Source organism: Thunnus maccoyii, chromosome 1 (assembly GCF_910596095.1).
Source record: "Thunnus maccoyii chromosome 1, fThuMac1.1, whole genome shotgun sequence".
Lineage (NCBI taxonomy): Eukaryota > Metazoa > Chordata > Actinopteri > Scombriformes > Scombridae > Thunnus > Thunnus maccoyii.
This window is the reverse complement of record NC_056533.1, coordinates 2,230,809-2,498,840: the sequence shown is the minus strand read 5'-3', so window position 1 is coordinate 2,498,840 and position 268,032 is coordinate 2,230,809. Positions and strand designations below refer to the sequence as shown.

The 268,032-nt window shown below is 39.9% G+C and overlaps 3 protein-coding genes across 5 annotated transcripts; 1 reads left to right on the top strand and 2 right to left on the bottom strand.

The window, feature by feature from the left end:
• Positions 1-13,489: 13,489 nt before the first annotated feature.
• On the bottom strand, positions 13,490-16,907 carry tlnrd1 (talin rod domain containing 1). The gene has a single exon (XM_042408973.1). The coding sequence runs from the start codon at positions 15,190-15,192 to the stop codon at positions 14,128-14,130; it is 1,065 nt and encodes a 354-aa protein (XP_042264907.1). The 5' UTR covers positions 15,193-16,907; the 3' UTR covers positions 13,490-14,127.
• Positions 16,908-26,956: 10,049 nt separating this feature from the next.
• mesd (mesoderm development LRP chaperone) lies at positions 26,957-30,760 on the top strand. Its single transcript, XM_042412931.1, has 3 exons — positions 26,957-27,138; positions 28,465-28,697; positions 29,929-30,760. Exons 1-3 carry the CDS (start codon positions 26,983-26,985, stop codon positions 30,194-30,196), a joined length of 657 nt encoding a protein of 218 aa, XP_042268865.1. The 5' UTR covers positions 26,957-26,982; the 3' UTR covers positions 30,197-30,760.
• Positions 30,761-39,595: 8,835 nt separating this feature from the next.
• On the bottom strand, positions 39,596-259,368 carry LOC121884320 (cell migration inducing hyaluronidase 1). 3 transcript variants are annotated; one of them, XM_042393113.1, is made up of 30 exons: positions 259,255-259,368; positions 258,447-258,549; positions 159,346-159,518; positions 141,717-141,854; positions 140,075-140,213; positions 138,262-138,498; positions 132,951-133,130; positions 121,420-121,490; positions 120,603-120,698; positions 117,941-118,062; positions 113,009-113,156; positions 110,174-110,365; positions 97,517-97,686; positions 94,034-94,243; positions 91,903-92,108; positions 78,527-78,596; positions 77,304-77,432; positions 72,331-72,416; positions 69,707-69,838; positions 69,348-69,383; positions 66,058-66,213; positions 60,747-60,927; positions 56,776-56,991; positions 55,897-56,108; positions 51,767-51,952; positions 50,391-50,595; positions 49,085-49,171; positions 45,149-45,306; positions 44,601-44,701; positions 39,596-43,390 (listed from the first exon to the last, which is right to left on the bottom strand). In XM_042393113.1, exons 3-30 carry the CDS (start codon positions 159,428-159,430, stop codon positions 43,263-43,265), a joined length of 4,077 nt encoding a protein of 1,358 aa, XP_042249047.1. In that variant the 5' UTR covers positions 159,431-159,518; positions 258,447-258,549; positions 259,255-259,368; the 3' UTR covers positions 39,596-43,262. The 3 variants fall into 3 exon arrangements, with proteins under 3 accessions (XP_042249047.1, XP_042249205.1, XP_042249124.1); XM_042393271.1 differs by lacking the exon at positions 259,255-259,368 and adding an exon at positions 258,933-259,115; XM_042393190.1 differs by lacking the exon at positions 258,447-258,549.
• Between the last annotated feature and the right edge of the window lie 8,664 nt (positions 259,369-268,032).

The following is a 268,032-nucleotide window of genomic DNA, read 5'->3' as shown; positions in this document are numbered from 1 at the left end:
CTCTGCCCTTTATTGTCTGCAGACAATCCAAAATGCTGCCCCAAGACTGCTCACCAGGTCAAATAGACGGTCTCACATTACACCTATACTTAAAACTCTTCATTGGCCTCCTGTTACGTATAGGATTCAGTTCAAAATTCTCACTCTTACTTACAGAGCTTTGCACGGTCAGGCTCCTGCCTATGTGGCTGATCTACTACACCCATACACATCGGCTTGCTCTCTTAGGTCTAACATGCAAAACTTGCTCTTTTCCATGCACCCACCTTAAGACCCATGGTGATTGAGCTTTTAAGGCCGTGGCACCTAAGCTATGGAATGCTCTGCCTGCACCCTTAAGGTCTGCTGATTCTGTTTATTCATTTAAAAAGCAGCTAAAAACACACCTGTTTAGAAAGGCGTTCGGGTAACTTGTAAGAATGTTTTTTACTGTGTATGTTTATTACAGGTTGTATATTTCTTTATTTCTTTGTATTTCTTTGTGGCATCAGTCTCATGTAAAGCACTTTGTGACTAATGTCTGTGAAAAGCGCTAAATAAATAACTTTGACTTACTTACTTCTTCTAGTATTCTTATGTTTTATCAAGACAAATTAAGAATCTGTTGTTTTCTTCTGATTTGGAATGGTCAGTTCCCTCATACTGCTGTGCTTGTGCCAGTACTCCCCTTATTCACATGTTGGTGTGTGTATTGGCCGGTTTCAGCAAGTATTACATTCTGAATTTCTACAGTGAATAAAAGATACTAGGCAGGGGCAGAGCTAGACTCTCAGCACAGAGGGGGCAGAGCATTCTCGAGGGGAGAAAGTCATTTTAAAATTCACAACTGTAATAGCTGATACATCCTATCCTATCCTGTCCTATGCATAAACACAAAATGTCACTTACTGAGACAAGCAAGCCTACAGTATGTCTAAGAAAACATACAGGGAAGCCAATTTGTCAGATAGGCTTGTTTTGAAAAACAAAAAGACAGGTTGCTAGTCACGTTCAAATGTTTCAGCACTGAGGACAGCATGCAGCGCTCTATGTGCATCAATTGATGAATGGTTCAACGGTACACCATAGAGTAAAATGTAGAAGTGTTGGTACTGCATACCTGTGAGTACCGGCTCACTTCGAGCACTGCCTGCACCATTACTGCGACTACTACTTCAACTACTGCCATGAAAATACAGAATGTAACATCTAACATACATATTCTATGCTAAAGGTTTTTTACTGTATTCCACAAGAACACACTGTAGTCCAGAAGTGGTAGTAATGCTACAGCTGTTTGATTTCTAACGCTTATTTCTTTATTATTTCTTCCTCTTCTTCTTATTTCTTATTATTATACCCTACATCAAAATTCATGCAATAATTTGTAATTAATCATTAATTAGTGTTACAGTTCATTCATCACAGCAAAACCACTTCCACCAGCTCTGTTCTATTGTCTCTATTCCTACTAAAATGTAAATATATCAAAAATACTACACCATATCAAATCTCTCACAAAAACACATAAAACAACATTATCAGTCCCACACCTAGTGTGGTTTGTAAGATAACATTGTAATGACAGCTAACACATCCAACAGTTATCAGTCAGGAGTAATCATGCAATCATGTTTGCTCATGTCATGTCGTTTGGTCATGTGACTCTCACCTTGTAGGTCGTAGCCATCCCTCAACAGTCTCCCCTGGTCTCCCCAGGAACAACGCTGGGCTGTGAGTCAGAATTGCAATAACACCCACTGGCCAAGAAAGACTTTATCCCATTAAATTATTTTGTGCCATTTATGTGGGGGGAGTCAGCAGGAAGTTAGCTGGTTACAATAGACTACAAATGTACTGTTTAAGCAGGAAAATAAGTTGTTGTTCATATTGTAATTAGTGATTTTGTATAAATCTCCTGTTGGCTAGCTCTTTAGCATGGTGCTTGGACTCATGCCTTGCAGAGCAGAACCATGCTTTAAATTCACAATCAGTACATTCTTGTGTATATCCCAGCTACCCATGTTCCTTTTAATCTTGCAAAACAGGACAATGTCTAGTGAGTGTGTGTGACTGGAAAGTACAGTATATGGGTAACACGAAGAAGACAGAAATGGGCCTAGAGGCAGCAGGGAAGGATGACGTCACACCCCTTGAATGTTCCCAGAAGAGATGGTTACTGCTGGTTCACATTAGCTTGTGCACACACTCACATACACACATGACCCTGAAGCACACCACATGGATCCTCCTCATTGGTATTCATATCATTGTGTTTTGAATGCTGTAAAATGCTTGGATATATACAAAGCAAGGTGCCTTACAGTTCAAAAGCAGGGGCTTAGGATTTGGGGCTGCAGTGACTGAATGATGAGAAGAAAAAAAACAACAAAATAAACTTTTTAGTAGAAAAGTGATTAGTAGTTTAGTGGTAATATGACAAAGAAAAAATGCTCCAAATGCTACCTTTTTATCAGATATAATACTGTGCTCCATTATAAAACCACACGCAAGACCTACATATCTTGTCATAATGAAAAAACAAATGAAAAACTTTTCTTATTACAACGAAAAAGAACAATAGAAAGAAGTGAGGTTGGCAGACCTCTGTAACTGCTCCTCATCTCTGCTGGAGGCTGGCAGCTCCAGGCTACATTAGCCGCTATTAGCATAACATGCCTGAATCAACTTGCAATGTGGGTGCATGGAATAAAAATACAATATCTCTCTGCTGTTATGTTGCATTGAATTTTATCCTTTCTTTACTGTCCATTGTGAGTCCAACAATGTTATAGGAGTGCAATACTACAATGGTGGAGTATACTCCCCTTAATTGCAGCTTTACTTTACCAACATTTTTATAATTTAGTTTGAATACCAGAAGTTCCAGTTTGTTCAGCATTGTCCCGGGTGTCCTGAGTCCTCACAAATATCTGTAAAACACTAAACTGTCCCAGTTTTCAACATTCACTACCAAATTGTCCTGGTTTTGACCACAATTAAAATAACGATTGTAATATTGTACTTGTTTTCAGCGCTTACATAGACGTTTGTCCCACTCATTACTACCTAACCAATGTAAAAACATAAACAATGCACCATGCATCTGAATTCAACACTAATTTGTCTGTGTGGCTCCTTCTGAGAGAACCTGTCAGTAACGGTTAGCCATCATGCACTACGAGTAGTTGAGATTTGGAAGGTGTGCATGTCGGCTCCTCTGCGAGTATCGAACACCTACAGTTACTCATAACACCCTTCTCTGTGTAGGTTTGCAGAGACGTTTCCATGTGTCTTCGGAGAAACATAATTCCATTCCATTTTACCATCACACTGTCATGACGCCTGTGCTTTTCCTACTACATCAATGTTTGCTGTGAAAAGGGTCTATCAGATTGTGACTGGCTGTTCGACACCAAATACCTGCTAAGCCTTCCCATTAGCCTCAGCTGCACTTTGTGTTTGGTGCTAATTAGCAAATGTTAGCATCCTAACATGCTAAAGTCAGATTACCTGCTAAACATAAAAATGTTAGCATGCTGACACTAGCGTCTAAGCACCACTGTCACAGAGCTGCTAGTGTGGCTGTAGTTTCGTGGTCTTGTTCTGTCATTAAATGTATTTTAGCAGCAAGCAGGATAAGCAGTAGGAGCTGCAGACTTACAACAAGAGCTGCTGCTATCTTGTTTCCACACTGTAATGGCTGTAATATCACCCAACCTCCACCTGGCTTCAAGACAAGAGGAAATTAGGATAAAACAATAACCCTCTGCCTGTCCTGCTGGTAGAAACAGGATATGTGAACGGTGCTCAGAGTGAATCACACTAACACTTTCCCACAGTATAGAGGTATGAGGTGAGCTTCCTCCTCTGCATTGTCAAACCAGACTTTGATTAAGTCAGTGATTGCAGAGGTGAACTGAGACACAGCCCAGTGTAATGCTTGTGTTTGTGTGTGAGGACAATAGTTAGCAGGGTGGGGTCCTGGTCAGGGACAGGATATGAAGTGTGTATTCTGAGCGGGGAGTGGGCTTGCGTTAACAATGTGTACACTGTCTGCTCATCAGGAGGAAGTTCTCCAACTACTCTGAATCCAAAAAAAGATCCTGAAACCACTGTGGCTCAAAGGTCAGCGTGTGGGTGTGAAAGTGTCCAGCCAACCATCTCTTCTCTGCATGCAGGTCCAAAGAATAGGAGGGTCCCAACATGGCTAAGGTTAAAGGTCAGACTTGTATTGTGGCGTGAGCCAAAGAAGGGCTGGGCCTGGAATTAAAAATGACGAGAGACAGCCAAGTTTCCACATTCTGTGGCTGAATGTGAACGGAGGGTGTTTTCAGTAAAACAGAGCAGATGTCAAGGCTGTAGAACAACAGTTTAGTTCCATCACCTGCAATAACAGCAGAGGATCACCTCCCATCACTGTTCACCACCAGACCTGCCGCGATATATCATCTGAATCCACTGAGTGCAATACAGCAAACGTGTTCATTGAAGTGTTAAGCCTCTCCACACTGCTCTTTAAAGTGATTATAGCATAAGCATATTAAGGACACCTGCTGTTTTCATTAAAGTTCAACATTTTGGGAAATATGTTTATTTGCTTTCTCCCTGAGAGTCAGAAGAGAGATAATTTATTGCTAAAACTCAGAAGAGTATTACTGGTCAGGAAATACTGATTCACTAAATTCAAAAACTTAAAGTATGATGAGATAACAATAGTTTTACATGACATTTTGTCTTTCCTGATTCTCTGACTAGCGCCACTGTGGTGACCTGAAATTTACATTATTTACTTTTCACTATCTCTCAATAGTAGCAAGGTCATAGCTGGGATTTTAGATATACTGAGGTCATGAGTCCAAGTTCCTACCAAAGATATGTTAGATTATATGCTTGAATCATGTGACAGATAGAATGTAACCTGTATGGACCATGTAGGACATAAATCTGATTGATTCCACTGATCAATTTGATTGTTCGCCCATATCAGGTTTGAAGTTTGTTCAAGTTTTTAGTAACCTGACTTTTGATATGACTTTGACTTAATTTTTACATCGGAATTTGACTAATTCCATTCGGGAAACTTGAATATAGTCTTATGAATATTGGACACTTAAATGAAATTGAATCTGAATTTGTGACCCGTAATAAAAATAAAAAAACTAAAAATGAGGCTTTTCTTTTTCAAATAAAATATGAAAGCAACATTGCATCTTCCCAAAAAATCCAAATGGATTAACATGCCTCTAGGTGTATATTTCAGGAATTTTAACATTTTAATAATATTCTCTGTTCGGTTATCTCCCTTACCCAGCTTCTCATAGTAAAACTAATTACTCTCTGTAATTTGGTTTCTTGTGTGCATATAAATACAATACTGTAAGTTTTTTTTTCCACAATCTATTTACATCTTAATACCCTCAGAGCTTAAAATTTCTCCTCTAACATATATGCTTCCATTTATCTGCTTTGTAATTGATACAGATTAATAAGGAGGTCAAGATAGAGTAATACCTTTGTTACTAGTTGTTCATCAAGAAATATATCCCACACATAACCCCCTCTAAAACCACAAGTTATAGTTTTTACATTTCTGTGTGTGCACAGACTAAACAGAAGAGATACATGTTTGACTACATCGACATTAAGCTGGCTAAATTCTTTGAGCAAAAACGACATGTGTCCACAGCAGAAGTTTCAGCTCTAAAAATATTTCCGTCCACATTAAAACGCCAAAACAGTCAGCCACAGGAAACCAGAGAAGAAGAAACTGTGTACTCTTTCCGTTCCTTTGGTGGCTTCCTGACATTTTGTTTATTGTGAGCAGATTACAATAGTTTCAGTGAGAGAAAGGTGGTAGCAGGTTGACATTTGTGGTTCAGAGTTAAGTACTCTAGACATACCAGCATCCTTACAATTATGCATGAATCATTGTAAGGATGCTGCTAAGTATGTCTAGAGATGAATACTCTTTGATGCAGTGAAGCTGAGCTCAAGTAAAAATTTCCCCAATTGGTATAATAAAAGTATATCTTATCGGAGAGCTTGATGGATTGACACTAAATTTTGTACTGATGTTCATGATCCCTGACATTGGGCCTCACGCAAGAACATTTCTGTATTCTTCTCCTAAATCTGTCTTACATATTTCTGTGAGGTGTTCACACAGTGTTCGAATTCAATTCAACACACTCTTGCACAAACAAAACCCCTAAAATTGCCTTTTCTTGTTGAAATGTGCTATACAAATAAACTTGCTTTGCCTTACTTTGTGTTTAATGCTAATTAGCAAATGTTAGCACGCTAACATGATGAAATTAGATGGTAAATATGATACCTGCTAGACATCAACATGCTGGTATAATCACTGTGAGCTTGTTGGTGGTATTCTCTCTCTCTCTCTATGAACTGGTGTGATAGTGGCGCGACCGACGCTTGCTGCGACCTCTCCTAGTTCTGATTATGCTATGCAGTGTCTTAGTCCATGTCTATGTCTATGTCTGTGTCATCGTGTGGAGTGCAAGGAAAATATGTCTATGATCATCAGTTTGTTTTGGACATTCGTAACAAAGACTTTTGCTATGAGAAATACTGGCTGGGAGAGCTAAATCAACTGGGCGTGCTCGGTCTACACCCAGTGGACCCAATGGAGACAATGGCCTTGCCTGGAGCTGCACCTGAGAGGAAACATCGAAAGTGGTGCAACAGGACGTGGAAGCGGGGCGAGCACGGAGGAATGCAAGCTAGGCTAACTGTTAAACCATATAAACCAGCAGTTCCAACAGTCGTGAGCTGTCTACATCGAACTGAGACATGTACTTTTCTCTCTAAGTGCACTTTAATGCACTGTGCTGTTAACTGCTCGTACTTATTTTTGTGGGGGGGTAGTGGGCTGGGAGGAACAGCATTTTGTTTTTTGTGTATGCAAATACACAAGAAAATGACAATAAATGAAATCTTGAATCTTGAATCTTGATGTTAGCACAGAGCCACTAGCATGGCTGCAGACTCTTGGTCTTCTTGTAATGTTAGCTGTGTCAGAGCAATAACAGCAATGTCATTTAATCAGCCAAGCCTATAAATAATTCAAACAGGATCAGTTAGCTCTTCTCAGGTTACTTCAGTACAGCTGGGGACACAATATGCTACCTTGCCTTGTTAACAGAGAGGACATCCACCTTGTGTAGTACTAAGATTAGGAATTCAAACCAAAACCTGACCAGTGGTAAAAAAACAAAAACAAAACAAAAAAACAGTTCAACTGAATAACCCCCAACAGTTGATCTATCAGAGGGTGGCTTTTTCCTGTCAAAACCTGCTCCCACCAACAAAGAGATACAAGACAGTTGGCAGCCAGACCCAACCCAGCATGTCTTGGTCTCTGTGAATCAGGATAAAGTCTCTGGCCTCCTCTATGCGACCGCCAGCCTCCTTCTCCTCAGACACTGAGTCGTCAGTGCCGCAGGGATTAGAGCTCCTCTAGGGAAAAGGATAGGCAAGTGTTTCCCTCCTGCAGCAGGAAATGGGCGAAACCTTGCCTGAAATTATGACTCCAACGTTTTGTCATGTGAAGGAAGCCACTCCTGATAGCACAGGCTATAGGTTTCCTGTTGTGGGCCAATAGTTTTGGCTCCAGCGTGTGCTGGCAGGAAGGCTGAAGAATGCTGGGTCAAGAGCTGCTGAGAGCATTATAGCTTTGTATCATCACAAATGGCTAAAGCACTGAAGTTCCTTTTAACTGTTCAACACAAGTATATGGTTACAGTTAGGCTTAGTTACTGTAAGTAAATAAGTAAGTAAGTAACGTTATTTATATAGCTCCTTTTTAGAGCAGAGATGTCACAAAGTGCTTCACAGAAGAAATAAAGCATAAACATACAGACATAAAACACAATAACAGAATTAAGTAGAAAATAGAAAAATCACACAAAGGCAAGCCTAAACAAATGGGTCTTGATGTGCTTTTCAAAGGTGTCCACAGAGTCCACAGATCTTAAGTCTAAAGGGAGAGAGTTCCAAAGTTTAGGAGCCACAACCTCCATTGTAAAGTCTCCTTTAGTTTTGCATCTAGATCAAGGAACAACCAGCAAACTCTGATCAGAGGACCTTAGAGACCTGCTGGTGACACAGGGCTGCAGTAGATCTTTATAATGTAGGCAGGTACCTGACCATGCAGAGCTCTATAGCTGATCACAAGAACTTTGAATTTGATTCTGAATTTGATGAGAAGCCAGTGAAGAACAATCAGAATCTGTGTCACATGAGACCTTTTGGAGGACCTGGTCAAGAGTTTCTGAAATCTATCAATCAGTCAATTTATTGCTCAGTAGTGTCTGTTATACAGAATAGGGACTGATGAATGAATGAACAATTGTGTGAGTGATTTCAGATTTCAGACTTTCTCAGATTGTCAGGAAGTTTAGAAAACTTCAGTATAAGATAAATATTCTTTTAGGGAATATCTCTTAGGGACTTTTTCCAAACTTCTTCAAACAAGCAAAATTCTTCCTGATAATAGCAGACAAGCTGATCATTTGTACCTTCCTATTTGCAAAACCACACACATGGAAAGTGTCACCTTAGATGTTCTGGTTCTGGCACATATTTGAATTTTAAAAAGAAATTTCAGTTTTATATGATTGTTGACTGACTGTGCTTATTGCTTCTAGTTTATTTTGTGACTTTTATATGTTATTTCATTTGTATTTACATAATGTTTGTTACTCTTAAAGAGACTCACTCTGTAAGCCTATCATTTTTGATTATCCCTATGAAGTTTTGTATAAGTGTAAAATATATCATTTAACCAAAATTAGTATAATAATTAGTATAATTCATTAATGTAGTAAGTTGATCATAACTTATCATCAGACATGACCAATAGTCTACAGCCATGCTAGCAGCAGTGCATTTAGCTAAATCCTAACATCAGCAGACAAACATTCTCACAATGACCATGCTAGCATAAAGACATCATGTTTACCAGGCTCACCATCTTAATTTAGCATGCTAACATTTTCTCATTAGCACTAAATATAAAGTGAATCTGAAGCTGATGGGAGTATCATTAGTTTTGCAGGTATTTGGTCATATTGGACAAACTGAAATTTCACTGGATATTGAGAAGGGAAATCCAAAGATCAGATCAGTGTTATTGCAATTAATTCAACTAAGCATTATATTCATATGCAGTACTGTGCAAAGGTTTTAGGCACTTTAGATGTTTAGATTTTTATCCATAATGCAACACCACCAGGGAGGTGTCTGATCGGTCCCAAATTTATTATGCAGCATCACAACCAGCCCAAACATCCAGCTAAAGTCATAAAGAACTAAATTCAGCAGCAAGAAGAACAAGGAGTCCTGCAACAGATGGTTTGGCCCCCACAGAGTCCTGATCTCAACATCATGGAGTCAGTCTGGGATTACATGAAGAGACAGAAGCAGCTGAGACGCCAAAATCCTCAGAAGAACTGTGGCAACTTCTCCAAGATGCAGGAACAACCGACCCGCTGAAACACTGTGCAGGTGTACCGAGGAGAACTGCTGCTGTTTTAAAGGCAAAGCTGCTCACAACAAATATTGATTTCATTTAGGTTTCTGCTGTTTACTCAACTTTGTATCAAGTTACCTGATAACTAAAAACTATTCATGCTATTATTTTTGAAAGCATCCTCACTTTACTTTTAGTGTCTAAACCTTTTGCACAGTACTGTATGTTAACTCTCTCAGCAGAATCCTCGTTGCTGCTTGGATTCATTGAGAGCTTCTTCAATCAGCAGAGCCTTTATCACCAAATTTAACTGTATAACCATTTGCTATAAATGGTCAGTTGTCTCTGACTGAATTTAGTTTATCAGTGTGAGGCTGTGTGAAAAACACATTTCCTAAAAACACCCAGGATACCAAACTTGGCAAATACTCTCTAGAGTCGTATCAGGGTTACCTGCACTGTGTTATAAAAGGATTCAGATGAAATCCAACTTCAAATGCTGCATGGATGACATCCCTATATAATACATTTCATTAAATGAGGATTTGGGTTCTGTGAGATTGCCACAACCCAGGGCTTATGATGGCTTTACTTCAGAAGGAGTGTGACCTGGGACGAACTGGAAAGGGCTGGGCATGAGAATACACTGTGGATGCTGCTCCATGTACTGAAAGGTGAGGGCGAGACTAGTGCCACATCATGTGGGATGCAAGATAGTCAGTTCATCATGTGAGAATTAAAAATACCATGTATGTACAATATACCGTAGCGCTAAAGCCATGAAATATGAGCTGAAAAGTTCACTTGAATGCAGTAGATATTAATAGATATTTAACAAAAACAGAGCTTTCAACCTCATCTCTCAGTCTCTGTCAGCATTAAGTGGTTTTGTCGGATTATATCCATTAAACTCTGGTTTAATTTCCTTGAACTATACATTTTGAAACTGATATTTCTTCACTTATTCAGGCACTTCTGTATTATTTATTAGAATATTATCTATTTATCTATCTATATGTATATATACATAAAATATTATTTAGAATAGTTCAACTTATTTTCTTTCTTTATGAAAGAGAGATAAGAAAACATTATCGATCTCATGTCTGTGTGTTGAGTCAGCAACAGTTAGCCCAGCTTAGCATAAAGACTGGAAGCAGGTGGAAACAGCTATAAAACACCTACCAACACCTCTCAAGCTCACTAATTAACATGTATCTTTTTGGTTTAACTTGTACACAAACAGAAATGTAAAAACAATAATTTGTGGTTTTAATGGGAACTGCCTGCTGGAAATATTCCTGATTTGGTAACTCATAACACACAACTTTGGTAACTGTGGGCAGATGGACACACTGTCGTTTTTGTCTAGAAATTACAGCACACAACTTCCCCCAACTACCTTTTGTCATTTTGAAATATTGCGTTAGCTGTATTCCAGTTGGGTGTTCCAGTGTCAGGGAGTTGCTAATTCAATAGGCCCTTTTCACAGCACACAATCCTCCCAATACTGGCGAAAATCACATCACTACTTTACTATTTACTTGTGATACTTCATTGATCCATTTTTTTTTACCTCCTCCACAGGGAGGTCAACTGTCAGCTACAGAGGAACAGTCTGGATTCAGTGTGTTGCTCAACGCTGCAGCTAATGTTTGCTGACACAGGGGCATGAACACAGGTCTAGCTGAAGCACGGACTCTTTATAACACATAACCACCAGAATCTATAGACTAGGGCAAAAACAGCTGCTCTCTTTTTTTAAAAAATCAATTAGTTTACTCTCAGAAAACTGTAAAAAAAAAAAAAAGCCTGTCCTGATTTTCCAGCTTTTCACAAGGACATACTGTACTTTTTACATCCACCCATTTTCTTTACCGCTTATCCTCCAGAGGGTTGTGAGGGGAGCTGGAGCTGATCTCAGCTGACACTGGGCCAGAGGCGGGGTGAGGCCTGGACAGGTTGCCAGTCGATCACACATATAGCACCAGTCAAGTTTAGACACACTCTCTTATTCAAGGGAATAGGAAGGTATGTCCAAACGTTAGACTGGTATTGTATAGAGACAACCATTCACATTCACATTCACACCTACGGGCAATCTACAGTCACTAATTAACCTAACCTGCATGTTTATGGTCTGTTGGGAGGAAACTGGAAAACCTGGAGAGAAGCCACACAGGCACAGGTAGAACATGCAAACTCCACACAGAAAGATAGTTGTGCAAAAGTAGTGGTGCACTTTTTTACACCATTACATTTATCTGACTATTTACTCCTTACTTTGTTCATAAAGAGTATATACAAAACACCAGCAGCTTATTAAAAAATGCACTTTTAACTACCCAGCAAATTTAGTTCAACCACCTTAACCAGCTACAGCATTAAAACAATAAATAACTCATTATAATAAAGTTTCTGCATTATAAGTACAGCAGTGCTTTTAAAATCTCATAGGATAAGGCCATAATTATTCCAAGTCCATCTTAAAAAATTGTCAGGTGCCAATATGGACACTGAAACAGTTTTTCTTGCTGTAATCATTCCTAAAAGAACAACCTTCCCATGTAAGTGACGGGGGGAGGGGGGGGGGGGGCAGAATCCAATCAGAATGATTCAAAGTGTATCTGAAGCTAATATGAGGCTTCAGCAGTCTGATATGGATATCTTTTGTGTTTCCCTGTTGAGCTGCAGTTGAGGGACTGTAACATAAGAGGGAAATTGTAGTAAATTCTGTTACTGTGGAAGATTAACACTGACTCAGACTGCTGGCGCCTCATGTTAGCTTCAAATAAGCTTTTGGATAGATTTTGCAGTTTGTCCCCATCACTTACATTGAAATGACATTATGACACTTTCAATGTTCAGTATGAGCAGGAGAACTGATTACAGCAAAACCTCTTTCAATGTTCATATGTTTTAAGATGGACTTCTTTACATTTAGCTGATAATACTAGTTCTTTTACATTGTGGGATTCCTACTTTCACATAAGAATTGGAAAACTTCTCCCACAACTAAAAGATGTTTAATGACACTGAGTTTTTTCCTGATAGCATCATCATCTTTGTCAAGAGTCACTATTTAACACCTTGTTACTAAAATTAACTAAATGTCTGGTTTAGTCATTTATATAGTACATTCCTGAACTAACATATTTATCACATCCTACAAATGCTGAGTCACATCATGATCCAATGAAGTAAATTGCAAAGAATTTAGCAGAACCAGACCATGACCTGAATGACGCAGAATCTTCACAGACATCTTAGATCAGTTTGTCTTAAGGGCAGTTCACACATTTTCTCTCTTCCCTTTCCATGAACACAGTTTTGGTTTCATTTGTCCGGGTTCAGAGATATCTGTCTACAGGATTTCCCAGGGAACACTGTGTATTATGCAGGGACACTGTTAGTAGAAAGTACAGAGCCCTCAATGCCCTTGTCTTGCGCACACAACAAATGATTTGTGACTATAAGATTTAAATCATCTGAATCATCAGAACTTGGTACTACTTTCTTCAAAGGCACATTGCATAAAAGGCTTTTTTTTAAGTTGCAACTACAGGCTTTGTTAGTGGTTAAGAAATAGTTTACAAATGCTTTATAGATTAACTATAAGCCGTTAATAAAATTTGGGTTGCCAGGTTGTGAAAAATCCCTTGTTCAAACAATCTACCTGATGAAGAGCCAAAGGGTTTTTCACAACCTGCCAACCCAAATGCTGTTCTTAGTAATTCATTATAATTAATCTATAAAGTAAATGATTTATTAAGCCCTAAAAAAGTCATTAGTTACATGTTATATAACCCGTAACACACACAGTGGTACCATATTTTTGAGCACCACAAACTAAACTCCATTAACTCTGCTGTGTTTGGTTGGAGGCAGACATCAGATATCTCCTGATCTACATGAATAAGACTAGAACTTAGGAGCAATAAAAGATGTTTTTTGTAGTTTAAGTGACCCTTTCAATCAATTTGGCTTTTTAAAGCACATTAGCCCAACAACAGCATATCAGAAACAACATTTTTAATAGTTGAAATAAATACTCCATTACATGCATGATCAAAACACATTAAAATACTATGGGAGTCTGGTAAATAGTGTAAAACCTATGGCACACACTCACAGCAGCTTTTACCAATTAAGAATTCACACACATTGAGAAAAAAAACAAAAAAAACAAAAACAAGCATTGAGACACTCATCACTCTTCCCAATCTCACAAAGCACATGTACTCAAGCAGGTCAGCCAACCATAGGTTCACACAGCGAGGCTACATCCATCATCAAGGCTGGTGTTTTCACCAGAGCTGAAAACTGAGGTAAACTTTTCAGGTTTGAAGGCTGCTGTCTGTTGGTGACAAGCGGGTCTGTCAGCTGAGCCCAGGTCAGACCCGGAGCGGTGAAGCGGTCTGTTTAACGAGGTTTGAGTCACATCCAGCGCGACACAAAACCCCTGTAGCCGTTGTTTTAGTGCTCCTCTAACATTTTAACACACTTCAACCAACCCGGGGCAGACCTGCAGACAGCCTTCCTCTGATGTTACTCTTGACTCTAAACCTGATGAGCAGGGATAACCCAAGTGAGTCTCTTTGGTACATCGGAAAAGGACAGACGGGGAACTCGAGATCATGTTGCCTCTTCCTGAACTAATTCACAGAATGAGAGTTGACTGGCGGCAGAGTCCTTGGAGAGGAGCGTTCTCTGAGTGCCTGAGTGAGCAGAGTGCAGCCGTCTGATACAGCACACGCCGAGTTACGCAGACGCTCCCGGTAGTCCGCCATTTTGGAGCTGCTCTCGGGATGCTGTGCAACGTCCCTGAGGCCCTGAGTGAGGAGGACACAGGCTGAAACCACACTCATGGCCCCCCCTAAAACCGCAGTCTGTACCCCCTTCCCGTCAGTGGAGATACTCGCAGCTCTTCCCAGGAACTGAGGTTCTGTAGCGAACCCGACTAGGGCGCTGACAGCCTGGACCAGAGCGACACTGAAGAGGACGCAGCGGTTCCTAGTCAGCTCACTGGGCTGGGTTTTCACCTCTTTGACACAAGCCAGGAAGGCAGTGCCGCTCGTGCTCATGCTCTTAACGCTCAGCTTGAACTGCTCCTTCGCAAAGCGGTCCCTGGACCTCTCGCTGGCCAGCGACGAGATGTCTGTCAGAGTCTTGAGGTTGGTGGAGATGTTCTGAGAGAGCTCGAGGAGGAGCTGGGGGGTGAGGTCTGACAGGGGCGTGACTCGGAGGACGCCGCAGCTCTGCTCCACCTCATGCCTGCAGCGAGTCACCTTGTAGCGGTCCACCAGACCCGGCAAGCAGGGCTGAGATCCGGCGGTCTCCACCGCTGCTAGGTAAGCAGCGTGGGCCGAGCATTCGGTCAAAGAGACCACCAGATCAGCCATCTCCAACAGGCGGTCCCCCACCTCGGTGAAGCGGCCCATGTTGAGCTGGCTCTGGATGTCGTGGGTGAGAATGGAGAGCTCTTTAGTCCTAGCAATGACCGTGTCACGGCACTGGTCAAAAGTGTCAGCCACTGCCACACCTTCAGACGTCATGACTGGCCTGGTCTCGCTGGACAGCAGGAGGAGGTCAGCCACCAGCTGCATCTTGCCCTTACATGTGTCACAGACGGAGGAGAGCCGCTTCCTCTGCTGCAAACTGCCACCGGGTGTGCTGGCTGGTCCCTCGCTAGCCGATTTGCCAGAGCCACCACTAGCCATAATAAGGAGGCGAGGGGAGGAGGGGGTGGAGAGAGGGTCAAACTGCTCTTCTGGAGGGGTTCAGTTATTTATAGTTTTCTACTGCTGCACACTGCATTGTACTGTTTAAGACATTTCCAAGATAAGCCTCAGCTCACTGTGTTTAAAAATCTTTTAAATAACAACTGGCCAAACAGTCTTCCTTATATTCCTTCAGAGTATGGATAAACTGTACATTATATGTTGACACACAGGACATGTAATCTCAATGTAAACATGAAGTAAGAGCAAAATTAAATTACTGCATTATTGGAATGACTTCCCCATTGTTAATTGGTGTGTTTCTGTATTCTGTCATAATAAAAGTCCTATACTATGACCATATTCCCAGAATGATTAACCTTGATTATTAATAATGTTACAATATTACATAGTCAAATCCAAAAAAAAACTTCTGAGTAATCAGTGTAACAAGCTATATGCTCTTATCTTGACACATTAATTTAAATGCCCTGAACAACATAATTCAAAAGTCAATATTCTTATTAGAGTCCCAAGTTTTTGTGGAACAGAAGAATTCACAGGTTGTTGAATTAAAAAAGAAATCACACACAAACTGCAGTGCCGCCAAGGTGCCTTCTACAAGGCAAAGTGCAGATTGAGATTTATAAAAATAATGTCAAAACCTCCTTATCTTAATAATAATAATAATAATAATAATAATAGCACATTCCCAATTGGAATTACATTTGCTGAACTGCCTCTGTGCTATTTTAGTAACGTTAGATGCCTTTACTGAGAATCTATCTGTGACTATAACCAAGAAAACACCTCAACATTTAGTAGATGCCTTTTTTTGAGTCTTTTTTGACTGTAATCAATAGGATATCATTTTGTGTCCACTCGCAAGAGAGCAAGTAGCCTGTAACAGCACCGAGATCTTGTCCGACTTGTTCCCAATGAGTTTGACCGGCCTGGCGTACTCATGCTGGTTACAAACAGGGCACCACCCGGGCAGCTCTTCTGGACAGCGGGAAGAGTTGTGTTTCCCTCCGGCACCATCATTTCATGAGTCCTTCCCAAGTAAAATCCACCGAAAGGGCGACTGCCCAACAACACAAGCCACTCAATCCACTTTCAACCTCTTCTTTTTCAAACAGAGCCCTGGATTAGAAGCTAGCAGTTGCTCCGGTCGCTTCGACTCCATATGCATCGTCCGTCTGTCCGCCCCCCACCACCTCCTCCTCCTCCGCGTCTTAACTCGGGACCAGAGAGTGTGTAGCCCCGCATATCCTGTGTGGGGACTCACTACTCATATCCATACCGGTCGGTGGTCCCCGAACATTTAACTCACTTGTTTTAGCTGACTCTGCGGTCCCGAAACCGTAAGCGCAGCTGGGAGAAGCGGCCGTTATTCCCAGAGATTCAAAGCCGCGCTGCGCGCTCCCGCTGCAGTACTATGAGGAAGCAGGGAGGGTGTGGTCGCGGCGGAACGGCGGCTGGACTGAGCGAAGTTGTAGCAACACACCAACACGAGGAGCCCTTCGCTTTAAAATGAACTTTCCATCATGTCTGTGAACTAGCTGCAGGCTCACATGAACCACGTCGCGGGGAAGAGTCTAGTTACACGATAGTCAGAGAGCTCCGAAGAATTTTACGACTGCTTTTCCTTTCAGGACTGGCTGCTCCGCTGCCATGAGACAGACAGACCTCCGCCTCCCTGCTGCGTCACGTGATCCGCGTCGGTCTTTTCAAAATAAAGGCACTGATTCAGCGCGCAGTTTGGTTTAAAGGTAGAGTCAGTCATTTTAAAGGAAGATTGTTGATATTTGAACCATGGATGTATAATAAGAGCTGGATAGGGTGCCACTGCTCAGCCTTGCAGTCAGTTTTTCCCAGTGGTCACTCGCGGTATTGCAGTGAAAAATCCCCCTGCGGCCCAAAAGGCATTCTCCCCATAGACCACCATTGTAAAAGAGACTTTTGTAAAACTGTTGACAGGACACCTCAAACTGCAAACCAGATCAATTATTACTATTTCTATCATGAACTTTTGATCCATGGAGGTTTTATATTTGTAGAACTTTCCTCAAGCTGAGAAAAGCGATTTAAAAATATGTGACATCATCACAATGTAAAGTCTATGGGCTGAGCTCGTGGGTGAGGCCAGCGGGGGAAACACTACTGCACATATTCAGTGGGCTGCACAATGTGGAAGCAAACCTAGAAACTTTTTTTGGCATATGCGCCAGCAGAGCAATTCCTATAGGACTGAATGGGCGCCATAGTTAGTCTGGTATCCAGCTCTTATAATACATCCATGATTTGAACTAAACACCCGAACAGAAGCTCCGCCCCCCAAATTCATGGACTCACATTGCCAAGGCAACACAAGTCCCCAGGAAGAGCGCAGGCTTTGGAGACAATTTAGGTGTTTCTCAATACCAAGTATGCCAAATTCGGACTTGCTTACTTGCTAGTTTGGATTTGGAAGTTTGACTTAGGAGTACAAACTCCCGGGAGGATGCAGTACGGTCATTCTGCAGTTGGAACAGCAGTGTACTTGATGACAGTACCAGCTCAGCTCATCTCAGTTTCCATGGAAATACATACTAATACCTGGAAAACAATCACTCACGTCAGTAGAATCCTTTGTAATAAAACCTAGTAAACTACTCTAGCAAGTAGGCCGACCCTTAGTAACGACCTAGCAACAGAGACGATTTCTAGTCCCTGCTGACTCAGCCAGACAACTTCAGCTAATGCTTTCTGGATATCGTGGCATTACCCAAACTGAATAAATACCTCACATATAAACACAAAACTGCTTTGCTAGCTCAATCTTGTTGTAACTAAGATATCCACAGAAAAAAATTATTTTTCCATGGACAGATGTAGCTACTATGTCCACAAACTCCACAGACATTAGTAGCGCCGTAGCACCAGCACAGCTGATGGAGGATGTGGGAGTGGAAGCTAAGATATACTCTCAACTGAAGGGAAAATGGTTAAGTTTTGCTGTGTATGGGAGTGCAAGATAACGATGAAGAATGAAGAAGGGTCCGGGTTTTGTGTGTGTGTGAGGGTGTGTGTGTTGTCCCACAGTCTCAGAGTTCAATCCACTCGGCAAAGGTTCTGTTTTGTTTTCCCCACAACCCCTAATCAGTTCAGTTCAATCAAGTTTCACAAACAGAAAAGAAAGACAACTCAAAACTCCGCTCCAGGTTTTCACCGCAGATCCTCCCAACAAAACAAAACAAACGAAAGACACTAGCAAAGCAACACAGTACATAAAATAAAGCCAACAGAAATGTCAGATAGTTCGAACCACCATGTTTAACTATATATCTTTAAACCTTACAGTTATGGCTGAAAAATGACAACAGAAAAAAAAAGTTTTCCAAGTTCACATATCTCCCCAATTCAAATTAAACACCAGTCGTCTACCCAGAAGTGACTCTTGTAGATAGCGCAACATCACAGTCTGTAGTTCTAATGAATGGCAGAGTAATATTTTTAGTGATGAGGCTTTTATCATTTGAGCACGGCTAGGTGTGCTGTCATGCTGATTTTAGCACGTTCTAAATGTCTAGTTGACCAATCAGATTACTTGGTCAGAACTACGTGTTGTATAATACAGATTGAGAAACACCTTTTGACATAGTGGCCAAACCGTGGAATTACAACTTCCGGTCCAACAGGGGCTCCAAAAAGCATTTTTCCTACACACAATCATGGGAAAAGGAGCGGCTGTAAAATGATGGATACATTTTTTTTGAGCATCACAAACCCTGCACAATGACTCATCTCACTATCAGAATTTGATCTGTTTGGTCCAATCACATTTCAAAAGTCTAGAAGAGCTGCACAATTGAATTGTTTTATCCACATTCACCACATCCAAGTTAGCTGGAGGGCTAAACTGGAAGTTAGCTGTCTCAGCTGCTGGGAGTCTGTAGTGAGCATGCTCTATGAGCGCATGGAGTCCATAGAGAGTGCACAGTTTGTTTTCATCTGGGTAATTTCTTTACAGTGGGAAGTGGCTTTTTTGTCTTCATGTGCTCACTTCTGTTCCTCTCACACACAAGCAGAAAAAAAATTGGTCTTGTGAGCACAACAGTCCATCCACACCCTCCGCCTCTCTGCGGCCTCTCCACTTCTCACTCAACCAGCGTTCAGCGTCTCTGTCCACAGAAGCAGCCATCTGTCAGCTGCAGCTCCTGGGGAGCTGAGAAGACAGCAGTGGGACAAATTGCCTTCACCAGGCTGACTGACAGCAGAAACTTACTGAACCAAAATAGTTTATATGTCGGCTCCACGGGAAGAAATTGACTGTTTGTATTTATTGATTCATTGACACAGTTAATAAGTTGAAAACATATATACAGTGAGATATTTGTGTGATTTGAACAGCTGATTGCTCAGATTACACTTTATTAAACGCGACAGGAACAGACTCGGGGGGGGGGGGGGGGGGGGGGGGGGGGGGGGGTCTCTGTGAGACTCAGGTTCAGTGTGGATTGATACATTTAATAAAATGGAAGTGTATCTGTTCCATGAGAAAACACTTTCTGTGTGAATCGGCCACAGCCTCTATCTCCAGTTCACCAGCCCTCCCGCACCATTCAATGGGTGCTGGAGACAGGAGACTGTCATGTCTTCACACAGACAGCTGCTCTGATGACTTCCCCGTCCTGTGCACGAGCACGGGCGCCCCCTGCTGATTGGCTGGAGTAGTGTTGTGTGGTTCACTCCGAGCTGCTGTGTTTACATGCCCATTTCCAGAGCCAGTGCTGTGTATGAACACCAGATTTTTTTCAGCGCACACACAGAAGGTACAGCCAGTGGACAGTGAGCAGATATTCACTGAATTTGACAAAAAGTGTATTGAATCTCTGACTTCACCCTTAAGAAACAGTTACAATCAGCTGTGTCTTTACAAGCTGCTGTAGGCACTGCTGCAAGGATTATTCAGATGTTTTCATTAAGTCAAAAGTAGAAATACCACAGTGAAAAAATACTCAAACACAAGTCTTTTATTCAAAATTATAGCCTGAAATAAAATTATGTAAATGTGAGCTGCAAGATATACTGAAGTATCAAAAGTAAAAGTGCCTGTAAATGGACTTGTCAGATAAATGTAGAGGAGTAAAATATATTTACTTCTATGAGGCAAGTAAAAATAAGCCTAACTTGAAATGGAAATGCCCGAATATAAGTACATCAACATTACATACTGTACCCAAATAAAAGAACTTATTTAGGGTGGCTATCTATGGCTAGTGTTTAATAGCTTTATTATTATATTAATGCTGGATGTTGCTTTGTTTACTCTGGCATCTTTAACATCACTAACTACCCCCAGTGTTTCACATGCTCATCGACTACTGGTGTTATCAGTGCTCAAAAAACACACAGATCCTCACTATGGGATTATGTACATGACCTGATACACCTGCTGCATGTTTGGGAGAAGTCAGTGGGAAGAAATGCATTTTCCAATGCCACCAGCCTGGATCTCACAGATCACACAATAGCAGCACAGCTGGAAAGAAGGCTGGAGTTTCAGGTCTTCCCCTCACCACTGGGTTGAGCAAACTGTACAGGAAGAGAAAATGACATTAAAAACTCATATTCTTATAGATAAAGCCTGGGCAATGTGTGAGTTTCACATCAGTCAATCTGGCAGTTATTGCCTCATTTAAATGGAAAAAGTAGTGGCAGATTTATTTATTATTACATGGTAAGAAGTACATAATTTAGTAAAATATATGCCTACATTTAGCCTATACTCGCAATGTTGACTAAGTGAGAGTTATTTTGCCTACAGTCGATTTTATGTGGGCATTGCTGCAGGGGAAGTTGAAATGACACTCTTGCAGCGATAAATAATTCCTTCCTAACACTGCTCCACAACCTCATACTGCATTTTTTTTTCTTTGTTGTTTTGTTTTTTTTGTAATGGGCGGTTAAATCTGAATCCTGTAACTGCTGGGAATAATGATATCCAAGTCATCATCAAATCACTAAATACAAATGTGGATGGTACCCAATCATAAGAGTTGAAGGGGAAGAGCTGAGAGCCAATCCAGTCGTAGTATGGGAGGGACCACTGTGGGGTGAATGAATCAGAATCATCTTTATTGGCCAAGTATGTTTACACAAACAAGGAATTTGGGCTCTTCTCATTTCTCTATTTTGTGCCTCCTTGTCTCCTCTCTCCTCCATCCTCCTGCCCGTGACCCGGAAATCGATCTCAGCGTGTCATGTTTAAGGATGTCTCAATTCCTAAAGTGCATCTGGAGGAGAGAGAAGCGAGGAGAGATGAGGCTCCTGGTCTCCTGCAGAAAGGTCCCAGTGGCCAAAAACCCCAACGTAGAGAGCACCTGCACTGGCACAGGTATCGCATTCAAGCGTTGGGTTTCTCTCCTTAACTGAGGTTCCAAATTGTGGCATAATTCCAGAAGGAGATGCCTTGGGAGACGAAAGCAACTTAATAATCACTTTTCACTCTCCATAAAAAGATTCCTGCAGTCCTGAAGAACCCCTTATGTCTCAGGCACGTAGAGGTCTTCTAACAGAGTCAGATCTGCCATGGCTGAGATTTGATGAATGTCAAGGCTGACTAATTAGCATCTAACCTATTACATTGCAAATCAGTTAGGTTACCCATTGCTTTCAATCAATTTGAATTGCTTGTAATTATGTCACCTGTAGCCTGGCCTAAAAAGTAGGCTATCTCAAAATGAAAGAGAAATGAATCTTAAACCAAAAAAACTGTTAACCCCTGATAATACCTATTTATGTTAGGGATATATGACACCTAGTCAATGTATGCCTTTACAAAATAGAATATTTTGCCATTGGCTACATATCTGTAAGTGATGAATATGTAGCTGCATATGCTTAGATAATAATAATAATAATAATAATAATAATAATAGGATACAAATCATTCATAAAATTCAACATTTTAGATGCCATATTTAATCTAACTATGAGTCTGGGAACCTCTGTCTGTCTGTGTCTGTCTGTCTGAGCGGACACTGCACTAGTATGGTCTAATAGCAATTATCCAACACAGCCAGATTTACTATGCTGCTCGCAAGTCCACGCTGACTTTAAAAAATTGCGTACAGGAGTTGAGACTTGATGTGAGATTTGATCGTAGCCTCCGTTCACATCCAAATTGATAAATGCTGAGCTTTGCGTGGAAATGACTTTACGCTCACTATTCTGTCATACGTTCATTTGATAAATGAGGGCCATGGTGTGTAACATTGTTCAAAAATATTGCACTGGGAAATGATTGATTGCACAAAAGCAAATGGTAAGTCTATGTCAAGGTGTAACATAAGACAACATGAGGTTATTATAATATAAATGATAATGAATGAATAATACATATTGCCTGAGATATATTGTGTGCTAAGTAGTTGTGATATATAAGTGGTGGGTGATGGTGTCATTATTGCCTAAGCTAATCTTTACTATTTAAGTCATTCCTGTACACTAGCCATTGCTGGCTAATAGGGATGTGCAGAGATCCCAGTATTTGTATTTGTATCTGTATTTGTTGAGACAGCAAAATTATTTGTATCTGTATTTGTATTCCAATAAAAGAGGAAAGAGGCTTAAAAATCCTGTTTTTATTTTTATTACACTTTTAATTTTAGAAAATTATTATGCTTACTGAGCTAAAACTTAACTCATCGCCTCATTGCAGCCAGACGTATCTATTTGTACACCCATAACACAGAGACAGCACACTGTGTAACGTTTAGGGAGGAACTTCAAAGGCAATTATTGCTTTGCATTTTTCATTTATTGCCTATTTTTTACAACCTAACTTTGTGGAAAGGAGCAGGAGAACAACAGGTTATGGAGAGTCTTTAAGAGCACTTTGCTTGTGTCAGTAGCTCAACTTTATCCCTGGGGAACACCACCAACAAATAATTTTTAAAATATTTGTATGAAACAAATATTCGTATAAAACCCACTATTTGTGCTTTGCCGAATAATGTATTTGTATTCGGGCACACCTCTACTGGCTAAGCTCTATACATTTTGAGCAGATCACTGCTGACCTCTAACATTGCTAACTAAGCTCAAATTGTTAGCTATTCAGGTCACTGCTGACCATTAGCCATTGCTGGCTAAGCTAAAAAAAATAAATATTGGTAGCTGTCCAGGTCAGTGCTGATCTAATCATTGCTGGGTGGTTTATTCACCTAGGTCTATTCATTCACGGTACATCATTGATGCTAATCACTTAAGCTTAAAAAAAACAACAATTCTGCATCTGGCTCATTATTATGTTTTATCTCTTAGCAGAATACGCTTCTTTGTATGATTAATGGTGGCTTGTTTCATTCCTGCTTGCTAAGTTAACATTATCTGGGGGAGAATATTAGGCTGTGTCTTTTCTAGGACTTGCGTCCTTTATTTGGGAGATTTATCTTGCTGCTGCTCAGGACTGATCCCTCGATTACAAAATCTCCCTGTAGAGTCTAAGTGCCAGAGACTTTTGACAACTCTAATTATCAGTATCATCTATACAATACACAGTTATCTTTACTACATTTACTTGTCTCTCCTGATTGAATTGAAAGCAAAAATTCAGCCAGGAAGACTATCTTTACTTCTCATACCATCACGCCTTTCACATCTCTCATGCATGCATCTCATAATTTCCTTGGCTGTCATTATTCAGGGCTGTCAATTGAGCAATCAGCTGTTCACACCAGTTGGTCACATCTATCCAATAACACGTCGTCACACCTCCATTGTTAGCCTATCATGGTGTGGCTGTCCTTTTAAATACGTTTGTCTCCCTCTCTGCCTTTAGTGCTGTCATGCTGCTGTTATGCACGCCCCACCACCTCCCCATTACCACCAGTCTTCAGTCTTCTGCAGATTCATCAGTGCATCGCTTCAGCAACCTCACCAGTATCTGGATTCCAGGGAGGATTTATCTGCTGCTGCTCAGGACTGATGTCCCTCGGTTACAAAATCTCCCTGTAGAGTCTAAGCGCCAGAGACTTTTGACAAGACTTATTATCAATATCATCTGTACAATAAACAAATATCTTCATTCATTCATCTCTCCTGATTGAAATGACTTCAAACAGGTGAAACCATTTCTGTGAACTGTAAACAGGATACAAGTAGTGCAAAGAATTGAAGAGTGCAAGGAGTGCTGAGATAAATTAATTTATATAAATATAGTAGGTGAATGAAAATGTGCAAATGAGAGAGTAAGAAAGCCTAAAAAGTCTAACAAAATGATTATTGATTTGTGTGCAAATCATACATAACCACTACATTTATTAGAAATCATTGAAGCCATCATCAGTCATTAATTGTATACAACTGAATCATATTGGATTACATTGTGTAAAACTCTCTGTATGATCTTTTCCAACTAAATATAAGAGTAGAATTACTCAAAAAAATGAGATAGAGACCTATTTGCAGCTTAGGTTTTCATTTAAAACCATGCAGGAGCAGGTGTCAGGAAATGTGCCAACTGATTGCTCAGTTGTATTATTTAGGCTGATGATGTCATAGGCATAGTCTTAGGTAGAACATTAATACACATCAACACCCAAAACAACTTAAGTCTTACTAAATATGAACAATGAAGTCTTCTTAGAGTTGCATATTGTTATGAATATGTTGTAAACAGTGGTAAAGTACTCTTTAATTAGGGAAAAATAAACATATTCTGTTTAAGTTCAACTTAAGTAAACATACAGAAATATTATTATGAGCTAAATATACTTAAATTAATAAACTAAGTATCAATAAGTATTCAGGAAGTATCAAAACTAACAGAACTCGTTCTCTATTACATATTTTACATTAGTGAAATATTATTACTTGATACGTAGGTGGCATTTTAATTTAGCTGATTGAGTTGGATCAATCTTTAACTCTTTTATAAAAGGGCCCACAACACAGCTGTTTTCACTTACTTACACTTACATGATTAGACCACCTGTGCTTAATCAATATCTTTCACACTCCCCTGTCAGTTTTGTTGCACCTGATAGAGCAGGACAACTGACACCTTTATCATTCTTACAATGGACTATGCTGACCTCATCTTTATACTCTTACTTAGTTACTTTCCCATAATAGTTGTAGATTTCAGTGGATCTGCTGGGGTTTTTTTTGGGTAGTAGTATTGAATTCAAGTTGTATTGAATACAAAGTCCATTCACAGTTGTAATTACGATGTTTAATCAATAGCAATAAAATAAATGATTTGATTCATTGCTTTTTCTATTATGGCTTTTAAAGATTTATACTTTAGTAGATTAGAAACTTGACATATTGCTGGTGGAGAAACTGGACTGTTGCAGTATCAGACAGAGGGATACTGTAGCGAGAAATGATCTTTGTTGAAAGATTTACATGTTCAAAACTGATGTGAAAGTCTTTACATTAGCTGTCATCATGAGGGTGAATGCGCTAATATGATCATAATATGCAGGTATACAGATAGATATTATTATACTATATGTGAAGCATTATAGGGATGTTGCATGTTTTTTGGGTAGTGTGTGTGTGTGTGTGTGTCAATATTTTGTGTATCTTAATTTTGTTCCAAAATTACACATCAGTTTATTTCAAAATGATTTTAACATTACATATTTCCCAGAATGAGACTGTATATTTTATATATACTGAATAATGAACCTTGCCTCAGGTATGTTACATGGAAACAAACCCTCTTTTCTACTTGGTAGGAGGCTGTGATGAACACACTGTGACTGTGAGTGCTGTTGTGCTGTCAGTGGGACTTGCAGCTGCACAGGGCACAGTGCCATTGGGTGGAGTCGGTCAGAGAGGAAACAGCTCCACAGTTTGTGTCAGCAGGGCTGATCTCTGATCTCCACGACCCAGTGAACTCTGCTGGCCTTCACACGCTCCTTTCTACATTGTCTGAACAATCTAGTCACATGTTCAGTGAGGGAACATTATTATTATTATTATTATTTATTATTTTTATCATTATCATTATTATTATTATTATTATGTTCATGACTGTACCAACCAATTTAAAACTAATGTATTAGTCTATTACTGTTACTTTCTCCTGCCTATTATGATTATGATGGAGGCTCCTCTCTGAACCCAGCTCACATATTTGTATAGTTATTGTATTTTTCCCATTCATGCTTTTGGACCTTATTTGCAGAAAAGTGCAAAATAAAGAAAAAAATCTAATTTAAACATGTAACTAAAAATATCAACTACTAGCACCTTCAGAAAAACCTAAAACAGCATTCTTTACACAACAGCATACAGCCAATTAACTTGTTTCCCTGACATCTCACATCGATACAGATAGCTCCCAAGTGTAATTGTGGGATTGTCATTTACATTAACAGATAACTTTTACTGAGTTTGGGGTTGATTTCTATGCAGATTGACGATAAATATAAGAGAATGAGCCAAATAGGGGTGGTGAAATATTTCGAAATACTTGTATTTGTGACACATGTGCGTAAAAAATGAACAACATCAAAAAGAAAAAATGAACAAGGTTTTTAGGGTTTCTGGCAAATAAAAATAAAAATAGGACAATAAACATGATAATGATAGCAACATGTATTCATTTGGCTGATGTTTTCGTCCAAAGCAAACAGACAAATGATAAAAAAATATCTACATTATTTAAATTGTATTTTTATTTTGAAACCCCCTCCTCTGATGTGTGTGCCTCCGGTCGGCTCTAGACACGCCCCTCGCGTCTTGTGACCGGCTGACTCCTGAGCCAATCAGAAGACACCATCTGTAAACATGGCGTCTGGCTTCAGGTGGAGATGTGTGGTGCTCCTGCTCTGCACGTATTTTCTTTGTATTTTGGCGACAGACAGCAAAGCTAAGCCTAAGAAAAAGAAGGACATCAGAGACTACAATGACGCAGACATGGCACGGCTGCTGGAGCAGTGGGAGGTAACGTGTAACGTGCTAGTTCCACACATTAGCAACTAGCCAAGCCGTTAGCTCCGTTTATGAGCCGTGCATCATCAGCAACACAATACTCCTTAGTTTAATACTGTACCAATTTGAGCTATATAACAAGTTCTTGTTTGATAGTCTATGGATAGGCTATGTTCTGTTCTCTGATCTAACCTTGTCTCTTAAAGGACAGGGTCACAATTTTGTCTGTTGTAAAAGATCAGTCAGGAGCCCAAATGAACACGGAAACATGTTTTCTTGTTGTAATCATCCCTCCTGTTCATACTGACATTAGAATATCCCTTCATTATACACTTACAATGGAAGTGATGGAGGACAAAATCCACAGTCCTCCTTCTGTGCAAAAATGTATTTAAAAGTTTATCTGAAGCTAATATGAAGCTTCAGCGTCCAAATGAGTCAAATCAAGTAGATATCTTTCAACGTTACAGTCTTTTTAGTGCCAAAGTTCTTCTTTTTGTTACTATACTTCCACCACAGCTCAACAGGGAAACACTGTCTGAAGAAACTCAAAGAGGGAATTTAAGACTGTAAATGTGTCAGATATCCACTTGATATGACTAACTCAGACTGATGAAGCCTCATATAAGCTTCACATCAACTTTTAAATGACTGTGTGGACACACTGTGGATTTTGGCCTCCATCACTTACATTGAAAGCACATTTGAAGGGGATCTTTTAATAGTCAGTATGAACAAGAGGAATGATTACAGCAAGGAAAATCTCTTTCACTGTTCATGTGGACACCTGACTGCTGTTTTAAGACATACTTGAAAAATGATGAACCTGTCCTTTTAAGATGTGTACAAGCATGATTTGAGACATTACAACTAGTTTGGAACCAGCTGTCTAATATTCATCTTACACAAGTGTGATGTGGAAATTTGAAGCCTCCACGTCACAAACACTGAGAATGGACTTCACAGTGAAGTAGGAGACATCTTGTGTCCAGCAGTTAAACTTTTGAAATTAACAATATTCACATATTCAGAGATTGTGAAATTTGTAATGAGGGAAAAGGAGGAGTATCCCTAAAGAGGTACTGGAACTTTTCTCTCCACATAGAAACCATCAGATACAAATAATCCAAAGAAAAGTATTTTTATAATTCATAAAACATGACCTGAGGAGATCTTTAAGTGAGACTTGATGAGGTGTGAGCTGTGTTAACAAGCATGCTGCAACATTTTGAACGGGTCTGGGCACAGAGCTTCCAGTCATGTGCAGAGTGAGACAGTAACAGTGTTTCAACATGTCCTCTCATGACTCACCATGGATCATTTTCTCTTGGTCCACAGGAGGATGATGACATTGAGGAAGGTGACCTCCCGGAGCACAAAAGGTCTCCTCCACCCATCGACTTCGCTAAGGTGGACCCGTCCAAGCCCGAGGAGCTGCTGAAGATGTCCAAGAAGGGCCGGACTCTGATGGTTTTTGCTACAGTGTCGGGGGATCCCACTGAGAAAGAGACGGAGGAGATCACCGGTCTGTGGCAGGGCAGCCTCTTTAACGCCAACTTTGATATTCAGAGGTACAAACTCACTGAACTCATTCAACATCAACAAGTACTGTGTTTAACTGCTTTTCATACGACTGTTGGTCCTATTGAATACCTAGAAAAAGATGCCCCACTCTGTAATCTGATGTTTGAAAAGTAGACATTGACAATAAACAATCTAGGTGATCATGTGGGGTCACTTTCAGACAGTCCTCAAGCATAAATGGCAGATAGCAGCTTAAAACCCTGTCTAACTTGAACACGCCCTCATCACATATTCAAAAAATACATTCAATCACACACACACACACACTCACACAGTATGGGATTTCTGTATTTATATATGGGGGTGTGGAGGGGGAACATGATGTTTTCTTGTAGTTTGTGTGTACATGCTGCTCACAGGACAGCATTTTTCTAGAAAAAGGGCCAGTAAGCACAGTTGCAGTGACTACAGACTGAGACCAGGATCAATTGATTGTAAATTATTTCATTTTGTATTGGCGGGCCATTTTCTATATTTTTCTTATTGTCAACAAATCTCATGTTTGGAATCCAAACCGACAATGAACGTATGTGTATTAAAGCCTGTTATATCTTATTCCTCTGTGCTGTAGACCTTCATTCACTATTAAGAACATGTCAATGAGCCACACTGCTGCACTGGGTGACATGTTCCTTCCACCTGAAGAGTTTGGTCTCAGTAGCTTGTTTAGAAGAAAGCCTAATAACCGCAATCACACTTTCAAGTAGTTCTGTGTTAGACAGTGCCACTTTGTACTACATTGTACATTGTGGAGCTTTAGTATAAATATATGTCATGCAACTTACACAAGTGTGATGTGGACTCTGACTGGACTTTTCAGTGTTTCCAGCAATTTTACAACATTTAAAATAAAAAAATTACGCATATGCATATTCATACAGTCTAGATTTTTAATGAGGAAGAAGGAGTAGATGACATTTTAACTCAACTTTTTGTTTAAAAACCATATCAGACACAAATTATTAGAGTATTTTTATATATCCCAAAACATGTGTGGAGGGGTCCAGGTTCTTAAAATTTTAGACGGGCTCCAGTTCCAAACCGGATCATCACAAACTCCAGTGCAGCTTATTGAAACAATATTCTTCAATCATAAGCGTCAGGTATTGTGTATCATTACTAAAAACTGAAGTCATACAAGGTGTATTCAGCCATTTGAAACAACAGTCACATTACAGTGGAGGGTTTTGATCCACGTGTCCCCCTGTCCTCCTGCAGGTTTGTGGTGGGCTCCAACAGGGTGATCTTCATGCTGCGGGACGGCAGCATGGCCTGGGAGGTCAAAGACTTCCTGGTGGCCCAGGAGCGCTGTATGGACGTTACTGTGGAGGGACAGGTGTTCCCTGGGACAGCAGCCAAGAAAGATGACGCCAAATACAAGCAGCAGAATGAAGTCAACAGCAAGAAGAAGAGCAAGAAGAAGACAGAGAGCAAGAAGCCTGACCTGGAGGGGAACAGCGCTAGCCATCTCAAACAGGAGCTGTGATGCAGTAACGCAGGAGATGAGGGGCTCACAGGTCCCTTTCTTCTGGACTCTTGACATGTGACAGCCTCAGACTCTGGCAGCATGCCTATTGTTACCAGCAATCTGTGAGAGGCTGCAGGAGCACATGACGAGACCGTGGTTCAAAGTCTACTGGGTTCATTAACCTTGACTGCTGAGCTGTCCCTCATTGGTGCAGTGACAATTACATTCTTCAAATCATCATCCACTCAGTGGTAAAAAAAAAAAAAAAGCTCTTTAAAATCTGTTGCCTTCTTTTGTTATTTTCTGATCATCATCAAATGAAAACCCACATATGTGCATATTGTTTGAAAGGTACACAAGATAAGCATCATTAAATGTAATTCTCTATGCCAGGAGCCATGTGAGGTGTGAAAGTGGTTTTCCTGGTACAGACAGTGGAGCCCCTCATCAGACCTTCAGGTCCTAGTCTGTGTTAGACTCTGTTCAGGTCCGGCTGCACTTCAAGATTTGATGCAACGGCAGCACTCACGTTTTCTGTTAGATTTTTCACTGAATATGAAATAAAGATTTTTATAAAATAGATTTAGATGTGTTCCATTGGTGATGTTTGAATTATAAGTCTTTGTAACTCATCTCTGCTCATCCTGCTGGTCTTCAAGGTCATTTTCCTTTACAAACAAATCTTAACGGATGGATTTTGCACAGTTGGTTGTCACTTTGTCATAAACAATCACCTGATGTCATGTGACTGAGGTTCTATACTAGGGTCACATGATGTCAACTGAGCCATCTCCAAGACAAATGAGCAAACTCCATGAAGATGATCACTGTGTCCTGGTTCCATACTTCGTACTACTATACAGTACATACTACATACTAATCTTCATAGTGTACTGTTTCTGCAGTCAAGTATGAGTCACAGTTCATTCTCCTTCATTTCTTAGACAAAATCTGATATTTTCATGACAGAAGCATGCAGATAGAGCGATCTAGCTCTTCACAGAATGAACTTGATAATTCAGTGGACATCAGGTAAGGCAACTTATTGTGAACTGTAACATTTGAATTGTCACAATATTAGGTGAGTACTTGAATTGATTTTTGGAGCATGGAACCAACATATTCAGGCCACATTTCCTCCACCTGATTTCTTTTTCCCTTATCTCAAGCATCAAAAGTACATAAATTGGGAGACCACATGAACTCAGATTATCACATTATTGGTCTTCATATTGCAATAAAGGAAAGCACATGGTATTGCATCATCAAACTTTATTAAATCATTTAAATTAAATAAGTAGAACAATTTCTCCAAGAATCCGTGAACTGTTTGGGACACTTTCAAATGTGCCGGTCGGGGCCATTCTATACACTCATCAATGAATCACAAGCAGCATCAGAAGAAAAACAAAAAGAGCCTCCTGTAAGAAATTAACTAACTCATTGTATGCATAAAGCACAATGGATGGAAATTCCTTCCTTACAATCTGGGTAGACATCTGGACTTGATGGTATATCGATAGAGGTATACAGAACTCTTTTTGACCTGATAAAACAACTGTCACTAACATGCTTTAATCATGATGATGAAAAATGGATGCTGTCAAGCATATAGAGGATGATGTCACAACCCGGCTCAAGGCTGGACAGAGGGGAGACCACACATGAGTTGTAACTAAAAATAGATTTATTGTACATAACTTAAAGCTAAATTAAACACAACCAAAATCAGCATGGTGGAAGCCAAAGGGGAGAGGGCAAATGACTGACTGCCTCCAGCGAATATGGAAGCTGAGCAGTCCAGGTGAGCTGAATCCTCCTGACGACCCGACTCTGCCCACCAAGCTCCTGCAGGCAGAGGACAAAGAGTCTGTCCAGAGAGGGTCGTCACAATGAAAAATGACTTAGGTATTAATTAATAAATGAAGAAATGTAGAACTACAGAAATGGCCTTAAAAAAAGATTATTTATGGAAATGTAAAAAATAAATCCAGGACTACTTTATTTGTCATTTTTCATTATCAAATGTATTAATTTTTCATTTATTTATGTATTTAATTATTTATTTCTGCATCTATTTGTTTATTTATACATAAGTCATTTTTTGTCCATACAAGTGGGCCTCCTATCGTTTTTGTTGAAACACGATCCAGGTGAGAATTAGAAGGATCCTACCTGTCTAAAGACCTGGAAAACACTAACGTACTTTATCCTATCTATTCTGGAGGGAAGTCCAACATTTGACTAGTGGGTTCAACAATTCCATCCTAGAGGTGTAAGCCACATTGGTGAAGGAGGAGGCCACGTAAGGTTAATGAGCTGTCTTCATTTATTTAATGAATAAAATACTTAACAGCAACTATGACTGCTGTTATGACAACAGTACATTCTTATTTTGTCTCTGAGCACTTTCATCTGCCAGCAATGTCAAGTTTAGCTGACTGCTCCAATATGCTTGGACAGCTTGCGTCATACTTTGTAACACTTAACCTACACACAGCTGTGTGGGTCTCATTCTGCCCTCTATGAAACAAGACAGCATCATTCAGAGTCATAGTTGCTGTTAAGTATTGTATTCTTTACGTGGCCTCCTCTTTCACTGATGTGGCTTACACCTCTAGGATGGAATTGTTGGACCAACAAGTCAAATGCTGAAAGCTTCATGAATATTAAACAAACAAAAATGAGCTGACTGGCCTCAAGGGTGATTTAGATAATTGGTTTTCAAAGTGGGGTCTGGGGACCCCCAGAGGTGCTTGAGGGGGTCCCCATAAAATGAGGAGTAGTTTAATTTTTACTAATATTCTATTCACTAGAATTTAGCACAATGTATAAGAATGACTATTCTGATCAGAGGTTTGACTCTCTCCAGTTATCTTCCCAGCTACAGTATAGACAGGAATTCTCTACTGAACCTCAGATGGGGTCCCCAGGACAAAAATCTTATCAAATGGGGGTCCACGGCTTGTTACATATCAATTTGTGGGTCCTTGACATGAAAAGGTTTGAGAACCAATTGTCTGAGTACCAATGGTTCAATTGTGTACTGAAGGACTGATTAAGAATAAGCATTGCACTATGATTGTAATATTCAATAAACAGCATCCATTCTATATCATAAATATGAATAATAACCATATTAACTGAATTTGCCAAAATCAAAATGTCAGTATAGCTAATGCTAACAGCAGATTAGTGCTGATTAAAATACATTTCTAGCCAAAAGAAAGACATGACAGTAATGTCACATAACTTGCTAACACACAATATATTTACCTTGTGTTTAGAGTGCATGGAGAAATTAAAACTCACCTGGAAGAAAACATTGATGCTTTCAGTCCTATTTAGAAGATGGTTTAGTGCTGCACTTGTGGCCTCTTATGGCCAAAATGAGTATTACAACAACAAACACTTAGATCCTGTCCAAAAAAAAAAAAAAAAATCACCTGCCAAAACTTTTTTTTCACCTTTTTTTACAGATGAAAAAAAAAAAAATCTACTTATTAATTTGTTGAGCAACTGGCAAAAACCTTTATTCCCCACCTGTTCTTAAGTCATAAACACAGGAGAGAAAACAATTTAGATCAGACTTAGAAACTGGATCTCCAGAGATATTTTTTTTCACACTTGCCTCTCAGGGCTTCCATACTAACATTACAATGCTATGATGCTAAAATATTGGCAAAATATACAGCTTGTAGAATTAAAGGATTCCTTTCAGATATTCTACGCTGCAATTAAACAGCTTTTATTCATGCTCGTTTTATTTGACCAACTGAGGACATGACATGCAATAGATGTTATGAGTACAGAATAGACCGAATAACAAAATTACAGATATACAGCATGGACAAACAGGATGACAAAATTATAGATAGATCGATAACATACATGAAGAATCTGATCAGGAGAACAACTTCCAGGTGCTGCCAATCAGATAAGACCTGAGCCATGCAGCCTCCATCAACACGGAGACCTGGGAGGAGGACAGACTACATATACACACAGGGGAGACTCACATCACACACACACACACACACACTGGAGAGACAAGGAATTAAGATACAGGGTAGAGAGAGAGACAAGAGGTTCAGGCTGAATGGCCGATGGTCCAGTACAGAAAAGCCTGGAGGAGAGAGAGATTATTCCAGAGAAAGGACCTGCCTCCTGATGACTCTGGGGACACACAGGAGCCCTGCATTCTGAGAGCGGAGAGCAGAGAATATAAGGCTGAAGGAGATCAGAGAGGTATGAAGGAGCATTTTATGACATCAGTAGCACTTTCAAGTCTCATCTAACGTGGATAGGAAGCCAATGAAGGAAGGCTGGAATTGGTGTAATACAGTCAAAAAGCTCTAAAAGACCTAAACAAAGAAAATGTAATACCCTTTCCAAAGCAGAACAACTGCACATTAGGTCTGGACAATAAGTTTTAAATCAATTACTATATACTGTATAATACTACTCCACTGCCATTTCTTGATTATGTACATGACTGCCTAATCTTACAATTATTGAGATGATGATGGTGAAAGTGGTTATGGAAATGACATTTTATTTGTATTTTGTATTTGTTTATTATTTTACTCCCGTCTTCTTTTTAATGTTGTAACTGTAACATTGTCTGCTCTTTTTATTTGTTAAGACTGTCGGGCTGCATTTTGTGTATGAAATATTCTGTATGAAGTGTATTATTATGATTACTGACTATCATTTTCCAATACTCTGTTTCTTATTTCACACAATGGTGCACTGACAACTACTTCCAACTGAATGTGGACAAAACAAAAGAACTGGTCTTTAACACATCAAACACACCCCTCACTGGACTGAATTCCACCTCCACCCACAGCAAGACAGTAGAACAGGTCAACAACTTCAAATATCTTGGCCTCACATAAGACAATAAACTCAGCTTTGATCAACACATCACTGATATCCATAAAAGGATCCCAGCAGAGACTCCATGTCAAGCAAACTCAGAGCACTTTCTGTTGCCCCCCACCTCCTGTTTTGCTTTACAAAAGCATAATCCAACCCTTCCTGCTGTACTGTTCTCCCTGTTTGTTTACCATGTTGGTCATCTCCAACAAAAACAAATGATCACACATGCTACCTCCAAAATCATCCACTTTCCTACACCCAGTCTCTTAGCCATCACACGCGTCACCCTCACAATAGCAAATGACACTGATCTCCCCTCAATCCACACCCCACACCACTGCCGTCAGGCCGCAGATCCAGACTTATCTGTGTGTGTGTGTGTGTACAGATACATGTATATGTGTTGGGATACAGTCAAGGGAATGAATGTCATGTTTATGTATTTGTAGCTTATGTATATCTGTACGTTGCTCTGTGGTTATCTGTATGTTTCTGTGTATGTACAGGCTGTGAAAACAAATTTCCTGTGGGACAATATATATATATATATATATATATATATATATAATAGCAGTTATTATGGAATGGTGTGGTTTTCCATTCCATATAAAATAGCATTTTATATGGAATGGAAAACCACATAAAATGAGAATAAATGTTTAATTCAAATATTTATAATAAACATAGGCTATTGTGCACTAAATAATAAGCCCTTACATCCTCACTCACTGGAAAATTGTGTTTGAATCCTGCCTGGTTCTGATGTAGTTTCACATGTCTTAAAGATGGCCTACTTGACTTCTTACAACCCCCAGAACCTTCCTGTACTTGATGGGGCAGGTCATGAAGGTAGAGGGACATAATGGCCCCGGTGTTAGCAAGATGGGTCTGTGTGGCCATGTAGCCTCGTGCACCTTAGTAAGCAGGCTATCCATGACCCTGCAATTACTGCTAGGGCAGGTGGCTTTGCCAAGAATAGAGTCGGAGGTAGAAATCAGTGGAGGGCCTGATCCACCAGAGAGAGCGACCCGCAGGCAACCTGCTCCCTGTCATGCATGTTCAAAAACTTCTGACATGATGCAGACCACTGGTGCGTAGCTGCTGGAGAATTGAATTGTTTACACTCCAGGTCTTCAAAGTCATGAGGGGCACCTGCAACGGCGTGGGGTGAACCTCCACATCCTCCTCAAACCGAGAGGCAGGAGCCATAAGGTCTTCAAAGGGGTGACATCCAGAGCCCTGGATGCCCTGCCAATAACCTCCTCAAAACGGCAGGCTAACAAGGTGCTGCCTGCCATTTGCCCGCAAGATAAATCATTTTCCTCAGAGGAGAAGACAGTCTCTACATCCACATCCTCTGAGTCTTCCCCCTCCTCCTCCAACACAGTAATGGAGAGAGGAAGAGGGTCAGCGTCCTTGTCCTTTGTGGCTTCAGCCATTCTCCCAATTTTCCCCTTAGGCATGTCAGAAAGAGGGGAACCAGCCTGCTTCACTCCGAAAAAGCGTCAGTGGGCCTCTCTGGTATGTGCAGACAGTATAAAACAGTCCATGCACAATTGAGGGTTCTCCCTGGACAATATGGCATGCTGATGCCCCAAACAGAGCACACACTCATCATGACTGTCTCCAAGGCATGGAAACCCCACAACCCACACAGGAGTGTTCCTGCTGGCTTGCCATCTTGACATCCACTCCGTTCACTTCCTTGTTTACCACCAGCCCTGTGGGATACTAGCCCTGCTGCTAATATAGCTAGCCTAGCTTATAATGCCGTGGAGCTATTTAGGATGCTTGGTGACAGCACTCGCTTTGAAGGGGAAAGAAACAGGGGATGTCCGCTGTTAGCTGACCCGGTCTATGCTCAATACGGATTACCACTGTGCATGTTAGCCAGCAACAGCCAGCAATATGCAGCAGGGGCACACTGGCGTCTAACCACCTCGGGTTTATTTATACTGGAGGCAAAGAGATGCTGGCTTGACAGGGGAATCAAGTCTTCCCACCTGCTGTCAGCCGACTCAAGTGTCTACGCTCAGCACAGGACCCAACGAGCATGTTAGCTCACAAACCCAAAGCAGTACACCAGTATGAGGAATCACAGCCGCAGTGACTGGGAGGGTGAGCCCAGCCCGGGACCCACCAAGCGTGTTAGCTCACAAAACTGCAAGCCATATACTGGAACAGGGAACTGTTTGTCTGTTTTTTTAGATGAAGGGAAAAACAGAGCAAGGGAAACAACAATCCAGGGAGGCTGCCCGCAGACAGACGCCCAGCTACAACTTCTGTTGGTAAGTGGATTCACGCTGTGACTTGCACACTGTCATTCACTTCTCACACATTTTTCTTTCAAAATTGCAACACAGATTGTCACACACTGCACCTTGACTCAAGTGGAGATCAAACAATCAGTGATTACATGCCAGCACAGGTGCTTCATAGGTAAACCGTGGGGTGTGACCAGACAAGCTGGTGTGTCTTAAAGAAATATCCACGTACCTTGACAGCAGGGGGATCATTCCCCGTACATATGGAATATGTAACGGAGTGGAGAGATAGTTTCCATCTATAGATTCCCATATATGTGTATTACAGTTTAAAATGCTTTACAGAATTCTAGCCACAGAAAGCTGAACATAGTACAAAATGTAAGTAATTTGTGTTTGGTAGATTATTTGTTTGTTGTAACAATGCTTCTTGGCAATAAATCTTATACCGTTGGAAAGCCTGTTTATTTCCCTTTTAAATGGTCCCACAAATGCATGTTCTTTACAAATGTAAAGAACATGCATTTGTGGGATGAGCAGCAGAGCTGAGTATGTGGGTTGCGCCCATGAAAAATATACCAAATCTTCTCTGCCAGTGCCAAACAGCTTATTCTGCCATTGACTCTTGTTTGGTATTTGGTGGATTGGATGATTGAAGTTTGAAGAAACAAGACATATTGGCAATTTAACAATTTATTCATTTAACAAACAGGAGCTTCAGTAGTGTGTGGAAGAACCATACACAGCCACAACAGCCTGGCACCTCCTCCTCATGCTGGTCACCAGCCTGGTCACACACTGTTTGGCTGCTATGTCAAATTTGCTTCACAGCACTGTTCCTGGGGGCTTGTTTGGGATGCGGACGTGACTACGGGAGGAAGTCACGTCATGCGAGAACCAAATGGCGGAAGTACGGTGGTGTCTTGGTTAGACAATAGCAAGATGGCACCGCCCGGTGGTTGGCGTCTTGCGCTCACCCAATTCTGTGAAAAACACACGTGTCTGATGGCGGATAAGGAGAGATAGAGCAACGCTGTATCTAATGTTATCTGACCAACAGATGTGTCTGATTTGTTCCTCAGCTCGGATGCTGATGGTGGCCGTCTTCACGCTGTTGGCAAGGGTTTACGGCAAGCTGGTCCTCGGTGGCGTGGTGGAGAAAACAGCAGAGTCGACTTAGTTGAAGAAAAGCGGGGCAGAGAAGTTCTGCATCTTCCTGAAGGAAATCCATTCCTTCCTTCTGCAGGAGGTGAGAGCACTGATTGCAGCAGCAGTCTCTCTTGGATCCAGGGATGGTGTTCAAGTGAACACGGCAAAGTCTGGTCTCGTCCGGCTAGGGGAGTCTTCCAACCGGTGGGGAAAAACACGTGCATGGTGTTGCCTCCGTTAGTCAAGCTGACTCACAGAGGGACAGGACTACCCCCTAGTTCAGTTCAACATGGAGAGCGATATTTCTCTGTGCGCATCAGGTTTTAAAGGGACAGTGATGTCACGGCTGTGTCATCATGACGCTCCGCTGTGCAGGAGCATCTCTGCTAATGAGGGACAGTTTGTTGACACCGTTTCCTGTTTAGCACCTAGGTGCCAAATTGCGAAGCATCACTGCAAATGGAGTTTGCAATGGACTCATGTTGTCTGTACGCAGCATTTTGGCGCTGTTCCTTTGTCTCAGGGGGAACAAAGGAAAAAGCACCTCATGGTCAGGCTTCAGAAGTTACATGTAGGCTTTCTTTATGTAACCTCATGGCATGAGGCCCAACAGAAGAAAAAAGAATGTTTCAAACAATAATTGTAATAGTAAATGAAGCACAAGGATACTTGTCCTCCAATGAGGAGGTTGGATGTAGATTAAATAAAAGAAGGATGGGACTGAGTCCAGATCTATATGATTTGTTAATTACCTGCATAATTTTAGTAAAAAAGTATTAAGTGTTTACAGCTATGCTAGTGGGGCTGTACTTAGCTACATCTTTATGTTAGCATGCTAACATGCTGAAGTTGACCAGCATGTTAAACCTAATGAGATGCTCACAGAGCTGAAGTTACAAACTAAGACCATGACTGTGATATATGATTTTATCATAGATCATATATATACTGTATTGTGGATAATATAAATGACACCTGTGTGCTTGTTTGATTTGAGAAAGCTATGTAACCAAAAATCAGCATAATGGATACACAGTATTTTAAGGAAGATGCAGTCTTGTGTACTGTATGTTGCTGCATTTGTGCCGGCAGCTGTATAGAAAGGAGTGACAGTCAGACAAACTGTTGGTCATCATTTATTTCTGTACAAAAGTCTTCAAAGAAAAAGATGGAGTTTCATCACTTTACAAGCTCAAGCCACATATACAACACATCCATTTGGTGTACAGTTAAAACAAGTCATATACACGTATGTAGTGAGTGTCTGGTACAAGTCTTAAAATGGAGCTATAAAGGTTTCTTACATACAGTATACATACAGGACAGTAATAACATTACAACTCAAATGATGTTTATTGTAGATTTGGATCAACGGTGTCTGTACAATAAATAAGTATAAAATATATCTCTTATCAATCTGGATTTTTAAAAACACATTAAACATACAAAACACTCAGTTACTGCTACAACCTCCGAAAAAAGACCAGCTATTTCGGCAAAGGGAGGGGGAATCCTTTTTCAAGCCAGATTGGAACAAAGATTTCTCTGTTGTTTTGAAATGGGGAAATTGCACATTTAAAAACTCCCTGATTTAACATTCAGTGGATAATTTAATTTCATCTTGTGTATTGTTTTGGGCTTCTTGCTGGTTCACTGCAAAAACACAGACAGATGGAACACGAACACAGATATGAAACAAACATGAGAGGAAAACATCACAACATCAAGTGAGCGAGTGCTCAGAATGAAACAGAGCAAGTTAACAACCACTGGTTTGGATGCAAAACAAGGAATGTTTCTATTTTTTCTTTTCTTTTCTCTCTTTAAACACTTTAGTCAAACAGAGCAGGACAATCAAACCACTCAACTTCTATGTCTGTCACATATCACAGAGACCTGCATGGGAAGGGTTCTTGCTGATGTGTTTGATTAGCTGGCTCACCCTTGCTTGGTGTTTGCTACCTCTGTTCATATCGAGGCTTCGCAATTGCATCACAAATTGCCTAGCAACCGTGGCTGACATCATGGAGGTCCATCGGAGAATTGGTCAGTAGTTAGTAATGTGTAAATATGAAACAAACAACCAGGCTAGAAAACAAACAAACAAAAAAAATCATAGAAATTATTACTGTTGATAATGATAATGAGAAAGTGATAATAATGTAATATTGCAGGTTTCTTTGCAAATGTAGGTTACTATGACTCGGTAAACTGGCAAACCCAATCTCCTACAAACTACAGTCATATGCAAATTATTTATATTAGCAATTTATGTTTATTTCCAGTGTTCACTGTGTGAAGAAATGATCAAAAAGTTAAAGCTAATAATGGTGTGTTAATTATTACTCTCTATTTGGTTCACTTCAAACAACCTTGGGTGCGTTGACCTGTTTGGTTTGGTTTGGTTTGTTTAGACAGGTAAAAAGATGTCAATTGAACTCGGATACTGACCAAACTTCCACTAAACTTTTCAATAAACTTTCACACCAGATTGTTTAGAAAAAGAATTAATCTGTTTACCATGACCATGATCTTCCCTTTTCGAAGGAACAGTGTTCAAAATAGTCTTGTACCCAGTCTCCTTACTTTGTAGCTACATCATGTTTTCCTCTAAATGTTCTTTGCTAACACAAAATATTTGCATATGAATGTCTTTGGTACTGTAGGAGGTTAGAATTTATAACTTCAGCTCTGTGAGCACTTGCATAGATCTGTAACGGACTTCGCTATTAGTTGAACAACATACTAAGACTGTTTTTAGTTGGTGGGACTCAATGTCTGAGCCCCTTACAGAAACTCAACGAGCTTCTGCAGGGAGCAGGTACGCTGGTAAGTGGCCTTTGTCTACAGGACAGGAAATGCCAGACTGAGATGTGTGGCCTGCTCACTGGCCACCCAGCTGGCAACATGCCAAACCTTTTCACCCTTCCTTGTAGGCAGCGAGCCCACACCACGATGACCCCATGGGTGTCTCCACCAGGCCTAACCACCCAGCACTCACATACAAGCTCTTCTCCCATGTCTGGATCCAGGAAGGGGTCCAGTTTCCCTTCCGAGTGAGATTGTTCTGTCTGTCATTGGCTGATCCAAAAGGGTTCTTGAAAGGAGCCCATCTAGGTCGTTCATGCATATGATCAGGATGCCTCCTGGATATCTCTGTGGAGGTATTCCAGGCATACCCAAATGGGATGGGACCCTGGACCAGACCCACAACATGCTGGAGGGATTACATATGTCATTGGGCCCTCAGGATCCCCAGGAGGAGCCAGTGGATGTGGCGAGGGATAAGGACAACTTGGCCTACTTTGCTCAGCCTGCTGCCAATATGACCCTGACCAGAAAAAGATGGATGGAATATACAGACTACCCATTGAAGCTAGCGAATGACTTGATAAATATCCTATGTGACTTGAGAATTCAAAATTGATTTAGATTTCGCTCTTTTATCTCTAGCTCCTAGCTAGTAAATAGCCACTACTCCCCTATCTGTTGTCCAGTAAGTAACCCTCAATTCATTTTTTAAAACTTCTCAAAACCGTCATCACACCTACTTAACACAGCAATTGGCAAGGTGTACTGTGGTGAGACTGTAGGTAAACTGTGAACTTCTCTCTCAACCTGCATCCAACAACTTTTGTAACTTTCCAAAATTGACAATCTGACCAGCACGTCTACATCACACATGGATTATCCAGGTGTGCAGAACTTCTTTCTCAAGATTTCTTTTCATTCTTCAGACAACTACTTGTCACTTTATCCTTTGTACAAACAAGAAGAACATCATGAATGCCTTAATGGAGAGAGTGACTGCACCATTTGCGCAATTATTGTGTCTTGCCCTGATGGCAGGCCTCTCACCCTGCCTTGGAGTATGCTTTATCTGAACAGCTATAAACACTTTGCTTTCACACTCTGGACTCAACTGCGTCATCTAACTGCATCCTCTAAAAGTGACACCAGAGGGTGTCCACATTCAGATTTAGATTCAGTGACTCAAGGAGGTCATCATTCTGACACTGTAGATGTCAGGTGGGCTGGGGTAAACTAAAAGCGAAGTCCGTTAGAGGATTGAGTACTGTGAAATATTTAAAGGTTGAACTGTCATGCCAGTTTCTACTCTAAAGCTCAACAAGGTTTTCCGTGATGTTAAGATGAAACTAAGTTACGGTCAGTGTTTGCTGGTGCATAAAACAGATGTTTTTACAGAATGGCAATAATGGTAGGCTGACCAAATCCAATGGTTATGTAGCAGACAAGCTAATAAGGTATAAACATAACAATGACCAAATGTGTTGAAAATGAAATGTGATGAAATGACAGTGTTCAACCAGAAATAGAACCAATATCAACCATGTCTATTAATGTCTGTGGAGACAACCATGTATCTGCAAACACCGCTGGCTGTTGAAAGCCACTGTTGCCAAAGAGCTGAGGACCTCCAATATGGCTGCCAGAGGGTGTGTTGTCACCTTAAAACCCTCTACTGATGTTGGGGGTCTTACACAGTTATGGTTCATCATGGGCAGTGCTGGCTCTGGGAGTCTGGGGGTCCTCCCCTTATCAACACACCGAATCACATCATTCTTTCTCAGCACCGAGCCTAGAAAAAAACACCATTTGATCCTGGACCAATGGCTTGGAGTAACTGACTGTCACACTGCAGTGCTGGCGGTGTGTGTGTGTGTGTGTGTTTGTGTGTGTGCATGTTTATTCTTGTGGGGGGGTATGTGTGTCAGTATATGGGGGCTACATAGTCTCTTGGCTGTCTTCCCCACTCTGCCTGCCACTCATAGCATCATCTTGTGGACCACAGGGACAGGCAGGACCTGATGGATCTTGGCTCGGTCAGTGTCCACCTCCAGATGGACCCAGTCAGGTTGAAAGGAGCCCTTGAAGCCCACAAATGCCAGCTTATCTGCAGGGAGGCAAAATGACATTATAGTAAGAGAAATCATCTGAGCAGAGGGGTGTTTTTCAGCAACACCCAGCATCATAGTCACTTTTACACAGCAAGGGTTCCATGTGGGACCAGTCCAATTCTGAACTTCTGGCTCTTCACTCTGCAACTCATAATATCTGTTACTGCACTCTTTTGCTCCTAAGACACCATGTATGCCATAATGACTGGTTACTGCAAAAAATGTTGTTGCTTACATGAATTACTTTACTGGCTAATGAAGAGTCATTCTGTTATGTTTTGACAAAGTACCGTATGATCTGTCAGTTATAACACTGCACTTAGATGTTCCTGTTTTTACAGTTGTAGACATGACCCTGTTTTAACATTTCCATGTTATCACTTTCAACAAGAAAGAACTATTCATTCCTTATAAATCAATTTATACATGATACTTGAACATCAAATTAAAAACAGAGACATGTCATAAACTAAATGTCTATTGAGTGGTTCTTGATAAATCTCTCAACATGGTAAAAATTGTAAAAGTTTGTTAGTTAGGATCTTTATTGTCCACATTGTGGAAAATGATCTTTGGCTTTACCACACATTGTTAAAGACAATGCAGGACAATGATGAAGACAAGCATCAGGGACACAACATCATCAAACAACATCATTTCAAAGACATAAATATAGTAAAAATAAAGTATAGTAAAATAAAATGGTAGAGGGGACAGATTTTTGTGGAATTCAAAGTAGACTTTTCATTCTGCAGCCATATTGCATTTGGCAAGAAAGACTTGCTGTACACATTGTTGGTGGCTCTTACTGGTCTATAGCTCCTCCCTGAGGGTAAAAGCTCAATGTGCGAGTACAAAGAATGGGAGGGGTAACTTATTATGTGGGAGCTTTACTTTTTTATATTTAATTCATATTTCCCACTCAATTGCTTCCCTATAATGTTGCTCGCTATCTGCAGCTTCAGTTTATTCCTAGCAGTCGGATTTCCACATGACCACCAAATTCTTATAAACCATTTCCAGAGTTGGTCTTAGCTAAATTTGTATTTATGAAGAAATAATGATATTTTACCATTATTTTGGGTCAATTACAACCATTGAAACAACAGCACCATCTACTGCAGCTTTGTTGTATTTTGTTCCAGACATGCTGACACATTAATCACAATGCACCTGGGTACAGATATACTGTAGTTAGTTAGTTACCTTTTAGTTTGATGCTTTTGTCTGCTCCAAGTCTCTCCAGGGCTTTAGTCCAGGGTCCTCTAGTCACCAGACGGCCTTTAGATGTCATGAGAACAATAGAACTAGAGAAGGAATGAGAGACAGCACGTCACTGTAGCGTTCACATTTAGCTAACTATAACTGCATGTGTCTTTTAGGCTTCAGCATGTGTGTGACTGATGTCTCAGGCTCTATTTAGTGTAAAACAGCCTTGTGGCAATGTCATTTAATATCTGTGGAGGCTTCAGCATCCTCTAAAGGATGATGGTGGTTAGAGGAAGATAAAGTTTGCGTCTGGTGATGGAAGGCATCATTAGGGTAAGAAGATTTTGCAGATACTTGATGAGCCATACAGCCGTCCATCAGAGAATATACGACTTCTATCAACATTAACCTAGGTCCACTTACTAACTTTCAGTCAATCAGATCTTCAGATCTCAGTTTTTATATATTCACGCATAAGTAAATTACCAATAAACACAATATTGAATAGAATGATAGTATAGTGGGATAGCAGTCACTCTTCTTACTTGTCTCTCAGTCCACTGATGTAGTTGTCCAGCTGTGCAGGGATGCCCTGTAGGATTGAGTTCCTGAAGCCTTTGCTCTCCACCACCTTCCCATCATGCCCGTCGACTATTGTCAGCTGAACCCCATCTTCTGGTTGGTACAACTTCCTGCCATTCACCTGTCACAACAAAGCCAGCCAATCACACTACTGTTCTGGGATGTATGGAATAGTTTACTCAATAGCGAGCAAGACATTTCTGACACTCCATTTCTGACTCACTATTCATCATCATTTTGCATCATCATTGTCAGCTGTAAAGTTACACTACAATCATTTTTGCATTTATAAAATGCAGCATATTGCATGTTGGGATTATTAGCATTGTTTTCATCCCATTGTGGAATTTTTGATGGCATTATCTAGTGGGTGAATTTACACACTCAGAATTTGGGCGTCAAATGATCACATAGGTCATTTATACCTGCACTCCAGAACAACTCATAGGAGCGTAATATGCCGCTTTCCAAAACTGTTACAAATCACTGTTATAAAAATAATTATGTTTTATGGTGTGATATTGCTGTGGTTAAGGTCTGGTCAGGTTTAGGCACAAAAAACACTTGGTTAGGGTTATGGAAAGATTATGGTTTGGGTTAAAATCACACAGTAAACACACAGCATGACTCTTGCAGTTGGAAACATGAAGTGAACATTGGTCTCCTGCAGCTAAGTCCACTTTTTGCCTTTTTGCCATCTAACTAGCTGTCCACCCAACCTGCCTCCTCCAAATGGGGAAGTCACCTTATACTGATGTCATTTGAACTCCATCACTTCCACGGGTCATAATTACTAAAGCCACTAGATGGCGTCTGTCACTCAAGCATGACTATAGGTTGACTGTAGGTTGTAGAAACAGCTGTTTGTGGCTTGCAGCTCTCTCTCTCTCAAACAAACTAAACTATGTGTGCTGTTATTATTCAGGTACAAATGAAAGAAAAAAGACATTTCACTCCAAACATATTTTGTCTGCTACTTAGAGCACTACTATTTGCAAAAAGGTTTCCAGAGGGACTGGCTGACAGGACAGTAATCCTTGCTTAGCATGATGCTAACAACATATTAATACAATGGAAAATCCCATAGAAAAATGGCAAAGCAAGAGTTAGCGTTACACTCTTTAACTTACAACAATTAGTAGATGTTAGGGATGTGCAGAGAGTCTAGTATTTGTATTTGTATCTATATTTGTTGAGGCAGCAAAATTATTTGTATTTGTATTAGAATAAAAGTGGAAATAGGTGTAAAAATCCAGTTTTTGCTTTTATTACACTTTTAGGATATTAAAGTGTTAAAATAAGCGTTTATGAATAAACTATCTTATGAAGGAGGTCCCCACAACGGGTCTAAAACTCAAGTCTCCTAGATCATAGACGACTGTGCTGACTACTGAGCTAAACTGAATGCATCACCAATGCGCAGACAGACCTGAAGGTATTTATATACCCATAACACAGAGACAGTACAGCATGTAACGTGTAGAGAAGAACTTCAAAGGCAATTCTTGCTTTCCACTTTTCCTTTACTGCTTATTTTTTACAACCTAACTTTGTGGAAAGGAGAAGGGGAATAACAGGTTATGGAGAGTCCCTTGTAAGCACTTTGTGTGTGTCATTAGCTCAGCTTTATCTCTGGGGAACATCCCCAACTCCAGGAGTGATGTCCAAATAAAGAAATGTGCATCATGTAGCAAGTGGACAGAGACTGAGATAGCACTGTAACCGACCTGCGTGCTGGTATTTGATGTTTTTTTTTCCTTCCCGAAAACAAATAATTTTTAAAATATTTGTACGAAATGAATGTTCGTAAAAAACCCACTATTTGTGCTTTGCCGAATAACATATTTGTATTCGGGCACACCCCTACTAGATATGTACACAAAACGGTCTTAATGAACCCATAATAACTTTTAAGATGTAACAGGAGCATTACCAAACAAACAACATGACAAGGGAGCCTTGAATTAAGATATGACAAATACAGCATGTGCAATCCATTGTACTCGGGACTCGGGGAAAAAAACGACCTCTGACACGGAAAGTGCGATGGAACGGTCATTGAAGTCGGAATTCCAAGTCGTAAATTTGGGCAACATTCATCCAGCTCGACTTCGCCAACAGAAATACACCTGACATCACAGCAATATGGTGGTGCACACAGTGAACAGTGCAGAATTACCCTTTCATCAATTTTTACTTTATGTAGTGTTTGTGTTGTGAAACTGTAACTGTAACAACTATGTTGTTGCTATTTCCATTTCCTTTCAAGTTCAACGCCCAGCTTCTCTGGTCTGCATGTTGAAGTGTCCTTGGCCAAGATACTGAACCCCTAATTGCTCATGATGGCTGAGCCATCAGTGTGTGAGTGTATGATTAGACATGCTAGTCTCTGCCATCAGTGTATGAATGTGTGTGTGTGTGTGAATGCGTAAATGTAGCATGTAGTGTAAAAGCCCTTTGAGTGGTCAGAAGATTAGTTGCAGTCCATTTACCATTTACCATTTGTCAACTGTTGAATTAAAGAATAACCAGCAAAACTCTTTCACATAAGCTTACGGCATGTTAGCAAATAGGAACTAAAGGAGAGTAGCACCTTAACATCCTGTCATTCAATTCTTGTGCATGTTGGACTCTATAAAACAGCAGCAGAGCAGAATTTGCTCTCTAATAACGTTAAATGATGAAAATGTATCTGTGGATTCACTGAGAGAAGTGTTGGTGAATGTCCCTCGCACCCATGATGATCATTACTTAAGACTTCAACTGTAAAATAAGTTTTGAAATCCATCAGTGATGCAGCCTGTGAACAAACTAAAATAAGGTTCTTCCTATCAGAACATTTTAAACTCACTTTTCTCTCTGTGCTCCCTCTCATGCACAAGGTGCAAAATATGGTGTGTGCATTGTCTTTTTCCGTAAAGGTCAGATTATGTCTGACTAAAGCTACAAGGAACATTTACGTGAATGTTTGAATGACAAAAAGCCATCACTTTAACAGCTTGATAAAGCCAGCAGGGTTATGTATTCTGTGTCTGAAAAGGGCTTAATCAACACATCTCACTGGTTTAACCTGTACACAAACAGAAATGTAAGAACAACATCTGTGGTTTTAGAGGGAAGTTACATGCTGGAACTACTGTATTTTTTCACAGACAACAGCCAGGCACAGAGACTGGGCACAGCTTCCTGGAGTCTTGCCGTCACAGTGAGGTTGGCAGGTTTGGTACTGAAAGTACTGAGTGGATATTGTTTGTCCAGAAATAGTTCCAGCACAAATTCCTCTGTACAACCCAAACTTATCTCACTCTTTCAAATAAACCAATGAGCGTACTTCCCAAGATGTTGAACCATTCCTTTAAGAAGAGATTTGAAACCTATTAATGCAGATGTGTGTATGGTCTCTGGAGGTTCTTTCCAAAGTCTTCATAGCAAAGTTACACTCACACTGAGCTCTGGCTGAGGGTCTCACACAGCAGCCTAGTTCAGTAGCTGGGAGCCAGAACCTCAACACACTTAAACATGACTTGTAAAATATTACCATCTACCCTAAAACATCTAATGGGAAATGAAATAGAGGTAGTTACAGTTCTCTCCCTTCCATGATCCATCTAAGTGCCTGTCTGGTTTGTTTACTGATTGTTCATTGATATCCAGTGTGCAGTATGCAGGTTATGTAACCGGACAGTGTTGTTGAGATCAGTGGAAACATACAGTTGCATGTAATGGGTGTAGTAATGAAACCACTATTGTGTCTCTAAATGGCATCTCTTGGAGGACTGAAGATGAAATACTTCTTATAGTATATATTATAGACATTATATTATATATATTCCCAGTGGTCCAAGTCTGAGCTGTGTAGTAACTCTCCACCTGTGTGGACTGTATGAAACAAAGGTTACCTCAGTAAAGGCAAAGTCCTCCTTGATGTGGAAGAAGCGAGTGTTGTAGGACTCCAGTCTGACCTCCAGGAAGTGTTCTGATGAGTGCTGAGAGAAAATAACAAAAGGACAGAGTTGGGCTGAATAAACAACATTTGGCATTTCACTGGAAACAATTAGTCTCTAATTCTCACCACAATTACAGAACAAAACATCTGAGATGCAGTAAACACAACTGCAAATGTCACTTTGATATAAAACAATATTTCTAGAGGTTGCTGTGGGGAAACGGAGGCTCAGCAGCAGGAAACAGTAACAGTGTGACATTCATATAATACAACTGACAATTGCAGTGGAATGTATTACTCTGAAATATCAATATATGCATAAAATGTATTTAATATTGTGTGAATGACAGCATTTATACAGTATGTAAAAATAGAAGTGTGCAGATAAATAAAACTAAATAAAAAACCCAACTGATGAAAATATACAAAAACATTCAATGTGTTCAGTTTGAACATATAAGAATAACTGAAATATCAACTCAGATGCAATATTTCAACAGTAAAATCAGTCTGTGGACTAGGGATGTGCCCAAATACAAATACGTTACTCAGCAAAGCACAAATTGTGGGTTTTTTATGAACATTTATTTCGTACAAATATTTTAAAAATGATTTGTTTTCAGGAAGAAAAAAAAGAACATGTCAAATACCAGCATGCAGGTCGGTTACATCGCTATCTCAGTCTCTCTCCTCTGCTGCACTGTTACATCTATCAGCAGGTCTTAACGAAGGGAGTCACATCCACCTGCTACATGACGCACATTTCCTAATTAAACATCACTCCCTGGGTTGGGGATATTCCCCAGATATCAAGCTGAGCTAATGACATGCAGAAAGTGTTCTAAAGGGACTCTCCATAACCTGTTGGCCCCCTTCTTCTTTCCACAAAGTTAGGTTGTAAAAGATAGGCAATAAATGAAAAGTGCAAAGCAATAATCGCCTTTGAAGTTCTTCCCTACAAGTTACACGCTGTGCTGTCTCTGTGTTATGAGTATATAAGTAAGTATGTCTGTGTATGGATTGGAACTGGATTTTTACACCTATTTCCACTTTTATTCAAATACAAATATAAATATTTTTGCTGCCTCAACAAATACAAATACTGGGCTCTCTGCACATCCCTACTGTAGACTGTGTTCTTCTAAAGGCCTGAACAGTGTCAGTTTCACTAAAACTGTCTGAAAAAACAAGCTCCTCATATAATAAAGTCTGCATTAGAACATTTGAAATAAATTCAGTTGACCCTTCCCCTTTCTCACCAGCTTGGCGCTTGGAATCTTTCTGGGCATGGGAACATCCACAACAGGCAGCTCAGTGTGTCTGGGATAGGCCTGGGCCATGCAGTTGCTGGGTGGACTGCCTTTAGGGATGATGGCTGTGACCTTTACCCTCTCACATCCCTTGACAGAGCAGAAGGCAAACTGCTCCCTGTCGTTGTGGGCCTTTACCTTCAGGAACAGCAAGCTGCAACACACACACTACAAGTTTAGACATGGTGAACGTCTCTGTGTGCTCAAGTTTTTAATCCACTTACCAAAGCCCACATCTATCTATTTTTCTCTCTTCTTCTCACTGTGCCTGCTACTCAAACTGTCATATATCCCCTTTATCATCTCTGCTTTGCTTTATATGTATTTTTCAAAATATATTTTGGCCTTGTAAGAATAGCAGTTTATTTTAACTGCAAAAAGCAACACGTGACTAAATCCAGTATTAAAATTCTTTGAGGTAAATTATTTAACAATTGTTGCTGGGTGGACATAAATTAGGGTGAAAAACCACAAAAATAAGATGGTTAATACATGAGAATCATCCTTTAATTTTAATATTTAAAGCTGCATTAGTTGGTTGTTTTTGGCCACCTGGGGGCAGCAGTTGACAACACAACATTGACATAACATCACTGGATGTTGTTATGGTTGATGTGTTAGCAAACATTTTCCTATTTACATATCCAGCAGACACAGAGCGACATTTACTTGGAGTCATGTTTGCGTCCACCTGATGAATGTGAAGGTGAAGATGTTTCTAGTACCTAACTGTGCCTTTCTGCTGTTTGGTGCTGAGCAGGGAGTGTACAGTGAGTTTATCGCAGCTTTTTCACTGAAAACAGCTGCCTGCTGCTGCTGGAAACCAGGTTGATCGAGGCTGAGTTGGTGGCTAAAGTTGTGGGCTGTAAAACTAATTTATATAGCACCAAATCATCACAAAAGTTATCTGAGGGCACTTTTCACATAGAGCAGGTCTAGACCGTACTCTTTAATTTACAGAGACCCAACAATCCCCCCATGAGCAGCACTTGGTTATCTAAAAGATGTTAAAAGTCTCTGCACAGATGAGTGGAACTGCATAGTTGTTGATAATTCTCTGTGGGTTTGTCACTTCAAGCATCACCTTTCACATTACACACAGTTATTTGATCCACTTTTAATATACCCACATATTGATTTGTGTAGCTTTAATCAGAAAACATCAGAACAGACTGTGACTCTGTGTTAGCTATATTAACTTAAAGCATGATATGAAAATCAACATGCAGAAAAAGTATAATAGTAAAATTCTTTTTTGTGAGATAAGCTAAGGTGGTGCTCTGTGTGTGTGTGTGTGTGTGTGTGTGTGTGTGTGTGTGTCTGACCCAGTGTCTTCCTCCCAGTAGTAGTAGCCTCTGGCCAGGTGGGAGTGGTTGATCTTCTCCCTCTGCATGGTCCTCATGAAGACTCCAGTCTTGCGTGTCTGTTTGGTCAGGCGGTTGTGGATGTCTGAGATGACGGTGAAGGTGGTGCCTTGTGGGTAGCAGAGGCCCACGTTGATCCAGTCATTTCTGAAACACAAACAAGCAGAGCAATTTATACTCTGATTTCTACCTGTCTAATCAGGTCAATATCACATGAATTGAGAACAGAGCTAGAAGTTACTAATAAAAGATAAATGATTCTCTGGTTCCAGCCTCTTTACTAATTTTTTTTTTTTGGTTTTGGACTATAGGTCAGACAAAGAAAAAAATATTTCAGCTATTTTTTTCTTTTAACATTTTCTGACATTTAATAAAGTGAACAAAAAATTAATTTATAATAAAAAAAATCTCCAATTGCTGATGATATTGGCTCAAATGGTAGAATAAAATAAAAACAATAATAAATTCTGGTGTTGAAATTCATATGCATAGTATACACATATTAATGAACTGTATGGAAAAAGTGCTAAACTGAGTTTAGGGAAAATTTGAAGCAAAACATTCATAGTATAACATAGTATGCATCTGGAATTCAGATGCATATTCTCACTTAGCTTTCATTTTTTTCATGAGTGAAACTGAACTTTAAGTTAAAATTGCTATAATGTCCTGCAAGCACATCCACTAGCCTGTACATTATCCCCATATATAAATTATGCATTAGCAATAAAACAGACACTTGCACTGTGTCTCATTTATACACTGCTCTGTGTGGCTGATCATCAGTCTGTTGTGTGCAGCATGCAAGATACATGTTAGATGTTACAATCTATCTTCTTTGACACCAGTTATTAATCTGTGCCTTCTTTTACCCGTTATAAAGATTTAACAAATATTTATTTTAAGGCTATCTAACCAATCAACATTTATTCTGAAGGTCAGAGGTCTGTATCAGAAGTCTTTTTACTTTCCAAATATTTGAAAATGACACTTTATTAATTTGTGCGCAAACATTGCTATACCGAATGCACAGTTTATTTACTAAGCTCTCACTTTATTCATCTGCAGTGGTGCAGCTTGATGTAGTTAAAGTATTGCAGTAAAAGTAGTGGTTTGGTCCCTCTGACTGATATATTATTATATATGACATCATTAGATTATTAATAGTGAAGCATCAGTGTTAGAGCAGCATGTTACTGTTGTAGCTGCTGGAGGTGGAGCTAGTTTACACTACTTTATATACAGTTAGCTAGTTTAGTCCAGTGGTTCCCAACCTAGGGGTCGGGCCCCTCCAAAGGGTTTCCAGATAAATCTGAGGGGTGGTGAGATGATTAATGGGAGAGGAAAGAAGAAAAAACAAAGTTCTGATACACAAATCTGTTTTCAGTTTTTGGACTTTTTCTCTAATCTTTGATTTTTGCTGAAATATTGGATCATTTGAACATTTATTGAAATGAAAGCATGTGAGAAGTTTAGAGGGAAAAATCACTATTTGGTGGAGCTGTTAACAACTCATAGACATGTGAAATGTGACCCCGACTACACACTGCTTTTTGTAAGACGTCAAAAGCCAAAAAGGTTGGAAACCACTGGTTACATCTTTAACAATGTGTTGTATTTTAAAAGCTTGTTATATTATCCATTGTGTCAAATCTTCATCTGAAAAGTAACTAAAGCTGTCAAATAAATGTAGTGGAGTAGAAAGTATAATATTTCCCTCTGAAATATAGCATCACATGGAAATACTCAAGTAAAGTACAAGTACCTCAAAACTGTCCCTTAAAGTTACTGCAAGGAGTTTTTAACTGGTTATGAAAGAGTCTCATGATGCCTCTGATGTCTCTATGTGACTTACATAAATAAACAAGACCATCAGTGAGATAATTGACTATTTCTATAAAGTTATTCTAAATGCCTGTCACCAGGTCAGATTCCTCACAAAATCAAACAATTTATGGCATGACATGTAGCAAAGTTCAAAATAAATAAAACAAGTAAAATCTACGATATAAACTCCCTATAACAATCTATTCTACCAGATCCTTCATCAAAACTTCAAAAATCATCAGGAGGTGGCTGCATTTCAACACACCACATTGAATAAAGCAGGAAAAGAACAATCGTTTAATCCATGATTGGTTAGTTTACCCTCATCAAGACAGACTGCAGAAGTCTAAAATAAACAGGTCATATTTCAGCTCTCCCTGCACCTTCACCTGCTATAATATTCAGTGAACCGTAGGTGGTGCCATTGGTGTATGCACCATATGTGGGACTAAACTGCTCTGGCTCTCCAATCACCATGTTAGGGTGGACTCAGGCCATGGGGAATAGTTGACATGCTTGAAATGACATTCTCTTAAAATAACTGATGGTGAAACTGTAAACAGTATGAGAAGGGAGGAGCACAAAGCCTCCACAAAGTCAGGCTGTCCCCATTTCTGTGGTGAATCCTGGTTAATAGCAGGAATCAGAGGAATTATCTGACAGCATCCATCAGCTTCATTCACTCACCACGAATCACCCCAGTGACCTCAGGAGTTGCCCTGCCATTTACACGAAACCTTCAACCAGGGATCAGCTTTCAAAACGGTATGAACCCTGTCGGTTCACTTCCTGTGTCCCATCATCCACAAAATTTCCATGTAATTCTATACATGCTTCATTCTTTTTATATTCTTTCGATTTCAGCCTCGTCATGAAGGTTGAATATAATCAGTATAATTCTATCAAAGTGCTTGTTTGATTGTGGAACAGTGTCTGCAATCCTCACTTTGTAACACATTCTGTACTGTTCCTGAAGTGAATAATGAATCTCCATGATCAAATTCATGAAGACTTTTACATTAGCTACTCTACATTCCTGCAAGGCCAAAAAAGTGTCACCTCAGCATGCTCAAAGCTGTCAAACTGTACTGGACATTTCTGCAATGGACCTGTCAGAAATCACCTATCATAGAAATTATGATAATGAATGAACAAAACATGAACTTGCACATTTTAAACATTTTTGGGCCCACTACTTTCTTTTCCATCATGTTCTACAGTTTACAAATCCAACATGCCGCAAAGCAAAAATTCCACCTGGATACTAAACATTATCACCCCTCCTTGCTTCCAGACATAAAGTCTTCCTCCTCAACCTCTCCTTTTCCTCCCCTGGGTGGGTGCTTCAGTGCTGCTCCAATAACAGTGCGATGGAGGAATTGGAGGTAAAATACAGGCTAAAATTCACTTCACGGATGGCTGACCGCAGCAGATGAAGCCCTCGGGCTGCTCGGTGCAGTCAGAGAAGCGGGCTTGTAAACAGGTCAAATGTTGGTGAGGGATTGGCTGGATGCATTATGTGGGATCAAGAAGTTGAATTATGCTATCTGCGATGGTTGTAAAGTCTGTTAAGACTCATTAATAATGAAAATTCTCCTTCAAATAGGCAACCTTTTCAACTAATTTTGACATTGCTAATGTTGAAATCTAACAGCTAAATTACAGCTCACATCGACCTGACTCCACTACCACATTCACTTGTATTTACCACTGTCAAAGAGAAAAAAACACAGTATAATAAAACTCCACAGGGCACCAATAACCTATGGTACATTTGCTAGATGGTTGAAAAGGTGATTATTGGAGAAACTGAAGTGCCAACATGATACTGAATAATAATTTCATCTTGTTCTGCTCATAACTGTCCATGGAGTATTTGAAGTCTGTATGTCATATGTAATGTTTGATATTTGTTGTCTTGGCTGTCTGTATGTGTTATGCAATTTAGCATTTTTTGAAATTGTTTGTGTTGTTTAGTGTCATCTGTTGTTGTGAAGTCCTGTCATATATACTTGTATACTTATGTTCACTGTTTTTGTGCTATAATCTGCCCAGCAGATGGAAATTAAGAATTTGGCTAAATCTGGCACATTTACATCACACTGATGTTAATTAACGTGTGTATCCAAGACTCTCACCTGGTCAAACAAACTAAATGAGACTTTGCCTGCTATAAATATGCAGGTAAAGTTGTGTGCAGGTGGTGTGGTGGTGGAGTATGTGCTGTATGTGCTGTCACAGCTGCAGCTTGCGTGTTCACTGACTTGTTGAAGTTGATGAGCCAGATGGTGACCTCAGTAGGCGCCACCTGGTCCCAGTGGATGGTGTAGCCTTTGGCAAGTGTGATCACTGGCTGGAACTGCTGGTAGTGCTTCCTCTTCCCCAGAGCACCCTCTAGTGTCAGGGGCCGATCAGGGTACTCATCCCTCACCATGTGCATGTTCTGGTTGGCAGGGTTACGTGTCTGGACATAAATCTGGAGAAAACACAGCCACAGAGTGAAGCCTGATTCTCTAATATTTAGAAAAAATGTTTGTGAAATATCATTATCAGAATATATTTCTTCTAATATCATTTGATTTAAATGGTCCCTGGTCTCCCCTGGTGTGTGCTAGGCACCTCATATTTAACATGGTGCAAATGTTTTTGTTATATTATCCATTTAGCTATTTGACTTAAGACTAAAAGAATAATACAAAAAATAAAAATTAAATTTGGCCATGAAAACTGTTAAATATATATAAGCAGAACAACAGCAGACCCCACACAAGAGGCATTGTGTGTACAGGTATGATTAAGATCCAGACAAGTGTTTGAACTGGATTGGTGGAGGAGTGTGACTGACATCATGAATATGTTTATTCACACTGCAAAATATCTACTTAAAATATGGTTCAAGTCAACAGAATTAACCATTCACAATAGCACAGGCTAATGGACCAGATGGATGACTAATATATGTCTAGATATTCATGATTGATTTCTAATTTCACACATGTGTTATAAAGAGAACTGTGATTGTGATATGCAAATGCATGTAATCAACCAATGCCAAACAGGGTGTTACAGAGAGTAGATTTGTGTTTGTGAAAGCTGATTTGTGAGGATGGATGTGTGAGTGTGTGTGAAGCTTGCTGACCTACCTGGGCATAGTGGCCGCTGCAAATAGCAGCCTTCCAGTCGGGTACGTCGATGCAGTCGGGGTGGCGGAGCAGCCAGTTGTCCTCTTTCACCAGGTAGGCTCCGGGATACTCACTGACTGAGCCGTCGATATCATGGAAGATGGTCGTCTTGTCCCCATCCATCTGCATCTTATTAAACCAGGGACCAGGCTCCCCAAAAAACACTCGAGATGTGATCTGCAGGAGGTGGGAGGGGGGTACATGGATAGGCATAGATTAGCACCTGCTCATAGACTGTATTTCGTGTTCACATTCAAAATTATGAAAATTCTAAATATTCAGTGCTTCTAGTCCAGTTATAACTCTCAATGAAGTGAGGCAGCAAAGCCTCTGAAAAAACATTTGGAACATTTCTCTTTGTTTTCAGTTTTGACCGAATTTCTAGATTCCTCTGAAGGAGTCAATTGGCTTTATCTGATACTGAAGTTTAGGGTAAACAGGGTGCTCTGGTAGTGAGGAAGGCTTAGAAGCTGCTTTAATTATATATCATCCATTTACCTTCAAATTTAAAGTCCAGAAAGTACAGAATCATGTATGTGCAGAGTTTGTTTTCACATTCATCTGCTGAAGGAGTAAAGTTTCTCTGTGCGTAACTGCGGGTATGATTTCTGACATCACAACTAGTTTGAAGCCAATCGCGGTCCATGCAACTTATACAAGATGCGACATCATGTGTTCAGCAGGTCATCTTTTGAGATAAAAAAGTATTTATTTTAAAATTATTATTGAAAGCAGAGTATTTATTATACATCTTAAAACATGTTTGGAGTGGAGCTTGTCAAATATAAGAAATAAAGTTTATAGATTTATTAACAAAGTTCGGGGACAAAGACCACGCCTTGTACACATCCCATTTCCGCACAATAGAGTATTTAGGCACACCTTATCCGTTCCTCTCCCCTTTTGTCTCAGTTTGCAAGTGACCTGTGACAGACTTGCATCGCAAACGCTTACCTCCCGCCCACGCTCCATGACCCACGTTCCTCAGCAAAATATTGTTCATGACTCTCGATCCAGCAGTACCAACGAGATACCTCCTTCATCACCACATCCATACAGAAGCCATTTGCATCGCTGCTCCTCAAAGGAAAGCTACTCCCTCAGACGCCGCACTACTGATCAGCTGGGATCCAGATACTCCATACACACCCATGCAATAGCCAACTTTGACGCAACTCATTTTCCTGCAATTAACATCTTCAACTGGATGCTCACTTACCTCCAGAGTGCTCTCAGAGAGATGGACGTCTTGGTCTAGCGAAATGATAATAAAGCCAAACTTTTCCAACTCTACGGAGACTCTACTTTCATCATCTCTCTGGCCAGCAGCTCAATTCCTCCTGCTCTTCCAGGTTCACCATCTAATGCCACCCAGATGCACACCGCACACCGATCACATCACCACGCGACCTGCTTCAATGGAGCCCTGGCTGAGGGCCAGGTTGCACTCCACATATATTTTCTGACCTAACCCTTCATCCCAATTCTCCTGCTTATTTCTTAAGTGCTTGTTTAATTTTTATTGCTCATACTGACTCACCTTTCTGTCATTGTGTTTCCACGTTAACATCTTAACGCTTGAAAAGGAAATTCTGGCCCATCATCTCTTTTCTTTTTATGCCTGATGGTTATCCCATGTCTACATTATGGTTTATTCATAACTAAGGCAAGTGCTTAAAGGTCCATTTTGCTGATTTTCAACCTTTTTTCTATCTATCTGAATAGGGGATATAGTGTAAAAAAAAATTCACCCCTCATCCCTTCATCCTTCATCTCCCATTCCTTCGTCCCTCATCCCCCAACCCTCATCCCTCCCTCAATCCCTTCCTCCTATATCATCCCAGCTCTCATCCTCCCATATTATCCATTAAACAGCATCCCTTTCTCTCTGCTCCCTCCAGCCACAGCCGATATAGGTCACTCAACTCTGTCTGTCTTTTTCATTCACTCAACCTTTATTTAAATCTCAAGGTATCATTGAGGGCATGTCCTCATTTTCATCGCTGTCGATCGTCTGTATCAAATGCTTTGACACAATGAACCATTTTCAATGCAATCATTCCTTATCGATTCTGCACTTCGGTCAGCTTTGCTTCTCCCACCACCAGTTCATTCCATCAGCAAGCCATGGGACTTTCTCCTTCCAACCCACTCCATTTCCATTAACTCTGAAGAACCATCCATTCCATCTCATACATAGTTGTCCCACGGTTTGCACTCTGTCCTCCCACTCAGCCCCTTCCCGCCTTTTTTTTCTACTTTTCCTCGACGCTCCTTCATACCACAGACTTCGTACACCTTTGACGGCCTCAAGCCTTTATCACAGGCTTCTAAAGTCTCTGACGGCTCAAGCCTTAACTGCAGGCTAAACGCTTCTCTTCTTGCTTCTGACAGCCATTGTACTCCATCAAGGTGCATCATACCTATTGCTACTTACGCAACTGTATCCCTCTTGCGGTGGTGCCCATGTCAGGCTAAGTCGCCCACACAATCCCACCAAGCATGGTTGATGACGTCACCATATCCCAGAGCACCAATTACTGTAAGCACCTTCAAATTAGCCCAGAAGAACCATCCATACTGCCAGATCATCCATTTTCTTGTACATGGTTGTCCCACAGTTCCCACCCAGTCCTTGCACATGAGGTCCTTGAAATCCTTAGGGTACTGTATCCAGCCTTGCCTCACACTACAGCATGTTATCCAAAGGTCAGTAAGGCCGAACCATGTCATAAGCCGAAACGTGTGCCCCTCACTTCAGACTTCTTGGCCTGCTACATCAGAATTCTCCGCAAAGGCTACTTGTGTCCTTACACTGACAAGTCTTAGAATCTATGTTCCTATGGGTGTTCTCCGGCTTTCTGCGCTGCTCAGAGTTCACCGCTTCTCCCCTCAACTATGATCCATCTCAACACGTAACACGTCCGATATTTTCCATTCATTCTTCTGAGACAAAGATGCCACTACCACACACCCTCATAGTTAACCTTGAGCAAAGCAAATTAACCAGCCTGGCCTCTCTCATTCCACATTTCTCTTTGTTTAAATTCATATCTGAGCCTTTGGAACCCATTCAAACCTACATAAACCAGAGACTAGCCCACTATGCCTCTCCATAAGACCCGCTCTTCACCACCGAATCAGGCAGAGTTGCTACGTGTTCCTGGTTGCACAAGTCAGCGATTTCTCCAGAGCCATACTCATACCGCATCGGAGCTGCTCCAACTGCTTCCAGACAAGGAATCCCAGATCATCCATAAAAATTCCCTGCTTACCTAACCTGCCACGACATGGACAACATTAGAAACTTCCATGAACCCCTTTCTGCATGAAGTTTCTTTTGGGGGCTCTATCCAGCCAATGGACTGATGAGACAGTTTCCCCACTCAGTCTTGACTCCCCCCCCCCCCGTTCCCTCCTATGTCTCACCATCCGCCGTTGTCGTGTCATTGACAAACTGCCATACATCCATCGACAGCCCTTCCCCCATCCCTTCACCCCTTCATCCCCTCATCCCTCGACCCTCACCCCTTCCTCCCTCCATCCCTAATCCCTTCCTTGGGCTCTCCAACCCAGTCATCATTCAACATCTCAGCTCTCTTTCATTATCTCAATTAAACTATTTCAAATCCATATTGTTGTTGGCGTGGTCTTGGTTAGTGAAATGACACATTTTAGTATGTGTGAGAACAAATTTTTATACGGCAGTGTAAGTGTGATGAGTTTCTCTAATCCTGGGGTTTATCCATTTCTTCATGTTCTTCTGTTTATTACTTTTCACAGAAATGTTGCCTCCCTCTGAATGAAAATTTAATTCAAACTTAAATCAACGGTCTGGTTTCATTTAGTCTCAAAACAACATCTAAGTTCCTCAGTGTCACTGACTGAATCAGTCCAGATGTTTTGTATATTTCACAGAGAAACTGACTCACAGGTACGTGGTCGAAAGTGATGTCAGTGACATTATTGTTGGGGCAGCTCTGCCATGAGTTGTTGAGCCTGAAGCCGAAAGCACTGGTGTGCCGTCCATCCAATGCCGTGTATTTCCGAAACGTACAGTTCTGCACATTGATGGGCCCGTCGTAGATCTGCATGCCCCGGATGGGGAAATCACTGCAGGGAAACAAATCCACACCCACACACCAACCCATCAGTAATTTACTCTCTACATTTGGTACTAAAGCAGGAAGGAGGGTGATGTTGATAGTGCAGTGTCAATTTGTGGAGGTTGGGGTGGAGTTCAAATTCCATCTCATACTGTCATTACTTCATCATGAGCACAAGCTTTGCCTAACTTGAACCATATGGCTGTGGTTGGCTAACATTTACCAGGTTAGGTTAGTCCTGAGTCAGGCAGTCAGCATGGCTGTGTCTTATAAAAGGGAAAGTGTAAATAGCTGAATTTCTCTCAGTCATGCTTCATTGACTCATTTTGATGTAGTTCCATCACTGAGTGAAGTACAAACTTTGTTTGAAGTATTAAAGACTATTCTCCCCAATGTCACTGGTCTCTGCACTAAATTTTAGTCTAAAAAGTACATTTTCATCCAAACTGCTCTGTTACCACAATCCAACTTGGCAGGATTTCACTGCTTATTCATTTACATATATTGTCTTCCGTTCACTCACTATAATTTCCATTCATAATATTGTGACAAATATGTTACAAAGAAGAAAGTAACAGACTGGAGTAAAATATAGAAAGCCTAAAAAAGAAGAATCAAATTCAGCACGAATAAATGAGTGAAGAGTGAACTTTTGTCGACTTGGACAGTTTGACAAAAGTTAAAGAATGAGCATTGCAAGTGCAGAGAGCAGTCTTTCATCACTCAAATACTGCCTTTACTTAATGAATAATAAAAATATTAAGTGCAGACAATGAGAAATTCTCTAATAGCTATTCCACTGCAGTGACAGGGAGGCACTAACTGGACTATGGCTACTTAGTTTAACTAAATGATCAATCCTCCTTTGACTTTAACTGAAGCTGCACATATCAATATATATATTTTTTATGAACAATGGATCAAATAACTCTGTGTAATGTCAAAGATGTCACTCATATTTTATTGTCTTAGTTTTCAGGCCCACAAACTTTGATCTCATCAACCTGGTTTCCAGCAGCAGCAGCTGTGTTCAGTGATGAACCCACTGTACTCTACCTACTCAGCACCAAACAGCAGACACACACAGTTAGAGACTAGCTGGTGAACATAATGGAGAATTCAGATGCTTAACAGCTTGGGTCTTATATTTGTAGTTTTGGTCATCATTTCTTAGGTCTAATAAAATTGTACTCACCAAAATAATAAATCTGGAAGAACAAAAAACAAAAAACAATGAGCTGAAAGAGGCTCAAAAACTCCTGCCTTTTTCCAACTGAAAAAGGCAGTGACAGTTTTACACATATGTTAATATGACCAGTCAGGTCAGATACAGACTGGTAAGTGATAGTACAGTGAAAAACAGGAGTAAGACTAACTACCATAACTCACAGTCTAGTGTGTTTGGACTGGGGAAAAGAAGTGTGTGCACAGTTGACTCCCTGCCATGGATGCTGATGAAAATCTTTTCTACCCAGTGGCCTTCATCAAATGTTCAGCACTGCACAGCATGAGAGAACTTGTGCAATGGTGTGCCTAAGTTCATCTCATTGCATTAAAGAATGCCAGGCTGATGATGAAGCATCCAGACAGAAGTGCTTTATGTGGATTTCTCTTTTTCCCACACAATCAAGGAATCTCGAATAATACTGCTGTTGAGACATTCCTTCTATACTCTGCCAAGTGGGCCAGGGAGAGGACTGATTACTATGTCTGGCTCTCACACATATCAGTCTCCATTAAACTGGTACTCCACCCAAAGTCTACCTTTGGGGTATTAAACACTCACCCTTGAAAAGTGGCTGTCAAAAGTTGTCAGTTTGCTGCTTTACAAAGAACAGCATCTGTGGTCATTTAGAATAATTTTTTAAAGGCTTACAGTGGTAATATATGTAATATATAGAACTGTCTCAAACCACTCCTGCAGAATAATCTACTTCTTTTCTGTCCATCTGTATGATCTGTATGTTCCAAACATTCATAGTTTATAATAGTATACTTGAGCTATGAGTGTAGACTATCCGCAGCAGTGTATTTAGCTGTATTTTGACAAAACCTGTCACCATCAGAATTCTTTGTAATTGGCATTAACTCAAGCTGACCACAGCTGCTTCCCTTAGCAAAGGAGCAAACTACCAACTTTTCACAGCCAGCTGTCAAGCCTTCCTGGGCAGCTTTATTTACTCAGGGGAAACCAATTGAGAGCAACTTTCTCATTTACGGTGGTGCCCTGCAGATACACAACCAAACAAGTCATATAACAAAAAGAGTAAAAAGTGTAAAACCAACAATCTTACACTAAACATAAATACAACACAAATACAACACAAATAACTTATAAAACATCAAAGAACAAAAAGAAAATAACAGTGATATAAGTACATTACACAGGGATAAAACAGACACATTAGCATTCATTATATAAAACATTGTCCAACAGAATCTTAAAATGTTCTAGGGATCAAAATTTCTGTCTAATTTAAGGGAGTCTTGAAGCTCATTCCACCTATAAGGAGCATAATAGGTGAATGCAGTTCTGTATTCATATATGGGATATCCAAGGTAATGCAGTCTTGTGAATGAGTGTGGTATCCCATATTTCTAAGTCTTAAAAGTGGTGATAAATAACATGATAGTTTATCTAGGATGGCTTTATAAATAATAGCAAGACAGACAGTTCCATTCGAGTTGTAAGTAATGTCCATCCTACCTTCTCATAAAGGATACAATAATGGGTTCTATATACTGTCACCTGTAATAATTCTAAGAGAACTGAGACACACAGAATCAAGCAGTTTGAGGGTATGGGCAGCAGCATGCATGTAAATTACATCTGCATAGTCAAGCACTGATAAAAACGCTGCCTGTACAATCTGCAACCTTCTGCTAAGAGAGGCACTGCTTATTTCTATTTGCAAGTCAAAAGATGTCTAGACGTCAAGGTACAAAAACATAGCTACATTTGGCAGAAAAGTGAGTTATTTGTTATATAGACTACATATGTTTATGTTGTAACACCATTTCACTGACTATATTTCAAGAAGTGTGTTCACACATACACTAGTATGCTGGGTTTGAATCTGATTCTGGTTTTGATCATATTTGGGATGTGATGTTTACAAAGAACATATGCATGCACTGACTGTGTGTGTCGCATTTTGGTTCATGTATGTGCAGCAGTGCAAAAGGGCTGAGTGAAGGTGAATATTAATCAGCAGCCAATCACAGTGAAGCATGACAATAGTAGTTCAACAAATGGAAAGACACCTCTTCAGGAAATCATATTGTTATCTGGAGGTGTAGAGTGGCATGATGTGAACACACAGCACCACACATCTGCAGCCAGAGAGAGATGGTGTGGGTTTTTCAAACAGTTAATTATATTACAAAGATGACAGAAATCAGGCAGGTCTTAAACGTGTTAGATTAATGTCTGAATCTAACAATAATGTTGTTCAGGTGTCACTGAATGTATCCGGGATTTCACAGAAACATCAGTACTGATGTTCTGTTTGTTGCCCACAGCTGGCTGTGTGTCACAGCTGGCTGCAGCATCACACAGCAGCTGAAACCATAAGTGTGTCTCCAAACTGAGAAAGAGGCTGTGCACATTTGCACTGTGAAAGAAAATTGAATAGTAGGTTATCATTTTATAAATCTTTTGTATATGTTACAAATGTTTTCAAACTAAGGAGTCAATGTTTGTCATCAACTGAATGTGATGTAATGTCATCGTCATTTTGGGGACACATGTTGGTGAAGAAATCCTACTCCTAGGCTAGTTGAACTCTTGAACCTGTTTCTATCTGAGGGTTGCTTGCTGACCTCTGGGGTTAGCTAGAGATATTTGTCTTAAGCCTACTGTTTTAGAGACCATACTTGTTTGTAAGAAGGTGTAATGGTTTGTGGAAGTGTCCATTTAGGGACCAGACTGTTTTTAGCTTTGCTTCTGGAGAGGTATAAAGCTGTCTAGTTTGAGTTCACAATCTTTAGAGAAAGGGCTGGCTTTAGGGAAAGGGCCAGCTGAACAACATGCTTTCTCTCCAAAAATACAAGAAGATTGTATTTTTGTTTGTGTTTGGACATTTGTATAATTGTTACTGATGATGTGATGGATTGTACAGTGTTTACAACTGCTTCAACAAGTAACAATGTTTAATGCTTTCTTTATGTCTCCACGTGCCTTCTTTCTCGAGAGAAAATTTCCACAACAGCACACCTGGCCCAGTAATGGTAAGTTCATTAACACCGGATCGGTCAGGATCTGACGATAATTAATGTTCTACGTTCTGCTACACATCTACACAGGTCAGCTGTTACACACACATTTCAGCTTTATATCGTGGAATTCTTTGTAATAAAGCAGCCCCTCACTGTATGGATCAGAACTAGCTGAAAGATACTAGATCCCCCCCAATGTCTGACTGAAGATTTCACCCCTGAAATCATTCAATATCAATTCAGTATCATTCAATGCCTTACAAGCTTGAAGACTAAAAGAGAGAGAGATAGAGACAGAGAGAGTGAGTGAGTGAGGAGTGAGTGTGTGTACAGTTAACACCAACTATCTCAAGACGCTAATAACTCCACCCTAATTGCATGTGACAATTTGTGCTGGTCTTTGTGAGTTAGACTGTTTTTGCAACAAGGCTTCTTTGCATAGAAAAGGGACAAATTTTGCGCCAAATGTATGAATATTAACTAATTTACATACATGCAAATAGAACAGACGCACCATGACGCTATTTGCTTGGCAGAGCAGTGTGTGGCACATCTCACCCTTTGCACCCTTTTGCATCTTTTTGTCTCATTTACCCAGGATTAGCAGCTGCAACAGCCACGCAAACCTTTCGTGGATTTGGCTCTCAGAGTATAGTTAGAAAACCTGCTACACATTAAAATATAGTCACTAGACATCTTGCATTTTTCACTTTTCAAAGCTGCATCAACAGATTTTTGTGAGACAGCAAGCAAAGACAGAAGAAAATACATCAAATTATCACCTTCTAAAGTTGTTGTGGCAACATTAGCAGTCATTGGGTGTAGTTTTTAGCCCCCTGATGCAGCTGGAAGCATGGTTTAAGAGAGAGGGCTGAAAAACCAAGACAAAGAGCTAAAAGATGCTATAACTGTCACTTACATGCCACGCGGGAGGGTCCTGCCAGTGAGGTCAGAACCCCCTCGGCCCCAGATATGGTTGTCGGGGAAGGACATCCCACGATTATCACTTTCACCTACAAACAGCGAGTTCTTCACCTGCTGACGAGAGCCATCGTCATCTGGAAACGTTCCTCCACTGCACACACAGACAGAAGAAGCAGCAGGAGTAGCAGCATTAGTAATACTAGATGTAGTAGTAGTACTACAGTATACTGTAAACAATTTTACAGTACTGTACTATACTACAGAAAACTAGCTTTTAGTTTGCATTGGCTTCCGGTAAAATTCGGAATAGAATTTAAAATCCTTCTCCTCACCTACAAAACTCTTAATGGTCAGGTACCATCATATCTTACAGAGCTCATAGTACCCTATTACCCCACTAGAACACTGTGCTCCCAGAGTGCAGGTTCACTTGTGGTTCCTACAGTCTTCAAAAGTAGAATGGGAGGCAGAGCCTTCAACTATCAGGCTCCTCTCTTGTGGAACCATCTTCCAGATTCGGTCCGGGGGGCAGACACCCTCTCTACATTTAAGAGTAGACTTAAAACTTTCCTTTTTGATAAAGCCTTGGACCAGCCCTTAGTTATGCTGCTATAGGCCTTCCCATGATGCATTGAGCTCCTCTCTCCTCCTCCCCCTCTACATCTGTACGCATTCATGTACCATTAATGCAAGTTTCTAACTTGGCTTCTTCTGTGGAGTTTTTGTGCTTTCTCGTCTCACAGGTTCCTATGGATCATGGTCATGGACCGTCTGGTTATGGATCTTGAGCCTCCGTAGGTCATGGTTGTGGACCCCGTGCTGCCATGGTCCTGCTGAACACCCATGCCTGCTATATTATTATTAGTCATATTTCTATTATTATTGTTGTTGTTGTTATTATGCTTCTCTGTGTCTCTCTCTCTCCTCTCCCCCTCCCTCTTTCTCTCTCAACCCAACCGGTCAAAGCAGATGGCCGCCCACCTAGAGCCCAGTTCTGCGTGAGGTTTCTTCCTGTTAAATGGAAGTTTTTCCTGCCGCTGTCACCAAGTGTTTGCTCATGTTGTGTCTCTGTGAACATGACCTGCTCTATGTGAAAAGTGCCCTGAAATAACTTCTGCTGTGATTTGGTGCTATATAAATAAAATTGAATTGAAAATTGAATTACATCTAAAAGGTGTCACATCTGCCTCAGTTCATTTTTGACAAACTGCAGTTTGGTCAGTTCACAAAAACTATGTATGAAGTCCAGTATCTGCAGACCTGAGATCAGTTTGTCAGTAATGTAGACAGGTGAGACACCTGACATGACCTAATGAATGACCATTAGTTACAGAAAAAATATCATTGACACTGCAGTAGAATGTATGGAGTTATTCTTGTAGGGGCAAAATGCTCTCTGATATGATGTACATTCATATTAAAAGTAAAAAGTCGACTAAAAGAAATCATACTGCATGGTGGTATTTCTAAATTCTTTCCTCAGCAGTTAGTGCTATGGTCACTGAACTGGAAAATCAGAAACCTGCAAGCTGGAACCAATTTGAATAATGAGTGTACAGCATTATTCTAAATCAGCTGTGTGGGGCGGAGCTTATAAGGTACAGTAAGCCCATCTACCATCCAGTTTAGCGGCATAGTAGCTAATCATGTTTAAAACCTGTCTATAAACCTGAGCTCGTTCCTACACAGCAATCATTTTCATCTGATTATGCAGCTGTGTAATCCCCTTGAAGTTTGTTTGAACCAACAGGTCAAGAATCCAAAGAAGACTAAGTACCACAGTAACATCGTTCAGCTCCTGTGTCCCTCCTGTATCATTTATTTACCTACTTTATGTACTTACTAACATTCAGCATCCCCTGCTGACATTTACCTGGCATTCATAATCAGCAATGCCAAAATACACACAGAACCTTGAAGAAGCATTCAGCTAGTCTTTCCTTCATTCATTTGCATCTCACCGTTATTATTCAACTAGATGGAACAGGTGAAACCAACACTCAACCTTCTCAGCCTTTCCCCAGCAATTAAAAAACAAATAATCCTGGTATTTAAACAGAAACTCCACCAGTTTTACACATCAAGATCAGTTTACATGTTGTGGTCAGTACTACTCAGCCTGTGAAAACAGACTTTGAAAGATGTGGGCGTTACCCGGCAGGGAGGCTCTTATGAAGAGGTGCTATGTAGCTGTGGATGTTTGGAGTGATGGTCAGCACCTTGGGGGAGGAAAAGTGGACATGACGCCTTTGATGTCTTAAAGCTGAAAAGGTTTATTGGGGCACTTGGCCAAGTGGAGAACCAAAACAGTAAACACCAGAGTGTTCTGCTCCAATGCTGTCTCTTTCTGTTACGGCCCCTGAAGGTCTGAGTCCTAGTCTTTATCAGCCTATATGAAAAATTAGTCTAATTGGTTCACTAGTTTCTAAACAAGGAACTGCATTTTACTCGTGACAGTTTATGTCACGTTGCATGGAACTGCAGCAGTTTTGGTTTGAATGTCTGACTGTGTCAACAGAACTACACATCCACCTATCTGTGTTGTCTAGGAATGCCTCCTCCAACCTTGGTGACCATGGCAATGCTGATTTACCCTCTATCAGAGAGGTTTCTGCTTTCCCCGAAACATCACAGACAGCTGGAGTCTCAAGGAGAAGAGAAAATGTCCCCTTCCTGCTTAAGAATTACAGTGTGACCTCAAGGCCCAGACTTGACCCAGTGTAACCCAATTTGTAACCCCTAAAGATGGAAAATTCCATAACACTATGTAGTTGCATTATGGGAAGTGCTTGACCCATACTAGAGACTAAAAGTCAGGATGTCTCGGCCTCTGTTGCATGTTCATGTCTTTTGAGTCCTGGGACTTTATGGTATATTACTAAATGTGTATCACCTTTTAAGCATGTGTGTGCATGCCTCTCAGGTCTGCTTTACCTATGCACACCTTAGACCTCCAGGATTTCTGTGTGGTTGTACCATCAAGAGTATACATCTTGCTTTGTAAAGTCAGTTGAAAACTTCACACCAATTCCCACCTCTGTGACCATTGCACCCCTAAATTACTTTTCACACTGCATCAAAGCACTCCGTTTCCCAGTGCATCCTAAGCAGATTCCATATAAGGTGTTTTCCAATTACTCACACAGACAGAGGAAGAAAGGGGGGGGGTGGGGGAGTGGGGAGGTCGTTCCTGCATCACCACCAGTAAATGCAAACAGCAGCCCTTTACTTTTATCCACAGAACACAGAAATATGAACAGTGATTTAATAGCAGGGGGGTCTTACCTCGCTAGAGTGAGGCCAATACCATTATCTGCAAATCTAAACAAGAAAGAGAGAATATTATTGCTATGAGCACAGTCTGAGGTCTCCAGAGAATACACATACACATACACACACACACACACACACATACACAGAAGAAGGAAGTAAAAGTTATTATTACATAGGGATGAATTTCTCACTGTCATCTCTGTCATCAAACATGCAGAAAAACAACCTGCACTACTGTACATGAAACTCAAAATGATGATTTTCAACCACAGTCACACTTAAATTTAGCAAACTTCACACTCAGACAAACATGTGCCCACTCTTTTATTTGGCTGCTCAGTTTCAGCCGCATCCATACATGCAGTACTCACTGGCAGTCATCCAGCCAGACATCCCCTCCTCTCAGCCAGGCTCCGTGGTCCTGGTTCTTGTAGGCTACAAAGTGGTGGATGAGAGCAGGGACTCTGGGTTTGAAGGGGTCAGCATCCTGGTGGGGGCCATACCTAAGTATCCAAACAGTAACCACAGCACCACAGAGAAACATGGAGTTGAAAAAGACAGCGTTGGAATTTAATGATATTTATTTATGTTCTGTATGTTCAAGTCTCACTTAAAGTTATAATCTTTAAGACTTCAGTCCTGATTGGTTTGGTGAATCTGTGGTTACTGGTGGTAACAACAACCGTGTTTTACTTACAGAGATATACAGAGTTCTTTCAAAATGACTGGCAGCAAACAAATCTTGAGAGGCTACTTAGGTGTACAACAGAAGAGGAACCTGTGTATCTTTTTAATGGATGCGTTAAGAGTGTTGGATACTGCACAGTGAGTCAGCCAGTCCTGCCAATTTGCCCCTGTGGGGCAGTACTGAAACAAAGAAAATCCCCTGCAGTCTTATTAAGAATAGAGTTATGATAGAAATGAAAAGTTTTTGTGTGCTCTCTGCAGCTAAAAGATTATATGTGAGTAAAAAGACACATCACTCTAACAGCACTGTACGACTGCTATAATTATTACTATCATCATTATTATCATTTACTATTATATACCATATTATGCATTTTCAGGTTGTAGGTACAGGTTGTGAACGTTATTTAGGCTGCAACTAAAAAGTGTAATGTTTCTGCTTTCTCAGACAACAAATGCTGATTAGAGAGAGTTGCAATAATTTTAGCCTTTAGTTATTTGCACACGTTGAAAAGTAAACCTAATAAGATTTGATAAGGGGGATGAAAGGATTCAGATTCAATAAGTGGACTTGATACTATATTTAAATTTGATAAAATGCCATCAAACCCCATCTCTGGGCCCAAGAAGCATTTCCTCCATAGACTGCTGTTATATAAAAGCGACACCTGTGAAACTTTTGAGAGTCAGACCTTGAATAATCAGGTCAGTTATTAATCTGTTTATTATGAATTTTGAAAGTATTAAATACTTATATAATTAATAAAAGTATTTAGAGGGGAGGGGGTAACCTCTGCCTCTGTTCAAAGATGGTCTCTTGTGTCACATGACACAGGGTTGATGAACTTTGACCTCCTCCCAGTCAATTCTGCAGTTCCATACTTAGATCATGGTCTGATCAGGTTGTCTGCTCAAGTGTGCGGTGGAGAGAAAGCCAGCGGTTGTGTGACGGTGGCTGTGTAATGTTGGCAGTGAACGTCAGTGCAATGTGTGTACGGTTTAGGCTATCTGTCAGTGAATAGATGCTCCTGCTGTAGCTACATTAGAGATGTTTCTAGTGGAGCTAGCACGTCCACCCACTGAGTCCCGTTAATCTGCACATGTGACAAGTGAATTTGAAATCCTAGATTACAAACTTTGTTCTCTTTTCCACAGATCTAACACCCGCATCTTGGTGCTCCACATGCCTGCTCACCCAAACTTTGCTCTGTGCTCCATAAGAGTAGTTAACATAATGGATATGATCTGGATTGTGATATTAAAGATTAGATAATAATGTTAAATGGAACATAATGCTGTGATATTGTCCCTCCAAGCACAGACACACAGACTTTTAAAAGGCATCCATTGCTTCGACATTGCTATTTTTTTGTGTTGTGTTTAAATATTTTAAATAAAATGTGAACACTCTTTTGTAAAAGTTTATTCACGTAACTAACTGTATTCCTTTCATAAAGCCATATTGATTATTCAAAGCTCTGTCAGAACTGAAGATTTTGAATAATCAGCTTGAGCATGGCTCGGCGTCTGACAGAGCTTTGAATAATCGATATGACTTTATGAAAGGAATACAGTATAAGTTATGTGAATGAACATTTACAAAAGAGTGAACATTTTATTTAAAATGTTTAAACATTCAGAAAATAGCCATGCCTCTTCTATTCAGCCTCTATTCAGTCTTGTAATTGGTTTGCTCGCTCTGCATGAAAGCAGACAGATTTCCCCTCAATATCGATCCCTGCTCCCATTTACACATGACCCCATGCAAGAAATGTTCCTGAACATTTCAGGGATAGACTGCATGTGTGAAAGGGCCTTTGGAATGGCTATTGCTGCATTTTAGAATGCATGGCACAACTGGGTTTTTGCAGTCTCATATTTGCCTTTATCAAATGAATCTGTCCATCTATCTTTGACCTTTTTTCTCCTGTGAGGCAATCTGTGAGAAAGCTTTGTGAGAAAGAGCATCACTGAATTGAAGAGGGAGTGGTTGGAATGGTGAGGTCAGGATGACACACTGGTCCTTTCATACTGACAACATGGGTTTTACTGGTAGCTTACTTTTGTACTTTTACTTGAGTTGATTTCAGTGCAAATAATCTCACTTCTACTTGAGTAAGATTTAAAGTCACACTCCCTGATGTTGTTCTGCATTACACTAAATCCTAACGTTTGTCAGTAACAAAACATCGACAGGAAAACATCACGATTAGAGATTACTAATCCATCATGCTGAGTTATACTGGCTGTGATGACTTCAGCTTGTAATTCAGCATGTTTATTTGTTACAGAATGAGGAGAGTCTGACCTGGCTCCAACCAGAGACAGGAAGGGTCTCTTGTCCTTGTCGTTTGCCTGGGTGGTCTTTACTCCATTATCAAGGATTATTCCAGCCTGAAACAGAAAGAGGATAAACTACATATCAAGTGTATAAGACATTGATTACAATAAGAGAGAATAAAGCAATGTTAGAATGTAGCACTCTTAGATCTGTCCTTAAAGATAAAGTCAGTGATTCTAATCCAATACACATTTTGTCAAATTCAGCGAATATCTCCTCACGGTGCTGCACGCTGAAAAAAATCCAGTGTCCATGGACAGCACTGGCTCTGTTAATGGGCATGTAAACACAGTGGCTGTGACCGAGCCACACAACATTACTCCAGCAGGGGGCATTCGTGCTAGCGTACAGGCCAGGGAGAAGTTATCAGAGCAGCTGTCTGTGTGAGGACGTGACAGTCTCCCATCTCCAGCACCTGTTGAATGGTGGGGGAGGGCTGGTGAACTGGAGAGAGAGAGGCTGTCAATTCACATAGAATTGGCCACGTGTTTTCTTCATGGAACAGACACACTTCCATTTTATTAAATTTATCAATTCACACTGAACCTGAGACAGTCTCAGATCAGTGTCTCAGGACAGTCTCGCTGTCTATGTGTTTGACCTTATTAACTGTATCAATCAATCAATAAAAACAAACAGTGTTGATTTCTTCCTCTTCAGCTGACACGCAAACCGTTTTGGTTCAGTAAATTTCTGCTGTCAGTCAGCCTGGTGAAGGTAGTTTGTCCTTCAGACGGCTGCTTCTGTGGACAGAGACGCTGAACGCAGGTCGAGTGAGAGGCGGGGAGTGTGGATGGTCTGTCGTGCTCACGTGAGACAATTTTTTTTCCCACTCCTGATAAAGTGTCAGAGACACAGAAGTGACTCTACAGTGACACATCACCCTGGATTCCGCCATATTTCTCTTTTGGTCGTTTCCTTGGCAATGTGCGTCCATGAATTTGGGGGGCGTATTTGTTTGGGTGTTTAGCTCAAATATCAACAATCTTTCTCCAGAATGACTGACTCTACCTTTAATTGAGGAGTCAGATTGTGTTTGGCTGCAACAAAATCTTGGTGTGTGGTAAAAATGTGAAATGAATATGAATGAATATGACACAAGCTTCTAAATCTCCTGCACTCCAGTGCAGTTATTAGAATTTGTAATTTCTGATCTTTTAGCTGAGCTGAAACCATAATTCTAGTCTTATTTCCTACGGAATCAAATAAAGGTCATTAATATCTTGAGCTTGTGAAATGGTTGGTGAATGTGTAATAAAGTTTTGCAGCTGTAGAAATATTTTGTGTATGTGTGATTAAAATTTGTGCAGGAATGTTTTCAACAGTGAGGTTTCACATAGCCTGAGAGACGGACACACAGATTTCCTACCTTTTTGTGTGACAGTGAAGTTACATGAGAGACGGAAACACAAAGTTAAGCGTAAGGCAACGCAGTCGTCCAAATGAATATTTTTAACTTCAGGAAGGTTTATGTACCCAGAATAGAACAGTTATGTAGCTTTAGGATGTTAGCAAACGTCCGCCTGCATTATCAAAGTAGCAGCATCAACGCTGGCAGGAACTTTTTAAGCTGAAGAGTTTTCACCAGTGGCTTGCAAGCCTGGTAGCATGCTGGGCCTGATCTGAACCCCTGCCAGGCCTAAGCATCGGGGATTTTTTAAAAAAATGTATTTTAAGATGTTTTCTAAACTAAAATGTGTTATACAAGTAGCGTAGCTACTTTAAGGAATAGCGCGTAGCGAGTGTGTGGTCAAGGGAGAGAGAGAGAGAGCGAGAGAGAGAGAGAGAGTGAGAGCGAGAGCGTGTGTGTGACGGTGAGGCTGCAGCTAATTTTCTGCTGAAAATAAGCACAGAGACCCAGGAACATCTGAGAACAGCTTCTCACTAACAGCTCCGTGTGTTTACAGCAGAGAGCAGAGAGCAGACATCTCACTCCACTAGTCTGTGCTGAGACTCTGCTGCTGCTGCAGATGGTCACAGAGCAGACACTTTCAGTCTATAATTGTCATGTCTGTCGTCTGACTAAGAATTGATAACACGGTTAGTATTTTACAAATGATTATTGCTTTTATTTGATGAACGTGGACACTGATACGCGAAAATGAACTAAATGAGTTTTATTTCTATTAAAGTCTGTGTAAAGCAATAATAAATATGTGTTCTGAGTTTTTCACACCACAGAAAAATGTGTTATTAACCACTCAGCCAAATTTGACTGATTACAAAAATCGCAAAATATATAAAACTAGATTTCAAAATCATGAAAAAACAAACATTGTTCTGAGCTCTGAAAGGTGGGGGCGTGTCCACTGAAGGTGCTGAACTGAACCGTCTCTGAGACTCTGAACTTAACAACGTTCATGCTGAACTCCCTTAAAAAATATACAGTTTAAAATAAGCCTTGTTTGTTGGTGTAAGACAGGCAACATGGATGATATTTTAAAAATAAAGTAACACTAGTAGCCACTGTTTAATGCGGCACCTATTTTGTAGGTAAATGTGGACTTCTTTCAGTAAAAATGTAACTTACATGAGTAGTGAACAAGCATCCATCACCAATCATTGTTTTGTTAAACTGTCATTTTTTTCAGTGAAGTTCAGTGTCAATGTTAGTCTTTGAAAAGTGCCGGTGAGGGGCTGGATGTAGTAACTGTAGGAGTACGTCTGTACGTCTGTACACAAGGCTGCTACACAGGCACGGCTAACGAAGCATGAGTAGACATAGATATATTCTCTCAGTGGATTGGAGCTTTAACACCAACTCTACCCGTCAGCGGACACTTCAGCTGGGTTTGAAATAACTCCTTGAACACTACCGTTGACCGAAAATGGCCCCACTCACCAGTAACAGCTAATACAATGACACTATGAAAGGGCAGAGAGAGAGACAGGAACCAGGAATAGAGAGAGGGGTATAACAACAACATACACACAACAATAGCCTGTGGCCAGAACCAAACCATGAACGTTGCAATTATGTGGTATACCAGGAGTCAAATACTGAGCTCAAAGGGACTGAATGCTTCTAAAGAGCTGCAGTGTTGGTTGGTACTAGCAACCCTTTCACATTACGCAGAACAGAGCTCTAAGGTAGGGACACTCCCCATTTAGAGGTAAATGATACATCACTGACTTTAAATTACAGATGAATGTCAATTTTGTTTCAGATATCACTTAGTGGAGCTGTGAATCCTATAACCAGAGATGTTCAATACAACTTCCATCAAAGTACACAAGCTGTTTCAGAGAGGTGTTGGAGCACAATAACTTTTCCTTATATAAAATAAAAATAGAAGTAATGATCAAAGCCATCCTCAGCCAGTAGCTCGCTTCAAAAAAAAAGACCCCACCGCGGTGTCGCTGCTCCGAAAAACCCCAACCTGCAGCCCTGACGCAACCTCGTCTCACACAAACATCCTGGGGTGGCAGCCTGGCATGAGTTATGCTCCCATTAGGATGATCCAAATTAAAAGTGAAAAAGGGAGAGAGGGAGTGAGACGGGGAAAGAAAAGAGATCACTGTTGGGGGCAGACAAAGGAGGGAGATAACAATAACACTTCCTCTTCACCAGCGTCTCATAAATCTCTCTCTCTGCTCGAGCTGTGCTGCGCTCGATGCCGCAGGCGCCTCCGAACTCTCTCCTGCTCTCTCCGTCTCATCCTTTCTCCCTCGGCTCACTTTCCTCCGTTTCTGTTGTCTGTCCTCTATTTTGTTGTTCTCAGCATTCATCTAAAGCTTTTCCTCTCTCTGTTTTCAGCAGGTCGTATCTGACACTCTGTAATCTCACTGCCCCCCTCCTCTATGAGATCCAAATGTATCAATATGCTGTATTAGCTGCTAATTTTTATAAAAACACACACTGACATCTAGTTATGCAAAGCCAGGTACCCTGACACTTACTGTCATTCTTACTAACTAAGTTTGGTGTGCCACAGTCTAAATACTGTTTCAGAAACTTTTCCAGCCAAAAGTAATTTAATATTGCATGTCCATAAATTTGGGACTCTCACAGAGACAGATGTGCCAGCACGCCTGTTTTACTATATGCCGAGGTGAAATATTTTATGGCACACAGCAAAAAATGTAACATAATTACCATAACTATTGTAAAAAAACAAAAGCAAAATGTTACCTCTGAAAAAGAAGCTACCTAGAGTGAGAGCAGTGATGCAGGAATTCATTTGTTTAGTGCAGAGTGTGCAGAGGGTTGAGCAGCGCCAGTGACTTTGAAGAGCCCAAATAATTGTGCCATATTATGTTTGGGGGCATGGTTACAAACATTCTGCCTGTTGATTTAAACCATAAAACCCCCAAAATAAATCAAAACGCAAGAGAAAATAAATGGATGTGTAAAATCAAGAGACACCAACAATCTGATGTATTCAGAAAAACTCAACAACTGTGCTAAGCTTTTAACAGCCCTTCTGTCTCCAGGCTCGAGACTATTTTTAAAGTTTGATGTTTCCAGTTCCACAATGTTTTATGTGTTTCATTTGTTTATTTTACAGTTTTTCTGTTATTTTATTGTATTTTGAGAATTCTATTCATTTTTTTTTCTCTGTTCTTTTATTTGTTGGGTTTTATTTAATTTGGTGCTGATTTGTTTTAGTTTTTTTGCCTTTGTAAAGCACCACTGTTTTAAAAAGTGGCATATAGCCTGAATTCAGTTTATTATTATTATTATTATTATTATTATTACTATAACCTGCTTATGTTTATGGCAATGACAGGATCAGTTGTTCATGTGTGCTACAAGACGACATGCAGTATATTCAAGTGTCAATATGTTCAAGTGTCAGAGCCTTCTAGCAGTCAAATGTGACGGAAGCAAAGGAGGAAATCAGGTGATGTTATTATAAAGTGACAATGTCCATGTAAGGAGGAGGTTTGTTGTAAATGGATGAGTCAACATGAGAGAGCCAGTCTGTCCATAGACTCACCCTGTAGTTGGAATGAGCTCTGTTGTTGCTGAAGTGGCCCATAGGTATGTGTTCAGTGTGTCCGGGAGAGTACAGCCCCTCTGAGGGTCCAGTGGGCACATGGTGGAAGATGAACCAGAAACCTGTTTCCTGAGGGATCACACACACACACACACACACACACACACACACACACACACACACACACACACACACACACACACACACACACACACACACACACAGGCTGTCAAGATATAGGTTATAAAGATTTATTGGTCCCCTCCAGACATGTTTTAAGACATATGGAAATACTCTGGAACAATAATGTCTGTCTTATATGGTTTTTCCACAAAAAAAGTATAATTACATCTTTAAAAACCTTCTCCATTAAAATTCCAGAATCTATAAATATGCAAATATATTCCATTTCAGAAGTTCAGTATCAGCTGGACACAAGATCCTTCACTGTAAAGTCCATTCTCAGTGTTTGTGCACTGGAGGCTTCGAGTTTTCACATCACACTTGTGTAAATGAAATATTGGACCAGGATTGGCTTCAAAACTAGTTGTGATGTCACAAATGATGCTCATAGGCCCACATCTTACAATCAGATTTTCAATGAGCACAGAGAAACTTTCCACCTTCAGCAATTGAACGTGAAAACAAACTCTGCACATACATCATCTGCAAAGTGAAGAGAACAACATCCAGCTGACGGAACAAGAAGAAAAACATATTTTTGAGTGGAGGAGGACTTTAGCTATCACACATGTAGAACAACAAAGAATCTGTGGACATGTGTAAATACATGTAGAGGTCTTTTTCTTCATACATAAACATGTGCACACTCCAAACACACAAAAGATCGCCTTGGCTTTGCCACTCTGTCAGCCTGTCTGTTTCTGTGTTGTTCTTCACAGGTATGCAAATGAGAAAAGTTATTACATTGGCGAGGATAAATGAGACTCCATTCCGCCCGACGTATCCTTGTGAAATCCCAGAAGTATGATCATAATTGGCACTCTATCATAGTGAAACTGCGGCAGTGCCTCTGTCTGTTGTCTGCTTGATTCTGAAGTTAATAGGAGTATACAGCCATTAATCTGACCTGGCAACGTGGTAATGAGACAGACCTCCACCTGGAGAGACGGGGGGAGGCGGGTGGGGAGTGGTATGGAGGGGGGGGAGAGAGATGGAGGGGTTGTGGAAGAAGAAAGTGAAGGCAGAAGTGAGAGACTCACCTCTGAGCCTGCAGCTGCACAGTTGATGAGGTTGTTATTGGGATTGGCGATCCAGAAAGTTGAAGTTGCACTAAGAGGGAGAGTGTCAGAGTGGGGAAAAAGGAAAAAGAGTTGGGTTATTGGATTTCACACAAATAGTGAGGTGATGGTAAATAAAAACAGTGTGATCACTGACTCACAAGACAACGGTCACCGAAGGAGAGAAAATGACTTGTGTGGATAAACAAATAGGCTGAGGGTCATTTAATAGAATCATTTTTTGTATAACAGTACATTTGTATAAATTAAGTCCTGTAAGGTGCAAGCAAGTCATTTCTTTAAGCAAAACCAGCGTTATTTGAATATGTCTACTGCAGTGATGTCACATGATATTATACATATTAAACCCAAATACAAAAGGAAAAGAAAATGAAAGGTTGTATTGTAATGCATTTATCAAGATTTTCCAACACGTAGGAAAAAACATTTTGCAAGTGTCCAGTATCTTTCAAGTTTAAAGGCATCTAGTTATTAAAATAAACAAACAAAAAACAAGTCTCTATTGCACAGCACAACTATGCAATGTCCATTCTAGATTTTTATGGCTTTTGATTGGTCAAGAGAAAGTCAATATGCTGCCAGCGATGTAATTCACAAAAACAAGAGAGTTGTTTGTGTGCTCAATAATATATAAATAAGGCCATAAAACATTGATCTAACACAACATAAGCAAACATTGATTTTGATTCATGCCCATAAATAACAGAGTGGTTCCCTGATTGATTACAAGTCTTTATACAATAAATCCTTTACAGAAATATGAACAAAAGTTACAGATTTGTGCTTTTGCCTGTGACTGATGAGAACCCAGAGGGTTAAAGTTCTAATAACACCACAGCTCCATCACATCTCTGTTATAATATCCACCAGAAGCATTTAAGAAGTTAAACGTCCTCGACAAGTTACTGAATGTAAAACGCCTTGTCTCCCATATTGTCATCAGCACAGAAGTTCTCTCTTGGCCTTGTGAATAGTAGTTAGACAAAATATTTCCAGAAAATCAGCAAAAGAAAATACAAATGAATGTGCGTTTTCATCCTCTACTGTTATGCAAATATTAAGCCATTGCAGAAGAAGTGGACACAACGAGATGACATCAGTAAAAGAGCGGCAGTCAAAGCTCAGATGGTGAAAAGCGATGTACGATACATGACGGAAATATGACATTTCTGTTTATTTCATGTATTAATTTTAGCAACGTTACACACAGATCTGATGTTTTCTTCTCTTCAGCGGAGTTGAAGTCACACACTTCATATGCCTCATGATTTATTCTCTAAAGCCGGGCTCAGACTGCAGGAGTTTTAAATCCTGACCGATTTTGAAATCAGGTTGCATCACAAACATAAGGAGAAACTTCACAGATGTTCTTCTCTCTAATCTCAAACATGCACACATTATAGGATTTGAAAATAATGGCACATCACACACTACAGGATATTATTAAGATTATCGTGCCTGAGGGAGCGATGCGCCGCCTCACGTGATCTCACATGATTTCACAGCAGATGTAAACGAAATGCTTTGCGGTGAGAGAAAAAATAAAATCAGAAGGCAAATGAGTCTGGATGAAAAAATAGTTGGGGAGACACGTCAACCCAGGTTGTCTGTTCTTCAATGAGAACTGCAGATGAGATTTTAACTGTCAGTTTTAATATCTGTCAACAGTCATATGCTAGCCAACGTTAGCCTCAAGGGCTAGAATTTTTACGGTTGCTTGGCAACACCGTCAGCTCTTTCTCATTGGCTACTGCGGTCCCGCTCAGAAAGTAGTGACATAATCATCCAAATTTTTAAGATTGGATCTGTTAACACCTCACATTACCAGATAATCTGTGCCAAACATTGGTACCAACCAAGGTCCCAGACCAGATTTCTTCTCCGATTGTCAGGAGTGAATCAGGGATAAATCGGCCCAAAACTCCTGTAGTCTGTTAAGTCTCAAGTCTGTTTCCATGGCATCTTATCACATTTTACTTTCACTGATACATCAACAGCCAAACATGAAAGCTTTTTGGCAATACATATTTCCTCAAGCATTTATATGCATACAATGAACATGTGCATAAAAGCAAGTGGATGGAAATGCACCTTCCTCTTATTTCAAGTGGAAATTGATATCCTTTGGACATCCAGGGTACAGCCCTGCTAGCAGACACAAGATGCTACAACCTTCATTACACCCCACAATACAAAAGTGTTGAGCTAAATTCTGGATGTATTATGAGAAGTGGATAATGTGTTGATGTTCAATCCAGAGCATACACAATTCCTTTATTACACAAATTCTTCCTGGTTTGCTTGTGCATTGTGTGGAAAATTCACAATATTTTTTAATTACTTGTGTACAAGTGGAAATTTTGGAATTATGATGGCGCTAGAAAGGTCAGGAGAGCTCACCTAAGAATATTGGAATTTATCCTTTGGAGAATAAAGTTTCATGCTCTGGAGTCAAGTGTTGGAAGGAAGGACGGACAGACAGAGCTACTGACTCCAGCAAAGGGCTACACTACACCTAGTGTTCATAACAGCAAATTAAAAGCTCTGTAAATAGTGTAACTTGAATCACTGTTGGCTTATACTGTATCAGTCATTGATTGATGCAGAGGCAGGGAACATTAAATTATTCCTTAGACAATGATGCAGATAATTCGAAGACACAATCCAACTTGTAAGCATAAAAAAACATCTTAAATTCCAATAATATCATTAGAAAGGTGACAAACTGTGGCAAAGTGGCTTTACTCTCTGCTACATCCTTCATCTTGGCCTATTTGTTAACCTCTCTTCTTAATTACGCAGCCTTAACAAGGGTATACACTCCTCTACCCATCACCCCCTGTTGCACCTCAGTTTGGATGAGAAAGGAATTAGCTCTGGTGTAATCAAGGTCTCAGTCAGTCTCAATCAAGGCTCAGTCCTCTCCAGGTTTCTTAATGTGATTTCTTTTAGAAAGGATGAGAGGGAGAAAGGTCCAGACAACACAGAGTCGACTCAGCAGACCAGCAATGGAAGAAGTATTCAGATCCAGTAAGTACCCATAGAACAATAAAAAAGTAAAAATACTCCAGTACAAGTAAAAGTCTTGCATTAAAAATTCTACTACATTAGTATTATGAGCTTGATGTAGTTAAAGTATTGCAGTAAAAGTACACAAGTATTATGAGCTTGATGTAATTAAAGTATTGCAGTAAAAGTACATAAGTATTATGAGCTCGATGTAGTTAAAGTATTTCAGTAAAAGTAGTGGTTTGGTCCCTCTGACTGATATATTATTATATATGACATAATTAGATTATTAATAGTGAAGCATCAGTGTTAGAGCAGCATGTTACTGTTGTAGCTGCTGGAGGTGGAGCTAGTTTACACTACTTTATATACAGTTAGCTAGTTTAGTCCAGTGGTTCCCAACCTAGGGGTCGGGGCCCCTCCAAAGGGTCACCAGATAAATCTGAGGGGTTGTGAGATGATTAATGGGAGAGGAAAGAAGAAAAAACAAAGTTCTGATACACAAATCTGTTTTCAGTTTTTGGACTTTTTCTCTAATCTTTGATTTTTGCTGAAATATTGGATCATTTGAACATTTATTGAAATGAAAGCATGTGAGAAGTTTAGAGGGAAAAATCACTATTTGGTGGAGCTGTTAACAACTCATAGACATGTGAAATGTGACCCCGACTACACACTGCTTTTTGTAAGACGTCAAAAGCCAAAAAGGTTGGAAACCACTGGTTTCATCTTTAACAATGTGTTGTATTTTAAAAGCTTGTTCTCTATCGTATCGAGACTATCTCTCAACACAGTTGCATATTCCATATGCACGGAGACTGACTCCACTCTGAGAGTAGGGAACGTGAGAGCAGACATCCAAACTTTAGCTTTGGAAAGCGAGATTAGCAAAATATCCACTTAATGGAATAGGCTGTGGACCGTTACAACCTGTGGACCAGGCTTTGGCAGCCTTGGTGTCTCCGTCTAAGCCAGTCCTTGGGAAAAGAGTAGTTGCCCAAGCAAGAACTGCAAAATGATGGACGACTTGATGACTAAAATGCATTGCACTATGGCAGCCCAAACACAGGTGGCTAACACAGGGGCCATATTGGCCCTTAACACCATGCGACTCAGCGGCTGAGGGAGGAGTGTGGTGAAGACCTGCTGACGGAGCAGCAACAGGTCTCCTCAATTCTCCCTAAATTGATAAAGGGAGCAGGCAGAGGCAGCTGGCAAGGCTATGTCAGGACTCTGGGGAGTTCGGCGCCACCTGTGGCTATCACAGTCCATGCTGCAGCCAGAGGACAGGGTGTGTCTACTGAGGTTACCTGTAGAGTCGTCTGCCATGTTTGGGCCTGATGCTTCAGCAGGCACATGAATCACAAACATCAGGTGCTTTAAGGTGGAGCCAGGACTGGTGCCGGCTTCAGCCTCATCAGCCTAAGCATCCACAGCCTACCTGGAGTCAGGGGGATCGGAGGGGTCGGCTGGATGCATCACGGTGGGGCAGGTCTAAGCTTAGATGACATTCTCACTTTGCCCTTGTGCCAGTGGCACTGTCTTGGCCTGGCCGGGGAGATGTCTTGTATCCTTGTCAGTTGGCATAGCAGAGGGCAGGCCATCTGAGCGCCCTCTATCCTTTCACACCCAACCTTTGCATCTTGCAGGTTGGCCATGATTTCAGCTGCGTTTAGCACCTGAGCATTGGGCAGTGATACGCAGCATCTGGTGCTGTCACTAGTCAATGAATGTGTAAGGTGTCTATTTGTATACGGCGTTTCACAGGGGTTTTTTGTTTTGACCCAGTCCTCTGGTGGTGGGGACGTCTCATTCGAATACCAGAATCAGGGATCTTGGGGTGTACTTGAGGAGCTGCATCTGCTCTGTCTCCTTGGTCTCCTCGCATATGGAATATGTAACTGTGTGGAGATATAGTCTCGATACAATAGAGAATGTTCGGTTACATTCTAACCTTGGTTCTCTGAGTGAAGAGACTATCTCTCCAGGGCAAGGCCACTCGGGAACCGTTCCAATCAGTGTTAATCAGTGATTACATGCACACTTGGGCCTTATATACCTGTGCATGGGCCACGTAGTGGTGTATTTTAAAGAGATATCCATGTCAACTGTCCCAGTGGGATCAGTCCCTGCACATGTGGAATATGTAACTGTGTGGAGAGATAGTCTCCTCACTCAGAGAATCAAGGTTACAATGTAACCAAATGAGCGTTATATTATCCATTGTGTCAAATCTTCATTTGAAGAGTAACTAAAGCTGTTAAATAAATGTAGTGGAGTAGAAAGTACAATATTTCCCTCTGAAATGTAGAGGAGTGGAAGTATAAAGTAGCATCAAATGGATATACTCAAGTAAAGTACGAATACCTCAAAATTGTACTTAAGTATTTGAGTAAATGTACTTAGTTACTTTCCACCATGATGGGTTGACAGTGATGATGTATGGATGCTGAACTGAATTGCTACAGTAAAGATCACACAAGCTGGATTGACTCTAACGTGCTGGTACAGGCACCACTAATCATTTACATGGAAGTATGTTGGGAAAACATGTCAGGTCAGGATACAATGATAAAGTTGCAGAGGAAAAAAGCTGACAAAAATATATTAAAACTGCTTAATTGCACCTAACTAAACACATTTTCTGTAATTCTTTAAAACTTTTCCCACAAGAGAAAAATAAAAACCACTAAGCGGATCTTATAGTCCAACTGAAATCACATTTAGTCATCCCTTTCCTTTGTGTAGTCAAACATAATCAGTCAGTGTGTTAAATTGTATTGTTAATGTTTTTTATTATTAAAAGGAAGAAAAAAGTTTTTGGGGAAATATCAGAAATGCTCCTTTTTGTCTAAGAGGCTGGAGAGGTGTGTTTGGTTGGGACAGCAGATGGCAGGCTGTGGAGGTGCCAATGTTACACCACAACGAATGACAGTAAATTTGTTTACAGTAAGTAAAGCTACAAGTCATGAGCAGACTTTGTGTTGTTAGCAGTGGTATTGAAGAGTAAGAACCCCACCAGCATCTAATGGGTCCAAAGTGACATTTACACATATGTTTACATGCTGTTTAATGTGCTGCAGCTTAGCAGCTAATTAGCTATGTAGCTTGCTAACTGACAATAGCAGTGCACTTTTCCCCGGTGAATATCTGTTTGGTGGCTTGTTCAACAAGGTAAGCTGCAGGACAAGATGTGTGTTCATGTTTGTAAGTTAGATAAGAAGGAGACTTTAGCAGGAAAGCTAATGTGGGTGGTTGTCCAGCATCTGTGGCTCTTGTGTAGCAGGATGCTATCAGGCTCAGTGTGACCCTTGTTATGCATTATTGCTTTATGCAAGATTTGAGTTGCTGCATGGAAATAAGGACTACAGCTGCATAGACAGATAATGGAATGGTATTTCATTGAATTAATGCATTTATGTATGGAATTCATCTTTTGGTTTCTGTTTTTTTTCTCAAAGGAGAACACAGGAAAGGTCATTTACAGAGCAGATATGTATGTTGTAGCAGACAAGAAATGCATTTTAATTTCAGTTGGAATTTAAGATGACTGATTAAATTACAGAAAACAGAAATATAGTTTTGATGTATTCATTCGTGACTCTCACAGCCTTGAAACATTACATTCTAACATTTACAACAATGCCCATGACGTCTTTTGGAGCACACAAACACCATAAACACACCTGTCACCTGTGCAGCATGGGGCTGTTAAACTGGAAACACTGCAGCTACACCTTATTGTTATACAGTCTGTGGGCTACACACAGCATGACATGGCTATGCGATGATGCTAGCCATGCTAACTAGCTGCTAGCCACTGTGCAGGCTGCTAAATGGATCCGTCACGTCTCTTTGTATCCACGGGTTGGTGCTCCTGTCAGTGTCAGAATGAATGTGTGTTTTTAAAACTTAGTGAGCTGCACTCAGGGCTCCGCTGTAAACGCCCCTTGAGGACGTAATAGAAACTGTTCACGCCAATTCGATTAGAGAGAGCATTGGCCAATGGGGAAAGTCCAACACCGGGCTGGTCACACCAATGGTGTAACTTCATCACTCAGTGAGTCAGTCAGTCAGTCAGTCAGTGACAGACATTTCCAGACAAAAGCTGCAGCCTCACATCACACAATATTTTGACTGCTGGCTGTCAGAGAGCATTCAGGCCTGGACGCCTGCATGCAGCAGCTCTTCTACTTAATGGGGGTTTGTGTATACAGCAGAGGGCTGCAGGATAAGCCACACACATCCATACTGTTGATAGCTGAACCTTGTTAGCCATCTTTCAATCACCTGTAAGGTGTACACAAACACATCGAGTGGACACTGACATTCAGTAAGTGTGTGTATGTAGATTTGAGTAGACCTGGGGGCAGACCATTTTATTTTAATCTTCATACTGTGCCACTGCATGTTTCCATCTCTTCTCTCGTTTAGACTTTGCAGTTTTTGTTTATGTTAATGCATAACAGACAAAGGGAAAAATGAATTGGCAAAGATTTTAAATATCCTATTTTCATATTACCTCTTAAAATAGCCTACATTCAATTCTATAATATGTCCCTATCTTATTTAATATAATTAATAGTTATTTGTATTATTATGCATTGTTTAAATGCAAGGCCCTGGACTACACCTCCGTTGTTTTGTTCTGTTATCATTTCTGTGACATTTGCAGCATTTCTGAATGTGGTTGTTTCCTGCTTCTACAGCGGGTTTGTGTTTTAGGTTGTGTTTTCTGTTTTTATCGTGTTTTCTGTATTTGTGATTTTTTTTTTTTCTAAATGCTGCCTATGTGTTATCAAATTGCCTTTTTGCATGTGATTTCTTAAGTCGCAGTGTGTTGAGCCTTCAGGGCCACTGTATATTTCTGCATCTCCACTCTAGGAAATGTTCTGTTTTTAAATCAATGTGTCAGTCTGTTTGATTATATGTTTATGTAGTGCTTTACTCACTCTTAAATTATCATTTTTTCATAATGGTAAAAATTCTTCTTGATTTATTTTTGTGTGCATATATGTGCCCCAGCAAGCACCTTTCACACATGCACCACACATAATGTGAAAATCATTATAATTCCATTTGCAAGTATGTGAGAAAAAGCAGCTTAGGGTAATGAGTAGGAATATGAATAAATATGAATAGAAATAGCAGATGTGCAGTAAATGACAACAGTGCACCTTAAGCCTCTCCTTTCTCCACTTTCCCCTCTTGTCTTCTCTTCTTCCTCTCTCCCTCCTTATTCTGTGTTTCCTCAGTCTCTCTCCCAAACCCCCTTCACTCTGTTGCTCTTGTTGCAGATTAACACACTCCTGCAAAGGTAGATGTGTATTTTATTTTTAAACTAAATGCCAGAATTAAACTGTCTGCCAAAGATGAATCTGCAGTCTTTATGTAATCTTCAATCAGCCCATCACCAGTTGGTGTAAGAACCTCAGAAAATGGATACACTGACTTCCACATTACTGCATATTAATCACGAGGAAGGTTGATAAAGACTGACTTATTCTCTAATAGAAAAGGTATTTCACTCTGGACAAAAGTGGTGAATTGCCAATGTTGCCATCCCTAAAGGACAGCCATACCATAATTATCATTAATTTAAGTCATGATAGTGCATGCAAAAGGAATGTATCACCTGTGCTTGACAGGGTTAATGTCGTAGAGCCATGAGGTGTGAAACACATGGTAAAGCTTTTAATAAGGTTTATGTCTTCATCAGAGTAAGAAGAGGCAGTGGTGGTGTAGATGTTTAAACTGCCTTTACACAGCTAAGAGTCCACCTCTCATTGGATGGACAGATTCTGGCTGTTGCTTATGTCTTGTAAATTTCACAGTGACTATGATGCACTATGACACACATGACAAAATAGATTCATGTCTTCATTTAGTTCATATGGTTTTGGTTTGTTTTGGATGTAGAGATTCAGTAGCTTGTCCTGCACATCAGTTTCTTCACAATGTCACAATGTTTCTTGTCTTTAAAAACACATTGGCTATATGGTTGCCTATGTGTTTTTGAAGGAGATGAAGAGGTCATAGTAACTATGACGAGAGCAAAGGAGGAAATCAGGTGACATTATTATAGAGTGACAAAGTCTACATAGGTAGGAGGTTGGGGTGTGCCCGAATACAAATGCATTATTCGGCAAAGCACAAATAGTGGGTTTTATACAAATATTTGTTTCATACAAATATTATTTGTTGGGGGTGTTCCCCAGAAATAAAGCTGATCTACTGACACAAGCAAAGTGCTCCCAATGGACTCTCCATAACCTCTTGTTCACCTTCTCCTTTCCACAAAGTTAGGTTGTAAAAAATAGGCAATAAATGAAAAGTGCAAAGCAAGAATCACCTTTGAAGTTCTTCCCTACACATTACACGGTGTGCTGTCTCTGTGTTATGGGTGTATAAATAGGTAGAGGACAGCACACGTAGCCTTGCTTTTGTAGTTAGCTAAATTTTAAACAGATATTTACAGTGCTGATGTGGGAGTGCTGGGGTTTGTAAAATAGGGGCTTTGTGTGTGTGTGTGAATGGAAACATCTCCACTGAAGAAATTGATGCTTAAAAACACACCTAACTGCCACAGCTTGCTGCTGGAGATGGCTTGGATGGATGAACTTCTTTTGTCAAATGCATGCTCAAGGACACACATACACACACACTGACTTCAAACACTTAAAGTGTTTAGGCTGAGCACATTCATCTGGCTCTGTTTAAGTGACAATTCTCATCCTCCTCATGCAACCCACGTGTCTCCTGCTGCTAGCAAATCTGACAAAAATTTATTGTTCTCATCTGAGCATTTAAATTCAACACACACGCAACTCAACAATGACAGGAAAAGAGACAGAAGGAGCCACGAGGCACCGTGCAACACTGACTGGAAATTAATCATCACGAATCTTAAAGTGAGGAATGTTGTTAGTGCAATCATGTTTGATTAAATGGAAATTTTTGAACCACAGTAATAAATGCACTGGGATTTGGAAATCATTACTGAATACAATGATCCAGACAAATCTGACAAAAAGCCTCATTAGGAATATAGTGCATTGTGTATATAACTAGATAAATTAGGAAAGCAGAGGAGAAGAAATGAAATGAAATGAAGGGAGTAGAAAGCAAGGGCTAAATAATGTTAAAGAGAAACAGCAAATCCTTCCAGTGTGTTCATTCTGGAGAGCAGGTGGATGACTCCGTATCAGTGAAAGCCTGTGCCATTATGCATCCCTAACCTTGGCCTTTATGCTCTGCAGCTGAAGGCAGAGGCAGTGTGGGGAGATAAAAAGTCATGTGACCTGGATTAAACTGCTTTATATTCAAAGCTGCATCTTTATGCTTTAAATATAATGCCTTTCTAACAAAGTGAAGGTGCCGGGGGGGAAACAGTGTACCTCTGCTGATAAATGTTTGTGTGTGTGCATGTGATCGAGAGAGAGCCAAGCTAGGCTTTGCAACACAAGGGTGAGATTCATGCTTTATCAGTACTTTTCAGTTTTACAAGAGAAAAGACTTCGAGGATGAGGACTAACTGGTTGGTTTGGCAAATGTACAGTACATCTGGTTAACTGCCCCACCTGAAAGAGTACTGCAGAGCCGCTTCCCGCAGCTTTTCTTAGGGAGAGTCCAGGACTGTCTCCCACGCGGTGGATGACACGGTCGAGAGCTTTGGCAAGACAACATGGGGTCATCCAGCAAAAAAGTTGAACCTGGTTCAACTTTGGCTGCAAAGCAACATGATGTCATCCAGCAAGGCACTGCGATGGTCAACCACAGACATGCAAGCGCACATTCTTGGTGGATTATTTTATAACATGATTTTCGTGTTTCTGCTGTTTACCTCGAAAGATATTGGTGGTTTTGGTGTCTGATGGCACTTTCATTCGCATGCATAAACCTATAGATCCCCTCCACTCAAATATGTGTTTTACTTGTTGTTCCTTCAGTTCTATGTTTAAGCTTCACTGTGCAGAATGATGTATGTGCAGAGTTTGACACTAGAAGGCTGTATTCACATTCATCTGCTGGAGGTGGAAAGTTTCTCTGTGCTCACTGTAAATCAGATTTGAAATGGTGTACCCTACGAGCATGATTTGTGACATCACAACTAGTTTGGAAGCCAATCCTGGTCCAATATTAAACTTACACAAGTGTGATGTGGAAACATGAAACCTCCAGTGAACATACACTGAGAATGGATGTTTTAGTAGTAGGAGACACCTTGTGTCCAGCAGTTCAACTTTTGAAAGTGAAAATATTTACATATTTATAGAGTCTAGATTTTTTATGAGGGAGAAGGAGGAGATGCTATTTTATGGATTTCTTTGTGAAAAACCATATTAGATAAACATAATTGTTCCAAGCAGAGTAGTTTTTATGTCTTAAAACATGTCTGGAGGGGATCTTTAACAACAATACAGAAGAAGTCCATTTGTTGTTTTGTTTGTCATGACATCAGTATACAGTATATGATCATGAATTGTGTAGCAGATCACTTGCTGACCTTTAAAAATGTTGGAGTGTAACTGGAAATACCATCCATCCTTTTAATGGATGGAAAATAATTGCAGGTGATGCAATATTCGCTAAAAACTAATTGTAACAAAATGGCGCTACAGTAAAATAAAAGGGTATGTTTGTGTGTGTGAAAGAGAGAGAGAGAGAAAGAGAGAGAGAGAGCAAGAGAGACAGAGAGGGTTTTAACTGATGATCACAAGCCATCGCCAATTTGCATCCGGCCTCTCGTTCTACAGTGTGAAAGTTTAAGATTTTTTTCAGGACAGCTAACGCATTTGTTTTCTTTTATCTTTTAAAAAGTTTATTATTTTAATAAGTTTGTTGTCTCGCTAAAGAGTTTCTGTGCTGTCATGTGAAGGAGAATTGTTTTAGGCTGGAATCTCTCTTTGTTCAGTCTCTTAACTTTAGATGTAATCAACATAGAGATGTGCAGCATTGTACATAATTATCCCAACTTTTGAAAAGTATTCTGGCAGAGAGCAAACCACATTGTTGTAACAGTAATAATGTGTGGGAGGAAGTGCAAAAATTACATAACTAGCTTGAGATTAATTGCCACTGTTTGTGCATATGTGGTACTGGAGGCGTGTTTGTGTGGTCGGCCCACACTAAGCTCTACACCCCTCTTAAAATGATCATTTCACACTCCATCCAAAGGCTGTGATTGTTCAATGGTATATGTGTTGGTACATGGTAAATATTGAAGCCCCATTATAATTAGTAACAGAGTCATATGCAAAATGAGACCGCTGCAAATGTGGTACTGCCACTGCATGTGAAAGGGACAATGTGTACTGCACACCGTGGTTGAAAAAGCTTTAAATGTACCCTTATTACAAACTATTTGTCTTCACTCTGAAGAAGTCTGTAGAGAAGAACTTCTACAGTTTTTCTCATATTTGTTTCTATAATACAGCTATAAAATAAAAAAGGATGCATCATGTTGTACAGTAATTAACACTTAGCTTGTATTCAATCTACTGTAAAGCACAAACAAAGTTAACAAAACTACTTGAAACTATTTGGGAAATATGTCTGCTGAAGAATAGACTGATGTGTGATGTGACAGAGACATTGCGCAACCAGAAAACGTGCAGGTGCATCCAGTGGACACGAGGAGTGAAATGTTTTTCATTGTATTGTCTCTGTACTCCAGGACGTTGGGTTTGAAACGAAACATGAAAAGTGAATATTCACTTGAATGTGAATATGAGGCTGAAGTGCTGACTTTAAGCATTCAGGTGTGTGAGGGTGTTCCCAACCACACTGTCTGAACAATAAAACAATGAAAAACATGTCATTGTCCTAATACTATGGATTCCTCTACATGTGTTTGGGGTTGTTAATTATAACAGTGTTTTCACAATTACTTGGCTAGTTGCTGAGAATTCTCTTTTTCAAAAAATGGGTATGAGCGAGGAGGTGTTCATCACACCATAACTAATGCTGCTTATAACCACTGTAGAGTGACCACCTTGTATATATCTCCAGCAGTTTAAGAGTTGGAGATATATGTTTGTTTTTCTCTTGAAAATCACACATTTTTGTGCTTAAGCAGGAGAAAATACTCACTTGGCCCTGTGTTTCCACTATATGACAATATCCCTTACATATTTTTGATCTGCTGATTACAGTGCCTCATTGAATCTCTATCAGACATATACCGTGTAAACCTTTTTTAACCCAAGACTCAATGTATTTTTTTATGGCTGTACCATTCCATCAAATGGAATTATTCTAAATGTCTTGTGCATTATTTTCAGAGTTCAGCCTCCAGAGAGTGGGAGTGAAGAGGTTAAACACAGTACCTGCAGTCTTGCCGTGGGTTGGCCACGTATCCTGGGTATGCTCCTTCAGTGATGTAACGGCACATTTTGCTGTCTCTGTCTGAAGGCAGCAGAGTCCCTGCTCGCACCATCAGACCCAGGCAGTGGTCGAACGTGTTTCTCTCCTCTGGGCCATCCTCTGTGAAGAAACAGTGTCCCAGCGTGTCGTAGCCCACCACATCCTTTACCTGCGAGGGGATGGAGATACATCGAGTTTATATGACACACTGCATGTCTCCCCTTGCAAATCTAACTGGAGGAATAATCGCATACAAAGAGTTCAGTCAGCTATTAAAGTATCAACTTTCCAAAGAAAAAAATCTCATCTTTGCACCTTTTGATAATGTACCAGCATTCTTAATCCTCCTTACCTCCTTCATCCATGTTTCACCTCCTTTATCCATGCCTCTATGTGATTGCATATTGCAAGAAGGGAAGCTCTGACTGTTGCCTGTGTCTAAATGTCAAACAGCAGTTCAGAGTGTCTGGCCTTCTTGGAGTCTTCGTTCATGGACTCATGGATGTACTGAGAGAACTGCATACTGTGTTCCATTCATTCCAAAGAGGGTCGCTCAACAAGAGCATTTGCCAAAAAAGTTCTTTAAAGGGGACCTATTATGCTTATTTCCAGCTCTATATTTTTTATTTTTGGACTCCACTGGAGTAGCTTTGCATGATCCACAGTTCAAAAAACTTTTTATTTATCTTATACTGGCCCTTTATGCAGTCCCTCAGGTCAGCCTCTGTCTCTTACAGGCAGTTTTAGCTCCGGTCTCTTTAAGGCAAGCTTTCTGAAAGCTGAGAGGCAGCTGTATCAGAGTCGTGTTAAGTTACCATTGATGCAAACCCAACATTTCCTGCTTTACTGCTTAAAATTAAAGCTTTTAAATTACTTAATAATGGGAGACTTTTATTTAGAAGAATTTACAGGAAGTGAAACATGGTCCTCACTGAATTAGTAGAGCTCCATTAGCAGCACTAAAAACTGGTTGACACAACAAGATATTGAGATATTTGGTGCTTTTTGCTGAGTGGATCAGTTAGAAATAATGCAGGGAGGAATAGCACAAGCAGAAACAGCCACAGTGATGATGATGTCTGATGAAGAGCTGCAGATGACTAGCACACCTCCAACTGGTAAACTACTTATTTTACTTTTCACTGCTGTGTAATGGAGTCATGGCTTGGCGTGACCACACCCAAAACAATGGAAAAATGCCATAATGTTAGCACAGTGGAGCAGTGAACTAATAGTGAAGTAATAGATCCCCTTTGACCTTCCACATTTTTGGCCCATAGAGCATTAGAGTCTGTCTCTGACTGAGCTGGCTGACTCCCCTCCCCCACCCCCAAACACAGGAATGACAAAAATTTACTGATACAGCTTTTTAAATCTTTATTGGACCTAATGGATCAAGTTCACATCACACACAGTCATGTTGAAGTGTTTGTGATAATCTGAAAAGTTTATTCATTGTTTTACAGCTGTTCCTTGTGTAATGATTGTGTATTGGAAAAGTCCCTTTGGGCCAGTGTGCGTCACATGATCCTGCAATACTGACTGTGGCCTCTACACCTAATATCACCTCATAGCCCAACGCTGTTTCTGGGAGCTTGGACTCTATAGTTAAACACTCACATGGGCAGTGATGGGGAAAACTATAAATGGGTGATTGGGAGGAAAAAGCAGTATGGTCTTAACCTGGATTGTAGCCATAGATTGTCTACAGCAATGATATAAAAAAAAGTGTTGTACAGTATGTTATTAGTTGTGATGAACATGAGCTCCGCGATAACCCTGGTACGGCATACTGCAACGTGTTGTATATCATTAAAGGAATAGCTTGACATTTTGGGAACAACGTTATTTGCTTTCTTGCCGAAAGTTAGACAACAAGATCAATATCATCCATACCATAACTAAATATTCAGCTGCAGCCAGTTAGCTTATTTTAGCATAAAGGGAAATAGCTAGCCTGTCTCTGTCAAAAGGCAGAGTCCTGTCATTACTATGAAGCTGCCAGGAAGTCTCTGACACATAACCCCGAAAAAACACATGTAGTAGTAATACATAAACAAATAAACGAATACAAAAAAGAAAAACTGAGCTCACCAGCAGTCCATTGGAGGCGTGGATGGTTACGCAGCGGGAGAAAGAGTGGTGGATGGACAGATCGCTGACATAGGTGGGGGGGTCATAACCCCCCCTCTCGTCCACGTCTCCGTTCATATGGAAGTGGATCGGATAGTGTCCCATTGTCTGCTGACCCATGTGCTGCAGCTCCATGCCAGATATATGAACTGCCTTGAAGCCCCGCTCCACCTAATGACAGCAGATAAGATGAAACTTCAGTCAGCGAGATCAGTCACGCAAACAAAATAAATAATAAAAAGACAGTTAATGACATGAATAAAAGCAAAATTCACAAAATGTTCCCAAATAAAAGTAAAATAGCAAAAGATGAGGAGGGAAGATGCAGAAGAAGAGAAAGGCTGAAAGGAAAGAAAAGAAAGGAGGAGGATGGACGGAGCGATAGAAGGATGCAAGACATAAGGAGCTGGGTGACAGAAAGGAAGAAGGGAATGATGATGAAAACAAAAAGAGAACATGTAAAAGAATGGTGATGAGATGGAGGAAAGGATTGTGGATGAAAAGATGGAGGAATCAAGGAAACATGAGAAGGAGGGACTATTACAAAGACAGAATAGAGGGAGGTTAGACAGAGTTCACATGTGATGAGAGTCAGGTGGATGAGAGGATGGAGAGGTGAAAAGGTGAGAGTGAAGAAAAAGGGGAAGGGGAGAAAGGAAGAAGAAGGAGGAGGAGGGAGGCATGGAGAAGAGAAAAGAAACATGGGATATAGGGAGTGGAGCAGAAAAGGAGTGTAACAAAGACAAAGGGGTGGAGAGGAAAATGCAAAGAGACAAGGAGAAGGAGGGAAAGACAGAAGGGATGAAAGGACGTGTTTGAGGCGGTGACAGAGGAGTCGATACGGGCCGACGGAGCTTCATCAGTGAATAACAGCAGCTTTGTTCATAAACCAGAGCCGCTGTTGCACCACATCACAGGAAAACCTCCTAACTAATACTTTAAGTGATCTTCACTATAACTTCAGTTGAAATTTTGCAGCCTTTGAGAAGATGCTACAAGTCCAACTGATATTTGTGGAGATACAAAGTTTGAACACAACAGTAACAGCATGACTGTCGAGGGTGGAGTATTGCTCTGAGGCGTTCATTTTGAAGGGCTTTACTGAAATCTCACTGGGGCTTTCCTATGTGTGTGTGTGTGTGTGTGTGTTGCTCGTACATGCTGTACACACACCCATGCATGAGAAATATGTGACATGAGCCTGTGATGGAAATGTATAATAGGATATGACAGCTTGCCCTCAGGAGAGAGAGGCATGAAGGCAGCAGGAATACAACCACAGCCTTTCTCTTCTGTCCTTTCCCGTCTCTCAGCGTCTCTCTCCTCTGTCTGTTTTCCTCATGCCAACAGGTCAACAGGCTGGTATATAGGGCACAGGGTTTTTTTGAGCATCTTAACTTGCTCTGATTGAACTTATAGTGGTACATTAGAGCAATAGATTTGTTAATATTTTTTAAAGGAAAATATGGAAGTATTTACATGGCTGTGAAGATTTTCAGCCACCACGTCATTGTATATCTAGATTAAAAGTTGATTTAGCACCTCAAGAAGTTAATTTAGCACTTCTAGATTAAGTATTTGCATGTGCAAATGATGCTGTTGCAAAGAGCCTCGCACCTTATGAGCCTCGCAATCTTTTTTTAGGGATGGTGATGGTAGTTGATCCAACACTTTGGTCCAGACTGGAAGATCTCGACAACTATTGGATAGTTTGACAAAACAATGCCAACTCACCCTCCACTTACTAACCACTAACCGCTATTTTTTTTCCTTGAGCTTTCAACTTTATCACACAGTTTTCATCAGCTCATGATGAATGAGGAGCTACAACTAACTATTCATTGATCGTTTGGTCTATAAAATGTGAGAAAATAGTAAAAAAATGCCCATCACAATGTCCTAAAACCCAAGGTGTCTTCAGATGTGTTGTTTTGTCAGACCAACAAACCCAAAGATATTCAGTTTACTGTCACATAAGAAAAAGAAAGGCAGCAAATCTTCACAATTAAGAAAAACAATAAATGTTTGGTAGAAAAATAACTTGATCGATTATTAAAATAGTTGCTGATTCATTTTCTGTCCATTGATTAATCAATTAGTTGTTTCAGCTCTAGATGGATGAATGAAAAGATCCATCTCCATGACAACTGAGCAAACTCCATCCGCTGCTGAGGATTGTGTGATACAGCTGAAACTTCCAGAGAAAAAGTCAAGGATGATCTTTAATGTGTTGTCTTGAACTTTGGTTCATACATTAATGTTCCCCTCACGATTAACGGTAAGAACTTTGGTGATCCACTGACTTTTCATAAACCGTCATGATCCGGTCAAAATTTGACTGTTTTATGTGCTTCTTTAGAACAAATCTACTCTATGATTGGTTCTTGTATGAGGCCCAATAACCATGAAAAATATGTTGGCATTTGATTTTTTTTTTTTTTTAATCATCAGTTTGTTATAATTGGATTTGCTTCCTTTAACTGTTCCCATTACATGTGTACTTTGACTGTAGAAGGCAAATGTATTCACTGATAATAAGAATCATACATATCATACAGTGCCATGCATTTTTTGTTTTTTTGTGTTGAACCAAAGTAAGAATAGAGAAATGTGCCTTCATGGATAAATACTGGGGATAAGATCAGGGTTTGGACTTTGACCTTTGACCTGTTTCTATATAACAGGTGCAGGGATATGGTCTGAGTGGTTTTCTTTAATTGTATTTGTTTGTATTTCAGTGAAGCTAAGTAAGGCTCATTTAGATTAATAATTTAATTTAAAAGCTGAATATGTCTGCATTAATAAAACACAGCTTGCATCATAGCTAAACAAAAGATTGGTAATGGCCTCAATATAATTTATTTCCATCAAACATGCTATGATTGGCTCCAGTCCAGATAAGGCAGATCAGTGCAGGACATGTCTGGGAAAGAAAACATCTACTCAGGCCGTTCATTTTGTATTAGTGAAAATGAATAGTTGAATTAATGCTGTTCTCTTTACAGACCATGTTTCTGTATAACAACTGCATTTAGGAAGCATCTATTGCATTACAGTCTGCTATAAACAGGTAAACTGTGCCATTTTCGTTAACCTCAAGATTGATTGCTACAACAGCTGTAACCATGGTAACTGACTGTACACATCAAAGATGGTGATAGGTGTAGCGTCACAATGCTTAGAAGACTTTATCATTTAAAATGAAAATGAGACACACTGAGGAAAACTAGACTCAAATGGTTTTAGCTTTTTGATGCACATAAAATGACAGAAACAGAAAATGACAGAAACATACAGAGCACTGTGCAGCTGTTACAAAACATGCAGATAGGTCTGCAACAGGTTTGAAGGTCAGTGCTCGATGACCCCTGGGTGGAAACTTGCTCATATGTATATCACCTGTTTGTCTGCTCAGTAAAGGGCAAGTTTGAGAAAACACTGTACCTTCAAATGTCCTCCAAAAGTGTCGAAATCAAAGAATTTGCAGGCCTCGTTGCCATAGCAGCCGGGATCCATCTCACCACGGAGCAGGATGTTGCGACTCAGCAGGCCAACCTCCGCCCTCATATCCACACCGTCCACCTCCTCACCCATGTGGATGAACTGGGCCTTACCTACACACACACACACACACACACACACACACACACACACACACACAGGCTCAACATTAAAACATTACAGCAAACACAATATAAAGACATCTGTTGAAAACTGTTTTGTGGATATACACCCATCTGCTTACGGTGCTGTCTGTAGCGTCACTGTTTCTACTAAACAGTCCATTCAACAGAGCTGAGCGCAGATTAAAAAGATGCACAATCTCACCAGAGACGAAGTACATTTTGTTTGTTTGCTGTGTGTGTGTGTGTGTGTGTGTGTGTGTGTCTGAGCAGATGTTTCAGATAATTGCAATGCAGAACATAATGGTGAATAAGTCAAGGTTTGTAGCACCACTTTTTATCTTTTTAAAGGAGAATGAACAGGCAGCACTTAAATACCATGAGGAAGGATTTTACATGTCTGGAAATGTTCACAGTGACAATTTTATCATATATCCATCTCACCAATTGTGAGATAAAACAGTAGAATGCCATTCACAGTACAAAGTGATCGACCAAAGTGCTCGCATGTGTTTGAATGGCAAACACAAATTGTTGCCAGATGATGATGTCATCATAGGCTTGTTTGAGATGACCCGCGCCTCACCTGTAAAGTGGACGAGATCGAGCGGCTGCAGCAGAAGAAAGTGACAAAAAGCTGTAGTCAAGTCAAGACAGCCCTCAGAATGTACAGGAAGTCACAGAGATATTTACATCCTGTTAGATCTGATACAGATTTAATAAAATGTTATCAGATCAGTCTATTCAAGCTTGTAGCCTATTTAAGGAATAAGGCAGGTGATTTTCTATATTTTTCTTATTGTCAACAAATCTCATGTATGGATCCAAACCAACGATGAACTGATCTACTAACAAGTATTGTGTGTGTATCCAAAGCCTGATATATCTTAGACCTCTGTTGTTGTAAAAGACTATTAAAACCTGTCAATGAGCCACACTGCTGCACTGGCGGACGTGTTCCTTCACCCTGAAGACAATGGTTATGGTAGTTTGTTTAGAAATGGCTCCAAAGACTAAACCAGGAGAGTATTCTTGCTGATCTATAGTCTGAGTCATGTAATGTTGAAAAAGTGAATGAGATATTTACTTTCTCTGTTTCTTGGTTCAAACTTGACAAAGGCTATTCATTCTATACTAAATGCTACCTATTTGATTTTGAAAGCAAGGTGTCATTTTCTATTAGCAAATAAAATGCTAGCATTCTTTTTTTGCTAATTAAAGCTCATTTGATTTTGTCCCATTCGTCTCATTGATTGGTCACAAAAGTATTTACAACAGTCTATGATCAAGACCATTTCTGTCACTGTTGATGTCATTTGGTCTGATGGAAAGCTTTCTCCAGAAAGAGGAAGTTGAAGATGTCATTGAGAAAAAGATCTATAGTTGAGACAGGTTCAATTATTTTGCTGCATGTCCCTGTGAGTCCTCTGCATCTGTGCCCCCACTGTGCCAACACAGTAGTCTCACTGAAATGAAGTAGACAGCTATGTTTTTAATGCAGTGCTGTCTGTCTGAACATTGTCTGAGTGGGGATTCAGACCGCTTTGCTTCACCTGAGCTCTCTGCGGTCAGACAGTAAGGCCGGGGTCTGACCTGAAGACATAAGACATAAAAGTTCATATGTTCCTGTACCAAAACAGAAATGGACCTTCATCAGAAAGTTTGCCTTGTTCATTTATATTTCAATCCACACACAAAAGGGAAAGACTAAGGGCCAAATGTACAAAGAATGGATTGCGCCCGCTAAGAGCACCATGAATTGCGCAGCATTTGTACCTGCAATCTGCCCCGTTTTAAGGTTGTATTCACAGAAGATTTTGCACTAATGATATGCTGGTGGAAAAACACGCCCATAAAGTTTTGCAGCTGAATGTAATTTGCCCTTGTTTTGTGTCTGTTTGAGTAAATGAAGCGGTTTCCAGTGTTTCAGGCTTTTTTCCACACAGATTGCTCCATAATGAAAACTGCAGAGAGCACAAAAGCCTTTAAATTGCGTGTTTTTAATTAGCAGAGATGTGCACACACAGAGCTCTCCAAAATCACAAACCAGCTTTCATGCATTTTGTCTTTTTTACTTCTTTAGTATTTTGCATCTGTAACATAATCTATTGAAATGTCAACTGTCAAAACACAGTTATTAATGTGCTTCAGGCAGGTCTTCAACGTGTTAGATTCATGTCTGAATTGTACGATAATGTTGTCCAGGTGTCACTGAATGTATCACAGAGACATCAGTGCTGATGTTCTGTTCTGCTTCACATCTAGACAGGTCAGCTGTTACACACACAGTTCAGGTTTATAGACAGACAGAGAGAGAGAGAGAGAGAGTGAGTGAGGAGTGAGTGTGTGTACAGTTAACACCAACTATCTCAAGACACTAATAACTCCACCCTGATTGCATGTGACAATTAGCGCTGGTCTTTGTGAATGAGACTGTTTTTGCAACAAGGCTTCTTTGCATAGAAAGGATTTTGCGCCGAATGAATGAATATTACCTCATTTACATACATGCAAATGGCACAGACGCACCGTGACGCTATTTGCTTGGCAGCGCGGTGTGCGGCGAATCTCACCCTTTGCAGGTGCTTTGTGAATTACACACACATCTTTTTGTCTCATTTGCCCGGGATTAACGGCCACAAAAGCTGCGCAATCCTTCCGTGGATTTGGCTCTAAATGTGGAAGTGATGGTGGATGGAGAGACAAGGAACAACATAGACTGATGACGGTGTTCCAGTTGTAAATATCAAACATGATTAAATTAATTCTAACGAGAATGACGGGCATGGAGACTGGATCAGATGACAAACAAATATAATCCAACAACACCGTACACACTATAGCAGTAATATCTACTGTAATGACAGCGCTACTGACTAAAACCCCAACAGTCTCATTCCAACTTGGTCCAATCAGTTGCCAGACATCTATCAAGTGCAACACTGAGAATGCTTTGAGGACTGTCTGTGTGTGCTACTAACCACAATAATAAGATTCATCATGCTGAGACTGCAAAGATGAATAAAAGACAGAAGTGCTGAAGAGAGATTGGGGAGGCAGTGGGATGCAAACAGGACATCAGGCTTTTCATCCTGCCATGACTGATTGTGCTGATTCAGAGCAGGTCATCTAAGGTCCTTTAGATGTGGTTAGACAACAAACTGTATGAAGTATCAGTTGAAGCATACTGAGGCCTTTAGAAACCCTCCAGTTCTGAACCTGTGCTTCCACTCACCCACACACATACACTCACACTGGGCCTCAGCAAGTATGAAAGCAGCAGTATTCTGTAATTTGCAAAGTGCAGCTCCTTGGAAGGCCAATTTGCACCCCAGCAAATGATAGTGAGGCTGAGAAGAACAAAGAGGATCCAAAAAGGAATGCTGGAGAGGAAAAGGGCAGCAAAAAAATAACAGAGTAAGAAGAAGAATGGTGCAGAAGTGATAACAGCTACACATCCTCCACTCCTACACATTCACATCCTTAACGACGCAAATGTGCTGATTAGGGAAAACAAAGTGATGCCAGGGAGAAAAAAATAAATAAATAAATGAAAGAAATGTTCAAGTGTGAAATCTGAGAGACAGAAGATCACACACCCACATGCTTAATCTCTTTTCTCCTCCTACTCCCTGCACCAGCGGAGCCAGGACTGTACAAGTACAAATGCACACTTTGATTCTATTCAGACTTACAAGAAAAAATGGATTATTTTAGATCTCAGTTGACTAGTAGTGCCTCCTGCATGTTTATCAGTTTTCAAACTACTTACATGTACATCTTTGAGGATAAATAACCAGCCTTGTTTTTTTTTTTTTTTAACTCTCATGCACAAAGTCACTGATTGTTCATAAAGTGATGAATAGCTCTTCATGAGGGATCAGCAGGGGTTGTCTGGCATGCTGCCTGATGCAGGTTGCTGTGGATCATGTCAGTGGACAGGAAGTGGGGTAAAAAAGTGGGGCAATAGTATCTATATCTGGAGACTGAAATTCCATGAAAATTGGAACTCTGACCTAATGTCTTTTTTCTTTTTTCTGATGTAGTCATTTTTTTCTTTCTGACATCACAGAAATTGTTACTATATCTTTAAAAGGTGATGAAAGCATTATAAAGACTGCCTTTTCTGCATTTATAACTAATTCAGTTGACATACTGTCACAGTTATTATATGAATGGTTACTATAGAATACTATATAAGACAGGCAGGCTCATGACATCACAGATAAACAACAGGACAAGAAAGATGACAGTAACACAGAGAAAACCTTTGGACAGGGAGGAGGGAACAATACAAACAAATGTGAGTACACTCACGACCACACAAACATGCATGTGCAATCTAACATTAAATGCCTTGCCTTGCCCTCTGCAAAAGACCTGGATGGTAAAGGACCTGGACACCAGCATATATAATGTCTGACCAAAGTCAGTTCATCACCATGGTCAGTGAAAAGGTAAACAGTGTTTTTAGTAACTGAGAAGATGAGATAGTGGAATGCTCCATGCCTTAAATTCACATGGATCCTGGTGGCACATCCTGACACTAATTCTTGTCATGTGATACATATGAAATGACACAACACTAGGCCAGTGTGTGTTGCATTTAAATGAATTATTAACATGTACTCTTCCTGACCAGATCACCTGTACTGTGATGGACTTTCCTTCTGATTTTCTATCTGTGAAAACATGGCAGCTACTTGGAGTCGATGTCAATTTCAAAATTCTGAAACCACAAAATCAATAAGAAACTGGCAGCAGTTTGAGGAAGACACTTTCCTATTTCAACAAGACAGTGCAAGACAGCTCCCTCAAGAAATGCTTTTCCCAGTTTGGTGTGGAAGATCAACACCTTTGGGATAAACTGGACTGTGAACCAAGCCTTATCACCCAAAATCAGTTTCAGACCTCACTAATGCTCTTGTGGCTGAATGGGAGCAAACTCCTGCAACCAGGTTCCAACATCTGGTGGGAAGCCTGAAAGCAGAAGAGTGGAGCAGCAGAGTAATGCCAATGGTTTTGGAAAGGCGTGTTCAACTGTCACATATTGGTGGGATTTTCAGCTTTCCATGTACCTTGTTTGGGTGTCCGCACTACTTCACCAAGTCTGGGTTGGACATGTATTTGTTCTCAGTGGATAATAAATCTCATGGTGAAAACTGGAGCTGGAGGGATGCAGCCTGGCTTTACAAGGCTAGGTAAATGTCAGGATAGAAATAGAATAATGCTAAATCCTACACCACTGCTCCAAGCCATTGATCTTCTCCACAACATTTATTTTCCACACTCATCATCATTTATGCCATTTAGAACTGTCAAAAGTTCAACATGTAAAACCTCAGCACAAGTTATTGGACTCAAACTGATAAATAGCCCCAAGCTATTCTGTCTCTCTCAGCCATCTCCAAGCTCTCACGTTGCCAACAACAAAAACAACACACCCTCCTGTCTGTGCTTAACCTCGGGGGCTAGGGAATAGACTTGATTATCACTACATGTTCAAAAACAGTGTTGCAAAGTGGCACATGGGTGGGAATTAATGAAACAGATTACAGTCAGGTGTAGACTGACAGGAGCTCTGAGGAGCAGCCCCCCCCCCCCCCCGGCTCACAAAAATAGGATTTCCACTCTGGATGGCCAAACACCCAGTGACGTCAGAGAGCTGAGGAAAAACAGAGAGGAAGGTGGGGAGGAGTGTAATGGACTGATTTCGTGATGCAGCCAGGCAGGAGAGAAATGCCAGCAGCTCAGGCAGAGATCTGAAAATAAATCCTTGACTCAGAAATCCACGGTTTGTGAATGGGTGTTGGGAAGCAACAGCTATGAGAGGACACGTCACATCATCTTACTGCTGACTTTTAGCCGCTGCAGGCACTGAGAGTATTTCCGAGAGACAAAGACCAAGGCTATTTTAATCATACAGGGGAACACTGAGGGCTGACCAGGCTGATCTGAAGAACTCTGTCTGATAACTCTCTGGGTATTTGTGCACGTATGATTAGGGATGGGAATCGAGAACCGCTTGCACTTGAGAACTGGTCTCAAATTGTCCAATCCACTGGAATCGAATGCCTCCGAGCTTATCAATTCCTCTTACCGATGCCCAGGCATGTGATGTTGACGGAACGAAAAAGGCGGAACTCAACTGTGAGGGCAGCTCAGCCTCCGGACTGTCTACAGCACACATGCTAGAGTTACCTTTGGCTATCATGTAATTCATCTTCAAAAAAGGCAGCGGTTACAAGCTTTTTTTTTAATTTAATGAGTAAAAAAATTTGCGAGATGAACATGACCTAAACTGTGAACTTTCTCCGCCGTCACTTAGAGACTAATGTTAGCAGAGCAGAGCAGCAATCATCAGTAACAAATGAGACCACTGGCCGACACACACTGCTGCATTAAACAGCCTAAACTAACTCTGAGGTGAGAAAAAGAAAAGAGAACAGAAAATAAGAAGAAAATAACTCCGTGCTCAGTTTGTTTCTTCAATGTCTTGGAAAACAGGGGCTTTCCCCGGAGCTAGCAGTGCAGCAGAGAGGCTGCTCTCCACTGCTGGAGACATGATGTTAATAACACTCCTTCTTCTGCTCATTTTGTTATTCTCATATAGACAGGAGACTGCAATTCATTAATTAATGCAGTTAACTTTTGGTTGTGGACCATTTAACATATCTACCAGTCATGTTTCATATATTCATCAACATGCAAGGTTATTAATAAACAGTGGAGATAATAAAATAGTTGCATTGACAGTGAAACCCTGTGTAGGCCTACTTTTTTCCACACAGAAAATTGATTGGGAAATTGATAAAGAATTGGACTGATAAGCAGAATCAATAATGGCATTGGTATCAATAAAATCTTAACAATACCCATCCCTTCGTATGATGGTATTTGTAAGCAGTAAAAGAGAAAGAAAATAAATGTCTGTATTCATAATAGCATGCGTGCCAGTGTGTGTCAGCGTGAATGGGCTCAGTCAGGAACACACAGTCCTCCAGGATGCAGGCTGAGACTTTCCCTTGGCCCTGAGTCAGTCCAAACACCTTTCACTGACTCCCACACACTGCTCTAGGCTGTCTCAACCTGGCCTCTATCAGACTGGATGTTTATGTGCACATACACACATGCACACACACCGTAGACTCAGCCTTAACTCTCATGGAAGGGTTCCTAGAAATAAAGATGGTTTCAGTGTGTGATTTTAATCTTTTCAGGCAAATAGAAAGGCCAAATCACTATAGATCACATCTAGGTCGAGGAACACATTCACTACTGAGGCTTCAATAAGTGAAAGTGATCTCATCCTGAAGGAATGTCTGCGTTTTGTCAAAGATAGTACTACAGACATTAAAGTTAGAATCCTTAAGATTTCAGTCCTGGTTGACCTGTGGTTACTACTGGTAACAGCAAGTGTCTTTTAACAACACAGCTCCAACAGTTCAGTTGAAAATGATACATGTGCCAGCAAATGCACCTTGAGCAGCTACTCTGATGACAGAATTCAATAGAAGAAGATTTGGTGTATCCATTTCCAGTGCAGCCAGATGGTGGACTGAGAAGATTCATCACCTGATGTTGTTTTCATAGAGTTGACAAATTAGGAGCAGACTCTGGTTCCAGCAGTATTTTTCCCCCACTGTAAATTCCCCTTTTCAAAGTTTTCTTTCAATGATTCTCAACATAGAAACAAAAGAGACGCCTGAATACTATAACAACGCTAGGTTTATGTTACAGGCATCAGTTTGAATAATTTCAACTTCGTACTAGAGAAATCATATTTTTCCCAAGACTCTGGCACGGCGGATGGCTCTAAGTGCTACAATACACATGAGCTACAGCAGCCTTTTCTATAGAGAAGAACCTACGCAAACTCAAAATGCTTCATTGATTCATAATGGGCCATTCATACATACAGTCTCAAAAGCTGGGACAGTGATAGGCTGCTATTCATTGTGAATGAGACCTAGCTTTGCAGTCTGGCAGCCCCCATTGACCTAGAGAGACTCAGAAAGCGCTCAGCTACACTACAGAGCAAAGCTGAAAGAGCCTCAACTTTATGCAAATGTCCTCTGACACAATGCGAGAGCCAATCACACTCACTTTGATTCCCATGGTAACGGAAGTACAGAGTTGTTTACTACTCCACTACATGAAAGAATGTGAAGAACCAAATGGAGGAAAAACCAATCATTGCAGTCTCCGGCGTCCCAATTCCATTTGTTGTGTTTAACAAGCTACCAGGACTTGAAAAAGAAAAGGAAACCAATTGTAAATGATGTGCTCAACGCAACACAAACACAGAGTTACAGATTAATGAGGGAGCAGAGAGTATGTCTAAGGGAGCAGAACACTTTGCCATAGTTGCTGAATTCATCCAAAATTGATGCATAATCTGAAAGCGAACTGATAAAAACTGCTGAATGTTTAATTAACAGAATCTTAAACCATTTCAGCTGGATGTTTCAAACTAAATGCATCTTGGGAGTTGGAGTTAATGGAAAACCACAGTTTATTACAACTTATTTTTGTAACTCCGGCCACCAGTTGCTTGTAATAACATTGTGCTGTGACAACACCGTGACAAACCAAACAGACCAAATGGGGAAACCAATACTGGCAGGCTATGGTGAGTCAAGTACAGTAGGTCAAAGTTAACTGTGATGGATGTTTACAATGGACAGTTTTGGTAATAATTTCACATTCGTTGTAACCGTCTGTTATGACTGTCGTTAAGACTAACATGGGGGATTGTTTCCAACCTGTTGGATGGTCTGACTGCTCTTCTGTGTTTTTCAAGCTCTGCCTACACTTTGCATTAACATAAACCCAGGGCCAATCTAAGTGTGATTAAGTTTTTGTTATTCCAACATCTAAACTGTGAAAAAAGCTGCCTGATTGTGTTAAAGGTTACCAGAATTCATTACCATTTTAAGAAACTGATTCAGGACACTGTTTTACCTTTCTGTGTGAGTGATGTACTTGGACTGCTTGTTTTATGTGCATGGTCTTTTTCATTAATCAAGCTTATTTCTCGTTCGGTCACCTTTTGCTTTTAACCTTGTGGAACACTTTCCAACAAAGTGGTTTGTGTTTTAAGTCCTATACGAGTAAATAGGACTTAACGTGGCTCGCCATTTCAATTTAGAATGAAATTCCTTCAAATTAAGTGCTAAATGTGTGTTTGTGATTATTGTAGCCTGGCCTTTCTAAAAGATTTTGTTACAGCCTCAACAAGTGGCCTAAAATGTTTTACCGGCACACTGTTGAGAACCGAATAGAAGTAGAAAACACAGCTCAACTCTCACAGAGACTACTTTAAGCTGGAGAACCTTTCTTCAAGCTGACGCCTCCATCTACTCAGATGGAGATGGTGAGTGGTGGCTTCCTCAGCTTCTCCACATACTTTCTCCTCTCTCTTTTAGCATGCTCCAGCAAACAGGAAAAGTATGTCCCTCTGTTTGCTCCAGCAAACAGAGGGACATACTTTTCATGGATTTTATTAAGTCAGTTATGCTGTGCAGCAAATACAACACAAATATCCCACAGAACAATCTTGGCAACAAGTAGCTTGTGAAACAATCTTGGCAACAAAGACTATGGAAAGGATGGCCTTTTTGCGGGCATGCCTGAGTGATCTGACATCACTTAGATGGGGAAGAAGAGGTATTTTTCAAATGAAATGTTCAGAGCAGGTTTAAGCCCTGGCTTTTGACTTGAAGGAGGCATTTTTACATGTGTTCACCTCATGTTTGATAACTCTGACCATCTTTAATGTAGACATTATAACAGTATATAAATGACAGAAAAACAAAAAAAGCCTGTTATGTTCCCTACGTTTGTAATTTTATCTCAAAGATAGAAGCCTCCCTGTTTACCGATTATTGCCCTACATCTGCACCAGAGCTGCATTTTCAGCTGCATGTTGTTCACTAAAAATGAGTCTAACCAACAACATATTCTGTGTTATTTGGTCAGTGGATCAGTTTTATACACCGGAATAGTAGAAGACAAGTAGAAACAGCTACAGTGAGCAAAAAGTTGAGGATGAAATCTGATTACAGATGCTCACAGCATGGCTCGGCATATCATGCTGCACCCCAGCAGTATAAAAAAAGTTATTAAAAAAAATTATTGACTTTCTTCTTTATTAAAATAATGTGAGGCAATGAATTGTCTCAGCTCACAGTTTGTTTGGCTGTGGGGGATACAGAGAGCGGAAGGGCGATTTTACATGCCACAGTGCCACTGAAAGTCTTTCACACTTTCTCAAGAATGCTACAATTTGATAATTGTGAGTCAAAACCTGCAAGAACAGTGAGAGACAAACTGGCGGCCATAAGAGAGGTCTGGGAGAAGTGGGTGGACTGTCTGCTATAATGGTTAAGCTACATTTGGGTCCAAAAAAGAAAAGGTATAAATGCAGTTGCAAGAACAATACTTTCCACTCATATCTTGGGATGTTTGATTTGAAAGAAAACTTATTTTAATTCTAACTATTCTAATCTTTCATCTGTTTCACTCTGCAGATGTCTCTCGTTTTTCACTCTGCATTGAGTGTTTTGTCAGAATGAGAGAGAGTGATGGTTATTTTGGGTGCTTTAACAGTGCGCTCTCCCTCATGCCTCTATGCGCTTTTTTTCTTCCTTTTCCCGGTTGATGATCATGGAGGCTGCTGTGGAAATTGTAAATGAAAGTTCTGACAACATTTTAGCTGCAAATTCAAAAGGCTTATCTCTGACTGGTCACCGCAGTTACAGTAAAATCAGGTGCATCTACAGAGCCTCACCCCTCATTAAACTGATATAACAGCTACATGAGTCTCATGTTTTACCTGCAAGACTTGTGTTTTAATGCTGTTGTTCATTGTATTAGTTCAGTTATAAAATCTAAAGGCACCGCGGAGCATCTCTCTTTACAGTGCTGCCAGCCAGAGAGTCAATCACACTAGACGGTAGAGGAGGAGACGACTGAGACACTGGTGTGTACCTGTTTAAACAGAAGTTTAACCGACTTTGCTGCATTTAACATTGCAGCTGAGAGCGTCACAGCTCGGAGCAGGAAACACAGTCACTCTGCATCGCACTGCTGACCTCCACTTCCATCAACTCCATTTGGAAAGACAAACAGCCAATGAGGAAACTCCAACACACACCGGCCGACCAATGTAACTTTATCACTCACTCAGGCACTCACAGACAACCATGGTTATAGGGCTGATCCGTGGCCGGTCTAGCCAAAAATGGAAGACTAGCATTTTGTAGTTGAATTCCTCATTGTACAGTGTATAAGAATACATCACTATGAAATATATTACTAAAAAAGATCTGCTATTGTTTCCCTTCAATGATGATGTATTCAAAACTACTGTCTGCACATTTCTGCTACTTTTTTAGACTATACAAGTGCTATCTCTTGCTAAAAAATTGTACCTTTAGCAATTACAGTAATAATAATAATAATACTAATAAACCTCTACTTTAATAAAGAAAGCAATTATGAGAGGTGTGTTGTAATAAAAACAAGTGGTGTCCACTGATTAAATGCAGTCTGTCTGCACTGTGAAGAGTGAAAACCCAAATATTCACAAAGTTAGTGATGAATGACAGGTTGTTTCTTCATGCAAAATAGATTAGGGGTTTAAAATTGAATTAAGCTGATTTATTTTCAAATCATTTTTGACCCTTAGGACAAGGGGAGTATACAGAATTTTAAGACTACACAATTAATAATGTTTCATGGGCACTGCAATTCTGAAAATATTGCTAGCAGCAGTTGTTGGTTGATTCAAACCATAAAGCTGATATTGGATGTCAAAAATATGCATCTTTTTACCTAACATAGCATGAGGCCTTGTAGTCAGTGAAAGCAGAAGGAGGGTTCACCTTTGTTAGTTCTGCCTTGTTAATTGATGGAAATTAAAGAGGAACGCCATTTTAAGAATTCATATGCAATCATACTACAGAAATCTTGTTTTGAGTACAAGGACACAAACCCTTATTGGTATCAAAGTCAGTTTCAGATGTATGTTTCCAGATGTAGGAAGGTACAGTGTACTTTTCCAAGTTTTTTCTTTCCCAGGATCGAAATTATGTGATTTTTAAAAAATGGGCAGCATTCCCCTTTAAGTTAAACCACATACCAATTCCAAGAATAAACATTTAGTTACAGCATTATGGGGGCAGTGAGAGCCTATGAGAGCCTAAAGGCTTTAGAAGTGGGCTTATGACCCACTTTTCCAGCCAGTGGTCACTTCAATTACAGACAAGGAAAATGTGAGTTGGGAAGTTTACTCTCCTCTACATCAACAGCTACTCTCAAAAGATTACTCTCAAACATGTCAAAGAACACTATGGACTACACTGTATGTTAATGGCTAAAATTGATTAGTATGAGACCTAATGTTAATAGTAATAGATCTGAATTTTAACTGAACTGATGTCACATGTTTATAACATGTCATAGGATCTCTCACCTTGGACCTTGACCTGGTTGGGTTTGCAGGTAGTGCAGGGAAGCAGGATGAACTCTTCAGCCTGGTGCATGGAGTAATCAGTACTGGCCACCACCACCTTATCCCCGGATGCCCAGCCCTCTGGTTGGTCAGCAAGCTCCAGGATGCTGCTATTGGACATCATGTCAATAGTAATGGAGGCCTGTGGACGAACTACAGGGGGAGACAGTAAGCGTTAGGGTTTGAAGAATGCAGCATAGCTAAATTCACACAGGCCAGGCACACACAGCACTAGCCTACATTGAGAAGGTCAAACCCCACCAATGTACACAATGCATGTGTGCATATTTAAGACCAACACTCATTTCCAACATTTTTGTTTGGCAGCACTGAGCAATGTGGTTAACAATATTTTTTATATTTCTAAGCCTTTTAACTGAATAACTTTTGACTTACTGTATGTCATGTGTGAGTGTAGGATCACAACTGGAGGTGCCTGCCTGAACTGGCTTTCATATTTCCATATTTTAAAGTGTTCTCAGATTCTTGTGTTTCCTTCAATAACAATATCTTAGGCCACCTCCATTCATGATCACTTGGAGTGGCTGCTTTTCAGACGTTCTTCTGCCCATTCATGTCCTCCAGCTCCTTCTGGGGAATCCCAAGGTATTCTCACTCTTGATGGGATATATAATCCCTGCATTATTCTGGGTCTGTCCCAGGGTCTCTTCCCAGTTGGACATGCTCGGAAAACCTCTCAGAGGAGATATGAAGTAAGCGCCCTCATCAGATGTCCAAACCACCTCAACTGGCTCCTTTCAATGCAGAAGAGCATCGGTTCCACTATGATCCCTTTCTTGGCCAAGGTAACTCATTTCACTGCTTGTATCCACAATCTCATACTTGAGGTCACTACATTGGTTGGAACATTGATTGATCTAACCCTAATCAAGAGATGCAATCATCTTTACCATAAGAGTTTGGTACAACAACCACATTAATACTGGCACAGCACAAATCTGTCTGTCAGTCCTGCGTTACATCTTACTGTTATTGTGTGTTTTCTTGTGAGATACAAAGAGAAACAGTAGACATGGTGAGTTTGATGTTTCGATACAAAATACTCAGACATGTACAAACCATGCAGCAACCTCTGGGGCTGAAAAATGAAGCCAAAGTGGAAGTGGCAAAAACCTGCATTCTATCTAATAGCCATCACGGGGCGACTCCACTGGCAGCAAAAAGAAGTCCAATTGTATGGAAGTGTATGAGAAAATGACCCTACTTCTCACTTTATTTATTACCTCAGTAAACTGTTTCCTAATGAGTTTATGATCTCAATTGCTAGTTTCAAGTCTTCTTCAATACAGCATGATGTTCATTTTGTAAATTATGGTATTATGGTCCAATTTAATTTAAATTTGACTATAAAGCAGGGTATGCTTTAGGGCGTGGCTACGTCGTGATTGACAAGGCGCTACCACGGCGACAACGTTGCTTACGTAATGTAACCGTTGCATATAGGCGTAGCTGCTGCTATTTCACAGTGTGTTTTCAGTTGACTAAAGTTAATTGAACATTGTGGTCGCCTAAAAAAGTCTTGTTCAGTGTTTGGTTTTAATAAAAGACCTATCAATGAGTTGGATTACCATAGATTGTAAATGCACCGTGCTAACAGAGCTAGCAGCTAGCACTATGGTCAGCTCACACAATGTCTACACAGACTGTGTAGCAAAAGCAGCATATTAGCAGAGCAGCAGCAGCAGTTTCAGTCCTCCATCTATACAGGATGGGTTCAGGCACAGTATTGAGAGTAAGTCACCTGTGTTTCAGCAGTGCATAAAGCCCTACACACAATCACTTCACTTCACAGGCACATAAAACCAAAGAAAAGAAGCATAAAAATGTCCTTCAGGTTGCAGTTATACATGTTGAGCATGAGTGAAACACCTGTGTAAACAGCTATATTGATTAAAATAGAGGTGTATCTGTTCATGTCTCAGTGACATGTCTCACTTCACATTGAAGGGAAACAGGTTTTCCTAGAATGAGTGGGCATACAGTTGTACTATGACATCTTTTGCGTGCAAGGCAATTGTGGAATGATGTAAATGGGTTGTACCCGTTGTAAACTTTGACAAAGATAACACCAACACTCCCGAGAACTCTCTGCATAACACAAACACACACACACACACACAGACAAGCCCAGACAGAGTCTGTGGTATCTCAGTGTGGATGGAGCAGCGTCTGTGAACTCTGAGCTGACAGTGTTTGCCTGCACCATGATATGGGCTCCATGCATTCCAACCATAGCAGCCTGCCCACACACACAACACACTGCAGCACAGCCAGAGAGTGTGTGTCTGTGTATATATACATACACACTAAAAATCACTGGGTCAAAATGTACCCAATATGGGTCAGAACAACACCAACACAACATTGGGTTAATGTTACCCAGAGAGCCACTCAACACTTTTTTTGACCCAGTTTTAATGTTCTTATCATATTACTGTTGCGTTAACTAATGCTTATTATAATCTATTCTACTCTTTTTAAACGTACATGTCACAGCTTGTTATTGGTTGTCAATAACTTGTGCATCTTTTGCAGTTTTAAACATCATATGCACATCATTTTGTACAAGTAACGATAAATTTGTGGCACTTTTAAGCTAAAACTTGAGCTTGGTGTGTTTAACACTGGGTCAAAGTAACCATACTTTAACCATATTTCAGGTTGGGTAAATAACTCAGTGCTCCCATTTAAAAAGCATAGAAGTGAAAAAACGCTCATACACATACTGTAGTCACAAACATACACACAGAGACTGACAGTAAATGACAAACTTACCAAGTTTTCCACAAAGGAATCGGACTCTATAGTTGCGACAGAGGCCATGAGCCTGGTCCTTGTTGAGGCAGACAAAGCCATAGTCCTTGTCATTCTTGTGGATCACATCTCCTGTCTGGTTGGAAGGTATGCCATCATGAGTTTCAGCCTGGACAAGGGAAAGATGGATTATAAAATGAAAACAAGGTACTATTGATAACACCAATTTCCAACATGAAAACATTGTTGTTAAATTTTGTGACACACCAATGGTATGAGCCTTTTTGCACAGGTGTTACCAAGCACATTAACAATGGACCATGAAACTGAAGCAGCTAAATGGAATTCAGCCATCATTCATTTTATTAATTACACCTGTGTTTTTCCTATTGTCACATGTTAAAATGTTTTCTCTGAAAAAATGCCTATTGTGGATAACAATGTTCCTAAAAATGAAAGAAACACTTCAAAATGTTGGGAAATATGCTTGTATTGTTGCTGTGTCAGCTGCAATGGATATTGAGAAGTTGTTTGTCTTGTCTTGGCAGTTTCCGTTGTCCGCCATACTAGTCTAGGTTAACTTTATTGCTACTGCTGGTTGCCATTTCTCGCTGGAATTTCATGTATCATGTTGGTTAGCTACCGAGCTGTAAGATATCTATAATTTACTTGCTGTAAAACAGCTGTGGTAATGAAAGGATGTGAGTCCCATATCCAATCCAGTTTCGACAACATTTTTCCACATATGAATTCACTGCTAACCTCAAAATTGCTCTCTTATATGAACATTATACATGGGACCTATGACAGCTTTACTGCTGTATGCTTGTAGAAACAGTGTTCTTGTGCTTTCCAATAGATTTCTCTTCATAACAGAGCTGATGGCAGTGGAGAGGCCAGCAGAAGCTGCCAGTTTCCCTTGTTTTTATTCAAAGGTTCATTTAGTAAATGATGCCAATGTCTGAAAATGTATGTGGTAACAAATTACTGACAATTCTGTACATGCTTTTTTTTCTGATAAACCTCTCCCAAAAAAAGTAATAAAACTATGACCTGTTGAACTTCAGTACCCTCAGTGTTACAATTACAGCACAAAGTCTTGGAACAACAAGAGGAGAGTGCAGATGTTCAGCCTCAGGCACTGAGAAACTCCACATTTCCTTAGGATGGTCAGATAATCCAAAACAAATCACAACCACATTACGTAACATATTGGAACGAGACAACAAAAAACACTTGGTTGCTAAAATTAGAGATCCCACAGAGGCAAATTAGACAGTAAAAACTGCAAACTGAGGAAAACTTTGACTATGTCCAGATTCAGCAGGAAAATGATGACACATACAGAGCTGACAACCCAGAGAGGAGAGGGCTGTTCTCACTAAATGTATAAGAATTAAATAAATTTGAACCTACCTACTATATGGTAAAAGACAGCCAGAAAACTATATTTCCAACAATCTATTGGGAATTGTTTTTAATTTTGCAAAACACTCCATTAAGAGATCAAGAGAACAAGAGGGAAGATTGTAGAACATACAAAATAGATGCAATAAAGGTAGCAAATTGATCAAGTTATATAGCTGCACAGCGATCATAAAAAAGGGCAGCTGCAGGCTACAGCAGCTATTCTTCATTGTAATGGAATGGGTGTTGGAGGTGGTGTGGGCAGACCTGGCACTACTGCTTATCTTCATGAAAAGGAAAACAGCTGCTGCATTATGGTGCCAGCCTGGATCCACATTCACTGACTGCAGCCTTGCCATGTCCCAGCAGCACAGTAATAGCAGGCTGGCTCAGTGCTGCTGAGTAGTTAAGCAGTTAAGCTTAAACTGTTGTAGGAATCCAACAGAACATCAGCATTGCTGTTTCTTCAGCAGAACCTATAGATATATTTTTGATCAGAGAGTTGCTTTATGGCTTCCTCTTCCTTGGTGTGAGATTTGTTATGGCAGTGAGAGAGTGTGAGACGGAGCCTGTGAGAGAAAGGGGAGAGTTGGCAACCTTCTGGTCACGATAAGATCAAGACTTGACTGAGTGAGTCACTGTTGTTGGTCCAATAATGCTACAACGCTGACTGCTCTTAGAAATACAATTTCCCCTTTTCCTGACAACGGACATACTTTGGTGTTCAAGAACAGACCAACAGACAGTCAACAGATGATACTTTGGCGTATCAAATTCAGATGTGCACGTGATCATTGTGCTAGCATGCTGCTAGTTGTTGTTGTGTTGTGTTTTTTTTGCAGCTTTATTCTTATTGATCTTTTCTGGCAAAAAGAAAGGGCTACATGATAGTGTATAGGAACAACATATGTTATAGGGACATACTCTATATGTAGGCCATTTTTTTCCAGTATTTCACATATTGATCATATCATAGTCCTAAAGGTTCTATATGTAGAATTGTGAGGAAATTTACATGTTTTAATGTTTTTTTTATTGCCAATGAGTGCACAGGTATTAATGTCACATAAAAAATGAAACCATCCCCAACTTTCTCGGTCGTCTGTAACAGCCTGTGGACTGATTTCTATGTGAAGGACCCGGGCCAGATTTTCTGCGAAAATCAAACGGAAGTCACGTTTTGCACACTCCTGAGTGCATTGCCTTTCTCCTGCTAACGTCAACAAACGACCTGCATAACCCATTGATGTGCTGTAATAGCTGGATAGGGCTAATTTTTCCCAGTGGCCAAAATCCCCCTGCAGCCTGAAAAGCATTTTCCCAAAAGACCACCATTGTAAAAAAAATGTCTGTAAAACTGTTGACAGGACACCTCGAACTGCAGACAAGGTCGATTATGACTCTTTCTACTATGAATTTTTGATCCATGGAGGTTTTATATTTGTAAAAGTTTCCTCAAGCCAAGAAAAGTGATTTTAAAATCTGTGACGTCACCACAATGCAAAGTCTATAGGAAACCCGGAAGATAGATTTTTTTTTTTGGCGTATGCATTAGCCGAGCAATTCTTATTGGACTAAATGAATGCTGTTTTAGTCCAGTATCCAGCTCTTATAATACATGGCATAACCACACAACTACACAACAAACAGCGTTACTGACTATAAAACCCTGCAGATTTTAGCTCTCCAGCTAATGAGATGGCTAGTTGCCTCCATCAACCACTACACATTTCACAACAAAACAACCCTACAATGACAAGTCACCTACCCGAGCACACACAGCTAAAACATTATTAGCAGAACATAACTAACCCCTTTTGTTTTTCCTGTTGGTGGTCAAAAGTTCGTAATAAGCACACATTTCACAACAAAACAGCAGTGCATTGCGCCCCAGCCACAACTTGTTGCTGCCCGGACACAGCCTGCTGCTTGCCGGAAGGGTTGGTTGATTAACGCATATTTGGGCGAGCTGCGTGTAAGTGTAAGTGAGGAAAGACATCACCTTCAATAGTCTCATTTTCACTTGTAGACTTGCCACACATTTATCCCAAGAAGTGTTGCAAAAGTCAAAGCGTAAATTTGTGACGCGAGAGAGCACATCCGTGAAGTTGCAGTGACCGATTCAAGAGACTCAAGTAAAAAAAATATATATATATGAGTAAATGTTGGATTACAAGCTTGCAGCTGTCATTGTATTTATGTAAATATCAATCTACACATTTGTGAATATTTTTCTGTGACTTCACATTCAGATATTCAGATTCAGGATATTTTCTGAGTGAAAATTTCAACATACAAGTTCAGATTTTTGCTCTACAAGTTCTCACATTGTATTCTACAAGTTCTCAAAAAGAAGTCTTCAAGCTCTCACATTTTGAAACATATTTACCTTCATAATAAACCTTACGACTGAGTAATTACACTATACAACACACTGAACTAGTAACTGCTGGAGTTCTGGAGATAGAGAGAACTCTACTCCCGAAAATCCTGAGACCACAAAACTGTTGGATGTTCTTGTACCAAAACAAACATAGAAACAACCAGCTGCCTGTACTGTTTATATGCAGTGCAAAAGGCAAAAAAGGATAAAAAAAATAGAGAGTTTGGATGAGATTCTGGATGAAGAGGCATGGGTAATGTGGACTGTAGAACCTACAGAGGGAACTGAAGGTGAGTGAACTTCAGGCTGAGATAGGTTGTGGTAGGTTTTTGATTTGATGTTGTAGAGGCGTTCATTCTCTTTACAGCTTAATCAGTATTTCAGCTGCACTCACACCGAAAACCTTTTCTCGCCATTTTCCCCTTCTTTTTTTAATTTACCCTTAATTAATCCCTCAGGTGACACGTGATTTGCAAATATCAAATATTTAAAAAAAAATCTATATGAGAACAACTAGCAGCCACTGGACCGGAAGAGTTCAGATTAGCTTCTTTACATATCACACACTAACTTGGACCCATCAGTTGTCATGCCCAAATTATATTCATAATTGGCTCAACAGTCGTAATGCGTGTCCCTGCCTTATAATAACAAACAAGCATATTTTCCCAGAGAGTTTGAATTCCTTGAAGCGCAGGCCTGTGAAGAGGGCTAGGACTGATGAACTGTAGACAGCTGATGTTTGGATGTTAAGACATTAGAATGCCAGATGCATCTAATTAGTAGATTTACCACTGTTTCATCTAAAGATGAACCTGAAATAATCAAATATTTCACCTGTGCAGTTTGCTAGAAACAGACGTCACCTCAGGCTGTCTAACATTTACACGGATGAATCTGGAGGAGCTCTGTGTAAAATGAGTGATAAATATTATCCTTAGCAAAATCTTTAAGCTTTACAGTTTCTGTTGATAACCTAACTGTGCTGTTTCATATCACTTCAGAAGAACGTGATAATTACCCAGTTGCCAGCATCAGCAGCTCTCATCTCTGTAGCTTGGAGACTGCATTTTGCTATCAGTATCTGCGATCAGCAGACAGGGTATCTGTGGGACTCATATGCATATATGCATGAGCGTTTGATGAAGTAAGAAGAGATTTACCTGGATGTCCAGTGGACTGCTACACAGTCGGTCTGGATAAGCCTCATGCAGGTCCGATAGTTTCTCCCAGTCTCCAGATCCTCTCTCATCATCCCTGTCAAACCATTCTGTCCACTCTGCCTCTGTGGGACACACACACACACACACACACACCACCAGTAGCTCCCAGTTCAGTGGTCAGACAGCTAAGCGGTAGATATTACAATAATCTATGTCAAAGCTTTGACTTGTAGTCCATTTAGTCTGTCAGAGAACATTTGTAGCAGGGTAATTGAAGGGCTCCCATTATGTTCTCTGTCTGGCTGCCACAGCGGGGGACATGCAATTGACTACTGTGGGCCTGAATTTCAGTCTGAAGCCCCACACAGTCAGACTGCCTGAGAATGTTTGTGCGAAGCTCTCACAGCTTCTTCCACTGTGTGTTTATCTGCAGGCATGCGCACATGTCCATATATGCATGCTGGAGAGTGGCAGTTTTATTAAAAGAGCTGCTATCTGACGGGAGATGAGAAGCATCTAATTGGAATCAGCTATGAAGCAGTGTTGAAGGAAGGGTCGATAATGGTAGCATGCCAGACGGCTGGGACTGAGGCAGACGTATTGATGAGAAGATGATGTGGTGATGATACCACCAAGGCTGATCAATTACAGCTCAGGAAGAATTTAAAGAGACCAAGTGAGATGATGAAACACGTGTAGGAGTTTTGTTTGCCTGTGTATGTCTGTGTGTCTGTATTTACTAAGGTCATGCAGTTGAAATCACAGCCTGTAACAACCACCATACTGTCAGGCAGAAAATAAGCTATTCTCAGTCCTGCTACCATAAAGATGCATTACACTGACTGCTTCAATAGCTCGCTTCATGTTAAGTGATCTTATCAAAGATACTTATTATGCCAGACCATTGACTGTATATAAATATGGACGTCATGACAGCTCCCCAAAAATGAAGCCAAAACATCTCGATCGCCCCCTGGTGGCTGGCTGCAGTATACGTCATAAGTCCCGCCCCCTCTATGTTAGCAGATGGGACATGAGCCAAACTAAAAACTTAAAGTACACGTTAATTAAATTTTTCCCAAAGATGGTTTCTGTCATTTTAGGTAGTTCTTATCACGCTGATGTTTGTCGAAGTGATAATTTTTCTGTTCTGTTTTTAATTAGTTTGATGATATAGAAAGGGGGCGTGGCATCATGATTGACAGCTGTGACAGCCACTCTCTAATCTCTGTTAGATGACGGGACGGCTGAGGGGGTATGTCCCACGGGCCGTCATTCCGCCATGTGACTCTACTGCGTATACTGCGTGGAAACACTTCGTCCATATTTCTATACAGTCAATGTGCCAGATTTGTGAAGTCCAAACCTAGAGTTAAATTTCATCATATTCCAACTTCAGAGATTTATTGGTATCAGCAATAAAAAGGCTGTGGTGGGAAAAAAACTATTAGCTCCTATTAGCTCACTACTATGTGAGCTAATAGGAATTGATAATGAGTCCCAGCATAATATCCTGTCATTAAATGATTGTGCGTGTCAAGAGTAATAACATTAACCGATGTGAAAATGTATCAGTGGATTCACAGTGAGGAGTGGCATCCCTTGCTAACCCTGAACCTAATAATGTATACTAATTAATGCTTAAAACCCAACTCTCTCCACCCAACCAGCCAAGGCAGAAGGCCCCCACCTAGAACCCAGTTCTGCTTGAGGGGGAGTTTTTCCTTGCTGCTGTCTCCAAGTGCTTGCTCATGGGGGAACGTTGGCTCTCTGTAAATTAAAGAGTACGGTCTAGACCTGCTCTATGTGAAAAGTGCCCTGAGATGACTTTTGTTTTGATTTGATTTAAACTGAATTAAAACAGCAAACTAATTTTTAAAATCTATCAGTGATGCAGCCTGAGAACTCATAAAATACACATAAATACGCCATCCCATGCGTTCACGTTGGTTCATTTTCTTCAGGAATTTGACTATGAACAAATTGCGAGTGTGTTGAAGTGAAAGCAGCAGTGTAGTGCTAGTCTTAATGTTTTTTTTACACTTTGTTAAAGAGGACATTTCAATTGACATAAAAAGCTTTTTAAAAATAGATTTTGATGACCCAATAGATGAAATACACTCAAAAAGGTCAGAGGGACTCAAATCGTACCAATACTAAAAAAGCTATTTATAATAGCTTTTTTAAAATTGATCATTTTATTATTTGAATATAATGAAACACAGTAAAACTCTATGATTATTGGTGGCACACCACAGGGTCCATTGTTGAACTGATCTAGCATCTAGCAACAGGGAAACTTGATTCTAAAAAAAAAAAAAAACTGTAAATGTGTCAGATATCCACTTGATATGACTAACTCAGACTGCTGAAGCCTCATATAAGCTTCACATCAACTTTTAAATGACTGTGTGGACACACTGTGGATTTTGGCCTCCATCACTTCCATTGAAAACACATTTGAAGGGGATCTTTTGATAGCCAGTATGAACAAGAGGAATAATTACAGTGAGGAAAACCTCTCTCACTGTTCATATGGACACCTGACTGCTGTTTTAAGACGCACTTAAAACAGTCACTTCGCTCAATAAAACACATACATGTTGTACAACACTTCCCAGCATTATTGTGCTTCTGTGCATGTGTGTGTGAGAAGAGTTACCTTGCACCCACTGGCTGCTGGTGGTGATGGTAAAATGCTCCCCATAACTCCAATGGAAAACACGAGAGCTCCGGGCCTCTGAGGACGCCTTGGTCCCTTTTAAAAAAAACACACACACACACACATTATGGAAATTCTGTTAAGCCGGGTATACACTGTGTGATTTTGGGCTGTCCCAGAAGAGAGATGACCAACGTGAAAGAAACTTAAATTTAGAATATCCATCTCACAGTGTGACTGCTGCTACGATCTATGTCTAACCAACCAACAGGAATGCAGCATGAAATGATACACTGATCAACGTGACACTGGCACTAAACCCAGTGATGGAGGTAAAACAAGCAAAAGAAAATGTTTGGGATTCGAGCAAAGAAGAAAATCTTGTTGAGTTGTAGCAGCGGAAGCCTTGTTTGTATGATGTGTCCTCCACCTGTTATCATGACTGCGCCAAGAAGGACATAGCATGGAAAGCTTTATTCTTGCTTTATTGTTTACCACTATTGAGGTGCAGAGGGATGACGCATGCTGATGACGTTTTCTTGTATATTGACTGTTGTAGCCTACGATTCAGCAGGTGTCATCATCGTACAGTCTACATACATCAAACTTTATGTTGTACCCAAGGTTAGTAGATCCATGTTGCACAGTGTAGCTTGCAAACTTATAAGATTGCTGAAATCTCACAGTCTATAGGTGCCATTATGTAACACATCATGTAACACAGTCCCAGAGGATCACTAGAACATGTAAGCTTTTTTCTGAATGTTGTAGAGAGCGAAAGATCAGGCAAGAAGCAAAATTTAGAAGGGATTCCTACCTTGATAGACAGCGTGATCCTCCACAACAGAAGAAGCATCACCTTTCACGACTATAAAAGTCCAGGGATGCCTGTAGGCGAAAAAGAGAGGAGAGATGAAGCAGGAGAAGGAACAGGAAGAACCAGAAAGACAGACAGAAAGAGAGACAGATGAAGCCGGAAAATGAAGAGGACAAACAAATAGAAATGTGAGGAACATCTACAATAGACTACACACACACACACTGTATGTCCAACCATGGCAATTCGTGAAATAGTCACGAAATTGAACCTAGTGATTCGTGTCCACGGACATGAATTTTCCAATTTTTTTTCTTGCCACTCAGCACAACTTTCAAACTAATGTATTTCAATAGGAGTACCTTTCATGCCTGCAGCACTTTTTCTCTGGACTCAGGAGCACAGAGGATTTTTTCTCAGTTGTAATTTATTTTTAAACTATAACCACTATATTACTCAACATTTAGTCACAGGATTTTATTCTTATTTTTATTTCTTTATCAGTCCTGTGCCAGGAAGTATTTTCCTCCCTGCTGATTTTAATGATATCCTCAACAACGCTCCAAAAGAATCATTGAAGGGTCCTTGATAGTGATGCAATACAGCAAAATGATGGGTTAGTGTTATGGCCATTGGTTTTAATTATTTCATCTTCGATTGTGATAAATCAAGTTTTTTTTGTCAGTTTTGGACAATAGCAGAAGGGGCTACATTAGCCTACCCATGATCCTCAGTGACTGTTACTATGGTGAAGACACCAGCTAAAGCTGTGACATAACATATATTCAGTATAACATTATATATAGTACTGCAGATTGGTGGTTACAATCAGGAACAAAATACTGAGTACAGAGACAGACAGACAGATAGATGCCTACATTTTTGGGGGGTGCGGAATAACATTTCTAGCAAGAAATATAAAATTTATTTTCATAACATTCGTTCAGTGAATGTATATGATATTTAGTTTGTCACTTGATACAGGGATTCTTGCAGGCTTTCTATCTATTGCTATGGTGGTTGCTATGACTGCTGCTATGACTGAAACCATGTACTTTCATGATTTTGGAATAATTGTCTTTGCATTGTGTATGATGTTCAATAAAAAAACATGGATTTTAGAGTGCCCCAGGCATGAATTGAATTTGAAATCAAATTCCCTTCAATCCAAATTCATAGCTTTGCGATTAGCTGACCAGAGGAGATCAGTTTCCCCCATAGTGAATGTAGACTTTTCAATGTATGTTACCATAGAAACTGCTCTGAGAGCAGGAAAGTTAGTCGTTAATCTACTGCAATTTTTAACATATTGGTAAGCATTCAGGATAAATAATAATAAACAAGCTGTTTAAACACAGTTTGAAGCGCTGCATAACTCCCAATGACACTGAACCCAAAACCTCATTTCTAGAATACTAGCTACATTACCTGAAATAAACCAACATCTTTACTTTTTCTTGTCATAGATCATCTAGATGCAGTGTAATTACCAGCTCGGCTTTACTAGATATTTGATATATACAGCAGGTATATCATTTTATGACCATATATTTACAACCCTATTTTGCAAACCGGAAGAACTACAACTGTGGTGCTGATTTGTGTCAAGGTGAATGGCGCTGCTCTAGGGAACTGTAGTTTTTTTGTTTGTTTGTTTTTTAAATATTAGTGTTTTTCCTAATGTAGCCGCTTCTGCTATTGTCCAAAACTGACAAAAAATACTTTATTTCTCAGAATCAAAGGTGAAATAATTAAAACCAATGGCCATAACATTAACCCATGGTATTGGAGTTATCAAGGACACTTTCATGTTTTTGTGTGGAGAAATGTTGAGGATATCATTAAAATTGACAGTGAGGAAATTACTTCCCGCCACAGGACTGATAAAGAAATAAACACAAGGATAAAATCCTGTGATTAAATGTTGAGTAATATAGTGGTTGTAGTTTAAAAATGAATTACAACTGAGAAAAAAACAATACATCTTCTGTGCTCCCAAGTCCAGAAAAAACAGTACTGCAGGCATGAAAGGTACTCCTATTGAAATACATCAGTTTGATAGTCTTGCTGAGTAGCAAGAAAAAAATGGAAAATTCATGTCCATGGACACGAATCACTGGATGAAATTTCGTGACTATTTCATGAATCGCTATGAGACAGGGTTGGTCTGTCAGCACTCATGCACAGATGGTGGCATTATATTCCTAATGATATTGACATAAAGATTGAGCAGCTGACACTCACACGTGGGGAGTGTGGGTAATTAAATGACCTATCCCAGCATGCATCAGTCAGGTAAAGACATATTGGCTTTCAGGGAGGAATGAAAGTGAGAGGTTGTATATGGATAATGTGCTGATATCAGCTGGTTTTGTGACTGACAGTAATCAACAGACAGGAAGAAGTTGAAGTTTATGACATCATTAATATTATTAATAATGTCCAAAACACTAAACAGTTAGAACCTCCACAGGTAAGTATCACTTCACATTACTCTTTTATTCTTGATGAAATTGGACATATGGATATTAAATATCACATCCTTTGAGAGATATGTTCCTGAAAATTCTTAGCAGAGAATTTTCACAATAAAAATATATTGTCTCTTTAATATACAGTAGACCCACATGCTTCTACAGGAGATAATTGGATTTAATTTATTTATTGATTGTATTACCCCTATCAGCTCTTGAATGTGCATTTTTACCATCACCATATAGTTCTTATGTATGGATGATCCTACTCATTTGTTCATTATATGGACATTCAAGAAAAACAACATACTGTATATATAAGTGAACCATGTACAGTATTGTATTTGTGTGAGCCACAGGAAGGCCTCATTAGTCAAGCATGACCCCATGAGCTTTAATAAACCTCCACACTCTTAGACCAGACCCTACAACTTAACACATTCATGTTATTGATTAAACCTGTGCTTTTTATGCTATGCATTTATCAATATGTCTGCTGTGAGAAAAGCCCAGAATAAGATACAGTATATAATTTAAAGTTGTTATCCCTAAGACAGGACTTTTTAGTAGCATTTAATGGCAGAGGCTGTGTATCTACCTACGTTACTAATATAATGCTGGTAAGTACCCACATCTAAAGGAGTGGACTAAACTAGTAAAATTGTAATCTTTGAAGAAGGTAAAATTATTTTGTTAGAAAGTTTGTTTGGGAAAGCATCAAGGAAAATATATAACAATTAGTCATACCTGTAAGTACTTAAGACAAACAGATGGAGCATTAGAGAGAGTTTTATCTAGCACATACCTGCCAAGTAAAAAATGGCTCAGGGGAGATGGAGCCAGCTAGTAGTAAAACCTGAAGTCCCGTACGGAAAAATAATATATAAACATATATACCCCTACAACAGTGACACTGTCATATATGATATATATATGGACATATATTGTAGACACAAAAAACAAGTGGTTCAAAGTATAGGATGGTATAGGTATAACACATACATGTTACGCATGCAGTATATGTGCTATACATACATGTCACATAAATTAAAGGACCATATAATACATTTTTTATGTTTATAAATATGTCCCCCATACGTCCAAAAAATGGTGATAAACATGTCACATATATTACTAAACTATATTGCCTTTTTTAAATCTCTGTTTATGCATGAACATATCATAAACATTTACATTTATGTACATATCATAAATGTTGAATATATTGAAATCACATATGGTGCCTGTGTCCATCCATCAACTCTCAGAAAAATAATGATTCTTAAATGGTTCTTCAAAAGGCTCGGTAGTTAGTGAATGGTTCTTCAGGTATTTTATATGGTTCTTTGTAGTATGAACAGGGTCTTTATTCTTATATGAGTTATTTGATGGTAGGTGATGGCATAAAATAAAATAAATAGTTTCCATGGTTTGAGGCAGTTGGTTACTAACAGACTTTGGAATTGTTAATTAGTCAATGCTAAGTCAATTAAAAAAACAATAAAAATGAATACCAATAAAATAGAAAAAAGACTCCCAACAAAAATAAATACTGAATTTGTGACAATTTCTAACTCCAGCATTATTTGACCTGCTTGTTTTCTATCTTCCAGCTTTACACTGCTGATGACTTCAAATAAAGTATGTTCTTTTTCAAAATAAATATTTTCTGATTCTCCCTTAAAATAAATTGATCAAAGTAGTACAGTAGTTAAGACATCTTCATATTAGCTGATGTTGTTATATAGAACATAAAAAGTGGATTAAATAATAGTCCTGCATCCAATCTGCAATCTACCTTGAGGAACTTTACACAGAGATATGCACGTTTTTCTCCCCAGTGTGCCCTTTACTGGGGGGTCGCAAATCTGGATGAAGCCTTACTACTTTAAGAGAGCCATTTCTTTATTTGTCTTTACTTCAAATCATATAACAAACTGAAGTAGTTGACAATACACCTAACCACTGGAAAGTGAGCATAGCTCTGTGGGACTGAGAAGAGTACACAAAACAGAGAGATGCATGGCTGCCCAGTAGGTCTGCACACAGGCAGAAAACGAGCACCCCCTCCAACTTCATCCTCCCGGAAAATGGCCTTCTGTGACAGTGTGACAGTCATCAATATCCCTGACCAGCTCTCTTTTCACCCAGTCTGAGCAATTTCAATGGCACTGGTGAGGTCAGGTTAGTATTTTCACTGCAATGTTTGTAGCTAATGTCAAAAATATGCTTGTTTTGCTCTTTCAGATGTCTGTTCTTGAGTCTGTGCCAGTGTCTAACCAGTTAGCAGCTAACTAGCATGTTGTGGTAGTCAGTGCTCTATGTTAGGGTCAGTTGTGGAGACAAGCACGAGAGTCAACATTCATTAATATTGGAGGTAAAGTTAGCTAGTTCATTTTATTAAAAACACACTTTCAAAAAGGTGAGTGTCTGTTTTGTCAGAGTTTGCTGCGTTAGCTAATTCACATTAGTCTAAATAAGCTAGCTGACATTAGCTGTCTGTTGCTGTTAGCATCTGACAACCAGTAAAATGATCATCAATTGTTTTTGGACACATTTAGGAGAAATTACACTGGATGCTTAATGTTTCTGCATCAGTAATGTTCCTTAAAAAATGCTGTAATTTTGTTTGCTGTCAAATAACCACTTTGGAGCAGAAACCCTCCTGTCTGTATTTTCTGTAGCTAATGGAATACAGCAAAGCATTTAACCCTGATGGTGCATTTAATATAGATAAAAATCAAATTTCATGGCACCTGACAAATGGTGTAAAGCCATGATAACCTAAATTAATGGTCTAAATTAAGTTGTATTAAATATTTATAGGCTTTCGAATAGTTGAACATTGTGTGTTATATCAAGGAGGGGTCCTTGAGAAAAAGCTTCATTCTGTTAATTAAGCTTAATTATGTTCTTAACTCTGTTAAAAAAGTGGTTATTGAGTAAAAATAACACATTTGTTGACTTTCTCTAACACTATAGCTTATTAAGGATTAAACAGTACATACAACTGTTGCTATTGCATAACTCCCATTCAATTTTGAAAAACAGTCACATTTTTTTCATATCAGAACTAAAACAATTAAATGATAAACTAATTACTTGCTCGACAGGAAAGTTATTGGCAACAATTTTGATAAACTTTTTTTATTTGTTATATTGTTTAAGTCATTTATCACTCAAAAATGACAAAGGTCTTTGTTTACAGAGTCTCAAATTTGAGGATGTTCTGTTTTTCTCTGTACTGGATAATTGTAAAATGAATATCTTTGGGGTTTGGACTGTTGGACAGACTAAGCAAGATATTTGACAATGTCACCTTAGGCTCTGGAAACTTGCAACGGGCATTTTATAAGCTTTAAAAGCTAAACACTTTACAGGCTAAACAATTAAGTGATTTATCAAAAAATAACTGACAGATACATCTATGAAGAAAATAACCATTAGCTGCAGCCCTAATATTAATTACTGTCATAGTTTATAAGACATTAATGTATAATTATAAAACCAAGCAATAATAACTCCATAAAACCATATAAAACTAGTTAAACCATGCAAAACACAACAAAACTAATAAAACCCAATGTAAAATGTATATAAATACTGATAAAATCCAAACTGAATAGTAAATTAAAACATGCAAATGAATAAAAACTCAGCTTTAAAAGAATGTCCCACCCTGACACATTCTTTTGTAAAAGTTTCTGTGTGGTTCCAGTGTTGTAGCTGAGCTAGTGGCTCTGCTATGAGGCTCTCTGTTGTGTGTGCCTGTGGGGGAGTGTCAGTACGTAGCCAAGAAACACATCTAACAAAATTAGTAGGCTTAACATTATTGCAAACACTTTGCAACATGACCCCAGTGACATTGGACAGTTTTTCCATGAGTGTACAATTAATGGAAACATTCAAATTAATGTGAATAAACAAACTCTGGTTTGATCGTTGGCTAGCTTGAACATTAGTTAGGCAGTTTACTAATGTTGCATAGCAGGCAGCCAGGAACTACTTTCTTGTAAATGACTCTTGTAATCTGCTTGTTATTTCATAAAACTGTTTTTATTGGATTATGACTATAATTTCCATATTGTAATATTTGGTAACCATTTTATAAAAGCAGTATCTCACTCCTGGCCATGTAGTATATTGTGACCACAATATACCATGGCCAGTCATGAGATATTGCTTAAATATACAGTAGTTTTTCTTTGCTTGTTTGTTTTTTTTAAAGGTTGCCCAGTCTTTTTAAATGGGACAAGTTTGCTTGTAGAATAACAGAACAACAACTGCAAAAAGTCAAGGCTGGATGTTCTTCACAGATCAGTAGTAGCCTATACACTTAAGTGTTTGTTGCACCTAGTTACGCTATAGACACATACACACACATACACATACATAAAGCCTACCTCAATAAAACTTTTTGTGTATTCTGTTCACATGGAGCAGAGATGCAGAGCTGCAGCTTTGTGCTCTTATTGAAAATAACTGTCATTAGTCACTGACGCCAATGAACTAGCTGTACCAATACCAAGCTAAGTCCAACTGATCAGTATACAACATTTAACTGACTTCAGCTTTACTGTATACAGTAGCATATCTCAAAGTTCTATTTGTAACCTTATTTCATTCCTGTATAAGCTGCAAAACAGATATCATGACAGGGTACAATGACAGTAACCTACTGTTGAATGTTTGTTAAATATTAGTGAATGTAAAGCTAATGTTTGCTTTGATGTATTAACAACTTTTAGCTACCTAGCTTGTATGGCTAATGTTAGGTAGGTTATAGGTTGTTTACCTATCCAACAAATATAATACCAACCTTTTCAAAGTGTGAAGCTCCCTCTGCATTTGCAATGCAGCACACATGTTCACCTCAGTTTTGGGAGAACTGAAGTGCCAACACATGGTGAGTAGTTTAGGGGGCCTGGGAAAGTGAAGTACTCCCACTCAGTACATAGAGCAGTCATTGAGGTAATGGAGGAGTGACTCACATTGATCAGTAACTCTTGCTGCTGATTTATTATGATCATTCTTTACAGTGAGTCAGTAAAATTTTGTCTACATCATAAAACAGAAATGTATAATTAGAGATGAAGGAGAGTGAGAATCAAACATTCAGCATATGTGATGCTGACACTGTTTGGTTGGTTTCCAAATTGATCTGAGTTTCCATACCCCAGAATTTAAAAATGTATCTTTGTATGTTCCTCAGCTGACTTTAAATTCATTTTAACTGCTTTTAAAAAGCAGTTACTGTACAGTTACTGTATTTCTCTGCGCTGCCACTGGCACCACTGTGGCAGCTGCAGTAAACATATGCAAATTACATAACTGAGAATGTATTGCGGCGTCTACACTGTCTCATGAATTCCAGCTTATTAAAATGTCTCTGGGTGCGCCGCAAATTGCACAGCCTCTCTCCTGATGACACCACTGTTGGCCTGGTTGGCAACAGTGTCAGGAGAGAAGGCGACAAGAGTCATTAGGCAGGAATCCTCGCCTCACCATTTCTCCCATCCATTTATTCTGTCTTCCACAGCCACGGAGCAACGTGCAAATTGGGAAAGGGAATGTTAACTTCTGCTCTGTCCTCATGTCGTGTATGAAACCCTCTCATTGCATTAAGTTTCATAACACTGCCTGGCTCAGAGGCTAACCACAAGGCTCACACTGCCAAGATTCACCGGCATCTTCTCTCAGCCCACAACAAGGCCTCTCATACTGCAGATGACTAGTTTTGTGCAAAACACATTCATACAAGCTTGTGGTTAACTGTATAAGTAAGCTCTTAAAATTAAATTTCTTAAAAAAAAAAAAAAAATTCTGAATAACAAAAGAGCACAGTTGAGTCTTGCTGGAGGAATGTGTCAGTGTACAAGTGTACACATTCTTAGAGACTCAGAAAACCCTTATGTCAGAAACTCTGAGACATCTCCAAGGGTTTTGTTATCATGGCATGATTCAGTTTCCATTTCCCATGCATTCCTGACATAGTAACACTAGCGCTTCTTTCCCCCCAAAACACTGTCCGTAGAGTGAGATACAACATCACTAAAGCACACACAACATCTGCCACAGTACTCCATAAGCAGTAGAAGTGTGTGTGTGTGTTTGTGTGTGTAACAAGGATTTGCTTTATTTTTTATGTCTCCATAAAAAAGGGCCAAACGAAGTTTTTACAAATATATATGTTTTGGGTAATTTTTTTTCCATTGGCTAGTTGACAGTGCAGACACAGAGGGAAACACAGGGTGAGAGAGAGAGAAGAATGACATGTAACAAAGGTCCCCACTGGAATCAAACTTGGGATCTTGGGGTGTGTGCCTTAACCAATAGACCGCCGGGATGCACAGGCTAAGACTTTTGCTTTGCTTTTTTCTAACAAATTAATAATAACATCTTTACCAAAAAAAGCACCAGCATTGGTCATTTGTTCATATGCTTAAAATGACCATTGCTTACATTTTACTGATGTGCATGTGCAAAGTAGGAAGTAGTGTGACACTATCATACCTTGACTTTGACACAGTCTCCTTCCAACAGTCGATGCTGATTTTTTTTAACGATGACCCTGAACTTTCTGCAACACTTTCACCCTAAACTTAATCAGGTGGCAGATCAGTGGCTAATCTGAATTGTTTTTGGAGGGCACTGACAAACAACTCATTTTGTCATTATGGTTTAAGCATTTGTTGCTTGGGACAGTAAGACTATTACATTGTGCTGTTGGACTCAGTACTGGACATGACAATAGCTGTGTTTCCAGTAACCTATTTTTATGCGCATTTTGAAGTATTGCATTAAAAAAGCTTAGTAGAAACCCCAAAATTAAAAAAAAAAACTTACTCAATTTCACAAAAAAGTTTTTACACTCGCTTGAGGTGGATTTGGGAAATGTTGAAAAAGAGTTTATGTGCAAAATGAGTAATGGTAACACCTTTATCGAATAAATAATGACATAGCAAACATTTAACTCACATGACTGATCAGCTGTTTCCGCTCTTGGTGTCTTCCGGTGTTTCCAGATAGTATGACGCATTGCCAATGACCTCTCTCCATTTTTCTCTCGTCAAAACAATAGAACTATTTGTTTTGTTCCCAGTTGGTAATCTCTACTTCTTCTACTCTGTTTACAGGTGGATTATTTAAGCCTCTACCGCGTCTTCTGACAAAACTATGCGTAGCCAAGTTTATTCGCTTCAAACCAGTTGATGGAAATGCACCTAATGCGCATTTTCCTTTTTGCAACATTTCAAAAATTCACTTAAAATTCCCTTGCGAATCTAATGGAAGCACAGCTAATAATGCCACTTCTGTTCCTTCTTCAAGTATCTGCAGGCAGTACTATATCAGCAGCAGGAGGACAGAAGACAAGGAAAGACTGCCTGTGCACTGCAGGTGTGCACACGGCCCTTGAATCAGGTTGTGGTGACAGATGGGTTGAAATTGTATGTCCTGTGTGGATTGTGTGTGTAGATTGTGTTTCATAGAGGATCTGGCAACTTGGGTAACATCAGAGACAAACATAAAAAACGTATGTATCTGTGTGTATAACGAATATTCATAATAAGGGTTGACGGCCATGCAAATTACGGGAGTTTCCCAGGAGAAACAACAAAACGGGAACACAGCGGCAGACGGTGTGAAAATACAGAAGAAACCCCGGAAAACGGGACTGTTGGCAGGTCTGGTGCATCAGTACACTCTGACATTACTGCTGGGTGTGCTTACAGGTGCAATATAGTACACTTCTGACCACATCACATCCAGTGAAAGAGCCAGATATTTTTCTCAGGAGTTGGTGGAGACCAAAAAAGCACTAAAAAGAGAGTGAATACTGGACTTACAGTTATCAGGTGGACACAAACACAACTGTTCACAAATGTTCCTTCCTTCCTGTGTCTGCTGGGTGTGTAAATCAGCAAGTGTTTGCTAACTTAGCCAACAACTTCATAAGGATATAATATATCAGTGTTTGCAGCTAATTGCTCTGCCTTGTGCTTACAGCTTTAAGAAACATTAACAAACAGTCACCAGTTATATCAAGAGTGTAAAGGAAAAACCCCTGAGTTCGTTAAGGATGGGTGTGTTTTACTGTGCTTACTGATTATACTTTTCATTTATATGCAAAAGAATGTGGTCTGGCCTTATTCAAAAGTTAAAGAACATATTGCTTTCTGATATACAGGTATCTCTCTCTTGGGAAATTACACCTATGGGGATTATGATCTCCAGTCTATGATCATCAGAGTCAACCACAGATACAAAAATTGCCTTTACAAAATCACTTACATTTAATTTAATGGTTGATCATTTTCCTTCCCATTATCCAATTGTCATATAGGTTCCACACATTTACAACAATTTATCATGATTCACACTGTCTTTATTTATATGAATTAACATTAGCCTAAAAGGGTACACATTATTTCTGTATAAAGTATAAAATGTAAGAGTGGACAAACTGATATCATGTGGGTTTTGCTCCAGTAAATAAACTGTAGGTATGTAGCATATATATATACATACATATATATAGCCACCAGATCCCCTCATTGTAGTGGTCAAGCATTCAGACCTGTACCAGGTTTTCCTTTGTCACCCATCTGAATATATATACATATATATATACATACACACACACACACACACATATACATATACATGCACACACACACACACATATATGTATATATATATATATATATATATATATACAAATACACATATATATACACACACATTTACAATTGTCACACTGAAGACTTCTTATTGTAATGCACCATACAATATAGTGCTGGAAGCTTAGACAACACATTTTCTTGACAGAGTGTGAACTGAATACCTCTGAGATTGTATTGGGAGAACTGAGCAGAAGTGTTGAGCTCATAGTACTGACCAGCAGGGTGTGACTAACAGTTATTGTCATTATGCTATTATTTTTTTTATTAGTTTTGTCTTTGTTTCAGAAACTTGAAATGACAATTTCTCTATCACAAGTTGCCAGAGGCTATTGTGATGTCATTTAATTTCAAAAATAATATTTCAGGAGCTCACCGAAATCCCAGAGTGCTGATGTGCTGGCTGCCCAATCTGGAGAGGCTCGTCTTGGCTGAGTCCTCCAAGTTGTTTGAGCCCTCATCGTTGACTACCATGGCCATTATGAGTCCCTCTTCCACACTATCCACATACTTTGCAAGACGACGACTCTCGTCCTTACTGCGATATGTGTCAAACCTGTGGGAATGAAGTAAGGTTACAGGAGGAACAAGAGAAAGAGAGTCATTATTGTGTCTTCTTTTCATTGTAAAACACTGACTGAGTGAAGGACTTTTGAAAACCACTCTGCATGTAGAACAGTCCTATGTATTGATCAACAACTCTAAGAACCTCCCACAAACAGTATATGATGGGCATATTTTGTTTAAGTAAAAATTAATTCCCATATTTCAAGAAATTCATCACAGAGTACCAGCCAAAATCAGTGATCTGTGGGTCACAAACTGTGGGTCTACTCACAAACTGTGCAACCTGGAAAAGGAGATAACTGAGAGCAAGGCAAGTTTTTAAATGGGCAAAGGCAATTAGATGTAACCAAACCCAGACACCGGCCGCAGGGGGTCACTGGTAAACGTTGCCAAAACATTGCTTTCCCACCAGGGGAGAGCAAGGTGTGGTGACAGGCCAACAGCAACTTTTCACTGCAGCACCAGGTCAGATAAGAGGGACTGAGAGAAGAAAGTAAAAACCTACAGTGCTGACGGACCCAATGTTGCTAAAGGCAGGGAAGTAGTAGAGGAAGAAGGCCCACTGGTGGAGAGCGAACCCCAAAGAACGCACCACGAAGAGGAAAAGAAAAGCACAGGAAACGGAAAGAAAAAGAAAGAGCCAATTTTTTGAAAGACCCTTTCGAGCATGCCAGACAGCTGCTAGAGGAGAAAAAGAGTGGGAAGTTGGAAGTCACCAGGGAGCAGCTGGGACAGCACGTCAAGAGGCAGTACAGCGATCCAACAAGGGACGTCCCGTTAAGAACACTAGGGTATGTGCCTCAGCCTACCCCGTCAACATCTGAGTTCAACATCATCCCCCCCAAGCTTAGTGAAGTCAGGCATGTCATGGAGAAGGCAAGGTCCTCATCAGCACCAAGCCCCCATGGAGTACCCTACAAGCCCTATAAGAAGTGCCCCAAGGTGCTAGAACTGCTATGGTACCTCATGAGAATCGCCTGGAAAAAATAACGGATTCTGTCTGAGTTGTACAGAACAGTAGTGGTCTTCATCCCCAAAGAATGGTGAATAGTAATTGTATAGTGCCTTTCTAGTCTTCTGTCCACTCAAAGCGCTTTTTACACTACGAATCACATTCACCCATTCACACACATTCATATGCTGAATGGGTACAGTCGCTACCATACAAGGTCCCAACTTGCCCATCAGAGGCAATCTAATCATTCACACACATTCACACACTGATGGCACAGCCATCACGAGCAGTTTGGGGTTAAGTATCTTGCCCAAGGACACATCGACATGCAGACTGGAGGAGCCGGGAATTGAATTAGTGGATGACCCACTCTACTTCCTGAGCCACAGCCATCCAGGATGCGAACTCCAAAGACATTGGCCAATTCAGGAGCATCGGGGATGGGATTGTTGACCAGAAAATCAGTTGCTCAGACTTGTGGAAAATCCCACAGGCAAGACTCAGCTTCTTCATCAAGCCAACCTATGACTCGCTTTCCTAACCTTGGAATCTCCACCAGTGGTTTGGGAATGAGGAATTCTGCTTACTCTGTTCCGCAAACCTCCACTAAATCTTGTCAGGTTGCAAGACCGCACTTTCACAGTGAAGAGAAAGCTGGCTGAGGTGCTGGAGGGGTGTAGACAGGAAAGCAGGGGATTTTCACCACCAGTGGAACACCACATCCATTTTGTCAGGGAAGGAGGAGGAAGGAGAAGCACCAGGCCAAGAGAAACACCAAGGCTCTTTTCCTCCAACCAGGAGTGGATAATGAGAATTGATCTCAGCAGACAGTTCCAGTTCCCCGGTGAGATTACCACCATGTCTCTTCATCCCATCATAGTAGTGTGGTCCACCAAGGCAAAAGCTGTACTCCTTACTGAGCTCACAGTCCCATTGGAGGAGGGGGTTGAGGCCACCTATGAGTGAAAGAAGACTGAAGAAGGCTGTTGAGTGCAGGGAGGCTGGCTGGAGGACCACCATCTACCCAGTGGAGGTTGGATGCTGAGGCTTTGTGGGACTGTCAACCACATGCCTGTTGAGGGACGCAGGAGTGACAGCAGGAAAGATGGAGAAGGCAACAAAACAACTGGCAGAGAAGGGCAGCTTTTGGCTGTGGCTAAAGAGGAAGGACAAGTGTTGGGGAAAGCACACCTAACCCAGATGCCAACTGCAGGGGATGGCAGGGAGATGTCCCTGTCACTGCTCCATCACCAGGAGACGTCCCAGGATTAAAGGAGCAAAACGTTGAGGATTGGTGGTTCCTGGCTGATGACTCTGCAGCTCACCCATGGGCACTAGGGGAGGTGCATCAGGCAGTAATGCCCAGCAGGTTATACCAGCTACCTGTCCATTTACTGACTTACTGACTTTACTGACTAAAATCAAATGTATAAAATGGGCTTAAGAAAAAGTAGTGCATTTAAAGTGTATGTACAGTGCAGTAAAAACAAAAAAAATAATAAATGACATAAAAGTGAAGATTCATTTTAAAAAAAAATTAATTATTAAAAATATATTATTTGTCAAAAAATATCTAATAGTGCGCCCAACCCTCTTGTAACCTAAGAGGTGCATCACACTTAATAGTTCTGTATGTAGGAATCAGAAATTCCTTCTCATTAGTGACATCTGTGGCCGTTAAATGAGCTGCAGTCAACATCCTGGTGCTCACGCTAACGTGCTTGAGGCACAATACTATTGCAGGTGATGTCTTTTTCCTCACTTACACTTACACATAAAAGATCTCTAACGTTGTGTTTTGCACAATGTTTCAGCAAAGCATCTTTCACTCCTAGTCAGGCCTGGGTCCTCAACATAGAAATCAGCATACAGGCTGTTACAGACAACTGAGAAAGTTGGTGAAGGTCTCATTTTTTATGTTACATTACTACTTGTTCACTCACTGGCAATAAAAAATGATGAATACATGTAAATTGCTTCACAATTCTACATATAGAACCTTAAATTAACCTTAAATCGCCCACATTTAATTAGGGACAAGTCCCACACTCTTAATTGGGGACAAATCCCCCAAAAATCACAGCTTTAATTAATGTAACAAATCAAAGGTCAAACAGATGAGTATAAGACATTTTCACTACCAGGATTGCCATTAATAACAAAATAAAAACTAAAAAAAACAAAAACTCATTTCCATTGTGGAAGTACATTTTGACATGATGCACATAAGAGTCAAATAAAAAAACTACCCCAGCTATGCCAATTTGCCAATTGCCAATTGTTCAAATTAGTATTTTCTGGCATAGGTGTATGTCAAGGTGTTCCTGAATTGTCCCTACCAATATTTTTACTGATCTCAAACCATCTTACTATTTAATCATGATGTTAACAGTGGGATCTATGCAGAATTGCAGGTTTGTGTGTTTTCTGCAAAAAGTGGGTTATTGTGATAATGAATGAAAAAGCACCATATGGGGGATTTCTGACTATATGATCTGGCAACCCTCAACTTCAAGTTGTATTACATATTACTGACTAGCTGCAGCCCAGCAGTAATAGTAGTAGAGTTGGAGTAGAATGAATGGTAGAGAATCTGATGCAGTTAGTATTAATAGTTTAACATTTCAAATGTCACAGAATTGTAAAGTCTTCACTGGAAGACTAATATAACTACAACTAATATAATTAATATTATATTTCACTTTCAGGGGTTTGGTGTTGTTAGCTAATTTGTGATTGTTACTCAGACATGTTGTCATTTTATTAAACAACTTTACTGTAGATGAAAACTCCTCCTTAATTGAATTAAGACTTCAGGTCCTTTTTAACCCCTTAACATCCACCCTTTTTATAGAATTTTCACCTATTTGGCATACCTAAATGGAAAAGCTCATAACAGAAGAACTTTAAGGCCATGATGCATGTATTAGGCTTCATTTGACAAGTGACATCGTCTAGTTTCTGAAAATGTGCTTGTTTAGCATGTGGCTAAAACACAAACAAAACTACATCAGTTCAAATAAGTGTTTTTGGTCCTCGTCTATCATGACTCATATTTAAATAACAATAATTAAAACATGCTTTATGCCAGAACTATGCAGAACACCATAAACCTTCTACATCTTATCAACCTGTATAATAATCCAGACCTCTAGGCCTAACCTTATGGGAGCTAGGGAGTTTTTAGTTTGTGGTGTCACTGCTGTCCCCGAACCTCTCCAATCATTTCAAATTGGCCAAATTGTGCCAATTGCTTTTACTCATTACAGCATGATGCTACCGCTTACAACTGGCTTAAGCGGGTCGCTGGCAACCCGGTGGATGTTAAAAGGTTAAAGAAGAACCAAATGCTCTGTAATCAATCAAACATTAATCTTCTGTGAAATTATTAGGAGAATTATTTATGTATATCTGCTCACTTTTGAGAAAAAGGAAAAATAGTTGACTTTTGTAATTTTAGTTGCCAATAGCACCCCAAAATCTCAAAATATTCTCCCAGCTCACTGGATAATTAGAACGTCTAGGATTAGGGGACGCTATGGGTTCTTTAACAAAATCAGGGAGTGTACCTCCATAAGAAGTGGAAGCTAAAATAACATCTAAAAGCACAAAAGCAAAACACAGAGAGCAAATATATATATTATAAATATATATATTGAACAACCAGTGACATCCACTTGTGTAACACTAACCTACTTCAAAGCATTATTTTCTTCCTTTCCATGTATGAGTGTTGAATTGTTCCCTAATCTCTCACTGCACTTGACTCATGCATATTAAATGTGTGGTAATGACAGTGTATTAAACATTTTTTATGGTTGTCAGACATGGTGTAACAACAGTAAATCAGACTGTATTAGATATAGTTCACTGCCCTGCCTCCTCCTCTAAAATAGCTTAATCTATTTACAACAAAAACTGTTTATCAATTTTATCTGACTTCCATTTGGAATAAAAACATGATGGATAATTAATCATGAAAGGATATTAAGGATGGCATCGATTTCTAAATTTAATATCCTAGTATGAAACAATGCCAGAGCCGTTAGAGGATTATTTGTCTCTTTCATAACAATCTTGGGGTTATGAGACATCAGCCACCACATCATTTCTGCTCTAATTAGGAGTCTCAGAGACGCAGCCTCAGCTCCGAGGACACCTTCACCTGTCATCATGCAGGACCTCTCCGGACTTAGGGTCAATGACGTGGATAATGATGCCTCGGTTCCCCCAGCTTCTCTGGAACAGGTAGTTGTTTTGGTTGCTCTCTCCAGGGTGGAGGGTCTTGTTGAGGAAAGTCCATGACAGCTTCTTTCCTCCATGGATCTCAAGTGTACCTCCGGTCCCCACACCTATGTACTTCCGGCCAAAGTAACTGTGTTCCTGATCACTGTCATCCAATCTGAGAACAGTAATGAGAGTTATTTTTAAAATTACTTAGTTACATTCATTCAGTTAAATACGACTTACATTTGAGAGAACAAAGTATACTTCAGTTTTCACTTTAATGATGATTGGGTAAAAACAATACGATGCTTGTGGTGTTTCCCTTATAATAGTATAGGCCTGGTGGGCCGCCAGGCCAACGAGAACCCCCACCAGGCCAAAAATATCTTTTTAAATGCCAAAAATAACGCCAAATATCCATTCATTCAGAAATCAATAGCACTTGGGAGCCTCTAAGCAGCGCTGTTTTGAAATGTGAGTTCATGTCTGTGTCTGTAGCATAACTCCTTTTAAGGAATAGAGCAGTGCGTAAGTGAGTAATTGGTTAAACGAGAGAGCGAGCGGCAGACAACTGATTGTGAATGTGAGCGCAGCAGGGGAAAAGGTAAGTAGTAAATTGTCAGTCTGGCAGTAAATGTATAGTACAGACTACATTGTGTCACTTAATAAATGCTGCAGCTTCCCAAGACCAAGGAGGAGGAAGGGGGTTAGCTCCGAAGTTAGCAACAATGGGTTAGCCTAACCTGAAGACGCTAAACAGAGAATTACAGAACGGAGAAATTTCCCAATTGCCTTACTTTCTTCTCTTCCTCCTACTAAATCTTTAAAAAATAATGTATAATTTCAATTTTTTTAAAGTTCCAATAATTTCCTAAAACAGCTGGCCACTGTAGTTTTTAGCAGAAGTCTCTGGTGTTCTAGTGAGTGTTTCTGGCAGCAGGATGATGTGTGTGGGATTGAGTGAAAATAAATTAGTGTGTGTGTTCATGGTAATGACGGAACATGTCACTCAGTGCAACAGTGTAGCTCACTGATGTTAAATAGTTTTTGGACAACAATGGAGCTCTATGGCACAGAGAAATAAGATATATCACACTAGAGACACACACACAATACTAGCCCTGATCCAGTTCAAAAACACCATTTCCTGTAACTTGAAATTTTCAGTCACTGAGAAGGTCATAAAACTTGTACAAACTCAATACAAACTCACCAAACCGTAGACAGTGTTCCCAGCAATTGATAAGCTAGGTAAAACAACACTATGTCAGGCAAATGCGAAGAAACAAAAAATCCTTATTCATTCCAGAAGATTGCCCACCATCTGGGGAGTTCAGGATCAGGGCTAAGGCAATACTGGTTTATAAGGTCATTCTATGCTGGCTTTGATCTTTTCATAGGATTTATGGACAACAGGAAAAATATAAAACACTGGAAAACATCTAGTTTATATTCATACACTTACTAACATCAAATCAATCAAACTACATTTGATTCATCACATCAGAGAATGAACTAAACAGGAACTAAATTGAATCAAGTTTTTAACAACAGGCCAATGCTGTTTCAACATATCAGATATGATTTGTTAATGGATTAATGTTCGACATTTGTTAATGTTAATGGATTTGAATAGTGAGACTGGTTATAACCTATGTTAATATGTTGATTAGCATCACTTACTGAGAACACTTCTGCCCTTCAGAACACAGTATCAGCATGTTCTCATGAGTTACTTCACATAACTGTACCTTCCAAATAGGGAAATGGTGAGGTTGCCTTTATAAGGACAGTCTGGGCTTCCGATGTGCAGTTCCCCTTTGTTTCCAATCAGAATGTGTTTTGTTCGAAGCACTATGGGCCTGTTGGTGTCAGCAATCACCAGCTTTCCTAAATGGGCAAGAGACACAGACAGACAGAGAGAGAGAGAGATAGAGAGAGAGAGAGAGAGAGAGAGAGAGAGAGAGAGAGAGAGAGAGAGAGATGAAGCTTCCTGGCAGGTTTTTTATGCCCCGGTGCCCTCAGACACTTCCTGTCTTCCTACCATTTATGGCCCTGGGCTCAGGCTGTTCACACACACACACACACACACACACACACACACACACACACACACACACACACACACACACACACACACACACACACACACACACAGAACAGATGTAGCTGGCCAACCACCCCTGTTACCAGGTCTGCAATCCAATGATTCAATAGTGAAGTGGTGAATAGCTGTTGAACATCAGACATAACCTGCTGTATGTGCTGCTTTTCTTTGAACGGCTGAGGACCTGCTTTCAACAAGGCTTTTTTCTTAAATAATATTACTCTGTTTGTGCTTTTGTTTTGCACAATACATTCTAAAATAGGCAATCAAATCTTTTTACTTCGAAAGATCTTTCAGTCTGAGATACTTCTGTCAAGGTATTGACCATATAGTAGAGAATAGACTATTCATGGCTCTACAGTTAAATGTTGCAGAAAACTATTTGAGGATATGAACATTACATCCTAACACCACCCCACTATGAAACAACAATATCTTCAATTACTTTCATGATTTGAATTTACAAATTAATTTAATATATTTGCCAGATCCATTAATTATCAGTTTAAGGTGTTATTTAGGTTAGGATTTTGGGTTACTTTAGGGATCTGATTTTTTTTTAGATGCAAATTAATGATGTTTTAAGGGATTCCTATTCAATATCCAAGGATTTCATAAATTGACCTCGCTTTGGGGTCAGTTAAGAAAAATAAATAAATTTGGGGTTGATTAAGGGGTTTTATGGAGTAAAAGCAACATCACCATCAATTAATGTGCAAATTCAGAGGTTTCAGGGGGCACTTTTAAATATGAATGAAGGGATGGATTTAATGCTGTTTAGTCAATTTTAAGGGCTTTGAACAAACTACAAATCCCTTAAAACAAACAGATAATGCATTAAATATACCTTAATATATTATAATCCATTAAATTTATTCATTAATTATTACCCTAAAACTCATTTAAAACATCTTGAGTAAATTAAGCAGCAAGCAGCATTGGCATGAAGATATAAACAGATACGGTGAACTGGCTGACAATAAAGGCAGCCTAGCATCTGGATGAAGGGATTGGATGTTACTAATGTGATTATGTCTCTTCAGTGGAGACAAAGCTTCAGTGGACATTTAAGTCACATGCTTCATGGAAGTCATAATTCATTCTCTAAGTCTGTCTCCATTGCACACGCATTTTGCTTTTATCAATATACCAACTTTTCCACCTGAGCCATGTGTAAAAACCTTTTTCTGAATTTTTGGTGTTTCCACTCAAGTTTTTAATGTGAAAGTGCAGATAAAAACAGGCAGTTAAAGAAGATGATCACAACATGGATTTGACTGGCTTACCTCCATTGAGAATCTCGATGGAGTGGACTGTAGCTGAAGTTGTGAGGAGGACCTTCCTGCCATAACCAATAGTAACACGGTGGTCTTCACTGTGTCCTGGCATCCATGGCTGCAGTCCTGGCTCCTTATCCGGACACTCTGCAAGAGACAGGGAAAAACACAAACATTTAACTTCTCAGCACAAATCACCTATTAATTTGTGAGCTGATACATCTCTCTCATGTTGTTGAAGTCCTGTCCCAGCACACTTCTAACAAAATGCTTGTGGGATTGTCTCTCAATTGACCAGGTGTGCTGTTAAAGAAGATGGGTTTTCATTCCTCATACAGCTACCTCTGTCACTTTTTATCTGTACAATGGAGTGCTACACCATGAATGCCTTTTAAAAGAGAACAGGTAGAAACACTGCTACCTTTAGATGTCTTCAGACAACACATTTGAAGCATACTGAGGTATGCTATGCTGAGGTAAAGGAAACATCCACGGTGATTCATAGCTTCAAAAACCGGGGCAGATGACGCAGATGAATATGGACAAATGCAGGAAGACCAGAGATATTGGATCAAATAAATACAAGATTCTCCTCATGATAGTACAAAAAATGAAATGAAATGAAAATGTGGCTGTGAGTCACCTTTTCTCTTGTCTCTCCCTAGCCTTCACTGTATCAACAAGCAACCTTGTAGCAACGCTGCAGTTCCTCTAAGGTGTATGAAGACAAAGAATTGATGGAAAACATTCAGCCACTTTTAGAGCAAATGAAATATTTTACAATTTGCCTCGGCCACTGTAGCATTTCTCAGGCTTTATCGCCACCGTGAAGAAGTCTTTACAGCTGGAAAATTGCTTTTATAGGACAAATATGAAATACAAAACACTTGGACATGTTTTAGGGGGAAAATGACTGTGTATATAGACATCAGGGTAAAAATCTGGTTTTGTATCAGTCCCTCAGAATCAATAAAATTCTCCTAGCCTTATTCTTGCAGTGCCTGGTGTAAATACTCTTTAGGCAGGGTAGAGCATCATCTATAATATGTTATTGTATGTAACTACTCTTTGCAGGGCCTTGTGGTCCTGTTCAGTGCTGTTTTTGTACCAGGCAGTGATGTTACCCATCAGGACACTCTTGATGGTGCAGGAGTAGAAATTCCTCAGTATTTGAGGGGATACCCAGAATTTCCTCAAGTGTCTGAGATGAAACAGTCTCTGCCTTGCCTTTCTCACCACTGAGTCAGTATGCTGTGCCCAGGTCAGGCCCTTGGTGATGTGGACACCAAGGTACTTGAAGCTGTCCACCCTCTCCAGAGAGGAACCTTTGATATTAAAGGGGGCGTAGTTCTCTCCCTGCTTCCTCCCAAAGTTCAGCAGTAGGTTATTGTCCTGACACCAGTGGGTCAGGTCCTCTACTTCCTTCAGGTAAGCCTTTTCATTGTTAATTGTGATCAGGCCCACCACAGCTGTCGTCAGTAAATTTGATGATGGTGTTGGAATCAAAAGTGGCTACACAGTTGTGTGTGTACAGGGAGTACAGCAGGGGGGCTCAAAACGCAGCCCTGGGGTGCTCCAGTGTTAAGGATAAGGGTAGAAGAGGTGTGTCCGCCTACTGTCACCACCTGGGGTCTGCCCCATCAAGGATCCAAATGCACAATGAGGTGTTTAATTCCAGGTCCTTGAGCTTTGTCATGAGTACGGGGGGGAACTATCATTTTAAATGCTGAACTGTAGTCAATGAACAGTAAACTCACATAGCTCCCTTTCTTGTCCAGGTGAGATAGGGTAGTGTGGAGGATGTGTGCTATGGTGTCTTCTGTTGATCAATTGGGATGGTACCCAAACTGTAGTGGGTCTAGTAGATGGTGAGGGGCACATGTAATCCATGACCAGCTGTTCAAAGCACTTCATTACTACAGAGGTGAGTTCTACTGGGCAGTAGTCATTCAGGTAGGCTGGTCTTGTTTTCTTGGGCACAGGAATGATGGTGGATTTCTTGAGGCACGTGGGTATGACAGACCGAGCCAGGGACAGGTTGAATATCATTGTGAACACTGGTGCTAGTTGGTCAGCACATAGTTTGAGGACCTGTCCACTGATACCACTGGTCCTGCTGCTTTCTTGGTGTTTACACTCTTGAAAGCCCTCCTGATGTCATCTCTCTACTGAAGGAAGGATGTATGTATGTGTGTATGTATGTCCTTTGCATATCTTGAGAACCCTTCATCCAATTTACTCCACACTTGGTGGGTGTGTTGCTGTGGACCCACGGGAATACATTTAATATTAATAAACTGGGCAGGGCTTCAAGGTTCTGTGAGCAAGCAACAGAGAGACAAGCTGGTGAAGAGAGACACTGTGGAAAGCTTTCTCTGTGAGAGGGAAAGCTTGTGTATGACAGAAATAAACTTTATTTTCTGATTATTTCATTGTGGCTATGTTCTAAAGCACAAATAAATAATCATCAAACACTCAACAGGTGATTTACTGTGGAGACAGATGCTCTTAGTTTCTGTTTCATTTTCCTCCTCTGCATTTCTCCTTTTCAATCATTCATTACATCCAACTAATGCATCAGTAAATACAAAGAACAACAGAACAAATCTGTTTTGTTTTTTCCTTGTGCGAATGCTGTGTTTCAAGCACAGCGCTGATGAGTGAGAGAGAGAGGAGAGGGAGTGGTGGAAAGCTTTCTCTGAGACAGAAAGCCTGAGAATGAGATAAATGACTGACCAATCAGTGATCTGCAGTGTTTTCATGTCACTATTTAGTATCAGCTCAGTTTGAGTTTTTTCACATGGTGTACTGTAAAAAAAATTAAAAATAGACAGCGAAAAATATATTTATTTTTAAATGCAGCCCTCATTATACTTGAAATGAGAAAAGATTTACTATTACAGTACTTAACATCTGTGTATAATAGAATGTTAGTTTCTCTCATGTTGTTGGTGTGTATACTCATTCACACCTCACATCAACAGTATTCATTTTTTCTATGCATTGAAGCAGCATTACTGGAGGCCAAGCAATCAGCTTGTTCCAAACAGGCACATTTTGAAAGGGCACTACACTAGTGCTCAGAAAGGGTGATAGGTGTGAAAAGTGTATCCACTCATCCATTAACCTCTGCTTCAGCTGTTTTTGCTTTCTGGCTGCCAATGGCCTCAAAGCGAGCATAAAAGTTCATTTTTTACTCTGCTTTTTACTAGAGATGCATCAGCATTTGACAAGGAGGGGGTGGGGGGTGGGCTTGTAATCTGTCATAGTTGTTAGACCTTGCCACATGCTTCTGGGATTACCCTCCTAGAACTGTAGTTCTACTTTCTTACCATAGTCCCTTTTTTCCTCCTTTACTGCTCTTCTTACATTGTAGGCTGCTGCCTGTCCATGTTTCCAGACTGCAGCCCTGAGTTGTGGGCTGCAGTGTGTGTGTTTATGGCATCCCAGAGGGTTCTGATAATCCATGATTTCTGGTTGTGAAATGATTTAACTGCAGTCTTGGGTACAGTTTTCTCTGTTGTTTCACAAATTAAATTCACCACAGACTCAGTGAATCTGTTTTTATGTCATCTGTGACATTGATGGTGGTGTCCTGGAACGTGCTCCAGATGGTGTCATGTAGTGCAAACTGTAAGGCGGCCTCTTATTGGCCTGACTGTTTCCTGACCTCTCACGTCACTGGGGACATGTGTCATAGTTTGTTTACATACTTTGACCTCAGCAAAAGGGATGCATGATCGCTCTTCCTGAACGCAGATAGCGATTCTGCTCTGTATCTATTTTTGAATGGCATGTAGCAGTGATCTAGTATTAATATTAGAGTATTAATTCCCCTTGTGGTGCAATCAATATGCTGATGGAAGTCTGGCATAACCTTCTTAAGGTTAGCCTGATTGAAGTCACCAGCAACAATGAGCGCAGCATTAAGATTACTGGAGTTTATGAAATTGATAATTAATTAATAACTATTATTTAATTATGAAATTAATGAAATGTCCTGAGGTATCAGAGCTACTAGTGCAGATTAACTATGTAATCTTGTCACATCCTCTTGAATATATTTGCATAAATACTCGCCTATCATCCGTCCGTTACAAACCACTGTTACAAAAATGTTTTATGCTCTTTCATCATCTGCCGCTTGGTTTGGTTCAGGTATAAACCTGTACTGATTCACATTTTATTTTCCTGAAACTTCAGACGTAGCTTAAAACTTGATCACCATCTTAATGGAAGCATAACTACTAGTGATTAACAGTGCCATCACCAGCCCAGCCAAGATATATTACAGTACAATATATTGTGATCAGCTTAAAAAAAACTGCAGTCAGTGACTACAAAATGGTCTAATTTAGGAAAGTGTTTTGTAATTACAGACATGGCCAGTGTTCACAAACTAGTTAGCTACAGGCCCGGACATTGGCAGCTCCAGGACAATTCCCTTTGGCCTGCCTGATTCATTTACTGATTGGCCTGGGGTGTCAAGCCAGTATCAAAACACAAAATCATTAAGGTAAATCATAGCAAAAACAACTCCAGACAGCTACATTCATTCAAATTTGTAGGCATGCAGTCCCCTCCTCCTGTTCATTGCTTTTGACTGATGTTAATATCCCTGACACCTGTTTGGTCCAACACACAAAGCCTCCTGCATCAACAACATCATCGCTTGGAAACGTTCCAGTCTGTGCGCAAAACACAGTGATGCAGGGTTTTCCCTGCCATTATAACACTGAAGCACAGAGCCTAAGTGTTTTTTACAAGCCCTAAGCAGAAATGAACAGAAACAACTATGCTGAGAGTTTTCTACCGCGTTCTGTTGTCATTTATTGTTGCACTAGCTTCTCTGTCCCCTCCTCTGCTCTCTGTGTTTGACCGAGGGCAGGGCTCACACACGCACACACACACACACACACAGAGCAGCACAGAGTGGACAGCAGAGACGCCAGTGGAGACAGTGAACCAGGTGAAGTGAAGATAACATTTTACTCAAGTTGAGGACAACTACGCTCATGGCTAAAAAGCCAATAAGTAATTTATAAAACCACCTGCTCAACAAGCATAGACATGTCAAAAAGCAATATTTTTATAATATATAACTGCTTTGCCCGCAGTGTCCCACCCACCGCCGGTATGTTTTACACAACCACAACATGCTGGTCAAGCTAACAGCAAATTGTTACAAACAAGCTAAAACAAAAGCTGTCTGTATGTAGCTTTTGGCAATTTGGTAAATTCTTGTTAACTAAGCTGCTGTCTGAGACAAACTGGTCACTCCTTCCTCTACCAGCAGTATCTGCAGACAGTGAATCACTTCAGCAGCAGAGGGAGGAGGACAGAGGACAGGGGGAATGACTGATACTGACTGATGTCTGTGTTCGTCATTCTTTCTAAACTTCACTCAGTATTTGGATGTCAGGAATATTATTTATTTTACTGGCATGTTAGATTTGTTTCCAGTGAGATATTATTGAGTTTATATAGTGACTTTGCTGTTGTAAACATTACTGTTGCTGCTCAAAAAACAATGTTTTGTTATATTTAAAATAGAAATCTATTCCAATCCTGAGTGTTGATAAGATAAATTGAATTGTTATCTAGATAAGATAACAATTCTAACCATACCCATCCCTACAGCTGGTTAGTAGCTTCACCCTGACTGTAGGTGTCAGACGCACAATGCGACATAAAATATATTTTATCTTTTTTTTATAAATACTGTTATAATACAAAGTCAAATAACATCAAGTTTTCATTATTTCTGCGTGCTCTTGCTGTGTTGTTGACTCAACTATTTTTCTGCTTGTAGCTTAATATGCTGGTTTCAGTCAGTTTAGTGTTTTGTGGTTGCGTTACGCTGCTGTGATTAGAAGATGAAATGACTTGTGACGTGCTTTGAAGATTTGGCTCTGCAGAAACTTAATTGTGTGCACTTATTTAAAAAGTAGCTTACATATGTGGAAGATAAATAATAATCATGCAGATTTATGTCTTGGTCCAGATTCATTTGGATTCAAATGAATCCATCTGGGTAGGTGGCCTGGGTAGGTGTGAGATTACCGGATTGAATTTTTGTCCAAGGCCGGCCCTGGTTAGCTAATTATGACTTTATTCCTTTTAATTATTTCCTTGCTATTTTAGCCTTTAGTAGAGAGTTGAGAGTGCAAAGTCCTTGTCACACCAGCATTTAGAGCAACAGAACTTCAGGATGAAATGAATTCACTCAAAAGGATTTGATAGATCAATGGATTTGCTCACAGAGGCGAAGTAACCTTTCAAGTATAGTTCAACTTGAACTTTTTCTTGACAGGACTGACCTTCTAGGGAATGAAGAGAACTGGAGAGTCCAAATGGAAAAGCCATCATGTAAGCAGTGTTATACTATCCAATTTGAAATAAACTTGCTCTGTTGGAGTATAAATTGTTCCACAACAGAGATGTGGCACAGCATGCAGTCATTTATGAGACAAAAGTGGATGGAAAAAATACATTTCCTTAAATGAACAGTGTTAATGTGCTGTCCAGTTAGCAACCAAGAGCACAAATAGTCTACAAGCTTCTAGTGCTGCTTTGCTAGAATCAATTTTGCTCTGCAACTTTGTGGTGTAACCAGGCACTGAAGAAAGAAAAGAGGGTGATTACAGATGCAGGCACCAGATTCAAACCAGGTACACACATTTATACATACACAGGCCAACCTCTCACCTGTCATTGAAAGCAACAGATGAACACAAGTTTGCTTGGGGCTGTTTACAGGCAGTGTGGAAAATGTAGGAAATCATGAGGTGGAAGTAAATACAGCAGAGGAGGAAACAACAAAAAGTAAGTTACAACACACAATAACCCACTGAACATCACAGATTGATGCAGGTTTGTCAATGAGTGCTCTGCATTTGATTCTGTCGTTCAGTGTCTAATCTGTAACTTTCTCAGCTTTCCAACTATTTGCATGGAGATAAAATAGCAAACAAGGTTATTGGATTGCTCACTCAAGAGTAGGAGTGACTGATAAACCCATTTAGTTTGTGTCTGTTATTGTCAGGATAGCACTGAGACACTATGTAACTGTCCAGTTTGCCCAATAAGTTTCAATCTATTGCTCTCCTGTGTGTGTGGTGGCTTCCTCATCCCCCTGCTGCCTAATGCATTCATCAATGGCACTGACTGGTTGGGGACCTGAATTGTCAAGTAGATTTCCCAGAGGCCTAACACAGATTGATAGGTGGCAAAGTGCAATCAGCTGGTTTCTGCTGTCTGTGAGTGATGGCTGCTTGTCTGTGGTGTGTTTGTCTGCAGTCCTGCTGTGACTCTAGAGTGGCTGGGATACTATTCCATTATCTGTCTATGTTACATTAACAAACCATCCATCGTAGCATGATAAGTCTAGTGACACTGGCATGGCATCCCAGGTGCAGACTGCTGTGCATACTGAGTGTTGAAGGACAGGTTCACAATTTTTCAAGTGTGTCTTAAAACAGCAGTCAGGTGTCCATATGAACAGTGAATCATTCCTCCTGTTCACACTGGCTATTAAAAGATCCCTTTCAAATACACTTACAATGTAAGTGATGGGGAAAAAAATCCACAGTGTGTCCACACAGTCATTTAAAAGTTGATGTGAAGCTTATATGAGGCTTCAGCAGTCTGAGTTAGTCATATCAAGTGGATATCTGACACATTTACAGTTTTAGAATCAAATTCCCTCTTTGTGTTTCCACAGACAGTGTTTCCCTGTTGCTAGATGCTAGATCAGTTCAACTATGGACCCTGTAGTGTGCCACCAATAATTATAGTTTTACTGTGTTTCATTATATTCAAATAATAAATTGATCAATTTTAAAAAAAGGTATCATAAATAGCTTTTTTAAAATTGGTACGATTTGAGTCCCTCTGACCTTTTTGAGTGTATTTCATCTATTGGGTCATCAAAATCTATTTTTAAAAAGCTTTTTATGTCAATTGAAATGTCCTCTTTAACAAAGTGTAAAAAAACATTAAGACTAGCACTACACTGCTGCTTTCACTTCAACACACTCGCAATTTGTTCATCTTGAAATTGCTGAAGAAAATGAATCAATGTGATCTCATGGGATGGCGTATAAACAGCATGCCATTTTTAAGTACATTTCGAATCTCCTGTCTATTCATTTTTTAAGCTTTTCAGATCTCATTTAATGCTGTTGGTTAGGTTTAGACAAAAAGCCCACGTGGTTAGGGTTAGGGAAAGATCATGGTTTGGGTTAAAATGATCAGTAAAATGCAGTAAAAATGTCTGACGTGACAGTAAAAATGTCCCAATGTAATGATAAAAATGTCCAGTTAGTTTTTTTTTTTGTTTTTTTTAAAAGAACTTTGCCACTTGGTGATACCAGGCTGAATGAATATGCCTTTGGAAACAAGTGGAACTGACTCACTCATACCATTTATTACAATTTCCACCTCCTTAAAGAACATGAAGGAGACAGACATAAAATGGAAATGCTGACACTATAAAACCACAGGCTCACATGCAATATACAGTAAAAAGTTCCTCATCAGCAGCTGTTCACAGCAGCAACCACACACACTTCTGAGTTAGCGTCTGAACCTAGTCCTCCGAGATCTGTGTCTGCCAGTAACTTCAGTGTTTGACAGCTGTGAGTAAAACTGCTGAACCTGCTGCTTTACTTTTTGAATTCTTTTCTTCATTTAACAACACAGTGAACTGTGCCTGAACTCAATCTCAAAACCTTTAACACAGGTGAGTCGGGGAGAATGACACTGTGAAAATAAAGCAGGAGAAATATAGACTTCAAAGCACTGCACCTGGTTTCTTCACAACTCTAATTATAGGTGAAGAGAGGATAATAATGGACTGTAACACAGCAATGATCTGTCATGTTATTGTTTAGAGCCATCACTGTGGTGTGTTTGTGTTGAGTGTACTTGCCCTGTTCTCAATGGACCACTCCAAAAATACTGGAGCTCACATCTGAAGGGATACTGACAACACGGGGCCTATTGTGGCTTCATATTCTTTGTATAGTAAATTTCATAATGGTGGAGCCAAAAGTGAGAAAAGACATAACCAGCATTAAGACAAGAAGAAATATTACAAAACAACAACTATGGCTCCAGTAAACAAAATGAAATATCAACAAATCTACATGATCATCTGCAAAGAGCCAATCTGGGTGTTGAATCCATTAAAACCTAAATCATCAATTTAACTGGAGTACAAATTAAGAGGAAATTTAATTGGTCATAAAGCTGCAAAAAACAAGCATCTAAACAGTATTTAACAGCTGACCATGAGGGGGGGGAAGAAACAAAGGAAATGAACCATCACAACCAGTCATGATGTACTGAATCATTGATTGGCTATTCCTTCTGTGCATACATGTGATAAATCATGTTTCTCTTACACTTCAATGTCAGTAGGAGTAAGTCACTTGATAAATGTGTCTTATTCTTCACAGTCTGTTGGTTATTTAAAACATTCCTAAGTGTGTTTTTCCTACGAGTCGGATAAACACAGATGCTGGTTTTCCTCTCTCTGTGTGCAGTCTACTACAACAGCCCCTGACTTCTATTTGCTCAGGTTTTGTAGGTATGTTGTGCATGAAAACCAATACATACTTGGTAAAATCAACAAATCAAAACCAATCAATGACTCAATCAATGAACTGTATAACAGAGACCCAAAGTCATGCATTCTTGGTCATGCATTCCAAGAATATCATATCATTGCATTGTCCTTTCATTCAAAAAAGACAAAGAAAGAACAGGAATGTTGTGCTACTTTTAGCCAGTGCTGAACACACTTGAAAGAGCTGGAATTGGAGGTCTGAACACTGCTGCACTTGTGTTCTAATGAAATGTGTTGCAAGTACACCGTGATGAGTCAAATATAGAGGAAATGAACTGATAGCATACACCGTCTAAACAAAACAAATTTGTCTTAACAACACATTTGTTAATGAACTGGAACCTGCTTAACAGTTGTCTTATTCAGACCTTTTACACATTTTCATTTACATTTTCTTAATGAGTCTGAATATGAGGATCCTCTTTACATTAACTATACATCATCCTCATTTGCTTTTCTGAATTATCTTTGATGTATTCTATCATTGTTTGCTTTTTAATGGCTCAATTTCCCCATGACAGGGATCATTAAACTTTCATGTGATATAATTGCAAAGCAAATCAAACACAGTGCAGGCAGCAGCTTTAGCTATGGTGTTTATAGCCACGTGAGCAGAATGACTATGAATGGAAGCACCTGTCTGTCGGACCATCGGGGGGGCCAGATGCATAAACGATACGTACGCACAAAAACCATGCATACGCCATTTCCTGCACATGACACGTAAAGTCGGTTTAGATATGAGCGCTATATGATGATATATATTATGATATAGACCATATAAAGAGCCGCACGTAATGGTTGCGCGTAATGACGGCTGTTCTGCTGTTGGAGAACCTCACTGGTGCAACACAATCTGTGAAACTGCACTTCTTTTCCGTTTGTTTCATTGACAGCTGAACAGACTGGTGGAGCAGGCTGTGAATTGATATGAAAACAGCTGGTTCAGGGCGTCTTCATCCATTTATGGTTAATTGTGGGAGTGGAAATGAGGCTCATGCACATGCATCCAGTTCCTCGATGACTGAGATTTATAAAACAGAACCATGCGCACACATGACTTTATAAATCTGATGAAAAGAATATGTATGCATATTTCTGGCTTAGTGAGTACACACAGTTTTAGTCATGAATCTACACAGAGTTTGATGCATCTGGCCCCTGGTTCGGACTGAAATATCTCAACAAATACTGGATGGGTCACCATGAAAAACTGTACCAACATTCATGTTCTCTCAGGGTGAATTGTAATAACTTAAGTGATTCCCTGACTTTTCATCTGACACCATCATCAGGTCAAACTATGTGTCCAATTCTTTGGTTTATGACTGAATACCTGCAAAACTAATGACATTCCCATCAGCCTCAGCTGTACTTTGTTTTTAGTGTTTATTAGCAAATGTTAGCATGCTAAGATGCTAAACTAAGTTGGTGAACAAGATAAATATTACACCTGCTAAACATTAGCATGTTAATGTCATAGTGAGCATGTTAGCCTGCTGACTTTAGCACAAACTGAGGCTACAGTTAGCCTGCTAGTTATACTTGGTGTTGCAGCTGATATAGAAAATTAGAACTCTTGTCTATGATGTCATGGTTAGGGAGGGGCCAGAGAATTCAACTGAACTGAACTTTCAAACCCAAGCAAGCACATACAAGCTAATGTTGAGCAGAAATGCAGTTTTTACACACAATCTCTGTATTGCTGGAAAGATGACCCATGCCAACAAGGGATGCCAGCCAGCTATGTGATTATGTGTATGGTACCAAAAAAAAGTAATTTAGTGTGCAGTTCCTTTTTAATGATTCCTCTCCAGTCAAAGTGCCAGTCAAAGTGTGGCCAGTGTGGATTTTGGGATTTGGGATTCTACTGGAACAAATTTATGCCAGGATCAAAGTAAACAATATCAGCCTCATAGTGATCAGATCCAACAGATGTATGGTGTCGGGTAAAAACTGTCATTATATCCCAACCAATTTATTCTATGTCTTGGAAGCCTTGTGATATGTTGATGAAATAATTACCATGTCAGAATTCTTTTGGCTTTTCTCACGAACTTTGACAATTTCTATAATTTCATTCATGACTCTTCATTGTTGTTAACACTCCTGCTCCTGGCAGTCTGTCTCAGACCCCTCCTGCTCCGTTACTTCTACAAGTCCTGCAGATCATGAAAGACTGCAAGCTTGGCCAGGGTTTAACCTGCTGTCTGCCTCATCTCAAAGCCCAGTAATGGCAGGAATTTAAGTCATTTTGATCACCTGAACTGATGTAGTGCAATCTCCACAGACACAAATGTCATGTAGACTGATCCCAGCATCAGGTTTGAGCTCTTGTCTTTGTGTTTTCATGGCTGTTCCTGCATCTAAAGCTAACTACACAGTTTTTCTATTTATTCCAATCATCTATTTCTGTGCAGCAGATAACTTTACCTAAAAACAGCTAAAACCTAAAGACCCTGGTGTTGCTGTCAGATGAAGACTATGCATCTTTTTTTCTGCAAAAACTTATAGGTTTTGAAAGTTTTATGAGCAGAAAAGTTGAGACAATTTTTCTAAACCCATAAAGGAGCATCATTATTGTTTTACACCTGGCCAGAGAAAACCAAGATAAAGTCACATGAAAACTCATATTCAAAATTCATTCTCAAATCTCATATTATTCATCCAATCATGCTCTTTATTATGATGTCACTTTGTGTTTGAGCTTGTTCATTGAGATGTGGCCCTGTGACTTAACCTCAAATAAAAAGCCAATCTGCCTGAGATTGAGACACTCTTGTGGTTGTGATTAGAAAGATTTGCTTACAGCTCTAAAAGCCTGTTTGCAGTCGCAATAAAGCTGCAATAAAAAGAGCCGCTGAGAGAGAAGAAGGGATATGTGTTAAGTTTATAGTGGAGGAACTTTTTTCTAATGCCTTGAGCACTATTCTTCAAACGCACACAAACACACAAACACACAGAACAGGGCCAGGATCAGTTGTGGCCTTGCTGTTTGCAAGACTGCCAGAAGAAGATTTCTGCTTTCCCATATGACACATAAGCCTGAAATGTGTTTATATGCATAAGTTTGACTGATATTTGCTTAAATTTCAGTGCATGCCAGAGAGGTTTTGGTTTGACCCAAAGCATTGGTTAAAGGATACAAAGTTCCTGAGTGAACCAGTCCTGCTGTTCGGGTCAGTGAAGGCATCCCTCACACCAGCTCTGTCTGCCTGTCTGTCTATGTCAGCACTGTCTCTCAGGGATTAGTACTGTTCAACACCTCCTCAGCAGAGAATCCATAAGCCGATGGTGGTGACACTGCAGGTGAACACTGTGCATCACTGCTACTCTATGCTTATAACACATCGTTGATGCTGATGTTACATTACAGCTTAATTGTAGCTATTATATCGATTAATTTAACAGGTCAATTCATCCAAGTTACAAAAAAACAAACAACAAAAAAAACCCAACACACTATTTTTTCTCTTTTCTCACATGCAGTCATGCAAATAGTTCCAGTTTTATTTGTCCTAGTTTTAAATGATCATCTCTGCAGTCCCTAAAATACTATTACGCCTGGGGAGGAAATTTTAAGAGTAACTTTAACAGGAAGTATACCAATTAGCAACATTTTATTTTATGAACTGTATTTTATGTGATGCACTTCCACTACAGTAGCTCTGCTTCCTCTTCTGGACTTTTCCCTGGGAAGGAGTTCATTCTCTTTGCTCTGTATTCTTTCTGTTTTTGCTTTATGTCATGCTAGCTTATTACAAAAAAAGTGAATGTATTGATGTTTTTAGTTGTATTTATTTTCATGCATACATTTGCTAATTAGGAGAGAAGTTTGTAAAAGTGCTGCTGTGTGGCTTGCAACACCACAGTCTACTGCTGAGCAACCCAGTCTCACATCAAAATATGTAACAGCTATGTTGGTCCACATCGCAAAACATATTAGTTCCACAATAACAGCTCTAAAAAAATTTTTGTTGAGAAATGTTAAAGACATTATTAAAAGAAAACCTTGATATGGTAACAGTGAGGGAAAAACTTCTGGGCGGGTCCCCCGGTCAGCCAATTGCAAAGCTTCAAATCTGGATTTCAGATTCAATTCATCCCTTGAAAGAACATAACAGCTCAGATAACTGCACAACACAAATACAATGTTTCAGCAGCATCCATTACAACCACTAAAGCAAAGATAGAAAGCCTGACAAACTAAACATCATATACATTCACTGAATGAAAATTATGAAAATAAAATGCATATTGCTCACTAAAAATGTTCAAATCAAAACCCATTTTAATGCTGAAACTATCTTAAAATATTGCATTTTCCTCTGAGAATAAAAGGAATGTGTTTGTTTTTACAGACAGAAAGTTGTCAGTCACGTGATGTGGACACAGGTCAATAGAAAATAAAAGGCCAAAAAAAAAGTGTAGGCATCTCACAATTTTAGAGCCGTTGTTGTAAAACTAATATGTTTTGCGTTGTGGACCAACGTAGCTATTACACATTTTGATATGAGACTGGATTGTGTTGAGATCATGTTAGCTAGTATGACTCTGCTCATGGTATCACACAGACACAGAGAGAAATTATGTTTATATACTACCAATATGTTTTGCTAAATGTGTTTTCAGGGAAACATGTTGCTGCCTGGATTATGTTCAGTAGCAACATGTTTCCATTGGAGGAAGTGCTGTGTTCTTGTAGTGCATGCAAGTTGCAGAGCCATGGACAGCTTCAGGAGGACGAGAGAAAGAGACTGTATCTAATACCAAATATTACAAAGAGAAAAAAAAAAACCCCACTTAACTAACTGAGCTAATCACTTAGTTGGAAATTCAGGCCTGTTGTGACTAATATGTCATTGTGGAAAAAATGCTATGTGAGGGTGTTTGTGGAGAAACTTGTTTCACAATGCGGTGTCGTGGGGAAGGGCAGCAAAGTCTTCACTGCATGCTGATAGACAGAGGGAATATTCGGCTTTAACGCATCACAGAAATGATGAGAGAGGCTGCTGAGCTGAATGTGCTGTCAGGAGGCTAACTCCAGTAGCAACACCGCATGCACCGGTTGTTTAAAAATTGGTGATCTGACACCAAATCCACATACGATAATTATGCATAAAAGCAGCCCATGAGCCATAGTGCATAAAAAAACCCTGAACATGTCCATCAGTCATGATACATGCATCACTGACAGAAGATTAAGTCTGCTGCACAGAGTTACACACACACATTTAAAATGACCGATGACAGGACCTTAGACTTTAATTATACTTTATGTATTTCTTCATGGCAGAATTAGAAACACTAATGGTTATTTATCAGTTTTATCAAGACTCCCCCCATCTTAGAATTGTGTTGCATCCAGGGTGTTTCCTCTGTTTCAGGTTAGGGAAACATGTTGTTTAAATGTTGATAATATTAACACATCCTGTGTACTTCAGGTCACTGTTGACTTTTTTAATATTTAACCGAGACTACCACCTTTCCTTAACCCTAACAAAGTGCTTTGAGTTGAGTTCACGCAGGGTGATTACATACAAAGTCAATGCAAAGTCGCCAGTTAAAAATGTTTCAGCTTGAGAGAAGAATTTGCACATATCATGGGGCTTTATGTGTTTACCTCATAAACGTACAGAGAAAAGAGGGGGAAAAAAAGGAGAGAGACTGGAGGGAAATAACAGAAAGAGGCTGAACTCACCACAAACACACAGACACACTCTTACAGACATGGCTGGTGTGTCTGTTGCCAGCTAGCTTACAGCTAGCTTACAGCTAATGTTCAGTAATGTATTTTGGCTGTTTGGGGCAAACAAACACAAATGGTCCAGTAGTCAAACTCACACTAGTAACTCAAGGCAAAAATTTGCTTTGTGTTCTGTCTGAACAGAGCTTAAGAACGTTAATCATGCTTTATATGAGTGGATATTGTGGGAAAACAAATAAAATATGTCATCAGTGAACGTAATTTGGGCGGCATGATGTTTGTTTCGAAATGTATTTGCTGTTGCAAATTGACAGTTTTAATTAATTTTTAGGAGACAGTATTGGAACGGAAATGGGCTTGTGGTGCTCACAGCATGGAAGATCAGTGATTAGTGATTACTTACTGATTAGTTTTCACTGGAACTACTTTTAACCAAAGAAACAGTCCCTCTGAAAACAGTGTGTTCTGTGGATTATCCAGAATAACTGGGACACTGCTTCTGGAAACAGACACTGATGATGAATTCCTTGAGTGTCAAGGCTCTGAGCACCACAAACTAAACGCCATTCACCTCCGTTACATAGGTAAGTAAATATGTTTTTGACAAAAAAGTCCAAATCCATGTCCACTTACTAACCTTTTCAACGGCATCTCACAGTATTCCATGAGATGAGACCATGAGATGTGGTGAAAAGCTCTGGAAAAGGCTAGTTAGTGGACATTAAGTTAAGATTTGTCCAAGTTTCCAAGGTTAAATATAAGCTTTCATGCTGTTTTTATTGTAATTTGGGTTAATCAACCCTTTAATAGCTAGTTTGCATGCGGATAATCACCTTTGCAAGAAGAACATGACCTATAGTGTGAACTTTCTACACTGACAGCGATCAGCAGTAACAAATGAGACCGCTGGCCAACACACACCGCAGCATTAAACAGCCTAAACTAACTCTGAGGTGAGAAAAAGAAAATAAGAAGAAAATAACTCAATGCTCTGTCTGTTTCACCTCAAAAACCCTGCGCCTGTTCAGAGCTTTGGACAACGATTAATGAATTCATTACTTAATTCAGTGACTTTGGTTGCATGTATCTTATCTATCAGTTATGTTTCATATATTCATCAGCATGCAAGGGTATTAATAAACAGTGGAGATATTAAAACAGTTGCATTGATACTGAAACCCTGTGTAGGCACGCTTTTTTTCCACAGAAAATTGATCAGGAATCGGTAAGGTATATTGGTATGATATCAATAAAAACTTCCCGCCCTTATTTTGCATTTCATATATGTTTCTGACAGAGTGTCATACACATATGAATATATTATGTACTCCACGTAAAAGTAATCTCAGTCTCTCTGAAGGCTACAGGGTTGTGATGCATTCAGGGTGTTTGTGGGACTAATCCATCATGGTTCTCAACAGCTACTGTTTGTTTACATATTGGAGCAGATGCTACATGCGCTACATTTGAGTACACTCCACTGCAGATTTCTGACTAAAATAATGTACGGTGATGAGTCAGACAGAAAATAACAAGCCAGGATAAAGTGTGACAGGCAATAGAGAGCTGACTGGAGAGAGGAAGGAAGCAGAATGCAGCCATCAGCCTTATCTTAGTGGTCCACATCCACTCAGTCACATAGTACAAACATCCATTTAAGGACAGCACCACCATTATGTTTGTCTTTTTATTGTTATCAATAAATCCTATTAAAGATCAGAGCTTTTTAACGGGGGCTGTAAGACTGAACACTAAGCTGTCAATCAAACAGGCACACTGACCTGACAAGCTGGATTCTTGAGGAGAAACTATATGTACTATATTCTGAAACAGACCTTCGACTTCACTATCAGTCTCTGGAGAGAAGCTCTTTGTCTGGCAGATGTCACTGTGCATTCCCAGGGACGTGACAAGGTGACTGACTTTAAAATCACGTATGTTTGAAAGTGACAGTATTCTTTCCAATCTCATTTACCTCAAAAATATTAGATTTGTCAAGGTTACATAATTCCGAGGTTCAGTTTTATCAATCACCTGACCCATATCATTCATGTCTGATTTAGCTGCATTCTTTTTCATTCATTTCACAAACAACATCCTGAAATCTGTACATTGAATAATGAGAATCAGTTTGATATTACAGTGATGTATAGGGTGGTAGAATCTAATAACTGACTGATGAACTTGCTGTATTGACAATAATAGTATTTGATGTCAGTGTAAAATAGCAAAACAAGTGTCCTCAGTCCACCATTTCTGTGAAAATAAAGATCAGTAAAAAAACACTGTTCCTAACTCACCTGCTTGGATGCTGGGGAGCAGCAGAGCTGCCAGAAACAGGACACATGTCTTCATCTCTCTAAGCCTGCTGCTGACCAACTTCATACCAGAGGCCTTCAAAGGTTGCTTCAGACCTCCCAGTGGGCTTCGGAGTTGGAAGTGCCAAGTTCACAGCAGGAAGTCACCAAAGCACCTAGAACATCAAATTGAAAAGCAGAAGAGTCAGCATGACATGTACAACTAGGTGATTCTAAAGACTCCCTGGAGTACAAGCATGGCAGGAGGTCTGTCACATTTCTGGACAGCCATGTAGCACACTAGAGGAGTCTTTCAAAACACCAGCTTTAATTGTGCGGTTTAGCTTTATCTTCAAAGAGTTTTGGACAGCAGATCCTTACTGTGTGTACAGATGCAGACTGAACAATAGCAACATAATACTGGTTTACTAAAGATGCACGGCACTGATATATGAAGAAAAGATGAAATCCAAATGCACTGTTATTATTTGATATCTGGCCTCAGCCCATCTACACAAGATTAGCAGCAGAAATGCTTTGCACATTTCTGACATGCCGATGGGTTTCAAAGTTTAATCAGTTTCAACTTTGACTTTGTTTGTCAGTGACCTGTAACTACCTTTAGTTACTGGTAACCATATAATTTGAAAGCAATCTGTGATGGACAAAGGGTCATCTGTTTCAGAGTTGCCAGAACAGTAACAACACTAAAATTATACTATGATCTTAGCAAGAAGATATAAGATAGCAGAATAAAGCTAAACAGAAATGTCAGAAAATGTCTTTGCGATTCTTGATTTTCATATTTGGACGCACATTGGTGATGTAATCCTGTGCTACACTTTGCCTCTGCACTGTACTCTGTGACAAAGATGTGGTACTAGAGTCTGGTCTTGGTCTAAGGACTCTGGTCTCTGTCTGTCCAGTATTTTAGAGTCTTTGTTCACATAATGGGAGTCTAGTTGTGTGTTTTGCACTTCCCAGTGTCACAGGTTGCAGACTGAAAAGGCTGTTCTGCTGTGAGTCTTAGAGATACAGAATTCATTAATATAATCTGCACTGTTCTTCACTGTCATGTACAAGAGCAGGCAATGCTAATGTTCCATGGTATTTACAACAACCATCATCCTCCTTTTAGATGTGTAGTTTTATGCACATTTTCTCACATGCATAAAATGCATAGTTGTACCCTCATACTTGTACCATTGTGTAAAACATTCTGTTTTTAATATGCTCATAGACATATTTTATTTCTCTGTTATAATGACAAATAATGCAACATTTTAGGCAAATTTAAGTTCCTGTTGCTATCACATTTCAAACTTTTAAGTGACTCTCACAATGAAAAACAGGAAGACAACAGGATGAAGGACATAGAATGTAGGGATGTGCAGAGAGTATTTGTATTTGCATCTGTATTTGTATTCGAATAAAAGAGGAAAGATGCTTAAAAATCCTGTTTTTGTTTTTATTACGCTTTTAATTTTAGAAAATTAAAGTGTTACAATAAGTGTTCATGAATAAACTACCTTATGAAGGAGGTCCTCACACCAGGTCTGAAACTGGAGTCTCCCAGATCATAGATGACTGTGCTGACTACTGAGCTAAAACTTTACTCATCACCTCATTGCAGACAGAACTCTGCCTATTTGTACACCAACACAGAGACAGTACAGCGTGTAACGTGTAGGGAAGAACTTCAAAGGCAATTATTGCTTTGCGCTTTTCATTTATTGCCTATTTTTGCAACGTAACTTTGTGGAAAGGAGAAGGGGAACAACAGGTTATGGAGTAGGAAGTGTGTCAGTAGCTCAGCTTTATCTAAGGGGAACACCCCCAACACCAGGACTGATGTCCATATGAGGAAATGTGCGTCATGTAGCAGGTGGATGTGACTCCCCTCGTTGAGACCTGCTGATAGATTTAACAGTGTAGCAGAGGAGAGAGACTGAGATAGTGATGTAACCGACCTGCAAGTTGGTATTTGACATGGTTTTTTTCCCCCCGAAAACAAATAATTCTTTAAATATTTGTATAAAAACAAATATTTGTAAAAAACCAAAAAAAAACCAAACAAAAAACCCACTATTTGTGCTTTGCTGAATAATGTATTTGTATTCGGGCACACCCCTAATAGAATGGGCACTATTGTTTTTTTTTTGGACGTGGTCTTGACATGGAATCGACCCCATTTGAAATCAATCTCAAAACTGCTCTGACTTGGATTCATCTCTGACTTAACTAAGTGGTCTTGACTACATCCCTGCAGTCATTGATAAGGTTGAGGTTTTTCTAAAGCTGCTCAAAACATTCACTAGAATTCACTAGAAGACAATGTCATGCATTAATGTGCACACAAACACGCTGAGCATGGGAAACACTGATCATCAGACCTTTTTGGACAAACAACCCAAATGCATGTGCATCTGCAATTATGTCACCACAGTACTACATATTCATATAGAATCCAAGTGGCCCAGACCACAACCTGGTTTTTAAATAGGCTGCTTTTCAGAGAAGCCATCATGAGTGAAGAGTCTGGACAGTCACTGTCTGGCTGCCACGCTAGCAGCAGCGCCTGGAAGTTCTTCTTACCACAGCTTCATAAATAAATCTGTAAAATATGCTGTGACATTTTGCATTTCTAATTACTCATTTACTGTAATGACAAACGATGTTTACAGCAGATTAATTCATCTAAAGGTAGTTCTGCCTTGTGGAGATTCTCTTACCACTGCATGACCTCCAGAAAATTGGCTGAATCGCTGTAAACTGTGCAGCATCCAACATTAGCTTTGATTAGATTTAATTAGCTCATGCTGCCATGTGGAGAGCTCAGTGAGAGGCTGCGGGCATAAAGGAACTCTATAATAATTAATCATCATTTATTTTATCATGCAATTAGCTCGCTGTTTGACTTGGGGTGACAGAGTTTGTGGGAGTTTCTTGGTGCAGTCAGCTATAGTATGCTGGCCTATTTACAGTACCATGCATGTACACATACACTGTTCACACATTAATGAGCCTGGCACACTGTTATTTTTCATTCTGTTTGTTTGCTATACTTTGTGCTGCTAATGCTGCTTGTCTCTCTGTAATTCTTGCCAACACACTTATCTCTGTCCAGCTGTCTGCTGTTTATGGATGCAATGTGTGCATATGCTCTGCAGTCAATCTGGAAAGTGTGTACACACGCAGGTCACTGTATAGTAATCACTGGTAAACATTTCTCCCAGGTAATCTCCTCAGCATATTGGAATCGTATGATTATCTTGTCTGGCAGCAGATTATTCCCTAATCTGCAACAAAAGAAAGTGAGACATTCCATTCCTTTTTGCTAGCAAAGTGTCCATTTTAGCTTATATGTGACTTCTCACAGTTGTAGGTACTACAGATTTAATGATTTAATTGCCGTGTGGAAATCACGGTGAGTGAAAATGGGAAGTAGTTTAATTACACAATACTTTCATTCATTAGAAGTAATCCCACTGAGATGATTGCTCTCATTATATATTTTACATAGCACCATTATTTGGCTACTCCATGAACAGCATAGACAAACTAACTCAACAACAAATTATAGAGTCCTTGAAACTGAATCAGATCAAATTAAATTAAGACGACTGTGGATACCTGACATCAAAGTATGTGAGCAGCAGCATTCTGTAATCATTCTCCTCCAGTCCATAGAAAATGTGGTGAGTGCTGCTACAGCACAGTGAAATTTGCTTTAGAGGTAGGACTTGCAAACAGAACCGAATGGATGCAGGTTTTTCAGCAGCAGATTTTCAGGTTAGGATACATGTGCACAAGTTGAAAAGTTTTCAACTTGAGCAAGAAATTTGAGGTTATTATAAGATGTGTGACTCACACGAGCAAAAACACACCACAGCTGCAGATCCCCGCCGGTGTCTACACTGGTTCTGTTCAGTCACAGCACTACTCCATACATAGCTGATGTAGATACTAAATCAGAAAGAGTACACTCCAGTTTGCAGTTGTGGCTGACATAGACAACTGTATGCCAGGCTGGATTACCTTCCAGGCAAAGTGGCAATTGCATCAGGTCCCCAGACCCCCAGGGGGCCCTAAAGCGCCAGGTCTACACCATTTTGGCTTTATCATGATTAATTAATAATTATTCATACATTATTAATATAGAATAAATTAAATAATAATAATCATAAAAATTTAATATGATTAATAGAACATTTGTTTAGGAATATGTACCACTAAAACCACCTGAAATGGCTATGTAGAGGAGCCTAAATGTGGTTGTTATTTTGGTTATGCGTATTCCCAAATAAAGCTGCATTTAATCAAATAACCAAAACATAACCAATATAAAGCAAACCCAGGGCAAGGCAATATTCCGGGATAGGAGTAGTAGGTCTCTGGGGCTCTTGGCAAAATATAATTAACCTCTTAACATCCACCGGGTCACCAGCGACCCGCTTAAGCCAGTTGTAAGCAGTAGCATCACGCAGTAATGAGTAAAAGCAATTGGCACAATGTGGCCAATTGGAGATGATTGGAGAGGTTTGGGGACACCAGTGACACCACAAACTAAAAACTCTCTAGCTCCCATAAAATAGGCCTAGAGGTCTGGATTAATATACAGGTTGATAAGATGTAGAAGGTATATTTCCAAAAACTAGAAGATGTCACTTGTCAAATGAAGTCGTGGCCTTACAGTTCTTCTGTTATAAGCTTTTCCATTTCGGTGTGCCAAATAGGCAAAAATTCTATAAAAAGGGTGGCTATTAAAGGGTTAAGATGATTTGTATTCATTTGTATTCTACTGTGTGTACTGCTCTCCACAGACAGTGTGAAGATCAGGGGATCAAATGGGGTCCTCAGCTCATTCTTGCCACTGGGTTAAATTTTAAGCATATCTGATCCACCAGATTTGTGTTAGGCAGACTGGAAATGCATCTGTCCTTGAAATCTAGTGTCAGATTAAATAAGAAAGACACACCTTTCTGTTCAGTTGTTAAAAACACTGCCATGTTATAAAAAAAAAAACACTGTCATAACTGTGCATTCTGTGAACACAAGACAAGAGATAGCAGAACAAACTTGTGCATCAGTGTTTATTCAGTTGAAAACTATGCTACCAGCTGACAAATCTAAAAACACAAGAATATGAGTAAATGTTCCATTTCTCCAGTTTCCTAATGAAGGAAAGAAGCAAATAGGACACAGTTAGAAGACTCGTCATCGTCAGCACCTCAACATGGCAAAGACATGGCAACATCCTGCATGGTGATCCTGAAAGAATAAGAACAAATTCAGATATCACATTTGTTTTGTGCCATCAAAGTCAAGTCATTGGTGGATATATCTTTAGGGTGATTCTATGTATAAAAAGCTGTTCAAATAAGAAATGCTTTGCTGCATTTATTGTGGAACACTTTGAACCTTCACTGAAGTGATTGTTAGACTGTATGTATTTAAGCGACTGCAGGATCTAGATTCTCTAAATTCCTTGAGGAACTAGAGTGATCAGCACATCTGTTGGTGTGGAAGTGTGTGGAGTGTGAGAGTGATTACGGGGCTGTTCAAAGTACGCATGTTTGTATTCCCATTGATGCATAATGAGTGAGATTGTCTCATGAGAGGGCTCACATGTTTCCTTCTCAGGACCAAAAGGCTCCTGACTTGGCAGTGAAAACTGGTTTGGTGCATGTGTTCCTGACTCACAGTCTGCAATGCTGCCTCAGAGGAATATACTACACCTTTGATCACTATTGTAAAACACTGCTCATTTAATCATGGAAACCTGAAAAGGACCACTAATAATCAAAATATTACCTGGCCAAATGTTGATTACAATAAACTTTAAACTTAAAATCATTTTAGTCCATTGAGATATCCAGATGTGAGTCCCTCAGAAGCTTCTCTCTACAGCTGCAAATTTGCACTGATGTCCATCAGTTAAACAGATACCTGGGAGAGGTTTTGGGTAGGTAGCAAAACCCACAAAAGGCCAGAACCACTCCTGAGGGTCTGGGTGCTGACTACGGCTTAATATGCTACAAAGGAAACAGAACAACGGAAACAAATTAAAACATCATGAGGGGCAAGAGGAAAGTATGATCTGTGATAGCCTCTAGCCCTTCCATCCTAGGACTTCCACAACTGATTGGAAGCTTAAGGCTTCAGTGTGTTTCAAGCAAGTGCTTTTTGCATTTTCTAACAGCCTTTAAAGCAGCATCTGTCTGGGTCAGACAGGTTTTGTAACTTTCCAAAACATACAAACTCACAATCGGGCCAACTTTATGCAGCAAGTGGCTGTTCTTCACACAACTATGTCCACCATTTTTTGTGTATACAACTGAGTGCAACACCATGAATGCCTTTGAGGAGTGACTGTATGACAGTGTGCACTAATAACACCTCTCAGTCATATTTACAATGTCAATTGGATGATTTTGCAAATCCCCAGATTATATCCAGTGTCAAGGTTTTTCAAATTTTCACCATCTACAATATCTGTGCTTGGCAGTTGTACCTTTTGGAGGTATTCCAGGCATGTCCAACTGGGAGGAGACCCCCGGGGAAGACCCAGAACACACCCAGGGGGATTACATATCCTGTCTGCTCTGGGGTCATGGGATGTCTTAGGATCTCCCTGGAGGACATGGCTAGGAAGACGGATGTAAAGGCTACTGTACTTTGCTTGTTACCATCACAACCCAGATAGAGGACATAAAATTGACAAGTGGATGCCTGTCAGTCAACTCCTTTGCTAGTCATTCAAATTCCTATTTCCTAGCTGTGGAGCCCCATTAATGGCCAACAAGCCTGTTAATAACACAGTTAATAACCGCCTTCCCCTCAGTTTGTTATTCTCATACAGGCAGGAGACTGTAAGATTCTTTTAGATTATTTAATTAATTAATTAATGCAGTAAACTTTTTAAAATAAAAAGGCTGTGACCAGTTATTTTTCATGTTGTAATTCAGTGGAGTAAGGACACCAGTCAATGGTTTGGCACACAGTGGAGCAAGAGACTGAAAATAGTTCCGAATTGGCACCCAAGTATTGTGATAGTACTGAATCAGAAGATAAGCATATCATCCCAGGACTGCAATATCAACACTTTCATTTATTACAACCTTTATTTTTCATCTTTTTGTTCCATTTTGGTATAGAATTTAAATCCCTACGGACACTTTTGTCTGTCAAATCATAATTTTTTTCACTTGAGGGCACAACATTCTAAATGTATGCGCACAAACCGTGGACACGCATGTATGTTCTCCAGCCTTTGCCATCTTTGTCTCAAAAAAAATCTAGGGAAAACCCTGTCCTCCTTTGCTCCCGTCATCATTACTACCACCACCAGAGGGCTTCTGTAACTTGAATGTAAATATATGTTGTTTTGGGGCTCTTGCTCTTTTCTTGGCAGAAGATGCCCCTTCATCATCACACTATGTCGCTATATCTCAAACCTCTATCTTTCTAATCTTTGAGGTTTTCTCAAAGAAAGATTTGCCACTCTGTAATTTCATATTTATTTATTTGGATTCCCATTAGACACTACCAAGGTAGCAACTACTCTTCCTAACCATTACTACTGCCTGGAGCACAGGGCGTTTGTCGATAACCTAGAGAGTTCATAAAGGAGGGGAGAATCCTATCAACAAAATATCTTTGGCATGCATCATCAGGCAGTTGGATTAATGTGTTTTCTGCAAATGCAGTGAAAACTCTAATAGTTGGATGTCCATTACTGCAGTTTTGCTTACTGCAACAAAGAGTAGAATTGTATTAATCAAAGTACAATGTCTGCATGGGCGCCACCTTATTAGTGTTACTGCTTTAATCGTATTATGACTGCATTACTGGTGTGCATTTAAACATAGCCATTGATGTTCCATGCATGTGAGAAATATGTTTCCCACCCAGGAGAGGATTACGTAAAGGATTCATAACAAGAATCAGCACAAGTTTCACATTGAACCAGGCTGGAGGAAAGTCAGGCTGTGTAGCTTTGGGTGGTGGATGAACAGATGCATCTGATTTCAACACTAACAGGTTCCATTCTGCACTCATGCCAAAATGTTTTTGTGTCGGGAAGGATATTTTTTTATTTTAGCTAAGGTTTTTCTTATTTACCCATGACCAAAACTCCACCCTCACCACATTGTTTGACCGTTTCATGAGGTGGCTGCTTTATTTCTCTTATTGTCATGTGAATCAATTCGTGACAGAAAAGCCAAGGATGCGTAGTCCAGCACAGATGACACCGAGGAGTGTCCACAAGCTCGTGTTCAAAAAGAGTGTGAAGTATTTCATCTGCTAATCGAATGCACTCTCGCTGTCACACACAGATCACACACACGTGAGTACTGGCAGGAGCCACTTAAGAGAAGCATTCATGCATTATTAATAATAAAAGCTTGTTCTGTCTTGACTTTCTTGAATTCTAAGTGTTCAAATGATTTTTACTGAGCAGTGATACCGCAGCGCTGGCAGCCAGTCAGTAGACCACGCAGCCACTTTTCCTCAGTAGGCCTGTCAACATGATATGGAGCTGCCAGCTGGCAAGACGGACAGTCAGTAAGACAGTCAGCCAGGTCAAAGCTTGTGGTTAGTGATTGAGATGCATACAGTTAGATCTTTTTTTCTGGTCTGGCCTTCCCACCTTGATTATTTCTGGGGCCATGACCAGGATTTTACACGTACTCAGGTCAGCAGCCTCCATGGCACATGACCCTGCCTCCATCCCCAGAGAGTTTTCACTTGCTAGTCACCAGAAGGTATCTGTAACATTTGTTTAATATTATTTTTACTTTTTATTTATAGTTTAAGACAATATTGTAGTTGATCAATTCGTCAGTCAACAAAAAAATGATCAACTATTTAATTGGGTTTTTTTCAGTTATTTTTGAGTACATTGCCCAAAATCCATTGCTTCCAGCTGTGATTATTTACTGGTTTTCTTAATGTTCTATCATAGTAAACAAAAGTATAGTAAAAATATCTCTATAAAATACTTTGCAGTAACAGACTAAGATAACACAGTCCATGTGTTATCACTGACATGAGTATAAATTATATTTAAATGAAAGACTGAAAGGTCTCAATTCAGCAGCCCAGCAGTTACTGTTAGCTACAGTTAGTACTCTGAAACCACAGCCAGAAAGATGAGTCAATGTCAACACCTGTATTGTGTTTTCAGCTGTACTGAAGTCTCAAGTAAGTGATCATAAGAGTCCGGGCAGAATGGATGATCTGTTATCTCTAGCCAAGTCAGTCAAAGCAGCACACTCCCTAACACTTCATGCTGGAAGCAATGCATGATTTACTTCTTATGCCAACTAAAAGAGAAGGAAAAAGGTGTTGAATCCTTTTTGTATTATTCTTGTGTTTCAGTGTGGATGGAAAGGTTTTTGACACACAAGTTTTTAAATTTACATGCATGAGCAATGAGCAAGGACATGACCACAGTCTGAAGAGCTTAGGACAGAGCTATTCAATTACAAATTCAATTGGGCCAGATTATAAAACCTGGAAATGTAAATGGGCCAGACATTTTCAGCAGCCTATTTAAAAACCTTTTTTTTTTTAAGCTTTTGGTAATGACAAATTTTAAATAAATGCAAATGAATGTAGTAAAAAAAAAATAGCAATGTTTATTGTTTCACTTTTTAAATAGGAAAAATATTTTTGGTTACATATCTGACCCAAACAGAATTCTGTACTCCAACACAACAAACTCTTCCTGACACTCCTCTCCCATACTCTCACTTAGGTTTCCACTGTTGTCTTCCTGCAACAAGTCAACTCTTTTACCTACAACTCTTTATTTCAGTGGAAAAAACAAGCACTTTTAGTGGACGTACATTGACGTCACCATACCTAGCTATCCAAGATGGCGGATCCACCTGCACTTGCGTGACTCACATCCCCGGTTGACTCCTGTAGTGACAGGCGGCATATGTTACTCACGCTGGTTTTGTTTCCTGAGTGCTTACAGATTTTAGACCACGGCCACAATGCTGTAACTATTTAGGCTACATAATAACATTGCTATTACTTACTATTGTTTAATTTAAGCTTGCTGGGCCATTCAGCAATTGCTTCTGGGCTGGATATGGCTGACAATAGAATAGACTGGGCTTAGGATAACAGCCTTTAATCATGACATTGGCTTTCCTGTGGATGAATATCCGCTCTCCACAGCAGGGGGTTCATACTGCCAGCAGGGACAGATAACCTCCCATTCACATCATCAGCCTTTCACCTTCAGCCCTCAAGCTACCTGACTGAGAGACTACTCCAACACACACACACACTCAGGTAGGAAATCTCTGTTTGTGTCATGTGTAATTCTTCAGTATAACTTTGGTGTAAAGAAACATTGTGAGGTCCATTTCAACATTCACATTCATTCACTCTTCCACATTCACAGAGCTGAAGCCATACGGTAGCTTATGTGTTCATGTGGCTTCCAAGCCCTGCTGGTTATTGGACGTTTTATGAGCTCAGAGTGACTGTGAAATTTTGAACACAAGCTGGCACTGCTCTGACAACACTCCCTAACACACATCCTAAAAATGAACTTCTGAGAGAAATTGCTACTTTCCTTGCTGAACTACACTGCCTGCCACACATACAGTGACACACACACACACACACATTTGCCAGCAAGTTAACTAAGGGTGGAGGACACGGTAACAAAAACTTACAATTAATCTCTTGCCGAAGCAGCACTGAGTCCATGAATAGCATGTAATAATATACCTCTGGGGGAGAACAAAGTGTTGGGTGGAGCTCTGTTAGTAGCATTAACAGCAGCTCTGGCTGAGGACTAGCTAAACACCGGCCATATGGAGGTGAATAAAATCTGCTGACACCACATACACACTTACTTTTTCCAAGTACATTTTTGTCTGAATAAATGTTTTGATCTCTGTCTCGTCTACAGGAAGCCAATCCCATTGCTGCCTCAGGAATAACACACCACTGCTGAAGATTTTGATAAGCTTATACTGCATTCCACTTGAAGTTGGAAGTCAGAAATCCTATCTGATGACATGTAGATACTATCTCCGTGGCTCGCAGTGGTCCACCTTATTTCACCTGCCAATAAGCTTCACCAGAAGGGTGTAACCTACATGTAATTACACACTATATCCTCCAAAAAAGCTGCCTAACAACCAGCAGGAGTCTCTGCTGCAGCAATAAGAACATGATCCCTCACCGGCTTCCCTCTCATGAAACACTGCCAACTGTGTTTCACTCATGGCTGAACAAGCTGGAAGCACCGATGCCTGAGATTCATCTCTGGTCTCTCAGGTGTTGGATAAATATTTCTATTCCTGAGCAAGGTGCAAAAGAGCTCCGAGCTCCACTGATACATAAGCTGATATTATCTTATCACAGATGTGTCTGTATAAGCATATATGTCAGCTAATATGTTACAAGCAATGGGAGAACAGAAATCCCAAAGATATGTTTGAGATCATTTAGAAACAGTGTTTCCGTTACATAATTTTTCCACTAGTGAGCACTGGGTTTATTTTTTACTATGCTAAAAATGTCATTACAGGCAAGTTGGAAGTCAAAGTACTCATTTGTACTCAGTTTTTGTGCTGTTAAACTATAAACACTGTGGCTACACCTTATTTTTATACAGTCTATGGGCTACACACAGAATGGCATGGCTATGCTAATGATGTTAGCCATGCTAACTAGCTGCTAGCTGCTGTGCAGGCTACCAAAATAGATCTGTCATATCTCTTTGTATCTGCGGGTTGGTGCTCCTGTCAGCATGGGAGCCTCTGTGTGAGATGCTTCGGTCAGGAAATGTGTTTTTTTAAAACTTATTTCGGGACTGCGCTCATTCTCAGTCCTGCTGAGAGTGAGCTGTGCTCCACTGTAAACGCCCCCTGAGGATGTAATAGATACACGCCGATTCATTTTGAAAGAGCAATGGCCAATGAGGAAACTCCAACACTGGGCCGGTCGCCCAGTGTTGGGTCAGTCAGTCGGTGACAGACATTCAGGATTATAGGGCTGGTCTGTGACCGGTCCAGCCAAAGATAGGTCAGTGAAGAGGTCAGTGCTCTTTGTGGTAAAGAGGTAAATACATCCAGTATGAAACAAATTTAGAAAATTAAATATGCAAGGGTAGTGTAGAAAATAAGATTCATCATCGACAAAACAATCTGAACCCAAGGTCCACTTAATCTCCTGGTCTGCAGCTGTTGACTGTATCACATGGTCTTCATCAGCAAATTAATTTTTTCTCAGTTGCTATTGCATTGAAGATCTTCAAACTTTCCATTATTCTGAGCACTTTAAAGACTTTGCATCCATGTTGTCTTAAAAGTTATTTAACTTAGTAAGTGGATGTTGAGTTAAGATTGTTTTACAAACTGTTGCTGTCAAGAATGACTAGATGAATAGACAAGTACACATGACTGATATATTCACTTCCCCCAAACTTGAAGTGCAGCATCTTATATTTATTAGCTGTTAATGTTGCTGTCTACAAACCCTTCATCCTACGTGCTCCAGTCTACTCATCCATGTGCAACTTTTAATCTTAATTCTATTTCTCTTGTTATTTTTCTTTCTGTTGATAATGAACCAGTACAGTACCAGTCAAAAGTTGGACACACTTACTGCTAATGTTAGTTGATGGGGTGGGGGTCAAATTCTGGCTAGGGCCCCAAAGAAGCATGGGCCAGCCCTGAAACACAGACACACTCATAGCAGCTGTGGCCACAGTGCTAAAAATATGTATATCATTAACAATATCCTGAAGCCTGCAGTGACAATGGATAATATGATTCACTCAGCAGCCAGTCAGCCAGTTCTGATGACAGACCTGTCTGAACACACATGCGAACAGGTATTTGGAGGTGGTGCAAGCATGTGTGTGTGTGCATGCAGGCATACTACATACATGTGTGTATATTGTTGCGTGTGTAAAAGCAACCAGCATGACAACCAGTGCCTCCAGTGGTAACCCTGCATGTAATTTTGTGTGTGTGTATGTGTGTGTGTGTGTGCATGTGTGTGTGCGCGTGTGTGTGCATTCTTGTGTGACAGAGTGCTTTCATCTGGGTCTCACCGCATGTCTTCATGCTCATGCTAACCTTGTTAAGTGTACCTGGATCAGGTTGAGGACAGCACATTCAGTATGTGGCCAAATGTTATTTTCCTGCAACCAAATCCAGACTACTTTTCAAGAGACACACACACACACACACACACACACAGACACACACACACACACACACTACAAAATACCCAAAGTCTAGCCTTGGGCAAACAGAAAACAAAAGGCCATATTTCACAAATTTGCCTGGCAGTATGTTTAAGTAAATAATAATAAAAAGTAATTCAACTATTGTACAGTTTAGATTTTATACTTAATTACTTATACATACTTAATACTACCAATGTATATCATATTTTATATACTATAACAATGAAAGGGATGTCTGATTTTGGTTGTGATGTCATCCATGTTCTGTGTGACATATTATTTTATAAAGTTTGGGGGACAAATTGGATAGATGAAAAAAAGTTAAATGTTGGAAAAATGTAGCTGTCATTAAATGATAAAAATGATACACCCCTTTACCACATGTCAATAATTAGCACATGTTTACTTTTTTACAGGTTCTTCATGTAATATATCTGACTACTCTAGTTTTAAACTATAAACGGTAGCGATATTGCTGATCATACAACTTCAGTAGATTGTCATTCAACATCTAATCCAAGTTCTAAACATCAAACTAGGTCTTCTGTATAAAAATAATGTCTGTTTGTCTTTTCTACAACTGTAAAAATATTGCTCAGTCAACTGTTATAGTCTATGCTTGATTATGAAGGCATTATGTAATGTACGCTCCCACCTCATCTTTCAAGCAGTTAAACCCTGTTAATCACAGTGCATTACACTTTATCACTAATGATGAACTGCATTCTCATCCTCGCTTTATGTATCACATAGATGGACTCTTACTGAAAAGAAAATCATAATATGATCATGATATTCATGAAGCTCTACTGTTAAAGCATTACTACACATCTCTTCTTTAATTTAAATCTTATAACTACAGGGTCAGAATCAACTATATTGGCCGAGTATGTTTAAGTATAGATGGAATTTGACTTTGGTTTCCAGTAGCTTTATGATACTTTCTACTACGCACAGAGCCAAGAACAAATGTACAGGAAGATACATACAGCTACTGTATGCATCATTAGAGACACACAGTTTGTGGTTTGTCATATACAGTACATTTTCTGTACTGGCCCTTTCATCATACCAGTGGGGTTGACAGAATGGCGCTGACCAGACCGGTTGCTGAGCTCTCAAACTCCGGAGAGATAGATGTTCTGACAAGATAAAGAAGTAACAGCAGGATGCAAAGACGCTAAATGACTTCTTTGGTTATTTTAACTGGAGTTCAATGGTGGCTCATATCTCCTGACCCTTAATGAAATAATTTTTGAGTTTTATGTGCAAAGTATGTGCAAAGTATTCAGTAAAACACATGGTCTAACAATAGCTCAAGTCAGTAGAAGCAAACACACCAGTGTAACACATGGCTGGGCTACTGCCGGATGCAGTCAGATCAAAGAGAACAGATGACTGGACTCTGAAGTGTAGTTTTTGTCTGAAGACAATTAATATGGTATGTTAGTATGTGTGCATATCACAATATGTTTTATGTGCCTTATTCTTTATTCCACACTGCCATCTATTGACTATGGATAGTGAAATCCCTCTAACAACTAAGTAAACAAATATGTTGTGTCTGCATTATTAATTTTCATTGTAAGATCAAATTGGGTTTGTTGAACTCTGTGCAGCTGTTAGCAGTGTGGAAAATCATCTTAACAGCTGGTTAGTTACAAATTTATGCTGAAATATTGTTAGACCATGTGTTTTACTGAATACTTTGCACATAAAACTCAAAAATGATTTCATTAAGGGTCAGGAGAAATTAGTTACAGAGGAGGAGCTGCCATTTTAAGTCCTCACCACGTTTTCTCTTGAGAACTAAGTGATTAATATGCATTAGAGGTTGTGGCATGAAACGCATTCTCCATGCCCGAAACATGCCCAAAACTCTGCCTTTTTTGGCTAGCTGATAAAAAAGGTCTGACGGACTTTTTCAGCAAGCTGGTCCTAAACTGAGCTCAGGAAACTCTTATGTTGTCTGGCCAATTTAACTGCAACTATTTGACAAGCCTAGTTAAAGAAGTTAGTGTACCCAGATTCATTTTATTCAACATTCAGCTACAAAATCACAAGGACTCAACAGAAGTCATATCGCCGGCCCAAATGTCACTGCCTTGGAAAACCGTGCCAGTGATGCCTCGGCCGGGATCTCTGCCTGTCAGCCCTGAAGTGAAACCGCAGAACCGGCTGGTAGACCCTGCTGTTGGGCCCTCATCGGCTGGGTGAACCACTGCATCTGGAGTCGCTTGGGAGCGTAACCGGCAGCTGAGGCTCCTTCACGGCATAGCCCTGCAGGCAGACAGGCCCGCACCTCCCTTTAGGCCGTGCCGGAGGACTCAACACTATACAACAACTTTAGGAAGTCAGCTGAAACTGTCTCATATCTGCAACGACAAGAAGGCATAATCCATATCTTTCTGTGATTAAGAGTTGATGTTGAATAAGAAGAATTCCCATAGATAACTCTAATGTTAAATCACATATTTCACTTTTGCCCACTGAGTTAAGGCTTATCTCACCATTTAAAGATCTTTTATTCATTTGTTTGATTATTTTCTTCATTATGTATTCCTTACTAATGCTTCATTTATTCAGTTATTGGCAGGCATTTAGCTATAAATGAATGTCCTCATTTATCAGTAAGAAGTTGTCTGTGTGTGTTCTTCAAGCAGAAGACAGAGGTTCCTGTATTGGATAGAATTCCAATTCTTGGTTATGAGACTGATTCATTTAATGATATTTAATTTCCTCCTAACGGAGGTGGTGCCCTATGTTAACGAGTAAAAACTCAAATGCTAAAAGTTAGGGGTGTGTGTCCGATTACAAATACATTATTCGGCAAAGCACAAATAGTGGGTTTTTTCACAAATATTTGTTTCATAGAAATATCTTAAAAATTATTTGTTTTTGGGAAGAAAAAGCATGTGGTTAAATGTTAAATACCAGCGCACAGGTCAGTTACATCACTATCTCAGTCTTTCTCCTCTGCTCCACTGTTACATCTATCAGCAGGTCTCAACGAGGGGAGTCACATCCACCTGCTACATGACGCACATTTCCTAATTTGGACATCACTCCCGGAGTTGGGGGTGTTCCCAAGAGATAAAGCTGAACTACTGACACAAATGAAGTGCTCCCATGGGAACACTTCATGAACACTTATTGTAACACTTTAATTTTCTAAAATTAAAAGCGTGATAAAAACAAAAACAGAAACAAATACAGATACAAATACAAATACTGGGCCTTCTGCACATCCCTACTAAAAGTAGTTATAGTCCTTCAACAGTATATAAAACCTGCGTAGACTTGCACAATAAATGTTTAATATGGTATGTACGTACTGTTGTACAATGTGTTTATTACACTGTGTACATTTAGTACAGCAGATGTTTTGTGCTCTGTAGTGACTCAGGAGGTCAGCAAGTCCTGGTTGGTGGGCAGATCGGCCCCAATAATCTTATCTGCAGTCCTACATGAATCCCATCTTCAGGCTTTACTGTAGTTTACAATAATATTTGTAGATTTGTCCTGAGGTGTCCTTACCACACGCATCATTGTTTGATGTATGACACACTGAACTGGTTACCACTTTGCTCTAGGAGACATTTTCATTGGTTGCTCTTTGTTTTCAAATGTATTTACTTTAACTATTATTCATCATATTCACTCAGACACACTCAACATCCTCTTTTTCATTGTGCCTAGAATCTTTAAAGACATTGGGAGACATGTTTTTTAAGTTTAGAGCACCATCAAGTTGGAATAATTTGCAATAATTTGAATGATAACTCACTCAGATAAGTTACTTCTTTTCATGACTTTAAGACTTCTTTGCTTGTTTGCCTTAAATCTACTTGTTCTTGTCTTTGATTGTATGTACCTTCATTTTTGTTCATACGTAGACTCTATACTTTGACATAATGTTATTTGATCTATTCATTTATTTTATTTCTCATTCATTCTTTGTATAAATGATTCGTGTAACAGATATAGCAGGTGGGGTTTGAGATGGTGCGAGAGCCCTTATGTGTACGTCCATGTTGATATTATGTTGATTGTTTTGTGTTATTGTATTGTTTAATTTATCATCATTATTATTACTAATGTATTTTGTGTTGTTTAAATGTTGTAACTTTTATTTTCTGTGCCTAAGGACCTCCTCGAAAACGAGATGGTGCATCTCAACAAGCTTATCCTCTGTTTCAATTTTGAAATGAAAATATATATGTTGCTTTGTGTATTCTGGTTGTGTCATTTTTAAAATTTATTAATTTCTCGCTTGAGAAGGTCTTGAGCTGAATAAGATTACCTGATTAAATAATGTTGCCTAATACAGAATAACAACATGTACATGTTTTTTTTTCAGAAGAAAGACACATAGCTGTTGGAATATATGCAAATATGCATAATCTTGAGTATATATACACAACAGTGAGCTGAATTTTGACACCTGCCGGCTATAATAGAAGATCAGAGGTGAGGTGATGTGAGACTGACTGACAGGCCGACATGCTTCCCTTTCAGCTTTCTGTCTCTCTCTAATCCCTCTGTCGCTGCAATGAAATGATGAAATCCCTCAAGAGTTACATTAAAGAGGAGGAAAGGGAGAAATGACCTCATTAGAGCTAGCGGTAACATCAACAACAGCATGGAGTGTGATCCTCGGCGAGCCCTGCAGTCACACTGTGCCATCCCTGCACAGCCCAGAGATTACAGCAGCTGAAAATGTAAGCGTGATGAAATTGAAACACATGCTGCAAATGATGAAACTCATTTGACGTGGGCTGGGGGGAACAAGGTGCTGAGGGTTGGGGTGGGGTTTTTTTTGTTTCCTTGATTGTTTGAAAGTACCTTCACTGTGTTCGTGTTTCTGTCAAAATGCTGAGTGCGAAGTGGTATAATGCAAGAAGATCAAAAACAATACAGGGAATCAAAAGAAGTGAATGCAAGAGAAGGGGAGATTATAGAGTTGAAGCAATGAAGTACTCAACACCTGAGATAAAACAAAATATATTAATGTGGCTACGATTGGTACTGATCTACATCCTTTTTAAACTATAAAAAGCACACATCCAAATATGTCGTATTTTAGTCTCTGTGCCGTCTGCACTGGAATTAGAACGATATAATGGTTTTCCCTTTCATTTCAATCATTATAGTCCATCACAGTCCAGGCCTCATCAAAGACTTCAAACACAGACATAATCACATCAGTCAGGAATGTAACACCACAGATGATCCAAGCAAAGCTGACTCCACTGATGAACACACCTTCAAACAGAGAAGAAGAGCTGTCTCACCAATGTTGAGTTTTTTTGAATGACTGCTTGGAGCATAAAATTTGGCCACACCTTCAGAGGGGAAGGACATTTCTAACCTGGTTCCCCACTGGCAATAAGGAGAAGGAATATTGAGGTCTACAAATTAGGTCTATCATTCATATCAGATATGATGACATTGTCCTGACAAGTTACATGCTGAGATCTGGAAATACTACAGTATCACTAAAAAGAAGAAACAAGAGCAGTGAGAACAGATGGGAAACAAGCCAACAGTTTACCCAGGTCATCTAGGTCATCTGGGTAGGTAAAACTGAAAGTGAGTCACTCATTACACAACTACAGTAGGCATGATTGGTCAAAGTTGAAACAGGAAGTAGGTCTGCAAATTGTGATGGATGTTTACGGAAAGTTGGGGTAAAAATGTTATTTTTCACCTTGGTTTGGTCTCCAAACTGCCTGACTGCTCATGTTTCTTGACCTGTTGGATGTCACTGTAGCTGTGTAACCTGGTTCTCAGATCTCAGTAATGAAATTGTTGGGTATGGTGTTATTATTACTGATTGGTAGGTTAGAAACCTATGCAAATAAGGCAAAAGTTGTAAAAATAAAAAAAGAAAAACAAAGAAAAGAAATGCAATTTCCCTTTGAGTAAAGGCCCAGATACAGTAGGTGCTACCAGTAGAGGTCACATACAGACACAAATTATATTCAGTCTGATTAGTTCAGGTATGGTATGGTCCCATTGTACTGTGTTAATATGCCTAATACTCTAGTGAATCCCAGTCATTGACTCTTTATGTGGTGTTTCATCACAGTAGAAAAATGTTTTGTTGTCTCCTGCCAGGGTTGGTTTTTGGGGCAGTGTGTGAAGTCTGTTAAGTGCAGGAAAAACAACTTGTATTACTGCTGCCATAGTTGGTGTTCTTTCCCTGTATCAGTCAACCACAGGTCAACCACATTTTAGATTGGGTGTAATTATCCTCAAGTCTGTCCAGTTGGGGTCTTTGATTCTCTTACAGATATGGATAAACCACATGTAGCTGTTGCTGCTGCACTACATGTGTGCAAGCATGTGGCACTCTAAACCTAACCCAACTCACTAACGCTGTTTGTGTCATTTTGTTTGATATCATCACCTACTGCAACTGCCAATTGATGAAGGATGAAAATGAAACTGACCCTAAATCAGCTGCAATCAGCAGCTGCTGCTTGTTGATGCAAAATACGAAGCCTCAGCTGGTCACAGTAGAGCAGTAGTCACAGTTTAATTGATGATCAGTGATTTAGAATTGTGACTTCATTGACTCTGTTTTAAGTGTGCTGTGTTTATATATATTCTTGGTGGACATGGTGTATGTAATTTACCATCTATTGTCAACCAGCACAAACGGAAATGATTTACAAAGAACATATTTCAGCCATCAATGCTGATAACAATCCATCTTGACTGGGAAATGGCTCCAGCGCCTGCTGTCTCGGAGATATTCTCAGCCTGTGATTTTCACTTCTGGCTGACAGAGCACACAGCCAGCAGGCTCCCACTGATGTGCTAAATAAATATAAAAGACACTTGTTTTAATTACTTTTCCCAATTAAGCGTTTTCTCCTGGCGAGCCACAGCAGCCACGCTGAGAGGAAGAGAGGAGGCAAAGTGAGAGCGGGTCATAGAGTTGACAGTCTCGTTGGTTCAAACAGAGAGACCTGCTGTGCCAAGACAGGCAGTCGTACAGATATACAACTGCTGTGCTGCTGCAGTGTTGACTAGGACAGAATCCCCAAACATGTTCCCCAACAACAAAAACACAGCATACAAGCTGGAGCCTCCATTTTCATCAGCTATGAACTATGACACATTCACACACATAAAAACAAGTCCTGAATTTAAAGATGATCATTTATAGTCTGCATTTTGCTTTCACAAATTCCCTCTCTTTAAAGTCAATATAACGCATTTAACTATGAGGGGAGTGTGTATGTGTGTGTGTGTGTGTGCATACGCAGAAGAACGAACCACAACTGCATATAATGTATACAGCATTAATCATGTAAAGATAACTTGGCTTCTGTAGCCATGACCATGAGAGTTATCAGGTCAAAGAATCATCATGGGCACTTCAATTATATTCTGTACAGGACCAATGACAGACAAGTACACACTGCAAACATACACGCAACGTCTTTTTCCCTCGAGAGAGGAAGAGGAGGAGGAATAGTTACTGAGGAAGGGTGGAGGGACAGACATTTCCTTCACTTTGAACAAAATAAATACTAGATGTAGGAAATGTGAATGTGGACATTTCTTACTTACTAATATGACATTCTGACACAGGCTTAAAACAATCAGTTTTATTCTAATATTATTGTGTTTAAAAGACCGAATCTGCTATTTTCATGTTTGGTATTCAAATATATATTTGACCATTCAAATGAATACAAACTCCAAATGCCTCTGAATGCAGGTTTTTGTTTTGTCAGGATGGGAACACCTGTTTTGAATGCAATTCAAACAACAACAAAACTCAAAGCCAAAGAAACATATGGCATAAAAATATTCATGCATTATTTTGTTGAATCTTCTTCAAATGTTGATCAGCTCAATATGTGCTAAATGATTCATGATAAAACAACCACATTTTTCTACTATGGATGCAAAGGACAGTATAAAAGAAAGAGCAGTGACAGCAGTGCAGTGCTGGCAGGTTGGAATCTGGACTGACACATGTTGATGTAACTGCTCCTGAGCGTCCTGCCCTCTGCCACAATGCCCCCTGTCCACTGGAATGGCACATTCTTATTTCACTAAACTGACAACGCTTTCCTTAGTGCACACCCATTTTAATGCTGACACAACACGCCATGAATGTTTCCCAACCCCCGGTCCGTCTGTCTGTCTGTCTGTCTGTCACACAGTAAGGTGACACTTGAACACAAGTCAGTACATATTATTAGCCAGTTGAGGAGGAGGGGGTGGTGTGTAGCTTCAGGAAAATATTTCTTTGTCTGTTCACTTCACTGTGCTTTCTTGGAATGAAACCCTTAAGCTCTGCTGAACCCACCAATGGACCCATCTTTACATTATCATCTTGTGCAGAAAAGCACCGTTTAGTGTGGAAATTCTATAAAGATCCCAAATACTGTATGTCAGACTGAATTTTGGGGAAAAATGTGTACAATGATGCACAACATATGTAGACTATTTCAATTGAGTGGAATGGAACAGCCATTAAAAAAAAAAAAGTATAGACACGTAAGGTGAGAACCTGTGTGTCTATCAGACGGTGCAGCCTCCATAATCAGCACTAACATGCTGTCTATTATATTAATAAGATAAATACTGAAGACATAAATCTTTAGAAACAGCTCATAAATATACAGTAAAAGTCAAAAGTTTGGACTCACTTTCCCAAAGTATACAATATACAGTAACTCATTTGTTTGGGACTATTTCACTTCAGTGGCGGATTAATCCGCATTTGGTGCTCTAATGAGTGTTTCGGGCAGCAGGACGGTCTTTGATGTGATAGGATATAGAAGATTTTAGAAACACACACTTGTTCAATTCATTGTTGGTTTGACAATAAGAAGAATATAGAATATCACCATTTATTCCATAGGACGTATTTAACATTTACAGAGAGAAACAGCTGACTTTCTTATAAATAGACATGTTAAGATCACTTCCCTGCAGTGAATGTGAGTGTATCAGGTCACAGAATCGTCACAGGTACTTAAATTTTTTCCCTGATTGACCAATGACAGACAAGTACACACTGCAAACATTCTTGCATTGCGTTTTTCTTTCTCAAGAGAGAGGAAGAGGAGAAGGACGACAGACATTTCCTCTCTAGCTTTAAAAATTCAGGGAATGCTTTGGATTCAGGCCACAAAATGACAGCAGGCATTTAAATCTGGGCCAGCAGTCTGTGCAATGCCTCAGTATGCTCCCAGCCTGCACCCAGCAGGCCACATACAACCACCAGGCTAATCAAAAGCAACTTGAAACCTGACTGAAACCTTGAATTAACCAGGAGATACAGCAGTCACAGCAACATGCCAGCTTCATGCAAAACTATCAGTGAGGCTGGAGCCCTTTACCTCCTCAAGACCTGAATCATTGTCTTAACAGTCAATCACTGCCTCAGAAAAATGCAACACAGCTGCAAAAATTCCTAAAGAGTGGGTGTCTGGAGGTGGGCAGACTGGAGAGGCGAGGAGGGAGTATGGAGGGAAGAGAGGAAATAACTGCTGATCCTGGTGGAGGTGTCGCAGGCCTGAACCAATAAAACATTTAACAAACTCACTACCTATTTATTTAATTCCTCCCACTTCCTACATGCTCGACGAGGGACGTGACTAAACAGCTGACAAAATCTCCATTTCCTGACAAATGACTCCTGACACAGCAGGGAACCACTCTGATAACTTTCCTGGAAACATCACGGATGTTTTTTAATAAGATCATCTCCATATGCTGTGTTTCTATGAGGGCCTTGCCAAACAGTCCGACATTTGAAAGTCAGATAAGAGGAGGATTTTTGTTTTTTTCAAGCACACACATACACACACTCACTTTAAGCCAGCGATGCTAACCCACACTACATTAACAAGTCCAATGTGTGAAGGTGAGGTATGAAACGGTTGGTTGGTTGAGCTGGCCTGTCGTGAGCAGAAGATGGAACGTTCTCCCCTCCTCTATTAATCTGGTTAAATCTCCTTTGCTTGACAGGTTTGTTGATCTTTAAACCTGTAATGTGGCTGTGAGCACATCACATATCCATAATTTATAAGACATACTGAGGCCCACATACACAAGCATAGCTGAGCTGCTAGCAAAGCCATGAGGACACATCAGGGCTTCTTGACAGAACAGGGACGTGAATCCGTGAAGCCAAACACATTTACACATGCTGACATGTCTGTGATTTGTGGTCAGCCAGTTGGAATATGAATCCCTTAAGAATCCAGAGTATTGACCGTAAAAATGAAACTGAAATTTTTCTGTGCATAACTATCTTTCTTATTCAGAATCTTCTCAGACACTTAGTTTAACGCCCTTGTAGGGAATGATTCTTGGAAGCGTAATAATTTAATCTCATTCGGTCCTCAGAGGAGACGGTGTATTAGTGTGTAATAGCTTCAATGAGACAACGTTCACTTAACCCTCATCCTACCAACATAGAATAACTACTGTAAGAAACAACCTTCTCAAAACATTATTAGTTATTAGAGATATTATTTTAAAAAAAACCAACATATTATTTTAGGAATGTTATACTTCATTTGTATATTGTGTAAGATGAAACTATATACTTTTCATTAATACAAATTGCAGCTTTTATCCGAAGTACAATCTTTCAAAATTCCTTCAAAATGACTGACTGATAGTGTGTGATACTTTAAATTAGGACCCATGGCAAACATGAACTCAATAAATAGTTCCATCTATTAAAACTGCATAGGCAGAATTGGGTGCTTTTGACTGGGGTCCCCCAGGACCCTAATACATTGTTATTTTTAAAAAGCACTAATTAAAACAGAAACAGAACAATGATGTGAAGTCATTAGGAACAAATTGATTGACAAAGTCGTGAAAAGTTGGAATGATAATAAGAAATGAAGCACCTATGAGATAAGTATACCCCTGGGGTCTGCAGGTACCCCAGTCTGTAGGATGAAGCTTAAACACAGGGTGATGCCTGTTTTCAGTCGGTTTTTAAGAACAACAGAGCACTACTGGATGTCATTAAACAGAGCTAACCTGTTCTACAATCTTCACTACAGGAGCTTTGCCAATTACAATTATCTGCTAAAAGCAAGCAGGACATACTGTAGTTACAGGAAGACATTATGTCAGTATTGAGATATGTGCCCTCAAGAAGTAGACTTCATGGGTACTCAGCCTCCTGTGACTATTATTTAAGTGGTCAGCCAATAACACAGCCCATCAAACTGTCAATCTAAATGACACGATTCACAGAAATCACAGGGCAACATGTCCAAACGACACTACCTGTCAGGTGGTGAGAAGAGCATGTTGTCACGGTAAGTAGAAATGTTTCTAATCATGGCCACATTAACCTGTTAGGGGGCCCCAGGCCAAAAAAAATTACCATTGGGCCCCTATTGATCCAACCTGCCACCCTCTGTGTATTGTGAATGTACATATGTGAGCACAATATGTGAAATATTATGTTTTTTTCTGGAGCTTTCAACCACATCATCACTGAGATGATCAGTGCTCATCACATGGCCTAAGGCTGGTGTTCAAGACAGGTTTTGGCACTGATGTGAACGGTCCCCTTGATCTTTCTCCAGCTGTCTACTGACTTCATAATAACTGAGCAAACTACATTTGCTGGTGAATGATATTATATGTGATTGAAATTCCAGAAAAGGATCCTGAATTAAAGGACAGGTTCACAATTTTTCAAGTCTGTCTTAATACAACAGTCTCCCCCCCGGGCTTCTCAAAGTCCAGACCTCGGTCCGCATCCGGACCAAATGGCAAGTCAGTCCGGACCCAGTCCATATCTTGTGTTATGAATACACTAATGTTTTCTATTTTGAAATAAATTTTCTATTGATCAATAAATTGTGAGGTGAAATATACAGTGTAGCTGGAAATCATTCACAGTGATCCTGTCCCCAGATCATTGACATTGTTGTCCTGGCAACGTCAACTGCTGGAGAGTGTTGTGTGTTGTTGCTGCTGAGTTCATGCATTAACGTTACACCAGAGAATTTGCTATCAGTTCCTAAATTGCAGATACAGAATGTGTCTTGTTTTCTCTAGTACATAATTTCTACAACTAGTGTGACTGTGACATGTGTCAGCTCCTGGACATCTGACCTTGAATAGAAATCAGATGACCTTTGAGTAATAGGATAGAGAAACCCTTGTCTAGAGAGGTTTTCCTCACTGTAATCATTCCTCCTGTTCATACTGGCTATTAAAAGATCCCCTTCAAATGTGCTTTCAATGTAAGTGATGGAGGCCAAAATCCACATATATCATATCATAGATATCTGTCACATTTACAGTCTTTTTAGCATCAAGTTCCCTCTTTGTGTTTCCTCAGACAGTGTTTCCCTGTTGAGCTGTGGTGGAAGTATAGTAACAAAAAGAGGGACTTTGGCACTAAAAAGACTGTAACGTTGAAACAACCCTAACCCTACTTGATTTGACTCATTTGGTCTAAGAGCTGAAGCTTCATATTAGCTTCAGTGTTCATTTGGGCACCTGACTATTGTTTTAAGACACACTTGAAAATTGTAAACCCATCCTTTAAAATAATCTTTCCAAAATACTGTTCCCACAGTCAGAATGAACTTTCATGCTTAAAATATAAAGGCCTTAAAAGTAGATTTTGATGATTTGACATAGCGTCCCTTCCAAAAAAATTTTACCAGACACCAAAAAAAAGGATCTTGCACTGTTGTATACTTGCTTAGATATTTAATTCATTTTTTCATATTTATTCAAGTTTGTTGGTATTATTTAGTTAACTGTTCAATTATATTTTCAATATATTTTGTTTATCAACATAAAGGTCATGCTGCATCAAATCCTCCATGCTGCCAGAATAAATTCAGGTGAATAATTTATTTATTGGTTTAAAAGTAGTCAAATATGTACTGAGTCTAAAAAATACACTGTTCTATAAAATCACAAACATGTAATAGGGATGCCGATATATCCGATATGCCGACATTTCCCAAATCATTGTGGCAGATTGCTGATGTCGATACCGATATATGCACATATTTTTTTCCACCTGGCTGAGGAGACTATTATGCAAGCAATCATAGATTGTATTAAGTATGATCAGAAAAGACAATACACAAAGAAGGAACTGGAGGTTGAAAGACTGGAGTTCAGAAGCTCAGCATTAAAACTTTACTGCTCAACCCACTTGGCAGGTTTATTAAAGAGTTCTTTGAGTTCATTAGACAGACAGGATTAATGGGTAGGATTTAATCTCTGGTCCACATGCCAAAGCAGAGGGTGGCACCTAATACACTGGTTGCAAACTGCCAATATAAACCAAAAAGAAGAAGAAGAGGAGTGGTACATCCTGTCAGCCCAAGTGTTTCCTATCTGAGCAGCCAAACATAGCAGCTCCTCCACGGACTGTTTCACCCTGATGGTTCTGGTGCTTCCTTCACAGGCTCCACTTCACTCAGCTGCCTGACAGACCTGCTGCTTCTTCCCACTTTAACCTGAATAACACAACGGGGCAAACTGGGAGCAATATCTCACTCCCAAACTGTGATTATATCACAGCCAAGAGGTGATGTTTGGGGGGCGATGTTTTGATGCGCAGCAGAGGGCTGACAACCCCCTTCATTGTGATATAATCACAATATACCACCACCAGGAGTGAGATACTGCTTTTGTAAACTGCTTGCCAAATATTACAAATCGACACAACCCAATAAAAACTGTTTTATTAAATAACAATTACTGCTGCATCATTCATAGGAAGGAACAGACAGAGAGCTCAAACACAACAAGAGAGTTTCCTCACAAATGACTATTTGAGATGTTAGAGCTTGAGATGAAAGTAGACACAGGCTGCCATGCCATGCAAGAAGAAATAAGACATAACTCAAGCTTCTATTATGCTTAGAGCTGTATCTGCATCTGCAATATATGCAGGGAGGGGGATGCCACTAAGGTTCCTGCATACTCTCCTGCACCAGTCCCAAATTGAATCTCTGTGGAGGTCACCATAGAGGCCACACAAATCATGTGATTTAGCAAAAATGCTACACTGGAATTGATGGGAAAATGTTTTTGTCCATCATAGTTGTTCTGACAAAAAACCCTAATGCACAACATGTCTACCGGGTCTCACAGACCTTGATGAAGACTTGGAGTCAGTATGTGTTGGCCGGCCTGATTGCAAGTGCTCAAAGAATAAATTTATAAGATTATATCACCTGAAGACAGAGTGCCTTAGTTTGTGTGAGTCTGTGTGAATATGTGGCTGCCGTGCCAGGCTATGCAACGCTGTTAATGTTCATCTTGGTGCCTGTAACATTACGTCTGATGATGTATAAAGCTTGTATGATTAAACTGTGGTGCATTCAAGCAAGTATAGTTGTAATGGCCTGTTTTGGTTAAAATATGTGTTTCAGAACCTATAAAATATGATTGGTCTTGGACAGACTAGGCCCACCTGATTTCCTCTGTGCCCACCCTACGCTTCTGATGTTTTAGTAAGCCCTCATCTCTCTCTGAGTGGTGTACATGTAGATGAACGGGAGAGAAATCCATCATGACATATACAGTACATCAGAGATGTGACTATCACTCCTCCACTGTGTGTGTAATAAACATTTATTACATGTAGCAGATGAGATCTAAACCATCAAAGTCATTGTCTTTCCTTAGAAGGGCTCTTAATGTGACACTTAATGTCACTGAAGCATTAAATGAAACACTACATTTATAAAAATGCACTTAAAAATCTACTCAATGAAACCCCCGGCTGTCTGCAATACTGTGCAGTACACAAAATCAAAAATATGTAATCCTACATTCTGCCGACAGTACATTTGTAAATAATACATATAGCGCACACACACACACAAACACACACACACACACACACTATTGTATTTTTTGTTAAGAGATCAGTCAAAATTCTACTTTTACATTGGATGGATTTTTTTTTTCTTTTCGCAGCAGTAGCATAGAAGAGTCACTGAGAATTATGAACTTGACTGACTTTTTGAATTTTGAATGACCTCAGAATGAGCAAAAAAAAGAGTAAGAGTCTCAAAAGTTAAACCAATGGTTACACAAAAGGCACAGGCTAGACTGTATATTGGCATGTATGTACAGTATATCAGTGTATGAGCTACTGTACAGCAGGTACTTCCCCAGTATGTGTGTGTGTGTGTGTGTGTGTGTGTGTGAAGGGTTAGAAAACCTTGCTGCTTCAAAAGGAGATAACAGATAGCAGCTGCAGGGCAGAGGCCTGTGGCAGATTGGTGGGGATTTTTATAGAGAACACAACCCATAAAACCAGCATGCCATTACCTTCACAGCCATGTAGATCTGAGATACACAAACATGTTAAAACACACAGTGAAGAAGTTAGGAGACAGGAGAAGCTGCTTGTCTGTCACAGAGGCAGTAAATCTCAGCAATCAAGACTGGAATGACACTGTGGTGTGAGAAGAGACTTTTATCATTTCAGGATCACATTAAATCATTGCAGTCTCTCCTTGGCTAGGTACAACAATTATCCTCCATTAAGCATTCCTATGTGTGTGTGTGTGTGTGTGTGTGTGTGTGTGTGTGTGCGTGACTGAGTGTGACTTATTGGAACAAGAAGGCGGGCTAACCTGCAAACAGATAAATCAACACAGAGGTGAGGAGTCCATTTATGGACATTATCATTTATTTAAAAGGAGACATTTAACAACACACACACACACACACACACACACACACACACACACACACACACAGTGTCATACTAGAGACTGAAATCCCGCGCCATGTGTCAGTGAACAGGGCACAACACATCACAGCTCTGAACCAGATGTTTAACTTGAACTCATAAAACATCCTGAACACTACGTTTGCTTCTCAGCTCCTCCCTCATAGGTACTTACACATTATTACACAATCTAGAGGTTTATATATGACTTCCTGAGAAAAACAATTTGTTTCACAATTCCTTACTTTTGGGTTACATCCTTAAACAACTGTTTGCATGCAGTAAATAATAAAATAATGACTGACAGAGCCTACAGCAGACTCCAGAATAAAACTAAGAGCTACTATATCTCACTGCATCTCTCTTATCTTGTGCTTAAAAAGCAAATTAAAGCTCCAGAGCAATAAGGCACCATTTATAAAGGGGTTATAAATAGTAACAAATGACTATATTAATGGTTAATACATCCTTTATAGATCAGTTATAAACCATTCATAAGAACCAGTTTGGGGCTACCAGGTGGTGGAAAATCATAATTTCTCTTTGGTAATGAAGCCGTTTTAAATGTTAGTGACCCATTAATAGATGCTCATGGGTTTCTAATAAGCAATCAAGCATGCAGTTGTTCATGTTAATGAATGGATTGTTGTTCAGATACTATGAAAAGCTTTCCCAGAAGTGGTTGAATTGTTCGAAACTGACAGGATTAATGTTTTTGATTTATGTTATGTTTTTTATGTTTATATTAGGCTGCCACCTCTCGCTTGTTGCTGTGGTTGTATCTATGCTCTAAAGTAGGGTTGGGGATTGATATCACTTTATCTAATATGAATCTGGCTATTTTGCCATCAAGTTAGAAATGGACTTAAAATATCTATCGCAACCCAACATCACTCGCAAGTGTAGCGAGTCACTTGCTCATTAGCAAGCTTTTTGTAAAAAAGCAACCTATCACTTCTCACATTCACTTCATTTTAACTTTACTCAAACCCTCCTGCCCCACCATTGCATCACTTCATTATTGTCAGTGTCAGTTTGGTAAATCACTGTGGATCCTCATTTTCCTAAATTTGAAATTCTTCAACTTTCAACCCCTTCCTTTTCTCCACAATCAGTCAATCCAGCGATGCCTGCTCTACTACAATGTCTTGAAAAACAAATTGCTTATGTCCCATAGAAAACAACAAGTGGTCAACTTATCTTTGTGCCATGTCACATTCAGTTAGGAGATCTAAACCAAGGTCAGAGCTACCTTCAGCTTCAACCTGTAGGATAACCTGGCTGCATTCAACTGTTTTGCACTCAGTGACATGTGACCTGGTCGGACAACAGAGAGGTCAAACAGAAGAAGTCATGCAGTCTAAATGAGGCACAGGAAGATTTACTACTGTTTTTTGTTGTTGGTGATGTTGAAGCTTTGAATTGTTTGGCCTCACTGGACTATTTGGGAAAGTATGTTCACTCAGTGTTCACTATCTCTAGAATGGGGTTGTGAGCACAGTGTTTAGCTATGCTAGGAGATAATAGCCAAAGCAATGACAATGCAATCTAAGTACTTAAACACTAAGGTCTCTTTAAGGGATCAAACACTGTGGGCTGCAGTGGTGGAACAAATCCAGAAACTTCATGTCGAGCATCGACAAAAGTGCACAATTAATTGAACAATGAGTAGAAACCCAAACTACATGTAACTGTAGTAACTTCAAATTCTAATCATGCGTACTTCTTGGATCCTTTGAACCATCAGCTACTTCTTTTCACTGCTTTTATTTAAAGGAGTCACTGTTTTAGCTTGGCATGGCATATATTGTTATTTTCAGAATAAAATAAGCTACTCAGTTGAGAGATTTTAACAGATTTTGTCACAATTGTTTTTCATTTTTTCATGGGATTGGGCTCCCATCATGCTTTTGGTGATCCAGGTATTGTTTCAGCAGAGAAGTAGTGGATGCTTTCTCTCTGGACATTGGTGTGGGTCAACTGGGGCCCAGCAGTAATTTTATGCCGCAGGGCCGTTTGATGCCCTAGATGACCGAGAGTCTGCACAGACCTAATGTCAAATCATGATGACTATAAGGCCAGATCTGAAGTTATAGGGAGCATCTTTTTGTATAATTTTGAAGTGCATTTATGTCTATCTGAGACACTGCTATCACTGGAAAGAGCAGATTCCAGCAGTATGTGTATGACATATGTGTGCTGGACTTTAATTGAGTTCAAAGGAATAATCTGACTGGACATTTGTGTAAGTTGTAGCTGTAACACATTTTGGTTTTAGTGAAATCCTTTATATCATCAGCTCCATCTGCTTTATTTTATAGTTTTCTCTCAGGTGAGGCACCAGGAGTTAGGGTTCCCACGAAGGGAAACTTAAATTAACAGTCTGACATTTTGGAAAGGTCTCTTGTTTTCCATCTCACCCAGAGTCAGATGAGCAATCTTTTTCATCTCTGTGTGTTCAGTACAGAGAGAGGTCCAGGATGTGTTTATCTTAGCTCAGCACAAAGACTGGAAGCAGCATCTAACAGCAGAACTCTGAACCTCTGGGTTGTTGTTTTAACTTGACCATGCCTTTTGAATGCTCTCCAGTCTATCATGCGAAACCGAAGACTTGAAGGTCTTACATAACTCTACACATGTACCTTGATTTGTCATGGTTACTACAGTCTCCAGTCACATGGACCTGTAGCCTGGGGACCATTTCTCCACAGCAGAAATAGAACAACAGACAAGATTAGGGGTTTTGTAATGTTTCCAATCCTGTTGTGCCAGTCGTCTGTCTCCAGGACATGAGAAAGTGTCTCATGGTCATTTTGGGGTTGCTTGGTTTGCTATGTTTGGTATTGTGTTACACTGAAGACACCAGGAGTCTAGGCATTTTTCATAAACATCATTAGAGACTGAGAACCCCCTGGGAAGACTGGAGAGGAAACATGAGAAGGCCACAGAAAACCCATGTTCTGACCCTGCTGTGCGCACGTGCTGGAGTAAAAACATACCACACATACGCACTTATCATTAATGTCACATGCTCAGTCAAAAACACATTTAAACATATATGTAGCAGACATGACAAGAAGGGGGCATGGGATTGATTCACTGAAAGATGGTTCATTCTAAGATCATTTGAAATATCTGAAGACTGATCACGAGATGTTTACATGCTGATGAGCAAGGAAATAAGACATTTTTCCTTGTTGAACAAGGACAATGTAGAAATGGTGCTCTGCTTTGAAAGCTCTGGTGCACTGGCAAAAACAAGTAAAGAGATATTAAGAGATTAGTCAATTAATTGATTAGTTGATTGACTGTAAATTAATAGGCAATTATTTCCATTACTGATGAATCGTTTGAGTGACTTTTGTTACTGTTATTAGGAAATTGTGATCAGCATTTTTCGCGATATTCATATATGTAATTAATCAATTAATCAAGTTTAATCAATGATGAAAGTAATCATTAGTTGCACTCCTAGATTTTTTGGTCCGGGTATCATCGGATAATTCGTAATTCATTTGTGATTCAAAAACCAAAAAACGGTAAATCTGTTATTTGTTTCAAAACAAAAAACGTTTTTGGTGTCAGAATCAAATAACGAAAAACCAATCAAACCCGGCCTGTTTTTGGTTTTCGCCGATTCGTTTTATTGTTATTCCTTTTTGGATTGAATACTGCACAGGTCTGCGGACATTCAGCCAATTCGTTTTTGCATTTGAAACCAAAAACGGAAGTCACATGGTTTTTCCTTTTTTCCTTTTAAACCAAAAATGAAAAACGAAATCACGTGATCTATTCCTTTTTTGTTTCCCAACGAAAATCCAGAAAACCAAATTCAAAAGACCGTGCAATTTTGGTTTAGAAATAAAGTATTTCTATGTCTTGGTCATATTAGCATATATTTTCTGGAGTAATAGTAGGCCATTTTCCACATTTTCATCAAAGTATTAACCCACCTTATTGTATTCCTTAGTAATAGCAAAGGCTTTACAATAATATGACTCCATTACTGACATTTTTACCTGAAATAACCAGGTAACAGTTAACAGATCAACCTGTTATCCCATCACTACTGTGTTATTCCTGAGAACGTCTGCCTCATTATTGCCTTGAGATATTTTTACCTATTATCACCCTCTTGTTTTTGCCCCATTGTTACTCTGTTTTAGCAATTACACATCAATATACACACCGGTTTTCTAAGATTCATCCATCCCAGATGGATGGAGTGTTTTTAGTCAAAAGGGAGAATAGATTGTTTTGTGTAGATGATAATATACAAAATACATTTGTCTCTATTGCCCAATTTAAAACAAAGTAACATCTTTGCCAGTCAAATTGTTTGTTATTAGCTAATTAGACATCATGTTCTTATGTCTTTATGTAACTGTACAATAAACACTTGTCATCTTAGAGGTGCACCAGCCTCTGATGTAAATGTGGAGTTACCAGATGAGATCTGGAGGGACTGTTTAGACCACAGAAGTGTAAATGAATACACTTTAAAGTTGTTGGGCTCCACTCTTCCAAAACTAGTAAGATCTACTTATCAGTATCATGATCATGTGACATGTAAATTAGCTTAAAGATCATTCTCTCATTTATTGGTCCTGTCTTATGTTGTTATAATAGTTTCTTACAATGCAACCAGATCTACGCGCACGCACACACACACACACACACACACACACACACACACACACACACACACACACACACACACACACACACACACACACACACACAGAAACACACACACAGAAACACACAAATGGATGCTAAAGTGCTGGAGATGTCTACTAAGAGAGGAGTACCAATGTAATGTCCTGCTGTCTTAAAACCATTTGAAGGTCAGCACATTTGCCGCTCAGCGCACTGCATCCCACTCTCTGCTCATCAAAGGCTCTTTCACTCAGACTGGAGCTCTGTTAAAGTGCACTAGTTTGAGTGGATGTGATGGGGGCATAGGGCAGTATTTTAACGGTAATTTACCTCCATAGCAGTGTCAAAAGACTGAGAGAAGAGCAAGTTTGAGGAGCGAGTTGTTTGTAATTTCCATCTGAAATGTCAGATTTTTGAGTACTTCAACTGGGGATATGCCCTAATGCTTCCACACAGTTACACACAGCAGTCTGCAAGACTTGTTTGGTGTCTAATGATCTCAAAGACAGAAAAGGCAATACATTCTTCAACTGGATTTTAGCCATGCTACTTTGCCATCTCTAGTCATACCATCGGCAAGGAATAGTCACACGATGGCGATGCCTTGATTGGTTGGTTGATTGGTCTGTTGATCTACCACTTTGGTCTTATTTATACTTAAATATCTACTATTTACTATGAAATTCAGTACAGATATTCATGTTCCCCAGAGAATGAATCCGATGACTTTTCATCTAGCACCACCATAAGCTAGACATGTTTGGCTCAGACTGAAATGTCTCCATCCAAATTGACATTCCTGTTCCCCTCAGGATGATTTATAATCGCTTTGGTGATCCATTGATTTTTCAGTACCTCCATGATCAGGTCAAAATTTGAATTTGTCCAATATGACCAAACACCTGCTAACTAATGACATTCCCATCAGCCTCAGCTGTTCTGTGTTTTAAACATGTCAGCAAAGGTTAGCATGCTAACACACTAATTTATACAGTGAACATGAGACACATTCACTGCTGAAGATCTGCATGTTAGCTTGATAACAACTACTTTTATTTCACCACAACTGCTAAGGATAAAAATTCAATCTTTGGGGTTCAATGTTCAACCATTGTACTATTTGTTTTTCAGCCTCACAGCTGCTATTATGGCTGTAGTGTCTTGTGTCTTTACATTTAATCCTGGCTCATTCGGACATGTCATCACATTAATAGACTTTCAGTGTATGTAGGTCATTTGAGGAGTGTTACAGTCTCCACATTTTGGTGCCCTAGATGAGACATCCCTGATGGAATTATAATAATTATATGATACTTTATTACTTTATACCTAACTTTATTCAGCTTCATTCACCTTCTGTCCTGTGTCATTTCACTGACATCACCTTTCAAGTAGTATCTTTACATGCACACTAGTCCCTGTCTGCATTAAGAAAATATAATGTGGTAGTTTTCTATTTACTAGTTTGTCCGATAGTATTTACTAAAATATCTATAGAGAGAGTGTGAATCTGTCAGAACATGATTTGGACACTCATTAACATCTGAATTAAAGATGTTGGCAGGAATGTTTGGGATCAGAACTCTGAGCTGGTAAATCAGCAGCATGGAAATACTGATGTCACTGAATCCTCACACCACAGGGCCTAATGCATAATGCATCAGGCTGCATTAAGACCAAATCCAGAAATCCAACAATCCAGCACTACGACGCAGGGGGCCCCGGTGGTGGGGGTGTGTTGTTTGACGTACCGGTGAGACAATGAAACATGATCCAGGAAGTCGAGCTGGAGTTACAGATGAATGCATTGAAGCCAAAACACTGCGTGGCGGTTTGTAACACTCTGGAAAGTTTTCATGGTCATGGTCATGGTCGATCAAGTAAACAGCCAAATATGACACTCATGATACAAAGTAATCCACCAGGAATGTGCGATGTGTGATTGGCCACTGCAGCGTGACATCAAGTTGTGTTTCGGCAGAAGTTGATTCCTGTTCAACTTCTCGCTGGACGCCAGCTGCATTTTTTTGCTGAGCCCTATGCGGTCCCCACTCCTGCAGTGTAAATGCACGACATTAAAATGAATGGTGGATGCTGGATTTGGTGTGAATGCTGGCCGCATTCTGTCAGTCATTCTCCTGTAAACCCTGGGAGGGAGGCAAGAGAGGAAGGAAGCTCCACTGATGGGTTCATCATTCTCAAATGTTCCCTTTATCACAGATAATGAAGCCATCACAGCAGAATGGGAGAAGCACAGAGACAGACAGGAGAGATTCCTCACCTCTCTCTTTTGAAGCATTAGTCACTCTCCTTTTGCATCTCCATCTTCCTGTGAACCCTCATTAAGTGATTCAGTCAGTGCGATGGAAGAGAAAAAAAGCCTGCAGCCAGTGGCCATGCTGAGCCCAATGAATGACTAGTCATGACCGTTTAAATGCCACCTCCTCCTGCATGCATGTCCACTTATGAGGGCCACTGACTCACAGAGCAGCAGGATCAAGGCAGCTTGTTACATGATTTCCACTTCCACATAAACATGTCTAAAGGCATTAGAAATATCAGCGTGTACCCTGGATATGTATTCTTGCTTGGGTGGAACATCTTCCAAAATGATATCTGGATCATTGTGAGACAATTCTGGTTTATTACAGCTCAGATTTGATTTTAATGGCAACACTTTTCTTTAAGTCTCCCTATTAAGCATTTATAAACAGTAGGCTATATAAACAATGAATGGTTTTAACACTATAATGTAGTTATAAGCAAATATATAAATATACAATAATAAAAACAGACTACAGTATATTTCTGTATGTCTTCTTTTTCTGCTTTCCTGTGGAGGGGTCATCCGTTGTGTGTCGCGCCTATTTTAGCCACATCTCTGCAAATGTGTGAGCAGGGAAGGAGGAAACCCCTGGTCCATTTACTGCATCATCGAGTAGCACATTATAGTGTGTTATAAACCATTTATTAACTGTTTATAGACTCTCTATAAATGCTATAGGGGGACTTCAGGTGTTAGCATTTTTCTTTTTTTCTCCCATTATTTCTATGAGTATTGATAACATTACACTCACCAACGTAATTGCAACAATTTAGGAACACAGCGACATCTCTCCAACAAAGTCCAATGGGGCAAGAAACACCAGCAGTCAGATGTTCAGCATTGCCTCTGACTAAATGTGTTCAAACTGACAGAACTGGCGGTAATCGGGGGGTGAAAGTGGATTTGGGATCAGGTCCTTGTCACTGCACAAGTGATTTCTACTGTTCATGGTGTCAGGAGTCAAGGGTCAGGACAGGATCACAGTTTAGGGTGCCTGCAAAGATAGGAGCCGGCTCTGTGGGGGGATGTGAACCGCTCACATGTTACACCCGATAAAGCCCCGCACCAGCAGGTGAAAGAAGCAGGTGGTTGGTGACGTGTCTCAAAAGAGACATATGGCTGTCTACAACCTCCTCAGGTCTGAATCAGCAGAGACAAGACATAAGAGTATAGACAGAAAAAAACACATTTCTGTAATGAATGAAAATGTGAATGAAATGTCATCGAGTAGCATCCCAGCTAGGATGCTGGGTTGTATTAAATATCAGATAAGTCCTGACTCACTAAACTGATATGGCCCTACATAGACATATAAATACACACACACACACACACACACACACACACACAGATTCTCTGCTGTACTTGAAAGTTCAAAGCAGTGACCAGTGGGGGTCCTCAAAGGCAGAGCACATGTTGACAGCCAGTTCACATCTCCGAGGTCCTTATAATTGATTTCCCTGCTGTAACTTTCACATTTGTCTGAGAGGCGTCACGTTAATGACTCTCACTCTCACAGACACACTTAGAGAGCTTAAGTGAGAGTCGAAAACAAAAACTGTTAGAAAATCACAGCAGAGGCTGTCAAAAGCATTCACTGTGAGTCTGAGAAGATCGGAGTAATACCCAGAAACACTGGGAAAGCCTGAGTCCTCAGAGCAAGACAGTAAGAGACATACAGAGCTAACAGACAGAAAGAAGGTCTTACAATCCAGAAAAACATCAAACAGCACACTGCAGCACAAAAAAATAAGAACCAGTCAAAGAACAAGATGTACATATGAGCACAGTCAAATACAAATTTATAACAAATGACAATGGAATGGAAATGATTTAACTCCCACCGATGAATATCATGTGCTGTGCATACTGACGGATCAGTACTGGCTGAAGCAAGCAAAAGAAAATAGGGGGAAAAAAGAATAAATGGACAAAACATATTCAGCAGTTTTACAACATGTACAATGCATTTAGAGCCACCTGGCAAATGCAAAAAACACAAGCCAGAAGCTCTACAAGTACAAATAAACAACACTTGTGTTTGTTTCACTGCAATATCAATTTATCTCCAAAAAAATGACAGCACAGCAGTGTCATTTGAGAACACAGTCTGCACTGTACAGGTATATGTCAAACTCCCTCTGAGAGGCAGACAGGCCTCAGTTTTAGCTACACTGTACAGTGATATTTGAAGTAAAAGGGTGAAAGACAGGGTTGCAAATGTTGATGTGATATTAAAGTCATTCATCACATCCCGCAAGGAAAAACCAAGTTCAGCACAACAGCAGGGAGCGGGGAGTGACCATAGCAACTTTCCCCCTATGGGAAGGTAGACTCAGAGCCTCGAGGTGGATGCTGGGTGGGGGTAGGCTTTTTGAAACACTATATGAAAAGCTGTTGTAGTAGCAGTAAGTACAACCAAAAGAGTGAGCAGAGGATAAATTTCAAGGATCAAAAGCGTGTGTTGGATATATGATGCAGTTAGAAGACTATGCCATGTGAGTGTAGCAGTGGACTTGCCTCAACAAGATCTAATATAGACTTTATTGGTGTAAAGTTCTTCTGTTTGCCTTGTGTTTGCTGTGGGCTTTGTCTTCCACCACATGGCCAGCTCTATCATCTGTGTGTCTTGGATGCAAGTGAGGTCTGGTGGTGCTAGTGATCATATTCTATTCTTTCTTTGCATCAAAGGGCCCACTGGCACTCAGGATACCCTGATGAGAGATCCAGCTATGTGATCAATCAGTGCCAGTGGCCTCTTGCATGCATGGCTTGTGAAACTGCTAGGAGGCCCCCCTGTGAAAAAAAAATGCCCCTAGTTGTTCTCTGTGTAACTCTGTAGTAATTTAATTCAACACAAGTTATTTTTAGGACTATGTATAATGTAACACAGTATAACTGAAAGACTAAAGGTTGTGTTTTGACTCAGGTTGCCCTACAAGACGATGCCTCAATGCCTGCATGTTCACAAACAAATCTGCAACCAGTCAAATAACCACATACTGACACATAATGAAGCTCAGGCCTTTGGAGCTTCTATGTATATAATAAAATAATCCAGTCTTACTTGTGTGCACTTGATCCTTGGAGGTTTTTTCTTATTTAGATGAACTGACCCTTTAATATATTGATAGAGAGTGGGAAACATCACAGAACTGGGGATGCTAAACACACCACATCTGCAACATGTGTGATTCCAGACTGTGTCTGTGTTAGGCATGTGCAGAGAGTCCAGTATTTGTATTTGTATCTGTATTTGTTGAGGCAGCAAAATTATTTGTATTTGTATTCGAATAAAAGTGGAAAGAGGCTTAAAAATCCTGTTTTTGCTTTTATTACGCTTTTAATTTTAGAAAATTAAAGTGTTACAATAAGTGTTTATGAATAAACTACCTTATGAAGGAGGTCCCCAAACTGGGTCTCAAACTGGAGTCTCCCAGATCATAGACGACTGCGCTGACTACTGAGCTAAAACTTTACTCTTCACCTCATTGCAGACAGACCTCTAACTAACAAATATTTTTAAAAATATTTGTATGAAACAAATATTCACAAAAAACCCCACTATTTGTGCTTTGCTGAATAATGTATTTGTATTCGGGCACACCCCTAGTCTGTGTATCCACAGTCCACACTAACATGATGGATTTGTCTTTTCACCCCCCAGTGCTCACAATGATATCTGTCTTACAACGCTAAACTGAGCAGCTATAAAGATACCTTACAGACAGACAGTTAGAGAATGAAAAAAATGAAAAAGCACATGAACAGACACAACTATAATCTTCAGTGAAGTGGCATGTAAAAGCAGAATGTGCTGAGACATTTGGCTGTGCTTCAATAAGCCCCGGAGCGACTAACGAGTATCTTTATGTTGTATGAGCTGTTCTGTGCCCTGCTGTCTGCTCTGATTCCTTCTGTCAGCTGTCACACGTCTACCTCTGTACTGTGAGGATGTGTGAAAACTTTACTGTTCATTGATCAGCAACACACACACACACACACACAGAGGCAGTTGCATATTTTCACATTGATAGTTGCTTGAGTGAAATGCTGAAACTTGTTTGTGTCTGTTTCTGGGATTTAAAGATAAAACCCACCTCCCATATGCCTCATCTTTTATATTCCTGACATGGTACATTTGCTCTATCTCTCTGTTCCACATAGAGTGTGTGTGTGTCCATGTGGTTTAAATCACAGGCTGGTGTAATAACAAGCCACAAGAGTGCTCAGGCCCTTTTGTCTAAAACTGCTACTTGTCCTAAAAGAGGCAGTTCATCTTTGAATTGGTCCTTACCAATCAATCATGACAATCACAACCCAGAGACAACATGAGAGCTGTCAGAGTTAAAACACAACAGCAACATGAAAAATTACATTAAACATTTAAAAAAAAAAACTGCTGTGCATACCACTCAAGTTGTTTCTCAAAAACAAGGCAATTTATTGCTCACAATAACAATTGTCTTGCTGTGCATACTGGAGAGACCATAATTGTGAGCCTGGTTCACTCAGCAGCTCTTCTTATTATGTGGAATGGAACACAATTTTAACAGAGACGGAGTGTGTATTGTGTGTGTTGTTAATGGCAAAATGACAATGTGTCTCACAGTTGAGAATAAGTAACAGCATTTTCAGTATTGGGGAAATGGAGATGAGTTTCTTCCAACTTCTGTGGTAACTGCATAAATCACAAAACCTATTGCAAAGAAAACCAGTGCTCTTACATGTCTTCACAAGTCCATGTGTCTCTAGCCATAAACTCTAAATTCCACTTTCTGATGTAGTTTTACTCCTAGAGATGTAATATCAGTCTGTCAGCTGGGCCACCATTTGTTTTGCATTTAACAATTACTGCATAGATTGCCATGAAACTGAGTATGGACATGCATGTTATCCTCAGGATGAATTGTTACAATTTTGATGATTCTCTGACTTTTCATGTAGCATCCCAATCAAGTCAAAAAAACGACTATCATTCCTATCGCCGGCATGAGACTAGTTTTGGCGTTTCGCTTCTCTGGCTCTCTGCTATGGCTCTCTCCTCACATACAAAAAACTCACATACATAAGTTGCACACACTCATCCGCCCATCCAGACCACTCTCTTGGGCGAGTGTGTGTGACATGTAGTTTTCCCCACAACCCCAAATCAGTTTAGTTCAATCCAGTTTCACAAACATAAAAGAAAGACAACTCAAAAGACCGCTGTGGGTTTTACCGCTAATCCCCACAAAACAAACCAACGATGCTAGCAAAGCAACACAGTACTTAAAATAAGCACAGCAGAAACATCTGACAGGTTGGAAAACCATGTTTGACTATACATATATATATATATTCAAACATTACAGTTATGGCTGAAAACAACAACAGAAATAAACAAGTTTGCCAAGTTCACATATCTCCACAACTCAAATCAAGTGCCAATTGTGTACCCAGAAGTGACTGTTGTATTCATCAGAACTATAGTTCTAATGTAACATAGAGAATAATGTAATATAGAACTATTAAACATTAGAACTATAGTTCTAATGAATGGCAGAGTAATATTTTTAGTGATGAGACATTTTTCCTTTGAGCACGGCTAGATGTGCTTTCATGCTGATTTCATCACGTTCTAAATGTCTAGTTGACCAGTCAGATTGCTTGGTTGGAACTACCTGTTAACAATATATTTATAATTAATTAACTTTATAATTAACTTTATAATAACAGGGCTTCATTTAACTCTATTATATTAGTGCTTTATTTAACTCTATTATAACAATACTTATTTAAATCTATTATAACGGTACTTTATTTAACTTTATTATAACTACTTAGTAGTTTTGTGTTTCAGTAGTTTACAGTAGTTTAGAGGAGATTTCAAAATATATATTGTGTATCACAATATAGTAATCTGAATTGTCAGGATCATCAGATAAAGTGTTGATGGGTAAAATATTATTTCCTGCAGTATGTGGTGCTGATGATGACTCATTGGAAGTTGTGTATATATTTGATGAACTACATGTCATTTAAGCCTCACTTCCTATTGCATGTATGCAATAATACATAAGAGAAATATTAATGCAGAAATACATTTACCAGAAGTATGTGGGAAATAACTGTAACTTCATGTGTCCACTATGTGACGCTAGAGAACACCCACTAATTATCCATCATATTGCTGTATTTCATGTGTAGACCACACCATGTAAATTTCATGTCAATCAGATGATGTCTGTCACGTAAGGCTGATTTCCTGTTGTCAGTAGGTGGCGCTATGACTATGACTTATTATTGACATGTAGATGTGTTCAGGCCTGGACTCTTGTCAAGTATGAGAAATTTGGGACTGATTGGACGATGTAAAACTGAGTTACAACATCTTCCTGTTTAATGTCCCAAATATGTTTTGGGCAAAATTGTCCAGCATGCCACGTTAAGGGCGTTCCATGAAAACTAAAAAGCTAAAATTTAAAGTTGCTTGGGTTAAATCTCTAGGAATTCATTAAATCCAATGCCTGTCAATGGCTTCACTTTGCGCAAAAAAATGCAAAGTTGATTCAAAATGGCTGAATTCCTGTTGGGCGAAAAATTTGAAAAATATGTATTATGTATAGACTGATGAGAGCAATGAACCCACCAAATTTCATGCAGATCCAAGAAACTTTGTTCCACCATGGCTCTGTGTTTGGGGGCGCTATGGAGCCCACTGGCAATGCCCGGGCACAATCGCTACAGAAGTTTGCAATTTTCGCCTGTTCTGATGTGTCTGCCGATTTTTGTGAGTTTTTGAGCATCCTAGACTCCTCAAAAATGGCGTACTATAATAATAATAATAATAATAATAATAATAATAATCCCTTCAAAAACAATAGGTTCCTCACACTTTCAGTGCCAGAGACTGTTGGGCGCTTTAGACAGCTGCCACTCTGGTTGTCACTATTAGCTGAGACTGCAGTCTGCAGTGTAATTCCATAAACTTCACAGAAAGAATACTGAATTACATCAAATAAATACCAAATAAAGGTTAAGCCTCAGTTGCACCTTTCTGCTTTTCTCCACAAGCAAGTGCCATCTCTTTTGCTCACCAATGTGTGCTTTCTTTTTCTCTTTCTCGCTCTCTCTTTCCTGTCTCTCTCTTGTTCTGTCTTTCCTCTCACTGTTTCTCTCTCTCTTTTCAGGAAGTTGGTTACAGAATGCGTAAAAGTCTTTAATATTACATCAGTTTCCACCCCTGATCCCTGATAGAGTCAGTTCACCAAAGCAGGGCAGTGTCTACCTAGGTCTAACAAATATGAGCAAACAAACAAACCCAATATACCAAATAAGCAATAATAAAGTATGTAAAGTTTTACTTTCTGGACAGAGGTAGAATACAATGTGGACAATTCTTTGTCTCCTTATGTAAAACTTAACCTGCTGATAGATTTTATTTACAACTCGAAGAAAATGTCATAATGATAGGTGAGAGGGTAACAGACAGGGCTGACAGACAGAAAGCAAAGACAGAGAAGACAGAGGAGAAAAAATGAAGGAGGAATCCAATAAAACCAGAAGAATTCCAATGAAAGACAATATGGTAGAGTGAAACAACAGAAAATGGAGGGTTTATGTGATAATTCAGCCAGTAAATGTCACGTAAATACCAAGACGTCAGAATCCAGCTAAGTTTGATTGCACTGTGCCTTTATCAGCCCCTAAAGCAGGCATCATGGTCAGAAATACACTTCACATGTATAGTACTGGTGTGAAATGTCAGTGGTGCGAAGGCAATCACACCTCATTAAACTCCTCTGGTCTAATCTTTCTTTCTTTGTTTCTTTCTCTGTGAGAAAGACAAAGAATCAGCAGAGAGCAGGCAAGGAAGACAAGAGCTAATTATATTGTGCTACATGAAATGTCATGTAAGCTGTAGGATCTCTACACAAGACCCTCGTTTTCTATAAATTACTGCTTGCATGCTACATTATATATTAAGACTAACCTTTACTGGAGTAATGTGAAAATAATGTCAACAAATTGGGATGTGCAGAGGGCCCAGTATTTGTATTTGTATCTGTATTTGTTGAAGCAGCAAAATTATTTGTATTTGTATTTGAATAAAAATGGAAAGAGGCTTAAAAATCCTGTTTTTGTTTTTATTACGCTTTTAATTTTAGAAAATTAAAGTGTTACAATAAGTGTTCATGAATAAACTACCTTATGAAGGAGGTCCTCACACCAGACGACTGTGCTGACTACTGAGCTAAAACTTTACTCATTGTCTCATTGCAGACAGACCTTTACCTATTTATACACTTATAACACAGAGACAGTACAGCGTGTAACGTGTAGGGAAGAACTTCAAAGGCAATTCTTGCTTTGCACTTTTTATTTATTGCCTATTTTTTACAACCTAACTTTGTGGAAAGGAGAAGGGGAACAACAGGTTATGGAGTATGGAGTGTGTCAGTAGCTCAGCTTTATCTAAGGGGAACACCCCCAACACCAGGACTGATGTCCATATGAGGAAATGTGCATCATGTAGCAGGTGGATGTGACTCCCCTCGTTGAGACCTGCTGATAGATGTAACAGTGGAGCAGAGGACAGAGACTGAGATAGTGATGTAACTGCTGGTATTTGACATGTTTGTTTTTTCTTCCCGAAAACAAATAATTTTTTAAAATATTTGTATGAAACAAATATTTGTAAAAAAAAACCCCAACCCACTATTTGTGCTTTGCCAAATAATGTATTTGTATTCGGGCACACCCCTAGTCAACAGCCAGGGCATTTACATGAAAAATGAAAAATCAGAGCTAGAGAGAGAGGTTCAGACCCTGGCTCCTTCCTCACCTCTAAAGAGCTGACCAATCACTGTATGAAGTGAGTGTGAAGGTCAGATCATCTTTTTCCAAAAGTTACAGAAATGGTTGGACACAGAGCCCCCTAATGTGACATTGCAAAGGTGTTGCCAGAGGGGGTTTCTGAGGCAATTGAACCATCTGACAAACACTTCTGAAGAAGCACACTGGCAGCTTGAGTGACAGGGTGAGGAGTTCAGACATCCAAAAGGAGTTTAGAGTTGAGCTGCTGCTGCTTTGCATCGAAATGAATCAGTTGAGGAGGTTCAGGCATCTGATTAAAGTTAGGATTACATGTGGATGTGGGGGTATTCCAGACATGTCCAACTGGAAGTAGATGCCAGGTCAGACCTAGAACATGCTGGAGGGATTATATATCCCATCTGACCTGAAGGCCTCAGGATATCTCTGGAGGAGTAGAAGATTTGGTTGGGCAAAAGTACATCTGGGCTACCTTTCTTGTCCCAGACCCAGATATACTGTAAGTGGTGGGAAATGCATGGATGGATGGGGGCACCATATGTTCATATGACTTTAAAAATCTGATGAAAATAGTGTGTATTGAAGTCTTTGCTTTTGTGTGCACACAGAAATCTTTGGTATTTTTGTAAGGTAGAGTGAAAATGTTCCCAAAAAAGCAGAGATTGAGAGCAGCAGCAGTTTCCTGTGATAGCTGTCAGATTCCACAGCAATGATACCAACACTCAGGTAACTCAGCTGACATAAATCACACACACGCACACACACTTCACACTTCATGAGGCTGTATGTATTCCACAGGCAAGTATGATAAGGCCTCCTCTGTGGCTGGTAAAAAAAAACTCACATGAATAAGTCCATGTGTTATGTCACCAGCCATCACAACCTGCCACCTTCTTAGCAGATAAAGAGTAGAGGTGTCAGGTTCATCCAAGTATGAGTGTGTGTGTACTGTATGTGTGTGCGTAATCCTTCCACACTGTGATCTCACTGACCCACATAAAATCCTGGAAAGGAAAACCCGAGTTCAACACGTTTGCTCATTATGTGTAGGCTTAGTACCTTGTTGTGATTTATGTGCACTGTCTATGCCAGGGACAGCTACGGCTACACACACAAACACATATACATACAAGCAAATACATGGATGCATGCACACACACACATATACTTAGTCAAGTCAGAGCTACACCCGGCTGGTGTTGCATAAAAGCCCCTTTTTGCACACTGTTTACCGTGCTGCCATTTTCTGATTGGATGTCCGTGGTCTTAAGCTGGAGTTTATACAAGTGCTCTGTATAGCTGCAAGGAACTGCAGCACCCCAACTCTACAGCTAAACCAGTCTGCTTTCCCTCTAAATAGACACTCTCACTCCAAGTTTTTCCTGTTTATTTTGACAGTTGAAGGCCTAAATCCCAAATCACTGCTGTGTCTAATCTTTTGAGGCTAAATGTTTTTAGTTTTTACTTATTTTCATTGAAAAATACCCAGATTTTTAAAAAGAGATTGATTTTTACTTGAGGTTCAAACTTGACCTCAGAAACAGCAGTTGACAAAACAGTCTTACCTCAAGGTCCATTTAGTAGCTGTTCTTCAGCTTTCAGTCAAGTCATACAATCTTCATCAGCAGATTTTGTTCTGTTATCATGGAATAGAAAATTTTCCATTTTTCCATCTTTTTCTTAGAAGTTGATTTTCATCTGCTGATGTGATATAATTCAACGCCACAGTTGCCAAGTCTGCTTATTATAAGCCACTTTGGATTCAGATTCAAAAAACTTTATTTATCCCAGAAGGGCAATTCGGTTTCACAGCCTACCCAGTTCACGTAAATAAAATAAATACAACTCGGTCTAGCAGCAGCATTCCAACATCTAGCAGCAGCTGCATCTTATGGTTTTCATCAGTGAATGGAACATGGCTGGATAACAAATGGTCATTACCCCTGTCTCTGTTTAAGGATGGGAAAGCTTTGCATTCATATGAGTCGTTTTGGAAGACAACAAACTATTTATCTTGTCATTTGCTCAGTTGCGCTCTGGATTATCCTGAGTAACTACAACACTGATTCTGGAAAAAAAATGTTACTGTTTGGTTTTTCAAACGACAGTTTTTTTCCATTCCATTCACCTCTATTGTATTGGAGTGGCAGTATTACTCTTGAATATCTGAACAATTCTGCAAATAAAATCATCTGTATGGCTACCCCTCACTAGAGGCGTGAGGGAAGTACGTCTTTCCCTTTAAATATTAATGCTGTGTTAGCATTATTTTTCATGGGTTGTCAGTTTATTTCATTGTAATTTCTCATTTTAGAACAATATTCTATGCTTTCCATTTGCATGTTACCAGCAGAGAATTTCCATGCAGATTAGATGGGAATCTTGCATCAGTGATTCTTGGGGTTCACATCTATCTATTCCACTACCTGTCTCTGCGCCTCCAGCTGGGCTCAGCAGGGTTAAAGCTTTTCAGCCAGGCAGCAAACCTGTGAAGGCAATCTTCAGGTGCCTCTTCACTCTAAAGTAGGCCAGGCCAGCTCACACACACACACACACACACACACACACACACACAGGGACTGACTGGCTTGAACAGCAGTGGACGCCAGCATGGGTTCCGATTAGACTGCGTCAGGCTAGCTGTTTCCCTTTGTTTCAAGTCTTTCTGCTAAGCTAAGATAACAGGCTACTGGCTGTAGCTTCATATCTGACCAGTGATCAGTGAGCATTGTCCCTTACAAATAATAATTATAGCTCTGCCCATTTTACTCAAAAGAATTGCTAGGATCTCAATTGGACCAAAAATAGGTCCAGTGTAGTGAGAAACACAAGTAGGCACATGATCAGACATGTTGTCCACAAGCCATTAGTTTAACTAGATTAGCTGCGTCATTTGGAGGTAAAACTGAAAGTGAGTGCACCCAAAATGTCGCTAGTAATGCCTAATTACACAAGTGTGCACACATACAGTGAGTACAAGTGGTCGCAGTTGAAGCAGGAAGTGAGTCTATAAGTTGTGATGGAACAACAGAGAGTTTGGGGAATAATTTGAGTTGTTCACCTTTGTTTTCATTTCCAGATAAGTTTGTCTAACATGGAGGTTTGTTTCAAACCTGTCAGATCATCTGACTGCTTGTGTTTCTTGACCTGTTGATGTCACCGTGTTCCTGGATCTCAGTTATTACTTTAGTGAAGATTAAAGCCAAAATGGTTTGTTGATTAAACAATTAGTTGAATGACAGAAAATGAATCACCAACTATTTTTGATAATCAATTTTAGTCACTTTTAAGCCAAAATTCCCAATATTTTGATATTTTATTGAGAAAACCATCAATAGATTAATCAAGAAAATATAATCATCAGATAAATCAATGATGAAAGTAATTTACAGAAATTATAGTCGGAAAAACAAAAATAAAACTACACTGTACTGATCGATTGATTCAATGATTCTATCAGGAGAATTTCATATCCAGTCAAGCCTGGGAAGAGCTCCAACTGTCAGTCACCTCATATCATATCTCCTCTCACTGGGCAGCTCTATGTGCTATTACTGTACATGACCATCAGTCCTGTAAAACAGTAGAAAGTTCCAGGGAGAGGGGATAAATACCTGTGTTACGCAGCTCTGTAAACTTGTCCACCACACCTGCTGTCCTTGATACGTGGACCAGCATCCAGATGTTCCTCAACGACCATTCCCCCTTCCAAACTGGTAATTATGCTCCTGCAACTTTGCTCTCAGCCCAGTAAATATACACCACCTCTCCGCGCACCAGTGCTCTGCCTCCCTGCCATCAGGCAACAGTCAGATTCTGAATACCTTCCACTGCATTGTTGTCATTTCACAGGTGTAATCCCCAATTCACTGACCTGTCGACACTCGTACTGCAGTTCAGACACACACACACACACACACACCACTCACATGAGTTTCAACGTGATCATAATAACATTATTCAGGGCTTAATCTCAGTCTTGACAAGCTGAGACATGCTGAAAAATATAAAGTAAAAAAAGAGTTAAATAAACAGCGCATGCCCTGGAAATAATTGTGTGTGTTCGTGTGACTGTGTCTGTCAAAGGACTGTGTCAACACCAAATAATGGTACAATTATTGCTCTTACATCCAGTGCTGTATTTAATTACAGAAAACAACAGTGTTGTCTTTGAAACACTCTGACCTACACTGGTCTGACAGACAAGACAAAGTGTTTCTGAGAGTGAAACACCAACCTTTTTTTTTTTCCCAGAGAGGCAGTTTCTTTGTCTGTGACATGATGTGGTTGCCAAAGATAAGACCCACCGATAAGTCACATAGAGAGGCGAGAGCTCATCTTACAAGACCAACAAGACAGGACAAGCAATACACTCCTTCTCCTGCCCTTTAAATAACCACCCAGTTAATTAATAAGGCATATTTTTGATAAATGAATATTGCATTGTGTACATTGATCCGCCGTTCCAGATTAGAAGCACAGAAAAAAAGACGACACCAGATCGATTTAGTGCTCCAAAGTATAAGGCACTTCTAAATGTGGAGTATGAGAGAGAGACAGGGGGAGACAGCCCAGTCCTCTCCTACCACATTAGCCCTATCTATTCTCATCTTTTCCCAGCTCAGTCCTTCTCTGACAGCGGCTGCTAATATTGACTCATTGCAACCCAACCTGCTTATTAGACTTTCATGAGGATCGATTGGAAGTTTTCACTGATTTTATTTTGCATTTGTACCCATCCTCCCATTTTTTTGCCATAATTTACTATTCCAATCCTCTTTTCCTATATCTCCAACATGTTTATCGATGATTTTCCCTCACTTGCATTGCACAGACTGCAACAGGTGCAGAGTTAGTGACATACATGTTGCTCTCCTTCACATTCATTAAGATTACAGCACGAGTTAGACCAGAAGTCTGAAACTACTGGCCATTTACTGACTACAGAAATCATCCCCTGTTCATGTGGGAGGACTGCACTCAATAGTCTGTTAAAACCTGCAGTGAGAACTGCCTCACACTGCCTTAAGGATGTTAAGTTTTTTAATGGTAGGAACGATGATCAATGAAGAACTGAAAAAAGATGCACAATTGAACTGTAGACATCCAGACATCTGGAAAGCATGTCCACAATGACAATGCTAATATCCTGATGTTTAGCAAGTATAATGTTTACCTTTTCTTACGTTAGCAAAGTATTGACCTGATGATGGTTCTAGAGGAAAAGTTCATCACCAAAGTTGCTACAATTCATCCTGAGGGGAACATGAATGTCTGTGCCAAATTTCATGGCAATTTATCCAGTAGATGATGAGATTATTTAGCTGGGTAGGTGAAAACTGTGACATGCTGGCATTGCATAAAAAGTGAGGAGATAACCGTAGTCTTTAGGATTTATCCGCTGGGGAGCAATATTATCATTTCACCCAAAACCAAAAATGTCAGTGCCAGAGGAAAAGTCATAGGACCATCAGAATCAGTCCTCTGGAAACCATTGATCTCTGTCCAATGTTTCACAGCAATTCACAGTTAAGGTATTATAGTCTTGATTGTTAGGTCTACTCATTGACTGACCAACCAACTAACATTACCATTATTAGAGCCACACCACTAGCATGCCTCAATACATAAAACATCTGTTAATGCACTCTGTATTGCTACAACATCCAGTCCACAACATCCCAGATGGTCCACATGGTGACGTAGTTGCATGGACATCAAACACTGTGACTATTCTCTGCTCTACCACCTGGATGTTACACAGCTAGTATGCTGTCCTACCCAACAATATACTGTTGTGTTATTGTACCGTAAACAAATCCAAACACTGACTGCCTATTAGAGAGGCTGCTGTATATAAGTCTAAGATGTTTATATGTAAAGAAACTAAATATTGCCATTTTAACTTTGTTAGTCTATGTTTGACTAACCTGGAGATTTATTTACAACATGTCTGATCTTCTGACTGTTTGTGTTTCGTGACTCATTGGATTTTCTTGTATTGATGTCACCTGGGCTCGATTATCCATATATGGGATAGGGTGAGTACCTGGGGCACCAGCCAGTGGGGGGTGGGCACCAAATGATTAAGACAAGACCTTTAAAATATTTGTCATATATATTATTTACTGGAAGAGATGCAAATAGATACAAAATTAACTGTTGATACAATATATAAATATGTAAAAAGAAAAAGAATTGTGATTGGATGTAAGTGCCTGCCCCCCCCCCCCCCCCAAAATCAAAGTTAAGTCCACAACAATGCAGTGCCACCAATCTATCATATCAGGCAAATTAAAATTGTTCATAATGTACCTGCAATCACAAGCTTTTTTGTTCAGAAAGAAGCAAGGACAGAGACATCCACTGATGTCCTGCCACCAGGAGGAGCAAGAGGCACTAGCAGCAAAGCTAAAATTTGTGCTAGCAGTAAAGCTAACGTCTGCTCAACCGATACAGCTCAGGCAGTCACAGCAGCTAATGTGAGCTAATGTCTGCTCAACCGATACAGCTCAGGCAGTCACAGCAGCTAATGTGAGCCAAGGCAGGAACCAGGTGCAGGAGCGAGGGGCAGTCAGCAGCTGAACTTGCAGACCGGAAGCAACGGTGGGAGTGGAGGCAACAGAGAGGATGATGGAGACGTCGATGGAAATATCACGTATAGGCTGGACGGTCAGCGGCAGCCGCCAGAGAATTTTGCAATCTCAACAAACCCTGAACTATGGGGAGCCATCACGGAGCGCATCAAGGAAGTGGCCATTTCTCTAGGTCCTGCAGCCTTACAGAATAGGGCACCCAAATACCCAGCTTCTGTGCGGGACATTGGTATTGGAGGAAAAACACTGTAACTTACCAATGATTTATTGCATTGTTTCCTCCCAAACAATGAGGTAGTGCCTAGAGAGTGGTTAATTTACTCACCATCAGAAGGTATGGTTTACTGCTTTACCTATAAACTGATATCCTCACAACATAATGCTTTTACATCTGGGTTCTCTGACTGGAGACATCCAGAGTGAATCTTGGACCATGACAAGAGTGCAAACCCCTTCTCTTCCCGCCCAATAAAAACAACAACAAATTTGGTCTTTGCAAGCTGAAATGCCCATGTTTATTTGCATATAGAGCAGGGAAGTGAGATCCCGTCACAAGTGGTCACTCAAGACGCATTTGGAGACGCATGTTAGTGCCAGGTGTGAACAGGGCCTGTCACCGCAGATTTAACCCTCAATATGTCGTACAAGTTGACATTCATCTTTATATTTGTCAGGGAGGGAGAGAAAGTGGTGGAGAGATTCATTGGTTTCGAGCCTATTCACAGCCACAATGGAGCAAGTCTTGCTGAATGTGTTATAAGAATGGCTCATGATCTGGAGTTAGATTTATCAAATAGCCAGGGACACAGTTATGACAACGACAGTAACATGGCTGGTAAACATAATAGCCTTCAGGCGCATCTTAAAAAAAGCAAACCTATTTACTTAATTTCATCAGTGTAAACAGCACTGACAATAGCTGTAAAGATGTGAGCGATTTCTTTGACCTTCTTCAGTCATTGTATTCGTTTTGTGCCGCATCCCCTAACCTCTTTAATCAGATATTACAACAAGTATGTGAACATCAGCAGGACTCTAAAACCATAGATTTCAGCTACTGCAGAAAACACTGATCATTGAGGTCGAAATTAGCTTTAAGCTTGTTGAACCTCATTATTCTCTCCTGCCTAGATTGGCCTAGATTCTTAACGTTGTGGCTTTCCCATTCCTTATTAATAAGAGTCTTCCCTCCAGCAGACAATAATGGGTTCTCCCATAATGGACATGAAGGCAAAACTAGTCCCTTGATTGCACATTTCTTTTGAATTATTTTTGCTATTTCACATGAAAAATTAATAATTGGGTTCTTAATGTTTGTATTGACCTTTGTACAATACCACAAAGAATAAAGAGATACTCGCTTTTACTCTCACCAACAATTTTTCTGTTCCAGCCACATCCAACTGCTGACCTCACACTGTTCGTGAACCGATTCTTGGTTTTTTATTCCCCCGAAGAAACTTTATAAAAAGCTTTTTAATTTCTTTTAACCAATAATCAGGTAATTTAAGTGGAATTGAAGATATCATAAAAGACAGTCTAGGGAAAACATTAATTTTAATTATCTCTGCTCTACCTCATAAGGATAGCAAAAGTGTTCCTCATCTGGTAAAATCTTCTCTAATTGTTTTAATCAATTTAGGACCATTTATCTCAAATATCTTCTCAATGGGGGAGATGGTATTAATACCAAGATATTTCAGTCCCTCTTTCTTCAAAAACTATTTGAGTTATGGCAAGATGGGCTGGAAAAGTCATGCAGTTGAGCAGAGTCGCTTCGCTCTTGTTCCAATTAACTTTATATCCTGAAGGACTGCCAAACTCATTTATGAGCTTTAATAAGTGTGGCAATGAGTTTGCTGGATTTGAAAGAGTTAATAATATATCATCTGCATATAAATTTATTCTAAAATCATCCATCCACCCATTTATACCACTTATTTGTTGGTTAGGTCTAATAGCACATGCCAGGAGTTCTAATGCCAAGATAAAAATTATTATTGAGACTGGACATCCCTGCCTTGTTGATCTAGTTAGCTCAAAGGGTGAGGACACAATTCTGTTTGTTTTTAACACAGGCAAGTGGTTTGTAATAAAGTGCCCTAATCCTCTGCATACATACAGGTCCAAAGCCATATTTTCCTAAAGTATGAAATAAATATGGCCATTCAATCCTGTTGAAGGCTTTTTCAGCATCCAACGATAACATTACTGCTGGATGCTGAAGTGAAGCAGCTCTGTACATTATATGAAACCAATGAAGGAACCACTTTTTCAAGACGCATTGCAAGTATTTTAGCAAATAACTTGTAGTCATTGTTAAGCAAACTAAGAGGTCTGTAATTGTTCATTTGCATATGATCTTTGCCAGGTTTTGGTATTGTTGAAATTACAGCTATTTGTATGCTGATAGGCATTGATTGAGACATTATAATATCATTATATAGCCAAGAGTCAAGACATCCTGAAAGCCTTTATAAAATTCAATACTAAATCCATCTTCACAAGCATACATTTGTGATGTGCCATTGTATGTAGTTTTGTATTGCGTGTCTTGCATACTCTTTTTTGTATAACTTTGTATGTTGTTTTTACTCTATACTGTTTGTTATTGTGTTGTGTCTTTGCTCTGACCTGCCAAGGAACTACAGATGCGAATTAGCTTGACACTATAATCTGGTTTGGTGCATCAAATAGTGACATTTATGTTTGAGCATCAGTATTTATCAGCACATGTTCTTCTTTGGCTTTGACATTGATGTATGTAGTGTTTAGTATCTGGTAGTGGTGTAAAGAAGCAGAGAGGGGACAGACAGTGTAGTAAAATGTCTGAACAGACAGCAAGGTTGTGATAGTGCTTTATGTTTGAAACAGGGTGTGTTTTTGGGAGAAGATGGAGAACCTTGCTGAGCTGCTGTATCTCTGGCGGTACAAAGCTCAACACAAAAAGCCTTTCACCAAATTTGTCTGATGTGTTTGAGGAGCAACAGAGCTGCTACAACACAGCCCTTCCTGGGGGAATAGTGTGTGTGTTGTTGTGCGTCTACTGCTTCTGACCACACTTAAGCATATCAGATACTGAATGCTGTTGCCCACAAATAACAGGAAGAGGAATTGTTTGAATCAAGATGAAATCTGTGCTCAGGAATGACAGTATCAGCTTATACACACCCATTACATACACTGTAATGAAAGAGCAGTTTGTCTTTTTCTGTTTTTCCATCATCACAGAACAGCGGACATTTCGGAGAGTCACAGTTTTAGCAGCCAGCAGCAATAAGCTTAGTGTCCTCTGGGACATATTCCAGGGTCCAGCCACCATTCATAGAGTGCATACTGCTAGAGGCAAACAATAGGCAGTGGATGAATGTGAGTGCATAGCAGGTAATCCTCAGAGTGATGCACAGTTCTTCACAGCAAGAACAAACCTCAGATGCTGTTATCCAACCAAGCTGACGCACCTGAGCACTCTGAAGCTCTGTCAATATTCCTATGTATAGGTGTATGTACAACAGGTAAATATGTCAATGTATCCTGTGACTTAAAATAGCAACATTTGATGTGATGAGGTGTGATGTCACCCGTTGGTTTGCACTGATGCCATTTGAAGTCCAGAGTTGCTGCTTATGGTCAGTACCATCTTTTCTGTTGCGAGCCAGGTCCTTCAAAGAGGGAGTGCGTAGACATCGTGTCTTCACTGAAAGCATCTCAGCCGCTTTTTTCAATTTTCCATCTCAAGTGCGTCTGACAATACAGTATTTTTCCAAGTTAATCAATCCAGCAGTCTACACAGCCCACGGAACAGCTCACGTGTCAGGCATGCTATACGCGCATTAATGCAACCCAAAGCGTATTTTCAGGCTTCAAGTCTTCTTTCCCCTCTTTAACGCGTGTAACTACAGTCAACACAAAATGCTGAAACTTTCCAAATCAGAAGTTGACAAAGCAAAGCAACTTACTGTTTATTCTGATAAATCATAGAACTACCCATAGTGTTACTAACCTCACCACAGAAGCCTTGAAGCCTGAGTGTAGAACACTTAGTGAAGGATGGCAGGTCTGGAGGTGAGGAGGTGGAGGTCGGGAGAGGCTGCCACAGTGTTGATGATGTTTGATGAAGAGCTACAGATGACCAGCACACCTCCAACAGGTAAACTACTTATTTTACTTTGCCTTCTTTGTAATGGAGTCATGGCTCGACGTGTCTACCCCGAAAACAATGGAAAAACGCCATAATGTTAGCAGAGCAGATGACCATATAAGAAATCTGTCATGAGTCGACATCAGCTCAGGCTGAAAGTAGAAAAAACTGTTGGAAACCAAGTGTTCAGAGCAGTCTGAAACTGTTACTTTTGCTCCCAGGGATTACTTCTCCATACGTTTACCTCATTGTTTGACACATTGGGCACATTTTATACGAATATCTTACATATATGACTGAAAATAAGAAAAAAGCATAATAGGTGCCCTTTTGATCAGCTGATCCTACAGTAAATATAGCTGGGACCATCATCAGTCTTTATAAGTAACCTGCTAAATTGAAAAGATGCAGCAAAAGGTTGGCAGCCTTGATATTTCCTAAGTAAATCAACCTGAGGGTGAGTTCTGGGAGGACCAGTTTAATGCTGGAGAAATATCAGTGATGTGTGCTCCAGATGGGATTAAATCAGTGAGTGTAGTAAGTATTCAGATCAGCCATCCTTCCCTAGAGAAATAAATCCCATCTGAATGGAGCTTTAGGCTTATGAGTATATATTTTTTTAATACAAATCTTGCTTAGTATAGCTGTAAGTGTAGCCAAAGAATAGATTAACACATAGCTAATCTGCTCTTATTTAATTGTTATTGTTCTGTGGTGGATGTAAATCATTTTGTCCCCTTCAGCTTTGGCAATTTATGGAATCCGTGTCAGGTTGACAAAGGAGCCACTAAAGTAACGTGAATGGAATTGAAAGGAAGTGAAGTGAGAGACAGACAGATGGATATAGAAGCGTGGCAGAGCAGAGGGGGGAGAGGCAGCAAGAAGAAGACAAACAAAGACAGGGTGGGGGACAGCTCAGCCAGTCATCTTATCCCAGGCTGACGTGAAGTGCCACAATTTAAGACATTCACTTTCAATCACGGCCATAAAGGCTGCGAGCCAGCAACTCCCCGGAGCAGCCCTGGCATCCCACACCAAATCCATCAGGTCTGACTGAGAGAGAGAGGGAGATGGATTCTCTGTTGTAAAACAATCTTGTGCTTGGCGAATAAAAGGAATCTATCATTTGGAATACAGATCGGAACTGGCCTGGCTTTTAAATGTGATAGCCATCAGAAGAGGAAACGGAGGCAACAGAGGAGAAGATAAATAAAAGGAAAAACAAGTGGATTCTTGACTGTAACAGTGCTGGCTGAGAATACTGTTCGGTTTGCACACAGAGATACAGTAAAGCCGACAGCAGCATGAGCACAAGACTGTAAACACTTTGCACATTATCCAGGGATTAAACAAAATGTTCTCATCTACAAAAAAGGATCCCTCCTGTCCGTGCAGACAAAAACAACATTTTGAACTCCATTCAAAATGAGTTGTGCTTGAGAGATTTGTACTCTTAGGGACTTTTCTGCATTATTAGTGCAGCATGCAATAAATTAGGAAAATGGACATACACTTGTTTGAGTTACCGAAAGCTCATTTTTCAAGTCCAACAAGTCCATGTCTGTAGGTACATACATAAATATACAAGTCAAGTCAGCTACATAACCCATAGAGTCCTTAAATGTTAAATACCAGTGGTGGAAAGTTACTAAGTAGGCTTCAGGTACTGTGCAACTACAGTAAACACAATTTTGAGGTACCAGTTTTTTTGCTACTCTATACTTCTATTCCCCTATCTTTTGATATTATATTGCATGTTTTACTCCACTACATTTATCTGACAGCTATAGTTACTTTAGAGATGAACATTTTCTTATATTTTTAAACCAAGAATTAACATATAAAACACAATACATTGTAGTTAATTAACAAGACAAAAGTGTATGGCCGTCTCTGTTAGGTGTAGCCTATTTAAGCTAAATCACACACATCAGCATGCTAACATGCTCACAATGATAATGCGAGCTAGTGTTTAGCAGGTATGTTAACCATGTTCACCGGGTTGGTTGTTAGCTAACATCGCTAACAACATATAACATAAACATATAACATATAACCTAAAGAAAATGACGTGTTCAGATTAAAAAAGCCTTCCTGAATAAAAAGATTTCTAAGCCTGTTTTAAAAGAGGCTAGGGTCTGTGCTGCCCTCAGATGGTTAGGAAGGCTGTTCCACAGGTGTGGTGCAGCAGAACACAAGGCTAGATCCCCCATGATACAGAGCTTAGTACTGGGGGCCCAGATGAGCAAGCTGCTGGCAGATCTGAGGGTGTGGGTGAAGGCCTGCAGTGTGATCAGTTCCCGCAGATAGGGAGGAGCATGTCCACCCATGGACCTGCATGCAAGTAGCAGGACTCCACAGTCAACCCTGAGCTGGCAGGCTGGATGAAGAGACAGCTGCTGTCCTCCGGAGAACAGGAATCCCAGTATAGCAGGTAGGCAGCACTTTACGTTGATCAATCTAAAGTCCGCCAGTTCAATAGAACATATTTCAAAGCACGCAGACAGAAAACATGAAAAGCTTGAGCAAAATGTAGGAAGACCACGTAAATCAAACAAGAAGAGTCAATTGTCAATTTAGCAAAGAGGAGCGGCAGCCAGTATGCACCTGCGTTCCCTCAGCGCACAGTAGCCTCTCTCCCACAAGCTCCAACATGAACGACCCATGGAACAACCTTACCAACAAAGGTTATGGAACGGGCAGCAGTTTGTGGGCATTTGTGAACAATCTGACTCCAGTTTGATTGGGAAGTAGAGGTAACTTTGCAAACGGAGCATTTTTATGTTCACTTTAAGTTTTGAAACTTTGACATGTTTAACAAAGATCTCAAAGATCTGACATTAACAGTATATAAATGACAGAAAATCACAAAAAGCATGTTATGTCCCCTTTAAGTAACATTTTGAAGGCAGGACCTTACAACCTACATAGTTGTACTGCTACTTTTACTTAAGTAAATTAACATGATGGCCGATGTGTCACACGAGTTGACCTTTCTGAGTTCAGACATTTGACCTTTCACCCTGACTGTCCTCAGATCACATCGTCCTTTCCGTTGGGATCTCAGCCTGAAGCCAGTTCTTTTTAATTTGGCAACAACACAGTGTAACCATGCTGAACTCTTAACACACTCTGGGAGGGGAACCTCGCTCCAACATTCCTGAAGAAATGGCCCAAATATTTCCTGGCTGAGGGAGACAGAGAACAGTTAGAGTGGGGTCACCTCAGCGTGTACGATGTGTATCAAATATTCAGACGAAAACATAATGTAATACAAGTGTTAAATTCAGAGGTATGTTTCCCTCGAGATAACAGCACAGATAAAAGGAAGAGAGCGACAGAAACCAAGAGCAGGGATGATGGAGGAAGATGGAAAAGCACAGCTGCCTCTCTACGCCTACTTCCTGTCTCCCTCTCCATTATTGCAGTCTATATTTACATACTGTATTTCCAAAGTGAAGTGTAAAAGTTTTCAGAAGTAATTTAAAACAGTATTTTGTCAAAACTATCCCCTCAGCCAGGCGGATCCTCTATATTTATCTTCCTCTTTGTGTTTTTTAAATTTTTTACGTTTCCCTTTACCCAGCATGTTAACGTTCACTTGATTGCACTTTTCACACTTTTCTCCACATATATGGACTAAACTACACACACTGACAGCAGCCCTGTAGGCAGTCTTTTCACCCGTCCGTTCATCCATCCAGTCCCAGCAGAGGCACAGGGACATTAAGGAGAGGTGCAGTGGCCCGTGGTCCTCCTAGGACGCTTCCCAAAAAAGCCGTGAACTGCACACCTCATGGCCAACTCCACAATAAAGACCTTTTACTCCTCAGGAGCTGAAAACTCTAGCCACCATCATTTCCCAGTCTTTCCTCCAAACTCCATCTGCTAGTTGTCTCTCTAACGGGTAAATGCCTTCAGACAGAAAATTGGAGAAGTGAATCTAATTTATCATGGCCTTAAAGTCCTTGCAGTAGATCCAAAATGCACTCCCACTGAGTTTTGGTAATGAAATTACAAGTAATGGCATTAGCATGATGATGAAGTGATGTTATTAGGAGCAAAATTTATAAAAATCTGATGGAATTTATTAGCATGAAGAACTATATTCTTTGTGTAGACTACAGCTGAGAACAGACATTAAAGCTGCTCTATATTTCCAACAGATAAAATGATCATGTGAAAGGTGGCACCAGTAGTGACAAACTGCTAATCTTGCACATTTATGCTGCAGTTTGAGAAGAAAAGGCAAATAAACTGAGGAAAACAGCTAGATTTGGATAAGATAGTGGATGGAGAGATGAGTGCAGACAGGGCCGTAGCTAGCAGTGAGGACACAGAGTTCGGGACTCTGACCAGCTGACCATACAATAATGTCTATCTTTAGTTAATACAGTGCATCAAATACCTGACAAATAAAGGTACATAATCACAAAAATCCTACAAAAAATCCATGTGCTGTTAACCCTGTATTTAAACGACATCATCCCTCCTCCATCACCCTCCCCTCTCTGTGACAGTCAGCTAGAGGGCTACGCATATACTCATAGGACTGGAGATACATCCAGGTAACTGCTATTTATGCTTAACTGGCATGCACATTATATAATAGGCACCAGGAGTTTATCCACCCTTGTTTTTTCCCCGGCCTGTTTTTGGGGACCACTCCCCTGGCCATTATCAGAGACCTGCCTTTTAATTAAATACGGTATTGTCATACTGCCCAGCCCTAATTCAACTATTTAAAACTTGCACATTATGGATTTTTATAAATAGTTTACAGTATTTTATAAATTTTTCACTATAGGGTGGGGGTGTTGGGAGGGACTTGGATTAAGTATTTCTGGCTAAGTATTCCAGCCCTGTCAATAGAGAGTGTTGAAGGAGAGAGAACTTCAGATAAAGGGGAACTTCCAGTGAGCTCACATTCTTAACTGAAACATCATCAACTGGATCATAAAGTTTGCTTGTGTTTTTTAGTGATGATTATTTTTTTTTTATTATTTGCTCCCTGGTTATGTCAACAGTCCAGATCCAGTTGTAAAAATTAATTATTAAGAAAAATTATTTAAAAATTATTAAAAATTTGATCTTAATGAGAATGTTGGGCAGCAACACAAACATTTAGAATTCTATAACAACACACGCTCTTTAAATCAGACTGTAACAGACTCAGATCAACTTGAGCTGATGAGTCATCATGCCCAAATCAACAGTTCAACAATGATAATGTGTGCTCTAAATTATATTGTGAAACAGTTAAGAGGCTGAGGGTCTGATTGAGGAATGGTAGCAAAATGCAACATTAAAAACAAATAGCTGTTTGAACAGACTCTTAAACTTCATGATAAATCATAAGGAAAACTACAAAACATGAGACTTCTTAACTTATTAAAGGAAAATTTAGTATTTCTTTTACAGATTGGTCTGATTTTAAATGTTTTGACCATATTTTCTGATTATGATAAAATTAGCCATCCTGGAAGAGACCACTCCCATTAGGATAGAAATGCTTCATCATAGGATAAAGGTGATCACTCAAAATAACTTTGTATTGATTTGCAGTGACCCTTCCCAAACCATGCCAGCAAAATGCCCCCCACAGCATAACAGAGCCACCAGATCCCCTAACTGAATGGCTCAGGCCTGTACCGTTGTCTTGGTGAACGCCACGCATGCACTTGCCACTTTTCAAGAATATCTAACTATAAAGCAAGGAATCTGTCTGTCTGTATGTATGTATGTATGTATGTATGTATGTCCTTTGCATATCTTGAGAACCGTCCATCCGATCTACTTCACACTTGGCGGGTGTATTGCTGGGGACCCAAGGACGTGCAGTGTCGAATTTGGTACAATTTGACACACGACATTATTAATAAACTTTGAATGAACAGGCGAAAATTCAAGCTGTTTGATATAAACACCGTCACATCACAGTGGGGTGGGGCTTCTGGGCTCTGACTTGCTGAGAGGGATAAAGGCACGCGCCCCACTCAAACTGCCCAAGAGAGAAGAATGAAAAAAACAAAGGTGGAGGCAGTAAAACTAGCCAATAGGTGTGTAGATACGTTTGATTGACAGCAGAATCAACCAAAGGAAGGCTGTAAACTGCTTCTACAGTTCAAGCTCTCTTTAGTCTCACTGGTGAAGTTTCTGTCTGGATTTAAACCATTTAATTTATCAAATTCTTATTTTAATTGATACATTTGTCAGATGAGACATACATATGCGTTTCTCCAGAAATAATAAGCAATCTGCCCCTTGCGAACAGGCACATTTTGACTGGGCACTGCACCGGTGATGAAGGATGACTCATCTGACCATATCATTTTTTTTCACATCTCTGTAGACCAGTGCCTATGGCTGTTGCACCACTGAACTCTCAAATGTGCATTCATCTTTGTAATGAGGGGTTTATGCACTGCTACCCTACTATAATATCCCTCTGTATGCAATTGTCGACGAACTGTTCTTGCTGACAGAGTCTGTTCATGTCCTGCATTGACATTCTCAGTCCTGAGGAAGAGTTGCTCTTCTTCAACCACAATTGCTGACCCTATTTACTGATGTCTTTCCCATCGATCTAAATGCAGATGTCACTTTAGTCACTGTTCCTATTGAAACATTGGCCAGTTGAGCAGTCTTTGTGACTGAAGCTCCTGCCATCTGTGCCCCATCAATCAACCCTCTCTCTCAAAGTCACTTAGATCTTTTCCTCTTGCCATCTTGATACAAAATAAGAATCAATTGGGCCTGCTCAGCATTTTTATACATGCCACAGAGCATGATTGGATTGTACCATGCAGTGCACCTGTGTGGAAGCATCTGCATTCATTATGTTTCTCCACTCATTATTCAGATTTTTCCTTTGTCACCTGTCTATACCCATACATATACAGTATATCTTAAACATCTTAAAACTGTTAACAATTCAAGTAATATACAAAATCACATTCATCCCAATGATACATTTGTTTTTTGACTTGCAAATATGTGATTGAAATAAAGAGCTGGTGCATGGTGTTGTGATGTCCTGTAGCCATGTCTAATGATTGGCTGTATACATGTCTTGCATGAAATGACATAATCTGAAATGTTAGTGTCGGCCACCTTTTATTTAGTGCATTACATATGTATTTTACTAATTAAAACTGTAGTGTGTGTGCCTGGAGTTGGTTTCACATAGACACTGCTTGTCTGTGTGAAGCCTTCATCCATCCATTCACAGGTTCTCATCAGATAAAAAGCTTTTCCTCCTGCTCAAACATCAAGCACACTTGTGTCACAGAGAGAGCAAGAGCTCAAAGAGCCTTACATCACTCTTGATGTTATGCACCACATAGTTTGCGAGCAATCTAATTGGCATTAGCAGTCTAACCTGAGGTAACGGGTGATCTCCTTGTGCTGCACATGACAGTGAGAGCTCTGCTCAAGGAGGCTCTACAGAAGAAAAGGATGAGGAGGCTGCTCTAAATCAAGTCTCCCTTGAAGCTGCTCAACAGAAACTTGTAAGAGGCTGTTGACTTCCCTCCAGGTGCAGCTGTTTTATTCTCTATCTGACACTGACATAATATGTGCCGAGGCTAAAGTTGAGACACATTCTACATGGATAGCCCTGAGCAGAGGCCCTAAACACACCTTGTCCTCAGCACTGGATACATAGCTTGGAGGAGCTGCGCGTCTGTTTTGGAAAAGCATTACATGTAAAAGAAAGGTGTGAGATGCCCTACCTCCTGGCTAACACAGAAGTAAGAGCTGGGTTGTAACAATCAATGACACCTGCCCACAGCTAATAGAAAGAAGGAAATCATAGTTCAATTTATGGTTTGCTCACATTGTTGTGGAGCAACCCAGAAGGAAAAGAGTTTCTAAAGATCACTAACCTGTTGGAGGTATTTCTTTCTGCTATTCAAATTGCTGAACAAATCATAGATGTAGACAGTGATTAAGGGGTCTGGTACCAGGCCAATTCCAAACTGAGAGAAAAAAACAAAATCCAAAAAATGAAATAAAGGTAGCATACTCATTTTTTAAAACAGAGTGACAAACAGACAACGACAGCTCTTTACTTGAGGTCTGTGTATTATATCAGATATAATGTTGTGTTCAGCAAACGCAAAGCAAATTTTTCGTGCGATGAGATTACATATAAAGTCAATGTAGAAACATGAAAAGACACAATTTTGCATATTCGCATGAGTTGAGAATATTCAGCATCAGCGAAAATATCACGCGTATCATGGGGCTGGACCAGGGGATTCAGCCGCAGCACCAGCTCTGGAGGAGAAAGCCGGGGAGCGCGTTGGTGGTGGTGGTGCTGATTTCTGGAGGAATAAACACACACTGGACCACCACACCAGTCACACTCTAGTTGGTGCCATTGCTCGCTGGCTGGCTGGGGCGAATAAGCACAAATGATCCCGCAGCCAAACTTGCACCAATTACACGAATAAAAACAAATGTTCTTGCATTGAAACTTGCGCGAGTAAAGTGAGGCGAAAATTCGCTTTTGCATTTGGTGTGAACACAACATAAGCCATAGTCAAAGTCTATCTCTGTCAAAGCAGCCGTGTAATACCAGGAGCCATTCCCGTCAGACTACATACATCATGCATTATTACGTTTTGTTATTGTTGATGTTTTACTGATTTAACAGGCTATTCATGGCCTTTACTGTCATGACCTTCAGGACGATCAAACAATTCTGTCTATCTGTCAGAAGATGCTATTCCAGCAAGCATCACCACTGATATCTGTTAACCCAACAATCTCATCTCAGTCTCACTGCAGACTGCTCACAAGAGCTGCTGCACTATTGGTTTTTTCCTTACCGCACAAATTTGCGAAGCCATTCAGACTGTTGCGTTAAGCACAATAAAAGAAATAAAATCTCATATATTTTAAAATAATTGGTTCCTAAATATTATATTGGCCTGTATGCAAGGCGACCCTAATTATAAGACTCCCCATTTTCCAACAGCTGTTTTTGGAAAAATACTTTTTGAATATAATTTACATCATAGTATAGTTACATACTCACATTCTCTCCCACCAGGCTCTTGCAAGCGGTCATAAATTATCCTTATCCTTATCATCTGTGACAGTGGTATTGAAATATTCCGTTTCTGCAGTAGAGATGTCGGAAGTTGCTTTGGACTCATTTCACTCGTAGTTAACTTATTTCTTCCATGGCAGCAAAACACGTTTATATGAGCCTTCAGAAACTCCTGCAGGTTAAACTGGACTAACAAAACACTTTTAGAGCTGATTGACTCCAACACACTCACTATAAACAGACTTTAAGACACTCACTAGCCTAGCAACATCAATGCTACAAACAGCCCATAATGCAACACTCCATGTAGGAGTTGGTTTTACATCGCTACTTTATGCATTCAAAAAGAATATCTGATTTTGTGAACATGTAACTGTCTAGACCCCTAATATAAGACGTCTTATATTCAAACCAATATGGTTAACTTTTCAAATGCATTTATTTCTCTAGTAGTCTATTCTTTTTATCCTCATCTTTATGTCTGATGTCTTAGCACATCATTCGGCACATCATTTTTTATGTCAAGTAAGGATGCCACAGTGAGGAAATTTTTCCCACCGGTTAATAAACTCATGACAACCGTGGGTAAGTAATGTAATTGGTGTATGCCCAGACACCATGTTACCAGTAACACCAACTACCACGGCAAGCCTAATGTCAAGCCTGAGAGAATAACCAATCACTTGAGCCACTCACTCAGCAGTGGAAGCGCTGATCAGCTTGACTCTGCTGTGGGCATGATGTGATTGTGTTACCGCAGCAATGTGGTAACTGCGGCAACTCTACTGCTCAGATAATCACACGCTGGCAATTTATAAATGCATAAACAAATACATGCACAGAGCGGGTTTGCTACCACACACTACCATATCTGCAAGAGGCTTTAACAACAACACAACAAAGTGAGGAGAGTGAAATGTAATGTGCTGCAGCTAAAAAACAAACAGCTTTAAGAGGGTACATGTACAGCACATAAGCATTTTCAAAGCAGAGCCGTTTATCATTAGTCTTGCTTGCTTTGCTGTAGTCACTTGTCACTTGTACATTTTCTTCCCAAAACACTGAAGCATTTGTATGCTGACCCTGAATCTTTCATTTTATAGGGACTGCCTGTAACTGCTGTGTTTCATTCTCTGATTTTTCTATTCCTGACAGACACAGTGATCTCCCATTGCTGTGGACTGGATGTAGAGATCAGGTTGACACACTGTATAATTATGTCTTCTTATGCACATAAAAACAATGAAGTGTGTGGGTGTAAACTGATTTAATTACTCTTTCTGGATGACTTTCTTAACTTTCAATTTCTTTAATGTTTCTTTTCGCCTTGACAGTGTTTTTTGTCTTTTTGTCCACGATAATGTCCACATTACTGTTCTTTGTCTTATTTATTTCAGTGTATTTCTGTAGCCATATTCTTTCATAGTTTCAGGTAATTATAAGTATTCTTTTAAACACTCCTACCCAGAAAAAAAACATACTTGTACTTGTGTTGGAGCAGAGTGTGATAATAATTTATGTATAATACATCCCCACCAGTGTCATCTAAGGGTGTCATTTCTATTAGGAATCTGCGTGACAAGCAGTTTTGGGCAGTAACACATTACTTTGTAACAGGTAACAGTAATTTTTTTCAGTGACGAGTAGTGGAAGGGATTACATTTTGAAATTCGGTAATTACATTACAGTTACTTATCCCAGTAATGCTCAGTTACTTTTACACTTGGGGTTCTACATGCTCATCTAGCTGACGGAGGAGAACTGTGCGAAAATGTTTACTGTTACACACATTTTGAATGTAGGACTTTTACTTTAATGTTTCACAACATGACACTTAACGTCAAAAACCAACCCATGGCAATCTCATGGCAATTTGTGAAACAGTCATGAAATTTAATCTATTGATTCGTGTCCACAGAAACTGACTGCTATCGCTGAAACCACTTACGCTCATGTTTTTGGAATAATTGTCTTTGCATTGTGTAGTTATCTGAGCTGTTATATTATTTGTGTTATTTTATGTAACTCTTCGATGATGTTCAATAAAAAAAACATGGATTTTAGAGTGCCCCAGGCATGAATTGAATTTGAAATCCCAAATTCATAGCTTTGCGATTAGCTGACCTGAGGAGATCAGTTTCCCCCATAGTGAATGTAGACTTTTCAATGTATGTTACCATAGAAACTGCTCTGAGAGCAGGAAAGTTAGTCGTTAATCTACTGCAATTTTTAACATATTGGTAAGCATTCAGGATAAATAATAATAAACAAGCTGTTTAAACACAGTTTGAAGCGCTGCATAACTCCCAATGACACTGAACCCAAAACCTCATTTCTAGAATACTAGCTACATTACCTGAAATAAACCAACATCTTTACTTTGTCATAGATCATCTAGATGCAGTGTAATTACCAGCTCGGCTTTACTAGATATTTGACATATACAGCAGGTATATCATTTTATGACCATATATTTACAACCCTATTTTAACCGGAAGAACTACAACTGTGGTGCTGATTTGTGTCAAGGTGAATGGCGCTGCTCTAGGGAACTGTAGTTTTTTTGTTTGTTTTTTGTTTTTAAATAGTATTTTTCCTAGAATTGAAGTTGTAAATACTGAATTGAGAGTACACTGAGGAGTTTAAGGGAATGGTAAACAGTGAGAATAATTACAAAAACACTGTCAACACATGCTTATGTCATATGCTCCTCTGTAGCCTACTCCTTTGCTACTGTTGCAGCTGTAAAACAATGGATAAATTGCCATGAGCATCAGACAACCCCCGCGAAATGACTCGTTTCACTATCAGAATTTGACCCATTTGGAAAGTCTAGAAGAGCCGCATGATTCAATTATTTTATCTCCATTCAAGTTAGCAGAGAGCTAATTGGAAGTTAGTCAGCTTGGACAGCAGAAGTCTCTGGGTGCGCATTCAAATATTCAGCCCGAGAATGTCCCTCCCAACATGAGATTTAAAAACTCTGTGTAATGTGAAATACATAGAGATTTATCTGGCAGTGATACGCTTCATCAGCATTGTGTGAACTCGTTTGGCAAGGGCTTGAATGGACGTGCATTTATATATAAAGCTCTGCACTGCAGGTTTAACGTAGGCTACTACTGCATGAATCTTTTTGGCTGCAGCTGACATTGTTTTGTTCCTCCACTTCTAAAACCAAACCTCCAATATGGTGGCAGTTTCTGTCTGACCATACTGACATAAATACAGTCCACCTGCTTCTTTGCCTATTTCAATGACAAGCTGCTCATTAGTCTGGGATTCAGTGGGAGTTTTAGTGTCCCATGATGCTCTACAAATGTTGTTGTTGAGGTTTTTACACACACTCTGGAGGACATACTAAATTTGTTTTATTTGAGCTGTAAATGGTCTCCATTAGAAAGCCAGAACATCAGCAGAAAATATACATTTCTGTCAGGCCACAAAACTACATATTATCTTGAGGACTGGTCACTGCTCTGAGTTTTTCACCTGAAGTAAAGTCATTTTCATTATGCATTTTTCTCTCTGTGTAGCACAGCAGTGACTACATCTATCTGAGAATAAAGCCGCTTCTACAGTGTGTTATGGAGTTTTATTGAAACTGCAACAAGGGACAAATCACTTTTCAGGCAGACAGTGAGGGAAAGGGCACAGAAACCCTGTTGGAGCTCCTAATCCACCAGGAGCTGTCTTTTCCTGTAACATATTACACAGACTGCTGTTTTTAATCGGACCTGGCCTCTCTTTCTTTCTGTCATGTTGTGTCAAAAACAGACAAGTTAATATGAAGCATAGAATGAATAGCTTGGTTTCTGTTAGACAATGACAAGTATTCAATTGCACTAATTGTTTGGCTGTAGGTAAGTGCTTAGGAGGCTTGGGGCCTGCGGTCAACACTCAGCCAAAGCTCCCTTTCTTTGTTTAGAGGCCCCTGCAGGGCGGACGCTCACTTTAATTGGATGTATTCTTTTTTCCTCCAGGTTTTGAAACTGATTGACCATTAGTAGAACTGTAAATCCTCCACTGCTGAGGGAGTTAGGAGAATGCAGAGAGCCAGAGACCAGGGATGCAAGATTTCACTGCTGATGTGATCTCTGGCCTGTGGTGACACTTCAGGAACCATTTAGGAACATTTGGACAAAGTAGTTAAGGCTCCCTGGTACCCAACAGGCTCAGCCTGAGGCCTGTAACACATAACTGCGGTCTATTGAGGAACAACTTTATCCGAGTATACAGTATTTAACAATAGTCTCTGTACTGATCATTATGCCTGATAGTTGACTGGAAACAAATGAAATACTTATGAAATTCAGAGATATGCCAATGGCATCTTAGGTCTCTCTCACATCTCTAAGTTGGTTGATACTTTGTTGCCTTTTAGTTCTGATCTGTTTCATAGTCAAACCAAGAGAAGTAACCATGATATTATATGACAGGTAACTCATCCTGTGTCATCAGCATTACATGGACCCACATGGAGAAATCAAATTGATCCTAGAAATTAAGTTAATAGACTACTAAACTGAAACAGCAGACACATTTTGAGGGAAATGCAGTGCTGTATTTTCTGTCAACACAAAGAGAAAATGTTAATTAACATATCTGGCAAGTCACAAAAATGTTGATACTGAACGTATGACTAAATGTTCACTGACAAAGTATTTCATGTTTTTCCTGCCAAAATATCTGATCTTGCCGTACCTATACAGCATTATCAAACTTTGTATGGTTGTGTTTAGGCACTGGTAGCTCTTAGTTACCATCTTTCACTAACCTTAACCAAAGTGCCTTGGATGCCTAAACCTAACCATACACAGGACTCAGGATATGAACCATCTACGTCCTGCAACGTCCTCCCTATGTCTTCAGTGCAGTATATAAATGTGTGTGCATGTGTATAAATGAGTGAACATAATAGAGGCAGCAATTAAATTCACAAATGCAATGAAATTGGGAAAACAATTTAGTTTTGTATCCAAATGTAATCTCCAGGAGACAGGGCTGAACAAAGAGCTTGCCAAGAAATAACTGGTTATAAGCATTATTAATCCAAAATGAAACTGGATACATATAAGTGGCAGCTGGTGACTTAAAAAATTAGGGAGGAAAGGAGGAAAACCGATCCATGGCATCATGTTATTTTACACTTGTTGGCCATTTATCTCTACTTTCTTATGTTCAAGTTCTGTTATGTTCTCATGTTCAAATGCAGGGCTGTGCAGGGACCTTTAGAGGGACAGGTAGAACAAGATTTTGAAACACCATACATTAACATCATTTATAGCATAACCTGTTGAATTATAGCAACCCATATTCATACAGAATGTAACATGGAATCTTACAACAAACTGCATCATACTATATCACATGTCACATGTGACCTAAGTATGGAAATTCAGATCATAGGTCGATGACCTTTGACCTCTTCCCAGTGGATGCTGTCAGTGGTTTTGTTTTGGTGTTCACAGTTGATGTCTGTTCATTTAGTCTCTTCTAAAGACCTTGCTGTTTCACTAATGTAGTGTTCCCTGCACTTACTAAGTACCATACATTTTTACTAAACTTATTAACTTAAATGTATTATTTAATGAGGGTCTGCATTTTTCTCTAGCCCCAAGCTAGTTACCCACTGATGTATAAGCCAGCCTTAGTGAAAACTGACCAAAAGAGGAACAAATGGCTTAGTTTTGGTCTGCTAGCTGTGTTAAAGAGAGATAGAGCAGGTAACAGTGTTCAGAGATGCAGAATATATTTCCCTGCTATTTAATCATAATTGAAATTTCCAGTTAAACATCTTTGGAGCTGTTCAATTCTGTCAGAAGGCCCTTGTTTCTTGTTGAAGTGAACAGAGCGGAGCAGTTTAAAGCTCAATCAGCCATGTGTTGTAATTTGAAGTCTTAATTTCCCAAGAAATCACAGCAAATTAGTCCTACAGAACTTAGTCAAGAGCTGAACGGCTTTACAATTGACATACACAGACATCCATCTGAAGTGTGACAGAACAATCATAGCTCTGCTCTGTTGTAGGTCTGCATCTCCCTCCACCAACCTGTAATAGGGTCACAAGCATGATATCATTATGATGTATGCAAGGTATTTTTAGATATAATTCTCAATTGCTCTCTGACGAGCACTAAACACACACACACAGCAGAGCTGCCATACTTCAAAAAGAGAACTTACAATCCAAGCTGTCTGAAGTGCCTACTTAAAAACTCTGCTCTGTAATTACAGATGTACAGTAGATGAAGCCCTCAATCATGTGGCGGGTCTAGGACTGCAGGGAGCCTTCAGAGGATGCTTCACACACACACATGCACACACTGACTGTGGTGTATGCCAGAAAGAGAAATATATCCCAGAGCAGTGAGGAAAAACAGCTGAGATATTCTAGTAATTTCTTCCATATGTCTTCAGTTGCAGCTATCAAACATTATGCTCTGCGAGTGGGATCAATGTGTTGATATTGGCCTCGATGGTTGGCAGCTGTAAGTTAATTGCATTCATACAAACTGTGTGTTGCCTGTTTGAGTAAGAAACATTCCTGTCATAGTTATTATGGCAAATATAGTTGACCCTGGAGTCATGGCTCCATTCAAAGCCATTTTTCCACCCAATGTAGCCTTTGCATATTGAGCAAGCCATTAACTGAACTGATGCTGAGCATAACACTACTGATGTTATAATTATATACTATATATATATATATAGTATGTATATAGACACCAACAGGGGAAGGGCAGTGTGTGTGAAGTGGTGGTGGGGGGCGGTGGGGGGCAGAGGAGGATGGGCTCCTGCTGTCCTCCTTAGAGCGGGATCTCATATCAATTTAATGCTCTTCATTTTTCTTCATCTTCATCTATCTGTTATTGGCCAAAACACATAAAATGACATTCCAACGTAGGACATCCTCCCTAACCAATCAACAACCAGAATATAATATTGACATTGCGTTGGTCCAATGCAGTCTGAAAGCAAAACAAAGGCTGACCTACCTCAATCTTTTTAAAGCTACAGGCTTTCTGCCATCAAATTAAATGAAGTGGATTTAGTAAACATACCCACACACACTTCCAGGCATGGTGGTCCAATGCATTTTCTTTTGAATGTGACATTAAATCAAAAGACGGCAGGATATTTAAGTATGTCAAAAAGACTTCTTCGTGCTAATAAACGCCTGCCCACCAAGTGGCAATGCAATACAAAGAATTAGCACCAGCAGCACTCTACAGCAGAGAAAACACAGGGATGATTTTCAAACTTCTAAATAACAAACTATTTCCATGAGAGAGAAATTTGGAACTCTCATTTGGGCCTTTGAGCCTCTATGCATAATAGATCCGGTGGTGTGTTTGGAGAGCTTGTAAGTGATGGTGATTGGTTCAGAGGATTCAGATTAAGATGCTTTAAGGGAGAATAATACTCAGAAGGAACCAGAGAGGCCCACAATGGGACTTCCCACACATCTGATTGATCACAGACAAACTGAATGTTTCACCAAACTAAACAGTTTGGAATGGTAGATAATTACTTTCATGGGTAGTGTGACAAATTACTATTTCAATTATATGTAACAATGTCACCTACCAAGAAATACAGTTTTAGTTCTGGTAGAAAAGGAGGAAAGTTTGATGGTCACTAATAGTAGTTCCCATGACTTTTATTTATCCAATTTTCAGAGTGTAATGGAAAAATATCGTAACAAATTATTGTTCCCATATAGCAAAAATCTATGTGATAGTATTACTTTTGGCAATGTGGTTAGCCAAACACTGCGGCTCAGTGTCAGAGAATCTTGGCTATTACCTACAGCAATCTGGGCCCATTTATTATCATCCTCCTCATCAGCATCATTTTGGTCCTTTGAGATACGAATCCTGCAGTATGAGACAATCCAGTGATATTTCTGGCAGAGTTACCAGTAATATCCTGTCTTGTGTGAAGATCACATTGCCTCCAGCTAAAGGTGATGTGTGTCTTAATATGTGGCGAGATGACAGGTAGACAAAGAGACAGACAAACAGACTGACAGACAGACGGACAGACTGAAAGAACAGTGAACAACAGAGAGACAGTGAGATTATGCCAAGATAAGAACACAGGGGATCTTACCTCTGATACTGTTGATAGTTCAATATCCCTGTACTCTACAAAGGACATTCTTAAATTCACTGGCACTGTCTGTAGAGTATGGTCTTGACCTGCTCTATGTGAAAAGTGCCCAGAGATAACTTTTTAAATAAATTGAATTGAATTGAATTGAATTGAACTGGCAGTTACCTCAAGCTATAGGAACCACGCATAACCATTTCTGTCAAAATACACTGATTTTCTAGCTCATATTATTCCACTGACTGATACAACTCTGACAAAAACAGTCTTGTTAGATTGGCAAAGGTCCACTCGAGAATCCAGTAAAATAATCAGTCCAAAACACATTATTACATCAATAAATATCCATGAACGGCTGTTGCATCATTTTAAATTAGCCGGCAGATATCCTTATCTTCCCACGTATTCTCCATCATAACTTGCATTAGTATGTAAACATTAGCCACATCTCGGTATCAAAATGGCAGCTGCATGCTGACCTTTCGATTGACACCTCTCTTAACCCAATAGGATCTTACATGTCCTGTCCACAGCCTACAATAGCCAACGAGAGTCTGCAATGAAAGGAGGTGCCTGCCCCTCTTCTTTTGTGTAGAGACTGAGCCAATAGGAACAGATTCTGTCAATGACTGGCGCTTCAAACAGCCGGTGAAATTCCAAAAATGACCATATGCTGCTTTATTGCTTTTTATAAAGGCAACATTGATTTTATATAAATATAAATAGTTTGCTGTGATTTACTTTTTATATGAACTGCTTTTCCACCTTAGCACTTGTTTTGACTCTTTTAGATGCACAAAGTTTAGTTTCAGGAAGGGAACAAAGCACTATAATATGTTTATGCTTCAGTTACTCTGAAGCAGGGGTTATTTGATGTCTTTGAATGGCCTTTTTTTGGAAGATGGCTAGACATACCCTTAGAAGAACATGCAAAATATTAATTTTCTGTAGTATGTACAACTATGGTTACCGACTCTCTTTCCACCTCCCTACACTCGTAATTTGAGTGTAATTCATTTGCCAGAAAAGAGGCAAAACACACAAAGAACAAAGTTAAAGAGGATTTGACTGATAGCATTATTTTTTTTATTTTTTTCAAATTTTCTATAGATATCCTGATAATACCATTATCATGAATTCTTTTGGCCACGATAATGTTGTGAAAATCTGATTTTGGGACAGCCCTAGTTGGCGCACACAAAAGGTGAAGAATGAAAAAAAAAGCTTGAGAGATGTTCAGATCCTGCCTACTTTCTCACCTCTACACACCTGGCCAATAGCTGTGTGAAATGAGCGGCCTTGTTGGATTGTTAGCCAGACACAAGGCCAAGTGGTCACTGAATGGTTTGATGAGTATGAAAATGATGTGAATCATATGCTGTGGCCTTCGCAATCACCAGATCTCAACCCAGTTGAACACCTATGGGAGATTTTGGACTGGCGTGTTAAACAGCGCTCTCCACCAACATCATTAAAACACCAAATGAGGGAATATCTTTTTGAAGAATGGTGCTCATCCCTCCAGAAAAGTTCAGAGACTTGTAGAATCAATGCAAAGGCTGAGAAACCCAAAACCACACCCCTACCACAGGCTAGAATAAATTAGTGTGTCACCTCTGCCCAGGGTTTTTTTTCTCGCTTTTTCGCTCTTCTTCATTTTGGACGTTTTGGACACCATTTTAACTTTCTATGTACTTTTCTTCTTTCGTATCACATGATCTCTTAAGTTCACTTTCTTTTCTTTTAAGCTACGTGCAATATTCTAACTTCAGTGAAACAAACTTTATGTTGAAATTCTTTCACACTTAATATCTTGAGATATAGTTTCGTTTTGGCCGGCAAAATTATTTTTCAAGATATTTAGTAAGAAAGTCAGTACTGTCAGTCAAACTTCAATTAAAACGACACACTTCCTGCAGATAAAGATATCTTCAACGCTGTGTTACCAGAAGACAGCCATATCAGATCAGTCTGTTTCCTTCATCTAACAGTTGAACCCTGTGCTGATTCATCGAATCACCTGAAGAAACCATTTCATCTGAAGACCCCACAACGCTCATAAGCAGAACTCCGCTGAAAAACCCCACTGGGAACTCTGCTGCTGAATAGCTGATTCCTCAACTCTGACGCCAGCAGACAGACCGCTAAGTCACTCAGTCATCTGAGGACATTGCTACGCAAAGTAGGCTAAACAACACTTCTCCTGCCCTTCACCTATTTCTATGATTAATAGTTGGTGTCATTTGAATTGAACTCTCCAGTTAATTTTTTTAGAGAAGTTGGTTTGGAGTAAGAGAGGTGCTGCTTTGTTGAGCTGTCGATCCATGGGTGAATCAGCCTGAGACAAGCTGTGGCTCCAAGGCTGAATGGTGCAGGCTTTGCTGAGTTTGCTGTGCGTTCCAAAAAAATCCAGTAAAATCGGTTTGCCTTGCAAAGTTTTCCAGCATTGAAAGAAACACTAAATTTGAATGACATAGTGTATGTACGGATGTGGACAACAAAAAAGCTGGAAGAGAATGAACTTGAACCTAAAACCTGATAAACTGGATTATAAAAATAATACAGTCTCCTTGCAGTCAACACTATTTTACTGTTTTCTTGCCCATTATCGACAGTCTTTTTTTTATAATATTTTTTTTATAATTATATTAATTAATCACAGTTCAGGACTTGTGAGTCAAGGGAATAGCTCCATCTTATGCATCATAATCAAGACGTTCAATTGATAATCATGCTACACAGTAGGCATCTAATTTGCATGATGAAAAGAAATCACATAGCTTATTGAAGCTTTATTCTGTATCAGGTAACCTATGTGGTCACACTGGTAGAATGTGAAGGTAGTGCTGTAAAATTCTTTTTGAAGAAAGATCTTTTTGCAAGAAACATGCTCACCAGCCAGCTGACTCAGGACCTGCTGCAGAGGAGGCAATTTTTCCATGATATTCCACCAGCATTTATGAAATTAAATCAGATTTCCTTTTATGTTGGCTATTCTGAAGTGCTTATTTAGGTGATATAAAATTATGTGTCTGGTTCTGTTCAGCGGTCATTACTGTGACCTGTCAGCTGGGGCAGTGGGTATACTTTTTTGGCATGTGAAACCGCATTAAAGCTGGCATTCTGTAAATGACATTATGTTTTTTAACAACAATGTTGTGCCCTCATGAAATTGAGTTTGATTCTCCTCTATGGGACAAACTAACAGAGTGTGAGGATCTCCCCCTGTCTCTCACACTAGTTTCACTCACTAACTCTTTTCCATTCATCTCTATTTTTTCTTCTCTATTTCAAATAATATTGAGCTACTGCCAATAACAAACACAACACTTCCTGCAGATGTTTCATATTAATCTGCTTTTTTTTTTTTTTTTTGGATGTTGGAAGTTTTTTTGATGTTTAATTTGAAACATGTGTGCAGGAAGTGTTGAGTTCATTGACAGTAGCTTAACACCAAACAAAAACAAAAAAGAAACAGCTAAGTAGACTGGAACGAATCAGTGAATGAACACAGTATTTCTGTTTAAACAAGAGAAAGTAAGAGCAGCAGAGTGGTGAATATGACACGACTGATGGACTGATGGAGTTAGTGCCATGGACATGAACATTATACTAAATGTATCATGACAAAATTGTTGCAACAGCAAATAGCTTCAACAGTATCAATATGATCAAAACAGGAGATAGAAATATCTCACTAAAATGTGACAAAACATACCTACAGTATAAAACAAGAAATCTGAATTAAAGGCCTGTCCCTAATATAAGCCTGCTTCAAATAAAGGCCTGGTTTTCTGCAGTTCAGGTGAAGTAACTAAAGGTCATAAAAACCATGGGTTGTAAATACTGAGAGATGAAATGACAAAATGCAACAAACTGCTCTTGTTTGGAGATCAATTGGAAATATATTCAAAATACAGCATATTAAAAGAATCACTTTTCACAACAGTGCAACACAGTAAAGGCTCCAGATTTGGGTGCTGGGAGATGTGCACCTGCACAGACTTTCTACCTCATTATTGATGTTATTATATGTTAGTGGAAGCTATAGATGTGAAGACATTGAGCCCTGGGCTATGAGGACTTGGAGTAGAAGCTGTATTTCTAAGTAGCTAATTTGCTAATGCACACCTACTCTGCTCTCACACACATTAGGATTATAGTCAGCTTCTATAATACTATCAACACACACATGCACATTAGATTGTGCATAAATCCACACATGCCAGCCTGCATACACATCATTAAAGCCATTGATTTGACATCAGAATGAATTATGAGCTGGAGGAGTAGAGGCCTCCATTTAACTGCATCATTTATTGACAAAAAACCTTTTACAGAAGAGATGTGGCAGCAGCTTGACACTGAGCTAGCCATTATCCTACGCCTGTCTATTGGTGTTTGAATGAGAAAATATCTGCATCAGACAAATAAAAGATAATTGGAATCTACTTTTCTCCCTGAATGGATTATTGTCAAATGTTGGGGGGCCATAACCCGCTCCGCTATTGACAAATGCTAATGCCCTCACCAAAGTCTGCTGCACAACCGGTTCAGCCACGGTAAATGGTAGATAGACTGCATTTATATAGCACCTGTCTAGCACCTTTCTTATCGACCACTCAGAGCTGCCACTGATGGCAGAGGCTGCCATGCAAGGTGCCAACCTGCTCATCAGGAGACACCTGCCCATTTACCCACACATACATATACCACATTAACTATATGCATATGTGCACGCACACACCCGAACAATACACATTTATCTACGTCCAATCATATATCGAACATTCTATTCCAATGGGAAAGATCACGCTGTTTAGAAGTGAGAGTTGAAAGGCTGCCAGTGTTTTCAGTTGAGCCCCGGAAAGCATATTTGATCTTTTCCAGTTTTAGAGATGACATTATATCCCACAACCAGGACATGTTTGAAGGGGGTGAGCGATTTTTCCTGAAGAAGAGAATTCAACAAAATTAAAGAGGCAAAACATTAATTTGTATAGCAGTCATTCTAACCTCCTCCTCAGGGACACCAAAGATAGCAACCTGAGACGATGATACCAGAGTCAGTTCCAATATCTCTGACATAAGATCAAAGAAAGACCTCCAGTATTCCGCCAAGCTCGGGCATGACCAAAACATATGAGTCAAGTCTGCTAGTGCCTGAGAGCATCTGTCACAGCATCAGATCTGATATATGTGCAGTTCAGTATCTTGCCCAAGGACAATTCGACATGCGGACTAGAGGAGCTGGGCCACCGACCCTCTGATTAGTGGATGACCCGCTCAACCTCCTGGGCCACAGTCACCCCAACACAAACAATATTTGCGTCTGTCAATGTGTGTTTCAGGGCAATACTTCAAAGCGATGCCTCCACAATAATCCCTCTATTTTGATTGAAGTATTGCCTGCGTGAAGTTAGACACAATTCCCAATTTAAACTTTATAGCAACACATGCCTGTCTGTATTCACACACACTGCTGTATTTTGCTACTGCAATCTGAAAAGTTCTCTCCTTGCCATCTTCTTCACCCTAGGAGGGCAGTCTCACACACACACACACACACGTACACACAAACACACACACTGTGGTTAAGGCCTGTAGGTGGAGGTAGCAGCAAAGAACATGGAACATTTTCAGTCTGCTAGAAAACTAACTCCCTACAACTTCTGATGGGTCCCAACCTGGCAAGAATACAAATTACTAAGGGTTTGACTGAGAGCACGCTGCTGAATTTTAAGCTCTTCCACTCCCGCCCCCCTACCATAGACCCATTTTTGGGGGGAACAGGGGATGTTTAGGAAGAGATAGCAGGTCAACAGTATATGCCACATAGAAATGGTTTACATCATCTGAAAGCTGGGAGCCTGAAGATCAATTTGAAATGCAGTTCAGCACTTTTCTGGTAATAAATCTGTAATGAACATTGTGTTTTGGTTGGGCGCCTATTCAAATTTTTAGAGTTTAGAGTGTATAAAGGCTTGGAACATTATAATGGTAGTATATGATGGCCATTCCCATGCTCAATTATGTCTCATAAGTTGTTGCAGCAATTTTTAGGTTGATGCCATTTGGTGCACAGATTTGATGCAAAATTTAACCATTTTTGACAACTAAAGAATAAAAAAAAAGATCAAAAATACCTCCAAAATACCACATTAAAACGCCAAGTCCTTGTGGAACACCATAGAAAAATTCATGCTGTTATTTGGTATCAAAAACCTTTGACATTTAGAGATTTCTGTAAGAATTGCATTTTTCAGTGATTGGATGACTAGCACTTCTGTTTTGGAAATTGCTCAGAAACGCCTAATTGTCAACATACTCAGGAAAGCCATATATCCTGTGAACGCCCTCAGTCTCTAGTTTGTGGTTGTAAAGTTTCATGAGGCTGTGATTATCCTATAGCTCACAATAGGTCATTTTATAAAGTGAGGTCAAGTTTCAAAAATGGTCTCACTACGATGAAATGACTACCATAGGGACTAACATCATCTCACATGAATACAATTGGGTTCAGTGGAAAGCCGATACTCTTGTGGATTCAGTCATACCAAATATATGCAATTCCTAGACTTTTTAGGGACCCCTGTATGTAGAAATATTCAAATGCATCACTTTTAGAATAGGCCAAAATAACACATTTATACTGCATGCAAAAAACTGCATGGTTTTTTCCCAAAACTGCATGGGATTAGCATAAAGTGGGCATGTCTGTAAAGGGGAGACTTGTGGGTAACCATAGAACCCATTTTCATTCAGATATCATGAGGTGAGAGGTCAAGGGACCCCTTTGAAAATTGCAATGACAGTTTTTCCATCACCAAAATTTTGCCTAACTTTGGAGCACTATTTAGCCCACTTCCCAACAAGCTAGCATGAAATGGTATCATGGTTACCAATGGATTCCTTAGGTCGCCTAGTTTCACATGATACAAGTATCTTCACTGTAGCTTTAAAATTATTGTCTTTCAGAGGCCTGCTACAGCCTCTGAAAGACAGTAATGTCACCCAAGGACCTCGGGCAGTGAAAGAGGGTAAAGGGTCAGTTCACACAAATTATAGAAAAACATATTGGCTCTCTTCCCTCTAGTGGTATCTCTCCATGCGGATAGTTTTGGCTTTATTTGTGAAGGTTTGGAGATATTTAAGATTCCTGCAACATGTTCTATTTTTCTTCAACAAGTCCTCCAATCTGAATCATTCAAATATGTTTGTTATTGTCTTCCAGAACAACACATGGAATAATTTTCTGGTCTTGTGATATCACTTGAGTCAGCATCAATTGGGGCTGAAGATTTCAATTTTGAAAATAAAAAAATATGGGGGTGTAGAGTTAGAAAGAAGTGAGATTACCAGACCTCTGCTTGATGCCAACGGCTCCAGGCTACAATAGCTCCTACTAGCATACACATGAGTGAATCAAGTCGAGTTGCATTGTGGGTTTTGACAAAGAATGCGTGGAATAAACAAGACGATATCTGTAGTTCTGCTGCATCAAGTTTGATTTGTGAGTGTATAAGCGTGCAATGCTAAATCAGTGGAATACTCTTTACACTTTAAAGAAACTAATGTTGATTGATAGTAGGAGACGAGATGTGAAAGTCAAACACTTCGTATGTCCATCCATCAACCCAAACTTCCACCATAAATGGTAAATGGCTGCATTTATATAGCACTTTTATTCAAAGCGCCTCTCATTTACCCCTTCACACTCTCACACACCAATAGCAGCAGGTACCATTGAAGGTGCTGGCCTGACCATCGGGAGCAATTCGGGATTCAGTGTCTTGCCCTGAGGGAAAGGGGAAGTTCAACCCTGCAATTAGTGGATGCTTTGCCTGCTGAGCCACAGCCTCCCTGGAGTTGGTCTGGCTTATATTGTGATCACAGCTCAGCTGTAAACATCTGTAGTGTGACCACATTTTTAAAGAAAAATATCCACCCATCATTTTGAAAGGTCACCTAAACTCCACCTCTTCCTGCAATCTCAAGCTGTCAGTCAAAAAGCAACAGACGAGCTCTTCCCCTACAAAGGAAATAAGTAAGTAGAGTCCATACACTAGCATCACCTCAGGAGATGGGACCACTATGATGCACTATGACACTATGAAGAACAGTGTCATATGACCACTGGGGTAAATGAGCTAGCAGTATATGTAACAGTAACCTAGACTAACAAAAAGTAGCCTACAGATGTCTCTGTCTGTCACATAACTTTTACCTTTCACATTGCAGTGGTCACCCGCATGTATCCCACATCACTGCCCATGACCTGAGAACCTCCATGTCTGCCAGCTCTGCCTTCCTAATTTACACATTGAGATCTGATCATGATGCAGGCATACTGGAGATAATGAGAGCACTTATTAATATCAAGAAAAAATGCAAAGGACCGTGTTGTCTTTACCCAGAAAACTGATCTAGATACAGATCACGTTAATCTCAGACTGAAATGAGGTACTGAAGACAGATATGAAATACAGAAATAAAATGAGAACAGTTGTTTGATACTCATAGAGCTAAATGAGAAAAAATGTTTGTCTTTGGAAGCACTAACCCTTCACTTCAACATTTTTCTTGCTTTATCTTTTCTTCTTTTCTGTTACCGTATTCAGTCTCACTTTTTTTTTTTGCCATAGTGGCAAATAACATGAAGACAGCATTTTGACCACCATCATGGGACACTACAACTGCAACTCTCCACAGAGCGTCTCATCAAACTCTGTTGAGGCCAATACATGCTTTCTGCATGTGCGTGGCGGTGAAGGTCTGCGTTGGTCCAAGTGACGTAAATTTCATTGTCCAACCATATCAGAGGGTCTGCGCGGTCTGACCCTCTGCTCACTTTGTGACCACCAGACTGTGCACATAGCAAGCATGCCAACTGCACATGTACTAGAATGCCTGTCTTGTCTACTGTATGTATGTACTGTATTCCTCTTCTTATTAAGCTGTCATTTTTCTTTTTTGACTTTTCCTGTTCAGCAACATATAGGAACTCCTTGGCTTTATGTAAAACAATACAAGGGGCTGTGTTGGTGTAAGCGTGTTTTTTAAAGTGCTGGTGAAACAATGAAGTCCGATTGGAGTAACAGACTATTGAACTTAAAGACTGATCAGAAAAACACTGCACAGTGGTTTGTAGTATTCACAGACTGGATTTTACATCTCCGGAAATCATGCTGCAACCCTGTTTACCAGTACATGGACCCTTGATTGTAGTATGTATGGAACTGCATGTGCATCTGCAGTCTCTGTACAAGTCAACAGCTGTCCGTGGATGCAGAACACAGAAATTACAAGTTGGTCTTTAGGTGGGTTAGCAGCTCCTCAAGGCAAGGTGAGGCCTTTACAGACACCACTGAAGTTTTTGAGTAAAATTATATCATTACCCTCATCACAATGGTGCGTACACACAAACACACACACACACACACACAACAGTGTCAGTACCCAGCGATGCGGGGATCATGAGAAAGAGCTGAATATTCCTGCTATGGATGGAGGTTGAAATGAAAACCATGTTGTGCTGCAAGCATCCTCACAATCACCTTGGTGTGACTGCACACTGCCGGCTGAGAACAGATGAAGAGATTTAATCAATTCTTGTGTTTCTTTCTTTTTCACCACCAACATTAATTCAAAACACGGGGTCTTAAATCTGAGCTTGCTGCTGGTGAATATATGAGAAGAGAAGCAGTTAAAGCCTGGACCAGCTGGAAAAGATAAACAGGACTGGTGTTAATGATGTGTGGGGCTAATACTCTCCTCTGAAATAATCACATCAGACACACCACGCAGTCTACCTCTGATATTATATGAAATCTCCCAGGTCTCTTTTAGATATGGTCAATCTGCCATATCACACATTATACACATGATCCTATAAAACATCGAAATGCATAATAATCAAGACATACTGAGAGAAAAGGGATGACTCCAGTCTGTCTCAAGGAAAAATAATAATTAAGTCAAATACTTCCTAAAAATATCACAGTAAGTTGAGATAAATGTTTAAAATTAATCATATATTAAATTTAATATTAAATGCTTAACCTACTAAAATAATAATTTCACACTAATTACAACATAAGCAGGGTAGCATATTATTAGATTATGGGAGGGTTATGAGGTGCCTTTACATCACAAAACCTTGTGTGAAATTATGACATTAACGTGAACCAGAGAGCGTAAGTGTTATGATTTTAAAATACTTTATCGTTTTTTCATTATTTTACTTTAACCAGCAAATTGCTAGCCAAAGGCTAAAATCACAGCTGACTGACAACTAACAACGCTATTCACAAACCTTCACTTAAAAAAAAACTATACAAAACTGTGTGAAACCCCCCAGAAAAGAATCGGTGTGGTCCATCTCCACATGTTCAGTCTCCAAACACAACACCCAACCAATTCAACAAACCAAACCAGCACTCTGAACTTTGGAAAACCAACCCGGACCAAGACAATTTTTAAAAATCAGTGCAGCAGAATCAGAGATATCCTGACATTTAGTCCCTACTATGGTCTTAACCTCCAAAAACACTGGCTCCTACATTTCCCATAATGCAACGGGATAGTATCCTCAATTGTTACTTCCTGACTGGTAGAGTCTGGTAAAAAAAAAAAAAAAAAAAAATATTATTTTTTAATTTATGTATCTATTTTTTTTAAAACAAGAATAAAACTTAAGGGATCCTTGCTGGTAGTGTAATCTACGCAAGAAGTGATGGCATATGACTGGGGGTGACTCATTGGGATGGGGAGATGGTCAGCTCACCCCCCTGCCGACCCTACTAACAGGCCAGTCCAGTTTTTCAAATGTAAGCATCAGATTAAACATCAAGTAAGACCATCTGTACATCCATCTCAACATCGAAGGAAAAGGTCCTGGCCACATGGATCTTCTGGGGTTCCTAACCACCCGGATGGAGGAGCTTCTACCCTCTGGTCACTGGGATCCTGGATGGGATTGCTACATAGGACTGTCATCCGAGGCCGTTAATCGTACCACAGAGCATGCCTGTAAAAAACTACGTCAAGTTCAAAGCAGTGTTTCATCAGCAAAAAGACCTGGACTGTGTTTCATGAAGTGCTTTTTGGACTACTGTTGGTACTCATTGCTGTATTGCTGTATGTGTCTGTCTGGCCAGAGCAATCAACACTGATGGAAAACAGCTGGGACACAGAGTGATTGAGCTTGGGACAAATGCTGGCTCATGGCCAGTTGATGCTCCTACAGTGAGTTTTCATCATAACTTACTGGGATATTTTGCAATCTATTCCTCTGTCCTGCGACACGGACAAGCCCAGGTGCCAGAGTGAATCACTGATCCAGTGGACTGGTCATCTGCCACCCCGTTTCAGAGAATAGCAGGTCTTCTCTTCATGCTGATCCTGCTCTCCAGAGATGGTCAGCTAAATCCTGGACCAGTGACCCCTGGAGTGCTGCAGAATTTCAATGCTGATTTGTGCCCGAGTGTGTCTGGGACTCCTCTGGTGCCAGTGATGAATGAGCAGCAACTTTCTAAGCTGGGCTAAACTTTGTTAACACCAGACATGATGTCTCCATGAATAACTTTCACTACCAGGCTGTGGAAACCTTGATCTAGTGTCTCTCTCACAAAACCTGCTGCTGACACCACTGTGTGTCAAAACCCTGCAATGAGGAGGCAGAGGTTATTTAAAACCTTACAAACTGTCAATCATGCAAAAGTGTTATGGGACCTGAAGCTGAAACTGAGGGGGCTATTTAGTTGACATTTTAACATCAGAAGCATTACTGCAAAGAGCAATCAGCTAACTCATCTCGTGTCTGACTCAAATCTGGATTTTCTCTGTCTGACTGACACATGGTTGAAACAAACAACTCCTGCGAGTGTGTTCACCGTGCACTGATACCAATGTTTTAGAAGAGACAGACCTGATGGAAGAGGAGGAGGGGTGCTTTTTATGTGAGAGACAACATCAAATGTTCAAATCACGTTAGAATATGTTGGGATAAAAATCCCAACAAATGTCTTTTAACATCATAGGTATCTATAGGCCCCCTTCTGCAGATGACACTTTCTATGATCAACTCACAGAAGTCTTGAAAGAGTGCAATCTCAACAAAGAATTATTACTTATGGGTGACTTTAATGTGAACTGGGAGGATAAATCTAAGAGGAAAAAACTAAAAATGATCACAGAAAAATTCCAACTAGAACAACTAGTAAAATGCCCAACTAGGATTGCAATCCATTGCAAAATGGTCCAGTACACAAATCAATCTGATATTTACCAAATTTAACAAACCAGAAAGAATAACTAAAAGTTATAATTTAATCACTGGCTTATCAGATCATAACCTAACCCTATGTGCAAGAAAGATGAGATGATGACATCATCAGGGTTATTTTCTAAAATATTGGAAAGCTCATAGAGCTGCAACAATTAGTCAATTAGTTTGCAACTATTAAATTAATCGCCAACAATTTTGATAATTGATTCTTCTCAAATATGAATATTTTCTGGTTTCTTTAGTCCTCCATGATAGTAAACTGAATATCTTTGGGTTGTGGACTGTTGGTCAGGACAAATGAAGACATCTGAGGACGTCACATTGGGCTTTGTGAAACACAAATCGACAGTTGTCACCATTTTCTGGCATTTTATAGAACAAACAACTAATCGATTAATCAGAAAATAATCAACTGATTAAGTGATAATGAAAGTAATTGTTAGTTACAAGAGACATAAAACTTTCACATATTGAGTAGTACTCTTGATGACTAATACACTTAACTTGGTGTGTGAATGTGGTGGACTCTACCTTTATAATAATTTTAATAATTTACAAAAAAATCCTCAGTCCTCAGGGACCTATTGCAGCTATTGCAGTTGATGTAGGAAATGTTAAAGGAGATTGGGTTTACTAAAATACTAAAAATGAAATATTCCACTGCCAGATAATTGCTGAAAGGAATAATTACACTATATCTAAAGCAGCTTTCTTCAATTTGTGGCACAAAGGATTTTCAGCTTCACTCCAAAAATTCACATCAGTGGAAGGCAGACAGGACAGGGCCTGATGCTGTGACAGCAGCCAGGAGGAATGATTGACAGGCAGCATATGGATGAGAGATGAAACCCATCAGCAGCAGAGAAAGGACACACTGTGGTAACACAACGTGCACACCTTTTGTGTTAATGGATGAATATTAAAAACTATAGCCTACTGGGAGTGTGTGACATTACACACACCATCCTAGGTGTATGTGTGTGTGTGAGAGAGAGAGAGAGAGAGAGCTGTGATGAGAAACTGACAAAGTCATTTCTCTGCCTCCTGAAAATAATCCCTGTGGAAGGACTATATGTCTGATAGCAGCTCTGGACCGACCAACAGAGAGGAAACCCAGGAGAGGGTGAGAGAGAGAGAGAGAGAGAGAGAGAGAGAGAGAGAGAGAGAGAGAGAGAGTGAGAGAGAGAGAGAGAGAGAGAGAGATATTAATAAGAATTAAAGAGAAAGTCCAGAATATTGGATGGAATACATAAAGTAATGTCACTGTGCCTGTGTCAACTGTTTATGCTTTAATAAAAAGAAGGATCAGATATCCACTGATATGCTGCTGATATCAACTTGGTGTCATATACGTCCCCATATCTGTGTCTCATATTGAAGTAATAGACAAGCTACCAAAGACACTTATTATATACTACATTAATTTTAATTCTGTATAAATCTGTATTTAAATGAATCTAATGACTGTAGTGTTAGCTGGTTTCCAGTCCTTCTCATTTCACTGAAGATCAACAGTCTAGTTTACTGTTTTGCTTCTGTGGTCCATACAGTTGCATCCCTATTGCTCCAAGCTACCCCTGAAAAAATGCAGCACAATTCAATTCAATTTCAGTATTTACATGAAGATGCAGATTCACGCTAGGCTGCGAAACAGAGGCTATGATGTTACCTGTATATGAGTAGGTATGTGTTTGTTACATTTGATCATTCATGTAATCAACGCACCCAAACTGCAACATAAGGCTGCCTGTTTGTTCACAAAAATGTCACTCAAGAAAAAAAAAGGATTTCACAGTGTAAAGCTTTAAGTCCTGCTGTTGAAAATCAGTACTTAGCAGCATCAGCAGTTGTAATAAGGGACCAGAAACAATTTTAAAATAATGGCAGAGATGAGGAGAGAGTAGTTTGATAGTAACTTACATAAAGACTCTAGGAAGCTGTTGGAGTGTGAGACTTTTCTTAACAACTAATGATTTACATTAATTTTCATACCAAAAAGCTAACAAAAAAACATTGTCAAACTTCTCAGTAAACTGGCAGCCATGAGGCACATCATAATGATTTCAGTAATAGCCTATATTTAAACTCCAAATCATTAAGATGAAGGCAGAGCAATTCTTAAACCCAACAATTGTTTTCCAGCAGTGGGAAACTATCTCATGACTCTCATGAGACACTTGCCTGATGCCATGGTCACACCACAAAGTGATATTCGCTTGCATGCGAAATTAGTGCAGGCTTAGCTGGTGAACTGCTGTAGCTAGCCAAGCTAACTGCTAACTCGTGCAAGTCGGACAGAGTGGTTCCCAGAACTTCTCTCTCCTGTCATGTTTACATCTACCTGGCATTTTGTTCACCATTACACAATATTTCATTAAATAATAAGTTATTGAAGAGGGAAAATAAAGCAGTTAGCAAAATCATTTGTTCGCTAGTTTAGCTTGGTTGCTAAGAGTAACTTCCCACAGTTTATTTGTAAAAAAGACGTATATGTACCATTGACTCCTGTCTCATAACTGTCTGTAAACCATTGCTATTCTTCACTCCAATACAGGACTTAAATAAAAGTGAACGTTGCAACATAGCTCACAAGCTAGCTTCCTTCACATTGGATTCTTCGGCTCTCCGTCCTCTCAAACGGTCAGCTCTGTCAACATCATGGCTGATTAAGAAGAACTGGATACCAGACTCAAAGATGGTGCCCTGTTCATTCCTAGGAATGATGCTAAGTGGCGCATGAAAGCACAAAATCAGTTTGGCTGTAAAGAAATTACCCAGATGTTACTCACGCTTCCACATTTCACGCTTCATAGAGCATGCTCAGTAGAGAATTACGCTGGCCGAGCTGGATGATTTCCGGTTGGCTCTCCATTCACTTGAATCGGGATGAAATAATTTAATGGTGCGTCTCTTCTGGACTCTCCAAATGTTGTTGGACCACATGGATTGAATTCTGATAATAAAACAAGTCATTTTGTGGGGATTGTGACGCTTAAAAAATGTATTTATTGTTTTACAGCCGCTCCTTTTCCTATGACTGTATATTTGAAAAATGCTTTTTTGGCCAGTGTGCATCACGTGATGGACTCAGAAGTTGTAATTACATGGTTTGGCCACTATGTCAAATTTCACAGCCTGGCGCACTTCTGGGGGCTTGATCAAGATGGGCTGCTGTTGGTCAACTGCACAAATTCATGGGTCAAAGTTCACCAAAGTGACAGCATCCCCTGCCAGCAAATCCGCTGATCGCAGATCCACTGTAATGATTTTTTTTCTTTTACACTTTTACATTTATACAAGATCGACATACAAAAAAGGAAACAAACAACAACCACAACACCAACAAAAACAACAACAAAAAGTACAGAACAGTACAATGACAGATTATACAACACATAATATAGAAGGGGGGGATACAGTATAGTGCTTCACAATGAATTATTGATTTCATTATCATAGGGTCTACTTGACCTGTATAGGAGGAACCAAGGTTTCAAAATAAATTCACATAGGACTGTTCAGTACTAGTCTGTATTAAGTGCAAATATGTGATACTGAAATGCATTTCCAACCTTGATCCCAGTCCATTCCAGAATTGTATTTAGTATTGCTGATCATATCAGCTATTCATTCCATATCAAGATTAAAAAATTCAAGCAACCGTGTTTCTAGAAACATTTTGGATTACCAATCTTCCAATTTAATTTATTTAAATCATTTTCGTTTAAATCCTGTCTTTTTTTGACTGTAGCTGTATTGCCCTATACCCTAGCAAGCAAACAACAGGACAAGGAGAGAGATTTATATTCATTATTACTGAAATCGAATGAACACTCCAGTCCAAAAGGACTTGACTGCAGGGCAGTGCCACAGCATATGAATCAAAGTTCCCACTTGTCCACAACCATGCCAGCAGAGATCAGAGGAGCTTGGGTCTATTTCTTTAAGTCTGTAGGGAGTGATATATGCTCTGCGAAGGATTTTCCAATTGTATAACTCTGAATCTGACTGACATGGAAATTACTGCAGGGTCCCTCCATATTCTTTCTCATTCTGCAGAGGTGAGTGAAACCCATTGGGACTGAGTCTGAATATAGAGATTCAAGGAGGAATGAATCAACATCCGATAGAGAGCTGAGACAGTACCTCTGTCTGATGCTAATTATAGTCAAAGTTTTCTTTGGGAAGTTTTGAGAAAATTGATTTTAATTGTGCATACTGTTATATCTCCTTCTAAGCTCCTCAAAGGATAAAACCTCCACATTCTCTATGATTTGTGAAATTTCTGTAATATTGTGTTGCTGTCATGCATAGCTTGACAGTAGATTCCCTGTAGCTTTAAAAGCTGTATTGTGCCATATTGGACAGGATGTTAAAGCAGTTCTTGTGTTTTTCCATTTTTTTTTTTTTTTTTTTTTTTTTTTTAATAATTTCACATGAGAACTTAATAATACCATTATCTAGCTTTGTGGGTGGAACAGGATGATACCACTGATAAATGCAAGATAATACAGATACACATCTAGGATTCCAAGACCCCCTTTATCTCTCGGCAGTGATAGTTTTTTTTATGATTAATTCTAGACTTCTTGTCTTTCCACAGAAAAGAGGAAAACATTCCGTTTATATTATCAAACCAAGGGTTTGGAATATATAAAGGAACAGAAGAAAATAAAAAAATAAGCAAAAAATTTTCATCTTCAGTACTTCAGCTCTGCCACTGTACAGGCGGTGTTGACCACCTTCTAAGCTCTTCCTTGATATAATGTAATAAAGATTGTGTATTCAAATCAAATATTTTATTAATAGCTGTTCTAATCATTACACTCAAATATTTCATCCCCTCTGCCTTCTAGATAAAAGGCGCTGGTCCAAGATCAGTGATGTATGTTCAGTGATTTAGAAGTAGCTTCACTTTTGGTCCAATTGGACAAGGTCAATGAAATATCATCTGCATACATATTTAGTTTGAAATCAAGATCACCAATTAGAACACCTGTCATATCCTTGTCCCTATGGTTTGTACATGCTAATAGTTCTAAAGCTAAGATAAACAGTAATGGAGACAAGGGACAGCCTTGTCTGGTCAGCTGATGGCAATTAGGCCATTGTTCCTAACTGATGAAACAGGTTCATCATACAGTGCTCTAATCCTTTGTACACTTAAATGAATTGAATTTGCTGAGATTTCATAGTTTTAAATCCTGGAGGCTTTGATGCCCTCTGTTAAACTGGCAGGTGGAACAACACCACAGCAATGAGCACTTAACCACAAAAATGGGGACCCCACATAAAAAAAAACAAAATCCAGTGGATTTCCTTTGAGGATTTCACTCACCCTTTAATTCTTGTATTTTTAACACTCTTCCAGAAATACACACACACACAAAGTGGAACATAGCTCTGTAAAAGATACTGGTTCCAGTTTATTTATGCTGCTGCCCAGTACCAGCTAATGGCTGTTTGAACATTGTGCTGGCAGTCACATGACATCAGACACATTCACAGATCAATATATTTGCCACTCTCAGTGGGAAGAGGGGGCTATGACACACGAGAAAGTATTTTACAGCTCTGTTTGACTCTTGCCAAAACTAAATTCTAAACACACAGTTGCTCTCTGTGTGCGGCTGCATCACTCACACACACACACACACACACACACACACACACACAGTGAGACACAGGTGTTCTTTTTGTTAACCTGAGCAGTGTTCCCTGCTCTAATGTATGTACTGCAAATGTTCCCTGTCACAGGCAATCTGACTGTGGTTGCAGGCAAAACCACTGCTCTCACCTTTATTATTCATCACCAACAACACGCACACGCACGCACACACACACAATTACACACACACACACACAAACCTTAGAGTCCTTCCATATGTGGATAACAAGGCTTGCCTGTCCAAACACATATCTTGGCACATTAGAGGTAAGACTTGATAAACAAGCAGGACATGCTGTGTGTGTGTGTGTGTGTGTGTGTGTGTGTGTGTGTGTGTGTGTGCGCGCGCGCGCTCCGCTGCCATTAATACAGGGTCAGTGCAGTGGTATCGTGTTGAGATCTGCTGTTTCCAGAGCACAGACAAGCTCCTTTATCTCTGTCGACAGCTCCATGCCTGATCTGATTCTGCTTTAAAACTACTAATCACTGCTGAGACATTCTTGGCCTGTTGCATAAAGGCCCTGCAGCAGCTTCACACTTGACGCTACAAAACATCATCCAGCAGTGTTCATGTCAGAGTCTACTCCACGTGAATGTAGATGAGGAGACTTCATGGAGAGGATTTCCAGCTGTAAACAGACTCCATGTATCTGAGGGTTGTTCTCCCCGGAAACTGAATTCAGATGGTGGTGGTCAATAATTGGCAGCCAGTGTTCTCACTAGAAAGGAAGCCATGACCTCCAGTCTTTATGAAAGAAAATAAATATATGTATATGTGCACTGAGCCATCTCTCCCCATTTACAACCTTCTGCTGACTATACTTGTCATTGTATAACAACTTAACCATCTCAATGACACCTGAAACTCCATCCACTTAGGAAGGCCATGCCATGACAACTTTGGATATACCAAGCAAGTGGACGTTGTGTAGATTTTTTGTTGTTAAACTATTTCCAAAGGCTAGAATAAACCTTCAGCATAACCAGAGTTGTTCATGTTCCTGAAAACAACTGCTAGCTACAGTCCATTCACATGTGGAGAACAGGTGGCAGTTTGTGGCGAGGAAATCTTGAGATTTATCCACAACGTAATGTGTTACAGCTTTGCCCATTTAGTAATTTTATTACTGTGCTGACAATATGTATATTATTTATATCTGCCAGAGATCTTTTCTTAGCCTACAAAAGGTGGTGCAGTAAATTCAAATCCTGCAAATGAACAAGTGGGTAAACAAGAATTCCAGTGGGTGTACACTACACTACACCCCTTCTCTCAGCACTGTGATCTAAATTGGACTCTTGGGATCCAAACTAAACACGGTCTGGAGGACGTGGCTGTGTTGTGTACTTTTAACGTCGGCTTTAAACGGCTGCTGTATGTAAGCTTTACGCAGCAGCAGCGGCGGCACATGGACACTCAAGTAGAGGATATCTGTCTGTATTTTGTCTGTCTGGATCACATCAATCCACAAAAATCACAGACTCACACACAAAGCAAGAGCAGCTGTCTGTTGTAGCGCCAGGGAAGGACCTGGAATCAATTTACAACCAGTTATCCACGCAAGCCCCTCATTGCTTTTTTATTTAATTAATTAAGAACATGGAAGACAGGTTGACTTGGCTTCTGTAGCAGGGCAACAAGTACAGGCAAGAAAACAACTGCTCTAAACAATTTCACAGCCCATTAAGGAGTTGATGGATGGGTCAAAAAGAAAAAAAAAAAAAAAAAAGAATTAAATTCCGTCTAGGCAGCCTCATCTACGAATATGGAGCTATTTACTGTCCAAAGCAGAGCGGAGGGGAAAGCAGAGTGACTCCTCCTCTCCTGCCTGACCAGAGGGGAGACACATTTTCCTCTTTCAATTGAGGCTGGAGAGCTGATGGTTTCCTCAAGTAAACTGTGGCCTTTGGCTGCCTGCCCAATCATCCACGGTGGCAGCTCCCTGCCAGTTCTTCTCTCTGACTGTACTGTGTGTCTGTGGCTCTGTGTGTGTGTGTGTGTGTGTGGAAACTCTAGCCTACATTGGAAACTAAAGGCCTTTTTGCTGCCAAGAGTTGTGTTTCTCACATTGGAAAAGGATTTCAAGAGACATAATACAAGAAAGGCCAAAAGGTTTAGTGTGTGTGCGTGTGTGCGTGTGTTTTAGAATGCGTAAGATCTGTCAATTGCTGTGTTTAAGAGTAACATGCATGTTAGACAAAAACAAAATACAGAGGAAAGTAAAGGTATGTATGTAGCATACATGTATGTTTACAGTGTTTTTTCTTCTTTGGATTTCATTTTTTTAATTTTGTGTCCAATATTGATACCAAGCACTTTGATGCATAAGTTAACAGCTGCATTCATTTGATTTTGGGAGGGGGGGGCAGGAGACCAAGTCGAAAACATGTCTGACGTTGTATCATCTTATAAAGTTCTTGCTAACTTTGTTAGCAACCAGTTGCCTTTTTGCACATCCAGCAGACAAAGAGCTTCATTTGGAGTTGAAAAAATTCACCGTCCTTTTAGCTCTGTTTTGGTCTCCATCTACTCCTGAGAAAAATACCTAGCTCTCCCTAGCTGCCAAATGTTTCTTCACCAGCTGGTTGCTAACTTCGTCTGTCTGCTGTTTGGTGCTTGCAGCTAACATACAATGCTAGGCTTATTATTATATTATTAGACCTATTTTCTGAAATAGCTACCTGCTTCTGCTAGAAATAAAGTTGACATGAAAAGAGCAGAAGTTGTGGACCACAAAACAAAAACAATGAGCTAAAACAGGCTAAAAAGCTCTGTTAAGCTGAAAGAAACTGCGGAATTGGTGACAATTCCCGGAGGGTTTGTCACTTTGTCATCTTTCATATAACAAAGTAATTTCATCCATTGTTAATATTTAAAAAACAGATAAGTGCAGCTAAAAGTTTTTTGAAGGTTGTACTCTTTTCTCTACCAGTTAAGCCATTGCTCATGCCACACAGTTTTTATTCCAAACAAATAAGAAGCATAAAATTCATCAACTCAACCTGCTTCACAGGAGTTGATGAATTTTTCCCAGGAAACACCAACCAGACACTCAGAGGTTTATGTACTCAGGGTTTGTAGCAGAATGTGCGTACATTTCACAGGCTTCTCAGTCATACCATGCTCAGGTCTGAGCTGGGAGATTTATTTAACTGACATTTTCTCCCCAATAGCCATCCTTCCTTTTTTGCAGGAAAACAATTGTGTGATTGCAGTTGCTGTTTTTTTTCAACCAGTATTTCTAGTTCAGCAGCAGAGAACTTTGTCTCTTTTTTGTGGTTAATTGCTGTCAGACATGCTCAAGATGCACCTTTAACAGCCTAACATCGGGTCTTAATTAGCAGCATTGCATTCAAATGAACTCAACCGCAGTTTTGCTCATTAACACCATCACTCATGCTAAATACCCTGTTATATTAAAAAGATTCAGAGATGCTATATTTTGTAGCCTCACCAGTAATATGTGGTAGGTTTGGGAAATCTACTGGTAGTGTTTAGGGCAATAAATGTCAAAGCTTTCATGAGCTAGATTAAGTTGGATCACCATCCAGTTCTATCCATCAGTGAACCAGAGCAGCAAAACAGACACTCATTCATTCAAAGATCTCCCTCATTACCACTTAAAGAGAGAACTATGTAACTTTTGCTGAACAGCAGCCACTGTGGCCACAAGGGGCAATTACAAGATACTGGGACATTGAATTTCCCTTCATTTCCCAAGACTTCTTCCTGCTGCTTAAAGACGCCATCATTAGAGGATATGACTTTGAACCCATTTCCACCTGGTCTTAAAATGCAATGTACCTGGATGAGGTTGAAATCATTGGAATGCAATTGATTGTCCAGACCTGAGATCTGGTTCCAGGTTTTCTCACATGTTGTGTGGCCCACTGCACATGCACATTAGTGTTTCTCTCATAGACTCCAGGAAAGACTTGCAAATATAAAACCTTCAAGACAGATTACTCTCTAATCATGTCATTATCCAGAAAACAGATCACATATTTATACCAGGTGGAGACCTGTCTGAGAGAGAATTGAAAGGGACCACAGACAGGACATAACAACCTGTCTCCTGGTGAGATACACTGTGTTTACTTCTTGTTTGACTTTGTGATAAAACCATTGAATTGTTGTTTATCTGGACATGTTAAAATATAGTGTAACAGTAGTACGAGTAGAGAGGAGCCATGAGGTCAGAATCAAACTGATGTCAGTAATGCTACAATATCTATCTAAAGTTAGCTACTACTAATTTAATTAGTCATACCAGACACTGATGTGTGGTCAGGGTAGGCAGTGCCTCACTAAAGCTAAAACACGTACTCCAGTAAAACCAGTCAGTGGTCAAAAGTTGTTTTAAAAGTATAGTATGCTCCTACATCTTGCTCCTAAAAACTACTGGTCCTAAACGCAGGAAGTTTAAGGCAATGGGCTGAGGCACAGGCTGTCTGTGCCTATGTCGGCAGGTTTGGCGCAAAGGCCAGTCTTTTTGTAGATTTGTGCATGCATAGTCGGTTCTCATAGTGTGTTGAATGATCAACAATCAGGCAAAGACCAGCCCTGCCCCCCACTTCACGTGACATCCACTCCTTCTTACTCTGCGCCCTCCCTAGCATGGATAGCTTAACAGCAGCGGTCAGCATGGATATTTCTTACTTAAAAAGATTTTCAACATAGTCTTATGAGGAAAAAAGAGTTGTGGTTGCTAATTGGAAACCGACACCTGAACTACACGATCTTACCCAGCCAAGGGGGCAAAAGATTACACAAACTTTTCAAACAGAGTTGTACCAAAAGAAGGACTGGCTATGTGCAGCCAGACTAGCAAGCTTTTTTTGCTTTCCATGCCTATTCTTCTCCTCCAGCAGCGACAGCGTGTGGGTGAAAAGGGGGATACTGTGACCTGAACAATTTACCAAGAGCTCTGCTGAAGCATGAAAAATCCACAACCCATGTCCTCTCTCAGATTGCCTTGAAAACCTTTTGCAAGAGTTGCATTGACACGGCCCTGGATGAGCAGTGCAGGCTCTATATCGGTGTGTACAATGCAAAGGTAGAGGAAAACAGGGAAATCTTAAAAAGCTTCATCGATGTGACCTGTTACCTTGGCAAACAATAGCTGGACTTTCTGGGAAATGACAAGAGCAGTAGCTCTGCCAATCATTATGTTGAACTGCTGCATGTGTTGGCAGAAAAAGATGACAGGTTAGCCACACACTTCAGCTCCTCAAATGTGCTTACCGGCACATCAAATGGGATTCAGACTGATTTAATTGAGGTTATCAGGGGTCAAATAAAAAATGACATTCAAGCAGCATCCTTTGTTGCAGTGGAAGTGGATGAAACTACGTATTCACAAACAAGGCTCAAATATAAGTGGACTTGAGATATGTCAACAGCGCAAGTGAGGTCAAAGACGCTTTTTTGGGATTTGATGACGTGAGTAATGACAGAAGTGCACAGGGAGTATCCGAGTATGTATTGGATGTATTAGAAAAGTATAATTGTGCTGATAAGTTGATCGCACAAACATATGATGGAGCTTCAGTGATGGCCTAAGAGCTTAACAGGGTTTGGGCAAAAATCAAAGAGAAAGTGTCTGAAGCTATATTTACACATTGCTATGCGCATAAATTGAATTTTGTGCTTTCACAATAAGCAAGATTCATTCCAGAGTGTAAAATTGACTGTTGAAGGGCTCACACCATTTTTCAGCAAGTCTACCAAACATACACATTTACTGGATGAAGTTGTGAAATGCCATGTCCTTAAAACGTCATCTGTCGGGTGGAACTCCAATTCTAGGTCAGATGATGGAGAACTCAGATGACTGGGATGGCGAGACCCTCACTGTGGCCTCAGGATTTGATCTCTGGCTCTCAATAGCATTCACCTGTTTTCGCCTGATGGCGTACAATGGCATTTTTAGCATCACAGATGTGCTATTTCGTCTTCTTCAAAACAAGGAAATGGACATTTGCCTGTGCTCTGTGTCCGTCAGAGACACTATGTGTGCCTTGAACAATCAGTGAGAGCAGTTTTTTATGATGGTTTTGAACAGAAAAGTAAGGAACTAAAACTGATAAATAAGGAGACCCACCACCACAAATCTGTCAGAGATGAGATGTTCTTGACAACATCACTGTACGAATGAAAGCCAGGTTTGACCATCTGGAGGAGCTTGACTTAGTTGACTGCAAGAAATTTGCCAAGATGTCAGCTAAATTGGATGATCACAAATTGAAGAGCCTGTCCAGATATGCAAATTCTTGGATCTGATTAGATTAAAGTCTGATTTGGAAGGATTATACTGATCACAAACAGTCTAAGGAATGATGTCTTACATTTTTGTAGACAATGATCTGCAGGATACTGTACCCAAGGCCACAACTTTTCAGTGATAAAGTGCATAAGACCTATAGCTGTAACAGAATAGAACAGAGCAGGCTTTCCTCCATAGCTCTTATTTTCATTGAAAAGGAGAGACATATGAAACTAAGAAATACACCTAATGAAGAGGACTTTTACAACAAAGTTAGGCTTTGGCAATAAACCTTTTATTGGCTTTGTGTATGTTGTCTGATGTTAGGCTACTGTGCACTGACACCAAGTCTTTTTTTCTTTATCCTGGTGCGCCATCACCAGACCCTCATTGTGTCTGGTTATCGGTGCACTTTTGCGCATTTTATAGGAGTGAATAAGTTTTTTCTTATTAAGATGGATGGAGATAAGATAAGATAAGATGGAGCTGCCAGGCAAGAGGAAAAAGAGGAAGAGGATTTCACCGCATGTTACTGATACCAGACCAAGTAAGGCTGTAGCAATATCTCTGATTGCACTGAATTGAGCAAGGGTGTTTTCCAGTGCTTATCCATTCAACGTATCATTTGTCAGAGGAAGATTTTGCTATTTCAGCTTTTAAATGTGACAGTCTGACTTTAAAATCCAAATGAAAGCAGTGAAAGGTTGCACTGTCCAAGACTGAGTCTCTGTGTCAGCAGCTGAACTCAGACCAGCCCCGGCAGATCAGACAGATCAGAGCAGCTGCAGATTCATAAGCGATACAAGCCTATAATAAGAAAAGGAATCTCTCAGCCTCCTACAGACACACACACACACACACACACACACACACACACACACACACACACACACACACACACACACACACACACACACACACACTGCCAGTCACAGACAACAGATCACGCAACAGCTTGTACATTTACAAGTCAGTCGCAGATGAAAGGAAGTGCTACAACCTCAGCTTGTGTAATCCTCGCTCCAGCTTCGCATCTTGAGGAGACACCTCTCTCTCTCTCTCTCTCAGCTGGTTCATTTTCAGGATTCTCTACACACCTTCATATTTCATGTTTTCATCATCATCACCATCATCATCATCAACTCCCACCAAACTGACAACCTGTTCTAGCTAGTAGTTTAAGCCATGACTGATTGTGTAACATTCTTCTTCTTCTTTTTTTTTTTTCTTTTTACAGAGCAGGTCACTTAGAAAAAACATTTCTCTGCTTTCCTCCACTTCCTCACCATCATCATCACTGCCACTCTTCTCAGCCTACTCCTACTCTTTGTTACAGTGCTATTCTCCTCCTCGTCATCATGTCATCCACTCTGGAGGACAATGAAGGTGATAAGGGAACACAGGAAAGCCAGCAGTCAGACAAAGACGGCTTCAAGGCATCATCATTGCATCAGCTGAAGCACACATTTTGCAGTCACAAACACATAATTCCTGTCAGCTGCCTGTAGCATGGATGAGCTCCATCACACACGAAGGCAAAAGAAAAAAGGTATGACGAGCATGTTAAGCACCAGGCAAGTAAGCAACCACGTAACTGTACAGTCATAACCAACATCACAATGTATTAGTGAATAACAGGCATCAGGTGATGCTGTGTGAGGTAACTGTAGAGTTAATATGGTATTAAACTGAAATCATTTTCAGATGTTTGAAGGAAACTCATGTATTTGTAAATGTTTTAAAGCAGATAAAGAAACACCCAAAGAACTGTTATTAAATAAAAATCCACAGGCTGGATGTGTTAAACAAGGCTTCCACTGGGACACTGCTGGCATGTTCTCAGGACTGTTTCAGGAAATTTGGTGAGGTTTTTTGGGTGTGTGCCTAATTTATATATTTTTTAGTCATATTTGTTCAGTTAACAAAAAAAAAAACATAAATATGCCAGTATTTCTTACAAAATAATTATATTCTGGCATTATGGGGAGGGCTTTGACACAGCTTAGACCATTTTGTAGGGAGATAAAATAAGCAGAAAATACGATTAAACAGTTAAAATTATATAGAAAAAGCAGACAAAGAAAAGTTTAGGGTGTGTTAGTAGACTCTTGTCCTCATTTTTTTCTAAAATCATGGCTACATATCTGTACAGACAACAGCTGATAGCATCACATCTGTAGACAGTGAAGGAGAAAATGGTCCACTAACCTGTTGGAAGGAGGCTGGGAACAGAGTGCACTTGTTTTCTCTGGAGCCGAAGAACCACCGCTGGACACTGCGCACTGTTCACTGACTGGAGGAGAAGGGAAACCTGCAGACGATTGGTTTCATACCGGTGATTTTGTGGTGAATGACAACCACCCATTTGAACCTATTATAGTCTCAGAAAAAGCATATTGTTTTTGCTGTTTTTAAGATCTTAACCTTTTAAGCTAAAGTTATTTTTAAAGATCCATCAGGCTAAACGTGTGGCTTATCTCACTACCCGCAAATTAAAAATCCGCTTTCTGGTCATATCTTCACATAAAGCCACAACAGAACATGAGTGCTGCCTTCACTGTATCCTGATGGTGAGTTGGTATATTTTGTTATTTACAGTAATGTTTGCACTTGGTTGCACGCGATTGTTACAGACAGACCGGAGCTGGAGACTGAGCGGTGCTATCAGCGCGCACTGGCCGGGAGTCAACTTACCTCTGTCCCTAAAGTCGTGGTAGGACAGGCGGCGTGCGTTCAACAGTTCAGCCCGTACTACATGCTGACAAGATGCGCGGAGCGACCCTTTCAAGCCCGCTCTGACAGCGTGCAGTGAACTGTGCCTCCTCCTCCAGCAGCGCACGCTACCCGCGCAGAAACCGTATTTATCGACACGGATCTTTCTCCGCACACCTGTGGCTCACAACGGCCACATTACACCCTCAAGTACCCATTCTGTGGGATGCCCCACAGGATCAGTGCACTCACACCATGCCCACGCCCCTGAAAAAGGGTATTAAAAGAGTCCATAGAGACCTACCGATCCGTAGTTTATAATCCGTGCCAGTCCCGGAGCCTGGGAGACGCGCAGCCCGGAGCAGTGCAGTGATGGATGGGAGCGCTGCTTATGTGTCAGCCGGTGTCAGAGCGCAGAGACACGGCCATTCCCTGTCCGAGGCGCACGGTGCGGCGCCGCCTCTATTTACTCCAGCTGGAGGAAAGTCACGCCCACTGTGTGTGTGTGTGTGTGCGTGTGTTTGGTGTGTGTGTGTGTGTGTGTGTGTGTGTGTGTGAGTGTGTGTGTGTGTGTGTTGGGGGGACTACTAAGCATACTTATTTGCAGGGGCGTAGCCAGGATTTTATAATAGGCTGCTAGGTCAAATAAAAATACTGATGAAGAAATACATTAATACATACATTAATTAAGCTCAAAATATGAAATACAAATAAATAAAAATCAAAAATAATTTTAAAAGTCAACCTGTCTCCACCACTCAGGACCAATCACCGGACCTGGGGCGTCACAGCTTTCTCCATGGCTGCCCCCTCTGGAACTCTCTCCCCAAACACATCTGTCCAAGTTCAAATCACCAATCAAATTGCTCTTTTTAGAACTGCTTTTAATGTGTGATTAATGATGTGTGTCATATGTTTTTAGTGTGTTTTTCTATGGCATATGTTTTTAGTTTTTAGTCTATGACATATGCTTTTGGTGTGTTGTTTTTCTATGATTGTTGTAATTTATGTAAAGTGTCTTTGAATACCCTGAAAAACGCTCGATAAATAAAATGTATTATCAGGGCCCGAGCAGGGGCCCAACAGTCCCTGCCACTGAAAGTGCAAGGAACCTATTGTTTTTGAAGGGATTATTATCATTATTATTGTTATTATTATTATTATTGTTATTATAGTACGCCATTGCATTTTTGAGGAGCTTAGGATGCTCAAAAACTCACAAAAATTGCCAGACATGTCAGAACTGGCAAAAATTGCAAAGCTCTGTAGTGATTGGGCTCGGGTGTGGTCAGTGGGCTCTATAGCACCCCAAAACGCAGGGCCATTTTGGAACAAAGTTTCTTTGATATTCATGAAATTCAGTGGGTTTATTGCTGTCATCATTATCAACATAAAACTTTTTTTTTTTTAATTTTTGCCCAATAGAAAGTCAGCCATTTTGGATTTCGAGTGTCAATTTTCATTTTATGAACATGTTTGAGGCCTTTAGGATGCATGAAGACTAATGACACTTTGTTTATATGTTTGAACCAATAAATGCTTCAGTTAGTATCAAAATCAGGCTTAGTCATGGCATTTCCACTCTTTAGCGCCCCTAGTTACTTTTAGGATTTTTGAGGTGCTAGGAGTGCTCGAAACCTCACAGAAATTTGCACATACATCAGAAGTAGTGTAATTTGATATTGGATATGGGGCTTGGACATGGGTGTGGTAAAATGGCTCAAGAGCACCTCCTAGAAAATTTCAAAGTCTAAGTCCCCACCTTTAAATTTGACATATATGTACAAAATTTTTGGGGCCAATGTAACAACCTCAGACTTAAAGAAAAAAGCCTATTGAAGCCATAGCCTAAGTCCAACAGGAAGTCAGCCATTTTGAATCTACTTTGCTTTTTCTCACAAAGTGAAGCCATTTACAGGTGTTGTATTGTAACAAACTCCTAGAGATTTAACCCGAGCAACTTCAAATTTGGTAGGTTACATCTAAAGACCTTTGTGATGCTAAATTGCTTTTTAGTTTTCATGGAACGTCCTTGGTGTGGCATGCCAGACAATTTTGCCCAAAACATGTTTGGGGCATTAAACAGGAAGTTGTTGTAACTCGACTTTACATTGTCCAATCTGCCCCAAATTTCTCATGTTTGATAAGAGTCCATGCCGGAACACATCTACATGTCAATATTGAGTCATAGTCATAGCGCCATCTACTTACAACAGAAAGTTGGCCTTATGTTACAAACATCATCCAATTTCCATAAAAATTACATGATATGGTGTACACATGATATACAGCAACATGATATATAATTAGTGGGTGTTCTCTAGCGCCACATAGTGGACACAGCAAGTGATAGTTATCTCCTACATGCAATGTCCAATATTCATGAAAATGTATATCTATGTCAGTTGCCCTCTGGTGAATGTATTGCTGCATTAATATTTCACTTATGTAATATTGCCTACGTGCAACAGGAAGTGAGGCCTAAATGGCACATAGTTCATTAAATGTATACAAAATTTCTAATAAGTCATCTCCAGTGATACATACTGTACAGAGGAAGTAATACTTTACCTATTCACATTGTCATTTCCTGACAATTCAGAGCCATGTCAACAGACCTCTATTAGTGATACAACCACTGCCGCGAGGGCCCGTTCATCACTCCTTGCACCTTTAGTTAACACTGTTATTGTTTAACCATGGGGAGATTCTGTCAGTTGACCTCTTTTTAACTTTTAATGGAGAAACAGTATTTAAAGCAGATGACAATGCATTGTTGAAATTTTCAACCATGTCATATAAAGAGTGGTCATAACTGTATGGCTCAAATGATCTCATAATACAGTGGAAACCGCTTATAGTGATTACATCTGTCCAGGTCAAATTGATCACTATAAGGGGATAATTATTATAACCGATTTTTTCTCTTTTTCTGTATTTCTCATGCAGATTACCGTCTAATTGACATTTGTATATGTATTACATGAATATAAAGTAATGAAACAGGCAGCTTGGCTATTTACTGAATTTTTTTAGACCGTTTCAAAATACAGAACAGCTGTTTAAACGCTTGTTGTTTTGCTGCTGCATCTCGTTGGCTCGTTTTTGGCAGTTTGTCATAAGCTTCAAGGAGACTATGTTTTTCATTGAGAGACTTTCTTTTTCCCGTCATGATTTCAATGTACATGCAGCACCAGCCTCAGGTCACCAGTTGAACCAGAATCAACTTTTGGAGAAACCCAATCTGTAATGCTGCGGTGGCCAATCACAGCTGCTGATCAGACTGATTAGAGCTGTAACCCTGTCATGAGGGAGGACAAAAACATTACTAGGAAGAGGGGATGACATTTCTGTTCATTTGATAACATTAAATGTAAAGTTAGGCTTTGCTGACAGCTTCCCAACTCATTTTAAAAAGATGAGAGAAAGAGAAAGAGAGAGAGAGAGGCAGTGATCAAGCGAGCTGAAGAGTGGATGATGAGAGTGAGCAGTGTTAGCGAGAAAGCTGGTGAATAAGAGGAATAAAATGTTATTTTCTGATTGTTTCACAGCGGTTACAAATAAACATGCCCATATCCCGCACGTCCACACAAACCTGCGGAGGTGCACCACAACATCTGATAATGGTGCCGCAACCACTAATTGCATATCATACATATCATGGGAGTAAGGGAAAAAATATATATATAATTACTGTAGTTTTACATTTTTTTTCATGTGTTTTTATGGATGAAAAGGCCCAAAATGAACACTGCAAGCAGACTACTTGATTACTATAGGTGAATTATTTAAACAGCATTTGTGTAGGAACGATTCTTTCCCGAGCTTTTTGATTCATGTAAGCAGCTGATCACTGTAACCGTGATCACTATAAGCGGTTTCCACTGTATTAAAAAACATTGTTTCAGCCTTGTCATCTAGGAATCTCTTTTGAACCAGAAATTCCCTTTTAATCTTTGTTAAGTTTAGGTTGACATCAAAAAGCACACAATCATGGTAAGAAACAGGTAGTTCAAATACTGAAACATTATCAATGTTTAACCCTGTTGTTACTACTAAATCTGTAGTGTTATCATGCTGATGGGTGGCTTCATTTACATTCTTTTTATTAATATGAATGTTCAGGTCTATCATGTCAAGTGAGATCAATTCTGAGATTTTCTGTAGGAATAGTCATGAATATTTTGGTGGCCACAAACTGTATAGAAGTCCTTGACTGGTGAGTGTGGTTGTCATGTCCTTTATTGGGATAGAGACTACCTCTGAATGCCTTCCGTGATGTGAAGCAGAGGGGCGGGTGAAGGGGGAGCACTGTCCTGTGTGCGCTGTTGGGGGGGGGGGGGTCCTGGTAAGGAGGGGAAGGGACTCTGACGAGGAGGGGGAGAGCATGCTGTCTACTTGAGTGTGCTGTCCTTCACACTGTCCTTTACACTGTTCTTTGCACTTATCCCCACAGTCTTGTTTGGGTGTGGCATCCCAAATGCATAACATAGATTGGCATTTTGGCATTGAGTAGTCTGGATCCAGTGATATTTGGGTGAAGCCCATCAAGTTTAAAGCAATCTTTACAGTTCCAAAAAATATTGAAACTGTCAATAAACTTTATCGCATGGGCACGCTGATTTCAGCCATGTATTCAGGACAAGGAGTCTGCTAAAAGATTCTATTCCTTTTTTCCAAGTTGGAATTGGTCCAGAAATTAGTGTATCTTGTGATTTATAGTCGCTTAGCTTTACCAGTAGCAGGGAAAAATCTTTTTTTCAGGATTTCAGAGCCAGTTTTCTTTCATGCAAAAGACCCAGCATGGTTAATAACTTTGATATTACCTGGACGTGTAGTTAGGATAGCTGACAACAGCCCAGTCAGATGCTTGATAGTTGTGTCATCCATGGTTAGATTTTTAGTCTTTTCCATTTTTACATGTTTTGTTATAGAGTGCCCAGTCAAAATAGTGCGGCTGTGGCTCAGGAGGTAGAGTAGGTCGTCCACCAATCGGAAGATCAGCGGTTCAATTCCCGGCTCCTCCAGTCTGCATGTCGAAGTGTCCTTGGGCAAGATACTTAACCCCTAATTGCCCCTGATGGCTGTGCCATCGGTGTGTGAATGGTTAGATTTCCTCTGATGGGCAGGTTAGGACCTTGTATGTAGCCCCTGTGCCCATTCAGTGTATGAATATGGGTAAATGTGATTTGTAGTGTAAAAGCGCTTTGAGTGGTCGGAAGACTATAAAGGCACTATACGAGTACAGTCCATTTACCATTTTAACTCAGGTGGGGAGTTAGCACTGTTTCTTCTGGCCCTCGGATTCCCTGCTAACCCTGTGTTCAAGATGGTTAGCAATTATCACACATTTCATTCCGAATCAGTGGATCATAACTGTTGTGCAATGAGAGTTCAGGTGGTGGAGTGAGTGCTGGTTCTCTGCAATTTGATTTCCTGCTGGATTTGCCTCTGCAGTGGACGACATTAGACCAAGTCAGAACTGGAGTTGATGTTTTCGGCCTAGCTCCTGTGCGGTGCCAGTAAGCAGCATCATTAGGGAAAGCTGGTGCGGGAGCCTCCGCAGCTAGTCCAGAGCTGCCGACAGCATTAGACCAAGTCCTTGGAGCCTCCACAGCTAATCCAGAGGTTTTTGGACACATCTAGGGGACCGTGTCGGCTAAGTCTGTGTCGGACGCTCTACAATTGTAGTACATTTGTAGTCCTGTGTATAAAGGTCTGTGTCTGTCCATTAGCATTTGGTAGCTCTGTACCTCATGTATTAGCTGCTACAGAGTTAATGAATTGCTCATTCTCACGTACTTGATGCAGCATTTCAATCTTTTTTTCAAACTGTGTTATCCTCTCACTCAGTCACTGACAGTCCATGCAGCTTACTAACTTTGCTGGATTTGGAGACATAGCTTTTATGTTGTCTTTTGCTGGTCAGAGAAGCTTGTGTGCTGTGCTAAGCTAGCTTAGGCTAGAAGCTAAGTCATGGGTGATGGGGCTCTGAAACTTTCTCGTGTCCCGAACATAAACTTTTGCTCTGTTCTGCAATTCCACTATAGATGCTTTCATTAGCACCAGTGTAACTGATAATAGCTTGCTTTGGAATAATATTTAGGAAATTAGAAAATGCAAGGAAAGAAAAGATAGTACAAAGCATATAGCAAGCAGAGAGGTGAGGAAAATACGTCTGCACTACCAGCACTACCACTGCAGCACTGATCAAGCAGTTATCCTTCTGTCCGAGATCCAAAAGAGGAAAAGAGGTAGGCAAGAAGGTGTACGCACCAGACTGAAGAAGCATCCACTCAGACCCCCTCTTCCCTCCATCGCACTGGTGAATGTACACTACATTCCCTTCATAATAAAATGGATTTACTGCATGCTGTTCCGGGTGGAGAGGGCCTTCAGAGATACCTGTATCATTGCCCTGACTAAAACCTGGCTCGACAAGGCTGCCCCAGATACCGAGCTCAGTCTCCATTACCTTTCCACTGTAAGGGTTGACAGGACTAGTGAGTCGAGCAAGAAGAGGGGCGGTGGGGTCTGCATCTTTATCAACAAGAGGTGGTGTAATAACATCAAAATCTACAACATAGTCTGTACACCAGACATGGAGATGCTGACCCTGTCATTATGCCCCTTCTGTCTCCTGAGGGAATTCCCTGCTGTGGTCATTGGCTGGGTTTACATCCCACCCGGCACTGATACCAAAGTGGCAGTGGAGCTAGTAGCCAAGAGCACTAGCTCCATGCTGACTAAATATCCCAAAGCCCTGGTGTTCATTGTGGGTAATTTCAACAGCTGCAGACTCGATGGTGTTCTGCCCTCATCCTACCAGTACGTTGATGCTCCCACAAGGAAAGATAACATTCTGGACTTGTGTTATTACATCCAGCACTTGGGTGCACCTCCACTCGGTTTTTCAGACCACAATGTTGTCTTCCTGCTCCAACACTACAACCCAGAACTGAAATGTTTTAAGTCTCAAATCTACTGCACCATCCAATGGTTGGAGAACGGACTCACTGGCATGCACAGACTGGCATGTTTATCAAGGTGAGCTGGATCACAGAATATCACTTATCATATCCTTTAAAACAATCAACAGGCAGATCAAGAATGACATTATCAAGCCCAAACTCAAATACAGATTCGAGTAGGAGTTTAGCACCATGAATACAAAACAAGCGTTTCATAAAGTGACAACACTAACTTTGTATTGTGAATCAATACAAGATTAGTCCACAATCACAGTCCCCACCACCTTTGCTAACACTCTGAACACCTTCTACACATGATTTGACATCCAAAACCACTCTGCTGTCTGTGAGGAGTTGCTTAGTGCCCTCCCCTCTCATGAGCCCACATATCCACCCTTCACAATGGTGGATGTTGGTCTCCCCGATCTTCTACTCCATCTTCTGGGAATCCTACAGTACAGCATCATTGGAGTTGCAAAGTGGGAAGAGCTATTTCAGGTGCTGGTTCTGGAAGTAATTATCCTAATCATTTTTCCCATAGAGCATGTGACATGACTCACAGTGTGAGCACTCCTATAGCTTGGATCAGCATGAAACTCTCCTGGTTAAATTATCAGTACAGAAGATGAACACCTGCATTAGAAACCATCTGGTTCTTTAGTAAAAACTCGAAGGTACAAGACTCTGTACATTAAAATTTGGGGTAGAAGTTAACTAAAACTCCAAAGGTGCATTTCAGCAAGAAACAGACAGCCACAATCTTGAAAAATGAAGTCATGTGTACTGTTAACGGTGGGCACAAGCTACAGATTACGATGTTGAGAAAACTGATTTTACAATCTGTGGATTAAATCAGTACACTTTTAATTTCTGGGTCATTTTGAGTGAATTCAGTAACTACTACATCTGTTGTTTACAGCCTCAGCGACAAAGTGTCTTGAATTCATTACGCACTGATTTGTTGCCATGGCTTCTTTTCCATAACAACAGCGGCCAACGCTCATGGGTATTGTAGTATTCTAAACCATTCGCCAAAATCACGGACAAAATGTGATTTCTCAGAAATGAAGCTGAAGTAATTGCAACTAGTGGTCATAATATAATCATATCATTACATTACCCAGGAGAGTCCTGAGTTTCTATGTTAAGTAATATTGACAATGTCATTTAAGGAAAATTTTGAAATGGGAATACAGAATGGGGAAAAACACTTCCGGAAGCAGCAGACCCTCCCACTTTGCAACTCTATACCCATCAATAACTGTGAAAACAAATTTTAATACAGACTACAGTATATCTATCTCTCTAACACACCCAATGAGGGAATATCTTTTAGAAGAATGCTGTTATTCCAGTCCGACATACTTGGAGAGTCTATGACTAGGAGCACTGAAGCTGTTCTAGACTAACTAACAGACTTCATGTTGGTTTTTTCCATTCATTAGTCACCCATCTGTATCACTACAAGTGTAGGGGAAATGTCTAATTACTCAAGTACTGAAATACAGTGTCAAGGTAAGTTCCATTCTGTGACACTTAATCTGCACTCTGTCCATGTGTGTGACATTTCATTGCATTTTCATTTCATTTCATTTCACTTATATGAATGCCAGGTGAGCAATATTGCTGGAAAATCTAATTATTGAGAATAATAAAAGCAAACCTCTGTCTCCATTTAGACTATGGATTGGACTCTTCCATTTCTGATACCAGCATCACAGATGCTGCTTTCCTCTTTTCCTCTATACTGTTCTCTGATCAGTTGGCACAAATATCTGCAATCATTTAACTCTCTCCAAAACTCAAAATGGATTGTATCTTATCTGGAAATGTTCCCCAGAGCATAAAAACAAACAAACTTGTTAAAAGACTGTATTTCATGATGATCTTAATTATCAGTGAAAATTGTAAATAAGTCATTATGAATTCAAATAAATAAAGAGATGACAAGGAACTTTTAATTTGTCTGTCACTTGAGGATTGTTGAAGAATTTCGTGAGCTTTAATTTTGTGTGTGTGTGTGTGTGTGTGTGTGTGTGTGTGTGTGTGTGTGTGTGTGTGTGTGTGTCAGTGGGTGTGTGTGCATATTTAAAAGGGAAATTGAGAAAGAG

Coding starts and splice junctions, on each gene's coding strand:
- tlnrd1 (XM_042408973.1), bottom strand. CDS start 15,192: ATGGCTAGTGGTGGCTCTGGCAAATCGGCTAGCGAGGGACCAGCCAGC.
- mesd (XM_042412931.1), top strand. CDS start 26,983: ATGGCGTCTGGCTTCAGGTGGAGATGTGTGGTGCTCCTGCTCTGCACG. Junction 27,139..28,464: donor GGCTGCTGGAGCAGTGGGAG/GTAACGTGTAAC, acceptor CTTGGTCCACAG/GAGGATGATGACATTGAGGA. Junction 28,698..29,928: donor GCCAACTTTGATATTCAGAG/GTACAAACTCAC, acceptor GTCCTCCTGCAG/GTTTGTGGTGGGCTCCAACA.
- LOC121884320 (XM_042393113.1), bottom strand. CDS start 159,430: ATGAAGTTGGTCAGCAGCAGGCTTAGAGAGATGAAGACATGTGTCCTG. Junction 97,687..110,173: donor CAACCAGGTCAAGGTCCAAG/GTGAGAGATCCT, acceptor GTGTGTGTGTAG/GTAAGGCCCAGTTCATCCAC. Junction 77,433..78,526: donor GTGCAGCTGCAGGCTCAGAG/GTGAGTCTCTCA, acceptor GTGATCCCTCAG/GAAACAGGTTTCTGGTTCAT.